The sequence below is a fragment of the Capra hircus genome, chromosome 2 (assembly GCF_001704415.2).
Source record: "Capra hircus breed San Clemente chromosome 2, ASM170441v1, whole genome shotgun sequence".
NCBI classification, from domain to species: Eukaryota; Metazoa; Chordata; class Mammalia; order Artiodactyla; family Bovidae; genus Capra; species Capra hircus.
Window position 1 is genome coordinate 114,242,486 of NC_030809.1, and position 275,274 is coordinate 114,517,759.

A 275,274-nucleotide genomic window follows, 5' to 3' on the forward strand; every position below is an offset into this window, starting at 1 on the left:
CGGAATGACTAATGACCAGGGAGGCTTGACTGTTCCTTAAAAAGTAGCCCAACTCTCTCCCTCGTGCATTCATGCCTAAACAAAGGCCGACTCCACCACCCTTCAAGGAGCTGTCCCTTGGAAAACTGCCTTTTAGAATTCTTCTGTAACTGCATGAGCCCACCCTAAGAAAATGAATTGGAAGATGCCACAGGATGCTTATATATACACAATGGAAATTTTGCTTCTCAAACAGCTTGAGCAGAAAACCTCACATCCCCATGGCAACCAGATTCCACCGTGATCATGCATCTCTGCTGGGGTCACCCACCCATTTGTAAGCCTCAGCTCTTCAGCCCCTCCTGGGGCCCAGATGAGACTATGCACTGTGGCAGTTCCATGCCTCCAGGGTTGCTGCTGAGGGCTTGTTCTAGTCTGGAAGGGGCATTCCTGGAGACCCTGGATCTAGTCCTGGGCAGGGGACCAGGTTTTCCTAGAAGTCACTAGGAGGCAGAGGATTCGGGGGCAAGCGGTCACCCTGTGGAAACACAAGGCCCCTGCTGTCTACTCAGGGTTTGGAGTGCTGGGATGTAGGGTGAAAGAGGAGAGTGAAAAAGTTGGCTTAAAGCTCAGCATTCAAAAAACGAAGATCATGGCATCCAGTCCCATCACTTCATGGGAAATAGATGGGGAAACTGTGGAAACAGTGTCAGACTTTATTTTTGGGGGCTCCAAAATCACTGCAGATGGTGACTGCAGCCATGAAATTAAAAGAATGCTTACTCCTTGGAAGAAAAGTTATGACCAACCTAGACAGCATATTAAAAAGCAGAGATATTACTTTGCCAACAAAGGTCCATCTAGTCAAGGCTATGGTTTTTCCAGTGGTCATGTATGGATGTGAGAGTTGGACTGTGAAGAAAGCTGAGTGCTGAAGAATTGATGCTTTTGAACTGTGGTGTTGGAGAAGACTCTTGAGAGTCCCTTGGACTGCAAGGACATCCAACCAGTGCATTCTAAAGGAGATCAGTCCTGGGTGTTTATTGGAAGGACTGATGCTAGAGCTGAAACTCCAATACTTTGGCCACCTCAGGTGAAGAGTTGACTCATTGGAAAATACTCTGATGCTGGGAGGGGTTGGGGACAGGAGGAGAAGGGGACAACAGAGGATGAGATGGCTGGATGGCATCACGGACTTGATGGACATGAGTCTGAGTGAACTCCGGGAGTTGGTGATGGACAAGGAGGCCTGGCGTGCTGCAATTCATGGGGTCACAAAGAGTCGGACACGACTGAGTGACTGAACTGAACTGATGTAAGGGTATGCCACGACCAGAAAGTCAGCCCCTTGGTAATCACTGGAACTGCAAGTCCCACATTCAGTAAAGGCTTGGATGAGAATTAGATCCTCAGTGTTTTATTTCCTTGAACAGAAATCATGACTCCTGTATAGGGTCTCCATGTCATCTTCCCATTGATCTTTCAGAACAAGTACTAATTTCAAATGTAAGATCTCAGTACCACTTTCAAATAGCATTTCAGAATGGCCTACCTGTGATAAGGCCACCTTCTCCTGCTGCCACTCTCCCCTGATGACACGAAGAAAGCTTTGCCAAGGGTTATGGGAAGAAATGAAAGCCTGCAATTTTGATGTTTCAGGGTCTTGGGCCCCTGATTGGCCAAGATTCCCCTCATGTCTCTGGTTTTATAATCAGTAAGTTCTCTTTTTAGATTCCAGGCCTGAAGTCTGTTTTCCCACAACATTGCAGAAAGCCTGGGTCCCTCTGAGAGCTGATTTGTTGTGTTTGCCCTTTTGATTATACTTGATTGGGTCAGGCTTCCAGGATAAAGAAGACATACATGAATAAAAGCAACTGTCCATGCTGGATCACAGGGATTCTTTTTTCCTTTACTGTTTTCCTTACTGTTCATGGGGTTCTCAAGGCAAGAATGCTGAAGTGGTTTGCCATTCCCTTCTCCAGTGGACCATGTTTTGTCAGAACTCTCCACCACGACTGGTCCATCTTGGGTGGCCCTACACAGCATGGCTTATAGTTTCATTGAGTTAGACAAGGCTGTGGTCCATGTGATCAGTTTGATTAGTTTTCTGTGATTGTGCTTATCATTCTGTCTGTTCTCTGAGGGATAAGGGTAAGAGGCTTATGGAAGCTTACTGATGGGAGAGAGTGACTGTGGGGGAAACTGGGTCTTGTTCTGATGGGCGGGGCCATGTGCAGTAAATCTTTAATCCAATTTCTATTGAAGGGCGGGGCTGTGTTCCCTCCCTGTTGTTTGACCTGAGACCAAACTATGGTGGAGGTAGTGAAGTTAATGGCAACCTCCTTCAAAAGGTCCCGTGCAGGCATTGCTGCACTCAGTGCCCCCAGCCCTGCAGCAGGCCACCGCCAACCCACACCTCTGCCAGAGACTCCTGGACACTCACGGGCAAGTCCGGGTCAGTCCCTTGTGGGGTCACGGCTCCTTTCTCCTGGGTCCTGGTGTGCACAGGTTTTTGTTTGTGCCCTCCAGGAGTCTGCTTTCCCAGTCCTGTGTGAGTTCTGGCGGCTCTGTGGTGGGGTTAATGGCGACTTCCTCCAAGAGGGTTTATGCCACACCCAGGTCTGCTGCACTCATACCTCCACAGGAGACAAACACTCCAAGGCAGGTCTGACGCAGTCTCTATGGGGTCTCCTGGTGTGCACAGGGTTTGTTTGAGCCCTCCAAGCATCTCTGGCGGGTATGGGGTTTGATTCTAAATGTGACTTTGCCCCTCCTACCATCTTGCTGGGGGCTTCTCCTTTGCCCTTGGACATGGGGTGTCTCTTTTTGGTGGGATCCAACATTCTCCCGACGATGGTTGTTCAGCAACAAGTTTTAATTTTGGAGTTCTCGCAGGAGAAGACGAGCGCACGTCCTTCTACTCCGCCATCATGATTTGTTCCCATTTTGATTTGTTATGACTATATAGTGGAAGTGACAAATAGATTCAAGGGATGAGATCTGCTAGACAGACTGCCTGAAGAACTATGGATGGAGGTTCATGACATTGTACAGGAAGCAGTGATCAAGATCATCCCCAAGGAAAAGAAGTTCAAAAAGGCAAAATGATTGTCTGAGGAGGCCTTATAAATAGCTGAGAAAAGAAGAGAAGTTCAAAGCAAAGGAGAAAAGGAAAGATATACCCATCTGAATGCAGAGTTCCAAAGAATAGCAAGGAGAAATAAGAAAGCCTTCCTCAGTGATAAATGCAAAAAAAAATAGAGGAAAACAACAGAATGGAAAAGACTAGAGATCACTTCAACAAAATTAGAGATACCAAGGGAACATTTCATGCAAAGATGGGCTCAATAAAGGACAGAAATGGTACGAACCCAACAGAAGCAGAAGATATTAAGAAGAGGTGGCAAGAATACACAGAAGAACTGTACAAAAAAGATCTTCATGACCCAGATAACCACAATTGTATGATCACTCACCTAGAGCCAGACATCCTGGAGTGCGAAGTCAAGTGGACCTTGGGAAGCATCACTATAAACAAAGCTACTGGAGGTGATGGAATTCTAGTTGAGCTATTTCAAAACCTGGAAGATGATGCTGTGAAAGTGCTGCACTCAATATGCCAGCAAATTTGGAAAGCTCAGCAGTGACCATGGGGCTGGAAAAGGTCACTTTTCATTCCAATCCCAAAGAAAGACAATGCCAAAGAATGTTCAAACTACCACACAATTGCACTCATCTCATATGCTAGCAAAGTAATCCTCAAAATTCTCCAAGCCAGGCTTCAACAGTACATGAACCATGAACTTCCAGATAGTCAAGCAGGATTTAGATACAGCAGAGGAACCAGAGATCAAATTGCCAACATCCATTGGATCATCGGAAAAGCAAGGGAGTTCCAGGAAAACATCTATTTCTGCTTTATTGACTATGCCAAAGCCTTTGACTGTGTGGATCACAACAAACTGTGGAAAATTCTTCAAGAGATTGGAATACCAGACCACCTTATCTGCCTCCTGAGAAATCTGTATGCAGGTCAAGAAGCAACAGTTAGAACTGGACATGGAAAAACAGACTGGTTCCAAATCAAATGGGGAAAGAAGTACATCAAGGCTGTATACTGTCACCCTGCTTATTTAACTTCTATGCAGAGTACATCATATGAAATGCTGGGCTGGATGAAGCACAAGCTGGAATCAAGATTGCTGGGAGAAATATCAATAACCTCGGATATGCAGATGACACCACCCTATGGCAGAAAGCAAAGAAGAACTAATGCGCCTCTGGATGAAGGTGAAAGAGGAGAGTAAAAGAATTGGCTTAAAACTCAACGTTCAGAAAACTAAGATCATGGCATTTGGTCCCGTCACTTCATGGCAAATAGATGGGGAAACAATGGAAATCACTGTTTGAGGAAAACTCCCCCCAAATCACTGCAAGATGGTGACTGCAGCCATGAAATTAAAAGACGCTTGCTCCTTGGAAGAAAAGTTATGACCAACCTAGACAGCATATTAAAAAGCAGAGACATTACTTTGCCAACAAAGGTCCATCTAGTTAAAGCTATGGTTTTTCCAGTAGTCATGTATGGATGTGAGAGATGGACCATAAAGAAAGCTGAGCACTGAAGAATTGATGCTTTGAACTGTGGTGTTGGAGAAGACTCTTGAGAATCCCTTGGACTGCAAGGAGATCCAACCAGTCCATCCGAAAGGAAATCAGTCCTAAATATTCATTGGAAGGACTGTTGCTGAAGCTGAAACTCCAATACTTCAGTCACCTGATGGGAAGAATGGATTCATTGGAAAAGACCCTGATGCTGGACAAGATTGAAGGCAGGAGGAGAAAGGGATGATAGAGGATGAAATGGTTGGGTGGTATCACCAACTCGATGGACATGAGTTTGAGTAAACTCCAGGAGTTGGTGATGGACAGGGGAGCCTGGCGTGCTGTAGTCGATGGGGTCGCAAAGAGTTGGACAGGACTGAGTGACTGAACTGAACTGGACTGATTTTCCTTACCTTTGAGCAAGAACAAAGTCGGGGAGGGGCAGTGCTTCCTCACAGGTGGAGTTTCGCTGCATCTCAGGTGGCTCAGGTGGTGAAGTATCCGCCTGCAGTGCTGGAGGTGCAAATTCGATCCCTGCGTCAGGAAGAACCCCTGGAGAAGAGAACGGCAACCAAGTTCAGTATTTTTGCCTGGAGAATTCTATGGACAGAGGAGCCTGGTGGGCTACAGTCCATGGGGTACCAAAGAGCTGGACATGTCCGAGGGACTAACACGCAGCGGCTGAAGCGGGGCTGGGCTAGCCCTCTGCTGGGCCTTCCCTGAGGCTTCTCAGCACCCACTCTGGGGGCGGGCACTGGGCAGGTATCTTGTGCAATGTTTCTAGCTCTCCATCAGAGTGACCAAACCCTTTGCTTCCCGCCCCCCGCTCTCCCCCCCGAGATGGACAAAGAGGAAAGAGCAGTGGTTCATGGGGTATAGGCAGGAAAAAAAGCCTTTGGTATAATCCACATTCACCTTAGTTGACATGGAGTGGTATGGATTTTGCAGAATGAGAGTCTGAAAAGAAATGTGTAACTGAATCACTTTGCTGTATTAACAGAAACTGCTGCTGCTGCTGCTGCTAAGTTGCTTCAGTCGTGTCCGACTCTGCGACCTCAGAGATGGCAGCCCACCAGGCTCCCATCCCTGGGATTCTCCAGGCAAGAATAAAATAGATAACCAATAAGGACCTACTGTATAGCATGAGGAACTATAGTCAGTATTTTGTAATAACCTGTAAGGGAAAGGTATGTGATTTTGCAGAATGGAAAGCTCTGGTTTTCCTCTGTAGATAGACAGCTATTAAATGGAAGCTAACAGCAAGACAAAGAAGAAAGCACGGAGGGGAGGGGTGGGGAGAGGGAAGAGAGAGAGGACAAGAGGCAGAGAGGGGCCCAGGGTCTCCAGGAACCCAGGCCTGCTGCCCAGCTCAAGCACTGTCCCCTCCCTTTCTCTCTCTCTTGACATGATAAAGCTTCTTTCCTTTGGCAGCTGTTTTATCTTGCTACACCCAGCCAGAGCTCTAAGGATTCAAGTCTGTCTTCACAGATGTTTCCTTTTAATCACTGTAATTAATATTAATGGTGATTAATTTTTAATGAGGACATATCATGGAACACACTGGCAGAACTGCTCATTGGTAACTGGAATAACCTCGCCGTTGTGAGGGATGTTGTGAGGCCAGCGTCCTTTTTGGCTTGGCCCCTTGTTTCACAGACAGTGCATTGATCCCGGAGTTCTCTGATAATGTATTCATTTCTCCTCCTACACCTCTGGTGTTTCCAGGGTGGAAACGGTGGGGAAGTGAACGGCCCTGACTGATTTCTCCTCCCCCCTCTGAGGAGGAGGCTGAGGGACCAGGTGGGGAGCGCCTTTGATCTTTCAGCAGAGCTACCAGGAACAGGAATTGTTTCCTGGGGAGCACTCTCTGACTTCACTTTGAGCACTCTCTGAGGCTCATTATGCACAAAGCACAGTGCAAAGTCAAGTGACTTTAGAAATCCAGAGCCAGGAGGTGTCCTGATTCCTCCTTCTCTGACAAAGTAGATGCTTGCCCTGTTCGCAAGCCTTAGGGCATGGACCTTTGGAGACAGACTGCTGGGTGTCGGTGATCCCTCCCTCACTAGTCTGGTAGAAACCATTTATAATGTGCAATCCCCTCTCACCCACTGCTAGGCAAGAGTACTGGAGTGGGGTGCCATTGCCTTCTCCACCCTCCCTCACTAGTAGGTAGAAACCATTTATAATGTGCAGACCCCTCTCGCCTACAGCCAGCGCAGCCCAGAGGCGCTGACGGCGGGTGGGGGCTCTCTAGGTGGGGAAGCCTGGTGTCCGCTCCCTCACCAGTAGCTTTAGGGTGTCAGGGTTATATGTCACATGCCTGCGCTGTCTCAGTTGTGTCGACTCTTTGCAACCCCGTGGACTGTAGCCCCTGAGGCTCCTCTGTTCTTGGGGATTTTCCAGGCAAGAATATGGAGTGGGTTGCTATGCCCTCCTCCAGGGGATCTTCCCGACCCAGGAATCGAGGGTCTCCCACATTGCAGATGGATTCTTTACCAGCGGAGCTACCAGGAAAGCCAGTTACATGCTTAGTATGTCTTAATTTCCCCCTAGTCACTCATGACTACCTAAATCAGTGTTTTGAAAACTGATGGTAAGGGGGAAAAATGTTCTTAGAGAAGTTGGTAAGTTTGCAGAAAAAAAAAATACTTTCCACGTACAAGTTGCCAGTTCGCTTTTTTTTTTTTTTTTAAATATCTATTTATTTATTTGGCTGTGCCAGGCCTTAACTGCTTCATGTGGGATCTTTTTTCGTTGTGGTATGTGAACTCAGGTGTCACATGTGGGATCTAGTTCCCTGACCAGGCACTGAACCCGAGCCCTCTGTGCTGGGAGCAGAGTCTTAGCCACTGGACCACCAGGGAAGTCTCAAGTTTGTTTGTTTGTTTTAAATGCAGAGTTTTTCAGACTTAGTATGCTCACATTGCAATATTAATATTGGTGGCACTGACACTTGAACAGTTGACCCTTGAATAAAGCAGAAATTGGGGGCACCAACCCTCTATACAGTGTAACTCATAGGTGGCTATATCTGTGGTTCTTCCATTTTCATGATTCTGCTTCTGTGAATTCAACCAACTGTGAATACATATTTATTGGGAAAAAAATCCATGCGTAAGTGGAGCTGTGCCATCCAGATCCCTGTGGTTCGAGGGTCACCTGTATAGTATTGTCCCAATTTTTTTGATTCTAGAACCCTTTGCTTCCCAGTGTATTATCAGACTGTCTGTTAATAAAGCACAACGAAGGTAGCTGGTCGTGAGCAGAATAATACAGTGGCCAAGCAGTGTTGCAGAAGAGGGAAGTCAGAGAGGGGCTTTGCAGGGTTTCAGGAGCCTGGGCTCAAGTATTTATGATGTATCTTTCAAGGTGGGGATCTCTAACCCTGAAGGAGGAAATGGCAACCCGCTTCAGTATTCTTGCCCGGAAAGTCCCATGGACAGAGGAGCCTGGTGGGCTACAGTCCACAGGGTCACAAAGAGTCAGCCAAGACTGAACACATGATGGATGGAATTAAGGTGGGGAAATAGAGTTGTTTAAGACTGGTGAACATAGCAAGGATTTTGAGAGGTAGGCTGTGGTTTGATAAGCAAGCTGTTTGCCCAGGTGAGGCATCCATTATCTCAGTTCAAGTGATCTGCAGGAATTTCCTGATAGAGAAGGAAATGGCAACCCACTCCAGTACTCTTGCCTGGAAAATCCCATGGTCAGAGGAGCGTGGTAGGCTATAGTCCATGGGGCCGCAAAGAGTCAGACACGACCAAGCAACTTTACTTCCTGAAGCAAAGTCTTATCTTCTCCAGGAAAGGTCTCTTGAAACAAAGAGCTAAATAATGTTAACAGAAATGGCCTCAGCTGTTAGGCCTTCTAGCTGTGTGAGGCTGGTGCAGGTGGTTGTAGTTGTCAGAATAATTCATATTTCTTACATTTTTGTGGAATGTTAGTCTCATTAAATGTGATCCGGGAAATGTGGAATCCTTGCTGAAGTGATTTAACATGCTGCTTCCTGTTAGAACCCATCTTCTTCTGACTTAATATCTAAGTTAGGTTATGCAATGGGATTTTGAATGAAATTTGAATAAGAAAGAAAAGTATTGAGGACAGAATCAGCCTTAGGTAGGAGATGAGACACTGACAGGGAGCACATGCAGCCGACTGTATGGATATACGTTCTTATTTTCTGTGTTCTTGGTGTTCAGGCATCTGAGGCCTTCTTCCTGGATAGACCGCCCCTCCTAGGGTTAGCTACCTCCTAGAGATTGCAAAATAGTCTGTCGCTAAGAAGTGTCCAACTTTTTTGTGACCCCATGGACTGTAGCCTGCCAGGCTGCTCTGTCCATGGGATTTCTCAGGCAAGCATACTGAATGGGTTGCCATTTCCTTCTCCAGGGGATCTTCCCAACCCAGGGATTGAACCCATGCCTGCTGCTCAGCAGGTGGATTCTTTACCACTGAGCCACTATGGAAGCAGGGGGTGGCGGAGGATGAGATGGTTAGATAGCATCACCAACTCAATGGGCATAAATCTGAGAAAACTCCAGGAGGTAGTGGAGGACAGAGGTGTGCAGCATTACAGCCTAAGGGTTGCAAAGCGTTGGACATGACTTAGCAACTGAACAACCACAAAGAGATTGCAAAGGACTCTTATGAGATGTCTGATATAAAAACAACCAATCCAGGGCCCACATCCCCAACTATCTCCTTATTAAACTCTCACAGACTAAGCCCACATACCCCTAGCCTTAAGTCACCTCAGTGTGGGGTCCTGGACAATGAGGGGCTACTCCTCTAGCCCAGGACTCATTGAAATTACTGAAACTCTCCAAACTAAACCAACTCAGGGAACCCACCCTGCCTCATCCACTCCTTCCCAATGAAGGCTCTGGGCCATGCTCTGCTTGCTACTCTTCTGCTCCTGACTGACCCTGGTCCATTCCCATGTGGCCCCACTCGGCTCCTGTTTCTAGGGGTCGTCATTTCCATGTCTGGGTGTCTTCAGTTCAGTTCAGTTGCTCAGTCATGTCTGACTCTTTGCGACCCCATGAATCGCAGCACGCAAGGCCTCCCTGTCCATCACCAACTCCCGGAGTTCACTCAGACTCACGTCCATCGAGTCAGTGATGCCATCCAGCCATCTCATTCTCTGTGGACCCTTTCTCCTCCTGCCCCTAATCCCTCCCAGCATCAGAGTCTTTTCCAATGAGTCAACTCTTTGCATGAGGTGGCCAAAGTACTGTAGTTTCAGCTTCAACATCAGTCCTTCTAAAGAACACCCAGGACTGATCTTTAGAATAGACTGGTTGGATGTCCTTGCAGTCCAAGGGACTCTCAAGAGTCTTCTCCAACACCACAGTTCAAAAGCATCAATTCTTCGGCGCTCAGCTTTTTTCACAGTCCAACTCTCACATCCATACATGACTACTGGAAAAACCATAGCCTTGACTAGACGGACCTTTGTTGGCAAAGTAATGTCTCTGCTTTTCAACATGCTATCTAGGTTGGTCATAACTTTCCTTCCAAGGAGTAAGTGTCTTTTAATTTCATGGCTGCAGTCGCCATCTGCAGTGATTTTGGAGCCCCCCAAAATAAAGTCTGACACTGTTTCCACTGTTTCCCCATCTATTTGCCATGAAGTGATGGGACTGGATGCCATGATCTTAGTTTTCTGAATGCTGAGCTTTAAGCCAACGTTTTCACTCTCCTCTTTCACTTTCATCAAGAGGCTTTTTATCTCCTCTTCACTTTCTGCCGTAAGGGTCGTGTCATCTGCATATCTGAGGTTATTGATATTTCTCCCAGCAATCTTGATTCCAGCTTGTGCTTCTTCCAGCCCAGTGTTTCTCATGATGTACTCTGCATATTTAAAACAAATCCTGGGCACATTTTAACATACCAATAGGAAATGCAACAGTCTGCACACTAGGGGCACATTACAGTCACCCAAGGAGCTGTCTGCCCAGCGCTTGTGCACAGAGCTTTCATTTAATTGGCCTGCAGAAAGGCCTCAGGTGATAATGTGTAGCCAGAGCGGAGACACTCAGCGAGTGGTTCTCAAAGTGTGATCCTGGGATCAGCAGCGTCAGTATCCCCTGGGGGCTTGTTAGGAATACAAATTTGGAGGCCCCACCCACATCTCCTAATTCAAAACCTCTGGCAGTAAGGTCTTAATCAAGTTCTCCTGGGTGACTGTGAAAGAGGCTAAAGTTTGCAAACCACTGTGCTGGGCTAAAGCAGAGCAGAGTCAGAGAAGCAGGCCACCAGTGGGCCGAGGGCCTGGAGCCCTTACATTTCTGGCCACATGTTTAATGCCATCTCCTGGTGCTGAGCAACAGCTTCTTCCCTTCCTGGAATCTTGGTGCCCTCCATTAATCCTGGTATGTTGCATTTCCATTTTTGTGTGTCTCAAGTTATTTTTTCATTTCTCTTTTGATTTCCCCTTTGACCCATTGATTGCTCAGTAGCATGTTGTTTAGTCTCCACACATTTGTGAATTTTCCTGTTTTATTCTTATAATTGATTTCTAGTTTTATATTAGGAAAGATGCTTGATATGATTTCAGTTTTCTTAAACATATTGACTTGAGGCTTAACATGATCTATCCTGAAGACATGTGTGCTTGAGAACAATGCGTATTCTGCTACTTTTGGGTGGAATGTTCTACATGTCTGTTAAATCAGTTTGGCCTAACCTGTCATTTAGGGCCCATGTTTCTGTATTGATTTTGTCTGGAGTCTATCCATGGATGAGGTAAAGTCCCCTCCTATTATTGCATTGCTCTTCTCCTTTCAGGTCTCTTAATATTGTTTTATATATTTAGGTGGTCTTAGATTAGGAACATAAATATTTATAAATGTTATAAGCTCTTGGTAGACTGACCTCTTTACTGTTATGTAATGGCTTTGTCTCTTATTATAGTCTATGTCTTATTTTGTCTGATATAAGTATAGCTATCCCAGCTTTCTTTTGCTTTCTATTTGCATGAAATATCTTTTTCCATCTCCTCACTTTCAGCCTATGTGTGTCCTTACTTCTGATATGAGTCACTTGTAGGAAGCATATAGATGGGTCTTGTATTTTTTTACTCATTTGGCCACTTTATGTCTATTGATTGGAGAAGTTAGTCCATTTATACTTAAAGTGCTGCTGCTGCTAAGTCGCTTCAGTTGTGTCTCTGTGCGACCCCATAGATGGCAGCCCACCAGGCTCCCCCGTCCCTGGGATTCTCCAGGCAAGAACACTGGAGTGGGTTGCCATTTCCTTCTCCAATGCATGAAAGTGAAAAGTCAAAGTGAAGTCGCTCAGTCGTGTTTGACTCTTTGTGACCCCATGGACTGCAGCCCACCAGGCTCCTCCATCCATGGGATTTTCCAGGCAAGAGTGCTGGAGTGGGGTGCCAGTGCCTTCTCCGTGTATTTAAAGTGATGATTGATAATTGTGTACTTATCGCCATTTTGTTGTTAGTAATGTTTTCTGGCTGTTCTGTAGCTCCTGTCCCTTTCTTCTGCCCCGGTCCTGTTCTTCTGTGATTTGACGACCTTCTGCAGTGGTATGCCTAGATTCCTTTCTCTTTATCTCTTTTCTGGATTTACTGCAGGTTTTTGCTCTGTAGTTACCATGAAGCTTACATAAAACAGCTTCTATTTGTAACAGTCTATTTTAAGATGGTAACAAGTTTGAGCGCATTCTAAAGCTCTACATTTTTCCTCCCTCCACCTCCACGTTTTATGTTTTGGATATCACAGTGTTCCTGGAATCCTGGACAGAGGTGGCACTGATGTAGTTGAACTTAACCTTTGTATGCCCATGTCCTCTCTTTATAGTTTGGATACAATTGAAAAAAAAAAAAAAACCTGAGCAAGTTATTCCTCAAAATTACAAATTTTCTTTGGTAAGAATAAAAACTGCCTTAGGGTAATGTTCATTCCTACGGAAAGGCATCCAGATAGCAGGCCAGGCCTTGACTTCTGGCACAGACAAGCCCCAGCCTGTGCCCACATTTCACTCATAGACACATCAGAAGAGACTCACTGGTTTGAGATCCACATAAATGAAAACTGAAAGATTTTTATGTTTTCTCGAATATTCCAGGTTTGCAACATTGTACCTCTGAAAGGCCCCTCTTGCTAATTTCCTTCAGTGAGTCATTTTAATCTCTGAACATTACCTCCTCTGCTTTCGGTATTACCACAGTGACATGGGCTGTTAAGTACTTACGTTTCAGAACTAGAAACGTATCTAGCTTCACACGGTGATGTTACCTGCTACAATTAATCATGACTGCATCTGAACAATAACCCCCCTGACACTCTCAGAGCTCCAAAAACCAGGTCAGCAACATGCTTATACTTCTTCTTGTTTTGTGCTATCTTCGGAATAAGCAATAACAGAAAACATTTACATTGTGAAACATGCTATTACTGACTGTATTAAAATATTATCTCTTCGGCAGACAACAAAATCTCATAAATCAGGGGTTTCTTTACACTAAGTGTTGATGTTAGCTTAGCTCTGTCTTGAGCTTTGGATCCAATACCTGAAATATCAATTGACGTGAGGTGCCTGTGTGATACGCAGGACTGGTAAAATAATTTTACTTTATTGTAAAGTAAAATGAAGTAAAAATAAAAATTAAAAAAAAAAAAATCACATGCTAAAAAAAAAAAAAGTTATTTAAGTATTTGCTGAGAGGCCCCAATGACTTTGATAAGGTAGAAGAATGTGTAGAAACCAACAGATGTTTGAATCTGTAATGTTACTAATATAATGTTTATTAATAAAATTGCTAATTGGTCTTAAATAAGGTCTGGTGTATTAGTTATAATCTAAGCCCTTGACTATACAAAATCTAGAGAAAACAACCTGTTTTTTTCCCCCCTTCATTACTATTAGGGAAATGTGTGGGCTGTCAGTCTTTTTTTAGATAAACGGTGTGACTTCGAGCTGTCAGGTTGAGATCATCTCTTTTTCCAGAAAGACCACCATGTGTAGAATTGGCCAAAATGAGCTAAAACTGCACTTGGCTGCAGTAGACTGACTGATTCCATCATCCCTGAGACTCATGAGATGTCAGGAGATTAGGGGCCAGTGACTCCACGGCAGAGGATGGCATGATGGGGCCTCTTTGCGCTCTGTCGGCCCTTTCCAGAGAACACACCCTCACCACAGGGACGGGCAACTAGTACTGAGGCCCATAGGAAAGAAGACAGGGAAAGAGAAAGATTCAGATTTCCCTAGGCCAGGGTGATCTGGTGCATACCTTGAGAACGGGAGCTCATCTTGTCTCCAGGCTGGCACAGTGCATGGCCCATGGGGAGGAGCAGGCAGGAACCAGGTGTGGAATAACTGCAGATGCACCAGGGGATGCAGGTCTGGGCTTTGCTTGTTGAGACAATGCAAGTGGAAACTAGATCGCTAAAAACTGGAGATGCTGACTGAACCTGGACAGTGCTATACCCCTCTCAGCCTTCTCTACCCCCACCACAACGCTTGGCAACCAAGGGTCAGCGCTTCCCAGTGTCCAGTGGAGGTGTGATGTGTGCTAATGATGTATGTAGAGAGCACAGTTACTTCCATTCGTAAGACGAAAGTCTCTCATTAACACTAGGAGACAGACGTGAATGTTATACAGACTTGCTACAGGCAAATCAAGTTAAAAAGACACTTAAAGAGTTCCTTAAGAAGCTACCCTCCCGATGACTAAAACATATTTGGGAAGAGTTTGGATATCTTGCTTCTCCACTGTGCATTAACTAAAAAACACTTTCGGCTCTGTAAGTGGATTTACCAATAATACATAATCAGCTTTGGGACTATAAACTCTAAAATATTTTGTTAAAAATGAAGTGCTGGAGCCCTGATGCTAATTTATTCAGAGGCCTTCTAGTTGAGCTCATTAGGTAACCAGAAACATTTTGATATATATCCATTCTTCCACTTAGGGACACATTTTTTCATCTCAATTCAGTAAAGAACTACCTCCTCTGACCAATTGGTATAACTGGCATTCAAAACTAACAGAAAAATGTAGAGAAGGGAAAATCTTTCATTTCTCAATAATTTCTTTAAAACTATATACAGAAAATTGAGAAGAACTGGGCTTGATGCTCAGGGCAGAGTATCTGCGGTACGGCCAAATCCGTGGGAGATGGTGGAGAGGTTCACTGGCCTCTCCTCCCACTCCCAATGGGATGGAAATGGAAACTGCTGCCCCTTTTTATAGACGGTCATGCTTCAGAGAAATCTCCAAGTAGTTTTAGAAAGACATATATAAAAGACTCTGATGAATTATTGAGTAAGAGCTTCCCTAAGTGACTGAGATTTGCTCTTTCAGTTCAAGAAGCGTCACCCAATGGTACAAAGGTGCTCACAGATGATGTGGCTGTGATTTGTATCTGCACATCTTGGGGGAAGGAACCACACATCTATCTACTTCAAAACATGCTCAGTGCACTGTTCATAAACCTGGTAAACAGTAACCTTGTCTGCAGACAGACTCACAACTTTATCTGAACATCTGCTTCATATTTACTGTGATCAGGCACTGCGCCTGGTCCAGATCCACCTCTAATTCCAGAAAGTGCCGGCTCTAAAGTCAAGTGTATCTGTTACTTTCAGGGTGATTACATTCTAATAAGGCATATTTCTTTGCAGCTGAAGTCTCGTTTAGAAGGACTTTGTACAACACGAACTTCAGTCCCGAGTATGCAGCAGCAGTTCAGATGTTCCTAACCCTGGGACAGTCAGACATGATCAGATTTCTCTGACAAACGTGTTTCCTAAGTCAAAAGCATCACCTTAGTGTTCAGTGCCTTACAGTGGCCTCCGTTTTAAAGAAAGCATCTGTGTTATAGAAAACTAGTCTCTGAACTTTATTATATGGACCCCATGCTGCTTAGTGCAGTGACATTTTTCATGGGTGACTGTGGTTGAGAAAGTTGTGAAGGACTGCGTAACTACACTTTACTGAGCATAATCATTAATAAAACATATGATCACCTTCCTACTATAGCCCAAGGGTAAAAATATGGAAAACAACATACTTCTGTCAGTTCCCATTATCACTGAGATGGTCTTGAAAGCATTACGGATTGAAATGGCAAAAATGGAAATGTGTCTTGTATTACTTTTTCAGTGTTTAAAGGAGGTCAGAGCTTCAGTCCTGGAAGGGCGCTCATTTGACAGCCGAGGAAATAGAATCTGGAAGGTCATTTGCTCAAAGGCGCGTGAGTGTCTGGTGGCAGCAGCAGGCCTGCTGCCTGGGTTCCCCAGTGCTGTGTGGTGCCAGCCCCCGTTCCCCATTGTCAGGCTGCTACCTGAGACTCCTCTCAGGTAGTGGCAGCTCAACGGCATGTCAGCATCATGCATCGCTGAAAAACCAAGTGTTTAGAAAGCCAGGGTGTTTTTCTGTTTTTTGTTTTAGCCCTTTTTTCTTTTTGTGATGGCTCTAGAATGAACTCCTACCTGCCCTTCCCACTCCCCAAAAAAGTTGAGAAAATATTCTAGATTTCTGCCAGAGTATGCAAGAAGAGAAATAACTCCATGAGTGGGTATTCTATTTCTAAGCAGTTTTAAATTACTTTTTTTAAGGAGCGTTCAATGCAAAACTTTCAATGGTAAACATAAAAGGTGGCAGGGAATACTCAGTATTAAATAAATGGTCAAACACATTTTCCCACATATGATCAGTCATGAGAAAACAGTAAGCTATCAATATTTTTTATTTCTAAAAGCCAAATTTAATAAATTAATAAATGCATGCCAGATAGAAACACAAAATTACAACTGAAGACCAATAATAATTTAACAAAATGCTCTGTGTTGTACGTTTTTTTATTGGTAGAGATAATTTACTAAAGTAACAAATCTGAAAACACATTTTGCTTTTGCTGGAAAGAAAGTACTATGTTAGAGAAGAACTAAGAGAAACCAGAAATGAAGCATTTGAGAAAAGTAGGCATATGTTATAGTCTAGGGCAATGCAGCAGCCAGAGGTTCTGTTTTCTCCATTTGTGTGCATGTGTATAGAAGCATCAGAAACCAATGACATAGGACCCAAAAGCAAAGTCACGACAGATCTACTCTGCGAAACATGCTGAGTTACAACCACAGGCGACCCAGGATGAAGGGGCGGTGCAGGCTTGGTGTCTCCTTTGTATGGGGTTCCCTTGCCAAACAGGGGGCTAATCATGCAATAGCTTGAGTTTCTCTGAACATGATAAACACCCAGGATTACTAGAACTGGAAAGCGTGTGTTCACTGTTTACAAGGACAGCTGAGCGGTGCTATGAAAACAATGGGAGGTTCCTTCATTTTAATCTGGTTATATGCCCAAACTTCTAACCAAGAAATAATTCAGCTATAAGAGCCAATTAAATTACTATAAAACATTCCTTCATCTGTAAAACATTTCCTTTTTCCTTCAAGCTAAAAATTTAAAATAAAATGTCTTCGTTTTTGATCAGCAGCTCCACCACCAGTCTCTGATATCGTATATCGTTCAGGGCAGCCATGGCGTCTAGTTCTGGAGATCTCATGAGTGTCGGGCCGAAAACAATCCCAAGGTTCTCTGCGTTCATCAGATTCTCCTTTTCGTGGAGGGTGACTCTGAAAAGATACAAGGCAGGATGACTTCATGTAGGGCATGGGGGTCTTTGTTGTGCTGGAGCGCTAAAACAAGAACAAGATTCAAAGTGGGTTGTGTCCACTGATCAACCCTTCTGCTAGGTTATTTCTCAGCTTCAAAGTAGTGACTTCTTAAAGTAAATGACAGAATAATTTACACTTCTGGTGACCCCTGGAGCTGAAGCCAGAGTAGAAGTGCTGGCCTGAGTGGGTTCTGTCCTATTTGTGGATTCTCCGGCCACGGCCCAGAGCTGCAGGGAAGGGGCTGGGTCACCTTGATGACCCATCAGCTCTCCCTCCACTTTGGTGAGATCTTGTTTCCTATAGAGAGTTTTTGCAAGCTGAATAGTTTATTGAGTATCTAAGGGGAGAGCGGAGTGATATTAATAGGAAATGGCTCAGGAAACGGCTCAGAGTAAGCAACCTCATCAGGGAGTGTTAAGTATTTTTATAATTTTTATTGCTACAGCAAGGGCACAGAGACCATAATTTGAGAGTTATTTCTTTGTTTTAATGTGGAGTTTTTAACTGCATCCACATATGCAGCAAACTTGAATTTATAAGTGAAGCTATAAGCATATTAAAAGTTTTAACTTATGGTGCTTCTAAAGATGGAGAGCATGTAGAGTCTCTGAAAGCACCATGAGTTAAATATTCACTTTTGGGTAACTTGGACCTAAAGGTGTACAAAGCAGATGTCAAGTGCTGCCGAGTTTTTTTGCTTGTTTACTTCTGATTGGTCTTACATCAGGGAACCCTAAAACTACTAAAATTTGGTCATATAGTTTTGGAAACTTTGCTCCATCTGGGAGAGATGGAGGGTAACCGAGCCGGGAAATAAAGCTACCTCACCATCCATCACTTTAAAACATTAAACCAGAAGTAACTGAAATATTTTATTTTCCACTCCTCTCTTTACCCCTTTCTTTACTCCATCACTTTTTACAGCAGGTTTCAGTGCTGGCAACATTAATTCAATAATCTAAAATAGTAAGTCTGAAGTGCCTATTTTGGAGCAAGACATAAGAAAACTGAGCTTTCTTGCAAGTTGCTTCATTCTTGCTTTATTATATTAATGATAGTGTCTTTATATAGCTGCAACCTTTTCCCTTTCCACAAAAATTAACGCATGTCCTTGGCAGAATATTGGTATTTCTAACATGTCTGCAAACATATACTGGAACTGCAATTCCATTTATGAAAGAATCAAGTCTGCATACCATATTATACTACAGAATATTTTTAGCCTTCCTTCTCAACATGTAATTTCACGCCAGGAGACAAGATAGCTATGCATTTATTTATTCTACGGCAGATCCACCTGACCTCTTTTTCACCTTTGCTTTCATTTGATTCTTAACATCTGGATGTGGTACAAGAATATTCCAAGTTGGAAACTTGCCTCTTCAGATGCGCCATGAGGTACCGGAGGGTTTCGCAGTGAGCAGGCGGCAGCAGTTTCAGTGCTTCGTGAAGGGTTTCTAATTGCTCATCAGGATCCATAATTTCTGTAACAGCAAGATGAATACCAAGGAGAAAAACTTTAACAGACAACTGGTGCAAATGGCTCATTTAATTCTATTCTTGTGGTGATCTTCTGAAACTGACAAGGTCACTGCCCATGGCTTTGGAAAATAATTTTTAAGGTTCAAGTCTCAGACTTCCAAAAGGTTAGTGTCCATGTGGCAAGTCCATTTCCTTGGACTTCTGGGGAGGGTACCCAGTGTTTTCAACATGAGGGCCCTGGGGTCTGTTAACTATGAAAATTGGATGTATAGGCTGTAACTTTAAAAAACTCAGACACATGTATGCAAGGATAAAAACATATATGCAAACGAGGCCATCTTCGAGCACTGTAGACACACTGAAGCCACGCTGCACCGTTCATGATATTTTGAAAATCTCCTTTTAGCATCTTCATTTAGATATTTTAGTTCTCTGTTGGCCAAAAAGTCACATTCCTTTCAGGTCACAGAGTGCATTTAATCCATCAGTTACTTCCATATTCAGAAACAATAGATATCTTTGGAATTTTGTGTTCTCAAAAAGAGAACCACAGCACATTCCTGCTTCAACCCAAACATGAGGAAGATGGGGCACCTTTAAATGTTGGGTGTCAGGGCAAATGCCTTTAAATGCTGGCTGCTGCTGCTGAGTCACTTCAGTCGTGTCCGACTCTGTGTGACCCCCATAGACGGCAGCCCACCAGGCTCCCCCGTCCCTGGGGTTCTCCAGGCAAGAATACTGGAGTAGGTTGCCATTTCCTTCTCCAGCGCATGAAAGTGAAAGTGAAGTCACTCAGTGTGTCTGACTCTTAGCGACCCCATGAACTGCAGCCCACCAGGCTCCTCCGCCCATGGGATTTTCCAGGCAAGAGTACTGGAGTGGGGTGCCATTGCCTTCTCCGCCAAATGTTGGCTAGCAGCCTTGAAATGCTGGAAGTCCACATCTAACCAGAATATAACGTTTAAGACACAAGCCCAAGAATCCCTTCTAATTTATAAAGCTAATTCAATGGCAATGTACTGGAGTCAGGTAAAAACTAATATAAGATCAATTTGAAAAGTTTCTAGGATTGGCAGAGCAGATGTGGTAAATTTTACACTTATTAAAGTTTTTTAATTCAAAGAAACTTTAGCCGTTTTACAATTTCTGCCCAAAGTTTCCTCACAGTTCTTGGTTCATTTCTCAGCAATAAAGGATGTGTTGTTTGCCTTTTGCTATAATAAATAATGCATAGCCTTTGAACCTTGGGACTTCAAGGTTCAAAGTGCCAATTCATAATAGCTGTAACACCTCAGATACTGAAATTCAATCATTTAATTTCTAGAACTAAGAGAAGAAAATTCCATTTACTATAGAAAACTACTACTTAGTTTTTACTTGGCTATAGATTTTATGATTGGACTAATTAATTTGAAACTATAGTATTCTGGAAATTGAAAAAAAGAGTAACAGTTTCCTTTTAACTTCTACAGCTAATCTTTATAAGGAGAATCCTGAGACAGTATGAAATTAAGGACAGTGTTGGTGGCCTAGCAAACAAGCAAAATTCCCTGCTCACAGACAGCTTACTTTCTACTGGAGGCAACAGAGGATAAACAATGAAGAGCCTATCTTAGACTTTTTACGAGATATGAATGATTCCTATGGAAAAAATCAGCAGGATAAGAAACACTGGGAGGGCTGAGAGAGGGCAGTATTACATGGGATGGTCAGGATAGGCCTTAATGAGAAAAAGGTCTTGAGTACAGACTTGGAGGGAGCGAGGTAATGAACTCCATGGAGATCTGGGTGAAGATGGTTCCATGCAGAGAGAAGCCTTGCAAAGAAACAGCCGTGCAAAGGGCCTGAGGGGACAGTGCGCCTGCAATGTTTGAGGAAAAGCGAGGAACCAAGTGCGGCTGCAGGAGCCCAAGCAAGGAGGGGAGAAGAGGGTGACGTCAGAGAGGTAAGAAGGCGCTTCATCACGGCATGGGCTGGGGCTAGTTTAAGAGCACAGCATTTACAGAGAGAAACGGGAAGCTTCTACACGAGGGAGGGTCATGACCTGACATACATTTTCCACATCACTCCTCTGGCTGCCATGTAGGGAACAGGCTACGGAAGGGCAAGAGTAAAACCGGAAAGATGGCTCAGGTCATAATCACACACACCCAGGTGAGGAATGACCAGGTGGTGCAGCAAAGGTGATAAGAAGTTGCTGAATTCTGGGCATATTTTGAGGGCAGAGGCCAGAGGATTTTCTGATGAGGGATGTATGAAAAAGAGAAGAATCAAGAATGGGCTAAAATCTGGGCTTAGGCAACTGGAAGGGTGGAGCCTCAATTAACTGACATGGGGAAGATCACAGGTGGATGAGGTTTGGGGGAAAGATCAAGAGTGGCTTTGAGATGTCTTTTAGATAGCCAAGTGAACGTGCTGACTATAGACTGATCTGGGGTTTAGGGAGAGGGCCAGACCAGAAATATAAATTTGGGAACAAACGGCAAAATGCAATTGAATATACTGATATTAAATTGACCAAGATTCTTCTCTAGAATTAATTTCTCTTTTTTTCCTTAAGTCTTCAGTTCAGTTAGTTCAGTCGCTCAGTTGTGTCCAACTCTTTGCGACCCCATGAATCGCAGCATGCCAGGCTTCCCTGTCCATCACCAACTCCCGGAGTTCACTCAGACTCATGTCCATTGAGTCAGTGATGCCATCCAGCCATCTCATCCTCTGTTGTCCCCTTCTCCTCCTGCCCCCAATCCCTCCCAGCATCAAAGCCTTCTCCAATGAGTCAACTCTTCGCATGAGGTGGCCAAAGTACTGGAGTTTCAGCTTTAGCATCATTCCTTCCAAAGAAATCCCCGGGTTGATCTCCTTTAGAATGCACTGGTTGGATCTCCTTGCAGTCCAAGGGACTCTCAAGAGTCTTCTCCAACACCACAGTTCAAAAGCATCAATTCTTCGGCACTCAGCCTTCTTCACAGTCCAACTCTCACATCCATACATGACTACTGGAAAAACCATGGCCTTGACTAGACGGACCTTAGTCGGCAAAGTAATGTCTCTGCTTTTCAATATGCTATATAGGTTGCTCATAACTTTTCTTCCAAGGAGTAAGCGTCTTTTAATTTCATGGCTGCAATCACCATCTGCAGTGATTTTGGAGCCCCCAAAAATAAAGCCTGACACTGTTTCCACATCTATTTCCCATGGAGTGATGGGACTGGATGCCATGATCTTCGTTTTCTGAATGTTGAGCTTTAAGTCAACTTTTTCACTCACCTCTTTCACTTTCATCAAGAGGCTTTTTAGTTCCTCTTCACTTTCTGCCATAAGGGTGGTGTGGTCTGCATATCGGAGGTTATTGATATTTCTCCCGGCAATCTTGATTCCAGCTTGTGTTTCTTCTAGTCCAGCGTTTCTCATGTTGTACTCTGCATATAAGTTAAATAAGCAGGGTGACCACATACAGCCTTGACGTACTCCTTTTCCTATTTGGAACCAGTCTGTTGTTCCATGTCCAGTTCTAACTGTTGCCTCCTGACCTGCATACAGATTTCTCAAGAGGCAGGTTAGGTGGTCTGGTATTCCCATCTCTTTCAGAATTTTCCACAGTTTATTGTGATCCACACAGTCAAAGGCTTTGGTATAGTCAATAAAGCAGAAATAGATGTTTTTCTGGAACTCTCTTGCTTTTTCCATGACCCAGCAGATGTTGGCAATTTGACCTTGCCAAAAGGTTCCTCTGCCTTTTCTAAAACCAGCTTGAACATCTTACCCATGATCAATTTTTCAGAGAATGCAAACCTTTAGCCCCAAGAAAACCACAGCATAATTTAAGAGTGAGACAGATACAGGAGAATGTACTCCAAGATGGAAGGTCACCGTTAGTTGCTGAAGTATATGAAAGACTTGCATGTGGGAGAGGGGGACACTGGGATCACCGCCCACGGTGGGGAGTTAAAAGCAGGCAGATTCCTGGCGCCTCTGTCAGTGGACATCTGTCTACCAGTGGATGGGCCGCCTGGAGAAGTAGTGATCTCAGCTTTTTTTGTTGTTTAACTGTCTACCGCCTGGCAGGCAGATTCTTTACCACTAAGCCACCAGGGAAGTCGTTCCTGTAGTTACAGGGTATTTAAAAGAGCATGTGTTGGTGCTGCTGTATTTCAAATGGATAGCCAACAAGGACCTACTCTGTAGCACATGGAATTCTCCTCAGCATCATGTGGCAACCGAGATGGGAGGGGAGTCTGGGGGAGAATGGATACATATGTATGTATGGCTAAGTCCCTTCACTGTTCACCTGAAATTATCACAACACTGTGGATTGGCTATACCTCAATACAAAATAAAAAGTTGAAAAAAACAAATAAACCCAAACAACAACAAAAAAGAATGTGTTGGAGAAATAAGTCCAGTTACATGACCCCTTAGATTATCCAAAAATGCTAAGATACTATGGTTCTTAGTATAAAATTATGTTTACTCATTCAACAAATGTTTTTGAGCACTATTATTTTGGGCTTCCCCTGGTGGCTCAGTTGGTAAAGAATCTGCCTGCAATGGAGGAGATCGCTCGCAATGCAGGAGACTCAAGTTTGATCCCTGGGTCAGGAAGATCCCCTGGAGAAGGAAATGGCAACCCACTGCAGTATGCTTCTTGCCTGGAAAATTCCATGGACAGAGAAGCCTGGTGGGCCAGAGTCCACAGGGTCACAAGAGTCGGACATGACTTAGCAACTAAACCATTATGTAACTGGGCACTGCGGTGATACAAACAGGAGAGGACCCCTCCACCTGAGGGAGTAGGGAAGACCAGAGATAACTATAACCTTGGCAGGAAGGAATGAGGCTGTGAACGAGGCCCATCTATGTGCGAGGCAACTCAAAGGGAGAAAGGTGGCCTGCAGCTGAGAGGTCCTGGAAAAGTCTGGAGGATTTGGGGATGTGGGTGTGGACATTGTGGGGGCAGGAAGTGAGCACTCTGGACATGTATCAGGCCTCGTTACAAGCTCTCTGAATGAAAGTACTGTCTGATTCTTCAGAGAAATCCAAATCCAAGAAGAATAAAACTTAGGCAAGCAAAAGGGGTGAATCAGTGGCACAGCTGACGGGGAAACTCAGCAAGCTCTCTTTCCAGACTTCGCTTCAGCACATTTTCAATCGCTGAGGACAAAGAACCCTGGGTTTTCTCTCTCTGACTCACTCACAATTACATACTGAGTCATGTAACTTTTCTGAGATCTTCTGGGAAGAGCTCTTAGACTCCTTGGCCAGGAGATGGTCTCGCCATTCAGCCCGACCCAGAGCTCAGCTGTGGCAGCGCTCTTTCCACTGTGATGCGTGCTGGGTTACTGAGCATGGCCTCTGTTTTGTAGGGTACTGATTCTTCACCAGGGAGACCAAGGCTTCAAGTTGGTTCATAAGAGAGTTTACAGTGGATTATGAATGAAGGGTTATGAAGCTCTTCAAGCCTTTGGTTGGGATGCCCTGGCCTTCTCCATCCTTGAATCTTTTTCTCATTTTCTGTAACCACTCCTTTCCAGCTTTCAACCAGCAGCTTCTCCAGGGAAGGCTGCCAGAGCAGCATTCAAACAGCTGTTGCAGGGGAAAGCTTTAACAAGAACTCTGACTTTATTGCTGTGGTTGCTATTGGCAAGGGCTTCTAGTAAATGCCAGAGATACCTGAGACCTGAAGAACCTAGTCCCCGGTTGTTTCAACAGCTGAGATACAAAAAAGCTCATCGCGAAGGGTGAGTTAGCTCTGTGCGCTGTTTGAAAGGGGTTCCACCCCTTCCCTCGTGTCTTCCTCCTCCTCTTAATCCTTCTGTTCCCTGTTCCCTGAGGGAAGCCAGGCAGCGTGCAGAGGGAAGAGGGCCAGGGCTTTGAGGTCAGACAGATGTGAATCTGAATGCCAGGGCAACGCCCTTTTGCCATGTGACCGTGGACAATTATACCTATAACGTCTCATTTCTTCTAAAACAGCATCATGGGTGTAAAGTGCCCAGCACCATTTCTGGCGCTGAATATGTCCTATACATCTTAGCTTCTCTCATTTTCCTTATCTATCAATACAGAAAGAGAAAGGCTGTATCTATGAGTCTGAAAAAAGAAACAGATTCTACTACCAGGAAAGACATGTTATAAGGACACATTGTTCCATACTCTTTGATACCAGTATCAAACACGTAAACATGTATATTGTGTGTAAACATTATGCCAGGGTTTTTGGTGTCACACATCAAACAGTCTTATATTAGAGGGAAATGGATTTTCTACCTTGATTAAGGGAAGTTTCTTACGATGTGCTTTCAAGAGCTCTCTGAGGGGTGACATAAAGGAGCTTGCTGACTTCGCTGAATAGGAGGGCTGTTTCAGACACAAACCCAAGAATGGTGACAAATGCTTTGGAAGAATAATAAAGAGGGGAGACTGTCCTCAGTAGCTTGGGTGGATATGGGGAAAGGTAGTGAGGTAATTTGGGAGTGAGGGGTGAAAGGCCTTAAAATCCATACGGAGAGCTTAGATTTTTCTTTTAAGTAGATAAAGGGGTTATGCAGCAGCATTCAGAACTGGGGTTTGAACCTGGCTCTGTCCTTGCTAACTGGATTCCCATGGGCTAGTCACATTTCAGTGTTACTCCCAAGCCACATGGGGACAGAAACGCTGTCCAGTGGAGCCCCCGTGTTGTCCAGGGGACTGGGGTAGACCGAGGTCTGAGCAGCCCTTCATGGCACAGGTGTGTGCCAAGTGCTTTCCAGATTAGCGGTTATGTGATTTCTCTCTCTGGGCGGAAACCTGTGCCCCACCAAACAAGAACCCGTAAGCGCCTTCAGACAGTTTTCATGATCTGCCCTGAACCCATCCTGAATTCCCATGGAAGAGATAGAGTCTTGTGGCTTCTAACATGAATGCTTATTAAAAAATCAGTGCAATTCTCACAGCTGTTCTCTACATGAGAGCTTGAACTGACCCGCGAGGAATCAGGGCTCCATGGAACTAACCACAAAAATTCTCAACACGAGCTCTGAAGGGAAACTGAAAATTAGAACAAAGAAAGTTTGTACTTCATGAAATTCCAAAATCAGAAAGCAAATCAGTGTTACTGAGGAAGTGATGTTATTATTTAAAGATCAAGACAACATACGGTTTTTAAGAGAGAGAGCAAACGACGGAAATAGCCTATCTTTTCAGAAAAAAAAAAAAAAAAGGTAATGCCAACACTTAAAATCTGTTAAGAATTCCTTTCTTTAAAAAAAAAAAAACAAGTGTGAACTACAGGTATGATTTTTGCGCCATAAATAAAATTTGCCAAATGGGCCTTTGCTTTTTCTCATTTTCATCTTAACTAGAGCTTATTTTTTAACTTTTTAAAAGTTAAGTTTTTAAAACTTTTATTTCTTAACATTTGCTCTAAAACAGAGCTTTTAAAAGTATAATCTATGAACCTGAGTCAGTCTGCAAACTGTTACTGGCGTGTCACAGGATAAGGACAGAAACTGAAGGTAAGAATTTATATATTTTATAGCAGTCTGACAGAGTAATCTTTGTGTTTGCTGAATCTAACAACAGATAGTTGATATTTTTTCAATTTTGTTTTTCTAGTTATTTTTCTTTACAAAACTACTGTTCATGTCTAGGAGAACTGGTGTAAGCCTTACTTTGGAAAGTAAAGGTTACACATTACAAAGATGCTTCTGATGGTAGAAGTCATAAATAATCTATGTTAGAGAAGAGTTCAAAATTCTTGTGAGTACATTAGCCACGGAGAGAGGCCAGGGAGAAATATTTCATAAAATGCATTCAATATACTCAGAGGAAAAAAAACAGGAGATGTGATTACCTAGAAGAGACAATTTGTGAGGTTACAAGCGCATGCCTTCATACTTACTGGCGGACTCTATAAACTTAGGGTAGGCATCATATGTGATGAGTGGAATTGGCAAATCCCTGAAGTACAGTTTCAGTGCACCAGTGATAATGTTGATATCTTCATACATGTTCACAGAAATATCTGCTTTCTCACCATCTTTGAAGGATGTTAAAAGAAACAAAAGTAAATATCTGGATTCATAGCACTTTTAACAAATAACATTTCTGTACACCGTTTTTAAAGATTCATAATGCTTCAGTTTTAAACATCAAATTCACTGTGCTGATACACGTGTATTTTTTTCTGTGGACGACAACCTGAATTTTTTATTCTAAAGTTATTTATTCTTCCACGATTTATGATGGAGGGGGATAGTAGAAGATGAGTGAGGTTAACAGAAATATTTTAAAATTTCATGAGAATTCCTAGAGGAATACTGTGGGGTAACTTTTTCTTTCTTTTTAAAATAAACATAGAGAATGTGAAAAATAACAACTAAAGTCCTCCCAACTTATAAAAGACCCAGCACAAAAGGCCACCTTCAATTCACCCTGGGTTCCCATAATGTTCGATCTTGCCTGAGCCCTGGGGGTAGGAGAATTAGTGAGAAGGGAAAGAAGCAAAACAAAATCCTAGAGTGTTGCAATAACAAGAGAAGAAATTACAAAACACAGGAATATTTTAAACTTGCTGGGCCTTAACACTCTTAAGGAAAGCTGTCCTTCCTTCAGGGTGACCCCTTCTGCTCTCCCCTGCACTTAGTACTCTGTTAAAACAGCTCAATTTTCATCTACTAAAGATTTAATTAGTTTCTACTCTGAGCTAGATCTTATACTAATTTCTTTTATTCCACTTGGCTTATAATAGATTTCTAAGGTTGAAAAAGCAGCCTCTTCCCTACAGAGCTATTAGAATGGCTATAATCTGGAACACCGACACCACCAAATGCTGACAAGGATGGGGAGCCCCGGGAACTCTCGCTGGTTGCCGGCAGAAATACAAAGAGGAGCTGCCACTTCAGAAAGCAGGCAGGTGCTTGCAAAGCTAAACAAACACCACATAATCCAGCAATCATACTCCTTGGTATTTACCCAAAGGAACTGAAAACTGTCCACACAAGAACCTGCACACAAATGTTTCTAGCAGCTCTATTTGCAATTGCCAAAAACATGGAAGCAACCAAGGTAGCTTTCAATAAGTGAACTGATAAACTGTGGTATCCTAGACAAAAACAGTATTATTCAGTGATACAAATAAATGAGCTCTTAAGCCATGAAAAGACACGGAGGACATTTTATATGCACATTGCCAAGTAACAGAGGCTGGTCTGGAAAAGTTACATGCTGTATGATTCCAACTATTTGACAGTCTGGAAAAGGCAAAGCTATGGAGTCAGTCAGCGGCATTGAGGGGAGGAAGGAGAAGAACAACAAGGTGGAGTGCAAGGATTGTTACAGTAGAGAAAGTTCTGTATGGCACTGCAATGGTGGATACGTGATATTACGCATTTGCCCAAAACCATAGAACTGTACAACACAAAGGCCTTCCCTGGTGGCTCAGACGGGAAAGCATCTGTCTGCAATGCTGGAGACCGGGGTTTGATCCCTGGGTTGGGAAGATCCCCTGGAGAAGGGAATGGCAACCCACTCCAGTACTCTTGCCTGGAAAATCCCATGGACAGAGGAGCCTGGTGGGCTACAGTCCATGGGGTCACAAAGAGTCAGTCACAACTGAGCGACTTTACTTACTTTTATGTAAAGTACTGACTTTAGTCAGTAATAATGTATTGACATCAATGTTGGCTCACAATGATAACAGACTGTATCATATGAATGAGAGATGTTAACAGGGGAAACTGTGGCCAGGAGCAACAAAGGAGGGGGTTATATGGCAAAATCTCCCACTGCCAGTGGCTGGGAATGGCCTTGATCAGTTGCTACCTTCTGGAGAAAAAGAAATGGCTCTTAACTCTCAATCTTGTTTAGATTCAGGGTTGTTCCCGATGCCATTTCTTCACCTCATCTTCTTCAATCTTGTCAAATATGTGGACTGACCTAGATTTCCTCTTACTGTGTTGATGATAATATCTCATTTATTTTGTCTTCTTCCTCTGTTGGCTGTTAGAGGTCTGTGATGGGAGAGGAGTGTGATGGAACCACAAGTGTGTACTTGCAAAGAAAAGGGTCTCTTCACGATCACAACTCCTGTTCTATTTACTTCCTATATTCAGGCTTACAGCTCTTAGGTACCATTTATTCCAGTGCTCAACACAAAGACAAATTGGAGAACCATGGGAACAAAACCTTAATTTAAATGTTAAAAGAAAATAAGCTGCACTGAGCTTTTCTTTGGCTGGGCCCCTCCTCCCACAGAGGGGTCTGATGCCAGAAGGTCTTTAGGTCCTCTCAGATTCTTGCCCCAACACATGAGCTTGAATTTTTTTTTTTCTAGTTGGTCTTTCAAATCCACATATTTTGGCAGTTTTGTGATACTGGGGATTTAACACAATATTTCAGCATAACAATGTTGGAGAGAAGACTACTTTGACCATCTAATACCGTTCCAACAGTCAATTAGCTGGGAAGTGCTAAGCATGCATGCCAACTTACAGGAAAATTCACAAAGCTTCTCCTTTTTACCAAATAGATCATATCAACTCAGAAGTAAAGCTTTCAGGAAGTAAGCCAATTAGCACATGTGGTCAAAACCCTACATTTCTTATATGAAAATTAATGAGCTTGAACTTGGATGACAAGATGCTGGGGAGGCACGCACAGCAGGCAGAGTTAGGTCGGCCACCACAGACCTGGGAAGTCTGAGCTCTGCAATGACTTAGATTCCTTCCTCTCCCACCCACCTCCACTGTTTTTTTTCATGGTTTCTGGTAAATTTAATTGCTCTGTATATATTTTGGTGAACATGGACCAGCCTTGGAGACTCAAATATTGGTAATATAGTTAAAATTTACACTTACTTCTCATCCTGAAATTTAATAGCTTAATACTTAAAACTAATAAAGAAATTATAAAAATTATAAGCTAAGTCATTTTATTTGGCATAATAATAATTAGTGATTTAGAAAAACAATGGAAAGAATAAAATAAGAAACCGTGTCTCTTTGGGTAGAGTATTATTGTCCTAAGTTAATGAACCTGCTGGAAAACACACCTCTGTCAAAAGCCATCTTGACATCTTCAATTAGGTCACTAAATCCTGAGACTCGGTACAGTCCTTCAGAATTAAGACCTGTAAAGATAGAGCAGGGAAACTAATTAGTCTCTTTGGGGTAACGTCCTTTCCTCAGATTTTAAGCTCTTCTCATACTTCAGGCTGGGGAAGTAATGTGTCAGGAAGAATGATGAACTATATATGTTCAGAAATATGTATGTTTAGAAACCTCTTCATACTTTTCTCCTAAAATAAAATCGTGTTACTCACAGTTCTTTAATTCTGACCTACTGGCACCTGAATATCTGTAATCTGGCTCATCATTTTGTCTAACTAGATCAAAAGCCTTAAGTCTTAAGGGAAATAATTTCATCACCACTACTATACCATAAATTCTTTTACATAAGAGAAGACTGAGATAAACTGTATTAATAGGCCTGTAGCAATTATCTCCAAAGTGGCAGAGACTAATTAGGGCGTAGTTCTAGTTTTTGGTTGTTTGGCCTGTTTTAAACAGAGCACTTATTTCTTTGCTTTTTGGACCTCAGAAAAGTATAAAAACTGAAAAAAGAACTGGCATCTACATATCAAGTTTTACAGACTGGAAGCATCACCCATAAATATATTTTTAAGCTTATTTCTTATAACTGGTTAAGTGTACCTTGAAATCATGTTGGTTAATTACTTGCTAACTGCTTTCAGACGTTCAGATTGTTATCTGGAACCATTCCCCCTAAACTTGCAGGAGAAAGCCTGGCTGTGCAGGGAGTGAGGACTGCTCTGAGCCCGCGGGAAGCGCCTCACCTCGAGACTCAATCTCCCTGATGCACATGTCCACCACCATGGGCCGCTTAGTGATGTGGGCTTTCACGAGTGTCGTCAGGTCACAGCTGTACACCTTCTTGACGTGTTTCAAGTCTGGCTTACAGTCATTTGGGACCATCTTGGAACACTGCTTATGAACATTCAAACCGCAATCTAAAGAATTTTAAAAGGAAAAATTCATTATTATTTTCAGAATTTTGAGTGTTCCGGAGTGTTTATTTTGGCAAGACACTTCAACCTGAATTAGGTTTAAAGACTAGCTTTCAGCCAGCAGAGTGAGGGGAACATTCCTCTCATTCTCTCTTTTGGAAAATTTTAAGTTAGAAGACAGAATTCCAGCTCATGTTCCATCATTTACTCACTGTACGATCTCAACAGAATACCAACCCAGACCAAAGTTAATAAGTGTTCAATTAAATGTTTACAAAAAGTAATATTATGCCAATTAAAAATTTATCTATTTCTTTAAAGTTACATAAAAATTATATTCAATGTGGGATATAACTGCATTTTAACAAATCTGAGGTGGAATTGAACCCCCAAAAGTAACGAGTATCCAAGGGCCCTCTTAAAATGATGCTGATCATATTTATATATACTCATAGCTCTTTAAATATATGCGTATGTTAATGATATAGAATACATCTAGATAGCTAAAAGTAGCTATAGTTGTTATTTGTTACTGCTATCGTCAACAGCTTACTAATGCCAAGCACACTATTTCAAGTGCTTTACATTGTTTAAGCTCACAAATTTCTATAAAACAGGTTTTATTATTCTTCTCGTTTATAAATGTGATGAAACCAAGCACACAGGTGTTAAGTAACTTACCTACAGCATTTAGTACACTGTGGAGCCAAGACTCAAGCCTACAAAGATTGTAATGTCCACGACTTTAACACCTATACCATACTGCCTCTACTGAAGTTGTTCCTGTGCTTTGTCATTTTATTGGGTTATAAATTCTGAAATGCCAGAGTCCAGATATTTTCTAGTTAACATTTTGAGACATTTTATTTTCAAGAAGAGCACAATGGCATTAGACTTAGGAGACATGGACCCTGAATAATTTAACTAAATTTTGTCTTTCTGGTTTTTTGGTAAATGTTACCTGTTTGTTTTTAAGCTCATGAAAACTTGACACTGACCTCTTGTAAATCAAATTCGAGTGGGGTACACACAGTTTATAGCCAGGTCTTAATGGATTAGGGGCTTCCCTGGTGGCGGTAGTGGTAAAGAAGTGAAGTGAAGTCGCTCAGTCATGTCCGACTCTTTGCGACCCGTGGACTGTAGCCCACCAAGCTCCTCCATCCATGGGATTCTCCAGGCAAGAATTCTGGAGTGGGTTGCCATTTCCTTCTCCAGGGGATCTTCCCAACCCAGGGATCGAACCCAGGTCTCCCACACTGCAGGCAGACGTTTTAACCTCTGCACCACCAGGGAAGTTCTTAGTGGTAAAGAACCCTCCTGCCAATTCAGGAGATTCAAGAGACGCAGGTTTGATCTCTGGGTCAGTAAGATCCCCTGAAGGAGGCATGGCAACCCACTTCAGTATTGCTGCCTGGAGAATCCCACGAACTGAGGAGCCTGGCAGGCTGCAATCCATGGGGTCGTAAAGAGTTGGACACGACTGAGGCGACTTAGCACACAATGGATTTGAAAACCATACAATGCCATTACCACTGTCTGTGATCCTTGGGTAAGCTTCAGTTCTGCTTACTGTTTGGGCAGAAAGGGGAGCATAACATTCACCTCACAGAACTGTTATGAGAATTAAGGAGCCAGTGTAGTCCAGGTGATCTGCATATTGTAAAGTGTTAGACAAGTACTGACGATGACCATCATCGTGACCTTCGGTAAAGGTGCAATCGAGTTACATACGACAGTAACAGTCAACAGAGACACGGAAAATTAGCCATGGCTTAAAGATGAAATTGCTATTTCATCAAATATGTAGACATCGCCTATCTGACAAAAGAACTTAGAGCTTGTGGTACTAAAGACAGAGTTCTGATCGTGGTCTCAGCTGCCTCATTACTGCAGGTCCGGGGTGGAGACAGGGCTCTGCCCATAGATTTAGGCTGAATGGGTGCTACTTCTACTAGAGGGTGAGGATGAAAGTCAGGGTTCCACCCAGAGGCTCAGCCAAGGAAGGGTACCACTTTCTTCCTGAAGGATGGTTGGCGAAGACTCACAGGAGAGGAGTACAACCCTGTTACTGCAGAGTGGGGTGGAAAACAGGTACCTACCCACAGGCTTCTGCTGCAGCATCCACGGGGCCGGTGGGGGGGGCAATGTGGGCTTGCCATGGTGTCCACCTGGAGAATGCCGATGCACTAAAAGGTTTCTATCTGGCTCAGCTGCCCTTTTCCAGGACTCTGCCTAGGAAGAGCCGGTTCTTGGGATTATTTTTTGTGTCTGCTGGCATTTATGACTTGTGGGTGTCTCTAGTGCTCAGGCTGGGATACACAGGAGTTTAAAAAAAATCCAAAATACCACCAGGCAACTGACTTCTGAGTTCTTTGAGTCCTGAGGTCCCTAATCAGCCGCCTTTTTTTTTTTTTTTAATGTGGACCATTTTAAAAATACTTTTATTTGTTACAATCTTGCTTCTGTTTTTTACGTTTTGGTCTTTTGACCCTGAGGCACATGGTAACTTAGCTCCCTGACCAGGGATCAAAGCTGCACCCCCCGCGTTGGAAGGCAAGAAGGCTTAATTAACCATGGGACAACCAGGGAAGTCCCAGCCTTCCTTCTTATACTGAACTTTCACAGTCTTCTGATAGCTGAAATACATATTCTGTCAGGGTCTTCTGTTATCATCATTGTGAGGCATAAAACAAAGCCTATTTATTCATCTCGTCTAGCACTGGAAAAACTCTTACACAGTATTTTAGAAGTATAAAAGTCGGCAGAGCTTCATTATCTAAAAATAATGCTGAGGTACTTTAAGTTACTTTAATGCTTTAAGTATGTGCACAGAAGTCACAGAACCAGCTGGAAAGGGCTGGTATTAATAACCTATCCCACTGTCTTCATTTCACAAAGACAGTGAAGCTCAGAGAGGCTAAAGGATTTGTTCAGAAGTTCCTCCGCCAGAAAGGAGATTTCAACCTTGGCTTCTTAATTCCTAGTCTGTGCTCTTCCCACTCAGTGATATATATCACTTTTCACTAGCAGTACACCTTGTATGCTGAGTTATTACTTTCAGGGCTGAAGATGCATTTGCTATTTTCAACCTTTTACTCAATAATGTGTGTTGTTTCTATTATTTGTTGTACATATTTAAGTTTAAAAGACACGGCTGTATTTTACTGTTATATAGGTATCAATACGTGATTTGGCAAGGACGTTTAAAAAGCAGTGATAAAACCTACCTATTATATTTTATTTTGTCACTTTCTTTCCTAACTATAAACTCTAAATGGAAATCCAGTAGAAAGGAAACAGTAAAATCTGAATGTATCCACAGAATATCAAAATATCTGAATGGCACTAATGGTCTGATATTAACTTTTTTTCCTTTTATCTCTCATTTTAAACATCAGCAAATGCCTAATTTATTTGTATTTCATTGAAAACTGGATAAAGTGATGACTATGGTCCGATTTAGGTATTTAATGAGGATGGGAATGCTTCCTAAACTGATATTCTTTCTTCTATCTGAATAAGATTAAATTATGGGACAATATATTATGCTCAAGTTTAGAAATTTCAAAGGCCAAATTTTTGGCAGGATTGGATATGAAGTCCTTCAGAGGACCAAAGGATAGGGCAAAGTCATTAAAACAAAGCATCTTTATACCCTTAAGTTCACAGTGCAATATACCAGCTCTGAGTGTGTTCTGAAAATTGCTGCTTCAGGGACTAACAGTATATCAGTATTTCAGTTTGCCATTAAGACTTTATTTGGTTTTCATACTTATTTATTAAAGTCATATAACTCCTATATAGTTCCATTTCTCCCAGGGAAGCTCTACACTATAAATGAAAAAAAAATCCATAAAAGATTATTTCATTTGTTGCATCTCTTGGCTTGGCAGGTTATTTTTATGTTACAATTAAACCACATTGTCCCCTCCCAATTCTTCAAGTTAATAAGCATAGGATAAACACAAGAAAGGAGGAATGAGAAATTCAAAACATATCCTATCCTTATAAAGTGTTTCTGTTAGACTACTAACTTGAAGTTACTGTCAGATTTTCTGGGCTTGAGTTCTCTATCAAAAAAAATGTGTTTTATATCTAAAAAGCACAGAAACCTATTTTTTTTGAAATAAATAGCTAATATTTATATTCTACTGACAGGATTAAGGGGTAATATTAATGTGTGTTTTGAAAAGAAAGGTAATTATTCATTCTTTTCTATGAGTGTCCCCATTTTAAATAACTGCAAATAGAAGTTTTTAAACATGCCTCTTAGTTGACCCCACCACCACCCCAGAATAGTGGGACTAGCCCATTTTTAACATGCATCAGAAGGCCTTATTTTCACAAGCAAAATTAAGAATATTTTGTTTTGGGGGATATTTATGAAAATATTGCTTTCATGTATAAAAGGAGCTACATGAAAGTCTTAGGCAAGTCTGATCAATTTCTCATTGGATTACAAGGACAAATGTAACTTTTTAGATACAATCAAAGCAGTAATTAAAAGACATTACTTCTCTTTCTCCAAGCTAAGAGTTAAGTGCTTTATACACAAAGCAATAAATACATTTTATTATTAGGAAAAAACTGCTGCTATTTCCTTTTGAGAGCTGGCAGCAATGACAATGATACACTGGAAAAATGAAGTCACTTTCCTAAATAACAAACACTAAGCTGATGTGTCTGATTTACAATTATCATCCGGCTTAACTTCTTAGAATATTCTGGGCAGGCTAAATGAAAACAATTCAGGGATGCTGGTAGAATAATGGTCTTTTTAATGAGAGGGATGTTTGATGATCTCAGTGATTATGTAATAATAATAGATTACTTTAACCTATAAGCTTACATTTCATAAAGGAAAAATGGTCTTGTAATATTATTCTATCTGAACGACAATGATCCTTTGCCCTTAACTTTTGAACGCTACTTACTTTGCTCATAACTGTTTTAGTAGGAGGAGCAGTGCTCCCAAGCTGCAGTTAGATGGTCCCTTGCAATGTTGTTTTACTCACTTTAAAGAAGGCGAGAGTAAGGGAGACTGTGGTTGCGGAGATGTTTAACGCCGACTGTGGGGCTTTGGAGAGCATGTCTGCAGTGACTGCAGGCCCATGCCTACCCTTGCTGTTCCCTCGGTTGTCCTTGTCTGTGTGGGCTGCTGAGCAAGCCTAGAGTATTCGGTCCTGAAGGGACAGCTTGCTTGCTACTGGCTGCCAGCCTGGTGACTGGAACACCACCCAACACTTTATATAATGTTTAAAAAGAAAGAAAAGGGTGGTGGGATACAAAATTGTTGCTTTTGCCAAACATTCTTTAAAAGTTCCTGACAAGCTCTCTTCTGCCTTGGTGGATTTTGGAAAAAAAGAAACCAGAAGAAAGCAAGCTGTCAAAAGCAGATAAATACATCTCTTTTCTGACAACTTGTAAGCAAGCCATTTTTCTTTGGAAGCATCAGCTTTAATGTTTAGTGGCTAGTATATTAGTTTACTATTGCTGCTGTAACAAATTACCATAAACTCAGTGGTTTAAAACAATACAGGTGTATCATCTAAGTTCTAGAAGTCGGAAGCACAGAATCAGTTTCACTGGACTGAAATCAAGGCCTCAGCTAGCCTGTGTTCCTTTTGGAGGCCCCAGGGAAGAATCTGTTTCTTTTCTTGCCTTTTCCAGCTTCCAGAGGCCACCTGCATTCATTGGCTCGTGGCCCCCTTCAAAGCCAGCTGGAGAGCATCTTTGCTCTTTCCTGACCTCTGCTTCTGTGCTTGTATCTTTTCTCTGAATCAGCCTCTACTGCATCGCTCTTCTAGGGACTGTTGCAATTATGACTGCATTGGGCCCATTCTGACAATCCACAGGACTCTCCCCATCTCCATCTCAAATTCCTTAACTTGGTCATGGAGTCTCTTTTGCCATGAAAGGCAAGACCTATGCCATGGGCACAAGTTCTGGTGATTAGGAAGCAGACATTTTCGGGCAGCCAATGTTCACCCTACCATAGTTCTCCCTCTCTTTAAATTATTAATTCTTTGAATTTTGTTTTAAATAAAGTAGATGGCTCAAAAATGAGGATGAGCCATTTTAGATGAAAGAATCTCACTGTCAATCTAAATGTAATTAGTCATAGAATAATTCAAATCCCAACCTTCCACATTTAAAAACTGGGTTGACCTGTTTTATACAGCTCAGTAATACAGTTCCAATCACATAGAATATAATGCTTTTGAAGGCAAGATATAACATAAAACCAATAAGCTTTTCTTTACATTCTTGACCTTTACTCACAATAAAAAGAAAAGGCTATTTAAGTCAGTGCCTATGGGATGGGATGAATCATTTTATTTCTTTTCCTTCACATTATTACTATCATAAACATTCCAAAACATTTCTTTCAAATATGATTTTGGACTGTAGCATACTGCCAAAAATTATTCATATGCGTGGTGCTAGTTTTCTGCCAATAGCTAACTCAGAAGTCTCATGTAGATGGCCTTCACTCTTTCAAAACATACATGATACACATCATCACTCTAGTAAAAGAAAAGCTTTTGAGTTAGTGACAGTCATAAAGCATTTAAAAACCACTGCAGTCTCAGCGAGTCAAGGTTACGTCATAAAGGCAAACCAGGCTTATCGAGACCATCATTCTTTGAACAGGTGATCTGTGCTTTGGAAAGTGTACGTCATTTGCCTTTGAAACACCATGACAATGTGGTTGATCGAAACTACACCACTATGTTCCACTGCGGTCCCCTCCAGTTCAAGGCTCAACCGTAGTCTTCCCAGTGATGCTTCCTCATAATGACTCTGGGCAACCACCAGCCGGAAAGAGAATGTTCTCATTTATTCTCTGGGCAGAAATCTGCAAATGGGGCTGTCAGTCCTCTAGGATGATGGAGGAATTAGACTGGCTCTGAGCTGAGGCTCTCCTTGAAGGACACCTTTGCACAGTTCAAAGTCAAGGCATGGGGAATTCTTACCGCTACATGTGGCAGGGAAGTCCATGAATGGATCTGGCTAGTGACATATGCCTGGAACCTTATCATGCTTAGTGGTGCTAAGGAACTCATAACTGAAGGTGGCGGGGGGCCGGGGCGGGGTGGGGGGAGTGGGTAACTTGGAATGCTCACATGCAATGAATACTTATCTTGCTATTCAAAGAAAATGCAACTGAGAAATAAAAAAATCAGACTCTAGAAGTTTCTGCACATAATGGACAACAAAAGTAATTCCATTAAGAATCATGCCAAAAAAAGAAATGTGGATTTTTACAGTGCTAAATTTGACAATTACTTCAGTTACCATTTCAAAATACTTTACTCTTCATATACATATTTAGAGTTAAGCTTCATGCAAAAAAACACGTAAGAACATATTTTTTAGCTTTAAAATTTAAATAGCAGAAACTTCTATGACCTAACATCACACACTTGAAACAAAAAATTATTCTTAAGTCTATGCCAAAATTTGGAGCAGTTGAGTAAATGGCCAGTACTCAGTATAGTTGTTCTATACAAATGAATTTCACATCATTTCAGTAACACTTATTCCATAAAGCATTTCAATAAATCCCTGAGTTGATTATTTATGTGGAAATCTTATAAGTTTCTAAATTTAAACCTAAAATACTATGGTCATATGTTATAAAAAGGATTTGGCAAATTCAAGATTTCAAAATATCAAAAACAAAGTATCAGTGACTAAGTGGTTTTTCAAAATATGATAATCATCTTTGAAGATAAATTCACAGGTTTTTAAAGCTTCAATTTGATTTCACAAAATTTAGTAAGGACTTAGTAAGGACAATTCAGCTTAACAAGCTTTTTAAAATTCAGTTTCTAAGGCAACAATCATAGGTCCCTGTACATTGCTTTTAAAAAAATTCATTTTTACAAATTTAGTTACTGCAACATCAAAGGCAAGGCAAATTTAACTGCCTTACTTTTACCTCCTTTTATCAGACTTTCTGAACAAGATGACTTCCCTCTTTTTAATGGACCAGACTGCTGCTCATTAAGTACAGGAAGGTTAAAGGCAGATAAAATATCAATATCCAAAGGGGATGCCTGCGATGTCAATGGCCTATTGCATGTTAAGAGCAAATAGGGATTCAGCCCATTTTATGTGCCTAACAGCCAGTATCCTCGTAAGCTATTCCTTATAACTTCATGTCTTACTCAATAAAGAGAAAAGGGAAGAGCTCTTACCTGCACATTTCACTCCCTGAGCAATGAGCCCCCACATGAAGTTGGCACAGTATTCACACCAGTGTGGCCCTCTGAATGTATGGACCTGAAAAAGAGTAGTGACAAAGTGGCCAGGGGAAACCCATACATGAGATTATTTCCCATCAAAGCACTCATACATAAGTCACAGTTAGTATGAAGACGCACAATACGGTTACATTTACAAAAACCTTGGTTGAGTGGAACTAAGCATTTAAAATTTCTTTCAGAGCTTGATTTTCTCTTGGTTTTAAAAATGGTGATAAATCAAGCCAATATCCTGTGATTTACTTTTGAAAACAGTTTTTACAGTGGAACTTTCCAACTGGTTCCCTCCAGCTGTAAGCAGTTTCATCTACATGTTATACAAGCACTGGTGTTATACAAGCACGCTATAGCACGGAGAAGGAGGAGGATGAGGAGTGATGTAAAGTCTGTCTGGATCCTGTGAGGATTTTGTCGGCTGATTCACCTTCTGTTCTCTATGATCACAGTTGGGGCCATGGGTGTTGAAGGTGGTATTTAGCAACTGGTCACAACAGAATAATCAAAAAGGACCAATTTCTGTTCAAAACCATTTTGATAACTTACTATGTTAGCAAAGAAAATATATTTTAGAAACTACAGAAGTTACAGTTAATCAGAAACCCTGTTTGAGCACCGTAATTACTCACTGATCTTCCCAGCTCATAAAAATTTTGCTGCAGTAGATTCTTTTATCCCTAAGGAAGGAACCCCCAAAGAATTCAAACACTAAGATACCTACAGACTTTATGCATAGGAAAGAGAAGCCATTCTAGCTTAAACCAGATGAAAAAACACTGGTAGAACAGAAAAACAATACATCCAAATCCTGAACATTAAAGAATAAAGGAAAACATATCTTGAATATTAACACTTTAACACTTCTGAGCAAATAATGGCTGAAAATGTACTCAAGAAACAGGTTAGAAGAAAAGGGAGAACACGGAAGTTACTGATCTGCATCAATTTAATTTACTTGAGATGATTTCTTATATATATTATTTCCTCCAGCAGACAATAGTAATACTAGAGTCAAAACCATAGTGTGACAATCTGATTTGCAAACAACGAAATTACAGTGAATATTGTCACTTTTACTGCTGTTCTGTTTATGTACTGAATCGATCTTAGAAACCAAATGATTTCTTTTTTTGCTTCGTTTTTGCTTTTTCTCGGTTATCTATTTTATATATAGTGGTGTGTACATGTTAATCCCAGCCTCCTAATTTCTCTCTCCCCTGGCCCCCTCTCCCCTTTGGTAACCATAAATTTGTTTTCTGTGTCTGTGAGTTTCTGTTTTGGAAATAAATTCATTTGTGTCTTTTTTTAGATTCCACATATAAATGGTTATCATATGATAATCTCTAGGTTCATCCATGTTGGTGCAAGTGGCATTATTTCATTCTTTATGACTGAGTAGTATCCCACTATAAACACGTACCATCTTCTTTATCCATTCCTCTGTCAATGGATATTTAACTTGCTTCCATGTCTTGGATATTGTATATATACTACTACAGTGAACGTTGGGATTCTTTTATCTTTTTGAATTACGGTTTTCTCCAGATATATGCCCAGGAGTGGGATTGGTGGGTCACATGGTAGCTCTAGTTTTAGATTTTTAAGGAACCTCCATACTATTCTTTATAGTGGCTGCACCAATTTACATTCCCGTCAACAGTATAGGAAGGTCGCCTTTTCTCTAACCCCTCTCCAGCATTTGTTGTTTATAGACATTTTAAGGATGCCAGTGAGTGACCCGGATGAGGTGGTACCTCACTGTAGCTTTTATTTGCATTTCTCTAATAATCAGCAATGTTGAGCATCTTTTCATATGCGTTTTGGCTATCTGTATTTCTTCTTTGCAGAAAGGTCTATTTAGGTCCTCTGCCTAGTTCTTGATTGGATTATTTATTTTTGATAGAGCTGTATGAGCTGTTGGTATATTCTGGAAATTCTTTGTTGGTCACTTCATTCACAGATATTTTCTCCTCTTATGTATGTTGTCTTCATTTTGTTTATGGTTTCCTTTGCTATGCAAAAGGTTTTAAGTTTAATTAGGTCTTACTTGTTTATTGGTAAGTGATTTTTAAGACTGATGCAAATATATATACAAACTTCAAACTTAAGATGCCACTGAACATAAGACTTACCCTGAATATAAGATACATACATTCCATGTAGAGAAATCACCAATTAACTTATGGCATGCCACTGATCATAAGCTTCATCCCAATTTCAGAGATGTTAAAATGAAAAAAACAAAAACATGCAGTAGAATCAATGAAATATGGTATATTAAAATTTAAAATACTACTGCTGGCCAAAATATCCATATAAGGCAACAGTGGATAACCCAGGGTTCGTTCCAAGCAGGTATTTACTTGTGGCTCTGGTCGCTGCCAAGTGAGCTCAAATACAAAACTTTGTGTTGATTTTGGGGGAAAAAAAAGAAGGCCATAATCCTGTCTATGTTTTTTTTATGGAAGTGTCAGGAATGCAGACACAGTTGCTTCTGGGTTGTTAATGATGTTCAGAGCCTGCAAACTGAAAGCATTTCCTGGAGTTCCTGAAGCTGAGCCCAAGATTAACATCCAGATAGTGTCTGATGTCTTTGTTTTTTCCTATGTTCCTCTGAGTGATTAAAACTGGATAAAGTATGCAATCTTGCTTTTAATCTGAGGCAAATGACTGAAACAGATAGCACTGACTCATATTTTAAAAGTTATATAGTCACAAAATATCTATAGAACTGTGAAGTTATTTTTGGAGGCAATCTCAGGATAATCCAGTTTCACTTAACTTGGTAAGGTTAATAAACTGGACTAGAAGAGTGGAGAAGTCCCGGTTTTGTACCTGCCGTTATTCATGATAAAAGGTGTTTAAATTCCACTGGTGTATAAATCACGGGAACAACGAAGGGCTCTTGGCAAACAGCGCTGTGTACTGAGATGTTATAGAACCAATTCCCTGCTTTGCCTTCACAAAGCAGTGGTGAACGTGGCCTTCTGAAAGCCTTGTGACATCTCTTCATATCACGTATGCTGAAGAAACAGTCTCACTGTCCCAGTGGCCCAATGTTCTCTAATCGGGAGCACACATGCGTCTCAGAAAGCAATCCTTAGGAAATTGTTCTTGATTCAGTTCCTTCTCGGACAAGGTTTATATAAAGGCATCTTGCCACCTGGGGCTGGTTTTAATGGTGGTGGTGGTTTTAATTTTGTTTTCTTAAACCACTTGTAAGGCAGGTTATATAGCTCTCAAGGAAATGGTTCTAGAAGTAGGGCTTGAAGCACCAGAAGCTTGCTAAACTAGTATTTGTGTAGCAGGATTTAAATGAATTTCCTTTTGAATTTTTGTTATCTACAACTTGTTATTTCTTAAATTTTTTGACTTTCCGGACTCCATGACACTGGCCTGTACTTACAAAAACTGAATATTGTAGTCTTGGTGTCTCTTTGATCCTCCTAAAGGTTATCAAAACAAATGGACATCATTCATGAATTAATCATTTTTATTCATTTACAAACATTAAGTGATGACATATACAAAAATTTTTTAAAATACTGGCTCAAGGAATTCACCATAGGTTTCTCCTGCTAAATATAACATGAAAAGCCTCTTCTGAAAGTGTCTGCAAAGTATAAGGGCAGCTGGGGAGGGGCGTTGCTTGGTTAAAATGAATGAGTTGAGGCCTCCGGGTGAGCAGAATCAGGCTTAAATGGGGTTGTGTGTGTCAGAGGATGAATTAGGAAGGGCTGCTCCAAGGAAATCAGAGACACACCAGGAGCGAAACAATAGGATGTTTAGAGGATTGTGAGGCAGTTCAGTGTGGGTGGGGTGGCAGGAGTGCAGAGGGGCAAGATAGGGCCTCTCCCATACCTGCAAACGTATACTTTGTTCAGTCAGCAATGCAGGGCCACTGAAGATTTTTAAGGAAAGTGACACAATCAAGGGATCAAGGCTGGAGAAAGACAGACCAGGCAGGCTGCTACAGCAGTGGTTCAGGTACTGGATGACGTGCACCTGAACTCAAGCAGTGCTGACTGAGCGCGCGGAGGCAGGGTCAGTAGGACTTGGTAACGGACTGAGTCACAGGCAAGGGAGAGGTGGAGGACGGGGGCCAAGCCTTAGGCTTTGGGGCCTGCTGATGAGGGCAGATGGCATTAACAGGGGGACCAGAAGCAGAGGAACAGGTCTGGGAGTGAGGTGGGAGCGGAAGAGCGGAAGGGATGGAGACAGAGGCGGTAGCTCCTGGAGTAAGTTTCCTGAGGGCACCCAGTGGAGATGGGACCAGGGCAGAGGGACTAGCTCTGAGTAAGAGCAAACGGACTCTTCCCCTTCCCTGAGGTGGGAGGGCCAAGCGTAAGGGGGAGAGGATGGCTGTGCAGGGCAGGAGTGGTGGGAGCCCGGGACCCAGCAGGCTAAGGGAGTTCATACTTGACGGTTTAGCTGCTGTTGTGTTAGGAAGTAAGTTCAGTCATGAAGCAAATGAAGTTTAGAAAAAGTGGGGAATAGGAACTGGAACTGGTCAGAAATTCAAAGAAGGGCTGCTGTACTTGAAAGCAAGTCTCTTTCCTGGATGGCATTATAATCATATCACTACTGTAACAGTGTAAAGTGCATTAAAGAAAAAGCGATGCATACTTTCTTTTAAAAAGGGTGATTGTGTTACATTTGAGCTTTATCTGAATGTTTTATTTATATGCAGATTTACATTAGCAGTGATGTTTATATCACATATTTTACTGACTCAAAAAAAGATACCTTTAACAAGTCAATTGTACAAACTGTACAACTTAGAATAGTTGTATGATTTCCAGTTGTTCTGTCTATCTGGCACCACAGAAACAGGGCCCGTGTTACGCCTGCAGACGAAGCTCCAGGGCACTGACGCCTGCAGATAATTCTGCTTACCAGATACGGTTGTATTCTGACTACCAGTCTCAGAATGATTTAATCTGAAATGGACATTCAAAATACAATAACTAAAAGGTCAAAAGTTGCATCTTGGAGGTTCTTTCTGCTTCGGAGTATGCTGAGAGCGAGCTAGGCTGGAATCTGGAAGAAAGGAGGCCTGAGTGGTTCACAAGGCGCTCAGGCACACGCAAGGTTATAAAAGAGAACGGCTTATGCCTGAGATGCCCTGTAGTATACAGCAAACGCTCTTAGACATCCGCACAGGTCAGCACTCAGGGAATCAAGATTACTGATGTCTTCGTAACACAACGAACAGATACTCATTAAGTGACATTGTCCATGTGTAATTTTTTTAGGGAATTTTTGTAAATTGTCCCAGATTTTTATGTTTATCTAAGTCTGTGTTTTAGTTTTCCTGTCTCTTCTTACTCTCCAACGCTGTCAGCTCTCTCTCTTCCTAACCCTTTTCCCACCACGAATTCTTAGCTGTAAACCTGGAAATCTGATAAGGTAACTTTGCCAGCATTGGATGTAGATCAGGAAAATGTATCACCTATCTTCCTCTTGACGGCATTAACAAACCAGACCAAACTCACCAAACTTCTGGTTCCTTGCCTGTGTTTCTTATAGCTAAGGCTGAGGGATATTGGTCCTGTGAAAAAGAATGTGTTGGTAGCATCATGCTTTATTCTATAACATTCTTCAGTCTCTATATACTGCTTCTTATAAGCAGAGGCCACCTCAGCTTCTGTTGTGTACTGTATGACCTTAATGACATACGCTGGTTTTATAAGGTGGGAAAATAACCAATTCCTTTATAAACGGCACTGTTTCTTCCTTTTGGTTATTTAAACCAATCACTTGATTAATTTGTAAAAAAAGGGATTCCTTGGGGGAATGTTTTGATCGCAATCAGTGTGAGCATGTAACAGTGTTAGTGAGGTCAGAGATGGTCCTGAGGAAGGCTACCTTTTAACTTGGCCACAGGCATTTTTTCCTAGGCCACCTCCAAGGCTTTTGGTACATCTTGACAAATGAAAGTGACCCAGTACATGGCATGAATTATACTGCCATAAACAAAGGGCAGAGCAGCTTGTTTTAAGGGCCTCTTCTCTTGCAACTGGAAAAAAGACAACTTTACTACCATGGCATCTGAGATTGCTCTCACCTGTGAATACCTCCTGTCACATCAATCACCTTAAAAATGAAGATGAAAGACTGTATTAACCAGTGGACCCAACAGAGTCTGTCACAGGGTGGGTAAAGGTCAGAAACAGGCTGAAAAGGACACACAGGGAGTGAGTTGGGTGGGCTCCTGAGGGGTCCACAGGGCACAGGCCAAGGGTCCTGTGTCTCCTGGGTATCAATCTAGATAAAAACTGAAGCTGTTCTCAACTGGGCCTACAGTCACATTAACCTGAACCCTGGTTTCCATAAGAAAACCAGCACTCCTGCTTCTCAGGTTTCTGACGTTCACATCTCCGGTTTGAATGTCAGTAACAGAAACAGCAGAAAAGAATTCTATGCTATGGCAAGAGAAAGAAAAAAATCACGTCTTCATTATTCCTCCCAAGCCATAACACTACCTCTAGAAACAAGCATGAATGCAAACAGCCAAGGAGAGTGCCTGCAAAGCCTGCTGCAAATATAAACGATGTTGGAGGCGATAAGAACATTAGGGGAAATGAAATTTTGCCTGGAAAGGTGGGAATGACATTTCAGCTGCCGCTCTTCATTTGGGAGGCTCTGATGAGTCAGTTCTCCAGTGTGATATTAGGCAACGAAGGGAGAGAACAGATGATCAGAAAACGAAAGGAATGTAGGTAGGCAGTCAGCTGGGCACGAAAGGCTTTTCTTTTTTTTTCATTTTTATCTTTAGGGCAGCTGAATGTACTCTTTTAAGTAGCCAATTTTAGTCTTACTGAGATGGGTTTATTTTGATCCAAAAGGTTTGGGATTTAGAATTTTGGTCCTAATTTGACTTCTTTGTGGTTAAGGTATATTTTGATTGATACTAAATAATGAGACGAGACTGTAGAACGTTGGCTATCATCATTAGCAACAAACACTTAAAACCGTACACAGGTACCCTGCAGGAAAAAAAAAAAGGTAGGGAGGGGGGACTTAAAAATAGGAGTATCTTTTGTATCATAGCTTCCTGGTGGCTTAGTGGTAAAGAATCTGCCTGCAATGCAGGAGACCTGGGTTTGATCCCTGGGTCAGGAAGATCCCCTGGAGAAGGGAATAGCTATCTACCTACTCCAGTATTCTTACCTGGAGAAGAATCCCATGGACAGAGAAGCCTGGCAGGCTACAGTCCATGGGGTCACAAAGAATGGAACACAACTGAGCGACTAACACTTTTTTCTTTTAGTATCAGAGCAGTACTTCTTGCCTTGTTATTTAAACTTTGAGTAGTCTTAACAATCTTCAGGAAAACGCTGTACCAAACAGTAAGGTTTGGGTATGGTTAAGCCAGTAGCACTGACAGGGCTTGTTCTAGTGTAAGGTGGTGCCCAGGGCACAAAACGCAGAAGGAGTGCCTGGAGCACATGCTGAAATATGGCCTCAAGCAATGCTTGGGGCTGGAGGGTGCCTGGTATAGGAGGGGCACAGCCTCTGGCCAACCTCAAGGGGGTCCTAGGTGCATGGAAGCACTGGACACATGTCCCCTTTGCCAGGTGTCCAGGTGCTAACAGCGTCCACAGCTGGTTACTACTACCCATGATCGTGCAGGGGCTGTGAGGTACTCACTTCACCACACAAGTAGTTAATACCGTCAGAGGTATGTATCACTGTGAAAAGGAGGACAAAGGACAGGCAACTCAGTAACCTAAGGTTTCAAGGTGAGAAAACTGTTCAGAATTGAGGGAGGTGTTATGAGACTCCTGGACATACCTTGGTCATATCACAAATCAGTGGTATCCCCCTAAATATGAGAAATAACTACAGGCAAAAGCTAACGTAACATAGTCAGGCTACAACACCACTAGCCATGCTTTACTAGTGGGACAATTATCAGGACACTATTAATAATTTAGTTCTGCTCCTACATGTAAAACACACAAATGACTTTTATTAACTGCTATATAAAACAGTTCTTTAAACATAAACATGTACAGAAAAAATAATGTATTATCAATTCTATTCACACAGTCCATTCACCACAATCCTATACAGGGTCTTGTTGTTCAGCTGCTAAGTCATGTCCAACTCTCTGCGAACCCATGGACTGCAGCACACCAGGCTTCCCTGTCCTTCACTACCTCCTAGAGTTTGCTCAAATTCATGTCAATTGAGTTGGTGATGCTATTTAACCATCTCATCCTCTGTCACCCTCTTGGGCCTTGTTAACAAAGTTTAAATTTCTTTATGGCTTCCTTCATGATCTATCTTTCCACATCAACACTATCCCAGTGAGGGAGAAATATCTCTAAAACTATAGCTGAGTTAATGTGGTACAGACAAGTGAACTTGCTTAGGCTCACGCTGCTAAGTCGCTTCAGCCGTGTCCGACTCTGTGTGACCCCAGAGATGGCAGCCCACCAGACTACTCTGTCCCTGGGATTTTCCAGGCAAGAATACTGGAGTGGGTTACCATTTCCTTCTCCAGTGCATGAAAGTGAAACCGTTTAGTCGTGCCTGACTCTTTGTGACCCCATGGACTGCAGCACACCAGGCTCCTCCGTCCCTGGAATTCTCCAGGCAAGAGTACTGGAGTGGGTTGCCATTGCCTTCTCCAGCTCATACACAATTTCATTAGTGCTAAAATACAAACACAGTTTCTGGTGTCAATGCTCTAAGCTGTCAGACTGGCCCCTTACACAGAGCCAACAACTTGAAATACAGGAATCAGGCAGTGGAAACACCAAACTACTCAAGGCATGTATTTTATTTATCACATTACAAGGTGAAGTTTGTGTAATAAATGATATAACAATAAATATCACCCAGTAATTTAAAAACTTTCCATTCTAAAATATGGGTGTTGAAAGCATTATAGAACCTATAATTCAATGTTAAGCCATTTTTCAAGTTTCAGAAGCAAATTTCTTTTAATTTCTTTTTATAGGAGCTCTAATGAAAGCTTTGTCTCTAAACTGAACTATGGTTAAGAAGTTTTAAAATGTTGAACACCATACCTAAAACACTTCTACTTTTGAAAGTTTAGTTTCATTACTTGGACTAATGTTGCATTTAAATATCAGTAGTGAAAAATCAACACAGTAAATCAACACTTCAAAATATCAATCTCCTAAAGTCATATTATGAAAGGATAATAGGAAAATACAATAAATGAATCAACTAGGTTGTGCAATAAAAACCACTGTACCATCCACAGCTGGGTGACAGATAATCTCTATACCACATTATAGGATATAAACTGAATACTAAGAAACAAAAAAGCTCAGACTAATCCACATTATCTTATGATCCACAATTTCTCAAAGCCCAGTCTGTACTAACAGTCACAGTTCCTCAAAGCCAGGTTTCAATTTCTCTTTGGCTTATAGTTGTAAAAATGTCACCTGAAGAAGTTTGTTGTTTTATTATGAATAGAGTATTCCTCTAATCACCTGGAAAAGGTTTCATGAAAATGCACAAAAAATTCTTAAACTATGTAGTTCAAACTCTTTTTAAAGCTCTAGTAAAAGAGATCCAAATTTTTTCTATTGTTTTTCTATTGGGTTAATTGGGTCTTCTTTTTCTAGTTTCCTAAAGTGAAAGTTCCAGCTTGTGCTTCTTCCAGCCCAGCATTTCTCATGTTGTACTCTGCAGATAAGTTAAATAAGCGGGGTGACAATATACAACCTTGACGTACTCCTTTTCCTATTTGGAACCAGTCTGTTGGTCCATGTCCAGTTCTAACTGTTGCTTCCGGACCTGCATACAGGTTTCTCAAGAGGCAGGTCAGGTGGTCTGGTATTCCCATCTATTTCAGAATTTTCCACAGTTTCTTGTGATCCACACAGTCAAGGCTTTGGCATACTCAATAAAGCAGAAACAGATGTTTTTCTGGAACTTTCTTGCTAGTGAAGAAGTTGGCTTAAAGCTCAGCATTCAGAAAACGAAGATCATGGCATCTGGTCCCATCACTTCATGGCAAATAGATAGGGAAACAGTGTCAGACTTTATCTTTTTGGGCTCCATGGTGACTGTAGCCATGAAATTAAAAGACGCTTACTCCTTGGAAGAAAAATTATGACCAACCTAGATAGCATATTCAAAAGCAGAGACATTACTTTGCCAACTAAGGTCCGTCTAGTCAAGGTTGTGGTTTTTCATGTGGTCATGTATGGATGTGAGAGTTGGACTGTGAAGAAGGCTGAACACCGAAGAATTGATGCTTTTGAACTGTGGTGTTGGAGAAGACTCTTGAGAGTCCCTTGGACTGCAAGGAGATCCAACCAGTCCATTCTGAAGGAGATCAGCCTTGGGATTTCTTTGGAAGGAATGATGCCAAAGCTGAAACTCCAGTACTTTGGCCACCTCATGCAGAGTTGACTCATTGGAAAAGACTCTGATGCTGAGAGGGATTGGAGGCAGGAGGAGAAGGGGGCAAAAGAGGATGAGATGGCTGGATGGCATCACTGACTCGATGGACTTGAGTCTGAGTGACCTCCGGGAAATGGTGATGGACAGGGAGGCCTGGCGTGCTGCAATTCATGGGGTCGCAAAGAGTCGGACACGACTGAGCGACTGAACTGAAGGTGAAAGTTTAGCTAATTAATTTGACCTTTTCCCCCCAAAATAAGCATTTAATGCTACAAAGTTCAATTTAAGCACTATTTTAGCCACATACCAAGAATTTTGGTATGTTGTAGTTTTCCTCTTATTCAGGCTAAAATATTTTCTAATGTTCCTATGATCACTTCTTTAATTCATGAGTTATTTAATAGTAAGTTGTTTAATTTCTAAATATGTGGAAACATTTTCAGATTTTGAACTTAATTGTGTTGTGGTAAGAGGATATGCTTTATATGATTTCAATCCTTTTATATTTATTGACACTTGTTTTAGGGCCCAGAATATTGTCTATCTTGGTAAATCCTTCATGTTCACTTGAATAGTTTGTGTATTCTGCTGTTGCCAAGTAGAATACTCTGCAAATACCACGTTTGATACTGCTGTTCAAGTCTTCTAAATCCTTACTGATTTTACATTTGTTCTATTTGTCTGTCTGTCCTATCACTGTGACGGAAGTGCAGAGATCTCCATCTGTAATTGTGGATCTGCCCATTTCACTTTTCAGTTGCTGCTTTATGTATTGTGAATCTCTGATATTAGGTGCATATAAGTTTTAAACTATGTCCTCTTGATGAATTTTACCCTTTTTACTGCCAATAACACTTCTTGTTCTGAAAACTACTATGTTTAAGTATAGCCATTTGAACTTTCTTTGAATTACTGTTTATATGATACCTCTTTTTATTTCTCTGTCTCTTTAAAGTGGATTTCTTGTGGATAGAATATAGTTGCATCTTGGTTTTTAAATCCAATCTGACAACAACCTCTCTCTTTTAATGGAGTGTGTAGTTTAGTTCCATTTAGTATAGTTCTCAATATAATTGGCTTTAAATTGTCATCTAGCTTTTGTTTTCTATATATTTCATTTGGATTTTTTTTCTTGTATACTTTTTATGAATGCATTCTGTCTACACTATTAGCTTATAACTGTTTTATTCTTTAGAGTTTGTTCTAAGGCTTACCATATACATCTTTAATAATATTACAGTCTACCTTCAAACAATATTATACCCCCTCATGTACAGTGTATCTTACAACAATACATTTACACTTTCTGACCCTATACTTTATGCTCTTGTTTTTGTGTTACTTGTGCAAATTACATATTACTATTTTTGCTTTAAACAGTAAATTAATTTTTCAAAAAAAAACACTAAAATGATGGAAAAATATATTTTTACACTTACCTACATGTTTACTGGGCTTCTCTGGTGGCTCAGAGGGTAAAGTGTCTGCCTGCAATGCAGGAGACCTGGTACTATTTCTGGCATTCTTTATTGTTTTGTACAGACCTAAATTTCCATCTGGTATTATTTTTCTTTTGTCTGAAGAACTTCCTTTAACATTCTTATAGGTCTCTTGGTGATGGAATCACTCAGGTTTTCTTATTTTTGTTGTTTAAAAAATATTTTGTCTTCATATTTGAAAGATTTTTTGCAGAATATAGTATTCTAGAATATAGTTTTATTATTATCGTTGAGCACTTTAAAGATGTTATTCCATTGTTTTGCATAGTTACTGATGGGAATTTTGCTATCTTTCAGCATCTGTATGTATTCTCCCCACTTCCAACAGAACTAGTGAAGTGAAAGTGAAGTTGCTCAGTTGTGTCAGACTCTTTGAGACCTCATGGACTATAGCCGACCAGGCTCCTCTGTCTATGGAGTACTAGTGACAAAGCAAAATACGCTTCTTCTGTTGACATATTTTTCCTACCCTGAAATAATCTTTAAAGATGCTAACCTCTTCTTTGAAAAAAAAAAAAAAAGTACATTCTATTTCTATTTGTGAGTGTGCATATTTAAGGTCCTCAGTTCAGTTCAGTTGCTCAGTCGTGTCCGACTCTTTGCGACCCCATGAATCGCAGCACGCCAGGCCTCCCTGTCCATCACCAACTCCCGGAGTTCACTCAGACTCACGTCCATCGAGTCGGTGATGCCATCCAGCCATCTCATCCTCTGTTGCCCCCTTCTCCTCCTACCCCCAATCCCTCTCAGCATGAGGGTCTTTTCCAATGAGTCAACTCTTTGCATGAGGTGGCCAAAGTACTGGAGTTTCAGCTTTAGCATCATTCCTTCCAAAGAAATCCCAGGGCTGATCTCCTTCAGAATGGACTGGTTGGATCTCCTTGCAGTCCAAGGGACTCTTGAGAGTCTTCTCCAACACCACAGTTCAAAAGCATCAATTCTTCGGTGCTCAGCCTTCTTCACAGTCCAACTCTCACATCCATACATGACCACTGGAAAAACCATAGCCTTGACTAGACGGACCTTTGTTGGCACAGTAATGTCTCTGCTTTCGAATATGCTATCTAGGTTGGTCATAACTTTTCTTCCAAGGAGTAAGCATCTTTTAATTTCATGGCTGCAATCACCATCTGCAGTGATTTTGGAGCCCAAAAAGATAAAGTCTGGCACTGTTTCCACTGTTTCCCCATCTATTTCCCATGAAGTGATGGGACCAGATGCCATGATCTTTGTTTTCTGAAGGTTGAGCTTTAAGCCAACTTTTTCACTCTCCTCTTTCACTTTCATCAAGAGGCTTTTTAGCTCCTCTTCACTTTCTGCCATAAGGGTGGTGTCATCTGCATATCTGAGGTTACTGATATTTCTCCCGGCAATCTTGATTCCAGCTTGTGTTTCTTCCAGTCCAGCATTCCTCATGATGTACTCTGCATATAAGTTAGATAAGCAGGGTGACAATATACAGCCTTGACGTACTCCTTTTCCTATTTGGAACCAGTCTGTTGTTCCATGTCCAGTTCTAACTGGTGCTTCCTGACCTGCATACAGATCTCTCAGGAGGCAGGTCAGGTGGTCTGGTATTCCCATCTCTTTCAGAATTTTCCACAGTTTATTGTGATCCACACAGTCAAAGGCTTTGGCATAGTCAATAAAGCAGAAATAGATGTTTTTCTGGAACTCTCTTGCTTTTTCCATGATCCATAAAACCATAAAACTACAAATACATAATGAAACTGGAATGTTGATACAGGATACAGGATGCTTGGGGCTGGTGCACTTGGATGACCCAGAGAGATGATATGGGGAGGGAGGTGGGAGGGGGGTTCAGGGTTGGGAACTCATGTACACCTGTGGTGGATTCATGTCAATGTATGGCAAAACCAATACAGTAATGTAAAGTAAAAATAATAATAATAATTAAAAAAAAGAAACTGGAATGTGAAAATAAAATTCAAGAGAAACCAAACACATGTTTAATTTCTAGAGCCTAGAGCCATCTTTTATATATTTTACCACATGTAAGGGATTAAAACTTCACCATCAGGCTGAAGCAGAGTACCACTTTAGGAAGGAAACTTCTTACCCATAACCTGGTTTCCTCTTTGTTTCTCTGCTGCTCTTACAATTTTCTCTTTAGCACTGGTTTTCAGCAGTTTGATTATGATGTGCCTAGTGGTGTTTTCATGTTTTTTTTTTTTTTCTATCCAGTGCTCATAGCACTTCTTGGATCTGTGGGTTTTCATCAAATTTACACAATTCTTGGTAATTATTGCTTTATCCCGTGACCTCCCACCATTGCGTCTTCTGACTCCAGTCGCACCTAAGGTAGATTGATATTGTCCCACTGGTCTCTGAGGCTGTGCGCCCACCCCCTGCCCCGGCTCTCTGTCCTCCATTTTGGATATTTTTATTGCTGTGTCTTCTGGTTCAATAATCTTCGTCTTCTCTGCTACCTAGCATGCTATTAATACCATCCAGTGTATTCTAAATTTCAGGCATGTTTTTTATCTCTAGAGACTCCATTTGGATTGTTTTAAACAGCTTCCCTTTCTTTCCTCGCTGCAGCCTCTAGTCTACTGCTAATGTAATCGTGCTACTAAGACGATACCATTCTGAGGACTTGTAAAACAACGCCTCATCTATTATGATGTCTTTCCACTTCTACTCTCAGGTGGGCAAAACCACGCTCAGCCGAGGGTGAATTTCGGAAATTATTCAGCCTGTTGCTTTCTGGTGGTTTTCTGATAGTTTCTTCTCATGCAAGTGTAGATAAGCATTCACTCAAAAGACTCATGAAGACGCCTATGCAGAACTCCAGAGCTCTGAGTACAGCTCTGTCCCCCAGGTACTCTGCCCCCCAAATTTTAGCTTCTTTGTCTTGCCAAACTCCAGTCTGTGTCCTCAACTTGGTTAGACCAGAGGATTTCCCCTCCATGTGCTGTGGCCTGGACACTGCCTTCATGCAGTGAGTGAGAGCAGTCTTAAGACTCACCTTGCTTGTGTTCCTTCTTTAGGTATCACAGAACTGTAATACCTGTTGTTCAATGTCTGACTGTTGTTTTGCATACTTTTTATGGTTTGCTAGTTGTGTAAGATGGGAAAGTATATCTATTTCTTCCATCATGGCTGAAAGGGGGAGTTGAGATTATGTTCTTGATTCTAAAACTGATCTTTCATGTGAGCTTGAACCTGCGACTTTTCTGGGCATCCATTTCAACACATGTCAAATGGCATTAACCTAATCAGCCGTCCTCAATGCCCTTTCTATAGGCTGAACTGCTTCTGGATTCTTTCACCCTCATGTTCTACATGTGCACTTCTCTCAGCCAAGTGTTACATTAATATTATATTCAGTGAGCTGTACACGAGGATCTTGTAACTGGTGATTTCATTTGTCATTTAATGTTGTAATGGGCATTTCTTATTTTTCAGCCATGCAGAATAAACGTCTTGTCTTTGGCTAATAGTTTTCAACCCACGTGAACTGTATGGACCCTATCCCCAGCTGCAGCAGAAGGTATGTGACCTAGATCCAAGCCAAGCAGCACATTCCATTCTCTTGAACCAGAGCTAGTGGTTCAGAGATGGGCATATAAGATAATTGGGTGAACGCCTGCCAAGCCTAGACCCTTTGCTCAAGTAGTCTTTAAGCAGCTGACTAGAATCTGAGCATATACAGAGCAGGCACCTCTGCCAGCCATCTTGTCACCAGAGGGAGCCTAAAAATGAAGACAGAACTGGGTGACAAAGTCCTGGTAGCATTTTAAGCCCTGGGCCAAGGGATACCTTCAAGTAACACTGGACGTTTCCTACTATGTGAGCCAGTAATTTCCCACTTTGCCTCAGAGAGCATGGGTTGGGCTTTCTGACATTTGGATGGAAAGTCTCCCATCTGTCCTTTCAAATGGTAACTATCAGTTTGGGTTCCAAGTGGACTTCTAAAAAGACACACTGAAGCAACATCATACAATGGTGGAGTAATGAGCTGTAATAGCAAACCGTGAAAGCAAAATTACAGAGGTGGATCTGAGAGGTGGATCTCCCCTTTATGAACACACCGTGCGAGCTTGCAGGGCAGAGCCACAAGCAGCAATCAGGGTGTGGAACACGTAAGCGCTAGGACTCCAAACACAGGAGTTCTACAAAAGAGAAAGAATGAACCTCACATTCAGGCCTGATTTGGGCAAGTCCATTCACATAGCCAAAAATGTCACCTCCACTGCAACAGACTGGAGGACATTCAAGAATCCTCTGGCTCCCATGACCTAAAAATGAATATATTCTTTTCAACTTCTATGTCTGGATAACACTTTAAAAACACACCCAGTTCTACTTTTGCTCCCAACAAAATACATACATATAGAAAATAAGCAGTTGATTATTTTCTTCAGGAGTGTACTGCCACTGGACTATTTCCCCTTTTCTTTCTATCTTTCCTATTCTAGCAGCAGAAAGAATATTAATGTAATTTAAGGTGAGAAGTTAGTAAGCCTGAAAAAAAAAAAGCTATTGGTATGTTATTTGTTGGAAAATAATCTGTAGTGGTTTCTCAGCCATCAGTAGTGCTGTGGTAAAATATCTAAGCAAGAAAAATCAATACCTGCATGTGATCTCTTCACTTAAAAAGATCTTTGCTAGATTTCTATTCCATTTCTTTTGGTGTCTATGTGTCTGTTCTCTCTGCCCTTTGGGCAATGATATTTTGGGCTATATACTGTTACATAAGAATAATGACTGCTAACTAATAAGGGTAATAATTGTACTGAGATAGAGAGAAGATGTTATGACATGTACATATTCCTCAAGCATAAACTTTGATTATTTTGTTAAAGCCACAATAGGCTTCACTATTAGACTGTCTCCCAAGGAATGTTGATATAGTAGGCCACAAAGAAAATGAAGAAAAGTATAATGTGTCAAGGTTGTAGAAAACAGATATATGAAATATTACACAGGAACAGAAATAAGACTTAATCCTAAGTTAACTCTGGGGGTGAGGGGGATGGATATATGACACAAACGACTATGACAAGTTGCCTATAAAGCATGAACACGTCCCAGATCCTTGGAGATTAAATTACTGTGTGGACAAAAACCAAAGTACTAAGAGAAAAGAATTCTAGAGGAGGTGACTTTTCAAAATTGTGTGTTCTTCCTAAGGATTTACATCCTTAACTTGTTACTGTGTTGAGAGTCATATGCCAGGCTGATTCTCCACTTTAGGAAACATTTTGGAGAAACCATGTTATCTAAAACATTGTCAACAGCACAGACAGACAGGACGGAAATAATTAATACTGCATTAGATGCAGCTCCCTGACAGAGGGTCTCAAATTAGGATACTGGTTGAAAATAAGAACTAGGATAGGTTCTGGTGACAGAGAAAGAGTGCCACGCTCCTCCTCAAGGTGTTTAAAAGTGGCAACCTTAACATCTTAAAAGCTTGTTTTGTTTCTAAATTATTTGGTTTTTAATTTCATAAAAGACAAAGTATACCCCTAATGTGTTTCACTAACAGCCTCCTAGTGAAAACAAACTTGCAAAGTTCTCCCCAAATGCTAAATTACTAATACTTTGTTTTTTAATCCCATAAAAGAAACAAGACTCCTAAGAAATTCCACTAATAGTCTCCAAGAAAGACAAACTTCCAAATCCCTTGCCAAATCTGAAAAGAACAAGAGCAAAAAATAGGCAAGTGAGACTATATCTAACAATCTTCTGCACAGCAAGAGAAATCAACAGAGTGAAAAGGCAACCTGCTGCTGGGTCGTAATACACTAACAATTTACATTCCCATCAACAGTGCATAAGGGGTTCCTTTACACCCTCTCCTACACTGGTTATTTGTCTTTTTGACAACAGACATTCTAACAGGTATGAGATGATATATCTTGTTTTGATTTGTATTTCCCTGATGACTGGTGATGCTGAGCACCTCTTCATACAGCTGTTGACCATTTGTCTATCTTTTGAGAAAGGTCTTTTCAGGTCCTTTCCTCATTTCTGAAATGAGTTTTTTGGTATGACGTCCCTATATAGTCTGGATATTAACCTCTTGCCAGATACATGATTTGCAAATGTCAATGTCTTCTTAATCCATAGGTTGCGTTTCACTCTGTTGACTGTTACCTTTACTGTGCAAAAGTTTCTACTTATTTTTTGCTTTTGCTATCTGTGCTTTTGGGGCTATATGTAAATAATCAATGCCAAAACCAATGTCAAAAACATTTTCCTCTACGTTTTCATCTTCTAGATTTTTGGTTTCAGGGCTTATATCTAAGTCTTTAACATGAAACAGTTTTTTAATAAATGCTGTGAGATCGGCTGAGTCCAAGAAGCACAGAGTCTCATACAGGATAAACCCAAGGAAGAACACACCAAGACATATAGTAATCAAATTGACAAAAAGACAAAGAACATTAAAAGCAACAAGGGAAAAGCAACAAATAACATTATGGGAGTTCTCTTGTAAGTTATCAGCTGATTTCTCAGCAGAAACTCTGGAGGCCAGAAGGGAATGGCATGAGATATTTAAAGTGATGAAAGGAAAGAAGCTACCACCAAGAATACTCTATCCACCAAGGCTCTTGTTCAGATTTGATGGAGAAATCAAAAGCTTTACAGACAAGCAAAAGATAGAATTCAGCACCACCAGACCAGCTTTGCAACAAACGCTAAAGGAACTTACTACTTTTCTAGGCAGAAAAGGCCACAACTAGAAATGAAAAATTACAAATGGAAAAGCTCACTGGTAAAGGCAAACACATAGTAAGGGAAAGAAATTATCTGCACACAAATATATCAAAACCAGCAACTGTGAGGAGAGGAGAGCACAAATGCAGGACATTGGAAATGCATTTGAAATTAAAAGACCAGCAACTTAAAACAATCTTGTTTCTATACAGACTGCTGTATCAAAACCTCATGGTAACTGCAAACTGAAAATCTACACTAGATACACAAAAACAAAAAAGGAATCCAAACACAACGCTAAAGTTAGTTATCAAGTCATAAGAGAGCAAAAGAAGAAGGGAAGAAAAAACGTCTACAAAACCAAATCCAAAATAATTAAGAATGGCAATAGGCAATGGGAATTTGCTGTATGACTTGGAACTCAAACCTGCGCTGAGCTCTGCAACAATCTAGAGGGGTGGGTCTGGGAGGGGAGTGGGTGGACGGTTTAAGAGGGAGGAGACATATGTATACTTATGGCTGATTCATATTAAAGTCTGGAAGAAATCAACACAATTCTGTAAAGCAAGTATCCTTTGATTAAAAAAAAAAAAAGAATGACAAAAGGAACATATGAGTTGGCCTAAAATTTTGCTCATGCTTTTCCATAAGATCTTATGGAAACTAGGAATGAACTTTTGGGCCAACCCAATATATTTCAATAACTACCTTAAATGTAAATGGATTAAATGCTCCAACCAAAGACATAGGCTGGCTAAATGGATACAAAAACAGGACTCATATATATGCTGTCTATAAGAGAACCATTTCAGATATAGGGACACACAGAGACTGAAAGTGAGGGGATGGAAAAGGTATTCCATGCAAATAGAAATCAAAAGAAAGCTGGACTAGCAATACTCAGAACAAAATAGACTTTAAAGATTGTTACAAGAGACAGGGAAGGACACCATAAAGATCAAGGGATCAATCCAAGAAGAAGATATAACAATTTTAAATACATATACACTCAGGAGCACTTCAATATATAAGGCAAATGGTAACAACCATAAAAGGAGAAATCGACAGCAGCACAATAAGAGTGAGGGGAAGACTTTAACACCTCAGTTTCATCAATGGACAGATATCCAGACAGAAGATCAATAAGAAAACACAGGCTTTAAATGACACATTAGACCAGATGGACTTGATATTGATAGGGCATTCTACCCAAAAGCAGCAGAATATACATTCTTCAGTACACATGGAATATTCTGGGCAAATCACACACTGGACCACAAAGTGAGCCTTGATAAATTTAAGATTAAAGATCATATCAAGCACCTTTTCCTACCACAACACTATGAGATTAGAAATCAACTGAAGGGGGAAAAAATGTAAAAAACACACACTTGTGGAGGCTAAACAATATGCTACTAAACAGTCAATGGATCACTGAAGAAATCAAAGAGGAAACCAAAAAACGCCTAGAGACAAATGAAAACAAAAAAGCACGGCCATCCAAAACCTATGGGAGACAGCAAAAGCAGTTCTAAGAGGGAAGTGTATAACAGCAATACAGTCTTACCTCAGGAAACAAGAAAAATCACAAATACACAACCTAACCTTACACTAAGAGCAACGAGACAAAAAAGAACAACCCCCCTGCCCCCGCACTAAAGTTAGTAGAAGAAAAGAAATTATAAAGAAATAAAAGATCAATGAAATTAAAAGCTAGTTCTTTGAAAAGATAAACAAAACTGATAAACCTTTAGCTAGACTCACCAAGAAAAAAAAAAAGGAAGAGGGATCAAATCAATAAAATTAGAAATGGAAAAAAAAAAGTTTCAATGGACATCACAGAAATACAAAGGATCATAAGAAACTACTACAAGCAACTATATGCCAGCCAATAAAATGGACAAGCCAGAAGAACAAATTTTTAGAAAGGTATAATCTCCTAAGACTGACTCAGGAAGAAACAGAAAATATGAACAGACCAATCACAAATACTGAAACTGTGATTTAAAAGACCCCAAGAAACAAAAGTCCAGGATGAGATGGCTTCACAGGTGAATTCTATCAAACACTTAAAGAGTTAACACCTATCCTTCTGAGATGTTCCAAGAAACTGCAGAGGAAGGAATATTCCCAACCTCATTCTATGAGGCCACCATCACCCTGATATCGAAACCAGACAAACATAACACTCAAAAAGGAAACTTATAGGCCAATATCACTGATGAACATAGATGCAAAAATCCTCAATATAATACTAGCAATCCAAGTCCAACAGTACATTAAAAGGATCACACAGCACGATCAAGTGAGATTTAGCCCAGGCGTACAAGGATGAGGATGATTTGTGAATCAATGTGATAATACCACATCAACAAACTGAAGAAAACGATATGATCAAATCAATAGACGCAGAAAAGGCTTTTGACAAAAGTCAACACCCATTTATGATAAAAACTCTCCAGAAAGTGGGCACAGAGGGAACATACCTCAAAATAATAAAGGCTATATATCACAAACCTATAGCTAATATCATTCTCAATGGTGAAAAGCTGAAAGCATTTCCTTTAAGATTAGTAGAAAACAAGGATATCGGCTCTCACCACTTTTCAACATAGTTTTGAAAGTCCTATCCCTGACAATCAAAGAAGGAAAATAAATAAAGGGAATCCAAACTGGAAAAAAAGTAAAACTGTCACTGTTTGCTGATGACATGGTACTATATATAGAAAATCCTAAAGATGCTACCAGAAAATTACCAGAACTCATCAATGAATTTGGTAAAGTTGCAGGATACAAAATAAATACACAGAAATCTGTTGCATTTCTATACACTAACAATGAAAGATCAGAAAGAAATAAGGAAACAATCCCATTTAACATCACATCAAATAGAATAAAATACCTAGGAATAAATCTAACTGTATTCTGAAAACTATAAGGAGGCAAAAGACCTATACTCCATAAACTGTAAGCCACTGATGAAAGAAACTGAAGATGACACAAACAGATGGAAAAATGCACGTTCTTAGAGGAAAATATAGGCAGAACACTCTTCGACATGAAATGAAGCAGTATCTTTTTTTGATCCATCTCCTAGGTTAATGGAAAAACAAGAATAGACAAAAGGGACCTAATTAAACTCCAAAGCTTTTGCAAAGCAAAGGAAACCATAAACAAAAAGATAACCCACAGAACAGGAGAAAAAATTTGCAAATGATGTGACTGGGGCATTAATTTCCAAAATATACAAACAGCTCATACAGCTCAATATAAAAAAATAAGCAATTCAATTTAAAAAATGGGCAGAAGACCTAAGTAGACATTCCTCCAAAGAAGACATACAGATGGTCAAGAGGCTCATGAAAAGATGCTCAACACTGCTAATTTATTAGACGATGCAAATCAAAACTACAATGAGCTATCACCTCATACCATTCAGAATGGCCGTCATCAAAAAAGTCTACAAACAATAAATGGAAAGAGTGCGTAAAAAGGGAACCCTCATATACACTGCTGGTAGGAATGTAAACTGGTACAGACACTGGAGAACAGTATGGAGGTTCCTTAAGAAACTAAAAATAGAACTACCATATGATCCTGCAATCCCACTCCTCAGCATATATCTAGAGAAAAATATGGTTTGCAAGGATACATGCACCCCAATATTCGCTGCAGCACTGTATACAATAACCAAGACATGGAAGCAACCTAGATGTCCATCAATAGACGAATGGATAAAGAAGATGTGGTGCATATACACAATGGAATTAATATGCAACCATTAAAAAGAAGGAAATACTGTCATCTGCAGCAACACAAACGGACCTGGAGATTATAATACTATGTGAAGTAAGCCAGACAGAAAAAGGCAATTATCATAGGATATCATTTACATGTGGAATCTAAGAAAAATAATACAAATGAACTAATTTACAAAACAAACTCATTCAGACAAAGAGCAAACTTATGGTTATGGGGTGTGGGAGGGATAGATTGGAAGTTTGGGATTGACATGTACACACTACTATATTTAAAATAGATAACCAACAAGGACCTACTATATAGCACAGGGAACTCTGCTTAACACTCTGCAATAACCTAAATGAAAAAAGAATTTGAAAAAGAATAGATGCAGGTATAACTGAATCACTTTGCTGTATACCTGAAACTAACACAACATTGTTAATCAACTATATTCTAATAAAAAATAAAAATTTAAAAAGTATCTATAATCCTTCATGTTTCTTTTAATTTGCCCAAGTAGCCAGTTCTCTATTATTACTACATTATATGTAATCTTGATTTTGTCTTATAGAGCTATTTGAATTAAACATACCAAATGGAACATTGAATACTTTGAAGCAAATAAAAAGAAATACAGAAGATTTCACTGTATTCTGTGGTGCGTGAAAATGCACTGCTCTTACATAACTATGCCTGGGAGCTACGAAAGAAGCAAGAGCTTTCTTTAGCACCACAATCATGCCAGGGTTCTCAACTGCATCAAGATCTCTGCTACTGGGCAAGAAACAGTCTTGGTATGGATTCAGAAAAAATATCCACTTGGGGTAATTTGTAATAACAGGAATAGTGGTTATCATGTACCTACACATATCAGGAATTCAACTTTTCTCACGTAGAACCAGAGGTTTAGAGAGATGAAGCAACCTGCCCAGGGTCACACAAGTAACAAGCAAGTTCCTAAGGGCAAGGACTGGATCTGAGTTATCATTCAATCTGGAGAGCCTCAGATGTAGGATATAGTCACTGCTGGTGGGGTGCCTGTGTCTGACTTTTATGGCTGAGTTGGTTTTGTTTTGCTTAGTTTTTAAGTCGGTTTAAGAAATTTGCACTTATGCACTCGCTGTCTCTGTTGTGTTAGGATAGGGGCAGTTCTTAAAATGAGAGGTTGACCCAGGAGACAGTTAGAATTATTTTCACCTTAATATATATTGACAACTTTACAGGATAATCATTTTTAAAGGATGTGGTATATTTATTTTTAAATGATGACCTCCCTAAGAAAAATAACTATCTTTCTTGTGATAAGATTCTTTATCAAATCCTTCCTTGTAAGTAATAATGGACGGGGACTGTGTTATGTAACACAGCAAAATAGGAAGCCTTCTTGTTTTTTTCTCTTTTATTATAAACAACACAATAACAAGACACAAACACCTGCCTAGAATATGGAGTTAGGCCCAGTTGAATTTTTTGTGGGGGGTTGGGGGGGTTTCACCAAAGGTACAAGATACTCGTGGCTTCACCTTCTGAAATGAGATCTGACAGCTGTTCCACACCACAGAGCAATGTTATATAACAAGGCAGTTCAAGAGGCAAAAAAGAAAACCACACTGAAGTGAGGCTTTGGTGAGTGGGTTGGTGGTTCAGCAGAGTACACTTTCAGCAACAAAAAAACAGTCAATGGCAGGGCCACATGAATGATTATCAGTATGTAAATGATCAGGACTTTCCCGACAATAAATCTCTGAGCTGGACATACTTATATATCACAGGCAGTGACCTTCTAAGTGAGCATTTGTGTGGGAGAGCACTGCTCCAGCCTCAGACTCTGAATTCTTTTAGGGATGTCCCTGGAAGTCAAGTATGCCCCCTCCACCTTCTCGTTTTTATAACGTGACCCCGCAGAAACATTTTTTAAGAAACAGAGTAATTTCAATGGAAAGAGTCAAATTTTGAGACTTTTGACCTTATTAGCAACTCTAAAATATATGTAATGCAATCCACTGTCCAACATGAGCTCTTTCTGAGCATAAATACTTTACTTTTTTTAAAAAAACAGTGAGTCCAAGCTCACTTTAATTTTTTAGCTCCAGAAAGGGAAGCAGACTTCTACTTTTTAATATGCTCTTTATAAACAAACAAGCAAAAAAACCCCTAGAATTTTAACAGTACTGGTACCGAGCTATAAGTCACAATTGGTCCCACAGTCAGCACTTTCTGGCTATGCAAAATCTGCTCATTAAAGTCACATGTTAAATTGAAACTGAGAAATTACTGGAAGACAGAACCCAAAAAATGAAAGAATGTGCTTGTTTATGAAATTCTTGAACAGATCTACCCTTTGCTTTTTGTCAATATTGACAGAAAGCATGTACAATGAACTTAGCACTAAAACGGCATCCTTAACAGGTCAATCTGTTTCTGCTTAACATACCAGAGGGATATATTTTAAAATCTCAGCCATTTTGAAAGAGTTCACATAATTTCCTGCTTAGGAACTGAAATGGCTATTTTTGAGACCAAACGTACACAATTTGATACTTGCAAAAGGATATATTTGGGATCATTTTCCTGATAAAAATCCTGTAAGACCAGGTGGCACATCACACAAGACACTGAGGCCCAGTACCTAGAGGGACTGTTCAGGTCATAAACAGAAGAGGCAGTTAAGACTGGATACGTTTTACACCAGTGGTCTCAATTTCATTTTACATCAAAGACTGGTTGAAAGGTCAAGTCTTTAATAACGTTGAAAGAGAGAAAAGAAAACACTACTTGGTTTACCTTGAAACATTGGCAATCATTACACAGCCCATGCATTCTGGAATGTATCCTTTATCCCCAGATAATCTGAAGTTCATAAAAATCTTTTTCACTATGGAAAAAGCTGAGCTGCTGGAGGCTGGGTATTTGGCATTTAGTAAAATTAATGCTAATGTTAAAAATGAGGATAAATTGCAAATTTGGAGCTTGGTGCATTCTATCTGCTGAATAAATTAATAAACAAATGGAAGAGCAGGGTCTTCAGTTTATCATCTTCTGAAAACAGATACCCCCTAACACCAAAACTAATGCCATTTTGTCTACACTAACAGTATTCTTATCTCAGGAACTTCATTATAAAGTTGTATAACTATTGGGCGGTTACTATAGAAATGCTAGTGCAGTTACCCATGACGTGTAATTGGGTCTCCCACATACAATCTCACATATGTTCTCCAAATTAGGTTACAAAGGACTGAACTTCAAGGTCTTGTATCATGTTATAAATGCAGGCAAGATCTACACATAGTTTGAATCTACACACACATTTTGATAAAAAATGATTAAAGTACAGTTGGTAAAACACAGTAACATAATAATTAAAAAACTATACATATATACACATATGCAAGGTGAAAGAAAATACTCAAAGTGAAGAGAAGCTGCTAAGTGTCAGCAGCCTAACAGTCCCACGGTAGCCATCCTCCTCTCATCATGGGCAATTCATCAGCAGAGGAGAAAAGACAGAAACTATGGGAAATGGACACCATCTGCTCAATCCAGATGCCAACAGCACATGCTTCTTATAGCCAAAGCTTTTTACCAGAAACGAAAGGAGATAAGATCTAATCCTCTCACAAAACATCCCACAAAGGTGGTTAGACATATCTGCATCACAAATAATAATGCCAAGATCATTATTAATTGAGACCTTTTAAATATCAGTCAAGACTTTTACCATTGAGTATACACTGATCAAACAGAATACTAAATCAGCACTAGAGAAAATGGGGTTGGATTCTATCAGCTTTACTCAGCTATTCCTTAAAAAAAAAATCATGCTTAAAACATCTTCATTCCCTGAATAGCAAGAACAGTTTAGTCCAGTCATCCTAGTTTTAAAAAGACATACTTTTAAAATTGTATATTTCAAGTAATGTGCATTTCCTTTCTTATAAGAAAAGGTTAAAAATAAATATTCTTACCTTGAAATTGTGGACCTTTTCATATTTTGGAATTTGTTCGTTTTCTTTCAGAGTTGCTCTTCTAACAAGTGATGTCAACTGCGAATAAGCAAAGAGTTTCAGAGGTTGCCAGATTGTCACAGACGACTTTTGAGAACCCAGTTTCATTCCCAAGGCTGCTATCAATAAATCTTGCTGACGGCCCTCTTGTTTTGATTTGTGAACTGTAGCTCTATTAGTTTTCCTACCCGACCAAGACTCTTTGGATGGCATTTTGGAATTCACAGGAAATAAAGCAAACCTATATTGATCTATGTCTGTCGATGAACTCTATTCAGCTAACAAATGAGCATTCTTCCAGCCAGCACAGAGCCCTACCCTACAGAGAGCTGCAGAGAAACAGCACGGAGAGGTGGAGGAGGGTGATGAAGCACTTCTTAAAAAGAGGTCCACTAGCCAGAAAAATTCTTCTTTCTTCCCTTTTTTTTTTTTTAAAGGGCTCTATATTTAAGCTTCTGAAAACTTAAAAGTCTGAACAGAAATAAAGAGTCGATGCCAACACACAAAACATTCAGCATTTCTCTATCCTTTTTAAAGAGCCATGCAATTTTGACAAATGATACATTTCTAAATGCTTTCTTTTCTAGTCAATGTATTAATGTCCATTCTGAAGGAGAGATGCCTACATCCTGCCTGCAGTCAGTTTCAAGCAACTGACACCCTGGGAAGCCCCTGGCAGAGGGTGGGGGAGGGGAGGGACTTGGCAAGGAAGGCTGATTAGACTGGTCACCGTAAGAAAGGAGAGAACCAATGAGAATCAAGCAACAGTATTTAAGTACTGTATTCCTCAACTCTATCTCCCTCCTCTCATGTAAGATTTTTCTTGCTGGCTCAAGGCAAAAAAAAAAAAAAAAAAAAAAAAAAATCAGTGGGAAGACAATGAGCACTGAATGAGTCATGCATCATTACAAAATGGATTTTCTTTTAACCTATTAAAAGCAAAGGAAAATCAACACACACAGCACTAGGTTTTAAAAAGAAGGTACCACCTGCCAGGTAAATTATGAAAAGCTGATCTATAATTTGCCTTTGTGCATATGGACTACAGTTAGTTAACTAAAACCCCATTTTATTAAACACGAGCAAAAGCTGAAAAGTATTTTGATGAAAAACAAAAGGAGTGTAACTAGGTATCATACTATTTTCACGAAGAGCAAGGAGCACACCCTTGTCTGCACCAACAGCCTGGAACGGTCAGTTCAATCTCTCTACCATGAGTAGTTCTATTGTGCATCTGTAATTTTAAATAGGTCCTACCATTATTTTAAATCTTAATCTCAACATTCCTCATTCAAAGAGCTTCAGGCCAGGTCACGGTGCAAGCTGGTTGGGAGCAGTCCCTCATGTACACAGGTCCCAGATGTAGTGCTGGACCCTGAGGTGTCTGTTTGCTGATACAGAAAGGCAAGTGCTTGGCAAGAGCCTCAAACCCAGCTCCATTAAGAGCAATACCTACACAGTACATTTCTTTAAAACTAACGGGCTGTAAACTTAGGTTTTCTCATATTGGTTCCCTCAACACCTCCCATCTGTTTCCTCATGCTATAGTAATCAAGTTTAACCCATTCTGATTCTAAAGTTACATTGTCTTTAAAGAATCAAAAATACTATATTCAAATGAATTCAGTCCATCTGCTTAGATAAGTGCAAAAATTTTATTTCAGATCTCATAGTCTGTAAGGAGTATGGGGCCCCTGCAGATTCTAATTTAATCAGGGCATGAAGTGGTCCTTAAACCATGGCAGATATTGATAATACTGAACGACTGATTTGTAAACATACCCTAATATTTTTAAATTTGAGTCTATAGTTCCATCTTTTAAAATGATTTCTTTTTTAAAAGACACTTCTAAGTAAATAAAAAGGCAAACATTAACATTTACATCTACAGATGTTTCATTTCCACAAATTTATACCCTTACCTGATTACTATGAGACAAAAAATTTTTTTCCAAGGAGAAATACAATGGAAAGAACTTCCTTGCCTAACCTACATTGCTCTTTAGCTTAGACCTAGTTTGTCATGTGATGACTAAAAATAGACAGGCCAGCCAACCCCTTAGTTACACACAACCTATAGTCAAGTTTATGTTTTTCTCAGTGGGCCTGAAAAACACAGACACTAAAGGCAAATTTGACAGTAGTTTTTTCTCCACATTATTTAACAGTGAATGTTTATATTAATAATTTAGAGACAACAGTTACCCCATGTAACCCAAGAAACTTTTTTTTCCTGAGTATTTCTGATCGAGAAATACTTTATTATAGATCATCCCAGTCCTTCAGCTGCAGTAACTAAAATTCAACCAAAGCATAAAAATATTCATAGTAGAGTTCTCCAGAAAATTCATGGCTGAGTAAAACTGAATATTTTTGTCACTGAGAGGTAAGGTCTACTAAGACTCCACCGTCACCGTCTTTCCTGAGGAACTGTTTTACCTAAGAAAGAAGTACTGGAATAATTACAACTTGGGCAACTATCTAGGGCACTAAGAAGATAAAAACAATGGTTCTAGATGAAAACCTTCTTAGCCCCTCTCAGCTGGCTGGAGGTCTTGCCACTATTACACCTTCCGTAACTGCAGCTGCGTTTCCACATTAATTCTGAGGCGCTCTCAAGTCAGAATTGCCAGCTCTTGAATTCAGAACCAGTATCAATGTTCTGACGTTGCAGACAAACGTCTACCTCTCTTCCTTACATTTTTTTGGCCATATCTATCTGCTTCGATGGATAGAGCATCTATTAATTATGACTATCATTCATTATTAGGTACTTAGGCTCTAAGCACCCAGCTAAACACTTTACATATATACAGAATCCCATTAATTCCACAGAAAAACTATCTATGAGGCATATATTACCCTCATTTTATAACAGGAAGAACTGAGGCCTACAGAAGTTTAACTTCCCCAAATTGCACAGCTATTAGGTTAAGTAGTGGATAGGAGTTAGGCTTTTAAACACTATGTTGCTGCTGCTGCTGCGTCTCTTCAGTCGTGTCCGACTCTGCGTGACCCCACAGACGGCAGCCCACCAGGCTCCCCCGTCCCTGGGATTCTCCAGACAAGAACACTGAAGTGGGTTGCCATTTCCTTCTCCAATGCAGGAAAGTGAAAAGTGAAAGTGAAGTTGGCTCGGTCATATCCGACTCTTAGCAACCCCATGGACTGAAGCCCACCAGGCTCCTTCGTCCATGGGATTTTCCAGGCAAGGGTACTGGAGTGGGGTGCCATTGCCTTCTCCAAACACTATGCTATATCCACTCAAATGAGAAAATGAAAGAAATCCACGGAGTCTGAGAGTAGTTGATTTTTTCTCTCTGGTATTCAAGGTGTTTCTCTAGTTATTTCTCCTTTCAGTTCTGAAGAACAGCAACAGATTGTAAGACAGCAAACAATGAGGCACACGAATGGTAAGAGAAAGTAATAATCACTAAGATCTAGATCTCAAGTGTAGCCCACAGTATATGCAGCAGGAACTGCAGCCCTCGGGCTCCATTCAGATACCCCCTCCTTCAGGACGCCTTTGACCATTTGAAGCAATTAGATGTGACGTCACCCACCTGTGAACCTCAGAGTCCTTCATTTGTTCATTAATTACGAGACGTATCACCTTCTACCTCATATCACAGTTGCCTATGTAGCTGTTTACATAAAATTAGGTCTTACACATCTCAGTATAAATCCTGAACCTAGCACAGCAGTAGCTTGTACAAATAAAGATTCAATGAATAAAAATCAAATGAAGGCAGCTTTTTTTTACTGGGGGGTAGTGTATTATAATAAAAAATGTGATTTAAAATCAGACACACTGAAGTTTGAATCCTGACCTTGGGAGATTTATTTGTTGCCTTGGTTAATATATACTATGGATAATAATCCTGGAGAAGGGAATGGCTACTCACTCCAGTATTCTTGCCTGGAGGATTCTATGGACAGAAGAGCCTGGCAGGCTACAGTCCATGGAATTTCAAAGAGCTGGACATAACTGAGCAACACACACTTTCACTTTCATGTCCATGGATAGTAATACCTATCGTATAGGGTACTGGACAGTTTGGGGATGATACATAAAGAGGAAGAGACTACAGAGAGTTCAGTTCAGTTCCTCAGTCGTGTCCGACTCTTTGCAACCCCATGAACTGCAGCACGCCAGGCCTCCCTGTCCATCACCAACTCCCAGAGTTTACCCAAACCCATGTCCACTGAGGCGGTAATTCCATCCAACCATCTCATCCTCTGTCATCCCCTTCTCCTCCTGCCCTCAATCCTTCCCAGCATCAGGGTCTTTGCAAATGAGTCAGCTCTTTGCATCAGGTGGCCAAAGTATTGGAAGTTTCAGCTTCAACATCAGTCTTTCCAATGAACACCCAGGACTGATCTCCTTTAGGATGGACTGGTTGGATCTCCCTGCAGTCCAAGGGACTCTCAAGAGTCTTCTCCTATACCATAGTTCAAAAGCATAAATCCTTCGGCACTCAGCTTTCTTTACAGTCCAACTCTCACATCCATACAAGCACTCAATAAATGATACAGGGCTGCTGTGCCAAATATTCGCTGCAGAGTATGTACACTGTGTAATATCAGACAGGTTTCTATATAAGTGAAAGTGAAAGTTGCTCAGTTGTGTCCAGCTCTTTGTGACCCCATGGACTGTACAATCCATGGAATTCTCCAGGTCAGAATACTGAAGTGGGTAGCCTTTCCCTTCTCCAGGGGATCCTCCCAACCCAGGAATCGAACCCAGGTCTCCCACATTGCAGGCAGATTCTTTACCAGCTGAGGCACAAGGGAACCCCTTCTGTATAAGGAGTTAGATTAATCCGCTTTTGGTTCATACATACAAGCATGCCTAGAAACTCCAGCTCTTCTCTTTATATTATGTTTTCTATCAAATTCCCCCAATTCCAGTTCTAATCCTATCTTTCAAAAGGCATATGATGTGTGTTAGCTGAGGGAGCAGGGATGGGATGGGGCTAAAAGGAAAGAAGATTCTCAGCATTTGTTAAGAGGTCAGGAACAATGTGTGAGGCTTCATATCTTTGTCCTAGTTCTTGGTTATAGAGCCTGAGACATGTTTCATAATGGACATTTTACAGGCGAAGAATTGCTCACGGGTCATTCTTGCTGGAAATACCAGCAGTATTTTGCTTTGTATTTTGACCGGGAATCTTTGGCCCGTCTTGGACCTGACTCTGTCCATCCTTAACACAAATATCATTTTTGTATTCTGCTCAGATAAGGGTAACTAGGCTGGAAAGAGAGATGGAAAAGGAGCAGATTCCACAACTTCTCTGTGTCTACCTTTGTCCATACCATCTGCAATTCAGAGAACAGGACTGGGAAAATGCGGGCTGGTAGTGTTATAAGGGGGAAATAGGTGACCTTGGAAAGGAATGCATTTGCTGTTTTTCAAATAAAGAAATTTCTACCACTGACCCCACTATGCTGTTGTCTAGTAACAATACTGGACTTGTGCTGAGCTAGCCTCTCATTTTCACCAAGTGTAGCAAAACAGGAACATGGGCTGTTGGGTCAGAGAGAAGTGCTGACCTTAACTCCTTCATCTACTGGCTGTGGTGAGTCTTTGCTCAAGCTACTGATTTAAGTGGGTTAAAAGTACTCGCATTATAGAATGATTAAGAATTAAATGAGATAATAAGCATTTTTCATTATTCCTAGCACAGAAAGTAATTAACAAACAGAAGTTTCACCTCTTTTCCTTCCAAGACCGCATCTGTCCAAGTTCAGAATTAGTATAACCAGTGACGCACATTAAAGGCCCAAGGCCACTGCCCTAAGCAATGTGAGTTTCAGGTGAAACTGCAGCCACATGGCTTAGGGACACATCGTAGGCATCAGTTCAGCTACTCAGTTGTATCCGACTCTTTGCAACCCCATGGAATGCAGCGCGCCAGGCTTTCCTGTCCATCACCGACTCGCGGACTTTGCTCAAACTCATGTCTATCGAGTCGGTGATGCCATCCAACCATCATCCTCTGTCGCCCCCTTTACCTTCTGCCTTCAATCTTGCCCAGCATCAGGGTCTTTTCACAGGCATCACCATTCTGCAGTTTTTAAACTTACCATGTCCTGGTAATCTGAACCCCTGGGCTCAAACTGAGTAACCCCTATCCTCTCCTCCTTTCTTCCTCAAATTCTGCTTACATTAAGGTGCAGATGACTGATTACACTTCCTTTTCCATGAATATCTGATTTTAGTATGGGACCAAGACTTAAGCCAAAAGAATAAATCTCTAATTACCGAATGTCAGGACACGCTAACAGTAAGAATGTTTTCTAGAAAACTAGAAAGACCTCATGCAAACAGTTATCTCCTTTGTAACATCATGATGACATCACAGACTCATGAGCTCAATGCTCCAGTTAACTAAGCTGAATCAACATTCCATCCAATAAGTACCATAAAGGATTGTTCTAGCTGGCATGGCCCTAAGGCTCATGGACATGTAGAGTAGCTGGATTTACTTGCTGCTGGGTGATCTAACTAATTCAGGTTTAGCAAATTCTGCAATTTCCACAAAATGTTGAAACTGAGTTATAAACAACAGTTCTTCCACAATCAAAATTTGTAGATCCAAGCAAATCCAGCTCACTCTAGATATACTGATTATTCATACGTGTGTCCCCTAAATTATCATTTGTAACCTAGTTTCTCTCCATTAGAGCCAAGAGTGGAATATATTCAAGGTACTTAACAATTATATGTCAGCTTACATTTATTAACTGACAACTACACGGCGCTGTCCTAGTAAATGCTTTACAGGTATGACGTAGTTTAGTTTCCCTTCAGGGATCACAGCCTTGTCGTGGTGAAGGGGCTTGCATAACTCAATGAAGCCACAAGCCATGCCATGAAGTGCCACCCAAGACAGATGGGTCATAGTCTTATAAGAAAAGACCCTGATGCTGGGAAAGATTGAGGGCAGGAGAAGAAGGGGGCGACAGAGGATGAGATGGTTGGATGGCATCACTGACTCAATGGACATGAGTTTGAGCAAACTCTGGGAGATAATGAAAGACAGGGAGTCTGGTGTGCTGCCGTCCACGGGGTCACAAAGAGCTGGACATGATTAGTGACAGAACAACAACACCACCACCTTCTAGAACTAACACCCAAAAGACGTCCTTTTCATAACAGGGGATTGGAATGCCAAAGTAGTAAGTCAAGAGATACCTGGAATGAAAAACAAATTGGGAGAGGAGTACAAAATGAAGCAGAGCAAAGGCTAACAGATTTATCAAGAAAACATGCTGGTTATAGCAAACTCCCTTTTCCCACAACCCAAGAGATGATTCTCCAAATGAACATCACTAGATGATCAATAATGAAATTCAGTTCGGTTTCAGTTCAGTCGCTCAGTCGTGTCTGACTCTTTGCGACCCCATGAATCACAGCACGCCAGGCCTCCCTGTCCATCACCATCTCCCGGAGTTCGCTCAGACTCACGTTCATCGAGTCAGTGATGCCATCCAGCCATCTCATTCTCAGTCGTCCCCTTCTCCTCCTGCCCCCAATCCCTCTCAGCATCAAAGTCTTTTCCAATGAGTCAACTCTTCGCATGAGGTGGCCAAAGTACTGGAGTTTCAGCTTTAGCATCATTCCTTCCAAAGAAATCCCAGGGCTGATCTCCTTCAGAATGGACTGGTTGGATCTCCTTGCAGTCCAAGGGACTCTCAAGAGTCTTCTCCAACACCACAGTTCAAACACATCAATCCTTCGGTGCTCAGCCTTCTTCACAGTCCAACTCTCACATCCATACATGACCACAGGAAAAACCATAGCCTTGACTAGACGGACCTTAGTCGGCAAAGTAATGTCTCTGCTTTTGAATGTACTATCTAGGTTGGTCATAACTTTTCTTCCAAGGAATAAGTGTCTTTTAATTTCATGGCTGCAGTCACCATCTGCAGTGATTTTGGAGCCCAGAAAATCAAGTCTGACACTGTTTCCACTGTTTCCCCATCTATTTCCCATGAAGTGATGGGACCGGATACCATGATCTTCGTTTTCTGAATGTTGAGCTTTAGGCCAACTTTTTCACCCTCCTCTTTCACTTTCATCAAGAGGCTTTTTAGCTCCTTTTCACTTTCTGCCATAAGGGTGGTGTCATCTGCATATCTGAGGTTATTGATATTTCTCCCAGCAATCTTGATTCCAGCTTGTGTTTCTTCCAGCCCAGTGTTTCTCATGATGTACTCTGCATTTAAGTTAAATAAGCAGGGTGACAAAATACAGCCTTGACGTACTCCTTTCCCTATCTGGAACCAGTCTGTTGTTCCATGTGCAGTTCTAACTGTTGCTTCCTGACCTGCATACAGATTTCTCAAGAGGCAGGTTAGGCGGTCTGGTTAGACTGATTATATTCTCTGCAGATGGAAAAGCTCCATACAGTCAGTAAAATCAAGACCTAGAGTTGACTGTGGCTCAGATCATGAGCTCTTTATTGCAAAATTCAAGCTCAAATTGAAGAAAGCAGGGAAAACCACTAGGCCATTCAGGTATGACCTAAATCAAATCCCTTATGGTTATAGAGTGGAGGTGACAAATAGATTCAAGTGATTAGATCTCAACAGAGTACCAGATGAACTATGGATGGAGGTTTGTAACACTATACAGAAGGCGTGACCAAAACCATCCCAAAGAAATGCAAGAAGGCAAAGCAGTTGTCTGAAGAGGCTAACAATTAGCTGGAGAAAGAAGAGAAGCAAAAGGCAAAGGAGAAAAGGAAAAGATAAACTTAACTGAATGCAGAGTTCCAGAGAATAGCAAGGAGAGATAAGAAGGCCTTCTTAAATGAATAATGCAAAGAAACAGAGGGAAAAAAAAGAATAGAAAAGACTCTAGATCTCTTCAAGAAACTTGGAGATATCAAAGGAACATTTTATGCAAGGATGGGCATGATAAAGGACAGAGACGGTAAGGGCCAAACAGAAGCAGAAGAAATTAAGAAGAGGTGGCAAGAATACACAGAAGAACTATACAAGAAAGGTCTTAATGACCTGGAGAACCATGATGGTGTAATCATTCACCTAGAGCCTCACATCCTAGAGTGCAGAGTAAAGTGGACCTTAGGAAGCATCACTATGAACAAAGCTAGTGGAGGTGATGGAATTCCAGTTGAGCTATTTCAAATCCTAAAAGATGATGCTGTTAAAGTGCTACACTCAATGTGCCAGCAAATTTGGAAAACTCAGCAATGGCTACAGGACTGGAAAAGGTCAGTTTTCATTCTGATCCCAAAGAAAGGCAATGTCAAAGGGTGTTCAAACCATGATATAACTGTGCTCATTTCACAAGCCTGTAAGACTATGCTCACAGCCCTTCAAGTTAGGCTTTAGTAGTACATGAACTGAGAACTTCCAGATGTACAAGCTAGGTTCAGAAAAGGCAGGGAACCAGAGATTAAATTGCCAACATTCACTGGATCATGGAGAATGCAAGGGAGTTCCAAAAAACATCTATTTCTACATCACTGACTACACTAAAGCCTTTGACTGTGTGGATCACAACAAATTGTGGAAAATTCTTAAAGAGACAGGAATACCAAACCACCTTACCTGTCTCTTGAGAAACCTGTATAGAGGTCAAGAAGCAACAGTTAGAGCCAGACATAGAACAATGGACTGACTGTTTCAAAACTGGGAAAGGAGTACGTCAAGGCTGTATGTTGTCACTCTGCTTATTTAATTTCTATGCAGAGTTTATCATACAAAATGCTGGGCTGGATGAATCACAAGCTGGAATCAAGATTGTCAGGAGAAATATCAACAACCTCAGGTACGCAGATGATACCATTCTAATGGCAGAAAGTGACGAGAAACTAATGCCTGTCTTGATGAGAGTGAAAGAAGAGTGAAAAGGCTGGCATGAAACTCAACATTCAAGAAAAACTAAGATCATGTCATCCAATCTCATTACTTCATGGCAAACAGAAGGGGGAAAAGTGGAAACAGTGACAGGCTTTATTTTCTTGGGCTCCACAATCACCGTCGACAGTAACTGCAGCCATGAAATTAAAAGATGCTAGCTCCTTGGAAGGAAAACTATGATAAACATAATGTATTAAAAAGCAGAGACAAAGGTCCATCTGGTCAAAGCTATGATTTTTCCAGTAGTCATGTACATATGTGAGAGTCGGCCTATAAAGAAGGCTGAGCGCTGAAGAATTGATGCTTTCAAATTGTGATGCTGGAGAAGACTCTTGAGAGTCCCATGGACTGCAAAGAGATCAAACCAGCCAATCCTAAAGGAAATCAACCCTGAATATACATCGGAAGGACTGTCGCTAAAGCTCTAATACTTCGGCTACCTGATGTGAAACGGTAACACATTGGAAAACACCCTGATAGTAGGAAAGACTGAAGGCAAAAGGAGAATAGGGTGGCAGAGGATGAGATGGCTAGATAGCAACATGGTTAGATGTCTGACTCAATGGATATGAATTCAGCAAACTCAGGAAGATAGTGGAGAGCACAGGAGCCAGGCTGCAGTACATAGGGTTGCAAAGAGTTGAACATGACTTAGTGACTGAACAATAACAAGGCAGCTTAGTTGTTAAAACAACAGGGCGGGTTTCATTTTGTAGATAAAGAAACAGAAGCTCAGACAGATTAAAGTCACCTAACAAGTGTGTGGTGAGAATAGGAGCTGAACTCAGGTGACTTCACATTCTGTCTTTCCTTTAAACTCTCCTGCCCCTCATATTACCTATAGTTAACATGCAATTTGGAAAGGCTATCATTTGAGTAAGTTTCTGGATCATCTATATTCTAGTATCCCTCAGATCACTAGCCAATTTAGTACTGCTTATATTTAAATTTATAGCATCTACCAGATTGATCACCTCTTCAAAATTTTCAAATACATTTTAAGTCAAACATTAGAGATTTCTACACAGAACTCTATAAATTCCTAAAGTTATACTGGAATAAGTAACTTTTTATGTTGCACAGGAAACTCTTAAATCTGACCAGGGCTCTAACTTTTTATGCTCCTGGCATGAGTCACATTGTAATTTCTGAGTAGTCACTACACAGGGCTCTAGCATTAACGTAGCCTCTCTCTAAACAGATAACAATAAGGCACAGCAATACATTCATTTCACTGTATAATAAATTTAAACTACACTATATTAATACTCACACTACCAAACTCTGCACACTCTAACATGTTCTCTGACTTACATGCAGCAATTACAGAAACATAAAGACATTTAAAAACACAATGCAAACAAAAAAGCACAGCCTTCCATTCCTTATTCTTGCAAGAAACAACAGATATGATCAACTTCTCCAGGCGACAGTTTGAGGAAGTGTTTTGCACACCAGGCCGAGAGGAGCGGGTGGAGTGGCACATGGCCTGGTTACCAAGCCTGGTTCTGACTGATACCAGCCAAGTCCCTGAACTTTTTCCTAACTCCCAGATCTACTAAATGAACTCCGTGGTCTTCTCCATATTTTAAAAAGAAATTCAAAAGGAAGAAGGAAGGTTTACACTCATTCAGCACACAAGGATGTAAAAATGTGACTGTGTCTAACTGGGAAAGGCCAGCTGGCTATGAGCGGATCCCTTCAAGGTAGCTCTGCCTAATGTACTACAGGCTTTTGTATGGTACTCAGTTCTGCAGGCTCAGGAACTTAATCTGTCAGCAAGGAGGTCACATCTATTTCTCAAGAGGAGACTGACATAATGCCAAGCTCATGAAACTGACAGGTAAAAGCAGAATGATGGCTGTGTAGTTTATATGAGATATAATGATCACAAAGTGGGTGACCAACATGCTCTCTTTTGGGTAGCATACCTAAACTGGGAAGAAAAAAATCATTAGGAAGCAGAGAATAGAATCAGACAAGTCAAGTGGGTTAGATGAACTGAATACTGAATGCACAGAGCTAAGACACCCTTTGAATCTTCTATAATTAGGAGGGCCCTGCCATGGAACTAGAATGCTCAGTACCCATTTATTGAGAGGTACCTTCATTTGAGGTCAATACTGAGACTGGCATAAGCAGCTTCTAGCTCTTTGAGTCTTTTTCTAGGTGTGTCTTTATGATGATTCTGCATAGTTCTGCTCAAATAACTTAGGTGGTGATATTAAATTTCTTTCATAGAACAGTCTTATTTTTTTCATTTACAAGTTCTTAATGGATACTAGATTGTAGCCCTGGTGTATTGATAACAATTTTATATAATAGGTGCTTTGGGAAGATAAGATAAATGGCAGATATTTCCTGGCGTGGAATCATGTAACAAGTTAATATACACATGTAATTATATAAAATTACATAATAAGAGTAAAATATTCTAGTCTTACAGTCTCCAGTATTCAGCCATTGGTAACGATAGTTGTATGGTGATCATACATTTTTTCTTGGTTCTTCCAAATGAAAAGTTGAAAATAGCCTCCATAGGAACTTGTTTCCAATATTTCCCCCTAAATGAACCTGGGGGCTAATTAGGAAAATATGTCATTAACATACTGGTTTTTGTTTTACCCCAATTTTTTATATCAATTACTTGCACAACTTAAAGAAACACTTTTATTGTTCTGTAACAATAGAGGAGATGAAATTAGAGAAGCTCTGACAACAAAGTATCACACAATTGCACTCATCTCACACGCTAGTAAAGTAATACTCGAAATTCTCCAAGCCAGGCTTCAGAAATACGTGAACTGTGAACTTCCAGATGGTCAAGCTGGTTTAGAAAAGGCAGAGGAACCAGAGATCAAATTGCCAGCATCCACTGGATCATCGAAAAAGCAAGAGAATTCCAGAAAAACATCTATTTCTGCTTTATTGACTATGCCAAAGCCTTTGACTGTGTGGATCACAATAAACTGGAAAATTCTGAAAAGAGATGGGAATACCAGACCACCTGACCTGCCTCTTGAGAAACCTGTATGCAGGTCAGGAAGCAACAGTTAGAATTGGACATGGAACAACAGATTAATTCCAAATAGGAAAAGGAGTACGTGAAGGCTGTATATTGTCACCCTGCTTATTTAACTTATATGCAGAGTACATCATGAGAAATGCTGGACTGGATGAAGCACAAGCTGGAATCAAGATTGCTGGGAGAAATATCAATAACCTTAGATATGCAGATGACACCACCCTTATGGCAGAAAATGAAGAGGAACTAAAAAGCCTCTTGATGAAAGTGAAAGAGGAGAGTGAAAAAGTTGGCTTAAAACTCTTTAGAAAACTAAGATCATGACATCCGGTCCCATCACTTCATGGGAAATAGATGGGGAAACATGGCTGACTTTATTTTTCTGGGCTCCAAAATCACTGAAGATGGTGATTGCAGCCATGAAATTAAAAGATGCTTACTCCTTGGAAGGAAGTTATGACCAACCTAGACAGCATATTCAAAAGCAGAGACATTACTTTGTCCACAAAGATCCATCTAGTCAAGGCTATGATTTTTCCAGTAGTCATGTATGGATGTGAGAGTTGGACTATAAAGAAAGCTGAGTGTTGAAGAATTGATGCTTTTGAACTGTGGTGTTGGAGAAGACTCTCGAGAGTCCCTTGGACTGCGAGGAGATCCAAGTCCATCCTAAAGGAGATCAGTCCTGGGTGTTCATTGGAAGGACTGATGTTGAAGCTGAAACTCCAATACTTTGGCCACCTGATGCAAACACCTAACTCATTTGAAAAGACCCTGATGCTGCAAAAGATTGAGGGCAGGAGGAGAAGGGGACGACAGAAGATGAGATGGTTGGATGGCATCACCGACTCGATGGACATGAATTTGGGTGAACTCCGGGAGATGGTGATGGACAGGGAGGCCTGGCGTGCTGCAATTCATGGCGTTGCAAAGAGTCGGACACGACTGACCGACTGAACTGAACTGAACTGACAACAATTAGAGACTTTAAACCCAGTGCAAACTCTGGGATCATGACTGCTTCCACTTTTTTCAGATAGCTTTTGTAATGTGCTGAAAAGCAGACTCAGATAGACATCAGGAGTATTTTCAGATTTTAAACTGCCATAAGAGGTTATTTCATGTTATTGCAGTTCAGTGAACATTACACAATCACCAATTTAACAGAAGCAAGCCAATGAATCAGAATAAAAACTAGGCATTATCAGTTTTCTCATTCCTCTACTGATTACAACTGATTAAGATGAAGTGTATGTCATTTGGTTATTAAAAAAAAATGTGCTATGGATTTTTAAAAACTTGAGTTATAAAAGCATATTTCCTATATGAACAGTTTGATTAGAATATTCCAACTGTAATTTATTTTAATTGTGAAGCCATTCCTTTCTCTGGGGATCTTCCCAACCAAGGGATTGAACCCAGGTCTCCTGTGTTGCAGGCAGATTATTTTACCATTTGAGCTGCTAGGGAAGCCCAATATGTATAGTTTGATTAGAATATTCCAATTGTAATTTATTTTAATATTCACTTTAAGCCTCAATAAAGACAAATGTGGGCTCATGGTATAAAGTGTATTCATGAAGTTCAAACTGAATATACTTCTGAAAGCCTATTTTTAATATTTAAAAATGGCAATAGTGGCCTGAAGGTAACAGATTTAACTTTCATAAATAATTCCCCTGAGAAATATGAGAATAATTCATCGATGTGTTAATCACTCATCTCACTGCCAGACATTAATTTGTCTTTTGTTTGTAATGACACTACCACATGGCATGTTTTACATTAAGATAATGATATTGAAAAGTAAAAATAACCTGCATCTGGGCATTTTTCTAAAATAAACATTTTATATTGTGTCCACAGTATTTCATCTCATGAAATTTCTATTAGTTCAAAGGATCCTAATGAAACTAAGAGAGAATAATCTCTAACTTGGATGTTCTTTTTTACATAAGAGAGAGATTCTTTCATATATATATATGTATGTAAATGTATGAGATATATATATATATATAATCTAATTATATTAGATTCTTCCATATGAACCTTGATATCTCATGAGTGATTTGAGGCATCTAGACCAGGCCTGAAAATGATCAGCACATTACAAAATTAGACACAGGAAGTCAGACTACAATCAACTTCCTGTGAAAAGGAAGAAGGAAAGATTAAAGGATGATTTAACATCTATATTTCAGGGACATTTTAATGTACTAAGAGGGATCTACCTTGCCGTTTCCTCCTCCACAAAGGATAGGTTAACGGGAGATAATTTCAGGAGCAACTGAAGACCTCAGGCTGATAAGATCAAATGCTGCTTAAGGCGCTCCTGCCAGCTTCAGCTAGTGCTTCATTACCTTTTCCATCAAAAAATCGCCAATAGCAACCAACCTTGGACAGGGCTGTGCAGGGAGCCAGGGGTGGCTCTCCAAGTCCCCCAAACGTACCCACATAAAAACGTTTCTCATTAATGACTCCTGAGTAAAATCGATGCTCTGGGAAGACGTGTCACAGTGATCTTTAAGTTTAGCATGTCCCTGCCTAGAAACAGGAAATCACCGCCTAGTTTCAGGAAAGCAGGTGTGGGTGACTGAGCATGCCTTACAAAATCCCTTCCAGCAGCAGGCCTGATTCTGTCACCATGGTGCACAGCAAGAAGTAATCAGTGAGGCAAATCGCTTCATAATCCTGTTCTAGCATCATTCTACAATAACTTCAATTACTGTATTCTTCTGCCTGTTCAGTTTAAAAACACTCAGGCCCAACTCCTACACTGCCTCCAAACCAGCAGCACTTGTTTAGACAGAGTTTTAGATTCTAAAAGTGCTTTCTTCACACACATTATTTCACTGTATTCTACATACATTATTTACTCACATACATTATTTCACTGTATCCTCATGTTCCTATTTTGCAGAACGACAGTGCAAAGATGTGAAGGTACTTGATCAAGGGCCGCAATGGTGGGGGATCCAGGCCTCCCAATTCACACCTATCCTCTGTCCATTCCACCTGCTTTCCTGAGACCTGGAGATAAGATCACTCAACATGTAAGGAGACTGACTCTGACTTTAGTAAGGCTCTGGGCTACAAAGACCCAGAAGCATCAGCAAGCAGAAATATTCACAGCTGAAAATGACCTTCCCCAATTCAGTGCTAAGCCTGACAAATGGTTTACAACACCCAGAGAAGTAAGGTCAGCCTTGGTGATTAATTTCTGGCATTTAAAAAGCCTTTTTCATTATTTTGAGGGTAGTGGGTAAAGTCATATTTCCTTTTCCTGATGTACATGCAGTTTCATCATCAAATGTCTGCCAGGACTTTAAGGGAAGTTACTGGGAAGCATGCTTGGTTTTATTTTTGCACTGGGTTTTCATTTTTTTTTTTTTAAAATAAAAACAAGTCTACAAAACTACCTTCCAAACAAATGAATTGAGAGAGGGGTCTCTTGAGCAACTAATTAAGCTGTCTTTAGAAATAGGTAATTAAACTTTCCATTAAAATTCACCAGACATACATACTTTACAAGGTGGAAAGCCATTCTAATCTTATGGGTAAACAATCAACTATGGCTGCTGAGCAGCTTCACTTTCACTTTTCACATTCATGCATTGGAGAAGGAAATGGCAACCCACTCCAGTGTTCTTGCCTGGAGAATCCCAGGGATGGTGGAGCCTGGTGGGCTGCCGTCTATGGGGTCGCACAGAGTCGGACATGACTGAAGTGACTTAGCTGCTTAGCAAGGCTTATATTTATAACAGAGATTCCAGAATGGCCACTGCCATGAGTAATTATACTATATGCATTTTTCTTTAGAAGAATTTGGGTTCTGGACATGCGGCCTGGAAAAGTGCGAACACTGCATATAGCCCACAAATTCATTAAAAGAAAGCACAGAAATGGTCAATGCATATATTACCAGCGTCCCCCATGGCTCACTGGTAAAGAATCTGCCATTAATGCAGGAGATGCAGGTTCAACCCGACTCTCCATCCCAGCTCTCTCTTGCTCTTCTCCGTCCACTATGAATGTGCCTCCCTAAGCCTTCTAATGCCCAAACAATAGGGAATTTTGCTGAACACATTATATAGTTGTTGTTTTTTAATCAGAAATAATGCAGACAGAGAGCTGCTGTTTTATTTACAAGAGTCAAGATACTGAAGCAACCTAAATGTCTATCGACAGATGAATGGATAAAAAAAATGAAGTGCGTATATATAAATATACACACACACACAAACAATGGAATATTCAGTTCAGTTCAGTCACTCAGTCATGTCCAACTCTTTGCGACCCCATGAATTGTAGCATGCCAAGCCTCCCTGTCCATCACTAACTCCCAGAGTTCACTCAAACTCATGTCCATCGAGTCAGTGATGCCATCCAACCATCTCATCCTCTGTCGTCCCCTTCTCCTCCTGCCCTCAATCTTCTGCAGCATCACGGTCTTTTCTAATGAGTTAGGTCTTCACATCAGGTGGCCAAAGTACTGGAGTTTCAGCTTCAACATCAGTCCTTCCAGTGAACACCCAGGACTGATCTCCTTGCAGTCCAAGGGACTCAAGAGTCTTCTCCAACACGACAGTTCAAAAGCATCAATTCTTCAGCACTCAGCTTTCTTCACAGTCCAACTCTCACATCCATACATGACTCCTGGAAAAACCATAGCCTTGACTAGACGGACTTTAGTTGGCACAGTAATGTCTCTGCTTTTGAATATGCTATCTAGGTTGGTCATAACTTTTCCTCCAAGGAGTAAGCATCTTTTAATTTCATGGCTGCAATCACCATCTGCAGTGATTTTGGAGCCCAAAATATAAAGTCTGACGCTGTTTCCACTGTTTCCCCATCTATTTCCCATGAAGTGATGGGACCAGATGCCATGATCTTTGTTTTCTGAATGTTGAGCTTTAAGCCAACTTTTTCACTCTCCTCTTTCACTTCGATCAAGAGGCTTTTTAGTTCCTCTTAACTTTCTTCCATAATGGTGGTGTCATCTGCATATCTGAGGTTATTGATATTTCTCTCCTGACAATCTTGATTCCAGCCTGTGCTTCTTCCAGCCCAGCGTTTCTCATGATTACTCAGCCTTAAAAAGAAGAAATACCATTTGCTGCAAAATGGATGGAACTAGGGATCACCATATTAAGTGAAGTAACGCAGAGACATTACTTTGCCAAGTAATGTCTAGTCAAGGCTATGATTTTTCCAGCAGCCATGTATGGATGTGAGAGTTGGACAATAAAGAAAGCTGAGCACAGAAGATCTGATGCTTTTGAAGTGTGGTGTTGGAGAAGACTCTTGAGAGTTCCTTGGTCTGCAAGGAGATCCAACCAGTCCATCCTAAAGGAGATCAGTCCTGGGTGTTCGTTGGAGGGACTGATGTTGAAGCTGAAACTCCAATACTTTGGCCACGTGATGTGGAGAGCTGACTCACTGGAAAAGACCCTGATGCTGGGAAAGATTGGGGACCGGAGGAGAAGGGGCCGACAGAGGATGAGATGGTTGGATGGCATCACCGACACAATAGACATGGGTTTGGGTAGACTCTGGGAGTTGGTGATGGACAGGGAGGCCTGGTGTGCTGCGGTTCATGGGGTCACAAAGAGTCAGACACAACTGAGCAACTGAACTGAACTCAGAAACACAAAGATCATATGATATCACACATGTGGAATCTGAAACATGACACAAATGAACTTATCTATGAAAGAGAAACTGATTCACAGACATAGAAAATAAAAACAAACTTAAACTTATGGCTACCGAAGGGGGAAGTGATGTGTGTGTGTGTTAGTCGCTCAGTTGTGTCTGACTCTTTGCAATCCCATGGACTATAGCCTGCCAGACTTCTCTGTCCCTGAGTTTTCTGGGCAAGAATAACGGAATGGGTTGCCATTTCCTTCTCCAGGGGATCTTTCCAAAAACTGATGGGAGAGGCATACATTGGGCTGGCCCAGTGGCTCAATGGTAAAGAATCTGCATGTAATGCCGGAGCCACAGAACATGTGGGTTCAATCCCTGGGTTTGGGAAGATGCCCCTGGAGGAGGGCATGGCAACTCACTCCAGTATCCCTGCCTGGAGAATTCCATGGACAGAGGAGCCTGGGAGGCTACAGTCCATAGGGTAGAAAAGAGTCAGACACAACTGAAGTGACTCAGCATGCATGTAGGCAAAAGGCATAAATTAGGAAGCTGCGATGAACATATGCACACTACTATATATAAAATAAATAATAAGGACCAACTGTGTAGCACAGAGAACTAAACTCAATATTTTATAATAACATATGAGGAAAGAATTTGAAAAAGAATATATATATATATCTGAATCACTGTGCTTATACCTGAAACTAATACAACATTGCAAATCAACTATATTTCAATAAAAAATAAATTTAAAAAACAGAAAGCTGCTGTTCCTAAACTCTCCTATTCAATCTGTCTCATCACCCTTTAAAACAATTTTAAGAAATTTTAAACTAAAGCTCAGTGTTATTTATAGTTAAGTAGTTGGGAGCTTGGGTTCTCTGTAAAAAGAATCTCAACTTTACTTACTAGTTACTGGATCTTAGAAGTCTCAGTTTCTTCCTGTGTAAAACTGGAGTGATGATATAAGCTACCTCATGAAATGAGACAATGAATGGAATGTATGCAAAGCCTGTATCTTCAGTACCCAGCATGCAGAGAGCTCTCAAAGGTCAGGTGGTGGTAGTGTCGATGACACTGCTGATATCATTAGCATCAGTCTTATCATCTAACACGATGCGTGGAACACAGCAGATACTAAATATTGAAGAACGAGCACCCAGTCAAAGTACATTTGCAAGCCTTGCTGAATTCTTCAGACTCATAGAGAAATGCCTGTCTGAACGGCGTCAGCTTCTGGTCTTATGATATGGCCAGAATAGATTTAACATGAAGAAAATGGCCATTTTTAACAGTGTCTTCTGGCTTGATTTAAAAATAAAAAGTAACTGCTGGCCAGAGGTACAAACCAGCAGAGCATCTTAAATAATTTTTCCTCATTTGACAGCCAAAATGCAGGCAAATATGAACTGAAAACATGTTAAAGAGAAAATGTGTGACAACATAGGTATCATAGCAACACAGCTGACTACAGTATAACACTGAACTGAAAATGTTTGTTGTGTTAAGAGATCAGGTGCCACCTGAAATACAAAGGATGTCTGAGATTCATGAACTGCCATTTTTCAATTCCAAACATGGTTGAATCATGGTTTAAGTTAATATGCAGGACCAAAACAACAATTCTTGGAGGAATAGTGCAAACTGCCATGAAAATATATGAATCAATAAAATCCCTCATTGCTGCATTCAATATGCTGGCAAATTTGGAAAACTTAGCAGTGGCCATGGGACTGGAAAAGGTCACTTTTCATTCCAATCCGAAAGAAAGGCAATGCCAAAAATGTTCAAACTACCACACAATTGCACTCATCTCACATGGTAGCAAAGTAATGCTCAAAATTCTTCAAGCCAGGCTTCAACAGTACACAAACCACAAACTTCCAGATTTTCAAGCTGGATTTAGAAAAGGCAGAGGAACCAGAGATCAAATTGCCAACATCCAATGGATCATCGAAAAAACAAAAGAGTTCCAGAAAAACATCTACTTCTGCTTTATTGACTGTGGATCACAACAAACTGTGGAAAATTCTTCAAGAGATGAGAATACCAGACTACCTGACCTGCCTCCTGAGAAATCTGTATGCAGATCAAGAAGCAACAGTTAGAACTGCACATGGAATAACAGGCTGGTTCCAAATCAGGAAAGGAGTACATCAAGGCTGTATATTGTCACCCTGCTTATTCAACTTATATGCAGAGTACATCATGAGAAATGCTGGACTGGATGAAGCATAAGCTGGAATCAAGATTGCCGGGAGATATATCAATAACCTCAGATATGCAGATGACACCACCCTTATGGCAGAAAGCAAAGAAAACCTAAAGAGCCTCTTGATGAAAGTGAAAGAGGAGTGAAAAAGCTGGCTGAAAACTCAACACTCAAAAACTAAGATCATGGCATCTGGTCCCATCACTTCATGGGAAATAGATGGGGAAACAATAGAAACAGTGAGAGACTATTTTTTGGGGCTCCAAAATCACTGCAGATGGTGACTGCAGCCATGAAATTAAAAGATGCTTGCTCCTTGGAAGAAAGTTATATCCAACCTAGACAGCATATTAAAAAGCAGAGAGATTACTAACAAAGGTCTGTTTAGTCAAGGCTATGGTTTCTCCAGTAGTCATGTATGGATGTGAGAGTTGGACTGTGAAGAAAGCTGAGCGCCGAAGAACTGATGCCTTTGAACTGTGGTGTTGGAGAAGACTCTTGAGAGTCCCTTGGACTGCAAGGAGATCCAACCAGCCCATCCTAAAGGAAATCAGTCCTGAATATTCATTCATTGGAAGGACTGATGTTGAAGATGAAACTGACTTATTGATGTCAAATGATGGGAAAGATTGAAGGCGGGAGGAGAAGGGGATGACAGAGGATGAGATGGTTGGACGGCATCACTGACTCAATGCACATGAGTTTGAGTAAGCTCCAGGAGTTGGTGATGGACAGGGAAGCCTGGCATGCTGAAGTCCATGGGGTCACAGAGAGTCAGACATGACTGAGGGACTGCACTGAACTGAAAACCCCTCTGTACTGATGAGTTCCAAGAAAATGTTAGATGGAAAAGGGAATTTGGTAATATCTACCTTTAATGAGCCTAAAGTTTATTTTTCTTCTATGAACTCAAACTCATGCCTTGCTGGAAAATTCCAAGATGAAACTATTTTCAAATGCATGAATTAATAAGGAAGACATTAAGAAGTATGATGTTAAAAAAATAACTTGCCTAAAATATCTCTTCCTGCAGGATCAGCTGTACATTTTAAAGTGGATGCTTTCGTTTCATTTTCCAGTGTTAGAAATATTAAACCATGTCATCATTTGAACAGCGTTTTCTCTGTTGTCTTTCTTTTCAAAAGAAACTGGTTTTGAGATACTAAGGATAGAACTGACTGCAATATTTTACACCAGTCGTGCTGTTTTTTTTAAACACCAGTACATTAAATTAGTTACTTTGGGTCACATATTTAGACAATTTTTCCTAACTTTGTCTCTTCTGTTGTTTCTACTCTGGATTATGTTTAGAGTTTTATACCCCTACATTTGCAAAACTATCCCAAAGAGAGTCAGCATCATACCAAATGATGTAAAAGGCAATGGGGACTTTGTGGGGATGGTTTTCTCTAGGAGAAGTATTGTCTGAGTTGCAAGCTGAGTTGGTGGCTTTCTCCATGGAATACTATTTTTTAACTGGGAAGAACAACTAACATAAATGCTGATTACTGAGACTTGGAATTTTCTCAAAAATGAACAAATGAGCCTGCTACCTCAAGGAAAGTAACATGACAGTCGGTGATAAAATCCAAACATACAAATGAAAATAAGAACTCTGTAAACTTTGTGTCTGCCACACTGAATGTGATGGCTTCCCACTGCTTAATGAGTTTTCTGATGAAATGAATGATGAGACTAAGAAACATGATTTTTTGTATCATATACAGAAATGTTTCAGTGTTTGAAAGTCCTAAATTAACTCAGTGAACCATTATTTTCCAAATGTCCAATGCATGTGGTTAAGTTGAAAGAGCCCTTCAGACTTCAAGACAGACCAATGGATTTTAGTGTAACAGAATAAGAAATGCTTATTTACAACATTTCAGATTCTATATTGCAAGTAATCTTTAAGAAACTACACTTATCCAGTTTTGGTATATCAAAGAAAAACATCCAAATTATCTGAAAAGGCTTTTAAGACACTCCTCTACCAAATGTTTACTTGTATGAGGTCAGATTTTTTCATATACTTCAACCAAAATAACATACCACCATATACTGAATGTAGAAGCATTTAAAAGAATCCAGTTCTTAATATTATGTGTAAAGAGATCCTAAGTCCAAAAAGTTTGAGAATCACTGACCAAACCCATAAGGCATAACCTTTACTACACACAGGATCTCATACACATCACACACAACATATAGAGAGACAATTATATTAACAGACGTCTGGGTCCCATGTTGATTCTATTGAATCAAAATTTCTGTAGGTATCTCTACTGTATATTAAGTTTCACTAGTGAAAGCACTGATCTGACTTAGCACTTTAATAAACAAAAAACAAAAAAATATTCATGACTACATATTTTAGGACTTTCCCAGAAGTTTATTTTACATTAAATTTATTTTTAAAAAGTTTCTTCAGTTTCATTTCTCAAAAGTACTAATATTAACAGTAAGATCTTTGATTAAATCTTTATTCACTATTATTGGTTTCCTTGCTTCTAAGAGATACCGAGAAGAATGATAAACTCAAACTGAGTTTAAAAGCTGAGAGAGTTTTTGTTTATTTTTCTTTTTGCCTCTAAATTATAATAAACTCTCCACAGTAAGTTTTACATATAGTCTCTGGAATACTGATTTGAAAGACACTTCAACTGCTTTCAGAATCTTGTTTATTTAGGAGGTGACTGTCAACTCAGAGGTCTCTTGTCAGTTTCAGAGCTAAGCAAGCACCAACTTTGACAATGAAATGCTAATAAGCACTTTGAAGACTGAAATGATGAAAACCTTTAGATGTCAACCTGAATTCAAGTTACCTACTGGAAATGTAAAAGCGTGCTGAGTAATCATAAATACAATAAATGTGACATGCTTTATTATATTATAAATCTTACATTCATTAATACATAGATAAATTATGTTAATCATTTAATATGGTTGTTATACAAACTTAAAAGAAATTTACCCAGATCTCATTCTATTAAGTATACTGCGATTTAAAATACACATGCTGAAATGACAGCTTTGCACACTTACGTATAATTTACATCACATAACTATAAATACTTATTTATTTGTGTTGCTGTTGTTCCTACGAAAGGAACAAGACTATTTGGATTTGTACACTTCTGTGGTACTTAAGGAGAAGGCAATGGCACCCCACTCTAGTACTCTTGCCTGGAAAATCCCATGGACGGAGGAGCCTGGTAGGCTGCAGTCCATGGGGTCGCAAACAGTCGGACACGACTGAGTGACTTCACTTTGACTTTTCACTTTCATGCATTGGAGAAGGAAATGGCAACCCACTCCAGTGTTCTTGCCTAGAGAATCCCAGGGATGGGGGAGCCTGGTGGGCTGCCGTCTATGGGGTCGCACAGAGTTGGACACGACTGAAGCGACTTAGCAGCAGCAGTGGTACTTAAAGAAGGGAGGGTAGCATTTGACACAATTAACTTTTAGAGAACTAAGCTACATTATAGAGAAGGATAGTTTTTTTTACATTTAAAATTTGAACATAAGCTCTCTTATTCTGTAAGGCAGAATCTTCTTTTAATATTTGATAAGAGTTTATTTTAAAAACTGAACAGTTACAGTTCAACAGTAACATGCCTCAGTGGGTGAAGGGCCCATCTGAACTACAACTTCCTTTGGACAGGTTCCAGGATGTTTTAACTTCTCTATTTTGAGTAACCCAATTATTCAAAATACAGTGATCTACTTAGATTAAATACTAACAGAGTCCAATGTTCCGTCTCCACGATGACATCAAGGGGCATCCGGTGGAAGGGTCTGGTTATCCTCTGTGATTTCATATTTTAAAATAAAGGATGCCCTACTAAAACAGACCTATACAATCCCTTGATAACTCACCATAAACCTCTCATCTCCAAAGATACTTATTTTATTATAATACCTACCCTCAAAAGGATTGCTATAAAGATTAACGGAGATAATCAGGTAAAGTATTTAGCCGACTTTCTCACATAAAGAGGCTCAATAAATGATAGTTACTACTGTTCCTAATTTTATAACTTTAAGAGATCTATACTGAGGAGCAAGAAGAGACCTTCAATTGCCTGAGGCAAAAAAAAAAAATTATATGACCAGCTCAAAGACTTAAAGCAGAGTCAAGTTCAGTTCAGTTCAGTTGCTCAGTCGTGTCCGACTCTTTGCGACCCCATGAATCGCAGCACGCCAGGCCTCCCTGTCCATCACCAACTCCCAGAGTTCACTCAAGCCTATACCTAAATCAGCATGTTTAAACTTAAAAGCTTTTGCACAGCAAAGGAAACCATAAACAAAATGAAAAGACAACTCACAGAATGGGCAAAAACATTTGTAAACAATGCAACCAATAAGGGATTAATCTCAAAATGTACAAACAGCTCATGCAGTTCAATATTAAAAAAAACATACAACCCAATTTAAAAAAATGGGCAGAAGATCTAAATAAATATTTCTCCAAAGGAGACATACAGATGACAAAAAAGCACCTGAAAACATGCTCCACATTACAAATTATTAGAGAAAGACAAATCAAAACTATAATAAAGTATCACCTCACATAGTGCAGAATGACCATCATCCAAAAAAAAAAAAAAATCTACAAAGAAATGCTGGAGAGAGTGTGAAGAAAAGGGAAACTTTTAACACTGTTGGTGGGAATGTAAACTGGTACAGCCACTATGGAGAACAGTATAAAGGCTCCTCAAACTAAAAATAGAACTCCGAGATGATCCAGCAATCCCACTCCTGGGCATACCCAGAAAAAACATACTTCAAAAGACACAGGTACCTCAATGTTCTTACAGCACCGTATACAACAGCCAAATCATAGAAGCAACCTAAATGTCCATCAACAGGTAAATGGATAAAGAAAATGTGGTACATATATACGATGGAATATTACTTAGCCATAAAAAGAATGAACTAACACCATTTGCAGGATGGACCTAGAGATTATCATTTAAAGTGAAGCCAAACATAGAAAGACAAATATCATATGATATCATTTATATGTGGAATCTAAAAAATGATACAAACGAACTGATTTACAAAACAGACTTAGGAGACAAACTTATGGTTACCAAAGAAGCAAGAAAGGGATAAACTAGGAGACCGGAGTTAACATATGCACACTACTATATATAAAATAATCAATAAGGACCTACTATATAGCACAGGGAACTCTACTGAATATGATGTAATAAGTTACATGGGAAAATAAGCTAAAAAGAATAAATCTATGTGTGAGGCTTCCCTGATAGCGCAGATGGTAAAGAATCCGCCTGCAGTGCAGGAAACCTGGTTTGATCCTTGGATTGGGAAGATCCCCTGGAGAAGGGAATGGCTACCCACTCCACGTATGATGGAACTACTGTGCTGTACACCTGAAATTAACACAACATTATACACTGACTATATGCCAAAGTAAAAGTAGATTTTACAAAATCTGCATGCTTTTAGTCTGTTCTACCTCTTAAATAATAAGTTCTTAGAAGCACAGAATCTTAAGCCTGAGAAACCTCTTCAGGGTTAACCAAAAAAATTTATGAGTGATACCTAGAGGGACTTGAATGTCGTCTCTGAAGCTGAGTCCTTCATTTTACAACTGAGGCTCAGAGAAGTTGATGACATGCTTAAAGTGACATCATCAAAGTCATAAGATGACGATCCTGATCTCCTGTTCCAAGGAGATGCTCAATTAAAAAAAAAACAAAAAACAGATTTGGGAGTGTGTGTAGGAGGGGCTGGATAAACAGAAGGTAATATGTGATCATCAAAGCTCCTTCTGAAGTGCTACTATCTAATGAGTAAAGGTGGATCTTTATGGAAAACAAATCTCAAAAATTAAGGAATTAAGGGAGAAAGTGAATAGCATAAACAGGGCATTTGAACTAGATGCTGTGGACCACTTCAAAGTTATGACCAAACATTAGCTTACAGGGCTACAGAATTTCTTTTATGAGTTAACACTAAGTCAAATCTTAAGAATCCATTACTATTTACGCATTCTGTCCTAGAGTGAAAAAAATTAAATTAGCTTAAAAGTTTAGAATATTCTTGTATGAAACCCAAAGTAAAAACCCCTTGTTTACAGCCCAGTATCACTACGAATTAAAAAAAATAGGAAATCATAAAGAGAAAACAAGAATCGAATAATATTGCTTATATGTGGAATCTAGAAGAATGGTACAGATGAACTTATTTGCAAAGCAAAACAGAGTCACAGATGTAGAAAACAAACTTATGGTTACCAAGTGTGGTGGGGTGGGGGTGGGATGAATTGGGAGATTAGGATTGACGTACGATAAAGTGTCTGTCTACAATGCAGGAGACCTGGGTTCGATCCCTGGGTCGGGAAGATCTGCCGGAGAAGGAAATGGCAATCCACTCCAGTAGTATTGCCCGGAAAATCCCATGAACAGGGGAGCCTGGGAAGGAAATGGCAATCCACTCCAGTACTATTGCCTGGAAAATCCCACGAACAGGGGAGCCTGGTAGGCTACAGTCCATGGGGTCACAAAGAGTCGGACACGACTGAGCAACTCCACGCCACAGTTTAGTTATCAACTAAGTAAAATTGATAACTAAGGAGAGCCTACTGTATAGCTCTGTGGTGACCTAAATGGGAAGGACATCCTAAAAAGAGTGGATTCATGTACACGTCTAACTGATTCACTTTGATGTACAGCAAACACTAACAAGACACTGTAAAGCAACTATACTTCAATAAAAATTAATTTAAAAACTACAAAAAGAATAAAAATTGGGTAGCTAAAAAAATGAAAAGTAAATGAAAATCTAAAATTAAAAAAAAAGCCCCTTTGCAGTAACTATGAACACTGCTTCCAAACTAAAGCATCAGTCATAATCATTAATTAGGCAAATTAATTAGGCAATCATCAGTCATAATCATTATGCAAAGGCACTGGCAGGGGGGCAGGGGCGCTTTATCTAAAAGGAAACAAAGGAAATTTACTATTCACACTGAAATAAGTGGTAAATTTGAATGTTATGTCCACAACACTGTAATAAATTTCTGGTTTAAGTAACAGTTCCAGAAAAGTCCTTCTTGTGTATCCTGCAGATGGAATTTAATGGAAATCCTTTCCTCTTAAAAGCTTTATTAATTTAGAACTGGTAACTGTAAATGATACACATGTTTGGCCCTCTCTTTCTCTCTCTCTCTCACACACACACACATTCACATATATAAACAACACTCATATATAAAGCATTCAGTTTGGCTGCTGTCTGAGGGCAAACAGCAGAATATTATTGGTTATGTTAACCTGTCAATAGCACGATATAGTGGGATTTCTATATTCTTACTGTTTTTCACTTTTCTCATTCACTCCCATTCCAATAGTCTTTTCTGAAGGAGATGGGAGAAAAGTTATAACCATTTCTCCAGGAGTTTTATGTGACCTATATAGTCTTCCCCATGGAAACTTGTTACACAAGAGAATGTCATTCTTCACCTGGGACTGGGCAGAGAACTCTGGTCTACAGGACTCTTGAATGGGTTACAACTGCATGCTTTCAAGTATTGCAGAGAGAAAAATCTAAGTGCTTTAGCAGTCTCTACAAAGCTGGAAAAAATGCTTTAGTGGTGTTCCATAGTGAATTCTGGAATCATATCAGTGCAACAAAGAATGCCTTTTTTCCCTTGGAGTAGACTGGGAGGAGGAAGCAGAAATGGTAGTTTTTCTCATTATTATACCTCAGACCATGTAGTACAGTTCACAGTCAGAGAGCAGGGGACACCTTTTCCGGTCAACTTGAGTGTGACTAACACCTGTCATAGGCCCTAGCCCAGGTCAGAGAGGAATGGCAAGGGGGACAGCCAGTGATTAAAGGAGGGCTGGCTCAGTGCTTCTGGCTCAGGTCCAAGATGCTAGCAGATTCTTCCTCCCTGCATCTAAGAACCCTCTCTCACTATGCACCCAAAATTATTAAACTCCTTGTTATAGATTAAAAAGGAAGAGTCCAGTGATAGGATTCAACTTCAACAAGTTATAGTATCTTGCAATCACTATTACATATTAACAATTCTTTTGTTGCTTGTATTTTCCTAAAAATACATGACCTGAAAATTTTATATCTAACAGAGACCAGGAAGATAGGCATTTAAAAATAATAAGATGACAAGCAAAAATAAATAAAAAGAAAAAGGTGGGGGTCCAAAGTGCTATAAATGTAGACAACTAAACATTAAATGGGATGTCACCTGTCATATCAACCATTAAACAAATTTCTTGTCCTGATGGAAATCTAATCAGTAGTGGCCTTAGGCAGGAGATGAGGGGTGAGATTTTCTACAAAGGGACACTTGGGAACTTTCTGGAGCAATGAAATATTCTATATTTGATTGCAGGTGGTGCTTTACACAGGTGCCTACATTTGTCAAAGGTCACCAAATGGTACATGTAACTGAATATATTTTACAGTATGTAAAAGATACTCAATAAAATTCACTTATAAAGAATTCTTGGGAAATGAGCCTGTAAGGAGGTATGGGTTCATTTGTAGAGTTTTCCCCATTATATAAAAAAGAGAACTTTCTGAAGAGCTAGGGCATCAGTTGTTTCCTTACTATGAACCTGCACAACAGCCCAAAGTCATTCTAAAGTTACAATGCAAACTATCAATATATCCACACTTAGGGGGTCCCTTCCTGTTGAGTGGGCAAAAAGAAGGGAGTTGTAAATCTCGTAAGAAGGTGCTAAACAATCTGCAGCTTGTATAAAAGCTTCCGCTTTTGGGGAGAAATTCTATCGCAAAGGTGACCTTTCATCAAACATTGCTGGTAAATAAGTACAGAAACTTAGAAATCATCAAGGAAAATGTTTAAGTTGTATGAGATAGAAAATTGAATAATATAAAATAGGTCACCAGCAAGTCTATAGCATTAGTGGATTTTCACTGGATGGTTCTAGAAGCTAAGGGAATAGAAGATAACAGGGTTGATTCATTCAAGTTATTGAGCAAATTAGTTAAAATAATGTAGCAGCACAAAAATTTTAAAAGAAACATACAGACAAGGGTGCAAGCAGTGGCCATTAGAGACATCTACAGTTTCCTACTGAAAGAATCTTAATAGCTGCAATATAAAACTCAGGTTTGAGCATTTCTGACCAGTTATGATAACTTGTTGAAGTTATAGCTAGATAAATCTCAAGCTAAATATATCAAAACCTCAGATATGCAGATGGCACCAATCTAATGGCAGAAAGCGAAGAGCAACTAAAGAGCCTCTTGATGAAAGTGGAAGAGAAGAGTCAAAAAGCTGGCTTAAAACTCAACATTCAGAAAACTAAGATCATGACATCCAGTCCTATTTCAGGCAAATAGATGGGGACACACGGAAACAGTCAAAGACTTTATTTTTGAGGGCTCCAAATTCACTGCAGATGGTAACTGCAGCCATGAAATTAAAAGACACTTGGCTCCTTGGAAGCTATGACAAACCTAGACAGCATATTAAAAAGCAGAGACATCCCTTTGCCAACAAAGTTCTGTCTAGTCAAAGCTATGATTTTCCAGTAGTCATGTATGGATGTGGGAGCTGGACCATAAAGAAGGCTGAGTACCAAAGAATTGATGCTTTTGAACCGTGGTGCTGGAGAAGATTCTTAAGTCCCGTGGACTACACGGAGATCAAACCAGTCAATCCTAAAGGAAATCAACCCTGAATATTCACTGCAAAGACTGATGCTGAAGCTGAAGCTCCAATACTTTAGCCACCTGATGCAAAGAGCCGACTCACTGCAAATGGCCCTGATGCTGGGAAAGACTGGAGAAGAAGGGGATGACAGAGGATGAGATGGTTGGATGGCATCACTGATTCAGTGGAAATGAGTTTGAGCAAACCCCAGGAGATAATGAAGGACAGGGAAGCCTGGTATGATACAGTCGGTCCATGGGGTCGCAGAGTTGGAAATGACTAAGCAACAAAGGTAACTTTAAGGAAACTAAGAAGAGTTAAGGACTAACTTAGGAGGCCATATAAAAAACGTTAAGTTTTCATAACTCACAAAAAGGCTCAAGCCATAGCTATGACTTATCAGTCTCCAAGAGGTCTAAATATTAGGGGGAGAGAAAGCGAAAGTGAATGTGAAGTCGCTCAGTCGTGTCTGACTCTTTGCGACCCCATGGACTGTAGCTTACGAGACTCCTCCATCCATGGAATTTTCCAGGCAAGAGAACTGGAGTGGGTTGCCATTTCCTTCTCCAGGGGATCTTCCCGACCCAGGGATTGAACCCGTGTCTCCCGCATTGCAAGCAGACGCTTTTATCACCTGAGCCACCAGGGAAGTAGGAGGAGAGAGGATGACTTCAAATAGAAGGGGAAAATATAGGGCAAAAAGCAGAAGATGAAAATTACAGATCCAAGTCATTGAACATAAGGTCTGATATAAGTATTTACTAAAACTGGTGAGCTGACTCTTTTAGAATGGGCCCACAAAGTTAGTTAGACAATGTGGGAAGGCCAGAGTATCGCATGACAGCCTCTACTTGCTTGGGACCCCAAATGCTATGACCATCCTGAGGTCAGCAGAGTTGATTTCTGTTCCATGAAGCTAATGAATGGGGATCTTGCCACCAATGATTATTTCCTCACCAAAATTCTAAAGGCTCTAAAATAGCAATTGTGAAAGAATTTCTAGTAGCTTCCTTTTGAAACCCTCAAACCAGTGATTTAAGAGTTATTTTATTTACTTAATTGGCCCACACATAGAAATCTTCCAAAACTGCAGCTGGCTTGGAAAATTACAATTTGGTCTTCCGTTGGCCTGGTTCTTTGGAGCTGAGGAACTGATGTTTATCTTTCATCTTCCTCTTTCCATCTGGTTTTCCCTAATGGCTTTCAATTACTAATCCTTTCTGTGGGTGATATTATAGAAGGACAGATGAGATTCACACAAACAATTTCCTGGGTCACATTTGAATTTTCATCAATCATTTCAAGCATGAGATTTTCTGGTGGGGCCTAGCTTGTCCTGACACATGACTGGTACTGTGAGTTTGGGGAGACGCATTCTGCCATGTCAGCTGCTTTGAGCATAACCCTAAAGATGTGTCTCCATGCGCCACCCTTCACAAACTACTTCATGTCACAAAGACAATTTTTCTAGAATTGTCTAGAAGTATATATATTTTATATATATATCATGTATCAGATGGTATATGTGTGGAATGAGGAATGGCCTTCCCTGCTGTACAGAGATACTCTAAAGCTTCTGAGAGCAGGGGACACCCTACTTTCCCATCAACTTGACTGTGACTAACACCTGCCTTGGGACCTAGCCCAGGTCAGAGAGGAATGGCAAGGGAGACAGCTGGTGATCAGAAGAGGGCTGGCTCAGTGCTCCTGGCTCAGGTTCAAGACCCTAGCAGGGCAGAGAAGATCTTCCTCCCTGCACATACAAACCCTCTGTCACTGTTACAGATTAGTCCTTATTACAGATTGGAAAGTGAAGAGTCCACAGTGATAGAATTTAACTTCAGCAAGTTACAGTATTTTGCAATCACTACTACATACCAACAATTCCTTTGTTGCCCATATTTCCCTAAAAACACATGACCTGAAAAGCATTACAACTAAAATGACAGTCTAATTAAGAGACTTCACTCTGTGATGAAGCAAGTAGGAGCCTTTGGATGTCTTCTTGTGAACTCAGAGGGCCAATGAAGCACTGAAAAGACAGATCTTGGAGTATCCTACACATGCTGTTTCTAGTGAAGGAACAGTCCTGAGACCCTGAATCGGCATCTGGTTGCTGATCATTCTGAGCCTAGAGGGCAATAACATGTCATGTACAAGGAGGCCACTTTACAAAATCCCATTAATATTCATAACCACCAGTGCAATGGAATCCAGAGACCTTTTTTTTTTTTTAAAGACTGCAGCAGACTGAGATCTAGGGAGGTTAAGGGCTTGCTAAGAACACACAGACTTGTGTGTGTGTATATATATATACATACTGACCACGTCCGCTTCCAAGTGGCACTAGCGGTAAAGAATCCGCCTGCCCATGCAAGAGACGTAAGAGAAGCAGGTTTGATCCTTGGGTTGGGAAGATGGAGGAAATGCCAACCCACTCCAGTATTTCACCTGGAGAATCCCATGGACAGAGGAGACTGGCGGGCTACAGTCCACAGGGTCGCAAAAAGTCAGACACGACTGAGTGACTTAGCACACACACTGATCACGCAGGCTCTTTGTTTTAAAAACTGTACTTGATTTCTTAAGAAGGTCATTGAGAAGAGGACAAACCCACTATGAGAAGTTCCGTATGGAAGCTGTAGTCTCCTCATAAATTACTCAATTGATTTTTTTAATACAAATAAGTGACGCTGGGCCCATGTGGCAGTTCTCTAAGGGCCCGTTCTCCCTGAACAACTGATCCTAACCTTGAACCAACCACATGGGAGACCTGACGAGGGGCAAGAGGGATGGACGAGGATAAAGGCAGAGTAAAGGAGAACAAGAGGAGCACGGTGTGGGGAGGAGCAAGGACGAAGAACAGGAGGCCCCAAGACCGAGAAAACCCCAAATCCAGTAACCAGACGGTTTTCTTCAGACTGTTTCATGCTGCCCACTTTGCTGGTATCGTTACTTTTACCATGATTAAGTTTGGGTTTCTTATGATTTCTACATTGAGATGATAAGAAACAGAAAATGTGCTCTGTGTATTTTTAAGCAAAGTAAAACACTGGGCAGAGTGGCTTTGTGGGAGACTACGACAATTAGCAAACCAGACAGTCCGTGCTCCTTCCGCTTTCCCAGGGGATAAAGACTCCTGCCACTTTATGAAGCTAACCAAAGAATTCCAGCAGTTATAGCACTTTTGGTAGGGCTTTCATTTCAACAAAGCTCTGTAATACATATGCAGTCTGGGGATCCCCAAAGAAGCCTTTGAAAAAAATTTTAAATGTACAGGAAATTCCTTAAATTATATATATACCATATATACATACCATATATACCATATTTTACATATATGTTTGTACATATATAAACATACCAAGAATTGCACTCATCCCAAAATTCTAGGGAAAGGAAACATGTATATACACACAGACACACATAGGTTATTTAGCTTGGTGAACTTCCATAAAACCAACAAGCTGATTTTGCCCCCTCTTGCCATCACAGGCTATCCTTATCTATGAGACAGGTTTTGAGCTTAGGGGACTAAATCCAAAAGGAAAGTGGTTCTGGATAGAGTCAAGAGTTCTGACTGACAGTATGGTTTTTGAAATGCAAATTATGTATTTTATTTGACAACATGTATTATTAACGGTTACAGGAGACATTTTTAAAAATATAAATTTATTTTAATTGGAGGCTAATTACTTTACAATATTGTATTGGTTTTGCCATACATCAACATGAATCCACCACAGGTATACACGTGTTCCCCATCCTGAACCCCCCTCCCACCTCCCTCCCCATACCGTCCCTCTGGGTCGTCCCAGTGCACCAGCACCAAGCATCCAGTATCCTGCATGGAACCTGGACTGGCGATTCGTTTCATATATGGTATTATACATGTTTTAATGCCATTCTCCCAAATCATCCCACCCTCTCCCTCTCCCACAGAGTCCAAAAGCCTGTTCTATACATCTGTGTCTCTTTTGGTGAAAAGACATTTTCAAAAAGCATGGTTTTGGAGAATGTAAAGCTACATTACTAGTAAGTGCAGAATAATCATAAAACCACTGTGTTCTGCCACAGGTCCAGGACCTGTTGAAGCAAGTGCACTATATTTACTATTTGGAAGAAGAAACTGTTCCCTGTGGGAGAAGGTGAGGTTGGGATGATTTGAGAGAACAGCAGTGAAACATGCATACCATATGTGAAACAGATCGCCAGTCCAAGTTCAATGCATGAAACAGGGCACTCAAAGCCGGTGCACTGGGCCCACCCAGAGCGGTGGGGTGGGGAGGGTGCGGGGAAGGGGCTTTGGGACAGGGGATACATGCACACGTACACCCGTGGCTGATTCATGTCCATGTATGGCGCAAGCCACCACCACAATACTGTGAAGTAATTAGCCTCCAATTACAATAAATAATTAAAAATAAATAAATAGACAACCTTTTAGGGGAAAAAAAAATGTTATGGCCATAAAGCCATCCTGCCAGGGCTTCCCTGTTGGTCTGCTAAGTCACTTCAGTCGTGTCCGACTCTGTGCGACTCCATAGATGGCAGCCCACCAGGCTCCCCCCGTCCCTGGGATTCTCCAGGCAAGAACACTGGAGTGGGTTGCCATTTCCTTCTCCAATGCATGAAAGTGAAAAGTGAAAGGGAAGTCGCTCAGTCATGTCCAACCCTTAGCATGGACTGCAGCCTACCAGGCTCCTCCATCCATGGGATTTTCCAGGCAAGAGTACTGGAGTGGGGTGCCACTGCCTTCTCTCCCTGTTGGTCTAGTGGTTAAGAATCTGCCTGGCAATGCAGAGGACACTGGTTCAATCCCTGGCCCAGGAAGATCTCACAGGCCGCAGAGCAACCGAGCCTGTGCGCTGCAACGACTGAAGCCCACGTGCCTAGAGCCTGTGCTCTGCAGTAAGAGAAGCCAACACGATGAGAAGTGCGTGCTGCACAGCACAGAGTAGCCCCTGCTCGCTGCAGCTGGAGAAACCCTGTGTGCGGCAGTGAAGGCCCATCACAGCCAAAATAATAAACAATAATAAATCTTAAAAAAAAACCCATCCTGTCAACCTTCCACAAAAGCTCAGACACTCAACTTACATACCTTAAGGACTGGAAAAAATACATGTAGAATTCTCATCCTTCAATTCTAGAACAAAGGAAGACCTTAAGAGATCACCTGGCTCAAAACTTCCCAAAGTGGGTTTCATGAAACATTATTCTCCCAAAATGTTCTGAATAGGGGTGAGGTGATTCAGATGAGTTTGGGAGAATTCTTGAGAGTCACAATGCACATTAGGGACTGCAAAGCTGTGCAGTCTACAGAAAAGAAATGATTAAGTTTATTTTTTTTAAAACTTAATTTTATCAAACCTATTTGAGCACAGAACCCTATTTGCAATATTTATTAAAATCCTGTAAACTACTGTTTTGTAGAAAAACCCTTGTCTTCTATATTGAAAAAATGAAGTTGAGACAGGTTAGGGATTTGTCTCAAGGTCATACAGTTAGTAGATACACTGAAAACAGATTTCTCCTTTCTAGGCTTCACTTTAGTGCTCTTTCTTGTGTTGTTCTCATACAAAGCCTGTACCTCCAGAAGGACCACAGACGATATAAACCAGACCCTGGATGTCATCTAGTCCAGAGCCCTCTTATTTAAAGGGGGAAACACAGTCTCAAGAGAGGTGGAAAAGCTTGCCCCAGTAACAATGCCGGCAGTAGAACCTAGCTCTTAATTCCAATGCTCGTATCCTTTCCACAACAGCAAACTAGCTCCTGCAAAGCCAACATTTTCCACCCCTGAGAAAAAGGAGTGATGGATAAGAGGGGATTTAGCCATTCAGGACCCAGTAAAATACTTATCAAAGTGCACTTGTGTCAGTAGGTATTTTAAATCATTTAAACATGATTGTCTTTACTTACAAATGTCATCCACTGTGACAGGGAATCAATGTTTCAAGCTGTTGAACAGGTCATCATCCCTGCCCTGTTGGATGACACCTGTAAATAAAATAAATCTAGTTTTGAGTGAGTAGATTTTAAGCCAACTAGATTTAAGATGCATGCAGCTTAAAACAAAGAGTAGTTTTTAAGAGATGATTCTTAATCAAGGTTTGCTGAAGAGAAACACTTTCCAGGGCGAGCTATTTCACTCTACGCCACTGGCCTTCAGCACAAAAATCCAGGTAACAATACAGGTAATGTTGCCAGAATATAGAGGGCACCACGGCTCTTAGAACTAAAAGCTTCTTTCAGGCACTAGCTACCTCAGTCTCTTGCCTCTGTGAATAATATTTTCACCGTATAGGAGGGACAACCAAGGCACTATGAGGTTAAATGATTAGTCCTATGTTAATGTTAAATAACTAAGTGTCTTTAACTTGAGTCCCTTAATGTAGAAAAATGTATACAGAACACATCAGCAAAGTTTATCATTAGGCTGAACCAATTTGAAAGACTTACAGACATTTAAAAAAGTATTTTACAGATGTTAACTTAGAATATTCTAGACACATCTTCATAACATATAATATCAGTGCTAGATATTTAAATGTAAGCATTACTAAAAAATGCCATGAATGAAAAATAAAAATGAGAAAATGGGAACTAGAGTGCAAAGAACAATATTAAATACAGCATGCACTTAGGATTCTAAATTCTAGTTACTTCCAAAACAGATTTGTAGTTCCTAACAAATTTAAGTATATGAAAACCATTTGCTACAGTCTATAATTTAAAATGCTGGTTTCTCTGTAGCCACAAAATACCACTCTAAGATCTGCCAGAAATTAAGATTTAGGTTGGACAATGCACATTTGAAATTTCCATTCTGTACCTAAATACTCCAAGATAATGGAAAGCATTCAATATTTTAGAATCCTGCCTTGAGGGAGTATGACTGTCATAGTAACATTCCCATCAAACTCACAACTGAGTGCTTACTTTGTGTCACAACACAAAGTGTCTGATTATTTTATACATACTATCTCAGTCAATCCTCCAAAGCTGAATATTATTACAATTTTACAAATAAAGAACATCAAAGCACAGAGAATTTAAGTAACTTGCTGAAGTTCATGCAACTGGTAAAATGATAGAATTTACACACAAATCTATTTGGTGACAGAATCAAGCTCAAATCACTATATAATACTACATTTATTTAATATGGCAAGTTAAGATACTCAAAAATATAAGAATTCATTTAAACAATTATAATCAGAAAACATAAAACTTTCCCAACTAAATCCCACACAGTATTAAATATGAGGAAATTCTCATTATTTTTCTTGGGGGATTAAAGGGAGACTAGGGACAATTTTCAAGGTAAAATTATTTTAATGCCAAGGAATTAAAAGTTCTGATGTTAACCTTAAATATATTACAATTAAGACAAATGAAAACCTTAAACTGTCTTTCATAATGATAGAAAAGTATATCCTCCTGATTTACTTTCTAAGTCCAGAGGTAAATTCTCCTGTTACTCAAGACTGATTCTCAAAATAGTGTAACAGTTATTGAAAAACTGAATTTAACCATGTGTATTTAAAAATACATGTTATCTGTCAATTTTCTAAAGAAGAGAACTACTTATAAATTACTTTTAAAGAAAACAAACTGATAGATAATGTAACCCCCTTAATTTTTTTATGTAATATAGCTAGCACAAGTTATGCTTCTGATTAAGACTCAAACTTTTTTTACTATAAAATTTGTTGGCCATTTTTTCCAACAAATTGTTAAAACTGATAAAATAAGAAATAATCAGGAATACAAAAACATACCTGACATATTTTAACTGAGTAAGAATCAGATATACGCAAAACTCAGCATCACAGAAACTAGACATTAAGGAAAAGGCACACCCTTTCCAGAGCACCACGGAGAAGTCAATCTCTTCTGGCAATAATGGTTTTCTTATAAGGACCCCAAACAGAAGAAGATAAAGTGTGGTTTCATGGTAGCTTACCCTTTTCTCTGACACCCCATCCTGGCCTGTAGAATCTTTCTCATCAAGTGTCTCTTTCAGGACTGGCATATGTTTTTGGTATGCTGGCTCTCTGTTTAAGGTTGTGTATCCTATGTGCTCATAAATTGGGTTTATCGTCATCTTGGCAATGTATTCTGCTGCCTTGGTTTCAATATAGAGAGTAATCAATCCATCAGTCACCAGATCGTGGATGGACTCAAAGCGCTTCTCCCCAACAAAGTGCTTTCCATCGTAGTAGAGCCTGAAGTTTCTGGTTTGACTTCCAAATCTGCCTCAATGAAATGGGAAAGATGTTTTTAAGAAAAGTAAGCAAGTGAATTCTTTCCGAAAAAAAAAAATTTTTAAACTATTGCCCTGTGTGTGTCTTCTTTGTTTGTTTAAATAAACTGTGGCTAATCTCTATGAATCGTCTGGAATATGGAAAGTTAAACTTTTGAACACAAAGAATGAATTTGCAACAATGAGGGATAATTGGACCAAAGCAGGCCTACCCTAGAACGTAAACTTTGTTCTTATTTATCTTTTTAAGCCACTTCATTATGACTCTAGGAAAAACAGTAGAAAATAAACCTCATATATTATTAGAACAGAGTCAATAATCAACTGGTCAACTATATATGACATTTCTGTATTAGCAGGTTCTTTCCAAGTTGATCAATAAAAGTATTCAATATACTTCAGATCCCAGCATTCGTGTCTTTTAATGGGAAAGCTCCACTAAGGGCTCACGTAGGTGTGATGCCAGCAATCATTTAGAGAAGAGCTGATTCCAGAACCTGAGTCACAGGTAGAGCAAGATGCCACAGAAACACACTTATGCTATTTCTAGCCATGGGTTAAGGACACGCTCTTCCCTTTTACATAGTCATCCTGTCTGCTTGCTGAGTCTGGGCAAGAGATGCTTGGAATACACACAGGGCATATAAGTCATAAACTACTGGACTCGAGAAATTCTATTTTTACTTCGGAGTCACATTTCAGTGGTATTTAAAAAGAAAAAACTGAAGAAGAATGGTTTCTGATAATTTCAGTATTTTGCTTCCTGCGGTAAACCTCAGAAATGGATCCAAGTTGGCACAACTAGTCTAATGTCCTTCCAAGATGACAAAGGCAAGAACATGCACCGAGTTCAATAAAAGCTGATGCCGAAATGCACTAAGGGCCATCTCACAGCCTCTGGAAGATAGCCCCGGGTGAGCCTAATTTAAAATCAAACAAATCAGAAAGGATATATTTAATTTCACTGTTAAAAATACACAGAACAGAGATGAACTAAAACATGAAATTAATAGCTGCTTAAGTGTTTAAATAGAACTGCAAACTTATGCAACAAAACTATTCTGGTATAGGTTACATTTCAGGAAGATAGAAGTGAGAATTTTCTTAAGATTTCACTTTAAATATGCCCTACAAAAGGAATCAAAAAAAATTTTTTTAAATAATGGTCTGAAAAAAAAATGGTCTGAGGTTTCTCTGATTCTGTCATTCAAATTAGACTTTAATAGTTATTTAATGTAGAACTCAATATTCTATACAAGCTGGTCCTTCTTCTAAAATAAAACTGATCTAGCTTTTGGTTCTTTAAAAGCAATTAAATTTTAGTTTATATTCAAGTGAATGATCCATATAATTCCACTTCCCATTCTCATTTTCCTCTAACGTTAAAGAGATATTTCTCCCAAGTAAATTTTCCTTATGATGTATGTCTAAAAAGTTGGAAGGTAAAATTTCTATACCAGAGTTAAATATACACTTTTTTTGAGTTAAATACACTGCTTTTAATATTTCCTCTTCACTAATATTCATTATTTGTTACTGCAAAATAAACACAGAAAGCCACTTTATAATTTTTGTAAGGTTCATACAGCAATAAACACAGTATTGTTTAACATTAAGCTCTTTCATATTTCACTTGCATTCAAGGCATTTCAGTAAGGGATTAGACCATTTTATTCCACTGGGGCTTCAGATTTTACAAATAAGCAGTTTCACAATGCGTATGGCACTTAAAGACTATCTAAGCAATGGTGGCAGGTGTTGTCACTCAGCTGTCTTCTGAAATCTGCTAAGTATGGGAGCACAGGGCAGAGGGAAGATGGCTGAACTGGCCTCACAGGGGTGGGATGGTTAACTGAAAGAGTGGAAATCTAAGGTTAGACTTCTTGACCCTTTACAATGAAGCTCTTTCCAAGCCATTCAAGGAGGGGTTTCCTGGCTACTTCTATGTTACTGGGCAAAGAGTCTAAGTAAGTTTGTTCTCAACTTAGTGACTTTAAGAGACTGTCTGCATGATTCCCAATTCCCAATACAAAGACAAGATGAAATGTTGAATTTTTACAAGTTTATCTTTAGGTGGTTTTCTAAAAAATGATTATAATAATATATATGACCTTATTCATATACAGAAATGTTACATTTCTATACAGTGATACATGATACCAAGTCACTCCAATATCCCCCTCACATTATGAAAGCCAAGAAACTCAATGTTTAACAAGATCTAACATATATACTCAAACCCACATAAGATCTGAGTTATTGTTTATGTCCCAGTACAAAAGACCTTTGCAGTCTTGAAAGAGGGTTTGGACAGGGGAAGGCAAGTCCTGGTTCCTTTGTGTTTAACAAAAAACTTCAGGCTTTGGCATCCGACAAATTAAGTTTATATCCTGGATCTGCCACTCAGTGAGGAGGTTTTGGGAAAATCATTCTTCAGATTCTGCATCAAGATACAGGAATAACATTACTCTATACAAAGTAACATCCCTTGACTGTGAGGATTACATAAGAATATTTAAAATAAAGTTACATACAGTTAACCCTTGAACAACACAGGTTTGAACTGTACTGATGACTCGGGTGTTTTCAACAGTAAATCCTATAGCACTACATTATCTGAGGCTGGCTGAATCTGCAGATCTGATAGTGGATATCACAGATAGAGAGGGCCAACTATAAGTGGTATGTGGGTTTTCGCTGTGCAGAGGGTAGGCATCCCTAATCACGACATTGTTCAAGGGTCAACTGTAGATAGTAGGTTCAACTGCAGTCCCCTGTCTCCTATGTTAGCTTAGACTTCTGCAGAGAATAACAGAATGATTATCAAACAATAAAGAAAAACAAACGATATTCAATAATATGTGCTGAAGTAACACTGGTTGTGTAGGAACATCTCTGCACTGGTTGACTTTACCGCCAATGAAAGGCAAAGAGGAGTTTTTTGTGAGTTTTTTCACTCAGGATGCCCCAGGTTTATACTATGTAGTTAACTGAGTGGAACTATAAACAGAGTGCAAAGAGGGGAGGAGAGAAGCTGGAAGAGTCCTTCCACAGGGCCTTGGGAGTTAGGTTTCTGATTTCAAAGAGAAGGGGTCAGTATATATACTTGTATTGAAAGCAGGATGTTTTAAATGGATCCAGCGATAACTCTGGTAGCTCAGACAGTAAAGAATCTGCCTGCAATGCAGGAGACCCGGGTTTGATCCCTGGGCTGGGAAGATCCCCTGGAGAAGGCAATGGCAACCCACTCCAGTACTCTTGCCTGGAGAATCCCATGGACAGAGGCAGCTGGCAGGCCCCAATCCATGGGGTCACACAGAGTCGGACATGACAGAGACGAACACACACACACTGACCTTTTGAAAGCAGAGTATTAATTTGTAAAAACCTGTTAATGCTAAACCATTTTCCCTTAATGTTTATAGGAAAATATTCTTTTCATCTTTTCTTATATTCACCCTCTGCTTCTGGCCTTATTTTTAAATAGCTGTCCATTTTTTGATGAACATGTTCACAACTGTATAGGTCCAACTCTCACCTAGATGGAGTTCAACAAGATGAAAATTTGTTTTCTCCAAAGTGGTAATGCAACTAACAGAAAAGAAAGACCAGAATAATCTGTTCTGAACTGCTACTGCTATACCATAATTATGACTTTCTAGAAAGAATGCCTTTTTATCCAGTGACTTCAGGTTTTGGTTTTCATGTTTTGAAAAACTGTTTTAATGCTGTGCCCATTTACATTCAGATGAATTTCAAAATACATAATTCTAAGAACTAACTTTAAAAAGTGAACAGAACCCTTAATACCATCCTTTCTATTTTTTAGCAAGTAAACTGCACTCATAAAAGAAAAATTCAGTCTAGAGGTACAAAATGATGAAAATAGATACAAAGAATGACCTTTGGGGTCTTACTTTACTTTTTTCTGAAATAAAGAATTAGTTGTGATTTGAGCCCAAAGTATTGGGAAGTATCTCTTCAAAGGAAAGCTCTAAGCTAACAGATGTTTCCTGTTAATAAACAGAAAACAAAACATATACAACACATTTGTCGAAGTTAACAATAAAATGTTAGAACTATTTCCAGAAACCAACATACAAAAGCAATTTTATTTATCATAAATATGTATTTGTGTATTTTTAGCAAAGAAGCTAGTGGTAAAATATCTCATAAATTCTTCTAATCATAAACATACTCTTGGAAGAAGGTTAAAAGAGAGACAAGAATATGGGGAGGCATTCACTTGAATACTAAAAAATGAATTTAAATTAACTAAGAAAGGCTGAGGGAGAGAGAACATAGCTATACACAATTTCAAAATATTTTCTCCATCTAAAACTTTTGTTAGGATACTACTTTTTCCTATCTTGCTGTATAATTCTGGATAGCAAAATGGGACAAAATATTAAGATATGTGAACTCAATGATGATATTCCCTTGGCAAAATAAATCATCTTGAGGAAAGAAGCAGACCAGTATATCTAACTAAACCTTCAAAGGTGGCACCAGGTAGCTCTGGGAGGTGGAACTGATACGGAAGAATTATTGCAAAAGATCTATTTGAGAAACAGTTAGATATCCCCTCACATTCCCCAATCTTGTCCCCTTCCCCACGCGGGTAGAAGAGTTGAGCTCTGTTCTCTGGATAGTGAATCAGGAGATTTTGAACCGAGGAACACCAGACAGAGTGGAAGGCAGAGATATCATCCTGTAAACTGAGTTTTAAATACTGAAGACTGAGACTTCATCTCTCTTTCCTTAAAACAAAAGAATGGAAGATTCTTCTCTGGGAAATCTTATCAGCTCAGCTGAAAAGGCATAAAATAGAGACATCATCCTGTATTCGGGAGGCTTCTCTCAAGCCCTCAGAACTACTAGTCAACTTTTTAGTTTTTATTTGCCTCAAGATATTTTCTAACTTCCCATGTGATTTCTCCTTTGACCCAAGAGTGTGCTGTTTAATTTCTACACGTCTGTGAATTTTCCATTTTTCCTACTGCTTGACTTCTAATTTCATTTCATTGTGACTGGAAAAGATTTTTGGTAAGATTCAGTTTTCTTAAATTCCTTAAGACGTGTTTGGTGCTCAACATGTGATATATGAGCGTTCTCTGTGTGCTTGAGAAGAATGTATTCAGTATTCTGCTGCTGTTGGGTGAGTGTTCTGTACATGTCTGTTAGGTCCAAATGATGTATAGCGTTGTTCAAGTCCTTCATTTTCTTTCCTGTCTAGTTCTATTCATTTAGTGCCAAATAAACTTAAATTATGAGCAGTACGCTGAGGATCAACTGATATCTGAGGAAAATCTCTTTGATGAAGGATAAAGGCAAACAAATGGAATCAAAACGAGCTGAAAGAAACAAACCAAAAGATGACAATATTTTTAAAATTATCAGTATGCTAAAAGAAACGAAAGTAGGATAGTTCATATTTCTATTCTTGAATAGGATTCAGCAAGAAGTATTAGGATGCTACAGGAAAGGAACAATACAGAATACATAGAAAAATAAGCAGAAAAAGGAAATAGAACATAAATGAAAATTTTAAAGAAGAAATAAAAGATAAAATTGAGAAGATATTTAAGAAGAACAAAATGACAATCAGATGAAAAGTAGACAAAAAATAAGATAGAGAATCAATCCAGGAAGTCCAACATCTAGGTAATAGGAGCCCTAAAAAGAGAACAGAGAAAATAGAAGGGGAAGAAATCTAAAAGGCAATTCAAGGAAATTTATCACAACTGAAGAATATAAGTTTATATGATGGAAAAAAATAGGCCCACATCAAAAGGGTAAATGATGCTCAAAGAGTGGTCCAGTAAATACAAATTAAATCTTCATAATGGTGAGCTTTTGTAACTCAGACAGTATTAGCCACTGGCAAGGATATAGAGCAGCTGATAAAACCAATACCTGGCATAGTTTTTAACAAAATGGTTTAAAATGGCCCAGTAAACTTGAATGTATGTATACCTATGACACAACAACTTTATTCCTATGTAATACTCCATACAATATGAATGACTATGTGCTCTAGGAAAGAAACACACAAACAAGCAGCAGGAGGAATGCTCGAAATGCCTAAACCTCGAAACCACATAAATTCCCAATACAACAAAAAAAAAATCCTGCAGTATACATGCTGTGGTGGTTAATTTTCTATGTTAACCAGAAGGGTGTTTTCAGATGAGACTCATTTAAATCCGTGAACTCTGAGTAAAGCAGATTACTCTCCGTAATTGGGTGGGTCTTACTCAGTCAGCTGAAGACCTAAATAGAACAAAATGACTGGCCTTCTTGAAGGAATTTCTTTCTGAGGGAATTCTCCAGAAGACTGCCATTGGACTTCGCATCATCTGCTCTCCTGGGTCTCAGGCCTGCGAGTCCACACTGCAGACTTAGACTTGCCAGCCTCCACAATCATGTGAGCTGGTTCCTTGAGGTAAGTCTCCTTCCATATACATACACATCCTACTGGTTCTGTCAGTCAGGAGAACCCTGACTAATACAATAAAACACTATACAGCAAGGAAAACATATATGCAACAATCTGGATGAATTTTTAAAAATATGTTGGGAAAAAAATAACATGTCACAAAACAGCACATACAGTGTGATTCAATTAAATGAAGTCCCAAAGCAGGCAAAATTCAACTGAGTTATATCAGAATGTATATGTGGATGGTAATACTATAAACAAAAGCGTGAAAAAGATAATTATAAAGTGAGTCTAGTGGTTAACAGCACTGAGTAAGGTAGAGAGAATTATAAGAAAGAGAAACAGAAGAACCTTCTGGACTACCATTAAAATATCATACTTGATTGGTAGGGATTATGCAAGTTTACATATATTTAAACGTAATCTATTTCAATACTGTACACATAAGTTTTATACATTTTTATATGGTTTACTTTATAGTACATCTGTACAAAGAAGCACTTCTCTGGTGGTCCAGAGGTTAGGACTCTGCACTTGCACTACAGGGAACACAAGTTCAATCCTTGCTGAGGAAACTAAGATCCCTCATGCCACTGTGATATGGCAAAAACACTTCTTTTTGTTTAAAGAATAAAAGCAAAGAACATAGCATCCAAACGGAACTCAAAGACCCTACCTTGAAAGAGAAAGCAACAAGAAACAGATTCCTTCTAAGTGCTTTACATGGAATCTAAGAATATAAATTTAGTAAGCGAATTCAATGCTGAGCTTTTAAAATAGTGACATGAAAAAGATTATACAGCTGAGAGAAACTGAGTATCAAAATACTATAAATCTAATAAATAACTAGAAATGGTAGGGAATAGAATCAACAAGACCAAAAACAAACTTGTGTCATGGAGGTAAGACCTGAAGAAACATACTGAAAGTAGAAGAAAACTGAAACAGTGCATCCATTATGAGGTAGACAACACACACAGAGGGCTTCCCAGGTGGCTCAGACGGTAGAGAACCTTCCTTCAGGGCAGGAGATGCGGGTTCCATCCCTGGGTCAGCAAGATCCCCTGGAGAGGAAATGGAAGCCCACTCCGATATTCCTGCTGGGAAATCCCACGGACAGAGGAGCCTGGTGGGCTACAATCCATGGGGGCCATGAAACAGTTGGACAGGACAAAGCCACTAAACAACAACAACAACAAACACAGAAGATTAAGCAAACGCAACATTAAAAAACGCCCTGAGGTTCAGATGGCAACAAACAGAACAGAAAACTTAGGCAGAAATATAGTTTGGGGAATACTCCAGGAGGAAAAGAACTAAATCTCAAGAAGAAAGAGTACATTGTCTGACAGATAAGTTTATTAAAGAACCGTCAACATTAAAATATGTCCTAGTTTAAGCTGCTAAATTTGAAAAACAAAGCATTTTCAGATCACCAGGCAGGAAACATTCCATATAGGGGTGGAAGGCGGTGGGGGGAGGAGGAGGAAGACTGTTTCCAGATTTCTGTACAGTAACAACAAATGTCAAAAAATAGAGATGTGATAACAATACAGTGGGGATACTCTATCCAGACAAGCCATTCCTTAAAAACACTAGGAAGACATTCCTGATAATAAAGGTATACCTTCATTTCAAAAACAATGTTGAGAAGTCAGTGAATGGGGCCTTCCTTGGTAGCTCGGCAGTAAAGAATTCACCTGCCAGTGCAGCAGACACGAATTTGATCCCTGATCCGAGAAGATCCCACATGCCACACAACAACGAAGTCCGTGTGCCACAACTACTAAGTCTGTGCTCTAGAGCCCAGGAGCCACAATGACTGAAGCCCATACGCCTTAGAGCTTGTGCCCTGCAACAGGGAAATCGCTGTGCAGCGAGAAGCCAGAGCACTACAGCCAGGCAGTAGGCCTCGCTTGCTATAACCAGAAAAAAGCCCCCATGGTAAGGAAGAGCCAGCCAAAAATACATACATAGAATTTAAAAATACACATATACGTTAAAAAAATAAGTCAGTGAATGATAACATTAACTTGGGGTATTTTTAAATATTGATACCTTTCAGACTTCCCTAGTGGTCCAGTAGCTAGGACAGTGAGCCCCTAATGCAGGGGGCCCAGGTTTGATCCCTGGTCAGGGAACTAGATCGCACAGGCTCCAAGTAAGACCTGGCACAGCCAAATAAGTAAATATTTAAAGTAAAAGGTTGATATCTTTAAGAAATGTCTAGGATTTTCCTTACATTAATAAATGACCATCCCTCACAAAGGAACTACATGTATTAGAATTTCACTTCCATGAAATCCACGAACCTTTCTTATTTATGAACTGCTAGATGAATTCCTTTATGTCTTTAGGATACCAGTTAACAGAACTGTTAGAATGAAAACAATCCAAGCAAAGACTTGATAAGGAGGGTTGGTCTTGAAGACCTGTCCCACCATACTATCTGGTCTTCTTCAAGAGGCCCCCAAAGTTCCTTAAATGCAGGGAGAAGCTTATTCCCTGGTAAAATCTCTTTACCATACAATTTTAGTGATAGTATCTTGCATCTTTAATTTGTAACATCTCTCTTCTTTACTCATCTCTTCCTCCTGTACCTACTCATTCTTCAGTTAGTTCAGTAGTCGCTCAGTCATGTCTGACTCTTTGAGACCCCATGAATCACAGTACACCAGGCCTCCCTATCCATCACCAACTCCCAGAGTTCACCCAAACTCACGTGCATCGAGTCAGTGATGCCATCCAGCCATGTCATCCTCTGTCGTCCCCTTCTCTTCCTGCGCCCAATCCCTCCCAGCATCAGAGTCTTTTCCAATGAGACAGCTCTTCGCATCAGGTGGCCAAAGTACTGGAGTTTCAGCTACATCATCAGTCCTTCCAATGAACACCCAGGACTGATCTCCTTTAGGATGGACTGGTTGGATCTCCCTGTAGTCCAAGGGACTCTCAAGAGTCTTCTCCATCACCACAGTTCAAAAGCATCAATTCTTTGGCGCTCAGCTTTCTTTACAGTCCAACTCTCACATCCATACATGACCACTGGAAAAACCATAGCGTTGACTAGATGGACCTTTGTTGGAAAAGTAATGTCTCTGCTTTTGAATGTCTTATGCTATCTAGGTTGGTCATAACTTTCCTTCCAAGGAGTAAGCATCTTTTAATTTCATGGCTGCAGTCACTATCTGCAGTGATTCTGGAGCCCAAAAAGATAAAGTCTGACACTGTTTCCCCATCTATTTCCCATGAAGTGATGGGACCAGATGCCATGATCTTCGTTTTCTGAATGTTGACTCATTCTTACTAACCCCCAAATTCCTCATTCTATCATAATCTCTTATTAACTAATGATCATTATACAGAATATCAGGGGTAAGTCAATGGATGTCAGAGTCAAAAACATGCGCAAGTAACACTTCCTGCTTTCCTTTGTAACAAGGGCAGTGATGTTGTGTTTCATACTGAGGAGTGACTGAGTAAGACTGGGAAAGATAATTTATTTAAGTATATGTCAGTATCATTACTCCAGAAAGAAGGTATATGTATAAATTTGCACCATCACAGAAACATGCCTCAATTTCAATCAACTGTTCCAACTTGATAGCTAACTAAACTATAATGAAAGATTTGAAAATGGGAATAAGTTAAAATAAATGCATATTACCCAATCAAAAATATATGGAAGAAAAACAGGTGACAATTTTCTGGAATTATAATATTAGCTTGGCAAAGCTATTAGTTAATAATGTGCTTTTACTGAGCCTTACCTATAAGTACTGGTTCATCTGCCAATCACAAAATAAAAATGTCTGTTGGATGAATGAAGTATAAGAACTCCAGCTTCTCCTATTTTACAAAAAACCTTAAGTCTGAAAGATGAAACTCTGGAGACAGAAAAGATCTTTGTGATTGTCCTGCTGTTGTTCAGTTGCTCAGCTGTGTCTGACTCCTTGCGACCCCATGGACTGTAGCACCAAGCTTCCTTCTCCTTCACTATCTCCTGGAGTTTGCTCAAACTCATGTCCGTTGAGTCAATGGTGCCATCCAAGCATGTCATTTTCTGTTGCCCCCTTCTCCTCCTGTCCTCATTCTTTCCCAGCATCATGGTCTTTTCCAAAGAGTCAGCTCTTCGCATCAGGTGGCTAAAGTATTGGAGCTTCAGCTTCAGAATCAGTCCTTCCAGTGAATATTCAGGGTTGATTTCCTTTAGGATTGACTGGCTTGATCTCCTTGCTATCTAAGGGACTCTTAAGAATCTTCTCCAGGACCACAGTTCAAAGCATCAATTCTTTGGTGCTCAGCCTTCTTGATGATCCAACTCTCACATCCACACATGACTACTGGAAGGCCTGCAGGTGCCACCCCAGACCTTCAGATTCAGAATCTTGGGTGGGTTAAAGTTAAGAGAAACCTAAGTCTTCTCCAACTCCCTCATAATACAGATGAAACAGTTAAGAGATCCAAGCTCCTAAAACTGTAAAATAGGCAGGCTAATATCCCTGGTGGCTCAGAGGTTAAAGCATTTGCCTGCAATGCGGGAGACCTGGGTTCAATCCCTGGGTCGGCAAGATCCCCTGGAGAAGGAAATGGCAACTGACTCCAGTATTCTTGCCTGGAAAATCCCACAGGCGGAGGAGCCTGGTGGGCTACAGTCCATGGGGTCGCAAAGAGTCGGACACGACTGAGCAAGCGACTTAATATACACAAACCAAAAATTCCAAAGAAAACAAATTTTAAAAAAACCCAATCCATTGTGTAGAGACTGCTTTACAGTCTCTCCCTGGAAGCCCAACCTGATTTCATGTACACTGTTCTCCCCAAGCATCTCTAAGCATGATCAAATCAATATGTTCCGCCAGTAAACTTACCAACTTTCTCATCTCTTCCACTCCTTTAGAAAGTCATTCCTATCTAACATCCTTTAACAGAATCACCACCTACCCAGTCAACCCTGTCAAAACTTTCATAATTACCTGAGAGTCTTCAAACTCCCTCTATACTTAAACTTTATTTATTGATCTTTTTGAATATATGGAGACTCCACCCATTCTTCCTACAGCTACCAGGGTTTATCCCTAGACAGATCCTATCACATCACTTTCTGTCTTAAAAATTGTTAATGGTTCATTACAGTTGAACAGACTCACACGAAGTAAAAACTTCATTAATACTTTCTCTTAAGTTGACTAGCTATACGTAAAAAAAAAAAGTACACTAAAAAATGCATGTAACAACAGAATTGCCAAAATATAAGCAGATTCCTAGAGTTCTGTCTGGTGTAACACATCTGCTTTCAGTGTAATGATGTGGATAACACGAACTCCTTTCCATATCAACACTGGAAGTAAATAAATGAAATACAATCTTCTAAATGCAGTAAATCAATTATAGTATCTTCTGTTACCCTGGTTCAATCCCTGGGTTGGGAAGATCCCTTGGAGAAGGAAACGGCAACCCACTCTAGTACTCTTGCCTGGAAAATCCCACGGATGGAGGAGCCTGGTAGGCTACAGTCCATGGGGTCGCAAAGAGTCGGACACGACTGAGCAACTTCACTTTCACTTACAGAAAAGTATCATACACACATCATAATCTTATCAAAAGCAGGGAAGATCTGGAAACATCAGTCTATTTGTATAACAAAAACAGATTTGGCTTATTCAAGAGTTGGTGACCAGTCCCACTAAAAGTTTATTAAAATATTATTTCCAAGAGCCTATAACTTCAGGATAAAGTCACACTACTATAAAGGTTTACAAAAGCATGGAGTTATATATATGCGTTAATGCTTGATAAGTGTGGGGGGCGGTACAAACACAAACTCACATGTTCATATATGTTTTCCAGCTTCCTACTATTTAATTCCTTAAACAACAAAATGTTTTTATTTAGCCATTTCTGTATAAACTACACCACACTAAGTATTACAGACTATAATTCAATGTTTTTCTTGAAGGTTCAGGTTTATTACAATGACTGTACTACTAAAATTTTGGTGTCTGAATACAGAAATATCACAGAGGCTATTGTAGTGTATTGAGTTGCCTTACCCTGATTTATACGGCCCCTAATTGTTGAACTTACAGTTCTTAAATCTAACTTTATATTTTAAAAATCTTCTGGGACTTCCCTGAGGATCCAGAGGCTAAGACTGAGTGCTCCCAATGCTGGAGACCCAGATTCGATCCCTGGTCAGGGAACTAGAACCCATTTGCCACAACTAAAAATTGGTGCAGCCAAATAAAATAAATAAATATAAAAAATAAAAATTCTTCTTTGCAGGTTATCACTTGTGCTCATCTTTTAATTCACTACTTAATCTGCAGTAAGCTTGGAAAAAAGACACAAGGGTTTATATTTTATATAAAGCTAGATTAAATAGATTATAGTGGGGATTCCTGAGCATTCTTTCACTATAAACATTCAGGCTCTGCACAACTATTTAGCCACTCAAAGGCACTTCCCAGCCTCTTGGCCATACTTTGGAGACCTGGGGTTACCAACGGTCTGACCATCAGATAAGTAGGATGCTACTATAGATGAGCAGAGACTGGCCTAAATTTGCTTATAGCTTTATTACCTAGAGGTCATTAACAATCTTCAAATTACTACATTAAATGCATCATAAAATGCCTCGCTTTAAAAATCAACTTATTAACATATAATTTATGTACAATAATTGTCCCCATTTAATGTGGATAATTAAAAGAATTTTGACAGATGCTACTACCACAGTCAAGATTCAGCAACATTTTTAATACCCCCCAAAGTATCTTCATGTTCTTCTGTAGCCTATACCTCTATCTCTTGTCGTATTCAACCACTTATTTGCTTTTGGTCACTATAAATTTCTATTATTTTATGTAAATGGGGAGTCACACAGCACAAACCCCTTTGTGTTTGAGTGTCTCAGTTTCTACCAAGAAGATTCACTTTAAACTGATGGATATTGTTCTCATCACATTTTAAGTACAACCAGACCAGGATTTTAGTTATGGAAAAGCAAGAAAACAAATTTGTGATCGCTACTTTGTTTCTGAAGTTGTTCTTAAACACTCTCATATCTCTAATGATATTAGGCATCAGATATAATCAACCTGTTAGCAGTAGTAGTAGGTCATCAATATAGTTATGGTTGCCACTTGTTGACTTTTAATGGCTAGGAAGAGCTTAAAATGTAATACATAATGTATCTGTATGTGTTCATTTTAATAACACAATTCAATACCTGAGTGTTATGTGCTACACACTATGTATGCATGCATGCTCCGTTGCCCGGTTGTGTCCACCTCTTTGCGATGCCATGGACTGCAGCACACCAGGCTCCTCTGTCCATGAGATTTCCCAGTAATCCCATGCTGGAGTGACTTCCTACTCCAGGGGACCTTCCTGACTCAGGGATCAAACCTGCATCTCCTGCATCTCCTGCACTGGGCAGGCAGACCACTGAGCCACCTGGGAAGTCCCACCCACTATGCATCACCCCAAATAATCCTTCCAGTACATATGAGGTATTACTATTATAACTCATTTTATGATTTAAAAAACTGGGCTTTAAGGAGATAAATAATTTGCCCAAAGTCATACAGAAAATTCAGGACTGTCTGACTGCAAAACCATGTTCTGAACCACTGACCACATATACTGATTTAAAATCACAGGTCCGAAAAAGTCATCAAAAGCCCAATAATTAGGTCAAATGTATTTCTAAGAGCAATACAGCTAAGGAAACATGAGTATCTGCCAGCTTAAGAGACTCTTAAGACAAACGCAATAAAGAGAACGAAAAATGGATTTCTTCAATACCTTATTTGTATAAGTAACTATATCACAAATAAAAATTTGAAGAAACCAATATGAGTAAGATTTACTGCCCTGGAGAACTTCAGTTCACCTGTAAAGATAAATAGACATGTAAACAGATTATTACTGTGGATAGTACCTTGTTCCTAGGTATACTCAAGGAATACATGAAGATCTTTTCAGAAAATAAACTAAAAACCATGTGATCAACAATATCAGGTATCAGTGAATCATTAGAGACTGAAATATAACCCTGCACATTAGGTACCATTCATAAAAATGAAAACAACTCAGCCATAAATAGATTTCTGAGTGAGCCTAGAAACCTGGCAGCAAACATCTATTAGAATCCTTGGGGGAAATTTTGAAAGATGCAGCAAGAGGAGTCAGTCTGTGGCTTGGAGAATGACCACAACTGATAGCGGAAGCAGAGCCAAAACCCAACACAATTGCCTGAAACGGGCAGATGGGGAGCAGGAGGAGAGAGGAACACCCACTGAGAACGATGACAAGAGCCATAGGGCAACTATTTTAATCTGGGGATAGCATGAGACATTCAGAGGAGGTCTGCTCTAGGCTCAGGGAAAACAGGACAGTGTGAAAAGTGTGGGCAGGTAGGATGACAAACTAGAAGAAGCATTTAACAAATTTAATGAGATAAGCATCCTGTGTGTAAAAGGTATCCAAGAACAAGATGGAGGGACAGGAAGTTCTAACCCTCATTCCCTCAGAGAGACACAGAATTAACAATTTATGGACCAAAATTCTTTCATGAGAACTCTAAAAACTGTTTAAGAAACTGCAGCAGCCCCAAATGAGTGCAAAGCCAAGAAGAGCTGCACTGTAAGCAGAGTTAAGAAGAGATGCTGTGTTTTATCCATGATTGCCCCTTCCCCAAGTCAGCACAGCTCAGCCTGGCTTGTGGCTTGTCTAGGTTACACCTAGAGGTAGAGGAGAAGGCATGAGAAGAGGACAAGAGTGGATCTGTGTCTAACATTCTGGCTTTTCAGAGAGTTGCCCAAGGGATGGGCTACTATCTCGCCTGATTGAGTGCTAACAGAACTGGTATAGCCTGGATGCCTGGGGCAGGGTGGTGGGGCTGAAAGCAAAGGAGAGTGAGGGTAGCCTGTTGCAGCATCAGAGGGCCTATTGTGTCCCAGACAGACAAGAGAAGGCGCCCAACTTGTTGCTTCGCCCTCAGCGGGAAGACAGAAGAGCAGGCAAGTGTCCTGTGCTCCAGTTTCTCAGACAGCCACTCACAGGGACTGGTATTTGTCTTGCCTAATTTGGGCATGTACAGGGAGCTGGCATACTTTGGATGCCCAGGGGCTACTGAAAACAAAGAGAGCAGGATAACTTGCTCCTGTAATACCAGAGAATCTGCTGTATCAAGACTGACACCAGAGAGCACAAGAGATTACAAAGTCCTAAAAAAGAAACCGACAAGCGTCTTTAATAGGGAAACCACACACACACAAGCCTAAAGAAGCCACACCTACCCTCAAAAGGTGTCCGAGGCCCTCATAACCTCTACCTGGCAAGACTGGTGAAGGGCTCCCTCTGAATGAAGTCAGTCTAAAGTCTGGGAGAAATGGCTGTTTTACACATGAATAAAACTCAGAAAGAAAATCATAAATTATATGAAGAATCAGGGAAATATGGCCCAATCAGCAAAAATAAACCTCCCAAACAAACCAACCCCAAATAAATAAATTAAAAAAAAAAAAACAGCCTCACTACCCAAAGCAATCTATAGATGTAATGAGATCCTTAGCAAATTACTCATGACATTTTTCATAGTACTAGAATAAATAATCTCAAAATTTATATGGAACCATAAAAGACCCAGAATTATCAAAACCATCCTGAGAACAAAGAACAAAGCTAGAGAAATAACCCTCGCAGAGTTCATATAATATTATACAGCTACAGTAATCAAAACAACATGGAATTGGCCCAAAAACATACCTATGGATCAATGGAACAGAAAAGAGAGCCTAGAAATAAACCCACCCACCTACCACCAATGAACCTTTGACAAAGCAGGCAAGAACATACAATGGAAAAAAGACAATCTCTTTAGCAAGTGGTGGTGAGAAAGCTGGACAGCCATATGTACATCAATGAAGTTAGAACACACCCTCATGCCATACAAAGTAAACTCAAAATGGTTTAAAGACTTAAATTTAAGACACAAGACCATAAAACTCCTAGAAGAGAACATAGGTAAAAGAAATAAAAGTAAAAACAAACAAATGGGACCTAATCAAACTTAGAAGCTTTTGCACAGCAATAGAAGCTGTAAACAAAACAAAAGGACAATTTACAGACTGGGAGAAAATATCTGCAAATGATGCAACCAACAGGGATTAATTTCTAAAATGTATAAATAGCTCATATAAATCAGTAACAATAAAAACAAACCATTCAATCAAAAAATGAGCAGGGCTTCCCTGGTAAGGCAGTGGTTAAAAACCCACCTTGCAATGAAAGGGACACTGGTTCGATCCCTGATCCGGGAAGATTCCACATGCTGTGGAACAATTAAGGCTGTGTGCCACAACTACTGAGCCCGAGCTCTAGAGCCCACAGGCCGTAACTACTGAGCCCACAAGCCACAACTCCTGAAGCTTGTGCACCTAGAGCCTGTGCTCCACAAAAAAGAAGCCACAGCAATGAGAAGCCTGCACACTGCAACAAAGAGTAGCCCTTGCTTGTGGCAACTAGAGAAAGCCAGCATGCAGCAACGAAGACCCATCACAGCCAGAAAAATAAATAAATCTTTAAAAAAATGGGCAGAGGACCTCAACAGACCTAAAAGAAGACATACATATGATCTACAGGCACATGAAAGGATGCTCCGCACTGCTAATTATTAGAGAGATGCAAATCAAAGTACAATGTGGTATCACTTCATACAGGTCAGGATGGCCATTGTCTAAAAGTCTACAAATGAAAAATGCTGGAAAGGGTGTGGAGAAAAGGGAACACTCCTATGACAATGTTGGTGGGAATGTAAGTTGGTGCAGTCACTATGGAGAACTGTATGGAGGTTCCTTAAAAAAACGGAAAACAGAGTTGCCATATGATTCAGAATTCCCACTACTGGGCATATATATGGAGAAAATTATAATTTGAAAAGATACATGCACCCCAATATTCATAGCAGCACTGTTTATGATGGCCAAGACATGGGAACCATCTAAATGTCTATCAACAGAGGAATGGATAAAGAGGATGTGGGATATACATATAGACATTAGAATATTACTCAGCCATAAAAGGAATGAAGTAATGCCATTTGCAGCAACATGGATGGACCTAGAGATTATCACACTAGGTGAAGTCACAAAGATAAAGACAAATACCATATGATATCAGTTGTATGTGGAATCTAAAATATGACACAAATGAACTTATTTATGAAACAGAAACAGACTCATAGACATAGAGAACAAACTTACAGTTACCAAAGGGGAGGGATAAATTAGGAGTTTGGAATTAGCAGATACAAACTATTACATATAAAATAGGTAAATGACATGGTCCTAATATGAAGCTTGGGGAACTAGATTCAATATCCTGTAATAAATCATAATGAAATAAATCATATGAAAAAAAGTATGTGTATGTGTAAAACTGAATCACTTTGCTATATATGAAAAACACAACATTGTAAATTAGCTATACTTCAATTAAAACTGTATAAACCAGGAAAAAAGTTACAAAGGGTCAATTCACCAGGAACATATTACAATTATAAATACATATGTACTTAACATTACTGCTCCTACTGCTAAGTCACTTCAGTCGTGTCCAACTCTGTGCGACCCCACAGATGGCAGCCCACCAGGCTCCCCCGTCCCTGGGATTCTCCAGGCAAGAACACTGGAGTGGGCTGCCATTTCCTTCTCCAATGTATGAAAGTGAAAAGTGAAAGTGAAGTTGCTTGGTTGTGCCCAACTCTTGGTGACCCCATGGACTGCAGCCTACCAGGCTCCTCCGTCCATGGGATTTTCCAGGCAAGAATAGTGAGGTGGGGTGCCATTGCCTTCTCCAACTTAACATTAGGGCACCCACATATATGAAATACATTCATAGAATTGAAGGCAGAAACAGTTACATAGTAATAGTAGATTTCAATATCCCACTTTCAATAGAACCAGACAGATCAATAAGAAAAGGGAGGACTTGAATAACACTATACATCAGTGGACCTAAAAGACATACAAAACATTCACCCAAGAGCACAGAATACGTATTCTTCTCAAGCACATAGAGAACATTCGTGCATCACATGTTGGTCACAAATCAAGTCCTAACATATTTAAGAACACTAGATCGTACCAAATGTCTTTTCCAATCACAACAACATAAAACTAAACTCAAGAGCACTAGGAAACCTGGAAAATTCACAAATATGTGTAAATTACACAACACTCTTGAATGAGTGTTCACTCTTGAATGATCCAAGGGGATCAAAGAAGAAATCACAAGGGAAATTAGAAAATATCTTGAGACAAATAAAAACATAACATACTGAGAAGGAATTTAATGGCAATAAACCTCTACATTAAAAAAGGAGTTTCAAATCAACAACCTAACTTCATACCTCAAGAAACTTAAAAAGAAAAAAACAACAACTAAAAATGAATAACAAACTAAAATCAAAGTTAACAGAAGAAAGGAAATAAAAATTAGAAAAGAAATAAAATGGAAAATAGGAAAACAGTAAAATAAAGAAAGGTCAACAAAACAGAATGGAGAGCCCCAAAATAAACACTCATGTAGATGTTAAAGAGATCTTTGTTTCTTAATTTTTATTATTTGTTTTATTGAAGTACAGTTTATTTACAATGTTGTTTTCATTTCCAGTATACAGCAAAGTGATTCAGTTTTTATATACACACTCATATATATATATATATATATTTTTTTTCTTTTTCAGAATTATTTAACCATATAGGTTATTACAAATATTGAGTATGGCCAAAAGGACAGCCTCTTCAAAATATGATGCTGGCGAAACTGGTATCCAAAAGAAAGAGAATGAAGACACCATAAATAAAAATTAACTCAAAATCTGTTATAGACCTACATCTAAGACCTGAAACTATAATACTCCAAGAAGAAGACAGGCGGAAAGCTTCAAGACCATGAAACGAGTAATGATTTCTTACATATAATGTCAAAAGTACAAGGAACAAAAACAAACAAATGGGACTACATCAAACTGAAAAATTCTTGCACAGCAAAGGAAGCAATCAACAGAGTGAAAAGGTAACCTACAGAATGGGAGAAAAATTTACAAACCAATATCAGATAAGGAGATACAAGAACAACTCATACAACTAAAAAAAATTTTTAATGGACAAAGGACTTGAACATAACATTTCTCCAAGAAGGTATACAAATGGTCGATAACCTTATGGAAAGATGCTCAACATCACTAGTCATCAGGGAGATACAAATCACAACCAGAGTGAGGTACTGCCTCATCGCCAACAGTATGGCCATTATCAAAAAGACAAAAACAAGGACTGGAGAAGATGTGGAGAAATCGGAACCCTTATGCACTGTTAGTGGGATTGTAAATGGTATAGCTTTCACAGTAAACAGTATGAAGGTTCCTCAAAAAATTAAAAACAGAACTACCATCAGTTCAGTTCAGCCGCTCAGTCGTGTCCGACTCTTTGCGATCCCATGAATTGCAGCATGCCAGGCCTCCCTGTCCATCACCATCTCCCGGAGTTCACTCAGACTCACGTCCATCGAGTCAGTGATGCCATCCAGCCATCTCATCCTCTGTCGTCCCCTTCTCTTCCTGCCCCCAATCTCTCCCAGTATCAGAGTCTTTTCCAATGAGTCAGCTCTTCGCATGAGGTGGCCAAAGTACTGGAGCTTCAGCTTTAGCATCATTCCTTCCAAAGAAATCCCTGGGTTGATCTCCTTCAGAATGGACTGGTTGGATCTCCTTGCAGTCCAAGGGACTCTCAAGAGTCTTCTCCAACACCACAGTTCAAACGAATCAATTCTTCGGCACTCAGCTTTCTTCACAGTCCAACTCTCATATCCATACATGACCACAGGAAAAACCATAGCCTTGACTAAACGGACCTTAGTCGGCAAAGTAATGTCTCTGCTTTTGAATATACTATCTAGGTTGGTCGTAACTTTTCTTCCAAGGAGTAAGCGTCTTTTAATTTCATGGCTGCAGTCACCATCTGCAGTGATTTTGGAGCCCCCCAAAAATGAAGTCTGACACTGTTTCCCCATCTGTTTCCCATGAAGTGATGGGACCAGATACCATGATCTTCGTTTTCTGAATGTTGAGCTTTAAGCCAACTTTTTCACTCTCCTCTTTCACTTTCATCAAGAGGCTTTTTAGTTCCTCTTCACTTTCTACCATAAGGGTGGTGTTGTCTGCATATCAGAGGTTATTGATATTTCTCCCGGCAATCTTGATTCCAGCTTGTGTTTCTTCCAGTCCAGCATTTCTCATGATGTACTCTGCATAGAAGTTAAATAAGCAGGGTGACAATATACAACCTTGACGTACTCCTTTTCCTATTTGGAACCAGTCTGTTGTTCCATGTCCAGTTCTAACTGTTGCTTCCTGACCTGTATACAGATTTCTCAAGAGGCAGGTCAGGTGGTCTGGTATTCCCATCTCTTCCAGAATTTTCCACAGTTTATTGTGATCCACACAGTCAAAGGCTTTGGCATAGTCAATAAAGCAGAAATAGATGTTTTTCTGGAACTCTCTTGCTCCAGCAATCCCACCCTAGATATATATACATATATATAAAACTAAAAACGGACCTTGAAGAGAGATTTGCAGATCCATACACACTGCAGCATTATTCAAAACAGGTTAAGATGTGTAAGCAACCTAAATGCTCACTGAGGGATGAACGGATCCAGAAATGTGAGCCAATTACAAAAAGATAAATACCACATATTTCTATTTACATGAGATATTACAGTAACCAAACTCACAGAAACAGAAAGGAAAATGGTGGTTGTCAGGGATGGGGGAAAAAAAGAAGTGAGAATTGTTGTTCAGTGGCTGCAGTTTCGGCCATGCAAGATGACAAAGTTCTAGAGATGCACTCTACAACAAAGTGAACAGAGTAAGCAATAGTATAATCTATACTTGAAAAGTATTGAGAGAGTAAAAAGATATATGTGTATATGTATACATGTAGTTCAGAAAAATGAGGGTATCAATTAGGAGTACCAAAAGGATACTCCACTGAGACAAAGTAATAACTGCTCTTCCCCATCAAATCCAAATACATCTCTTCACATAAAACAAGTTGTTCTCCTTAACCTATACAATGTCCATGATGCTCTTTGAAAAGTTATCCCTAATCATGGTAGAGGAGGTTTCTGAAATCTGAAAGAATTCATTAAATTTATTTTTATTATATATATGCAAAGTTTCCATTTCCCCTCAGCTCAACTAATAGGAATTACTTATCTTTACTGACAGAGGAGAACTGAAGGATGATTAATATTTTCAGTCAGTAGAAGACAGACATAAATGTGACTGAAATCTAGACATTGAAACATTTCTAGTGCAAGGAAAAAAATGAAAGGCTTACTAATTATTTAAGGATAGCACCTATACTGAACTCTTAAAGCCAGATCTATGAATATTTACATGCTATTTATGAAGTCCTTGACTATTTCCAGCTTCAATATGTTTTATTCACATAGGCTGAAAAAGGATGTCACAAAGGTGAAGACTAAAATTAAAAAAAAACAAAAACCCTTCTTTATATATGAGTCCTATATATATTTATTATAGCCACAAAAGAGTATAAAGAGCCAGTTTATATTCCTGAGAGAGAAAAGGACACTGCTACGTAACTCATTAACTTCCCTATGTATTGGGTATAACAAAGGTGAAGTTTGTTAAAACAGAAAACCACAAACTAGCCCAGATAACCACAATGGTATGCTCACTCACCCAGAGCCAGACATCCTGGAGTGTGAAGTCAAGTGGGTCTTAGGAAGCATTTCTATGATCAAAGCTAGTGGAGATGACGGAATTCCAGCTGAGCTCTTTCAAATCCTAACAGATGATGTTGTTAAAGTACTACATAAAATATGCCAGCAAATTTGGAAAACTCAGCAGTGGTCATAGGAATGGAAAAGATCAGTTTTCATTCTGATCCCAAGAAAAGCAATGCCAAGGAATGTTCAAATTACTGCACAACTGTGCTCACTACACATAGGTAGCAAGGTATTGCTCAAAATCTTTCAAACTGGGCTTCAACAGTCCGTGAACCAAGAACTTCCAGATGAACAAGCTGGATTTAAAAATGGCAGAGGAACCAGAGGTCAAATTGCTAACATCTACTGGATCATAGAAAAAGCAACAGAATTAAAAAAAAGAAAAAATCTGTTTCACTGACTAGGAGAAAGCTTCCAACTGTGTGGATCACAACAAACTGTGGAAAATTCTTAAAGAGACAGAAGTACCAGAGCACCTTACCTGTCTCCTGAGAAACCTGTATGCAGAACAAGAAACATCAGTTAAAACCGGACGTGGAGCAACAGACTAGTTTCAAATTGGGAAAGGAGGAGTCAAGGCTATATATTGTCACCCTGCTTATTTAACTTACATGCAGAAAACATCCTGCAAAATGCTGGGCTCACAAATTGGAATCAAGACTCACAAACTGGAATCAAGATTGCCGGGAGAAATATCAACAATCTCAGATATGCAGATGATACCATTCTAATGGCAGAAAGTGAAGAGGAACTAAATACCCTCTTGATGATGGTACAAGAGGAGTGAAAAGGCTAGCTTAAAACTCAACATTCAAAAAACCAACTTTCAATATTCATTGGAAGTACCGATGCTGAAACTCCAATACTCTGGCCATCTGATGCAAAGAGCCGACTCACTGAAAAAGACCCTGATGCTGGGAAAGATTGAGGGCCAGAAGGAGAATGGGGCAACAGAGGATAAGATCGTTGAATGGTATCACCGACTTAATGAACATGAGTTTGAGCAAACTCTGGGAGATGGTGAAGGACAGGAGTGCTGGAGTCCATGGGGTCCCAAAGAGTCAGACACGACTGAGTGACTGAACAACAAGGTTAAGTTTGTAACAGAGAAAACCACAAACCTCTGATTACATCTTAATCTGTGATCTCTTCCCTCTTTCCAATCTTAAGTACACATTTGATTTCCTTCTGTGTTTAAGATATAATGTCACCTACCTGTCACCTTTTCCTAATATTTAGTTCTTTAACACTAAGAACAATTAAGTCAGTTTTCTGGAAAGTATTTGGTGATATCTGGCAGGGCAGTTTAATTAGGTAGGTGCAAGAATATCTGTTTCCAACATCAGTGTACTTAATTCTGCTTATCACTAAATCTTCAAAATTCATACTGTGGGGACAAATGCCAGACTCAACTACTTAAATTTTAATGTATATCACCAACCATATATATAATATACACCTATCATATAATAGCATAAATTATACTTTTATCTACACTATAAATGTCATATCAACATTCATATCATATATGCTTTAGTGAAACAGCTTATAAATATGAAAAAACGGGAAAGAGGAGAGAAGCAAAGAAAGAGAAGAGTTGCTTTCCCTATTTTCTATTGATATATTCTGGCAAATTCTAAAATCACTGTATTCTCAATCTGTTCTGGCAAAATGTGACTAGAAAAAAAGTTGGCTAATTATTTGGAGCCTCATACTTTTTCTTATTTAAAATGGATATTCCATTTTGTGAAATCCACCGAAATTTAGAGAATGGAAAGATGATTTTTCCCCAAATAAGCAAAATCTGAATCACTCTGTATACTTACTATCTTTTTATTATTTTATACATTATAATCTAAGAGAAAGTACATTCATTATTTTATATTTTGACATGGCAGAAGTCTATCCTTGCAGCATCAATGACAAAAGATCAATATTTGCCTTAGGATCATGACAAAACTATCGTCAAAGAAATCTGTGTGTGTGTGTGTGTGTGTACGCGCGCACGTGCATGTATGAGCTATAAATACAAATATACATAAATGTATTTTTTAGACATTTCTAAGACAGATTTTACCCTATTGTCAAGATAATTTTAAAGTTAAAACACTCCAAAGTTCAGCTGTATAGGATAAAAAGTATCCTTTCTCTTCCTAGTTCATAACAGTTTCACCAACCTATCAGGTGGTGATCTGAGCTATTGATACAAATACATGCACTTCTATTTTCGAAACACAGACACACATAACAATTAAAACAACAAAAAAATAATTACCATGGAATTGGAAAGCTTGCTAAACAAGGTAGCTCTGACAACCCTAGAGAGACAAGGCTCCCCTGAACTGATTACAGTCTGTTCTCTCCCGGGCTGTGGTGAAAAAGGAAAAGGAAAGAACCAGCTTTTAGGATTTCCCACAATGAATGACCTGCTTCTAGATAAGACAAAGTGTGACCGTAACCCATCATTTACTTTTGCGTCAGAGTTCCTCCACAAAAAAGCCTCTGATTTTCTGGTGTGAATGTGGCTCCCTAAACTGAAGACCACATTTCTCAGTTTGCTCTGCTTTGCTGTTAGGAACAGCCAAAGGGAACTAAGTGAAAGTGACAGGGATCTTCACCCTTTCTGTCTACTAGCTGAAATGCAGACATAGTCTGGCACTCCAGCAGCCACCTGAGATAAACCTGTAAGCCACACACAGGAAAATGGTAAGACGGGACCAGTGTGGATCTAACACTTTGCAGAGGGCTGTTGGCCTTGAAATACTTCCAGATTTCTCCAATGTGGGAGAGAAATAAACACCTATTTTGTTAGAAACTGATGCTTACTCAGTTACGTTTAGTCAAACCTAATCCCAATTCATGCTCAAGATTCTCCAAGCCAGGCTTCAGCAATACATGAACTGTGAACTTCCAGATGTTCAAGCTAGTTTTAGAAGAGGCAAAGGAACCAGAGATCAAATTTATTTGCTGGATCATTGAAAAAGCAAGAGAGTTCCAGAAAAACATCTACTTCTGCTTTATTGACTATGCCAAAGCCATTGACTGTGTGGATCACAATAAACTGTGGACAATTCTGAAAGAAATGGGAATACCAGACCACCTGACCTGCCTCTTGAGACACCTATATGCAGGTCAGGAAGCAGTTAGAAGTGGACATGGAACAACAGACTGGTTCCAAACAGGAAAAGGAGTACACTGAAGCTGTATATTGTCACCCTGCTTATTTTTAACTTATATGCAGAGTACATCATGAGAAATGCTGGGCTAGTGGAAGTACAAGCTGGAATCAAGACTACCGAGAGAAACATCAATAACCTCAGATATGCAGATGACACCACCCTTATGGCAAAAAGTGAAGAACGAAAGAGCCTCTTGATGAAAGTGAAAGAAGAGAGTGAAAAAGTTGGCTTAAAGCTCAACATTCAGAAAATGAAGATCATGGCATCCAGTCCCATCACTTCACGGCAGAGATGGGGAGCAGTGGAAACAGTGACAGACTTTATTTTTTGGGGCTCCAAAATCACTGTGGATGGTGACTGCAGCCATGAAATTAAAAGACGCTTCCTCCTTGGAAGGAAAGTTATGACCAACCTAGACAGCATATTAAAGAGCAGAGACATTACTTTGTCAACAAAGGTAACGTCTAGTCAAGGCTATGGTTTTTCCAGTAGTCATGTATGGATGTGAGAGTTGGACGATAAAGAAAGCTGAACACTGAAAAATTGATGCTTTCGATCTGTGGTGTTGGAGAAGACTCTTGAGAGTTCCGTGGACTGCAAGGAGATCCAACCAGTCCATCCTAAAGATCAGTCCTAGGTGTTCATTGGAAGGACGCTGATGTTGAAGCTGAAACTCAAATATTTTCGCCACCTGATGTGAAGAGCTGACTTATTTGAAAACACTCTGATGTTGGGAAAGATTGAAGGCAGAAGAAGGGGACGACAGAGGATGAGATGGCTGGATGGCATCACCGACTTGATGGACATGAGTCTGGGTAAACTCTGGGAGCTGGTGATGGACAGGGAGGCCTGGCGTGCTGTGGGTCATGGGGTCACAAAGAGTCAGACACGAATGAGCAAATAAGAATCCCAATTCTTATTCATTACCACAAAAGATAGTACACTTCTGTTTCTTTTACTTGGAGATTTTCCTTTATCTTGAGGATCCTTTATCTCCTTTATTTCCTTCTTTAGGAGGTCATGTCTTTCTGAGTATAACATAAAATTTTTTTAAAGTAATAGAGTGAATGACTTTCTATTACCATTTGCCACCAGCTACCCTAAGAATTCTATGACAGCAACAAAATAAGAGCTAAACTATGTGCAAACATAAAGGCTCTACATTATTTTCCATTATCTAGATATTACCACCCTCAAAGAAGTTTTTGTTTGTCTGTTATAACAATACAGTGAAAATCAAGAGCAGAATCTAAGTTTGATGGCGACGGGATTTGCTTGGAAAGTTCCTGGAAAAATTCAGAGCTTTAAACTTCTTCTTTTACCAGTTCATTGCCTCTAAGCCTCCCACACCCGCATTGCCACTTTCTTCATTTCCTTTTAAATGTACATTTGAGAGAGCAGAATCTTTTTTAATAAAAAAAAAAAAGAGCAGAAAAAGTTTTAGAAATTAAAAAGGTAAGGACCCTCAGGAGAGGACACACAGAGCAAATACAAATCAGTCAGAGTCATCATATATGTTAGTTGCTCAGTTATGTTTGCCTCTTTGCAGCCTCACAGACTGTCGCCCGCCAGGCTCCTCTGTCCATGAAACTCTCCAGGCAAGAGTACTGGAGAGGGTGGCCATTCCCTTCTCCAGGGGATCTTCCTGACCCAGGGACTGAACCCAGGTCTCCTGCACTGCAGGCAGATTCTTCACCGTCTGAGCCACCAAGGAAGCCAATCATGGTATAGATGTCTAAAAATCACTGATAAAAATAATAGGAATTATACTGGAACAACAGAAGCAAAACGAAGTTGTAAAACCATTCTGTAAATATATTCTTTTCCTTGTGGCTATGACCCAGTGTATACATCTACTCTAGAATGCACAAGGAAGTCAAAGACTTGCCCACTGCAGTAGTCGGAACACAGATAGTGCCTACATCAGGGGTTGGCACGCCATACCTCACCAGCCAAATCCAGGCCACCATCTGGTTTTGTAAGGCCAATGAGCTAAAAATGGATTCTGTATTTTTCAATGGTTATATTTCAAATAGCTGTGGAAGGACCTACATAATATTCTCAGCTGGCCTGCAAAATCTCTAATATTTGCTACTGAATTTTTAACAGAAAAAGTTTGCCAACACCTGATCTACATGACTAACCGTGTCTTTTAAACTAAGGTTTAAAGAAAGGAAAAATAAACATAACTTCAATTTGGAGAAGTCTGGCAAAGTCCACAGTATAGTTGACAGCATTATGATGTTAAAAATGACCTTTAACAATTGGGAAAGAAAGGATTACTTAGAAGTTGAATGTGAACCACTGGTTCTCAATTAGCAAATAAACCTACTTGGAAATAAATTTTATGATATGAGGTACTAATAAGCACTATTTGTAGTCCAAAAGTTAGGGATATACAGAAAGTTGAACAAATTATTATCTTTTATGTGTGCTCTTCTTGTTTTACTGTAAGATTCTCAGAGTTAAAAAAAAGAAAATCTCCAGAATAAGATGCAGTATGCACCAAATCCAAAATTCATTTTACCTTATTTCTATGACACAAAATATGTGGAAGAAAGTACCCCAAATAATACTTTCTTTGGTATAATTGGGGAAATACTTACCTCATATGACATCAAAATAAGTTAGAGGGGATTAAAAGGTTAAATGTATACAATACATCATAAACTAGAAGAGAACTAATTTAACTAATCAAATCTCTTGTGGAGGTGGTGCTTTCCAGGCTAAAGAAGAATGGAAGAAAAAGATGCACTGAAAATGTAGCCACATAAAATTAAAATATTTTATGTCAAAACCAACAAAAGAGAAGACATGCCCAGTAAATATGATAAATGGTTGCATATATAACATGTAAAAAATTTACAGGGCAATGAACATGAAAGTGGAAGTACTAGCTGTTCAGCCGTGTCAGACTCTTTGTGACCCCATGTCTGCAGACTGCCGGCTCCTCTGTCCATGAAATCCTCCAGGCAAGAATACTGGAGTGGATTGCCAGTCCCTTCTCCAGGGGGGGTCTTCTCAACTCAAGGGTCAAACCCGGGTCTCCGGCATTGCAGACAGATTCTTTACTGTCTGAGCCACCAGGGAAGCCTGGGCAATGAACATGAACAAGTCACAAAGAGAAAAATTCAACAAGTTAACTTTCTTGTGTGTTCACTATTGCCCTCCTTTTGTTGTTTTCCTACTGAAACCAAAAAGAAATTCAAACTTGGTTCAAATCACAATCCAGCTTAAAACCTGGCTATAGTTCCCTAAGAGAAAAATCCTTAACATGGCCCACAGGAGGCAGATGGTACACCTCACCCCTTCACTCTCCAGCTCTCTCTCGGCCCCCAGCTGCACCCTCTTTAGCTTCTTTCAGCTTAGCACGAGGCTGCTTCAGCGTTAGACGCCTTGCTCATGCTGGTCTTGGGTCGCTCTCTCCCTCACCCTCTCCCTCTCAGGCATTCTTCAGTTCCCAAATCAGACTACTTCTTCAGAGCAGCTTTCCTGACTGTCAGTCCTCGAACTTAGATCAGATTCTCCTTTGTATGGTGATGGCACCTGTGCTTTCCATCCACAGCATTCGCCTCAGCTTTTAATTCTATGTTGCAGGACAATTTCATTAAAGTCTAACCCTCTCACTGACAGACTCCTTAAGGTGAGCGTTATTTCTTGACTATCCTATTGATCCTTGTATCCCCAGCACCCAGAGAATATCATTACAATTTGTTTTAGAAACAAAACAATAACAAAATACTTTTTAAAAATGCCAAAACATTATTTATTTGGGGGGGGCACTTTTCCTACTTTCCTGTATTTTACATATTTTTCTAGTGCATTTTAATAAACAGAAGTGTACAATGGACCTAAATTTAAATAAATAAATACAAAAAGTGACAACAGTTTAAATAAAACAACTGAAAGATGAAACCAGACCTTATGAAGAATTCAAGTAACAAAGTTCTTACATATTTATTGATATGGAAGATGTTCAAGATACAAAGAAAATATATATGAAACCATTTCCATTCAACCCAGGAAAGTACTAGAATTTCATACATTACAATTTTAACAGTGATTATCTGTGACCAGTGAGATTAGAGGTGATTTTTTTTGCTTGCTTTTCTGTTTTTTGTTTTTGTTTTTTACTGTTTTTTTCCCCCAAATATTGTTCTCTGTATTTTTTTCAAATTAGGAAAAAGCTAATCTCTCTAAACAGCTATATATTCTTGTGGATTGACAAGACAGTTCAATTTGGAACCCACTTTTAGGAATACATCTATATTTTTTCAAGTAAGGAATGCCTTATTTTAAGCTACCTGTTCCCTACTGTGCCATATCAAAACTATTTTCTATGGTTTGTTTTATTAAAGCATATTTGACCAGAGGGGCCTTCATAAGAATTATTATACCAATATTCTTTAAAGCTGATGGCACTGACAATGTGGTATTACATTTTAAAGTAAACTATGCTATCCTCTTTATCAATTTTAATTTTTTGACATTGCAGGACTATTAAATTCTATTGTTGCCATGTGTTTATCACATATTCTTATATCCAGAAAATTTCCCCCAAAAGTGATTCATAAGCTTAACTAAGAGAAGCAGAAAAACATTTTTGAAAAATTATTCTGCAGAACACTATTTTTCACTTATTCCAAATAGCATAACAAGGAGGTTTGCAGGAAATGAAGTGAAACCATGGTAACTGACTAAACCTATCATGAGCTATCAGATCAAGAGAACACACAGTACATTACACGTCAACGCCCACCAGCCACATAATCCTTCTCTGGTTCCTTTTGATCCTTCTTCCTAAATATGAAAAAGCTTTCAACCAATTTTCATATTTTAAAAATGTGAAAGCCCATGTACTAATATCTACTATAATCTATGACTTTACCTAGGAACTCTCTGGCTGGGTTTACTTTAAAAGTCAACTTAATGATCTGAGATTCAATTAGAAATTTTTTTTCAATAGTTAGCAAAACTGTATTTTTTTACTTCAATGCATTTTACCACTTTTTGGAACAGTAGCAATAGTTTCTTCATACTGAATCACAGAGTTGTAAAGATTACCATTCTCTTAGGAATTCTTTCCTTAATAGATCTTTGTTGTCTGTTGTCTAGGCACTCAGTTGTGTCCGACTCTTTGCCACCCCATGGAGTGTAGTCTGCCAAGCTCCTCTGTCCATGGGACTTCCCCAGGCAAGAATACTGAGTGGGTTGCCATTTCCTTCTCCAGGGGATTTTCCTGCCTAGGGATCAAGCCTACATCTCCTGCATTGGTAGGCAGATTCTCTACCACTGAGCCACCAGAGGAGTTAATAGAATCTTAGTGAAAAGTGAAAGTTGCTCAGTCGTGTCCGATTCTTTGCAACCCCACAGACTGTATAGTCCCTGGAATTTTCCAGGCCAGAATACTAGAGTGGGTACCCTTTCCCTTCTCCAGGGGATCTTCCCAACCCAGGGATCAAACCCAGGTATCCTGCATTGAGGGTGGATTCTTTACCAGCTGAGCTACAAGGGAAGCCCAAGAATAATGAAGTGGGTAGCCTATCCCTTTGCCAGTGGATCTTCCCGACCCAGGAATCAAACCAGGGTCTCCTGCATTGCAGGCACATTCTTTTACCAGCTGAGCTATGAGGGAAGCCCAAAGTGAAAGTTGCTCTGTCATGTCCGACTCTTTGCAACTCCACGGACTATATAGTCCATGGAATTCTCCAGGCCAGGATACTGGAGCGGATAGCCTTTCCCTTCTCCAGAGGATCTTCCCAACCCAGGGATCAAACCCAGGTCTCCCACACTGCAGGCTGATTCTTTACCAGCTGAGCCAAGAATCTTACCAGCATTCTAAACTGAAAGACACAATGAATTAAATTACAAATGGAAATGCATTTGTAATAGGTGCATTATGAGAGGATCCCATTTTATCAACTTGTTGCCCATTCTATTACCAATAATCAACCCCTATCATAAGAACTAAAGCTAAACCCATAGTCTTTAGCTCAAAATGTTCTTAAACGGTTACCAACTATCAGCTGAGACTAAATAAACAAGGTACTGATAGCTTTTTAAAGGCACTGTCTATTAGTTACATAACTATACAGTCAAGCAGACAATAGGACAAAGATCTGGGAAGACTAGAGAGGATCTCTGCTTCTACAATTAGCCTCTACCTAATAACTATCACTTAAAATAAAATATAATGTATATACATGACATAAAAATGCATATATACTTTATACTTGACCAACTTCTAGAAGGATAGACAAATGATTGTGAATAGCATTATCTCTATAGACTAGAACTAAAAGTATGTGGAGGGAAAGTAAGGTACAATATAATAATATACCATTCTCTTATTTGAAAAATAATTTTTTTACCAGTCATATATTGTTTTCATAATCAAAAGAGATGTTATAAGTGACATGAATTCAAGAATACTATTATTTTTAGAGATTATTATTGCTGTTTTTCTCTGAAAAGGATTCCAAACTCACTACAAAATTATTCTTATAAGCACATATGATTATGAAATGATTTTATAATGGAAGTTTACCTTATATAACTAAACTTGATACATACTTAGTTTGACTTTTCTTTTTTAGGGGAGAGGGAAAGTTAACTCTTCAGAATTAGTTGGAATAAATTTCATCCTTAAAGGCTTTAAACAAAGGTTTATCCACTTTATAAAAATGGTACTGTATTGTAACTTAAAAATCTTTATTAAAAACTCATTGACTTAAAAAGCTAAGCATTTACTCTTGTGCCACACCCCTTTTCAATTTACATACGTGCTGCATGTTTTATTATTTTGGATGTTGTTTTTCATAAGTTCTGTTTTCTGTTTCTTAGTTTTTGTTCTTGAGGAAGTTAAGCCTCAGTTTTCTTATCTGTAAAATGCAAAAATACAGCATCTAACCAATGGACTTACTTGTACATAAAACTGAGTTTTCCAGCTTGTATATCAGAGTTAGAGGTCAGAGTTACAAGATATCAAATCTGTTGGCCCTTTCAGGGGCCAGGAGGTCTGACGTAGCTCAAGTCCTTGGGCTGCTCACATCTGGCTGTTAACCCCTGTTAACCCCTCTTAGTGTATCATATAACAGCACAATTTTCTGTGGGTGCCACTACATGAAAAAGTACTAGAAAATACTGAATGATAATTCATAAAAGGTATTTACCATACTCCCTGATACAGTCAATATTCAGTAAACTAACTATTAAATATAAAAACCCAGTAGGTCCATTAATAAAATATTTGAGTATGCAAATCACTCACAGGAAAGGAGGCACAGTATCAACACATTATGGAGGTGTTTCTGGTTACCAAGAAACAGCTCTTAAGTTTAAAAGAATCTGGTATGTTTCCTACTGCCTCTTAAAGTAGATATTCAAGTTATATTCTAGCTTCTGTTTCAGAGTAGACAGCCAGAGAGTCAGAATTCTCCCTCTTGTATCAGTTATTGTTCATTAGCCACAAAATGTACTTGAAACTCAATTCCACCCTAAAAGAACTACTCAGTGGAATATGCCTTATGCTGTGCCTTAAATATACAAAAACCAAAAACATCTTGAAATCTGCTTTTTTGACTTCTCTACCTTCTGCTTTAAACCCATTGCTATGGATGCGTACTTTTGATGGGAAACTGAAGTTTTGAATAGACAGAACATCAATGAATAAAAATCCTGCTGTGAATAAAATCTGAAAAATTAAGTACCATTCAGAAGTAAAGCGCAAATCAAAATCACGAGATATCACTTCATACTCACTAGGATGTCACACCGACTATTTAAATCAGAGACATAATAACAGGCATTAGCAAAGAGTGGGGAAACTAGAACCCTCACACATTGCTTGTAGGGTTATAAAAAATGGTAAAACCACTTTGGAAAGAAAAATTTGGCAGTTCATATGATCCAGCAATTTCACTCCTAGGTATATACCCAAGAGAAACAGAAACATATGCTCACACAAAGCCTTGTATACAGCATTATTCATAGTAACTGCATTATTTGGAATGCCAAAAAATGGAAGCTCAAATGTCCATCAATCGCTGAATGGATAAGCAAAATAGGATATATATCCAAACAGTGGAACAGCATTCAAATATTATTTATTAATAAAAAGATATAATGTAGTGATACGTGCAGCAGCATGGATGAACCCTGGAAATAAGCTAAGAGAAAGCAGTCATCACAAAAGAACACATATTGTACACAATTCCACTTTTATGAAACATCCAGGATGTATAAATCTACACAGACAAAAAAGTAGGCTAATGGTTCCCTGGGGCTGGGTGGGTTGGGGAGAAATGGGAAGTGACTGCAAATGGGTTATGGAGTTTCTTTTTAGGGTGATTAATGCTCTAAGATTGATTATGTTGCATAACTTTGTGAATGCACTAAAAATCACTGAATTGCACACTTTAAGTGGGTGAACTGGTAGGTTATTCGTAACTAAAAGAAGGGAAAAGTTTAAGACTAAGATACAGTACATGTAAAAGGCAAGCTTTGGGATATAGTTAAAAAATAAGAAAAAGGTTGAATTTTTGTAATACATAGAAACAGTGCTTGGCTGCCATAAGTAGACGTTTCAGAACATTCTTAGGATAGGAGGTAAATCTTTTTTGGTCCAGGGAAAAAATCAGAAAATAGGAAGAAAAAAATTGGTGAGGCAATTAGCTCTTAAATTTTTTTCTATCAATAACACTTCAACAGGAATCTTTTAAGTTCATTAATCAAGAAGGAGAGTGGAAAAAAAGAAAAAAATGAGGAAGCTGTCTATCTGACTTACTAAACAGAAGAAATCTGATACATTTTTTCCTTCTTTTCTCCCCTTACTCCCAACGTTTAATTCTAACTTATTAACTGAAAATGAGAAATAACTCAATAGCTCAAACAGCCTATCCATTTTTAAGTTTTTTCTTTCTGTAAATGAACCACATTGAAAGCCACTAATCAGAAAATTACATTCTACTAGGCCACCAACACACTGATACCAAAAGCAGACAAGGATACCACAAAAAGAGAAAATTACAGGCCAATATCACTGATGGCCATCTATAGGCAAAAATCCTCAACAAAATACTAACAAACCAATTCCAACAATACAGTGAAAGGATCATACACCATGATCAAGGTGGATTTATCCCAGGGATGCAAGGATTCTTCAGTATCCACAAATCGATTGATGTGATACACCATATCAACAAACTGTAGAATAAAAACCATATGATCATCTCAATAGATGAGAAAAAGCTTTTGATAAAATTCAACATCCACTTGTGATTTTTAAAAAACTCTTTAGAAAGCGGACACAGCGGGAACACATCTCAACAGGACATATAGGACAAACCCACTCAAAAGACCATGCCTGGCAAAGACACATATATGACAAAGCCAAAGCTAACATCATACTCGATGGTGAAAAGCGGAAAGCATTTCCTCCAAGATCAGGAACAAGACAAGGAGGCCTACTCTTGCCATTTTTATTCAACACGGTTTCAGAAGTCCTAGCCACAGCAATCAGAGAAGAAAAAGAAAGAAGAGGAATCCAAATTGGAAAGGAAGAAATAAAACTGTCCCCTTTCACAGATGACACAATGCTATACATAGAAAATCCTAAATATGCTACCAGAAAACTACTAGAGCTCATCAATGAATGTGGTCAAGTTGCTGGACACAAAATTAATACATGGAAATCTTGCATGTATACACTAATGACAAAATATCAGAAAAAGAAATTAAGGAAACAATCTCATTTACCATTGTATCAAAAAGAATAAAATACCAAGGAATAAACCTACCTGAAGAAGCCAAGTCCTATACTCTGAAAACTATAAAATGCAATGAAAGAAACTAAAGACAACACAAACAGATAAAAAGGTATACTGTGTTCTCAGACTAGAAGAATCAACATTGTTAAAATGACCATACTACGCAAGAATCTACAGAGTCGATGCAATTCCCATCAAATTACCGATGGCATTTTTCACAGAACTAGAACAGAAAATTTTAAAATTTGTACAGAAACACAAAAAAGGTCCCGAATAGCCAAAACAATCTTGAGAAAGAATAGAGCTGGAGGAATCATGCTCGCTCCCTGACTTTATACAACAAAGCTATAGCAATCGAAACAGAATGGTACTGGCATAAAAACAGACATATATAATGGAACAGGATAAATCTGAAGTCAGTCAGACAGGGTAAGACTAATATCACATGATATCACATATGTGGAATCTAAGAAAAATGATACAAATGAAATTACTCACAAAACAGAAACAGACTCACCAACATAGAGAACACAAACTTAGGGTTACCAATAGTGGGGCTGTGGGTAGAGATAAATTAGGAGTTTAGGATTAACATATACACACTTCTACATAGAAAACAGATAAACGACAAAGACCTACTATGCAGAACAGGGAACTATACACCTTGTAATATCTTATATTGAAAAAGAATCTAAATGTATGTTTGCTTTACTGTTTTAGTAACTAAGTTGTGTGCAACTCTTTTGTGACTCCATGGACTGTAGCCTGGTCTTCTCTGTCCATAGGATTTCTCAGCCAAGAATACTGGAGTGGGTTGCCATTTCCTTGTCCAGGGGATCTTCCCAACCTAGGGACTGAACTTGCGTCTCCTGCATTGCAGGTGGACTCTTTATCATTGAGCCACCAGGGCTGTTATATATATATATAGTGCTATATATATATATTAATACATAGCTTTATATATACTCATATGTGTGTGTGTATATATATATATAAACATAATAATGTAATAAATGTTAGTTGCTCAGTCATGTCTGACTCTTTGCAACCCCATGGACAGTAACCCACCAGGCTCCTCTGTCCATGGAATTCTCCAGTCAAGAATACTGGAGTGGGTGGCCATTTCCTTCTCCAGGGGATCTTCCCGACCCACGGATCAAACTATGTCTCCGGCATTGAAGGCAGATTTATAAACACTGCAGGCAGATACATAAACATATGTGTATACATATGTATGTGTGCTAAGTTGCTTCAGTTGTGTCCGACTCTGTGAGACCCTATGGACTGCAGCCTTCCAGGATCCTCTGTCCATGATATTCTCCAGCCAAGAATACTGGAGTGGGCTGCTGTGCCCTCCTCTAGGGGATCTTCCTGACCCAGGAATCAAATGCATGTCTCTTACCATCTGCCTGCACTGGCAGGCAGGTTCTTTACCACTAGTGGCACCTGGGAAGCCCATGTATATATACACACACACACACGTATATATATATATAAAACTCACTCACTTTGCTACATACCTGAGACTAACACAACACTGTAAATGAACTAAATGTCAATTTAAAAAAAGGTTTAAAAAAAATCCCTAAAAAAAAAAAAAAAGAAAAACTTTTAATACCCCCCCCCCCAAAAAAAAATCCCTCAAAAAAAAGTTACTCAGTGATCATGGAGTCCACAGCAAGCGGAACTAAGTGAATCAAATGTTTAATAGATTATTTCTCAGAGCGTTTCACAGAGAGATTCCACAAAAAGGGTACCATGATCAAGTGAGTTTGGGAAATGCAGTATAGTTCTATTAACAATCACAGGCTCTGACCAATCGAACAACCCAACTGATTATGTTTAGTGGCAGGGACTCTCGCTATTCCTTTAGGAGCATCTCCATACTAGAGACAGCACTGCCAATGCTGGCCAAGACTACCCTCTCCCATAGTTCCTGGACTCTAGAACACACTTCTGTGACTTGCCTATTTCCCTCAAGGCTGACCAATTCTTCTGATCAATGATTTAAATATGATGATACATTTCACTTACAGTCAAATCTTCAATGATTTAGAAGGTACTATCTTCCATTTTGACCCAAGGTTCCACCTAGTGTCTTTGATTTTTCTCAAAATGAAAATAATCCTATTGATATATTTGTCTGATTGTAAAAAATGATACATAAGACATTGTTTAAAATATCAGGCAAATCAGAGAGGTACAGAGAAGAAGTATTAATAAAAATCACCTTTAAGTTCATTATTTAAGAGAGAACCCTGTGAATAGTGGCAATCATTCTTTCAGACAGCTGTCTACTTACCTATACACCCTCAACAGACACACACACACGTTAAGTAGTATGGTACTATACGTACCATCCTGATAGTGAATTTTATTTTTTAGGTTAACACAGGGTATACTTCAGAACTTATCAAATGAATATTTTTTAAAGAAAATATAATAAATATGCCCAAACATTCTGCTTCCTTAGTTTTTTAATTCTCATTGCTTTCCAGTATCTAAAATTTTTACAAATAATTCTTATTTTGATGGTCAGTATAAAATCAACAGGAAGCATCAAGGACTGTGGGTATAAAACAGTCTCTGGAATATTCCCAAAATCTGTTCTGGAGTACCTAGACACAGGGTTTGGGGATCATCAAGACTCCTGCACGTGTGTCGTCCTGCTCATTACCCATACAGAGAAACTAAAATGAATCTGACTCAACAGGAATGTCTCTAGAGTTGCCAAATTTGGAGTTAACATTTCTCCTCATAAGGAACCCTTTAAAATCTGTAAAGTAACTAGAAACTCTTTAAAAGATCAGCTTTCCATTGCCCAAGGAAAACCACTTACTAAATTAATTGTCAAGTAATTCTGGTAAAACTTAATTTCCATCACCCTATCCATTTATTTATTCTTGTTGCTCCCATAATGGTTTTTAACATTACTAATATTACAAATAACCATTACTCTCTTCTATTGAAAGTCTTCAGTGACTCCTATTTCCTACAAATAAAATTCAAATTCTTAAGCATGAAATACCAGCCTTTCCTGGCAATCCTATTGCTAACTTCCTGCACCCCCGAGTCCCAGAAGCATGCCATATACCAAATGTTCCACACTGTTCTAAATATTCCTTCCTTGACTTTTTCTTCTTCCCAAAATACTTTTTTTTTAATTAATCACATCCTATCCTTCTACCTGGCAAAATTACATTTTACCTTTAAGAGGCAGCTTAAATGTCTTCCTTTTTGACCCATTTGGATAACATCTGATAGAATTCAAAAACTCAATAAAAGATTCTAAATAATATGTAACATTATTTCTCACTGATGTTTGCAATCAGCACAGAAGAATCTTTATAACATTATTTCATTTTGCTATGGTTTCTACTCTGTGAAGAAAATTCCGATTTTCATAGTTATAAAATACTTTGGGATGATGTGCTGCTATTTTTGATGATACAGGTTTTTATATAATCTTAAAAATATTAAATTATTTTAAAAGTCAGTTTGGAAAATACTTTAAATCAAGTTGAAAATATTACAGCAAAAGAATTTTATTAAAATAGAATTTCTATAACTTTGGTGCCTGGCCTTGCCTAAAACTTTCTGTGGAACTCATACTAGATTTTCTTACTATTTACCAAAGCTAAAACGGAATATACTACTTTAATAAGAAGTTGGTCAGGACTAAAAGATTTGAAGGATTGTATCATGGACTGATCCTCACTATCTAATAAGGAAATGACTTTAATGAATACCTACTATGCTACACCCTGGAGAAGGACATGGCAACCCACTCCAGTGTTCTTGCCTGGAGAATCCCATGGACGGAGGAATCTGGCGGGCTACAGTCCATGGGGTCACAAGAGTCGGACATGACTTAGCTACTACCACCACCACTATGCTACACTGTGTAACTGGTATTCATTTCAACCTTCTTCCTTCTTTTAAAACAGGAGAAGAAAACCAGACTTTTATGTGGTAAGAATCAGATTCTTATGAGAAACAGTGATGGGAATGAGAAAACAGATACCAAATTATTTAAAAGGCCATTTCACATGATCATTTATACTAGCTCTCCACTAGTCTTTGTACTTTCTTATTTCACATTTCCAAGAATTCATGGTACAGTGCTTATGTAATTTTAACAGTTACTTATAAAGAACAACTGTTTTGATAGGTTATGGTTCAAAAATATATAGGAAAAGATGGAAGAAAAAGAAGAAAAAGATTTCATCAGAGGATTAACATCTTATTAAAAAAAGCAAATGAAAATTCTGGAACGAAGTAACAGTACATGAAAACAGGAACTCAACGAATGGATTTACACCTGACCAAAAAGAACAGAAGAGTAGAATAAAGGTCTAGTGGACTGTAAGACAGGTCAACAGAAAATGTCCAAACTGAAGTTCAGAGAGATGAAAGTCAGGAAATTAGAAGTCCAGAGGGGGGAAAAAAAACTTAGAAAAGTCAGAAAATAATTTATAATGAATAGCTCTAAAGTTATAGAAGCATGACATTTAATAATTTTATATTTCTTATAAGTGTTATTTTGTATATGTTTAACATCTAATAAAAAGGATAATACAGAGCAAGGACAGTCCTATCTTCTTCACTTGCTATTCCCTATATACCACAATACTGAACTCAACAAGTTTTCCTTCTAGTGAGAAAAGTTATAGGATGACTCATAAAATTTTCTTTAAAAAAGTCATTCTAAAACAATAAACTATTCTAAAATCATATAAAGAAAAATGTCTTCAACAATACTTCTTAAATTATTTTAGGTTACTTGCAGCTGATATATACCATGATACCTCATTAAACTATAACTAATACAAATGCTGTCAAAATCAACACAAAAAATTCCAAAGTGACAGGAATCACTTCATGTTTCATGAGGTTTAACCTAGTGCCTGGGAGAACATCTTATCTTTTTTTTAAAGGGTATAAAGAGCATCTTATCTTCAGCTGCAGTCTCCAACCACGTGGATGTATGTCCAATGCTTCATTGGATAAAAAGCTCTGACTGAGCCAACAGTCATTTTTCCTTAACCAAGCAGTCCACAACAGCAAAGGCAGAAAAGCAAGACAAGGCCTGGCTGGAAATTCAGGCTGAAACAGGAGTGCAGGAGAAGATGGCAATGAAGAGGAAGGTGAGATGTCAACCACAGACAACCTTTCATGTCATGCAGTGAGAATCTCTTTCCTGGCTGCATTAAGCTGATACTGAGACAGCACCCTTACAACACATACTTCCTGAACTAGTAACTTACATTGTACACAAAGATCATCAGTAAAGGTTAGGCTTCCCCAGGTATGGGGAAGATGCCAATGATAAGAGGGAGGTGTGGCCTTTGAAACCTTGTGTCCCAGGCAACACTACAACTTCGCTGATCACTGCATCAGATTTTACAACTGATCACTCATTAGCGAGAATAAGGCTGGATAAAGAGAAATTTCTCATGGAACTAACCCAGGAGGTGGCTTGATTGAAAAGGAGGGGGGAATGTGAGAAATACTTAAGAAATAAATGATTGTTGGGTATGGCTGTGTGAAATGAGCAAGATGAAAAAGTTCTTTTAATCATTAGATAATACACGTACAAGTACTTTAGGCTCTCCAGAGTCTATGAAAAGGTATAAAAAATATATATATATATATATGACGACATGGTTCCAAAACATAAAGGAAAACTATAAAACTAAAGATAATTCCAAAAGCAATTTATGTTTCAAAACACAAACAACAGCAAAAAAAAATAAACATTTGATATGGGATACAGTATTTGATAACAGTATAAGATGGAAGCCTCTAAATGAGTAAGGCCAAGCCTACAGACATCTTAAAACAGAACTAAGAGAAAAGAAAATGGTGTCTTGCTTCTGGTCTTATGAAATGGCTAAATAACAGTGTCACCAGCTATTAAAGGGAATATAAGCATATTTGGTAGGAAAACTGATGAGCTTGGTTTTGGACATATTGAGGTTGGGGTGCCTATGGAACAACTTGAGTTCAACAACTTATTCCTAATTTTAGGGCCTGTTTAATACAGAAAATACAGATGAACAATGACAACAACATAATGAACACTGATGGCTATAAATTCAAACTGCCCCCCTACTTCAGTGGATCACACACTCTGTTAAAACAAACTGATGTTAGTTGGGAGAATCATTAGTTGAAATGGGGAGTATCAGATAAGATTAATAGATACATCAATACAACTATTTCACATTCTGTTTTTCTTCCCTGCCATACATCTAGTTCAAAACTAAGAGAATCACATTTCAGCATTTAAATTGCTCACAAAGCATTCTCACAAATTGCCCACTTCCACTACAACCCCTTTCACTATCTCTTTGCCATGTAAAAACTTTATGATGATTGTTCCATAACAAAAGGAAAGCTGCATGTTACCCAAGGCCTATACATCAAACTCATGTTGATCTATTCCTCAATCCAATTCTAGGATTCCTGGGCCAGAGTGGACAATGAGTGATTATAAATAAAGTCTCGAGTAGCAGTAGCGAGGGTGAGACGGCAGGAATGAGGAAGAGCTGGGAAGACTGGGGTGCTACTTGTCTCTAAATTGAATTCTTCACCCCAGGACATATGATGGAGTCATTCAGTAAAATCAGCATTATAACCACATTATGAGAAGCAATGTGGTATAATGGAAAGTACCTGAACTTTGCAGTGTGGCAAAACTGAGTTCCAATTCTAGCTCTGGAACTTGCTACGGGATCTCAGAAGAAGGTGGGGAGATGGCAACAAATGGAAAAGGAAGAGTGGACAGACTTCTTTCTTTCCTCTCACCCCACCTCCTTCTTCCTTTGTTTGGCCCATGAGCCTGTAGTTAAAGGCTCATCTGCCCCAGGCACTCAGACGACTATCTATTTGGATACGTGATGTCACAGAATCCTAGAATTATAAAATGGTAAGAGTAGAAAGATGAAGAGGATGGCTTCAAGAATATAGGTGATTTGCGCCAGATCAATCTTTGAGTTTATTTAGTGGCAACAGAAATAGGTATTTGGATTCCGAGCCCAGATGTTTTTCCCCTCTATGTCAACAACTTAAACCTGGAAAATATATAATTAATTAATTGAAGAGGGATTTACATTTTATAATTTTCCATAAAGAGCAAATTTCCATGAATTCCTATTAACAACCTCTGTTCTCTAAGTATGCCATTGATTCCAAATTCAGCATGAAGAAATACTGAATTATATATTTCATTCTTTTGCCAGAAAGATTAATAATAAATCTGGTATGCTGGGAGTAAGAGCAGTCCCTGCTCACTTACCAAGCGTAAGTGATTGGAGAAGGAGTTAAACATGGTCATACCAGAGTCCTAAGCTACATTATCATCTTGCTATTGTCTCTCTGTGGTTACCAAAAGAAATGCTATTTCTTTGACTTCTTTCTTAAACGAAGTTTCTACTTTTAAATCTTTTCCAAACAACGTATAAGTGAATGCACACATGAACAAACGAACGAGTGAACAAAAGACAATTGATAATTATTCTAAGCCTCTAGAGAGGCAACAATGTGAAGTGATTAAGAGCATAGACTCTGAAATCCAACTGCCTAGGTTCAAATCCCAGCTACGTGAATTTTTAAGTGTATGACCCTGGCCAAGCTCCTCAACCTCTAGGTCCTCTGTTTCCTTTATTTATAAAGTGGAAACAGGAATTGCACACACATCCTAGACCTGTTACGAAGATGAAATGGGGTTAGAGGCCTAGCAGGAGGTAGGCCCAACAGATAAGCATGCTATTGCATTATTGTTCTGTGATTACTGCAGGGTTAATGGATATATTTGTTTCTGGCCACTGTGCTGTAAGCTAAGAACAGACAAAATGCCAGGCAAAGTTCAATAGGTAGGAAAGAGCCAGGAGTTCCCAAGGAAAGCTGCCTAAACCAAAAGCCAATTTAAGAGAAATGACATTGCCTTTAATTTTAGAAGTTACAAAGATCTTTTCTCTTTAGTTCCTTTCCTTATTCAAAAAATAGATGGGCGCTGACACAGCAGGACAGATGGGAGGGAACGGGTAAGATGAAATATAAGAAAGCAGCTACAATAAAAATGCCTTAAAAGTTCTTAATTACTGAGTGCTACCATTCATGAGGAATTTTTAAGAGTCTCAAAGCTATTAAAATGGTAATTAGGTCTCAAGAAAACAAGAACCAATTCAATTACATGCTGGATGCTTTCAAAATTTAAAGCCCTCTATTAAGAGGGTTTTGAACGAGGCACAGTTATAATTACAGGTCCACGACCAACCTTAAAGCCAAAGTGTAGGTTCCTGGCTGACGCTGGCTCTCCCGAATGAGGTAGCTCCCCTCAGCTACACTCAAGAGCTGGTCCGCAGCTTCTCGGGAGATCATGCCGTGAAACCTAAGAAACAAAGTCAATTCAGAAACTGCAAGCTTTCCACCTTTTTTGATAAAACAAAACCTCCCACCTTCTCCTGTAGTTTTCTGGACAAAGTACTGCCATATAATCGGAGGGGAGCAGTTGGGTTTAACTGTGCTTATGTTTCCCAGGGCCTGGCCCTGGGCCAGCTTCTCTGTAGCGACAAGAACAGCACCGAAGTAGCTCTCCAACCCATTTAACAATCATGGAATCAAAATTCACTTCCATCTCCGGGAAGATCAACCGCCGCTCTCAAGAGGACAGCTCCCTTCTTATGTAGCTGCCTGACCATATGGACATGCTAAAAAAATACACAGAAACGTGTCCCACTTCCTTTCTTCACACCAGTGGCATTGCTTCAAAATTTTGGCTCAGAGTCTATGGTTGGCAGTTTTCCAGGACCCTGGGTTGCCCTTAATTGGCATGATTGCCCAATAATGTGCATAATCTGCATCAGTGCATACTCAAGCCAAGAGCCAACAACTGTAACACTTGCTTTCACTCCCGGCTAAAACACTATTTTCGATTAACAGAGAAAATAGGAAGAGTAAGAATACACATAAATAACACATTCCTTATACAAAACATGGTAGGTTCACCTGTAACATTCTGACATAAAACACTGGAAAATTTAAAAACATCAATGGTAACTAATCATTAGGATTAAAAATATAAAATCACCTTGTTTTCGTATGGTGATGCACAATTTACAAAGAACCTACACATATATTACGTCCTTTTATTTATTAACTCAAAGAAAACTGAATTGAGCAAATGCTCAAGTGAGACTGTAGCTTTTAAAGGTACAAAGAAACCCCAACAGTCCCTTGAATTTGAAATGATACATTGAAAAGGCCCTGAAATGGTACAATAATAATTTAAGAACTTTATAAGAGTTCAAGTGGCAACCTTTTGTAACTTTTCTCATGGGGAAGATTTGGTCTTTCTCAATTTAAGTCCTAAAGTAGCACGTGAAACTATGCTCAATTAGAACAACATGTTTTAGACAACATGATAATTAGAATAGCAATGTTAAAGATGGCTCCTGGAATTTCTTATCTCCATAAATTTCCTCAATCGTTCAGAACCAGATCTACTCTGATTCTGTTGGAACAGGAAGATGGTAGCCTATCCCTGGTAATAACACATATATTAGATTATCAGATTGATATTTTAAGTTTACATGACATCAATTAATTGAGAAAATTTAATGTCTCTTTGCTTTTAAAAGTGCAATTAATTTAAAAGGAAATGTCATTCAAGGAAACTAATTTTGGGACAAAACTTGATGATGGTATTTAAAGACTCTTAAAACTGTTTGTACCAGTTGACCCAAAATTTCCATCCCAGTAAAACCTTTATGCACTACGATATTTCTTATAGTATTACCTTTAATACTATAGTTTAAATTCAGCCTACAAGCCAAAAGTGTAGAAATGACTAAACATACATATACATATATAGTATAACGTAAAGAACACCACTGGCCCCCCACAACTCATAAGCACCTAGGTTTTACTTACAAGAGTCCGAAAGTGTAAACAAAGCTTTAGATAAAAATACTTGTTTTAGACATTATTGTTTATCTGAAAGATAAATGAATTTGGGGAATGATAGGATTATAGGTGATTTTTGTTCTCTTCCCCAAAAGGCTATATTTCTATTTTTTTTAATAATTAGAAGAATCAAAGACTTTAAAATCATTACATTTTTCATAAAATAGAAAAATGCTCATTATTAATATTGAATCAGGCTCAAAAATTATATGTATAACAACTCAATTTGGAAAAACCATTAAGAAAATAGATCTTCAGAAGATAATACTTCAACTTTTTAACAGTTATTTCAAGGTGGGAACTGACTTATAGAAAATTGGAAAATAGAAGTATAAATGTAGAATAAATCACCCATATCCTTACATATATGTGTGTATATGTATCTATATGTGTAATCTATGCATACATACAAATATATACATTCCCTCATACACATCTAGTACTATTTATTTACTTTACATGGCTTGCATCTATATGTTAGCCTTTTGTGCACATTTTTCCCAAGTTATTTTTCACAATACTTATCTTTATGTTCTATATTTTCACCAACTATAATTACATTTACAGTCAGAAAAATAATTTAACTCAATCAAACTTGAACACTTCTCTCCTCCTGCTTTTGTATTTTACTAAAAGCATCCATTTACCTGTTTCTCTTACATATTCCAATCTATAAAATGTTTTCTGATAATCCATACTTACTCTCTGCCGTAATACTTGGGTCTATTTTCTACCTGTTGGGAAAGAGAAGAAGGATATTTATGAGATGGAAATGTTCAGAATACAACTCGACATTTTGAACATGTGACAAACTAAAGCATATATTAAGAGAAAGAATTAGAATAAGATTAGAAAAATCAGAGCCTGGAGTCCCAATTCTATCAGCAAATTGACTATTTCATTTGGACTGGTCACTTCATCGCCCAGACCTTTTTCTTATCTATAAAACACTGTGCTTATAAAAAGTTAGACTAAATTATCTTTCATTTCTAGCATTTTATGAATCTGAAAAAAATTTTACATCACTTTATTAAAAAAGCAAAATAAAACATCCAAAACCTTAATGCCACGGTTGTGTCAGAACAGATTGTGGCTTTCTCTCCCATCCGCTCCCTTCCTGTTACCCCTTATTCCCCACTCTGTTAACATCTCCATATAATCTTGTGCCCCTGTTGCCCATTCAGCTGTTCCTTTACCACAGTCTACCTCTCCAAGAGCTTTTCCTGGTCATGTGCTCACTGTATCTAAGGAGAGGTCCAACAGAATAGATTCTAAGGAATTGTCCTGGGGTAGACTTAGAATATTAGACTTGTTCATTCAAGAGACATTTATTTAGCGGCAAGTAAGTGGTAGGCATCATCATAACTGTAATATGACAAAACCAGTCGTTACTCTCGAGATTTACATTCTGACGATGACAGACAGACAATAAGGAGGTTTGAAGAAGCAAAACGAACGAGAAAATAGGAAGCAGTAATAAGTGCTATAATGAAAAGAAGAACGAGTAACAGAAAAGGGAGGACTGATGAGGAAAGCCTTCTCTGAGATGACATTTAAACTGGACCCTGACAGAAATGGAACAAGGGGTTAAGCTTATTGCAGGAGTCCATTCTAGACAGCAGGGACTACGTTCACTGAGTTCATGCTAGGTGTTATAATTACATTTTGGAATCATTTAATGCTCACAATGAATTATTCTACTTCATCCTCATAAGATAGTATTATCATCCTTGTAATACTGCTGAAGAACACTGAGAATCAACGTGGTTAGGAAATTTGTTCAAGGTTACTTGGTAGAACCCAAGGTGAAACTGGGATTCTTACTCTGAGATGGCAAGAAGGGCCCACACTCTTTGTCGATTTGACACTGACTCATCTAAACTAAATGTGGCAGTTTCCCAAAGCATCTCAGTCTATCCTTTTGGTGACTATCTCCCTCTACCTCTACACAGAGCCTGGCCACCAAATTTAGGCTACCTACCCATGGGTCATCGAGGTCTGACACTGCTTTCAGCAAGCTTGAGGTATGTATTCATATTTGAGAAATAAATTTTGCAGTTCAATGCAATGTATGATCTATAGCATATGCTGCTGGCTTATCTAGCCCAGATCATTGTCTTTGAGCTATTTTCGAATTCTCTAAAATGTAGGCAACTGATACACACACACATACACTTTTCCTGCGTGGCAGTGGTTTAACTGACTTTTTCCTTAGCCCTTCTCAGGGGAAAAACAGGCTTTGTCTTTAAGTGCAATTCATCTTGACATTCCTTGAATCTCTATAAATATATGCTATTTTGACTTTTCCTTTGAACTGATTATTAACATTTGCCTGGTTTCTTCCTATGAGAAAATACATTTTAAACACATGTTCATCTTCATTTCTGTAGGAGAGACACAATGTTACCATTTACTGAAAATTGTATTTATGTAACACTTTACCCTTTAGGAATCTTCTGTTGTCTGTTGAAATTGCAGTCAAGTCATTTATATTCTCAAAAGTAAATTCCACCTGATTTGGTCTTGTTGCATAATTTCTCTGCTCATAAAACTCAGTGTGCTAAAAATATGCCAGCTGGTCCCCACAGCTACAGAGCAAGAGCAGGGCCATGAAACTATTTTTATTTAAAAGCAAACCTTTGCTTTTGAGAGAAAAATTTAATCTTTAGGTCTTAAATAACTAATTTAAGGTTCTATAGTATTGTATGATGAAATGTTATCCAGAACAACTGTGTAGTGTTTATTCAAACTAAAAATATGTAAACCCCTGGTACTGACTATAGAGGAACACTTGCAAATGGATACATGAAGATATGTATAAGAATGCTCACTGAAGCACTGTTCACAGTCATTTTTAAAATGGAAATAAATATACACCAACAGAGGAATAACTAAACTGCTCTACAGTATAAATGATATGCATGGTTTGAAGGAATAATGCAGCTCTAAAGGAACTAACACGAAGAGGTCACCAAGACAACTACTGATTACAAACATAAGCTGTAACAGTAATACGGTTTAGGAAAGTCACTTGTGCCTGCAATAATATATATCTACTGCATACAGAGAGATCTGGAAAAATATATACCAAATTCAAATGATACCCTGAGGAAGCTGAGAGATAATTAAACTGAGAGGCCCTTGGGAAAGGCAAAATGGGACTTTAGAATTGCCTGTAAAATAATCTTTTAACAAAGAATATCATCATAAAAAAACAGAAATCAAGAATAACATTTGTACAAACTAACAGTGGAGTCTTAGACACATTAGAATGGTTCCGCAAGATTTTGAGGAGATCATCGCCTTTCCCTCAAATTGTGATATCCTTGTAGGGGGCTAAAGATAAATAACTTTATCAGGCATATGTGACCAAGGTGAAAACAGAGGAAAGGTCTTGAATGTATCTACTCATTAATGAAAATCTGGGAGAAGTACAAGTAGTAGTGAACTGAGGACCGCTGGCCCCAAATGGTGTGGCAGTCAGTGGCACCGAAACTGAGCAGGACTCTGTTCTCGGCAAACTCGCCATATTTGCTGCAGGGCCCTCGCAGGTACAACAGCCTCTCCTGGTCCCCTATTTCTTATATGTAAAAAAAGGTTTTAGTCTCCTAGGCTTTTCCTGAGTTCCAAAGTGGAAACTCAAGTAGGTACTAATCAGGGAAGAATCAAGCAGTTTCTCAAGTAGTAGAAACAAAAGCAGTCAAGAAACAGTAGCTCAGCAATAAAAGCGCCCAAGTTCCCCCTCAAGGGATACACACAACAATCTGACATGTATTTTTGAGTTACTCTGAAGGAACTAAGACCCATACCAGGCAGAGGACGGTGACTATGTGCTGACCACAAGCATGTAGATTCTAGACTGGCTGGAACCAGAGAGTTAATGATTAGGATTTTTAAACACCACCCCATGACCTCACCATCAACCAACGAGAACAGTCATTTCCCCCCCGCAGCCCTCAGCCCAGTGTTGCCTTAAAAAAACCTTCCATGAAAGCCACTGAAGAGTTCTTTTCATCAGGAGCTGCCCATTCTCTGCTCAGCTGGGCAACAGGTGTGGTACTTTCCTTCGCCAAACCCAGTGTCAGTAAACTGACTTAGCTATGTTGCAAGTGTGAAGGCAAGTTTGGTTCAGTAACAGGGTTACAACCCAAGACAAATAGTGATTACTTATTTGATAGTACTGCATTGGTCTACTATATGCTCCCATTGATTGCCTAAACCACCATCTTCATAAGACAATTAATTTTGGCCTTATATTGCTGAATAATTTTTTTCCTTTACCCAAAAGATCTTGAATTAAAAGAAATTAGGTAAACACTGCTTAACACAGTACTGACATAAGAAACAGTAAATTCAAAACAATATTCACACACCAATTTACATCTTCTCTGCATTTTTATAATGGGACTGTCAAATAAAACAAATACAAACTAATTCTGTTTTTCTCTTACTTAGGTAGTGAAGGGGATCAAATCATGCCGCTTTAGCATACGGATTATTTTGAGCTGAAGGCAATTAAGAAAGAGCAAACACAGGAAGAGACATCTGCCCTCCCCATTTCTGTCTAAAACTAGGGCGTAGATTTAACTTCCCTTTGAAAAGGCATCCTCTTCTCCTGAAACAGGAGCAGAAGAACCTAACATCAGAGACAACACTGATCACCCAAGATGACTTGAATCTGCATAATTAACCCTCACGAAGTAGCCCTTACTGGACAGTTCCTAATCACCTTCCCACAACTTACCACCTCACTCGGAAGCCCAGACTCCTGTTTCCTTTGCCTCTTTTACACACTTGAATATTCCTTTTTAAAATGGCCGATAAGCCCCTGGGTGTAACTGCCTCTTGGGGTTTTCATTTACCTGCTTTGAGCCCCTCCTCACCGAAGTGCATATGAAATAAATCTTTTCTGTGAATCTCTCTTTTGTTAAGTTTAATTTGTAGGCCCAGACACTGAATTTAAGAGGATAGAGGTTTTTCCTCCCCTACATGTTTAGGGGATGTCTAAGGTATCATTATTTAAGTAGTGATTTGGGATAGTCTTTTCAAACTCACAGACATTACCCTGATAATCAAATTAAAGGATTAGTCGGTAATATAACCACCTTACAATCAATTTGAAATGAATTCAAATGAAATCATACAAATGATTATAAATAATCCTAAAACTAGTTTACTTCCAAATAGATCAAACTGGGAATTTAAATGTTATATGCAATAATAAAAATGCCTGTGTATATATAAACATTTGTATGCTTATTTCTAAGTTTCTGAAGTTTGTAATAATAGTCAAGGACTGTTTTTCAGACAAAAACTGGTTGAAGTCAATATGGGTAAGACGTGATTTTAAATTAGCACTTGTGCTGAATTATATGCTTTGCTTTCCCTAATTTTCTATATTTAGTAGGTAACATTTTTTTATGATAGCATATAATGAGAAACGCTGGACTAGAAGAAACACAAGCTGGAATCAAGATTGCCGGGAGAAATATCAATAACCTCAGATATGCAGATAACACCACCGTTATGGCAGAAAGTGAAGAAGAACTAAAAAGCCTCTTGATGAAAGTGAAAGAGGAGAGTGAAAAAGTTGGCTTAAAGCTCAACATTCAGAAAATGAAGATCATGGCATCCGGTCCCATCACTTCATAGGAAATAGATGGGGAAACAGTGTCAGACTTCATTTTTTTGGGCTCCAAAATCACTGCAGATGGTGACTGCAGCCATGAAATTAAAAGACGCTTACTCCTTGGAAGAAAAGTTATGACCAACCTAGATAGTATATTCAAAAGCAGAGACATTACTTTGCCGACTAAGGTCCGTCTAGTCAAGGCTATGGTTTTCCCAGTAGTCATGTATGGATGTGAGAGTTGGACTGTGAAGAAGGCTGAGCGCCGAAAAATTGATGCTTTTGAACTGTGGTGTCGGAGAAGACTCTTGAGAGTCCCTTGGACTGCAAGGAGATCCAACCAGTCCATTCTGAAGGAGATCAGCCCTGGGATTTCTTTGGAAGGAATGATGCTAAAGCTGAAACTCCAGTACCTTGGCCTTGGAAAAGACTCTGATGCTGGGAGGGATTGGGGGCAGGAGGAGAAGGGGACGACAGAGGATGAGATGGCTGGATGGCATCACAGACTCGATGGACATGAGTCTGAGTGAACTCCGGGAGATGGTGATGGACAGGGAGGCCTGGCGTGCTGCGATTCATGGGGTGGCAAAGAGTCGGACACGACTGAGTGACTGAACTGATAACGCGTAAAATGAGAAATGAGGAGAACAAAAAGTTCCTAACTAAAAATAAAAGGTGCTCATAAAAGGTTCTGTAGCTTGGTCTGCGTAAATGTTGTATGTCCTTCCACCACAGAAAGAAAACTGTAAGTTAATCTACCATTATTGAATATAACATAAAGTACATAATATAAGAATTTGATAGCTAAACAGATGCCATTCTACAATATTTTAAATGTCAATGGAATCCATCAAATTAACATTTATTGTAGAACTCTGTAAGTAATGACCTACTTTCTTCATACATAAAACATTTTAATCAAATTCATCAAACCTCACTCTTCCAAATTAAAGTCTTAATTCTTATATTTTTTCCACAAAAACGAAAAGAACTTATTTCATATAGAAGTATTTTGCTCTCCAAAGAAAAAACTGAAAATAGCCGAAATTAATATATATATATATAAAATAATTGTTAACCTCTCCCCTCCTCTCCCACAATAATACAGATTCATTTTTTGGATTACTTCTTTAATGAAACCCTATTCATGGCCATAGTTCCAAACAGTAGTTCTAAAAAAATGTTTTTTTCTAATTTAAAGTCAACTTTAAAGAATATATAATTCTGAAGACAAAACCAATAGAAGAATGAACTAAAACAGAACACTTCCAAAATGTTCAGTGCTGCTCCTTCCGAACAGTGGTACTGACCTAGTCAGACATCAAAGCCAGACATCATACTTCCCTTCTGTTTATATTTGAACAATGGTACATAGAGGCAGCCACTTTAAACTTAGTCTGGAATTCTACAGGATGGTTCCTGAAAGGGTATAAATACATGAAACGCTAAGGAATATGACCTTGGGCAAATATTATTAATTTTTCAGGCAGCAACCTAGCAGAGGTATATAAAGCCTATCTACAAAAATAAAAATGCTTTCAACTGTCAAAATTTTATTTTGTACTGTTTTTCAAAATGGCTCAGTTAATCTGGAGGCATGAAGGAGGGAAGAGGGAGGAAAAAACCTGCATTTGGTGTTTGCTTCCTACAATGGTAGATACTGAATTAAAGACTTATAAGTCAGTAAATGTTCAAATCGAGCTTTGGATCTATTTTTTACTTCCTATGTTAAAGTGAAGGGGAGGAAAACAGAGAATGAGGAGAGGATTAAAGGCGAGGAAGAGGAAAGGGAATAGGAAGAGGAGAAAGAGGAAAAGAAGACTAGGATGAGGAGGAGGCGCTCAAAGACAATGAAAGACTAAAATCAGGGACTCTGTAAGGACGCGCAGCATGTAGACAATACAGTTTTTCAGTGAAGAACACATTTTCCACTACGTTTTCAAAACTATTGTTTCTTCTCATGCATTTTACACCACAAAAAAATCAACATGGACAATATTATTGTTGTTTCGTCGCTAAGCTGTGTCCAACTCTTTTGCCACCCCCTTGGACTGTAGCTCACCAGGCTCCTCTGCCCATGGGATTTCCCAGGCAAGAATACTAGAGTGGGTTGCCATTTCCTTCTCCAGGGGATCTTTCTGACCCAGGGATCAAACCCATGTCTCCTGCATTGGCAGGTGAACTCTTTACTACCACGCCACCAGGGAAGCCGATAATGTGAATAACAAGTCTTCAACAAACCAAAAAAATAAAAACCACAGGAAAAAGCAGTGCCAGCACAGTGAAGGAGTGGGTACCTGTCAGAGAACTACATATTAACAAATGACATGCAGGGAAAAGATGACAAAAAAAACAAGGTCAAGAAGTGTCATGGAACTTAGAAAGGCTAACATTTATCATCCATTAATAGTAAAATCCAAATAGGAAAAGGAGTATGTCAAGTCTGTATATTGTCACCCTACTTATTTAACTTATATGCAGAGTACATCATGAGAAACGCTGGGCTGGAGGAAGTACAAGCTGGAATCAAGATTGCTGGGAGAAATATCAATAACCTCAGATATGCAGATAATACCACCCTTATGGCAGAAAGTGAAGAGGAACTAAAGAGCCTCTTGATGAAAGTGAAAGAGGAGAGTGAAAAAGTTGGCTTAAAGCTCAACATTCAGAAAACGAAGATCATGGCCTCTGGTCCCATCACTTCATGGGAAATAGATGGGGAAAAAGTGAAAACAGTGGCTAACTTTATTTTGGGGGGCTCCAAAATCACTGCAGATGGTGACTGCAGCCATGAAACTAAAAGACACTTACTACTTGGAAGGAAAGTTATGACCAACCTAGACAGCATATTCAAAAGCAGAGACATTACTTTGTCCACAAAGGTCCATCTAGTCAAGGCTATGGTTTTTCCAGCGGTCATGAATGGATGTTGACAGCTGAACTATAAAGAATTCTGAGTGCCAAAGAATTGATGCTTTTAAACTATGGTGTTGGAGAAGACTCTTGAGAGTCTCTTGGACTGCAAGGAGATCCAACCAGTCCATTCTGAAGGAGATCAGCCCTGGGATTTCTTTGGAAGGAATGATGCTGAAGCTGAAACTCCAGTACTTTGGCCACCTCATGTGAAGAGCTGACTCACTGGAAAAGACTCTGATGCTGGGAGGGATTGGGGGCAGGAGGAGAAGGGGACGACAGAGGATGAGATGGCTGGATGGCATCACTGACTCAATGAACATGAGTCTGAGTGATCTCCAGGAGTTGGTGATGGACAGGGAGGCCTGGAGAGAAGGCAATGGCACCCCTACTCCAGTACTCTTGCCTGGAAAATCCCATGGATGGAGGAGCCTGGTGTGCTGCAGTTCATGGGGTTGCTGAGAGTTGGCCACGACTCAGTGACTTAACTTTCAGTTTTCACTTTCATGCATTGGAAAAGGAAATGGCAACCCACTCCAGTGTTCTTGCCTGGAGAATCCCAGGGACAGCAGAGCCTGGTGGGCTGACATCTATGGGGTCACACAGAGTCGGACACGACTGAAGCGACTTAGCAGCAGCAGCAGCAGGGAGGCCTGGTGTGCTGCGATTCATGGGGTCGCAAAGAATCGGACACGACTGAGCGACTGAACTGCACTGAACTGAATTTTAGTTATCTGATTCTGGTTGATCCATGTTCAGTTAGCACAGGTCAGGGTGGGCAGTACTCAATCGCAATATTTAGATCAAAATTTGAAGTATTAAGGATACAGGATGCTTTCCATTGCGTTTTATACTTTATCCAAGAAAACACTAACTTTCAGCATGCCAAGCAGGATAGCCCTCTATGTGCTGTTGGATTTTACAAATTCAATAAAGAATATTTATATTTTTTAAAGCTCTGCAATTACTATATAGGGACTAGCTTCTTGATATTAGTTATTTTTTTATTAGTAGACTATATTAGGAAGGTGAATAGGTAAATTTTTAAAAATAACCTTCTTTTCCCACTATTTTCCCACCTTAGATTCAAATAACTTCTAGTAGTAGGGCTAAAGAGGTGGAAACTATCAATCTGTTTACATTAATAGTTCAACAGTAAAGGCATTTTTCTGCAATTATAGATGTAATCCCTTTTCAAATGTACTTCTACATCAAGGCATCATTAATTTTTTTACACTGAAGCATAAAGATGACATTAAAATATGGTGAAAGCGGGTTTTTGAATGGATAGGTTGATTTTTAAATAGTTGGTTTAATAATATTACTACTGAACATTCAAAAAATGCTTTCCAAATACAGTACATAATATAAGTGTTAAATAAGGGATCATCAAAACACCCAAGAAACATATGAGCATGATAATCTTTATTTCTATAGAGTCAAAAGTTAAGCTATAGGCTGTGTCAGCACAGAGGTAATCAGAACTGAAGAATATGATTTCAATTAAACTGCTTTCCTCCCACTCCTGTACCAAACTCATACTCTCACATAGCAGAGTATGTCCTCTGAAATAGAATAAATGTTAAATATGTGCTCTGTACCTCCCATTCATTTACTTAACAAGTCTTTATTAAGCACCTATACTTATGTGTCAAGCAATGTTCAAGGCACCCGGGAAATACTAATCAACAAAATAGAGTAATCTCTCTATGCTCACGGAGCTTATATTCAAGAAAAGAAAGAGAGCAATAAACATAATAGGTTATGAAATTATACAATATGTTACAGATTGAGAAGTGTTATGGAAACAAAGACAGGTGAGGACTGGAAATGCTGGGGGTGATGAAGTATAATTTTAAATACAGTGGTCAGGATGGGCCTCACTGAGATGAAGAGACTTGAAGGTTATGAACAAATTAGCCACGTGGATAGCAGAGAAAACGTCTAATAAGAGCCCAAGAGAAGCACACCTGGAGCATTTGACGAATACCATGAAGGCTGGTGCGGCCAAAGCAGGACAGGAGAGAAAATGAGCGACACAGAAATAGTAGATGAGCACAGCAAAGCAAAGCAGAGGTGGTGGTTAGACAGGGCCTTGTAAGTCATGCTAAGACTCGGCTTTCACTCTGAAACAGGAAACCAATGGTCAGGGAAGAAGAGTGACATGATCTGACTGAAGTTTCACAAAGAACATCCTACGATGAGAATTCAGACCAGGAGGGGAAAGATCAGTTAAGAGTCATTTCTGTTACACAGTAAGAGGGTAGAATAATTTAGTACGACAAATTGACTTCAATATATTGAAGTCTATTTCTTGCTAACATAGGCAGACCTCAGAGATACTGTGGATTCGGTTCCAGAACCCCACAATAATGCAAATATTGCAATAAAGTGAGTCTCACAAATTATTTGGTTTCCCAATGCATGTACATCAATATTTACATGCTACTGTGTAATAGCATTACAACTAAAAAATAATACACATATCTTAATTTTAAAATATGCTATTGCTAAAAAATGTTAACCATCACCTGAGCCTTCAGTGAGTCATAATCTGGTGCAAGGTCTTACTTAATATTGATGGCTGCTGACTGATAAGAGTGATGGCTGCTGAAGGTTGGGAAGCTGTGGCCATTTCTTAAAATAAGACAACAATGATGTCTGCCTCACCCATGGACTCTTCTTTTCATGAACAATTTCCCTGCAGCATGCAATACTATTTGGCAGCATGTTACCCAGAGTAAAACTTTCAAAGGGAGCCAATCCTCTCAAATTCTGCTTTATCAATTAAGTTTATGTAATATTCTAAAACCTTTGTCATTTCGACAGTCTTCACAGCACATTCCCCAGCACTTGACTCCACCTCAAGAAATCCCTTTCTTTGCTCATCCATAAGAAGTAACTCCTCATCTATTGATGTTTAACATGAGATTGCAGCAATTCAGTCACATCTTGAGGCTTCACTTCTAATCCTAGTTCTCTTGATATTTCTACCACATCTGCAGTTACTCCCTCCACTGAAGTCAAGAACCCCTCAAAGGCATCCATGAGGATTGCAATCAACTTCTTCCAAACTCCTGTTAATGTTGATATTTTGACCTCTTCCTGTGAATCATGAATTTTCTTCATGGCATCTAGAAAAAGGTGATTCCATTCCAGAAACTTTTCACTGGCTTTGCTTAGATCCATCTACAGAAATAAAACACATTTCTTAAATAATAAAGACCTAGAAGTCAAAATTACTCCTGATCCAAGCTGCAGGATGGATGCTGTGTTAAAAGCGGAAGGGTTAGTTGCTCAGTTGTGTCCGACTCTTTGTGAACCCATGGACTGTAGTGCCAAGCTCCTCTGTCCATGGGATTCTCCAGGCAAGAATAGTGGAGTGGGTTGCCATTTCCTTCTCCAGGGGGTCTTCCCAACCCAGGGATCAAACTCACATCTTCTACCTTGCAGGCAGACTCTACCACCTGAGCTACCGAGGAAGCCGTGCAGGCATGAAAAAAACATTAATCTCACATATCTCCATCAGAGCCCTTGGGTGATCAGGTGCATTGCCAATGAGCAGCAATATTTTGAAAGGAATAGCTTTTTCTGAGCAGTAGGTCTCAACAGTGGGCTTAAAATAGTAAAAAGTAACCTATGTTGTAAACAGATGAGCTGTCATCCAGGTTTTTTTGTTCCATTTATAGAGCACAAGCAGAGTAGATTTAGCCTAAGTCTTCAGGGCCCTAGGATTTTCAGAATGATAAATGAGCACTGGCCTCAACTCAAAAGTGACCATCTGCACTAGAGACCCTAACAAGACCCCTAACCCTGTCCTCCAAAGCCAAGCATTGACTTTTCCTCTCGAGCCATGAAAGACCTAGATGACTACTCTTCCCATGTAAAGATACCAATTCCAATTTTATACACACTGAAAATCTGTTGTTTTGCTGATCAGTGTGTATAAAGTTGGAATTGGTATCTTCTGGATACTTGCTGTAGCTTGTATATCAGCACTGGCTGCTTTATCCTGCACTGTGATGTTACGCGATGGCTTCTTTCCTTAAACCTCAGGATCCAATGTTTGCTAGCTTCAGACTTTTCTTCTGCACCTTCCTCACCTCTCTCAGTCTTCACAGAATTGAGTTAGGACCTTGCTCTGGATCAGGCTTTGGCTTAAGGAAATGTGGTGGTTGGTCTGATCTTCTATCCAGACCATGGCAACTCTCTCTACATCAGCTATTAACTATTTCACTGTCTTATCATTTGTGTGTTCACTGGAGTGGCACTTTTCAGGAACTTTTCTTTTGCATTCACAACCTGGCTACCTGTTCAGCACAAGAGGCCTACCTTTTTGGTCCATCTCAGCTTTCAACGAACCTTCCCTACTAAGCTTAATCATGCCAAGCTTCTGATTCAAAGTGAGAGATGTGCAATTCTTTCTTTCACATAAACACTTAAGAAGCTATTACAAGCACTATCAATTGGCCTAATTTCAATATCGTTGTGTCTCAGGGAATAGGGAGGCCTGAGGAGGAGAGAGACGGGTGGAATGGCCAGTCAGTAGAGCAGTCAGAAAACCCACATTTATTAAGTCCGCCATCTTAAGTGGAGGTGGTTAATGGTGCCCCCAAACAATTACAGACTGGTTCCAAATAGGAAAAGGAGTACGTCAAGGCTGTATATTGTCACCCTGCTTATTTAACTTATATGCAGAGTACATCATGAGAAACGCTGGACTGGAAGAAACACAAGCTGGAATCAAGATTGCCAGGAGAAATATCAATAACCTCAGATAGGCAGATGACACCACCCTTATGGCAGAAAGTGAAGAGGAACTAAAAAGCCTCTTGATGAAAGTGAAAGAGGAGAGTGAAAAAGTTGGCTTAAAGCTCAACATTCAGAAAACGAGTATCATGGCATCCAGTCCCATCACTTCATGGCAAATAGATGGAGAGTCAGTGGAAACAGTGTCAGACTTCATTTTTCAGGGCTCCAAAATCACTGCAGATGGTGATTGCAGCCATGAAATTAAAAGACGCTTACTCCTTGGAAGAAAAGTTATGACCAACCTAGACAGCATATTCAAAAGCAGAGACATTACTTTGCTGACTAAGGTCCATCTAGTCAAGGCTATGGTTTTTCCAGTAGTCATGTATGGATGTGAGAGTTGGACTGTGAAGAAGGCTGAGCGCCGAAGAATTGATGCTTTTGAACTGTGGTGTTGGAGAAGACTCTTGAGAATCCCTTGGACTGCAAGGAGATCCAACCCGTCCGTTCTGAAGGAGATCAGCCCTGGGATTTCTTTGGAAGGAATGATGCTAAAGCTGAAACTCCAGTACTTTGGCCACCTCATGCGAAGAGTTGACTCACTGGAAAAGACTTTGATGCTGGGAGGGATTGGAGGCAGGAGGAGAAGGGGACGACAGAGGATGAGATGGCTGGACGGCATCACGGACTCGATGGATGTGAGTCTGAGTGAACTCCGGGAGTTGGTGATGGACAGGGAGGCCTGGCGTGCTGCGATTCATGGGGTCGCAAGGAGTCAGACACGACTGAGCGACTCGACTGAATTGAACTGAACTGAAAACAATTACAATAGTAACACTGTTCACAGATCACCAGAACAAAATGTCAACAATGCAAAATTTGAAATATTGTGGGAATTCTCAAAATGTGACAGAGAGACACAAAGTGAGCAAATGCTGTTGGAAAAATGGCTCTGACAGACTTGTGTGAAACGCAGGGTTGCCACAAACCTTCAATTTGTTAATGTAATATCTGCAGAGCACAACAAAACTAAGTATGAAAGTGGAAGTCACTCAGTTATATCCAGGCCAGAATACTGGAGTGGGTAGCCGTTCCCTTCTCCAGGGGATCTTCCCAACTCAGGGATTGAACCCAGGTCTCCTGCATAGCAGGCGGACTACCAGCTGAGCCACAAGTGAAGCCTAAGCATACTGGAGTTGGGTACCCTATCCCTTCTCCAGCGGATCTTCCTGACCCAGGGTTCGAACTGGGGTCTCCTGCTTTGCAGGTGGATTCTTTACCAACTGAGCTATCAGGGAAGCAAAAACTAAGTATGCCTGTATATAATTTCTAGGTAAGTATTCAGGTCAAGAACACAACTGTCTTACATCCAGATATCTTCCATCTTGTAGCTCCACCATTTCCTTGTCAAGAGTTCCTAGTTTTTATCTGAATTCAAGCAGAAGGTAAAAATAATTCAGAAGGACTTGGGTGGAAAGTTTTAATGGACCCGACGTTAAGCTTCACTTCTGTTCCACAAGAGAAAACTGTCACATGGACATGACTATTGAAAAAAGAGAAAAAAGCTGATGAAATTTAGAGTAACCTTATTTCCAAAGAAAGAATGGATTTGGGTGGGAATCTAACAGTTTCCAAAGTACGTACCTGAATGGTAGCTATGGAGATAATAAGAAATGGTAGAATTCTAGACATGTTCTGGACTTATTCTGAAGACAGACCCAATAGGACTTCCTGATGGATTAATTGTGCAGAGTTGATAGAGAATAAAATAAAAAGCAATCAAGGATGATGCATGGTTTGGATTGGTTCAACTGTAAGTAAGGAACTGCCAGTAACTGAGATGTGGAAGGCTCTGGTAAAGCAGGTTTGGGAAGGAGGATAAAGGTCAGTTCTCCTTTGGACGTGTCATATTTGGGATGCCCACTAGATAACTGGAAGAGGAGGTAGAGCAGACACTGGGTATTTAGTCTGGAATTTGGGGAGAGTGAACTGGACTGGAAATGTAATCAAGACCATGTGATTATTCTATTCACATATAACTTTTTACTCAATGTTTTCATGTCCAATGATAAATCCCTGCTAGACTCAATTATTAGTGAAAAAATCATTACCATTCTTTCTGCATTTTTAGCTACTAGTCTACTGGAAAGAAAAATCTTCTCCCCTTTGTTTTCCTCTTTGTATTGGGGAAGGTTTTTCTTTTTTTCCTTAAGTAACATTATAGACTTACAAAATCTCTTTTCATTCAATGTGTTGTAATTCATTACTATCATTCTTTCTTATGTGAAACTGTCCCAAATTTTGCTTGTAGGAACTCTTCAAGGGAGATCCTATGTGTTTTTGACACATCCTCATCCACCTGCTTTCTGATGTAAGATGTTCCCAGACCTCCCACCCCTATATTCTAGAATCAGGCAATTTCTCGAAGGAGCACTGACTCCTTTTAGTAGGAAATAGCACTTGGAAACTAAAATCTGAGTACTGGTTTTATTCATTCTTACTGGAACATTTCTTCTAAGACCTTTCCATGAAGTGAGATGGAAAATATATTTTTAAAAATCTATAAGGTCATATTGATACCTCGAATTCAAATTCAGTTCCACAGTGTGTTTGTCATTTTCCTCGCATTTGTATCTCCTAAAACTTTGGTTGGACTTCCCTGGTGGCTCAGACAGTAAAGTGTCTGTCTACAATGTGGGAGACCCAGGTTCGATCCTTGGGTTGGGAAGATTCCCTGGACAAGGAAATGGCAATCCACTCCAGTACTATTGCCTAGAAAACCCCATGGACAGAGGAGCCTGGTAGGCTACAGTCCATGGGGTCGCAAAGAGTCGGACATGACTGAGCGAGTTCCCCAAAATCCAATATAACCACTCCTTTGCTCTATCCTATGCTACAACAAGATAACTGCACAATTTCTGAACAAGCACCAGTAACAACAACAAACCAACTAACTATAGTTAAAACATCTTTTCATAGGTTTCAGATCTTGGAATAGTTCCTTCTACATCTGTAGAGCCAAAACAATACGTTTAAAGCTACTTAATTTGGGGTGATTTGTTGCCATTCAGTTGCTCAGTAGTGTCTGACTCTGTGACCCCATGGACTGTAGCATGCCAGGCTTCCGTGTCCTTCACCATTTCCTGGAGCTTGCTCAAACCCATGTCCATTGAGTCAGTGATGCCATGCAACCATCTCATCCTCTGTCGTCCCCTTCTCCCCCTGCCTTCAATCTGTTCCAGCATCAGGGTCTTTTCAAATGAGCTGACACTTCACATCAGTTGGCCAAATATTGGAGCTTCAGTTTCAGTATCAGTCCTTCCAAGGAATATTCAGGACTGCTTTCCTTTAGGATTGACTGGTTTGATCTCCTTGCATTCCAAGGGATTCTCAAGAGTCGTCTCCAACACCACTGTTGGAAGGCATCAATTCTTCGGCACTAGCCTTCCTTACAGTCCAACTCTCACATCCATACACGACTACTGGAAAAACTGTAGCTTTGACTATACGGACCTTTGTCAGCAAAGGGGTGATAACCTTATGGATTTGTTACGTTCACTTGTTTCTATTTGTATTCAATTTCAGAGTTTTTTAAATCCTTTCTATTTAATTTCGTTATTTAAATATGTGAGACACTTGCATAGGTCAGAAGTAAGACACCCTCAGAGAAGTCTCACTTCCACCCTTACCCCTCTACACTGCTCCTCACCCACTCCTTATGGAAAACTATTTCACTATTATCTGGGTTAACCTTCCTGCATTTCTCTTTTGCAAAAGTAAGATTTATTTCTCTCTTATTTTCCCTTCTTTATTACCAAATAGGGATCATAATTACTACATATAAATTCTGTATATGGAAATAATCCATATCAGCTCATAGAATTCTTCCTTATTCTTTTTAGTATTGTAATTTATGCAATCAGTTGCCTAGGAACATTTAGATTTTTTTCAACATTCTGCCATTACAAATAATCCTACAGTGAAAACCTTTTGAGCATACACTACTTCATATTTTTACAGGCAATTCATCAGAGATATTCAGAGTAGAATCTGGACTGCTAGGTCAAATGATAAATGTAGATGTTAGACATTACAAAACTACCATATAAAGTTGTAGCATTTCACATTCCCATCAGCAATGAGTGCCTATTTCCTCACAGGTTTACCAACTAAGAGTATATTCTAAGTTGCTGAACGTTTGCCAATCTGAAAAGTGAAAATTTTCACTGTATATTTCAATTTGCATTTCTCTTATTAATGAAGTTGAACATCTTTTCATATATTATCATGCCATATATATATCACTTTTGGTGAACTGTCCATGACTTTTGCTTTTTAAAATCATGATTTAAATCTTTTATTGATGGAAAAATTACTTCAATAATGTTACAATGATGCCTTCAAACTCTGTTTTAAGAAGTAAAGATAAAACAATAAGAAATGGAAGAATGTATAAATTCACTGAAAAGAATACTAACATCACTTAAAACTATATTGTCTTATTCTATCCTGTTCCAAATAGTCTATTAAAAAGTGAGAAGACTGTTAAGAAAAATGCATTCAAGTTACAATTTTATGATAAGTAGCATTAACAGTTAATCCCACAAACAACCGCACCACTGAAAAAGGTCAAAGTTTGGGAAACAAATGATTGACAGACATTTCATAATGGTTTCATTACACCCACCTCATTAGTACAGGTAATTCTCCGAGGATGAGGGGCTTCTTGTTGCAGTTGATATACTGGGAAGTTAGAAAATAAAAGATGTCAGTTTCCCTTATGCAGAACATCTGAACATATTAGGAGTCAAAACCTGCCTGCTTTTTAACTTTCATAAGGAAACTGTGGTACAGTCCTATTTGCTATTAGATTAAATTTTGTTATGAAAAAAGTAAAGAAAGTAAGCCAAAGTATATTTAGTGAAAGCCCAGAAGCAAACACAAATAAAAAAATTATAAGCCACAGAAGTGTTACAACAACTCAATACTGGATATTTGGCTCTGTTCTCCATAATCTGGTCATTTATTTTCCTCAATTTTTATGGACATATTACATAAAGAATGTCTCCGTTATAAACAAATAATAGTTGTGTATTTTAACAGCACATTATTAAGTGCCAAACTTGAAACTAAAATTAGGATTTATAGGCTAGATGTAACACATACAGTTTTTCCCCTCTATTTATCTTGTGAAAATATATCTTCAAATATAATCTCTCTTAGAAACAAAGTTTCTGAGCCAAAGTTACCACCACTTATTCAACTAGGGTAAATGCAGCAAGAGAGAATTCAAACACCAAATAGCTAGCCAGAGGATAATTTTTTGGACATCTGAAAATGGACTGGTGAAAAACTTTGTCAATACCATGACCTTCTAAGGGCTTCCCAGGTGGCTCAATGGTAAAGAATCTGCCTGCCAATGCAGGAGCCGCAGGTTCAATCCGTAGGTCAGGAAGATCCCCTGCAGAAGGAAAGGCAACCCACTCCAGTGTTCTTGCCAGGATAATCCCAGGGATAGAGGAACCTGACTGGCTACAGTCCATGGGGTTGCAATGAGTCAGACACGTATGTCCTCTTAAGCCTCACTTCAGGCTTTTTGACTTGACACAAAGAAAAAAACAGAAGAATGTATGGTTATCAGAGAATGTGTTTATGTAGGTCTAAGTTTATCTCTTGGAGAAGATCTGTTTTCTATTTCTACACATATAATCAACATATAACTGAATTTAACAGCGTATTTAAATACGTAGACATTTGGTCAATGTAATATCTGGGACAGCATCTGGGATTGTCAAATAATACAAGGCTCACATTTCAAGTGGACATATTATATATACTCTGCCTCTGACGATATTCACAAATAGTGCGGAGACATATTTAAATATATACAGTTAGACTATGTATATGTGTGTATGAAAGTGAAAGCCGCTCAGTCATTTCCGACTCTTTGCGACCCCACGGATTATATACAGTCCATGGGATTCTCCAGGCCAGAATACTGGAGTGGATAGCCTTTCCCTTCTCCAGGGGATCTTCCCAACCCAGGTCTCCTGCACTGCATATGGGTTCTTTACCATCAGAGCCACCAGAGGAGCCTGTGTGTGTGTACATACAGTAAATATACTAAGAACACACACAGATACACATCACTGTTCTGTACACTGTTCTGTGTTGCCTTTTATGTAAAGGCAACAAAGTACTGAAATTGCAAATGTGAACTCTGGAACTAGACCACCTGGAATTTGAATGCTGGTGCTCTGCCACTAACACTGCATACTAAGCATCAGTTTTCATCATTTGAAAATGGGGATAACAACAGTTCCTACTTTACAGATTACTGAAAGGATTAAATACTGTATGTAAAAGACTTAAAACGGTCTCCAGCATATGATAAACAACAAAGATTAGCTGTTTTTATATGTAGGTGACTGATACGAATACAGAAAATTCTTTACAATAAATATTTGATTATCACAATGATCTTCAGGTCATCACCAAAACATAACAACATGGTAATGTTATGATTTAAAAGGTGCCAAGAAGATGGAGCTTTACTGTTTAAGAATCAAAAAAGAAACAAAACACTTCCTCATTTAATAATGTTTGACATCTACTGATAGAAATGTATTCCTTTGCCTTATTCTCCTTGTTGCAAAAATCCCTAAGAGACAAAATATATTAAAATAGTTTAGATAACCATATTTTATGGTGAAAGTTGGTTTTTCAAAAATACTTCCGTGAATATGTTTTTTATGGATTAGAGAGATGATATGAAGGGAATAATTCTGAGATGGGAAGGGAAGAGAGAAAGCAGTGACAATAAATTTGTGTGGCCCACTTAGCGAGAGCACATGTGCGTCACCAGCGCGTACATGTTGCGTTGCTTCAACTGTGTCCAACTTTGCGACCCTATGGACCATAGGCTCCTCTGTCCATGGAATTCTCCAGGGAAGAATACTGGGGTGAGGTGCCATGCCCTCCTCCAGGGGATGTTCCCAACCCAGGGATGGAACCTGCATCTCCTGGATTTCCCACAATGGCAGGCAGGGTCTTTACCACTGGAGACACATGTGAAGCCCAGAGATAACTGTGAATCTCCATCCTCCCAAGAGGACCAAAACATGATTTGCAAAAAGGTCCATTCTTCAGGTCCATTTCTCCCTATTTGTAACTAAGATGTGAAAATTCAGTTCACATTTCTGTTTTGAGCAGTAGTTTTCCTTTGTCAAAAAAATGTTTTAGAAAGTAGGGTCACCTATGGAAACTCAATTATGAGAACTGAGTAGTGCCCAAGGAGGACATTACAAGTTATCAGAGAAAGTGAAGTGTTGATTTTGAGTAAAAGCACAAAAATACTGCAGCATCTGGTTATCATCAGTGATGCAGCTACCTTTTCAGTAAGCAAGTATTAAGACAAGCTAGTACGAAAAAGAGTGATAACCTCATTAGAATTTTACTCTTTGCTTCCATCAGTTTCAAAGGGTACAGTTCTGTTTGATTGAGAAGAGTAATTTTTAGACAAACACCTCCCCTATTGGCCTGGTACCAGGGTTAGTCTAGCTCTATGACTCATTTTTAATAAAAATACATATAAAGGGAGGGTTTTTGAATATTGGATATAACTGAATATAACATAATTCAGGGAATGTTCATCAAAAGGATCATAAAAAATCATAAACTGTAATTGCTAAGTCACTTCAGTTGTGTCCGACTCTGTGCGACCCCATAGACGGCAGCCCACGAGGCTCCCCCGTCCCTGGAATTCTCCAGGCAAGAACACTGGAGTGGGTTGCCATTTCCTTCTCCAATGCATGAAAGTGAAAAGTGAAAGGGAAGTCGCTCAGTCGTCTCCGACTCTTTGCGACCCCATGGACTGCAGCCTACCAGGCTCCTCCATCCATGGGATTTTCCAGACAAGAGTACTGGAGTGGGGTGTCATCGCCTTCACAGAAACTATAATTAATAAAGAATAACTAAGTCAGGCCCTTCTAAATTTAGAAGGTTTTTTTTTTTTTTTGTAATTTAACCTGATATATGGGGAAACTGGAAACAGTGTCAGACTTTATTTTGGGGGCTCCAAAATCACTGCAGATGGTGATGGCAGCCATGAAATTAAAAGATGCTTACTACTTGGAAGAAAAGTTATGACCAACCTAGATAGCATATTGAAAAGCAGAGACATTACTTTGCCAACAAAGGTCCATCTAGTCAAGGCTATGGTTTTTCCAGTAGTCATGTATGGATGTGAGAGTTGGACTGTGAAGAAAGCTGAGTGCCGAAGAATTGATGCTTTTGAACTGTGGTGTTGGAGAAGACTCTTGAGAGTCCCTTGGACTGCAAGGAGATCCAACCAGTCCATCCTAAAGGAGATCAGTCCTGGTTGTTCTGTGGAAAGAATGATGCTAAAGCTGAAACTCCAGTACTTTAGCCACCTCATGTGAAGAGTTGACTCATTGGAAAAGACTTTGATGCTGGGAGGGATTGTGGGCAGGAGGAGAAGGGGACGACCGAGGATGAGATGGCTGGATGGCATCACCGACTCGATGGACATGAGTTTGAGTGACGTCCGGGAGTTGGTGATGGACAGGGAGGCCTGGCGTGCTGCAGTTCACAGGGTTGCAAAGAGTCGGACATGACTGAGCGACTGAGCTGAACTGAAATGAAGCTGAAAGTCAGCTGACACTTAAATTGAACAATCATATAATAATTCACCAAAAATTAATAGCCAAATTCAAGATGAGAAGATGTATGATTAAAGTACTCAACATTTTTCAATCACCTCAAAAGTGTCAATATTTATGTACTTCTTACAGAAATTCTTAGTACCTAGAGACAATACACTGTGAATCACGTTCAGAGTCCACAAGCTGGCATCTTGAGGTCAAAATTGGCTTACATGTGTTTTTTCAGCATCTGTTTTTTAAATTAAAGTTTGTTTTTAACATTTAAAAATTAAAGAGATTTAGCAACAAAAATAAAAGCAAAAGAGAATTCCAGCTCCTCTTGAAACTTTTAGGCCCCTGGTTGATTTCAAGAAAGACATATTGAAAAGCAACAAAACTGCATTTAAGAGTTCTCAACTTGGACATCTTGCTAACTCCTACTAAATTATTGGTTTGAATTCATAAGGTATTAGAATTATGTTCTAACAAGATCAACTGAACCAAAATCAGAATGCACAAAATAGACACAGGTTAAATGTTTCTTATAGAATCACAGTGAAAACAAGTTTCTTATAGAATCACATTATGAAAAGCTGCTCCGACCCCACCAAGCTAAAGACAGAAGAAAAATCCTTAACATGCTGCAACTTTTGACATGAGAATGTAACTAACTGTCCCCTTCGGTTTTATAGATGTAGGACAGAATAGACGTGAACAATCAAAACATTCTGAATAGCTTTCATTCTGCTTGTGTCTCCTTATGTGGACAGACATACATGATTTTTTAAAAGTCTCAATCCATTTAGATTTTATCACACCATTTTGAGAATTAATTATAAAAATTTAAGTCACAATATAGAGAAGGTAACATATGCATTATGGTTTGTCAGTCCCAAAGATGAACAAACAGAATTTGTTACTTATCAACTCTGAATAAGGCATATATAGGAATTAAACAAAATGTCACGGCTCAATTACTGAGGGTACAGGGCAGGGCCTTTTACCCCAGTAACTTAGAACTTCAATCACTCATGATGATGAAATAAGGGCGTCACAGACTTGTTAGTTCTAAAAAAACCTTTCCTATTAAAATGCACAGACTCTAGGACATGTGGACTTCTCACAGTATTATTATTAAATACCTTACTGGGGATTATTTACAGTTACCTGGACATCAAACTGTAAAAGTGACTGTGAGTGGCAAAGGCAAAAGAAACAAAAAGAAAACAAAAGAATTCAACCCACATCTCCATTTTTTTCTAGAATCAGAATTTTGACAAACATATTTAACAATCTAAACAATCATCATACCAAACAATTACTTCAATGTGAGAATGTAATTCTTACATGTTTCTCATTAGTTAAAATGTGCACATATACAAGTTCTTAGACAACATCATGATTTCATAAAGTAATTTCACATGACTCATTTTAAATATGGGATGGGCCTTTCAGCTTAGCTTTAACAGTTTAACATAAAATTTCCTTGAATTGGAAGTTTTTGCATTTGATGGTCAGAAAACAAAGTCTATTCTAATAATCTCCTCCTTGTTCTACTGCTAAAATGATGAGGGGTGGCAGTGTTCTTCAGGCTTGAAGTCACTAAAAGAAACTATTAAAACTCAGTATTATCACCAAAATAAAAGAGGAAATATGCCATTTTAAAGACAAACGGTTGCTACTCTAAGACATATGAAGAAACAGAAAATACAAATTGCATATACCACATTTAGCAGTCAACGTGCTACAGGAGGAAAAATCACCACCATGATTAAATAACAGTCTGAGGTTTTATAAATGCTCTTACATTAAAATGTGCAAGGCACAAGTCAGAGCAAAGGGAATAAAGATAAATTGAAAACCAGAAAATGCAGAGAAAAATTTTAAATAGGCCTCCTGCCAATGAGATTGTATGACAAAATCTTTGTGAGGTAAAGAACATTAGTCATTTTTATTCTTTCTTTGAACTATACTCCCCAGAAACAAAAAGAAAGCAGCAGGGGTGGGGGAAAATATATCCATGGAAATATTTTTAGAGACTGTTCATTTTTGAACATTTTGGGCTTACTATAATTAGCCCAAAGTGGAAACCTATTAAACAATATATTGTTCTGGGAACACAAAACAAATAAGAATCTGAATTACTGCTCTTTCAGTCAGCAAATTTCAAAAACTTACAAATATCAAAATACAGAATAACTCAATATTTACAAAGATGCTAATAATCTACATTTAAAGTTTTTTAGATTGCTTATTCGACTCTATACAGCATACAGAAGTTTACAGTACTGGTTTCTAGAACAGCGCATTCACGGATTTTTAAAAAAACAACTCTTGTAATAACCTTATTTCCATTTTTAAAAAATCTCAAATAGCTTTTATTTGATGCAACAATATTCTCTAGGAAACAAGGAAGGGAAAATAAAGGACTAAGACTCATCAGAAAAAAACTGTACTCTAATGCAAAGTTTAAAGAACAGTATAGAATTCAAATGTCTGTCTCTTACATTTGGGAAGGCAATTCCTAAAAAAAAAAAAAAAAAACTTTTCTTTTGCCTCTTTTTACCCATTCTTTCTAGCAATTTAGCCTCTTGACTTATCATCATTTATTTATTCCTTTTTGATACAAAGAATCAGGATTAGAGAAAAGATTCCTTGAGTTCTCAGTTAGTTTCTCCTTGCATTAGTTTTACCAGCCATTGCCAGCAAGTGGTCTCGAGTTCCCTAATACGGAGTTCCATGTGAACTCGGGAATGAGATGCATTCCTAACATGCAAACCATGTACAGCCTTTGTGGAAATGTTCCTGTTTCCCCACAGTTTCTTTTCCTGTGCTAGTCACAAATCTTGTTGTAAATTAATATTTCAATAGTGGGCACAAAATTGAGTCAATCTTTGTATCTACTGAAGATTAGATTCTAAAATCTAAAAATATCTTAAAATAGTAAAAATATCTTAATATTTTTATGTTACTTATTAAGCACCATAACCCATCCAGTTTAAAATTATTTGTACACTTACAGTAAGATTTCCAAACAGGAGGTCTATATTCATCTGTATCTGAAAGAAAAAACAAATTAACGTTACTTAATATTTGTATTTTAAATGAGTTATTTTAACCATTAATTCATTTAATATATATTTGTTGAGGTCTATTTGTCCTAGGCATTGTGCTAGGCACTAAAGGGTATTTAAAGATTTTTAGTCTTGGTCCCCCCTTCCTTGGAATAAAACAGAAATGTTTGAAGAAAATTATAGTTATTTATTCAACTGCTTATCACTTGAGAACATCAAGCTTAACTTTTACTGTTTTATCATCACTGAGGTAATAGCCAATAATGTCTCTGGGCTTAACTTTCATTCCACTGAAAGATTCCTGAACTCATTGGAATTGTTCACTTTGGGAGGATGCCAGCGAAACTGGTTTTATTAACATTAGGAGAAAAGAACAGCAAGGTATGGACCTTAGTCCTCATACATCCTGGACAATCAAAACCAGGAAATGAGAAACACTTCAGTGAAGGTGAGTGTATCCAGGGAGCTACAAAGAACATGAGGTGAACATGTGCTCCCCAGGCCCATGCACCTCCCTCTGCTCCAATGCGGATCAGGAGAGTGAAGAGGCAGTGGAAAGTGACGGAAGGACAAGCACACGAGGGAGAAAGGAGAGGCGACAGCGCAGCCTGGCATTCTCAGCTGTAAAGCACAGCTGAGGAATCGTCTTGCCAGCACGAAGTCATGCCTGCAAGGCCGTGCAGCCAAACCAGCAGACAGCATTCTGGTGTTGGGAGGTGTGGCCAGACACATCACCTGGCTCTGCTGGAATCCAATATAAACCCGTTGAGGAATCTGATCCTAAAAATCATGGTCTCCAAGGAAACAAGGAAATTCACAGGAAGTCTACTGAGAAGGGTGAATCTTGCATACGTAGCTCATGCTAAAATTGTCACAGACTGAAAACATTCAGTCCCCAAATCCCAACCTTTGAAATGCAATCTTACACTTCATTTTTGATGTGTTATCATAAACCACCACTTCAATGCTTTGAATCAGAGGGCTACAGTAAGACTACCAATGATGGGCAAAAGGACATGAGAGGGAAATTCTACATCATGCAGTAATTACTTGGTACCAGGATAAGTTTTCATGTATGTTTTCTCAAAGAATGAATAAAAGATGACACGAATAAATGGATGAAGGAAGGCAGCAAATAGAACTGACTCTCGTTATTCACAGAAGTTGCATCTTACAGCATCATCAGACTCAGTGAATTAACCAACTGAACCACTGCTCTTGGGGAACCAAGTTAGGCTCCTGTGAACCTCTGGTCACAATATTTTCATCAGCCAATCAATATATAACTTTGCTTTCTGTGTATTTCTGTTTAAAGATACCTTATTAGTATATATTGTTGGTTCATCAACACTTAACTCACAGCCAACTAAACCTTAACTTATGCTTCAAAGAAGCTTATCTGACATGTATTTTCTCCATAAGACACATCATTGCCTTTTTGCACTTTGGAACACCAGACAGAATTTTGACACTAGGGGCCATTTTAAAAAATAAAATCACCAATAAAAAGCCATAAAAATACAAAAAAAAAAAGTGGCATTAACTAGGTCCTGATAAGAACATTTGTTTACAGTATGAGAGCTGAAACACAGAAGGCAGAGCTGCCTTGCTCAGCCTCAGCTGGGAATATACAGGTCAGGCAACTCAATTTGCCACTCTAAAATAAAAAAAAAAATTGCCACTCTATAAATGTTGGCAAATTACCATGTAAGTGTCACAAGTATTTATTTTAAAAGGGTTACAAATAAATGTTAGCAAGTAAGCAAATTTGCAAATACAGAATCAAGAATAAGGAGAATCATCTGTATATGAATGAGTAGTTATTTAGGAAAACTACCATCTCAGGTAAACTCACCTAGCAATGATATAACATTAGGATGAAATATGACCTTAGCACAGTAATATATAGATATATACATATTTACCTAGCTAGGGGGTGGGGGTGAGCATGTGGGTGTGTATGTTTGGAAGGTCAATTATACTGATGTTTGTATTAAAAAATAAATTATAATTAACTGAATTATATTTTTTATACGAGGACAAATTTGCCTCTAAGCATTCAAGTCATTTAATGATTTCACCGATGCCATATGGATCCTGTTAAATTGCCATTCAATCCTAAGCCAGTTTTGGGTTTAATAGGAGAGTGGATGTTCACTCTCCTAGCATTTGGCCTAAAATATTCATGTGTGTGTCTCAGCCTTCTCACCAGCATCCAAACAGCATAAACTGCAGTGATGAGGCACCTCCCGACTCACCGGTGGAAGACAGCACATGTAGCCAGGAAGAAAAGAAAAAAGGCACTCAACAAGGCTGAGGCCCAGAGTAGTAAAGAATTTAACCTTGCGCCTAAGAAGAGGTTTAACTTTCACCTTCAGCTTGTAGAAGTAATTTTATTTGCCTGGGATCCTTGGGCTAGGCAGAGAGTAACAACGTGACTTAGGGTGGGGTTTTAGGTCACAGTGTCAGTCAACTTGGAGACCAAGTCCCACCCTGTGCGTTGGCCATCATCATAAAGCCTTCATTAAAAACTCTGAACTCAAGGACTGAGAGAGTGTCCTTGGTTGGAAATCCTCCATGTATCTCATCATACATCAGTGCTGGAAGACAATGCATCCTGACTCCACAGCGGACAAGAGACGCTTGCACTCAGTCCTTCTCCTGGACCCTGACTTAGGTGCTTCTTCCTCTGGTGGATTATAATCTGTATCTTTTCCCCATAATAAATCATGACCCTCAGTATAACAGTGTTCAGTGAGTCCTGTGAGTCCTTCTGGAGAATTATTAAACCCAAAGGTGATTTGAGGGAACCACCTCCCACTTGCAATTGGGGTCAGAAGTGAGAGAAGTGTTTGGGACTGTGCCCTCTTACTTTGTAGTTGGCCCTAACTCCTTGCAAACCCTGTACAAGGTTGTGCGCATGAGCAGGCAACCCTGGAGATTATTTCCACTTTGGAGATGGTGAGAGAAAAAGAGGCTAATAGTCAAAGTTCTGTCTCTGGGGGACTGTTTACCTGGTCCTAGATAAGATTTCTGGAGGGGAATATCAACCTTAGCTTGCTGTGTGACTTTAGGAAACTTACTACCTCTTTTTTCTTTAGGTATAGAGTAATAATATCATCTAAAATGGGAATAGTAATAACACAGGTTTGTTGGAGGATGAAATTAGGTATCATACATTAAGCATCTTACACTCAGGAGAACTTTAGTAAATGAGAATCCTCTCCAGCCTTCACCAAAAGTGAAGTTAAAAACATGATGATGTTACCATATTTGCCTCAGGGCATTGTCAATGATTTCACCTATGCATTCTTATTATTTTGATCTTGCCTGTACACCTACTGTATTATAGAAGACATTATTCAAGATGCTACAGATCACAGTTTTGTGGCCAAGCGAAATGAGTATTTGGCAAATAACCAAGAAATACTGGGATTTAAGTTTGTGTTTCCTTTAATGCTAAAAGAAGTCTAATCATTAGCGACACTTAGAAACAGAATGTGGGTTTTGAAAGTCTTTTCCGTATAAGCAAGGTGAAAAAGACAGCCTTCAGAGTGGGAGAAAGTAATAGAGAACAAAACTGACAAAGAATTAATCTCAAAAATATACAAACAGCTCATGCAGCTCAATACCAGACAAATAAATGACCCAATCAAAAAATGGGCCAAAGAACTAAATAGACATTTCTCCAAAGAAGACATACAGATGGCTAACAAACACATGAAAATACGCTCAACATCACTCATTATCAGAGAAATGCAAATCAAAACCACAATGAGGTACCATCTCACACCGGTTACAATGGCTGCTATCAAAAAGTCTGCAAACAATAAATGCTGGAAAGGGTGTGGAGAAAAGGGAACCCTCTTACACTGTTGGTGGGAATGCAAACTAGTACAGCCACTTTAGAGAACAGTGTGGAGAGTCCTTAAAAAACTGGAAATAGAACTGCCTTATGACCCAGCAATCCCACTGCTGGGCATATACACCGAGGAAACCAGAACTAAAAGAGATACATGTACCCCAATGTTCATCACAGCACTGTTTATAATAGCCAGGACATGGAAGCAACCTAGATGTCCATCAGCAGACGAATGGATAAGAAAGCTGTGGTACATATACACAATGGAGTATTACTCAGCCATTAAAAAGAATACATTTGAATCAGTTCTAATGAGGTGGATGAAACTGGAGCCTATTATATAGAGTGAAGTAAGCCATAAACAAAAACACCAATACAGTATACTAACACATACGTATGGAATTTAGAAAGATGGTAATGATAACCCTGTATGTGAGACAGCAAAAGAGACACAGATGTGTAGAACAGACTTTTGGACTCTGGGAGAGGGAGAGGATGGGATGATTTGAGAGAATAGCACTGAAACATGTATATTACCATACGTGAAATAGATTGCCAGTCCAAGTTTGATGCATGAAACAGGGCACTCAAAGCCGATGCACTGGGCCCCCCCAGAGGGATGGGGTGGGGAGGGCGGGGGGAGGGGGGTTCGGGAGAAGGGACACATGTGCACCCGTGGCAGATTCATGTCAATGTATGGCAAAACCCACCACAATATTGTAATTAGCCTCCAATTAAAACAAATAAATTAATTTTATTTAAAAAAGTCTTTTCCTAGCAATCTTTTTTTCCAGTGGAAGTGTAAACTGGTGCAAGATTTCTACAGAACAACTGGCAACTGATATCACGTATCATGAGGCTTTAAAAGTGTGTGACAAGCATCCGTAAGGCAGAGTAAATGAGATGCTCTTTGAAAAAGAATACTTAAAAATTATGACAGTCTTTCTTATGTCTAGGGGTGGAGATACTAGTTCACCGTGGTATGGACCATTTTGTTGAACAAGCAAAGCAAAGGGTAGGTACCACCATCCTCAGGATTCAGGGGAAAGGGGCTCATTGGGAGGGGAAAGCTGCATGGTTTAGAAAAACATACCTTAGACTCTTAACAAATTAATTGCTAGAGTTGCTGAGACCAATTTTCTAGCATCCTAAATCCTTCTGGAAGGGAAGAAACATTACTCTCATCTTTGATTCCTCAGATTCAAATTTAAGAAGTTCTGTCATAGAAGAAGCTTAGAGCCCAAACCAAGTTCTAATGATAGGAAAAGGCAGAAACTCTTCTGAAAGAAAAATGACTTTGAAAATGAATTAATTGAAACTGGTGATCTAGAGTCACAAAATGGGCTTACAAGTTTATTCAGAACAGATACTGGCCCAGCATGAGGCCAAGGCCAGAAGTGTCTCTGACCTCAGCCTCCTTGACACATGGAACATTCAATGTAGGGAGTCTGAACAAATAAACTGCAATCTTGACCTCCAGTCGGGTTCACTAATTTGTGACTCGGGCCAAATCTGACTAAAATGGATATCCTAGTAGCAGTCAGACAAGCAACTATCTACCAAAGGCTGGACTTTAACACTGACAGAAGGTGATAAAGAGAAGAAAGGTAAACAGTGTATAATTATACTTACTGAACTTCTCTTCTGGGTATTTGTAAGAGAACAGGACTACTTTGGGACTGAGTAAGCCTCATGAAGTTCAAACCTGGGGGAGGAGACTGCCTAAAGAGAAAGACACTAAACTTCCTGCTAACTGAGGAAATGAGGAAAAAATACGGGAGTATATGTGTTCCTTCTGCACACTTTTGACCCAGCAGTTCTATTTCTAGGAACTTCTAATAAAATAATTATGTATGTTAGGCAAATATTAATACAGAGGAATATCACTGAAATATTTCTTTTAAAACTAAAGAAACTGGATTCAACCTAAATGCTTAACAATTAGAGACTGATGAAATCAATGATGATAGATTATAGTTTGAAGATACTTTGACTACATCAAGATTTCACCTTTAATCAGTTAGAAAGTCTGACAGATATTTTAAATATTTTTAATCTTTTAAACCAGTGGCTCTCAGACTTTTTGATTTCAGAAATGTGGATTCTAGGGAGCTTTCAATTTCTATAGATATTAACCATATTAGTAGAAGTTAAAACAAATTTTAATAGCATATATTTGGCAATTTATTAAAAATAATAAATTGGTTATATCCTAAACATTTTCATGAAAAAACTTTAGTTTTCAAAACAAAACTTTGTTTTACATTTTGCACATCTCTCTACTATCTGGTATAAGTGAAGACAGCTGGTTTCTCCTATCTGCTTCTGTATTCAATCTGTTGTGGCATCACATGCCATGTACAGCTGGAACATCCAACTAGCCACTTGTGAGAGAGGAGAATGAAATAGGCAAATAATCCATTATTACTATTATTTAAAATAGTTTTGACCTTGTGAAAACTCTGAAAAAACTTGGAGATTTGTAGGAACCCCTAGAACATGCTTTGAGAACAACTATTTCAAACGATGATTTCCTTGGCATATTTAGGACATGGGGTAAGGTAGGATAAGATACATTTTATCTAATAGAAGAAATATAAAAGTTAACTAAGACAGGAAGAGAGAGGAAATCATTAATTCCTTTAACAGATCAAAGTCCTTTCAGTTTATTCAAAGGAAGTTATCAAAAGCTTTCAGCTACAGGTCTCAAGGGCTCCCATCACCTCCTTCTTATTGTCAGAAAATCCACTCAGACCAAGCATTTAAACAGGACAGACTTCATCTCTAGAGCCTGACTGAGAATGACAGCCAGACAACCTATGACTCAGTGACAGCTAATTTTAAAACCACCTTAACAAATTCAGGGACAGCTGCTTAAAATAATCTTAGCATGGTATAGATGAGAGCTTAGATTAAGTACATACCCACAAAATTCATTTTTCCCACTGCCTTTAAGTGTCAGTAATACTTTTCATTCACTACACAAAAGACAATTGTATATAAATATAAAATTATTGATTTTTGTTAAAATGTTAAAATAATTATAAAGTTTATGGCAGAAATGTTAAAATAATCAGAAAGTTTAATTCATTCAGTAAATACATATTACAGAGCTTCTATGAGTAAGAATGTCAGTAGCAGGGTAGGTCCAGATGTAGTTTATGCCTTAAAGGCAATAAGAAAAACAGGATGGATATGATTAGTTACTAACAAAGTAATATAATAACAGTAATACATAATACTCTTATACATAAGTACAGTTTTATAAACCATCACCTTGTCAAAATGCTTGACAAGACTAGGCTCCAGTAAGTATTTGCTGACCTGATGAAAGAATGAAGAAGAAGGAATCACTTTTGGCCGGAGCGTCAAGAAAGACAAACCAGAGATGACATCATTTGACAATGGCGCTGACAGAATATTTTTAAAATATAGGGACCAAGGGAAGGAGACTGGAAATGAAAGAGCGTAACATTCTAAACAGAGGGAACACGGTGAATAGGGCACAGAAGCAAGCCAGTTCAGATAGTTTTTGAGAAACTGCAAAAATGCAGGGTGGCTAAAATAAAAGACACACTGAGAAAAGCTTGAGAAAGGCGCTGGAGGGAAGCTGCGCTGTGTGGTCCAGGAGAGCATCCGTAAGTGATGACCGCGTGTTTTCCTCTGCTTTGTGTATCAAATACTCAGATGTCCGAGAGGAACACCAAGGAATACCATTTATCGAGTCACAAGGTTAAATGTGCTTATAAATACCCTAATGTTCTGAATTTTTAGATTAACTTAGAACAATGTACAACTGAATTAAATATTTATACTCTCTCCAATTAGATCCTATTTAGGTCTCATACATCTACGATGTCACTGAAGATGACTGACCTTTGAAAATGTAAAAAAATTATTTAATCTATTACACAGTTTTGTGAATCATTATATAATAGTTATGTCTTATGAATTCTTTGGCTTAGAATAATATTCCACTGATGAAGTTTAAACCTGCTTAACTTTATATTTTAAAATATTAATAGTTCATTCTATAGAACTACAAATTTAAGCTGTTTACTGTTTTAGGCTCAAAGCAAAAAGGCTTTTACAACTTTTTAATAATACGATGAATTTTCTCAACAAAGACGATGTTGCATTTTAAATGAAGTTTAGACTAATGACATATTCACACTCAAAAACTATATGATCAATGTTTTAAAGCATGTTTCAGATTGCCTTTGGTTTGAAAATTAACAATGTAGAATTCTATTTGAAGAAAGATGACACTTACGGATGAGAAAAAGAGCCATTTTTCCCTTGAAATGAAGACTCAACTTTCAACCTACTGGCAAGAGATTTCCTATCCTGTTTTCATCAGAAAATACAATGCATTAATGACTAATCCACACCTGTTGTGTACCAAATTTTGGCATACCAAAATAGTGAGATGCTTTGACCATAAAACTAATAAAGTGATCTTCTAAAAGAACAAGGGCATAAAATTACTACAGTTAATATTTGCAAGAGTCATAAGGAAAACTAAACTCTAAAAGAAACATATTTCTTGGAAAACAAAATTTCACAGCAAAAATTTAAAAGCTTATGATAACATTCAACATTCACAATTCTAAGGAGAAAGCTAATAAAAAAGAGCTCTGCTAGGTTTCTAGGTAACTCATACCAACTAAATGTCTTTCCTAGAAGATGCTTCAAAACACAATGAGTAAGCATTTTAACTAAAACAATTAATATTCACGCTGCAAAGTCATGGCCAAATCAGGTCAGTTAAATTCACCCTCAGAAGAAACAAAGTCCTTTAAAACTGCTCCAAGTTGAAAAGTGATGTGTCATGATAAAATTCTGACAGAAATAAACTATTTTAAAACCAAAGATAATTGTTTTTAATTCTTCAGAGAATAATGACCCAGAACTGTTAGTACATGAGAAAGAAAGGAAAAAAAACAACAACCACCACCACCACCTCTTAGACTGTGCAACTAGAGTAGTGATATCTAGCTTCATCAAAGATCTCCAAACACAAATACTCAAGTGCAGCGCTCAACTCTTCAACCACGGACCCACAGCTTGGGCCAACAAAACCTCCCACATTAAATGTGAGCCAAACTTGGAAATCTCTTTTGAAAACTCAAGCCTGGCCTTTAATTAAAGATCTAAGCAATGTTTCCTCTAACCAACTTGGCAGACCTAGCAAACAAACTACACAAACAAAGCCTTCTGCTTACTCCAATCTTTTCACTATACAGCATTCTTGGAACAAAAAATCTATACACAGGAACTAGGTCATTCAGCTCAATTCAAAGGTAATAAGGGCTGTCATTTTCCAACCTACTATTTCTCCTTCTAGACAAGGCATCTCTCTCTGAAGTTTTCTCTTTAAAAGGTTTGGTCATTTCTCATCATGTTAACCTAACATATTGGCATATTAACAGAAAGTCCTCAGGCTCACTCAACACAAGGTTTCTAAAAAGAACTTTAAGAAGAGACTTAACTCCTATCTAGCTCTCAAGGTGCCCAAATAGCTCCCATTTGGATTTTGTTAGATAAGTAAAAAAATTGACCTTTACTAACATGATATAGTTCCTAAAACCCTCTACCACAAAATGCAGAATACACAAAACTCAACGAATGTGACAGAGTATACGTGATTACTCTGCATCCCACATATCTAAAATTAAACTGCAATAAATCGTTCAAGAAATCCTTGTAATTCTACATCTGTAAGAGAGTATATACCATATGAAATATACATTTTACCAAACACACAAAGAACCTGGAGAACACTTTTTCCAAATTCAACAACTTAAGACTTTTAACCACCATGAGCACTTGAAATCCCAGATATTAAAAATATAACCATGAAAACTCTTCACAGAATTTTTATTTTTATAAATACAAGATCTAGAAAACACTTTTAGTGGAGATCTTAGTTATCTAAGAAGTATAACTCAGTTGTCTCAAATGCCCTCAATTCCTTCAATACCCTCGTTCTTTTCTTAATGGAAAAGTTGCAAACAACATTTCTTCTTGCTATTCATACTTTGAGACAAATCATTCCTGACCCAAAGGTCAGGATTTCCCACTGCTTTAAATATACAGTTTTGTAGCAATATCTCACTAGGATCCTTGCCCTTGGGAAAGGAATCTATCACCATATTCTTAGCCTTAGAATGTGCATTATTTTTTAACACAGATTCACAGAACAGATTCCACAATGCCAGCAAGCAATCTTTCAAAGTCTTGCCTTACATTAATTACTGTTTAGTTTTATCAAGAGGACACTCAGAAAACAGGATACATTAACCCTTAAATTTAACTCTATGGGGGAAAGACAGGTAATGTTTATTATCGATATTTTTATATCATAGATAAGTAAGGTGGGAAAAGGTCACTTCCTCCCTCATCTTATCACTGATAATTTCCAAATATGCTTCTTTTAAACCGGACTTCTCTGGGAAAACCAAAGTCTATCGCTATCTCTCTTTCTCAAACACATACACAAAACGGATTCTGAAGAATACAGAAAAGTTTGCTTGAGATCACAGGATGTGGAGCCAAATGTGGGAAAAGGCAGTTCACAGCTGTAGGAAGAAAACAGAGTCAGATGTGGAAGTAATCATGTGTAAGCTACAAATGAGCATAGTTGGATAATTTTAAGCACATGCTTAGATGTCCCAAGGTATAATAAAACGCTCAGCATGTTTTAATCAACAGTGCTTTGACTGTGCACATGCCAAGATGCAAAAACTCTTTGGAAACAAGAACTTGTGCTTCAAATTGATAGGTTATCTATGCTTCTCCCTTTGAGAGCAGAACCCAGGACATGAAAGATCTGGGGCTGTGGTCTCTCTTGCCAACAGCTGCAGCCAGCAAGCCCCAAAATGAACATGTACTGGATTTCTTTGTCTCAAAGAAGCTCCTCCTGTGTGGGGACATGAGGAGCAACTAACTGGAAGTACCACAGGAACAAAGATCCACCTTTCTCAATTCCCAAAATCTGAATTCTTTGAAGAGTGAAAATATTTTTATAACTCATTTGGTTGCAAACTCTAATCCAACCTGAACCTAAGAGTGTTTTAATAGCTCTTTATAACTCATTTGATGGCAAAGCCTCACCTGAACGGATGTGAGAATCTTTAGTCCTTACTTACTAGATGGAGTGTGACTCCACTTGTTTCACTGAAGAAATACTACTGTGTGATTAGAGACTGGTGGCTCAGACAGTACTAGGGTGTTATGTATGTATGTAAAAATATAAAATGTATTACCTTTCTAAAATCGGAAAAATTCTGAATTCTAACATACATTTGCTACCAAGAGCTTTGGATAAAGGAATCCAAATCCATTATTAACATCACAGCTAATCATGTTACAACGTGAAGTCAGAATTCGATACTCTCCTGCTGGATTCTCTCCAATGGTTTTCTGTCTTCACAACAGTCTACGACAGCAGTCCCCAACCATGTGGGCACCAGGCACTGGTTTCATGGAAGACAATTTTCCCATGGACTAGGGATGATGGGGATGGTTCAAGCGCATTACATTTACTGTGCACTTCATTTCTATTATTATTACACCAGATCCACCTCAGGTCATCAGCATTAGATCTCAGGTTGGGGACCCCTGGTCTACAAAACTGCTATGCAAAGAAGACTACACCACTGCCATCACCTGGTAAGCCACTAAAAATGCAGAACTGCAGGACCCAACTCTCATCTCTGAATCCGAATCTGCAGTTTCACAAGATCCCCAGGTGATGTGCATGCACCTGAATGCCCAGAAGCACTCACCTCTAGGACCCGAGCTGATCTGTCCTCCTTATTTTATGGAGTTCATTTCCTGCTTCTCTCCCCCCTCACCCACGCGTGGACAGTCTCTCTGGTTTCCTTGCCATTCATCAAACACACAAGGAAACTCCCACCTAGCTATTCGCTGGAACTGGAATGCGCTCCCCCAAAGAATCTCTGTTGACTTGCTCCTTTACCTGCTTCAGTTCTTTCCTCAAAAGTCACCCTCTAAGTGATGCCTTCCCTGTCACCCTAACTAAAATGCTCAAATCCCCCTGACAATTTATATTCTCTTCTGTTTTCATTGATTGTCATCGTATTCTTTCTCTTTCAGTTCAGTTCAGTTCAGTCGCTCAGTCGTGTCCGACTCTTTGCGACCCCATGAATCGCAGCACGCCAGGCCTCCCTGTCCATCACCAACTCCCGGACTTCACTCAGACTCACGTCCATCGCATCACTGATGCCATCCAGCCGTCTCATCCTCTGTCGTCCCCTTCTCCTCCTGCCCCCAATCCCGCCCAGCATCAGAGCCTTTTCCAATGAGTCAACTCTTTGCATGAGGTGGCCAAAGTACTGGAGTTTCAGCGTTTGCATCATTCCTTCCAAAGAACACACAGGACTGATCTCCTTCAGAATGGACTGGTTGGATGTCCTTGCTGTCCAAGGGTCTCTCAAGAGTCTTCTCCAACACCACAGTTCAAAATCATCAATTCTTCAGCGCTCAGCCTTCTTCACAGTGCAACTCTCGCATCCATACATGACTCCTGGAAAAACCAATAGCCTTGACTAGATGGACCTTTGTTGGCAAAGTAATGTCTCTGCTTTTCAATATGCTATCTAGGTCGGTCATAACTTTCCTTTCAAGGAGTGAGCGTCTTTTAATTTCATGGCTGCAGTCACCATCTGCAGTGATTTTGGAGCCCCTCAAAATAAAATCTGACGCTGTTTCCACTGTTTCCCCATCTATTTCCCATGAAGTGATGGGACCAGATGCCATGATCTTCATTTTCTGAATGTTGAGCTTTAAGCCAACTTTTTCACTCTCCTCTTTCACTTTCATCAAGAGGCTTTTTAGCTCCTCTTCACTTTCTGCCATAAGGGTGTTATCATCTGCATATCTGAGGTTATTGATATTTCTCCAGGCAATCTTGATTTCAGCTTGTGCTTCTTCCAGTCCAGCATTTCTCATGATGTACTCTGCACATAAGTTAAATAAGCAGAGTGACAATATACAACCTTGACATACTCCTTTTTCCTATTTGGAACCAGTCTGTTGTTCCATGTCCACTTCTAACTGTTGCTTCCTGACCTGCATATAGGTTCCTCAAGAGGCAGGTCAGGTGATCTGGTATCCCCCCTCTTTCAGAATTTTCCACAGTTTATTGTAAACCACACAGTCAAAGGCTTTGGCATAGTCAATAAAGCAGAAATAGATGTTTTTCTGGAACTCTCTTGCTTTTTCCATGATCCAGTGGACGTTGGCAATTTGATCTCTGGTTCCTCTGCCTTTTCTAAAACCAGCTGGAACATCTGGAAGTTCACGGTTCACGTATTGCTGAAGCCTGGCTTGGAGAATTTTGAGCATTACTTTACTAGCATATTAAGATAAATACAATTGTGCAATAGTTTGAGCATTCTTTGGCATTGCCTTTCTTTGGGATTGGAATGAAAATGGACCTTTTCCAGTCCTGTGGCCACTGCTGAGTTTTCCAAATCCATATCAATACCTAAAACAGTAACATTTTGCCAAATTGTGTTGGTTTTTGTCTCTTTCCACTGGAATGTAAACTTCGAGAAGGCAGGGATTCTTTTGCCTGTTTTTCACACTGTTTTATCCTTAATACCTAGAACAGCAATTCCTGGTGTGGTCTGTAGACCTCTGTGGATCACCGAGGCTCTTTTAGGGGGTACAGAAGGTCAAGACTATTTTCATAATTACACCAAGAAACGTGCCTTTTTCACTGCGCTGACGTGTACGCTGGTAGTGCCAAAGCTCTGGTGGGTAGAAGGGCTGGTGTTTCAGCACAGAATAATGCAGGGCCACCAAACTACATCACGGTCTTTAAAAAGAATTCAGTTTCACTTGGGAATGTCCCCGAACACTTGCTTCCTCAATCTTGACCCCTGTGTACATGCTTTTGTGAGGAAACGGGAAGTACGCATAGGGTATACCTGCTGCTCCCTGCAGTGTGACGCTGTCTTGAGGAAAAGTACACGTGAGATCATACAAGTTGTGAGCTGGACTAGCTGTAATTTTCACAGACACCATTCCACTGGAAAGAATGACTAACAAACTATTCAGACTTGGGCATTAGTCGTCTACTTCTTCAAAATGAACAACGTGAGCTTGTCACTTTGAGGAAAGTAACACACAAGAGTCATAAAAATCCAAGCCTTCAAATGAAAATGACAGTTTGGGGAAATTGGAGTTAATATTTAAAGACTTCTGTGCTGAGATCAAGGGATATTAAAGACTGTGATTTGTTAATACATTGTACAATGAAATCAAGCATGTATCTGCTGATACTTTTTTAAATTGTTTGTCTTTGTCTGGAGACAAACAGAGATCATTCTGTCGTTTTTGAGACTGCATCCAAGTACTGCATTTCGGACTCTTTTGTTGACCATGATGGCTACTCCATTTCTTATAAGGGATTCCTGCCCGCAGTAGTAGATATAATGGTCATCTGAGTTAAATTCACCCATTCCACTCCATTTTAGTTCGATGATTCCTAAAATGTCGATGTTCACTCTTGCCATCTCCTGTTTGACCACTTCCAATTTGCCTTGATTCATGGACCTGACATTCCAGGTTCCTATGCAATATTGCTCTTTACAGCATCGGATCTTGCTTCTATCACCAGTCACATCCACAGCTGGGTATTGTTTTTGCTTTGACTCCATCCCTTCATTCTTTCTGGAGTTACTTCTCTACTGATTTCCAGTAGCATATTGGGCACCTAATGACCTGGGAAGTTCCTCTTTCAGTATCCTATCATTTTGCCTTTTCATACTGTTCATGGGGTTCTCAAGGCAAGAATACTGAAGTGGCTTGTCATTCCCTTCAATATCACAGTTATCCAAGTCTATGCCCCAACCAGTAACGCTGAAGAAACTTAAGTTGAACGGTTTTATGAAGACCTACAAGACCTTTTAGAATGAACACCCAAAAAATATGTCCTCTTCATTACAGGGGACTGGAATGCAAAAGTAGGAAGTCAAGAAACACCTGGAGTAACAGACAAATTTGGCCTTGGAATGCGGAATGAAGCAGGGCAAAGACTAACACAATTTTGCCAAGAAAATGCACTGGTCATAGCAAACACCCTCTTCCAACAACACAAGAGAAGACTCTACACATGGACATCACCAGATGGTCAACACCGAATCAGACTGATTATATTCTTTGCAGCCAAAGATGGAGAAGCTCTATAACAGTCAACAAAAACAAGACCAGGAGCTGACTGTGGCTCAGATCATGAACTCCTTATTACCAAATTCAGACTGAAATTGAAGAAAGTAGGGAAAACCGCTAGACCATTCAGGTATGACCTAAATCAAATCCCTTATGATTATACAGTGGAAGTGAGAAATAGACTTAAGGGCCAAGATCTGATAGATAGAGTGCCTGATGAACTATGGAATGAGGTTCGTGACATTGTACAGGAGACAGGGATCAAGACCATCCCCATGGAAAAGAAATGCAAAAAAGCAAAATGGCTGTCTGGGGAGGCCTTACAAATAGCTGTGAAAAGAAGAGAGGCGAAAAGCAAAGGAGAAAAGGAAAGATATAAGCATCTGAATGCAGAGTTCCAAAGAATAGCAAGGAGAGATAAGAAAGCCTTCTTCAGCGATCAATTCAAAGAAATAGAGGAAAACAACAGAATGGGAAAGACTAGAGATCTCTTTAAGGAAATCAGAGATTCCAAGGGAACATTTCATGCAAAGATGGGCTCGATAAGGGACAGAAATGGTATGGACCTAACAGAAGCAGAAGATATTAAGAAGAGGTGGCAAGAATACATGGAAGAACTGTACAAAAAAGATCTTCACAGCCCAGATAATCATGATGATGTGATCACTAATCTAGAGCCAGACATCTTGGAATGTGAAGTTAAGTGGGCCTTAGAAAGCATCACTAGGAACAAAGCTAGTGGAGGTGATGGAATTTCAGTTGAGCTCTTTCAAATCCTGAAAGATGATGCTGTGAAAGTGCTGCACTCAATATGCCAGCAAATTTGGAAAACTCAGCAGTGGCCACAGGACTGAAAAAGGTCAGTTTTCATTCCAATTCCAAAGAAAGGCAATACCAAAGAATGCTCAAACTACTGCACAATTGCACTCATCTCACATGCTAGTAAAGTAATGCTCAAAATTCTCCAAACCAGGCTTCAGCAATACGTGAACCATGAACTTCCTGATGTTCAAGCTGGTTTTAGAAAAGGCAGAGGAACCAGAGATCAAATTGCCAACATCCACTGGATCATGGAAAAAGCAAGAGAGTTCCAGAAAAACATCTATTTCTGCTTTATTGACTATGCCAAAGCCTTTGACTGTGTGGATCACAACAAACTGTGGAAAATTCTGAAAGAGATGGGAATACCAGACCACCTGACCTGCCTCTTGAGAAATCTGTATGCAGGCCAGGAAGCAACAGTTAGAAGTGGACATGGAACAACAGACTGGTTCCAAATAGGAAAAGGAGTACGTCAAGGCTGTATATTGTCACCCTGCTTATTTAACTTATATGCAGAGTACATCATGAGAAACGCTGGACTGGAAGAAACACAAGCTGGAATCAAGATTGCCAGGAGAAATATCAATAACCTCAGATGTGCAGATGACACCACCCTTATGGCAGAAAGTGAAGAGGAGCTAAAAAGCCTCTTGATGAAAGTGAAAGAGGAGAGTGAAAAAGTTGGCTTAAAGCTCAACATTCAGAAAACAAAGATCATGGCATCTGGTCCCATCACTTCATGGGAAATAGATGGGGGGAAACAGTGGAAACAGTGCCAGACTTTATCTTTTTGGGCTCCAAAATCACTGCAGATGGTGAGTGCAGCCATGAAATTAAAAGACACTTACTCCTTGAAAGGAAAGTTATGACCAACCTAGATAGTATATTCAAAAGCAGAGACATTACTTTGCTGACTAAGGTCCGTCTAGTCAAGGCTATGGTTTTTCCAGCGGTCATGTATGGATGCGAGAGTTGGACTATGAAGAAGGCTGAGCGCTGAAGAATTGATGCTTTTGAACTGTGGTGTTGGAGAAGACTCTTGAGAGTCCCTTGGACTGCAAGGAGATCTAACCAGTCCTTTCTAAAGGAGATCAACCCTGGGATTTCTTTGGAAGGAATGATGCTAAAGCTGAAGCTCCAGTACTTTGGCCACCTCATGAGAAGAGTTGACTCATTGGAAAAGGCTCTGATGCTGGGCGGGATTGGGGGCAGGAGGAGACGGGGATGACAGAGGATGAGATGGCTTGATGGCATCACTGATTCGATGGACATGAGTCTGAGAGAACTCCGGGAGATGGTGATGGACAGGGAGACCTGGCGTGCTGCGATTCATGGGGTCGCAAAGAGTCGGACACAACTGAGCAACTGAACTGAACTGAACTGTCTTTATACTTAGAAATGTCTCTTAACAGTAGGCTTCCCTGGTGGCTCAGATGGTAAAGAATCTGCCTGCAATGCAGGAGACCCATGTTCAATCCCTGGGTCGGGAAGATCCCCTGGAGAAGGAAATGGCAACCTACTTCAGAGTTCTTGCCAGGAGAATCCCAAGGACAGAGGAGCCTGGCAGACTATAGTCCATGGGGTCGCAAAGAGTAGGACACAATTGAGCGACCATCACTCACTCACTCACAATGAAATGGGTTATCTTTTGGAAGATCTGTATAACTCAATGAGCAAATATTTTTGAAAAGACAAATGCGTGTCTTTTCAAAATCTCACACAGGTAAAAGATCCAATCAAAGCACAAGATAGGACAGCAGATTCTAATTTAACAAGAATACATAATGTTCACTAACATGGTTTCAAAGACTATGTTACCACCCTTTATTTAGAAACTATCACTCACTGGGTTTTATAGTCATATCAAAGAATATCTATACCTATTTGAAAAATTATTAAAATACTCTCCTTTCAATTACATATCTGTTATGAGGCCAGATTTTCTTAATACACTCCAATCAAAACATATTACAACAGATGATAGCAGGTATGGGCTTTCTACTTTTGAGCTAGACATCAAAAAACTGTAATAATGTAAAAGAATGCCATTCTTCTCACTATCTTAAAAATGGTGTTTTTCGTAAAATTTTATTTATGCTAACATGTAATATACTCTTATTTTTCAACCAAAAGATAATTTTTTAATTTGTCTTATTTTCAAATACAGTAAATGGGAATATATATAACCCACATAAACAAATGTTCCTCAATAATGTTTAAGTACATAAATGGGTCCTGAGATTAAAAAGTCTGAGAACCATTGGCTAAAACTATAACTAGTAAATAAATAGTAGTAAGTTTTGTTGCCCTGAATACTTAACAATGTGCTGGGCTCTTGTTAAACACTTTTACATTTATTTATGCCTCCCAACAACCTTATAAAGTAAGTATTATTGCTATCATCATTTGATAGGTGAGAAAACTAATACTTGAAAAAGATCAAGGCAGTTTTTAAAGTCACAAGTAGCAGTCAGTATTAGGTGACTTCAGATTTCATGTTCCTAACCATTACTGACACTTAAATAGCGGCATGCTGGGCTGGAAACAAGGCAAACGGTGCAAAGCCCGGTGACGACTTTAAAAATATCAAAGCATAAGAAGCAGCCAAAATACACAGCCAAATGTGTGGGGACTGAAGAAAGGCAATCCAAGGAGGTTCATATGAGTAGAAGAAAGACCAGAATAACTTTTCAGAGGCAGAATCAGATGTTTGAGAAAGTAGAGCTCACAAGATTACAACCACCACCACTAGGCTGAACAACAGACGATAAAAATCCTAAGATGTCTATTCAGCTTTGAGACCAGGTTCCAAGGATTGTACAGACAAGCTGATATCCCGCTATGGTCAGGTTCATTCGTGATGCTGTCGAAGTCTTCCTGCTGCGGTTGAGCTCCTTGTTATCTCAAGCTTGACTATAACTTTCAATGAAATGTTTCAGATACTCATTAATGTTTCAGATGCTCATTAAATCTACCCACCTCAAGAAACGCCTCCTCTGCTGCCCACCGTAGGGTGATATCCTAAAACTTCATTCTGACTGGATTAGTGACAAGAAGGGCATTTAATGTCTGCATTTTACAAAGGAGTCCTGTAAGGTCAAGAACAGTAATTCCTTTCCAACTTCAAATTGTTCTAAGCTAAAAATTCCTGGTAGAATATGCAGATATATGTTCCATGGTCTTGAAGCTTCTACATCTTATAATATTTAAACCACGATTCACTGACTGGGCAGGGAGGGAGGAAGGAGATGAACTGGGTGGCAGTGCAGTAAGCCTAGTTTTAGCAAAGCACCATTCAGACAAATACTGAAAGGGTGCAGGAAGTAAAGTGAGATTCGGAACCATTCTCACTCTATTGAAAGGGAGGCCAAATGTCAGGCTAGAGTGGTTCACCTACATGTAATGTGTTCAGTGCTGAGACTGTCAGGAATTAGGCTGTATAACCCTATCAGGAAAAAATTCTGACTCAGCTATGCATGTAGAAGGCCAGAAACGGAAAATATAACCTCTTGATATGTATAATATTTGCAGTAATGGAAACAATGAATTTATAAGGAGAGTCTCAAAACTTTGAGCGAGGGAGATTCTGAAAAGATCTATATACAAGGAATGATAAATGATAACTGACATTCTCTTTCTCGAGTCTTGTTTTCTTTATGTATCAGTGAATATAAGAAGAAAATTATGAAGGCATTTCATAGCTTCACTATGAAATTACCAGAATTACCCTAATACTATTTTTGCCTGGAACCTTCCAGTTCCTCAACCACAAATTCTTCTACATGGGGTCACCAAAGTTATCAACAAAAATCTGAGTTTTAGAAAGAGAATGCTAGGTGACGCTGATTATGCTCACTGGTATTTTCCAGAGCTGAGAGGGCTATCAGCCAATCACCACGCCTCCTGTCCACCACAGCCCATGCTCTGGCACAGGGCATATGCAACTACGGTGACTCAACGTTTTGCTAGATCCTAAGACAGAAAACATGTATATGAAACACATTTATTGTGCTTTAGATTCCTCAGTGTTCTGCAGCCTTCTTGCATGACAGTGAAAGTGAAAAAGTGAAAGTCGCTCAGTCATGTCTGACTCTTTGCCACCCCATGGACTGTAGTCCATGGAATTCTCCAGGCCAGAACACTGGAGTGCGTAGCCATTCCCACCACCAAGGAATCTTCCCAACCCAGGGAGCAAACTCAGGTCTCCTGCATTGCAAGCAGCTTCTTTACCAACTGAGCCACAGGGGAAGCCCTCTTGCATGACAGTAATAAACCAACTGGGCCACTCAAAGCCAGTCACAGAACACAAATTTCTTAAGAAGGCCAACAACCTGGAGCAGAGGCTGACAATACATCCAACAAGGTCAAAAAAATTTATGACAGAAACAGTGTTCTGGGATACATCTTTATAAACATATCAAACCAGCGAAGGAACAAGGATGCCCAAGTCTTTACCACTGGGTTCTTAGGAAGAAGATGAATGGTACACTGTGTGCCAGGCCGGCCTGGGTTTCAGGACTGACTGTGAGGACCTGCCCCACTCTTTGCTACCAGGTTTGGCAGTGCAGTGTAGTTGTTCCAAGTATGGGCTCTGGGGGTTTGGAAACCTGCCTCTAGTAGCACTTACTAACTGTGGATCTCACCTTGGGCAAGTCAACTGGATACATTAGTCATTATTATTATTAGCAAAAGAGTTTTAACTTGATTCCTTAGGTACTTGATAGTAAAGAAATTTCCAGGGAAAGGAATACAGGTATCACTAGCAAGGCATCTTAAAGACACTCTTCAGAACATGTTATATGCCATAATCTAGGCCATTACAGAGGAACATCCTTTTTTTGTCATTCCGCAATGAGCATTTCCCACGCTACTAAGCATTTTCTGTAGAAATAATGGCAAACAGTTTAATAAAAGGGACTATGTGATGCAGTCAAAGCTATCTAATTTGATTTCAGTCAACATTTATCTGATAAGATTTCAACTCTCATGTGTATGACAATTATATGTAGATGGCATATATGAAAAACAATATATGGCATACCCAGCAATTGTACATATCTGTATGAATATACACACATACATGTGTATATAAAACATCATGAGACAGCGAACAGTGGGAAAATAGGAACTGGTTAAAGCCTTAAGAAGAAATATGAGCTAAAAGCAGTACAAGAGATTTCTTATATGAAAGTAGCTAGAGCTCAACGAAGTCCAACCAGCTCTACTGGGAAGTGAGGACTACCATGCTGATACCTAGAAGTCTCTCAAACTACCCTACTTTAAAGAATGTTCCAAAATGTCCTTATTTAAAAGACATCAATTCTTTTTTTCCCCAATTATACTTCAGAACTCAGAAAGAATGCTGTGTTAATGTCCAACATACTTTGGACATGAAATGTTACAGTCCAACAGTTCTACCAAAATGAAAAAGGAGATGATCAGTTTATTTAAGATATCTAAATAGAGGTTTCTTTTAACTCCAGACTTGATGCACTTTCTAATAAGCACTATCATGTTATTCAAAAAGCAGACTGAGTGATTTATGTCATGCAGCTGTGAACAAGCATTTCGTTTAAAGTACTGTCTGCATGCTTTACTGCACTAACATTGTTAGAATGCCCTCAAGGACGCCGAACACTAGGAATTGGAGAACAAAAGGTCACTGTCACTAGAAAATGAGAAAAGACTTATCAGATTCAAACCAGCATCTACACAGAGAAATGACAGCAATGGAAAACATTTTCACGTGACTTTATCAGTCTGCCATTACTTATCTCTAACCACACTTTACATTCTCATATCATAACAAAATTAAATGATTTTTTACAGTTCACAAGCGACAAATCAAATTCTGTCTTCTCATAAATTTTTAAATATTCAGCACACTCTAGAAAGTCAATGCAAATATGCGAGTAGTAAATGATTTCCCAGCAACCACGAAATGCCAAAAATAGAGGTAAAGTAATATAAATCTCACTCATAACATTAACATCTACACATGCATGAGACTGGCTTCTTTCCTGTATATAATATATATATATATATATATATATATATATATATATATATATATATATATATGGGAACTAAACATCATGTGAAATGCCAGACTGGATGAAGCACAAGCTGGAATCAAGACTGCTGGGAGAAATATCAATAACTTCAGATACACAGATGACACCACTCTTAACGTGAAGAGGAGCTTAACAGCCTCTTGACGAAGGAGAAAGAGGAACAGTCAAAAAGCTGGCTTAAAATTCAACATTCAAAAAACTAAGATCATGGCATCTGGTCCCATCACTTCATGACAAATAGATGGGGAAACAATGGAAACAGTGAGAGACTTTATTTTCTTGGGCTCCAAAATCACTATAGACGGTAACTGCAGCCATGAAATTAAAAGGATTGCTCCTTGGAAGAAAAGCTATGACAAACCTAGACAGCATATTAAAAAGTAGAGACATTAATTTGCTGACAAAGGTTCGTCTAGTCAAGGCTATGGTTTTTCCAGTAGTCATGTATGGATGTAAGAGTTGGACTGTGAAGAAGGCTGAGCGCCAAAGAATTGATGCTTTTGAACTGTGGTGTTGGAGAAGACTCTTGAGAGTCCCTTGGACTGCAAGGAGATAAAACCAGTCAATCCTAAAGGAAATCAGTCCTGAATATTCATTGGAAGGACTGATGCTCAAGCTCCAATACTTTGGCCACGCGATGCGAAGAACTGACTTATTGGAAAAGACTCTGATCCTGGGAAAGACTGAAGGCAGAATAAGGGGACGACAGAGGATGAGATGGTTGGATGGCATCACTGACTCGATGGACATGAGTTTGAGCAAGCTCCAGGAGTCCGTGATGGACAGGGAAGCCTGGCATGCTGCGGTCCATGGAGTCACAAAGAGTAGGACACGACTGAGTGACTGAACTGGACTGACACGAAACTTGAGTTCTCATACAAAACATATGCCTGTAATCTTACAGAAAATGTTCTTCGTTTTCTATGTAAGCAGGCCGTAAGAAATGATAAAAATGACACAGAACATACTGACACAAGCTGGATCACCCACTGAGGTTAACTATTAAAACAAACTCACCTAATACAAAACAAAAATAATTTCTCAATTTTATTGGTAAATGTAATATTATTGAAAGCAGGATTTAAGTTCTAAAAAAACCCCTGATGGTAAACAGATGCATGTTATTAAATTCACCATTTTATTACTCTATTGCTCAGCAGTAAAATGCTGATACAGTCAGAAGCAAGCTAAACTAATAATCTAAGAATATGTATTTATGGTATAAATGCAAGTGTCCCCACAAAAAGGGAATCGTATTGAGAGGGAAATGGTTCTTTTTTCATTTCTTTGGGAGCCAAATTTTCATTTCTGTGATTTATTTCCTCTATTTTTTTTTTTTTTACTTTGAAAATATCCAAACTTACAAAAAAGCTGAAAGAATGGTATGGGAACACTATTGCATTTTTCATTTAAATTGACTAATTGTTGAACATTCCTCCATTAACTCCTTCTCCCTCTTCTCTCTATATATACCTCCCCAAAGCAACTTCAGAGTAAGCTGCAAGGATCACAACTTCATAGCATGTATCTCTTAAAAATAAAAAAATTCTCCTACCCAACCACAATATCATTATCACATAAAATAAATTAACCCTCTGTGAGCCAGGAAAAACGTCAACACTTTACTATCCAAGTTCATGAAAATGTATGTCTTCTCTACATTTAAGTCATTGTATGAAAAATTTATAGACGTAAAATGGATGGTACAAAAACAACATATTGGAAGTTTAACAAACATTTAAACATGCAAGCCCAAATTTTATTCCATCTTTTCTCTTTTGAAAATAATATGGCCAAAATAGGCAGCATTCTTTCAATGCAGCCAACTGCTCACCAACTGTTGTGCATGAACCTCTGACATACCCACTTTGTAAGTACCGATTCCAGGTTTCGTGTCTAATGGATTATAGCATACCACAGCTCTGGCTCTTCTTGCACTTACACTGTCAAAGTGCAATAAAGATTTCACATTTCAGAAGCATTTTGTTAATATCCTAGCTTATTATTTCTGGTTTTTCCTCTTGTACTTTGCATATTCAAAATGTAACACTTTTGAAAACCTGGACAGCTCATTTTGGCAAAGAGAAGAGAGCCATCTTCTTTGCTCCATGACTGCAAAACATTTTCCTATCTAGGTTTACAGAAACTAATTAAAATGGCCAAGCCAATAAATTTGTTCACTTCTACGTCACTTATTTCCTTCCTGTCACTTTTATAAACACACCTGCCTTAGGTATCTGTCCACGTAAGAACTGTATCAGGCATACTCTAGTTCAAAAATATCATGAAAGAATATCAATTATTTTCTTTTATTTTTATTTTAAAAAATTTTTATTTTTACTTTATTTTACAATACTGTATTGGTTTTGCCATACATTGACATGAATCCACCACGGGTGTACATGTGTTCCCAAACATGAACCCCCCTCCCACCTCCCTCCCCATAACATCTCTCTGGGTCATCACCGTGCACCAGCCCCAAGAATGCTGTATCCTGCATCGGACATAGACTGGCGATTCGATTCTTACGATAGTATACATGTTACAATGCCATTCTCCCAAATCATCCCACCCTCTCCCTCTCCCTCTGAGTCCAAAAGTCCATTATACACATCTGTGTCTTTTTTGCTGTCTTGCATACAGGGTCGTCATTGCCATCTTTCTAAATTCCATATATATGTGTTAGTATACTGTATTGGTGTTTTTCTTTCTGGCTTACTTCACTCTGTATAATCGGCCCCAGTTTCATCCATCTCATCAGAACTGATTCAAATGAATTCTTTTTAACGGCTGAGTAATACTCCATTGTGTATATGTACCACAGCTTTCTTATCCATTCATCTGCTGATGGACATCTAGGTTGTTTCCATGTCCTGGCTATTATAAACAGTGCTGCGATGAACATTGGGGTACATGTGTCTCTTTCAGTTCTGGTTTCCTCGGTGTGTATGCCCAGCAGTGGGATTGCTGGGTCATAAGGTAGTTCTATTTGCAATTTTTTAAGGAATCTCCACACTGTTCTCCATAGTGGCTGTACTAGTTTGCATTCCCACCAACAGTGTAGGAGTGTTCCCTTTTCTCCACACCCTCTCCAGCATTTATTGCTTGCAGATTTTTGGATCGCAGCCATTCTGACTGGTGTGAAGTGGTACCTCATTGCGGTTTTGATTTGCATTTCTCTAATAATGAGTGATGTTGAGCATCTTTTCATGTGTTTGTTAGCCATCCGTACGTCTTCTTTGGAGAAATGTCTATTTAGTTCTTTGGCCCATTTTTTGACTGGGTCGTTTATTTTTCTGGAATTGAGCTGCATAAGTTGCTTGTATATTTTTGAGATTAGTTGTTTGTCAGTTGCTTCATTTGCTATTATTTTCTCCCATTCAGAAGGCTGTCTTTTCACTTTGCTTATATTTTCCTTTGTTGTGCAGAAGCTTTTAATTTTAATTAGATCCCATTTGTTTATTTTTGCTTTTATTTCCAGAATTCTGGGAGGTGGATCATAGAGGATCCTGCTGTGATTTATGTCGGAGAGTGTTTTGCCTATATTCTCCTCTAGGAGTTTTATAGTTTCTGGTCTTACATTTAGATCTTTAATCCATTTTGAGTTTATTTTTGTGTGCGGTGTTAGAAAGTGATCTAGTTTCATTCTTTTACAAGTGGTTGACCAGTTTTCCCAGCACCACTTGTTAAAGAGATTGTCTTTACTCCATTGTATATTCTTGCCTGCTTTGTCAAAGATAAGGTGACCATATGTGTGTGGATTTATCTCTGGGCTTTCTATTCCAATTATTTTTAAATTAGCAAAATGGGATGGCCCAGAGTCTTGCTGCAAAATATGGCAACGAAATCCTTCCTATCAAATGACTAACTGAATTTAAATACATTATTCCCTTTTCTCCTTCAGACACATATTGATCATTGTCAACTTTAAAGGTTGAAAAAAATTCACCTAACGCGTTGGCTTTACAAGCCAAATCAACTCTCTCTCAACCATTATAGTGGAAAAGTAGCCATCAACAATATGTGAAAAATGGGCATGGCTTTCAGTAATACTTCACTAATAAAAAAAGACGGGAAGCCAGCTCTCTGACCCTGGACCTTGGCTATCATCATTGAGGGATTTATACTGAGATTTCTTCTGTATGATAAGTTTAACACTCATCATTAGAGTCTAGAGTGCTTTTATTTATCTGATTTATCTAATAACTGTGATAAGTTGTCTTCTGTCAAAACATTTTGAAATATCTTTGCCACTGAAAGCTGAAAATAGAAATTCTAAACTTTCGACGGTGTTCAGTGAAATGTGCACAATGAAATTTTAATAAAACACACCACAAAGATAGTGTCACCAAGCTTCTTTTATACTTTCTTGAAAGATGAGGCAACACTGTTACCTCACCAAACTTGGGTCCACTTGCCTGCCACAGGCAAAAGCCAGTCTGTGGTGAAGGAAAGAACAGCATGTATTGCAGGGGACAGTCAAGGAGAACAGGCAGCTAGTGCTCTAAAGGCCTAAACTCCCCGATGGCTTTCAGAGAAGGTTTTATTAGAAGGTAATATCTGGGATGAGGGTTGCAGTTTGTGGCCTTTCTTCTGACTGGTTGGTGGTGAGGTTACAAGCTGATGTTTCTAGAACTGCAATCATCCACCCATGCAGTCAGTCTGGGGTCCAGTGCTGTGGTCAGCATGTAGTCATCATCCTCCACCTGGGTGGGAGTCTCAAATTCTGCAGAACAACGCAAAGCTATGTGTCAGATTGCTGTGTGTACCTGATGAGAAGGAACTGGGACTCTGCTTTTCCTTTGTTTCTGTATTCCATCACTTCTCTAATTAGTAACTGCTTTGGTCTGCTCTTTGGAACTCTGGGAAGGCCTAGGAGACTAAAGTCTTTTTCTACAAATAAGAAATGGGGAACAAAGAGGGGCTTCTGTACCCAGGAGGACCCAAACAAGGTCCTGCTCAGTTTTAATGCTTTGAACAGTGCAATAAGAAAACCAAAGGATGCAAAGAAAAACAAAGGTCTGTCTAGTCAAAGCTGTGATTTTTCCAGTAGTCATGTACAGATGTGAGAGTTGGACTATAAAAAAAGCTGAGCACCGAAGAATTGATGCTTTTGAACTGCGGTGTTGGAGAAGACTCTGGAGAGTCCCTTGGACTGCAAGGAGATCAAACCAGTCAATCCTAAAGGAAATCAGTTCTGGATATTCATTGAAAGGACTGATGCTGAAGCTGAAACTCCAATACTTTAGCCACCTGATGCGAAGAACTGACTCACTGGAAAAGACCCTGATGCTGGGAAAAATTGAAGGCAGGAGGAGAAGAGGACAACAGAGAATGAGATGTTTGGATGGCATCTCCAACTTGATGGACATGAGTCTGAGCAAGCTCTGGGAGCTGGGGATGGACAGGGAAGCATGGCGTGCTGCAGTCCATGGGGTTGCAAAGAGTTGGACACAGCTAAGCGACTGAACTGAACTGAACAGAGCTGATGATTCATGCTTACTGCGTCCCATTAAGACATACATCCATTTTGTAAATGCTAATTCCAAGCTTCAAATACATCTCTAATCAGTGCCAGTTTATCATTATCATTCTGGTTCTTCTTCTTGCACTGTATTTGTCAAAATGCAGTAAAGAGCCTAGATTTCAAATACATCTCAAATAAATTCCAGCTAGTTGGAAATGTAGTTAATGACATACAATTATTTGAAACTACTCACAGCATACTATCTCCTATCCTTTTAGACTGGCTACAACAATAAAATGTTCTCAAAATACCCTAGAAATCAAAATGGTATGTATACTTTAGTGACTCCAGAGATGAAAATTTATATTACCATCAGATAAAATTTCATCTATCCATTCACCCACCAAACATGTATCAAGTACCAACTACTGATGGGACCTTGGTCTATATTTTATAGAAATAAATAGGAATAAGACACTGTCCCTGTATTTGAGAATTCCATCATTTATATCTAAAGAAAGTTTAAAAAATCATAAAGCTGTGTAAGAAATGCTAGAATAGAGTTGCTAATGGATACCAGGAAAGCCAATTTCAAGCCCAGACTTTGCCATGTACTAAATTTTACGAACACCCACAGAACGTTTCACAGAGGATTCAGTGGAGTTACAATGAAAGAAACAAAATTATTAAGTGATGTAGAAAAAGAGGTATTATTATAAACCATAATAACTTATTCTTAATACACAGAGTTATTTCATTCACTAAAATACTCAAGAGCCATAGGAGATTTTGTGGATTATAAACTAAGTATTCATGTTAAAAGAAGATGAGATCAACTTAATAATATCACTCAAGCCAGGATCTCAGTCCTCCATTCCTCTTTTCCTACATTCGACCCAGGAAATCTGTCTAGTGGCAGGCTCTGGTTACCTGTAGCCCAAGGGGAACAAAGCAACATTTAGGATACACACAGGATTAACATGGCATACCTTTTCACAGCAATTGTATGCCAAGATTTAAAATTCTGAGGTTTTTGCATTACCAGCTGATTCATGCTTTTCCCTGGGGGACACAGAAGTTATGAAAGTCCTTAGAGCAGAAGTGCTTCTACACAAAAACAAAACAAACTGGAACTGTTGGCACTTTTATGTTATTAGGGGATTATTCTTACTATCACGTCTAAGTGAACTTAATGAAACTGATGCTCCAAGAAAGACAGGCTAGCAACAATGACCAATACAACTTCTGCCATCATCATTTCACCAAGCGGGAAATACCCAACACCAAGATTTAGAAGGAAATAGAAGGTTTCACCCTAGGAATGAATGTTTGATTGGTATTCTTATTTACTTGACATGCAAAAAAAAAAAAAAAGCCCCACCCCCTACCTATCAGTTAAACTTCCTGCTGCAACTGCATTTAATCAGGTTTGTAAGCACTACATTTAGCTCTATTTTTCTGACATTATGAGTCTCCATAACACAAAAACTCCTGAAGTCTTGTTGTTCGGATGTGAAATGTTACCACCTTTATTTATTTTGATTTTAAAACTGTTTTCAAATGGGACCATGCATCACTGATTAAAAAGAAACAGGTCGATTAATTAAGCTTAAAGTACACTGGAAAGTACAGATGATTTTTTTAAAAGGAATTCACATGAGGAATAGCTGGTTTCCTAACCTTAGAGATGATTAGGATGCTGTTTTTTTCCAACCACAACTAATGAATCAGTAATAGTTAGCGGTCATCATCCAAAAAGCACATGATATATTAAAATAACGATTTTTTAAATGGGTAAACTGTTGTGAACTAGCAAATGAACCTAAGCCTTTATGTTTTTTTATAAGAAATATCTGCAATGAAATTAATCACTCTTCCAGGGATTTGTAATTAAGTAAAATTTGAAGGAAAAGCCCCCAAATATATTTTGCAACTAAACAGAAGATACATCTTAGGTGGGAACAATAAAGTAAGCAGCTCAACGTGAAACTAATTTTAAAATTGAAAACTGCTTACTACTTCCATATAGGTCACCTTGGACGTGAAATGGGGCTAAATTTTGTCCCTTGGATATAGGCTAATCCAGCTCTGGCAAGAGAAGGAACTCAACTGGAGAAAAGTGACACCATCCAATGATACCTTGAATGTACTCTAAGATCTCTATAAGCGACTGACTGAAAAAACTAGTCTGGCTCTTTAACGTCAAGCTGGATAAGAATTCTGATAATTTGGTCTTCGTTCATATATTTATAATAATAATGTCTAAGTAGACATGTCATTTTGCAAAGCGTTTGCTGATAAGACAGAAGTTATGAGATAAACTAAAAACTTCCACAGGCATACATCCAAGAGACTGGAAGATGACAGGTAAAATTACATGAAGATTCTCAGCATCAAGGACATCAAGCACTTCAGAAGCCACTGTATCATTCATAGGAACAGTATCTTTTTGTCACAGTAAACGCCTCTTTAACAAACACTTTCATATGACAAAGTAATTTAACTTCTTGGCAAGGTCACACCTACTGAAACTCCTACTAAGTACAAAAACATTGACCAGGCTATTCAGCATCCCTCCTATGACTGCCTAAACGTATCTCACAGAGCAATAAAAAAAAAAATCTTTCCATTTGTGTTAACAAATTTATATGAGTCCAAACACTCCTTAATTCAATGCAGTGACAATTCCAAATGTGACAGTCAATTCATCAGCATCTGTCCATTAACTAAGGTGACACCACCCTTATGACAGAAAGCAAAGAGGAACTGAAGAGCCTCTGATGAAGATGAAAAAGGAGCGTGAAAAAGCTGGCTAAAAACTCAAAAAACATTCAAAAAACTAAGGTCATGGTATCCAGCTCCATCACTTCATGGCAAACAGATGAGGAAACAATGGAAACAGTGACAGAATTCATTTTCTTGGGCTCCAAAATCACTGTGCTCAGTGACTGCAGCCATGAAATTAATACATTTGACTCTTGGAGGAAAAGCTATGACAAACCTAGACAGCATATTCAAAAGTAAAAAGCAGAGACATTACTTTGCCAACAAAGGTCCATATAGTCAAAGCTATGGTTTTTCCAGTAGTCATGTATGGATGTGAGAGTTGGACCGTAAGGAACGTTGAATGCCAAAGAACTGATGCTCTCGAACTGTGGTGTTGGAGAAGACTCTTGAGAGTCCCTTGGACAGCAAGGTCATCAAACCACTCAATCCTAAAAGGAATAAGTTCAGACTATTCATTGGAAGGACTGATGCTGAAGCTCCAATACTTTAGCCATCTGATGAGAAGACCCAACTTATTGGAAAAGACCCTGATGCTGGGAAAGATTGAGGCAGGAGGAGAAGGGGACCACAGAGGATGAGATGGTTGGATGGCATATCTGACTCAACGGACATGAGTTTGAGCAAGCTCTGGGAGATGGTGAACGAAAGGGAAGCCTGGTGTGCTGCAGTCCATGGGGTCACAAAGAATCGGACACAACTAAGCGACTGAACAACAACAAATTAACTAAGGAAAACAATAATAACGTGTACTGATGATATGAAATAACATTAAAAAGCCAAAATGTCAAAACTCACACTAATTTTTAAGAGACAACATTTAGTTCAAAGAAATGCCATGCTTATGGCTGTACCATATTATGACTCACAAACATTCCTCAGCAACCCCTAACCCCACCCATTTGTCCCCTGCCTTTGGTTCCAAGTGTGAAAAGCACCAGGTGAGGCTGTGTTGCTGCAGGTCCCTTCTTCTGTAGGCAATAGCACCGCCTTCACCTGTCGTTAACGTCTTTCAGTAATTTAAAATGGACAGTTACATACCAGGAAATACCATGTTCACTTTTACAATTTTATAATTTAAAATATATTTTTAAAATACAGTGTTTCTTCACATATACAATTCCTTCCCCATCTATGAGATTCAAAAGCATTTTACCTGGTTGAACTGGACTCTAAAGACCTCGGTGTAAAGAGCATTTCATCATCACTACCACAAAGAAAAAATGCTATCTAAACAAGGCAAAATTAAATTTACAGTGTTAGCCATTAGAACAGTGATAAACTCTGGAGAGACAGGAGGGGCCAGAGGGGGAAGGGTTCCAAAGGAGACTATCTGGGATGTTGACAATGCTGTATTTCCTGACCCAAGTAGTTGTTACATGAGTATGTTCATTTTGTAAGAATTCATCAAGCTTATGACATCCATCTGTTACTATTTTGTGTATTTTACTTAGATGTGCTTATTATTGTATATTTTCCTGTGTGTACATATATTATATATGTATGTATTATATGACACTTTAAAATGGAAAAAAAAACCCTTAAGGAATAAATATGGCTCCTTATAGTTTCACTGCTATTAGTATAACGTCAGTAGTTCTACTAACCAAGTAGAACTGGATAAGAGGGTGCAATAATTATCTGAAACAGTGTTTGTCATGGGCCAGAAAAATCTCAGGGCCAAAAATCTCAAACTTAAACAGGCCGCTGTTAGAGACTGGAAGAAGAAATGAATAAAATATATCTAAATCTGGAATAAAGCTTTAGAATTCATGCATTCAGAAAAAAACAAAAAACAAAAAACAAATCAGTCAACCAACTGAAAAGACAGATGCTTTCCTTGACAATTACATCCACGTCTCCAATTCCTAAAGATGTGATGGGAAAAACCACAGAGAACACATTTCAATTTGAACTACTTTTCACTTGGTCTCAAATATGGACTATGAATTTAAAGACAGTAAAAGAGAAATTTTTTATTGCTTGATTTTTTTTTTCCGTTTTCAGAGGTACTTTAGAATTCAATTCTAGGAAAAAGAACTGGAAATAGGCACACATGAAATCACATCTTCATTTCATCAATGAAAAAAACAATCAGAGCACTCTAAAAATAAAATCTTACGATCACAGGATCCAAACACGCCAACAGATGAATCAGCCCTGAGTGCTGTGCACACATCTCTTATATCAGTTCCCATATTACACTTCTCTGACCGATGTGTCTCAGGAAGTTCCTCAGCGTAAACTAATTTAGCTTAAATTCAATGTTTACATGACTTCAATGAAAATTACTGGACTTTAAAGAGATGGTGTTATAAAATCATTTTTAAAGGCGATCCTGTGCAAAACAGTGTGATGTAAATGATGGCAACCTGAAACCAAATACTAAAGCCTTGATACAGGAAAGGGCAAGCTGACAAAGGAGCGTGCAGCCTACCCACGGCACACACTCATCATGCAAGCTTAGCAGCCGGTACGTATGATAATTGTTTTTAAAAAATCCTTAGTGATTCTTTCTCTATATAAAACAGACTCTTTCCTCACAAACCTTCATCTGAATGGTAAAAAAATGACTAGCTTCCTAACCATCTAAAATATCTGATGAAAAGCTTCAATTAAGATTTCCCAAGTTTGACAATTTTCAACAGAAAATCCTTTTACTGTTTTTATTTCATGATATGCCTTTGACTCTCTTGATTCTACTACTTTTATGATGAGGCTAAGAAAAATCAGATCGGTGGACTGCTATCAGAGCTAAACCTAATTTGCTCTAAATTTCACTGGATATACTTTCTTGTCTCAGTCTTTTATAAAAATAGCTCTTTTCATTGAAATTATGCACACAATTTCACAAAACAATAAATATAAAACTTGCCATACCAACATCAACATAATTTCAATATCCCTTCCCCAACAACATTAATGTAAACAGTAAGGATGTAAAACAGAACATACAAAAGGCACGGGAGTAAAAATGAAGTCAACTGCAATACATATTACGACTGGGTGCATTCCTCTTGCTCTTCATTGCTCCACTTACTATATCTCACTTATCAGCAGAAATTCTAAACTTTATTCCAATTACAACTTTCCTGTTTTTAAACAGAAAACAGAATAATTATTCTAGAATGATTACTAATGGCCAGCCAGGTCCTTACAGATATCGACAGTTTAAGACATCTAGAAACTCTGCATACACACTAGCTATGTCATAAATCACATACTAACGAATCAAGTATTTTTTTTTAAAGCGTGAATAAACATACAGGCAAATGGAGCGAATGGAGGCAGCCCTTTGTATCATACAGATCCTAGGGTGTTTTCAAAAGAACCTTAAACCCTTCAGCAAAAACTCTTAGTTCCTATATTAGAAATGAGCATTTTGGAAAATCTTAAATTGAGGTTTATCAATTTTAAGGAGTCAAGCTTTCTGGAAATCTGAACTTCAGCATTCAAAATACATAAATATTTAGATGTTCCTTCTTAAATTGCTGCCAAATTTCTTTAACTTAAGGAAAAACTGAGGAAACAGGTTGGCAAGCGCCATCTTGTGGACTCCTTAAGAAATATTCTCACTCATTCATCAGTACAGCTACAGAAGCAAATCATTCTAAATATTCAATACAATATTAAAAATGTTCTCAATATTCAAAATGTTACTTTAAGTCAAAGTATTTGCTAAAGGCTAATTTTCCAGGGTGCAAATACCAGTAATTGTAATGAAGTACATTTGTGAATTTGACGTTAAAGATCTTTCTTCTAAAGCACTTGGAGTTATTTACAGCCAAACCATTACGTTGGATCTTAGCATCCTCAGAAGTTAGGCTGGAAAGATATTAATATATTATGCAACAATGAAGCTTGAGAATTTTACATACCAAAGGAATTTTAAAAGCATTTAGTCAGTGGAGAAGTTAGAATAATTCTAATTTTGTAATGTCGTAAACAAAGTTTTAGGATAGTACCTTGCAAAACAGAGGCTCTTTGTTGTTCATAAAAATATCGAGAAAGTTAACAAGAATTCTAAAGTTGAGCGGAATAAATAAATACACCCATAGATTCTGTGTGTGTGTGTGTTTAGGGGAATAAATAAATACACCCATAGACTGTGTGTGTGTGTGTGTGTGTGTGTGTGATTAGGGGAATAAATAAATACACCCATAGACTGTGTGTGCGGTGTGTGTTTAGGTGAATAAATAAATACACCCATAGATTCTGTGTGTGTGTATGTGTGTGTGTGTGTGTGTGAGATTAGGGGAATAAATAAATACACCCATAGACTGTGTGTGTGTGTGTGTGTGTGTGTGTTTAGGTGAATAAATAAATACACCCATAGATTCTGTGTGTGTGTGTATGTGTTTAGGGGAATAAATAAATACACCCATAGATTCTGTGTGTGTGTGTGTGTGTGTGTCTCTCTCTTTCTCGGGAATAAATAAATACATCCATAGATTCAGAGAGAGAGAGAGGGAGAGTGTGTGTGTGTGTGTCTCTCTCTCAGGAATAAATAAATACATCCATAGATTGAGTGAGTGAGTGAATGAGTGTGTGTGTCTGTGTGTGTGTCTCTCTCTCAGGAATAAATAAATACATCCATAGATTGAGTGAGTGAGTGAATAAGTGTGTGTGTCTGTGTGTGTGTCTGTGTGTGTGTGTGTGTGTCTCTCTCTCTCTCTCTCTCTCTCTCTCAGGAATAAATAAATACATCCATAGATTCAGTGTGTGTGTGTGTGTATCTGTCTCTCTCTCTCTCTCTCATATGCAGAAGTTTACAAGCATAATTGGAAGTTAAGGTACAAAGTACATGGGGGAAAAAAACCAAAAGACTAATGTGAAGGAAAATGCCCCAGAGTCATGTTCATATGATTATTTTTAGACTTAGAAACTGTATAGTTTTTTCCATACATTAAAGATGAAATATTAACACCGTAAACTTACATAGTGGCCCAGAGTTGCCTCACCACCAACCCCAAAATATATTTTCTTTGGCCCACTACAATTAAGAGTTTTATACCCACCAAAACTCTTTCTTATTAGAGTTTTATGAATGACAATTTACAACATGGGGCTTCCCAGGTGGTACAGTGGAAAAGAATCCACTTGCCAATACAGGAGATACAAGAGACATGGGTCTGATCCCTTGGTCGGGAAGATCCTCCTAGAGGAGCAAATGGCAACCCCCTCCAGTATTCTTGCCTGGAAAATCCCATGGACAGCAGAGCCTGGACGGCTATCGTCCACGGGCTCACAAAGTCAGACACAACCGAGCACACACAAAACTGGGGAAAAGAATTTGAAAAACAGGTAAGAATTTGAAAAAAAATAAATACACGTGCATGTATATGTAAGTCACTTTGCTGTACACCTAGAACACAAATCAACTATACTTCAATATAAAATAAAAATAGTTTAAAATTTTATTTCATCAAAGAGTAGTAGCTTGGGGCTTCCCTAACAGGCCAATGGTTGACTCCTCTTCCAATGCAGGGGGCATGAGTTCTACCCCTGGGTGAGGAAATAAGATCATGCTATACAGCATGATCAAATATATACCTATCACGTGTAAAATAGTTAGTAGGAAGTTGCTATATAACACAGGGAGCCAGAGGGGTGGGATGGGGGGAGGGGAGGGAGGCTTAGGAGAGGGAATATATATAATTATGACTGGTTTGCATTGTTGTATGGCAGAAACGATGTAAAGCAATTTTCCAATTAAAAAAATTTTTTAAGAATTGAAAAAAAGTCACTCCCCCCAAAAAATATTTTTTCAAAAACTTTTAAAAAGGAAAAGAAAAGCTGTAGTTTGCATTATAAAAGCACTCTCATTTCTTGTTGGAAAAAGAAAGTACCCATTTATTTAAAATGTAACCTTACTAATAAAAAAAAAAACTACTTGGGACAGATCTTTTGCAAATTATCCAACACTAGTACACATATCAATACTTGGGCCACCTCATGCGAAGAGTTGACTCATTGGAAAAGACTCTGATGCTGGGAGGGATTGGGGGCAGGAGCAGAAGGGGACGGCAGAGGATGAGATGGCTGGATGGCGTCACGGACTCGATGGACGTGAGTCTGAGTGAACTCCAGGAGTTGGTGATGGACAGGGAGGCCTGGCATGCTGCGATTCATGGGGTCACAAACAGCTGGACACGACTGAGCGACTGAACTGAACTGAATACATAGATCATACAATAATGTTCCTTCTTCTTCAGTTAACTGAAAATAGCTTATTATAGGACCTGAAAACATTGGATTTTTCTGTAGAGACTTAGTACTACTGATGATGTGAAAATTACTTCAAAAAATCATTTTTAAGTTTTCAAATGTCTCTGTTTTCCCTCAGGTCAATTATGATACTTGAACAAGATGAAAGGAGAAAAGCTTTGATTAGAGGAGTGAAGTCAAAAGGCACCTGGAGCTGAAGAAGTCTCACAGGGGCAGACACTGGTCCTTCCTCTCACCTTTCCCCAAGCTGTGTGAAAGACCGAGGCGAAAAGAGAGCAGGAGCTCCCCCGTCTGGAGAAACCGAAGAACAGCAGGTGGGGGCAGAGAGCGGCGCAAGAAAGGCTCGTCTCTCCAGAGAACTACAGAGCCATCTGTCTGGAAAATTCGAGATGACAAGCCTCTGCCTCTTAAGTATTTGCTAAGTCTCCCCACTGTACAGCAACCTCTGTTTCTTCCTTTCTTTTTATTCCCGTATTATTAATCCATCTTGTTCTTTTTTCTTGTTCTTTATCCTTTTAAGTTCAACTGAAAGAGTGAACTGACAAGCTGAGAATCATTTATTATTCAGATTATAGAACTTAAAAGTCTCTGGTTCACTTTTAAACATTATGAGTCAAAAAAAACGCATGAATTTTTCTTTTATGGCTCTCATCTTTAACAATATATTTTGCATACATATATAATGAGCACTTCTAAAATCTGAGAACATTAACAAATGTCATCTGAAGATTTATCTGAGAAGGATCACCAAAAACAACTGATAAGAGTGGCAAAATCAATTTCATAAACAAATTTCACAACTAAATGAAGTATTATTGTCAATGAAGTATTAAATGAAGTATTATTGTCAGTAATAACTAAATGAAGTATTATTGTCAATACATAAAATCTCCTATAAACCACTGACTTCACCTTTCTGGGTTTTGGCACATTCTGAAAAACAATCAGTAGCATGAGCTTTTGGGTCAACTGCTTAGTGACTTCTATTCAGCAACTTTAGAAACACTTAATAAGCCAGTTTTTAAATGGCAGACCAATACGCAAACATCCTATGAACTTGGCTAATGCACCAAGGACTGAAAAGGAACCCAAACAAAGTAGGGCTCTTCACCATCTCCTTGCTAATGGCTTGAGAAAGTCTCAAAGAGCAGAGAACACAAATGAAACCAGGAGAACTCATCATTTTTCTTACTTGAAAATGGTCTCTTCACAAGGACATTTCTGTTTTCAAGTGAACATGGACAGTCAACCTGGATTAACCAGCCTTGTGTTTGCAGAAACTACTGCTTAGTGCTCCTTCTCCAGGATTAAGATGATTTTTACAGAATATAAAGCAGTATAAATTTGACCAGAATTTCACCAAAAACTTCTGGGTAAAGTCACGCTAACAAAAGCAAACAATCATAATCAGTACTGCAGAAATACAAATATTTCTTCCTTTAAAGACTGAAATTAAGACCATCAGATAACAAAAATACGTGAGAGATTCTGAGATATGCTTACTATAAAGTATCATGAAGTTATAGAATAAAATGAGAGACTGCTTTATGTTTCTACCCTGGATATTGTTAAACTACGTAAGTACTGTGGTTTAAGAACTCTTTTAATCACTTAAATATTTTTTTGAGTACCCACTGCGTGTGAAGCAAGGTGCCGAGCATGGTAAGGAGTATAGAAATGAGAATGACTCTTCCCTTACAGAAACCATCAGCCTAGAAAAGATGTGATAAAGATACATAACTACTGTCAAATGTCACAGGAGATTCATGGATAAAATGATAAAGAGTTCAGAAGATGAAGGGATTTCTTTTGAATGGGTGGCAGGAGGTGGAGAGCATGAACTGTGGTACCGAGAGCTGAATATGGAGAAAGGAACAGATCAGAGGCTACTGCGAAGATCAAACTGAGAGAGTTAGCAGCTAACGTGCACAAGAGACAAGGGAGAGAGGACGGAAAGATGAAAGCTAAGGACTTGGGGCTGGAAACGTGTGGAGTTGGATGTAACTACAGGAAATCCTGACAGAGATTTGGAGGGCATGGAAGAGCAGAGTTGGAGATGGAGAGATGGGAATCACCCAGCCACGGGCACTGTGGAAGCCTAGATACTCCCAAGTGAGAAACGAAGGTCCATTCTTGAAAAGCAGTGACAGGGGAGCAAACGAGAGAGAGCTGAGGAACAGTGAAAGAAGAAAAGAGCAGCTGGAGAATACAATGCTTGAAAGATGAGAAAAAACAGTTAAAGATGACAGAGGCAATCAAAAACAGCAAACAGTGCAAAGATCAAACATGAGGACTAAGGAGAAGCCATGGTTTACTGGCTACGAATTGATAAAGCACTTCCAAACAGAAGCAGAATGGAAGGTGGTAGTTGTGAGAGGAGGCTCTTCTTGACCAAACTTTAGTTAGGCTCCTCTAAGACTTCCCTGGTGGTTCAGACGGTAAAGCGCCTGCCTACATTGCAGGAGATCTCCTGGAGACCCAGGTTCGATCCCTGGGTCGGGAAGATCCCCTGGAGAAGGAAATGGCAACCCACTCCAGTACTCTTGCCTGGAAGATCCCATGGACGGAGGAGCTTGGTAGACTACAGTCCATGGAGTCTTAAAGAGCTGAACACAACTGAGCGACTTCACTTTCACTTTCTGCACCCCCTTGTTAAGGGCTCAGCCTTGTCAGGCCTGCACTGCCCAGTTTAAGCAAGAATTCTAAGGCACTTTAGAAAGAATCCCCCACCCTTGATATCCAATCCCTCCTGATATCTTAATCAAATTCCTTGCCCCTAACTCGATATCTGACCACCTGGCCTGCCCTCAGCAAGAATCCTGTTAGGTCAGTTTAACAGGAACTCCCCCTACCCTTGTTTCCTCTTAGTAATTTTCCATCCACTGATCACCCCCCACCAACCTGCCCCTTGACTTATAAAACCCGACTTGTTCTCATATTCAGAGTAAAGCCTCATCTCTCTTGCCTACTGTCATAATCTTGACACCCACTGCAATAGTCTTGATGAAAGTCTTCCTTGTTGTTTTTAAGTGTCAGAACTGTTTTTCCTTTCACAGCTGTCAATCTGTTTTCACTAGAGAATGAATGACATTCACAAATGCCTTATGATCAATTAGGATAAAATACAGTGGCTGGGAAGACAGGGTATAGAGGAGAGTGAAAGAAAGCTGTGCAGAAAGAAGAGGCGGGGCACATCAAATGCCGTTTCAGTAGATCTCTAGCAAGAAGAAGGCCTCTAAAAACGCAGGACTGCTTGCAATGTGAGGGTTCCAACGTCAAGGAAAGGCTTTCTCACACGGAACAGGAAAGCACGGCTGTCATCAGGAGGAAACCACCCAGGATTCAGGGGAGAGGAAGAAACTGATACAAGACAAGAGAAAAAGGAATTCCCACGCTTACTATTTTCAATCCCCTTGCATTATATTCTTTTGGAAACCACCTCAAATTCTTTCTTGAACAATGAGAGGTATTAATAAGTAATAAACAAAAATTTTCTTTTAAATCTTTCCACTTAAAAATATGAATGCTGAAACTGTTGTTTTTATCTGCTCTAATAAACACACCAAAACTAATAGGAATGTTCCTGTAGCACACAAATTTATGATTATGAGAAAAAGATAATACTATTTTTATCTTCAGACTTCTAAAAGGTTGTTAGCCATTTTCATACTGAATTCCAATTCCAATTCAATTTGATTATGTTTCCTACTGTGAGGGTAAAACATGAACAAACCAAGCTAAATTATGTGCAATTCTTTTGTACTACTGAAATGAAAATGAACAATAGTTTAATGAAGTAGAATTTGTTATCTAATTACACCAAATAATTTAGAAACATCTGCTGGTGGTTAGTACTACTATAGCTAGACCTCAAAGAATCTGCTCCTAGAGAGATTTCCATTTTATTCAAGCCTTTGTGAGCTTTCAGTTGGGGATTCCATAACAAAAGTGTGGAATCAAGGGATGGTATAACAATTTAATTTTTAAAAACAAATGAACAAAAAATTATGAAAAATAGAGGGTGTATATCATATGGGCCTGAAAATTGACTTCCAAATATAAGAAACATAGTAGACTACTGTAACACTGAACATGCATTCAAACATTTCTTACTGAGCTATTAAATAGTCAGTACACACAAACCATGGTGAAAATGAAAGTGAAAATTGCTCAGTCGCGTCCAACTCTTTGTGACCCCATGGACTATACAGTCCATGGAATTCTCCAGGCCAGAACACTGGAGTGGGTAGCCTTTCCCTTCTCCAGGGGATCCTCCCATCCCAGTAATCAAACCCAGGTCTCCCACATTGCTGGCAAATTCTTTACCAACTGAGCCACAAGGGAAGCCCAACAATACTGGAGTGGGTAGCCTATCCTCTCTCCAGTGGATATTCCCAACCCAGGAATCGAACTGGGGTCTCCTGCATTGCACGTGGGTTCTTTACTGAGCCACGGGGGAAGCCCTCAACCATGTAGCGGCTGTTAAAGACAGGAGAAATCCACGGCTTTCCCATTAGAGAACTTCATCTAATGGATTATACAGGGGAATACAAACTAACCATTACATCACCACGTAAGTGCCAGGGCAGATGGGCACACAGCACTTCCTGTGCAGAAAAGGTGCTGTGATGATCACTTAGTCGTGTCTGACTCTTTGTGACCCCATGGAATGTGGCCCACCAGGCTCTTCTGTCCATGGAACTCTCCAAGCAAGAATACTGGAGTGGGTAGCCATTCCCTTCTTCAGGGGGAATCTTCCCAGTGGGTAGGAACTTCCCAGGGGGAATCTTCCCAGTCCAGGAATCAAACCCCAGTCTCCTGCATTGCAGGCAGTTTCTTTACCATCTGAGCCACCAGGTAAGCCGTTACTAACTCACAAAGACCTCTTAAAAGAGATGATTTTTCAAGGTGAGTTTTGCAAGATGTGTAGAAGGGAGTTAAGGCAACGAAAGGCTTGTAAAATGATGCCACAGCCACACTGGGTACAATCCCTTCTGGAAACTTCCAAGTTGTTCAGTATGCCTGAAACACAACCTCTGAGGAGGTGATGAGAGACAAAACCAAACAGGTAGGGAATTTGGACTTAATGGTGATAACGGCTCACTGGAGGATTTCAGGTAGAGAAGCAAATGGACATGAGTTTGGGTAAACTCTGGGAGTTGGTGATGGACAGGGAGGCCTGGCGTGCTGCAGTTCATGGGGTCACAAAGAGTTGGACGTGACTGAACTGAACTGAATAAATTTCTAAAAAGCAGGTCTGAGTTTCCAGTTATGGACTCTAATATAATATGAATAACCCAAAATAATAAAGGAGGAAAAAATATAAATGTTTAAACTGAGTCAAGGCTCTTGAGTGGCTCAGTGGTAAAGAATCCATCTGCCAATGCAGGAGACACAAGAGACATGGGTTCAATCCCTGGGTCAGGAAGATCACTGGAGGAAGAAATGGCAACTCTGCCCTAGTATTCTTGCCTGAAGAATCCCATGGACAAGAGGAGCCCAGTGAGCCACAGTCCATGGGGCTGCAAAGAGTCAGACAGGACTGTGTGTGCACACGAGGTTGTTCACAGGTAAGTATATAGAGTAACAGTCCATTATTAAATTTTTGTTCTGCATTCATTTAGTCACTCAATAAACTTGGACTGAGCACCTACTATGTGCCAGCCATTGAGCTTACACTCCTTGATATCTTTAAGTCCCATGAGGACGGAGACTAGATCTGATTATATTCTGGATGACCTCCCAAAGGAGAAGCATTGCCTGTTGGCCAGTGCTGTTTTTGTTTTTTTTACATTTTTAGAGCACACTAGAAAGTACCAAGCGTCCAGCACTATCAGAAGTCTATCTGGTCATCACCATACCTCACTGAACCAGGTCTCAAGCATTCCCAGACAAAGTCTACAGTGGCCTGTGGCAAGTATTTAACCACACACACAAGCAGAACTATTGCAGAACCACTTTTTCAAGTGGGTTGACAGACTTGTGAAATAAACAAATGGAGAAACTCTGCTGATATCTTGGATCTTTGCTAGTATTTACAGTAAGTGACAAAATTAGCTACTACGTATCGTCAATGACTGTATTAAGAATCTTAGATACATGATCTCATTTACTTCTGCAGGAAACTAATAGCTCCTGTTGAGATATACGGAAAAATGAGACCGGGACATCTAGCTGACACTTGGCAGAGAAAGGATTCAAGGCAGCTCTTACTTCAAAATCTAAGCCTTTTCCTCCACACCACATGCTATGGAAGTATCCACTACAGGCTTTTGATTTCACTCAGAGTGAAATCTGAAGTCCTCACTGAGGTGTACCGACAGGGCCCTCATAATCTGTGACCCCAGCAACCCTCGTCCACCAGATGCCTCTCTGCCCTCACCCGCCAGCACTTCGGCTGGCTCACTCTGCTCCAGCCACGCTGCCTTTCTTCCTGTTTCTCAAAATGGCTAAGCACATCCCTGGCTTAAAGCCTGTTCCATGAGGCGATTCCCCATCTTCATGTAACTCTTTCCCTTATTTCCTTCAAGTCTCTGCTCAAAACAAACCCACCTCTGCCGTGAGGCTTTCCCTGACCACAGCTTGCCCATCCTCTTCACCCTGCTTCATTTTTCTTCACAGCCTGAGCCCTCTGGCACATTATACATTTTCCTCTGCGCCCTCAACTGCAAATATAATTTCCTTGAGGACAGGAACTAATAAATACCTGGCACATATTAGGCTCTCGATTCATCAAACATGAGTAAACAAATCACTGAACAGGAAAACACACCCCAGGCCTCAGAGCTACTCCTCAGGAAAATCATGAGAGCACGTTCCTGTTTCTGCTTCCTTCTCCCACTCTACCGTCCACCCCTTCTCCCTCATGCCACATGCCCTGAGCTTTTATTCACACCACCACCTACAACGCGGGTCCCTCTTAGTAATGCCCCACTCTGCAGACAAACGCTTCTGCACTTTCTTTCCTCTTACAGTGTAGATCCCTCAGTCAAAATGCTTGCTTGTCTTACTACCTTAAGATCTTCAGTCCATAAATTTATATCTTTCTTCCATGCATAAGATAAGCATCTGTATTTAGCATGCTATTCCTTAACAGGTAATATACTAAAAAAATCATGCTTTAATTTTAATATAATGGTGTAAAATTCATTCACCATAAAAGGCCTGCAGGGAAAAGTATTTCAGTCAGGCAGATATTTACATATCCCTTAAATGCACAGCTACCTATCTGCCATCTTTCCCACCTAGTACGAGCAATTTCAAATCCTAAAAAGCATCTCTGACAAAGTAATGTCACAGCCATTAAGGACCTGAAAAACAAAGTTCTGTAGAAGAGGTACAAGACAGAAAGAATAAGGGCTGAAGCCATGTGCTAATCGCAGAAATGGGAAAATCAGGCAAGTTTAGCAGTTTAAAGAAGAGGACCCATTCTGTTTTCGAAATGTCAAGTTTGTGGTCAGAAAGATCTATCTATTCCAGCAAGATAATGTATTTCTTAAACAACACCCTTCTTCTGTTTGCTTTACACCATGAAATATATAAGGTAAGAGGTCAGAGTGGAAAGGGAAAGGAACCACTTTCAGAGCAGCTGGGTAACACAATGAGGTGGCCCCACACCACCATCAGCTGGCAGCAGGCCGGGCCTGACTCATCTCCCCTTCTCCCCCAAACTGCCTCACTGTCAGTAGTAACTCTTTTCAAGAAGTGCCTGCTTTTCTAAATTTAAAACAACCATTCAAAACAGGTAGGGGTATTTTAACCTATCAGTTTTTGGTTTTTTGTTCCTTGGGGAATAAAAGGAAAAAAAGACTTTCTAAAAACATGGACAGTTCTAAAGGTTCCTGAATATAAAACCACTCTTTTAAAAATAGTCCTTTCTGGCTTTTACAGTTTAACTGAAGTGAATTTTCCTTCCATTCATTCTGATTTCCTATCCTCCTCCCACAATTTTATTAATACAATCTTACATTGAGATATAATCCACATACCATAAAATTCTCCCTTTAGACTATACAAAGCAATGCTTTTCAGGATATTCACAAGGTACTCATCCTTCTTTTTAAGTATAAGGAGCTAAATTAGGAATACATATTTGTAACTTTGTCAAACATGATTCTTTTTTTAATCATTTTCCAATGTAAAATATGGTCACATCGTTCTGCTTTCTTAGTTTCCCTACTCTGCTATTTTAAGTACAGCAGGATTATATTAATATATTAAAAAATCAAAGTTTGCAGGAATCATTTCTTATGGAAGAATGATTTATGACCAGTAATAGGTTGTAAGGCCAGGCTTGAGAATTTGTCTTGCATTGGGTTAAAAATTAAGTACAGTGATTTCATTTAGTTTATTGTGAGTGTGAAAGTTGCTCAGTTATGTCCAACTCTTTGCAACCCTATACACTGTAGCCTTCAAGATCTTCTGTCCATGGGATTCTCCAGGCAAGAATACTGGAGTGGGTAGCCATTTCCTTCTCTAGGGCATCTTCCTGACCCAGGGATGGAACCTGGGTCTCCTGCACTGCAGGCAGATTCTTTACCATCTGAGTCACTGGGGAAGCCCTTTTATTTTATATATTACAGATTTTAAAAAGTGTTTTAAAGGTACTGTTACTGATCTTATAAAACTGAGGAAACACCAATTCCCCATGATCAGGGGCTATTATTACTACTGGACGGACTTTGAGAAAAGCTACACATACCCCAGACCAATCAAGGAACTCTGTGTTATGGCTGCTCTCAAGATGAAGCACAATGTTAAAACTTAGGTTAAACCCATCTGGTGAAAAAATGCAAAACTTACTATATCTATGTCACTCCTTCAGAATGATGTGATATATAAAACAATATTTTTCTAATTCTCTTATGATTGCTTTAGATTAGTCTCAAACATGTATTCTCAGTGGGGGTAAGACTGCCCTCAAGGGAGCAAAACTTGGCTTCCAGGGGTCGAAGAAAAATTACTCTCTTTACACATAGAGCAAATATATACACAGTCCATAAACAGAATCTTGGTATTAAAGTTTCACAGAGAGATCAATTACAAAAAACTGTGTGAAAGACTTCTTACAGAAGGTGACTTTAAAAAGTTGAGAAATACTGATCTAAAAGAAACTAAAACTCTTAATAAATACATTAAAATTTGTCATTACACTTATCACTATCTTCTAAGATTAGAATGCTTACAGGATGGTTATTTCGGGGACAGATGTGACTCAAGATGGCATCCACCAATATTCCTCTTACACTGTACACAGATGGTCACTATCAGAGTTATAACAACTATAATAATTTTATCTCTCTTACATGGTACCAAGTCTCCAAACATTAAAAGAAAACATTTTAAGCTGAGACTTTAGGCTTCTGACACCAGTAAAAGAAAGAATATGGACAAGCATTTAAATAAGGATGGTGATTTTAATGACAGTTAAAAAGATGACAGATTCTAAGAAAAGTAGCTGGGCTTTCAACATCAGACCACCCTGCTGCTTCTCATACTCTTTGATGAGAATATCTGAAAAATTAAAATGGCAACAGAGTATATTCAAGTGGACATGTCCTATAAAACGAGCTTTTGGTCAAATAAATCATACTGAAAATGTGCAGTTGTCTGCCAGGACAGCCGTGGAAGTCAGAAAATTTCCTAACTGTATCACAAAGAACACTCCATCCCTATTTAACTGCTCCAAAGTCTCTCTGAAAAGATACCCACAGACAGGTGTTGTCAGGATAGTGAACGATGCCAAATAAAGCAGCACAATGAAGGGCTTCCATGGGGGTAGGACAGACTGAGGAAAGAATGTAAGAAAGTCCAGAGAAATCCTAAATATCAGAAGTGATCGATGGCAGTGATGATGGTGACTACATGGTAAGAAGAAAAAAGGGGGGTGGGGCGAGCAGGGGCAACGCCAGAGCCATTTCCACCCAGAGAGTTATTCAGGTTTGGCTAGCTTAGCACAGCTGAATTATAACTGAGTTCCCAATCTCACCAGCTGTCCTGGGCTATAAACCAGAGCTCCATTTAGCTACAAATGACAGAAATTCCTGCCAAGTGATGACCTGACAGGATGTTTTTCCCCCAGTTCTATCAACTAGGGCTGTACGAGTGCAGCAAATCAGGATATTCTGGCTGGTACCTCAGGCCCCAAATCCTGAACTAAATGATCTGAGATTTTCCCTCTAGTCCAGCAATTGTCGGACAACATGGACTTCTCTGCCAGGGAAGTTCTAACAAAGCCCACATGGAATTAGGTAGTTAGGTGCAAACACTATAGTTCTGGAATGTCAGCTCTAACACAGGGCCCATGTTTCCTGCACGCTGCTAGAGATGTTTGTCAAACCAGGAAGGAAAGGTGAGTGACCAGAATATGAACCATATTTGGAGAGTTTTGAGGATTTAAAAATTATTTGTATTTATGCTGATCACTGGTTCATTTGAAAGATGAAGAAAAATGTTTGCTAATTCCTGGACCTTCAATAGCATTCATTTTCGATTCCCAAATGAGACTGAAATCATGAAGGACTGGGATCTGGTTCTTCCATCCTAGAGTAAAAAGGAAATTTGCACTAAAAATGTCCTTTTAAGCAGCAAAGGTGATTAATAGTGAAGACAATATATAAGACAGTCTTCACTCTTTAGCTTAATTTGACAGGTACTTTACTAAGTTCCTATAACACACTTGGGTGAAAAAAATGTCTATAAATGTAAAAAATATATTGGGTAATTTTAGAGGCTCCCTTTTTTAAAAAATGAATCTTTCACTAAAAGTTTTTCCTATAAAAAGAACATTCTTTACAATTATTAAAAAAAAAAAACTTGGATGTAAATGTAAAACATAAAGCAAAAACATGAAGACTCTATTGCTGGCTGCTATGCACTTAACTGTGTCCTCCCAAAAAGTTCATATGCTGAAGCCCTAACCTGCAACGTGATGGTATTTGGAGATGGACCTTTGGAAGGTACTTAGGATTAGATGAAGTCAGGAAGGTGGGGTCCTCATGATGGGATTAGTGCCCTTATAAGAAGAGACCAGAAAGCTGCTTTCCCTCTCTCCCCATCATGTGAGGACACGGCAAGAAGATGGATATCTGCAAGCCAGAATGGGGGCCCTTATGAGGAAGTAAGCCAAACGACACCGTGGTCTCAGACTTCCCAGCTTCCAACACTGTGAGAAATGAATGGCTGTTGAGGAAGCCACCCAGGTTTTGTTGCCATTTTACTACAATAGCCCTACCAGCCTTAACTGCTTAACCAACTAACACACCCAATATACACAAGACAGTGTCCTGGCAGGGGTCACTTCCAGGAAGCTTAGGAAGAAACTCTATGAACTCTGACCGTGATGATCAGAAGGTCACACTTGTCTAACGTTTTGTTCCTACCTTCTCTTCACCATCTCATAGAACTTCATTTCATTGTTCCTCAGTTCTAAGTTGGTTATTAAGAAGAGATATGAGGTACTTCTAAGGCCAATTAATTAAAAAGTAGTAATGTCTAAAATAAAATCAATTTCTTCTAACCCTTGGAGACCGCTCTTAGCATATTCAAAGAACTATTTTGAACTGAGCAAGTCTGAGCCAATCTATTTATCTTTAATATAACAGTTCTCAAACTTTAACGTTTAAGAATCACAAGGGAGTTCCTCTAAAAGTGCAGATTCTGTGGGTCTCTGGACAAAAGAATCTACATTTTAAACAAAATGATGAGTGGTGTGCAACTGAGATCAACTGTTGCTCTATCATTACTGAGAAAATAGCCTCTGCACAGAGATATACTTCGCTTTACAACAGAGAAATACTTAAAAATTGTAACCAAATTGGATTTTTAAACCAAATTCTATTTTCCCACAAGATGACTTTAAAACTTTAAAGACACTTTATTCATCCTGAGAGATGGGAGTGGTTTCTTTCACCTTCCTCAAGAGGTCAAATTCCATGCTTTTCCTTTTCTCCCCCCCTCTCCCCTTCAGTAGATAAAGATTTAATAATTTAGGAATTCATTCAAAGGAGCCTCATCATATACTCCAAGTCTCCCCAATTTATCCATTTTATTCATTGAGAATGCCAGTCTTTTAAAAGTCACTGATTTGTAAATTATATCTTTGAAAACAAACCATGAAAATGCAGACTATCTCTTTAGAAAGGTAAGCGAATTTAGTCAAAAATAGTTTAAAAGAGAATTTCCTACAGTAGGTTTTACCGCAATGTACTAGCTACAACAGTGTAAGATAAATGCTTCTTCAAAAGAAAGTGCCAACTGTGAGTAAAGAGTTCATTAAAGTTTAACTCGAGACCAAAGAAGTTCACACTTAAAAAATACTTCTACTAAGTAATGCATATTTGATACAAGATATTGTAAAACAGGAGATTTTTATTATCCCTTTCAGAGAAAGAAGAAACATTTTTTAAAGCACTCATGGACAACCAACAAACACCAAATAAAAAAATGTCATTTCTAGTACCATAGGTATCTGAACAAAGTAAATATAGTCCTAGACTGAAGATGGCAAACTATATTCTAGTCTCAGTTCTGCCACAAAAAAGCCATGAGCCCACTGAGTCTGAACAACCTCTCTGGGTCTAAATTTAATTTTAAAAATAAAAGTAACTCTTTGATTCCAGCAGATTAATAAACTCTGAAGTATTTACATCAAAAAGCATTGTGTCATGTGATGCCTGTAACATGCTTGATCAAATGACACTGTTAAAACGTAACTGGAAACGACGTTGTGATTAACTTATTATCCTGGTAACCACCAGGTACATATCATTGTACTTTTCTTTTTTGAAAAACTGAATACTTTGATCATCTAAATTTTCACATACTGAGTTTTCTTAAAGCAAAATACATATGCAACACAATCTGTTTTTGCACAAGAAAATAAAGTATTTTTGGTCCTTCTTTCCAACTCATTGTCATTACAGACTTCTTGGGAGAGGGGGAAAAGCGAAACACCTTTAATTAATTGCTGAAACAACAGTGTCACAGTAACTACATCACAGAAACACTACTACTTTCGTAAAATGTTCAACGATATACTCCTGAGATTACTTATCTTCAATACCAACTTCCTTCTATCTGCTCTCAAACGCATTAGAGCAAACATTTTCAATTTTAGCAAATATTAAAATAAGCTCACCACTCATTCTTGTTTCCAACGGAATATACCGAGTCCAAAAAATTCCCCCCAAATCCAACAGGAATCAACACACCCATTTGGCAATTGCAGGAAGGTTGGGATGCACAGACATCTTGGTCAAAATAAATAAACTTTCCAGGATCTTTATTTACCGACTTGAGAAACATAGGTTTGGAAACAGCCAGCTAACTTCGTTCCCAACTTGGCATCTTAGAGAACCTTCCGTTTACAAAACACACAGGGACCTCAGAGCCTCCCAGCCCAGAATTGGCCAGGGGAGCACACGCCCATCGGCCCTGCCTGGAGAGGAAACAATGGGAGAGGCGCGAAGGCGCTAGCCCGGCGCCCCGGGCGCCCCAACTCCCCAGCCACAGCCTGCGCCTGACGCCGCCCGGGGCGTCCCTTCCCCAGGTGCCCCACCTCTGAGCCCCGGGGCGCGGCCCACCTGCGGCGGCGCGGGCAGAGGGCTGCACTTACCAAACAGGGTCAGGGCCATTGTAAAGGCGCTCGCCAACTGCTCGCCGCCGCCCGCCGGTCCACGCGCTCCTCCCAGCCTGGCCGGGGATCACCTCATCGGCCCGACGCGCTCACACCTCGGAGGGAGCAAGGAGTCGGAGGGGCGTGGTGGGGGCGCGGGCGCGGGGAGGCTGCAGGCCGGGAGGCAGGGGGCCGCTGCAAGAAAAAAGTTATTCACGCGTTATTGTCCAGCGCACCCTGACAAGGGGGAACCCGTTAGCCCTCGGCGAGCCGGCACTTGTCGCTGCCATCTGTGCAAAAGCGGAGCGCGCGCGGGCGCCGGTACCTACGAGGTGGGGAGGCTTGGCCGCGGCGCAATGGCAGGCGGAGAGGCGGCGCCGCAGTGGCGGCGACGGCGGGGAGAGGAGCAGCCTCGCAGAACCCCCGGCGGGGTGCGCTCACTCTGCATCCCGCGGCCTCGCAGACGCCATCTTGCGATAGCGTCTCCCACTGGATCCGCCGGCGCGCCTCCTCCCTTTTTCCCCTTGGGCGGCGGAGCCCCGTGCGTTCCCATGGCAACGGGCGCGCGCGGGGGCCTAGGGCGCCCGCCCCTCCTGCCCCGGGCTGCGAGGAGCCGCCCGAGCTGCTTGCCCCCGGGAGGCGGCCTCCCAGAGCCTGGCAGCAGCAGGGGCGGGGTGGGTTTTAGCTGAAATCCCAGGTTTTTCCTTGAATGGGATTTGTGGAGACGCAGAAGGGAGCTGTTACTCGAAAGAAGTCCCTGAAGGATGCTCCATGAATACAAGGAGCCAGCCAGGGTCATCTGGGGATCGGGTTCGTGTGAGAAGATTCCTTTCCCCTGGCGCCTCCGGGGTTAACAGAGAGTCTGGAGCCCTTGACCTGAAGCTGCAGGACCCGGGAAAGGAGCCTGGAGTCAAACAGTGGCACTAAATGTTGCTTTCCCCTCCATTTGGATTTAGGAGCCACTAAGAGTAGCTCTGGTCAGATTATCATATGTGAGGAAACAGGAGTCGGTTAAAAAGCACCTGGGAATACATAAAATAATTTGTTATAAGCGCTTAAACCTAATTTTCTTCTTTTTACTTTACACCTCTTTGATATTGTCTGGGGGTAGGGGGGAAATCAACATTTCTCACCGACTGGCACTTCTTTACCACAAAAGATTCTTCCCCTGAGCTTTTTGCATTTATCTGATAATCACTGGCAACATCTTTCTGTGATATTCTCTGATCGCCTCTGTCTTTGCCTTAATTAAGGAGAAGCCATATAACGCCTTGAGATTATCAGCCAAAAGATGTTCGTGAAAAGCTGAGTTATGATGGCTTTTTGTCGTTTTCATGTAATGTATTCAACAATTCAGTATTCTCTAGTTGCTATACTTCTTTCTTTTTTGTTTTAATCCTCCTTTTTTCTTGTTTCTCTGTTTAGGGATTTGATACTATGTCAATATCTAATCGTGTAAGATTTTCTCTTTGGTTCTCATTTCTTCCTGGCTTTCAGTTCCCAGTTCCAGATTCCCTAATATTTTCCTTTTTACTTTAGAACTAATTCTTTTAAGAATATTATATAAATATTTTTAATTTATCTTGAGGATCAAAATCACTATAAAGATGAAAATTACTCCTTCAAATAGAACCACAGTTAATTCATCATCCTTTCACAGCAGACTCAAAGATCAGAAGAAAAAGAAAAGCAGGTTGCAGGAGCAGCCAGCCTTTTGTCTCATATCAGTTAACTCAAGAAAAAAGAAATAGTAAAATAATTCAACATCAGTGGGCAAATATTTAAGATGCTATAGGCTTAAAATTTTCTGATGTAGTCAAATGGCTCTCCTTTGGCCACTAATATTAACATAAATCTTGAAATCTCCAGAATTTTAAATCTTTAATGAAAAGGACTCGATTTTGAACAGGCTTTCTGTTCATGAAAAATTACAAGCACACGGTTCATGAAGATGAATGAGAAACTCGAGAAGGCTTTGTGGGACAGATGTTAGGACTGGGTAAAGATTGCTGTGGGTCTGCTCACACAACTAGATAAAGCAGGATCTAGAGACACATTTTACTCTCTCAGTCAGAAGTCCCCAAACTTTGGGGGACCTAATTTCCCTTTGAGTGTCTAATAGAAATACTGTCTCCCTAGAGAAATATTTATGTACATACAAACACTCACCAGAATTTTTTCACACAATGTCCGGGAGATTCTGAAGGCTTCCCTGGTGGCTCAAAGGGTAAAGAATCTGCCTGCAATGCAGGAGACCTGGGTTTGATCCCTAGGTCAGGAAGATCCTCTGGAGGAGGAAACGGCAACCCACTCCAGTATTCCTGTCTGAAGAATTCCGTGGATAGAGGACCCTGGCGGGCTGCAGTCCATGGGGTTGCGAAGAGCCGGACACTACTGAGCGACTAACATACCAGGGGGATTACAGACTGTTGAGGGAACTAAGGTTAACTCCAGATATATTTTGTAATCTAGGAAGTTTTTGCCTTTATAATTAAACTGTTTTAAAATGTCTCTTTCACATAGAAGCATGGAATATTGAACAGCAAAGGACCAAGATCCCCCAATACACAGATAAGGAATCTGAGGGTGCACTGATCACAAGGTTTCCAAATTGATACATTTGTATTGTGGCAGAATTAATAATTGAAAAATCTTAGACATCTGGTCTTCTCCCTGACCACCTCCCTCACTTTCCATTCCCCCACCAATTTAAATGGTACATGGTTTGAATTTAAAAAGAAAAACCTGTTTAGTATTAGAAGCAGAGTTGCAAGGGGGGTGTGTTTTGTCCTCAGCCATTTTGTATGTTTGAGTCTTCTTGCAGTTTGGGAAGCTGAATTTTATTCAAAAGAATCTTTCTTCACAAGCTCTTCAGCTCAGAACTGTGCGTCCAATCAGGCTGAGAGTAAACGTGGTTTTTTTTTTTCCCTCCTCTTTGTTAAGCTCTCTTTGAGAGGTAACAGAGCATCAAGGTTTTGATGCTACAGCTCAGCTTGTTGGTAATTCTCTCCATGCTTTGGAGTGATATCCTAGGGGTGAGTCAGAAATTAACTGTCCTGTGCTCAGACTTAACCCCCCCCCCCCGCCCATTGTATAGACAAGCCTTTGTTACTGGACCAGCTTCGTACTCACTAATGATGGCTGATCACAGCTGAATCTTAGTGACAGCTTGGCTCAGGTGAAAACTATTTTCCCCTCCCCTTCCTCTTTTCCATACAAGTCTTAGCACCCCCACACCCAAAACACACACACCACAAGATGCTTTTAGGATATTGTACTACTTTAAACAATACAGCTGAATGTTGCCATGTTTCCCTTTTTAAGCATCTAGCTTTCCATAAGTCCTTTGACTTCTTAATGGTTTGATGCTCTAACAAAATGCTCTCTGTACTTTATCCAAGTGTTATGTCTTGAAAATAGTATTCATTTTTATAATGTCATATTATCCAATAAGGAATAGAGTATGTTTCTTTTCTCACTTAGCTGGAAACTAAGCAATAGACTTTCTGCTACAAATTCAATGTAAGGAAGGGCGTTAACCACTTGGGGTGATTATTATGGGTGGGGACTTAGATTGTTTATTAAAAGAGCAAAAATGAATTGACTTTGGGAACATTTATGTTTTCATTCAAAGATTTAATTTTGCACTTAACACATAAGCACCTAGAAGGGCCAGATTTGTTTGCTCTGTTACTAAATAGTTGTTCGATTTTTAGACCAATATTCTACTCTTTCTGGTTCTTTCCTTTCTCATTTGTAAAATAAAGGAATGGGACCAGGTTATCTCTAATGTTCCTTTTAGGTTTGGTTGTCATTCTGTGATATTTTAAAATATTTGAATCAACTAGATTATGGAGAAAACAGAAGACTTTTATTTGAATATTTGATATATTCAAAGTGTTGGTATATCTAGTAAATTTAAGTATCTTATGTTGCAGTTTCATAAATATTTAGTGTGACTAAGTAGTCATACTTTGTTAAAGCATCGATATGTGATTTCATTTGCAGTATGCTATACCAATGTTGTATTTATTGTATAGAGAGCAACCTTTTTCTCAGATTTAACAAGATTAAAATTAAAAGAGTGCACTAAACAATCCATTTCAACTGTACTAAAAACCGTTTTCTCATTTTTATTTGTTTTGTTGACTAAACAAAACTTAGAAAACCCTTTGAGTTTTTTTCCTACGTTTTAAACTAATGACTTATCACAAGTGTTTTGGGTTTTCATTTTGTTACTCATTTAGCTTCATTCCCATTGGTAAACATTGATTCGTTCCTCAGTTTTGAATGAAGCAGAAATTAATGAGGCAGTTTCTGCCTCACAATAACAAGTTAAAATTATAGCACTTTATCATGTCAACACAGCTTTAAACACTAGGAATACCAGTGCTATTAGCACAGTTCCCAAAATAGTGCAGAATGTTTGCTGTTGAAGAAAAATATCACAGGGTGTATTTCTGCGAATGTGATAGAAAATTCTATTCTTCAGTGATACTGATAAAGGTTCAAATTATTTATTTAAAATATTCGCAATATGTAACATTCTCTCCTGTGTTTGTTACCAGTTGAAGTATGGTTTTCCACAGTGTGAATTTACTTCAGGTAGATTTGGTCTGTTTTTAATAATGTTTTCCCTAAATACTTAATCTAGATGAATCTCCCCACCCTCCTTTTATCTGAGGCTTACCTGATGTGTGTGTGGCATTTTATGATTCATAAGTAGCACTTTCACTGGGCAAAGCCGTTTGCTTTATAATGGAGGCAGCATTTACTTTGAACTTAGGAATTTAGACCGTGAAACTATTTAGCGGGGGGAAGAAAAGAATATTTATGTCATCAGCTGTTAAATTGGCCTTCAAGCTTAGATTATTCATATTAATGTTCAGGAAAGTTAATTGTATTCTATTGACCACCAGAGGGTGCCTAAATTATATCCATAGGACCAATTTTGGATCTTAGAAATCAAATTTGAAAAACACATTAAAATCCTTAAGGACTGAAAATGTTTTCAGTTCTTCTCCATAGTGCTTCTTATAGTAGCAGAAGATAAATCCCACCAAAATTATACTAAAAGGAGAGGTGGCTGTTGGCTGGTTGGGCACCAATTTGTAATTGCATATTACTGACAAACTGCACATTTCTGAGTGGTACTTGCTTAGTTTTTATTATATCACCTCTAAAGTTATAGAAGGGCTGTGTGTGTGTGAGAGTAGAGGTATAAAGAGAGAGGAAATTGAAATTCAAAAGCAGAATGAAAAGGCTTTCTATCCCTGACCCAGGATAATGGATTTCTTGTTAATTGCTCAGCTTGAAGAGGAAGTTTTAGTGCAGAACATGATGGGATCACAGGTATTACTATGAACTCTAGGTCAGAATCGTCTGAATGTCACATGTCCTATTTGTAAAATTTTGTGGTAGAATTTACTTTGACAAGTCAAAATGACCACTGGTTTTGAGTCACCAGGGAAAAAGGGTAAAAGAGTTCTGTTTTTCATTTGTTTTCAATACACGTTTAAAATAATACTTATTTCCTGGTAAATAGTATAGCAGATCTTTTGGAAATTTTTTTGTAGGTGTAAATCAAATACATTTTCTTTTTTTTTAAATCAAATACATTTTCAAATACACGCTAGACAAAAGTACAGCGATTATGGCTGCTCTCAAGTAAAAGTTTTTGTTCTGAACTATAATCATGTTATTGTACTTTAAGCCAGCATTTCCATTTGTGTGTATTTTTCTGAGGTCACCAGGCATATCTAATGCAGAGTGTAGCTAAATGTCTATTTGACTTGAGCAGTTGGATTGCTGCCAGATTTTGTTTCCAAGAGGGTATAAGAAGGTTTGGCTACAAATCAATTCTCCCTAACATGGCCATGGTTTTTCCGGTTAATGTGGGTGTCTACAATAAGATGACTTACTCAAGCTGAATACATTGTAAGTTATAAATCAGCAAAATAGCTGTGAACTCTGGGTGAGAATTACCCAGTCTCTAATTAAGCAACAGAGCTGAAAAAGAGGGAAGTGTATTTCCATGATTGAAAACAATCTGGGTTTAAATCTTATCTATCCCTGTGATGGATTTTTCATAAAATTCCTTTGTATATTGTTATAAAATAGGACTTGTATCAGACATTTAGGACAGTGTGCCAATTGGAATTTATCTATCCATCCTTCATCCAATCAACAAATATTTACTGAGTACCTGTGATATACCAGGCATTGTGCTAGATGCTGGCAAAGGAGTCAATGATGTATCAAACATGTATCCAGATCTTTGAAATTTTGCAGCTCCTAGGGATAAGACTTATAAATGGAACAATGAAAGAGCCACAAGAGGGGCACAGATTAAATACCCTGGGAATTCAGAAGAAAGATTATATCCAGGTCATGAAATGCATGAAGGCTTCATGAAGAATGAAGCTTTGAGGTATAGATGGGAATCAGGCAACCAGAAAAGAGAAAGGGAGACGTGAGGTTTAGATAAGAGGAAAGAGGTAGGCAATTGTAAGGGAAGAATGGCAGGCAGGGCAGTTTAGCTCCAGCAAGGACTCATGGGAGAGGAGGCTGGACATGCTGGTTGGGGGGGAGCCATATGTTATAGGATATCCACCTTATACTACATAGGAACACTTCTTAAAACTCCCTTTCCTCTTTTCCTGTCTGAGCCCACCTCTATTCTGCAGCCAAGCACCCTCAAACCTCCCAAATTCTCTCCCACCCCTCAGCCTTTATGGCCTTCCTGTGCTCTCCCCATCCCTGTTTTCTGTTATGCAAATTGATCTCTGGCTTCTGTTTATTTTCCTTAACTTTTGACTGGTACCTAAATTCTTCACTATATAGGGAATTCAGGAACTGGCCCAGCAAGCAAATAATCTACATCCCTGCCCTCTTGCCTTTCAGTTCTAGTCTTTCTCTGTGCTTTATCTCAATTCTGCACCACAAAAAAAAAAAAAAAAAAAAGGCACAGAAGGGCTTCCTTGGTGTCTCAGCGGTAAAGGACTGCCTGCCAGTGTAGGAGATGTGGGTTTGATCCCTGATCCAGGAAGATTCCACATGCCGCAGAGCAACTAAGGGGGTGCGCCGTGATTATAGAGCCAGGAAACCGCACCTACTGATGCCCGCATGCCCTTAGGGCCCATGCGCTTAGAGCCCCCGCAATGAGAAGCCCCCACTGACTGCAATTAGAGAAAAGCCCATGCAACAACCAAGACCCAGCGCAGCCAATACATAAATTAAAAATGGTAAAGAAAAAGCAGATAAACCTGGCCTTTTCATTCGAAGATGAGACAGTAAGACAAAATTCTAATAAATCTTGTCCAGTGCTTAAAAATGAGTATGCCAGCAACTGTGTGAAATACTTTTTAATATATATTTTCTCGTTTGAACCTCACAGAAACCACGTGGGATAGAATCTTGGAATCCAGGACTCCCGATTCAGAACTCCAGTGCTGGGTTACTAGAGCACCTCTCTCTATAAAAAGATTTAGCCACAGACATATTTTGATCATTGGTATATTAATGTACATTGCCAATGCAGGAGATGCAAAAGACGAGGGTTCAAATCCCTGGGTCTGGGAGATTCCCCTGGAGAAGGAAATGGCACCCCACTCCAGTATTCTTGCCTGAAAAATCCCATGGACGGAGGAGTCTGGTGGGCCACAGTCCAAAGAGTCACAAAGAGTCAGACATGACTGAGCGACTAAGCAGACACACAGACACCAGGAGCTCAGATATACAGAGTTGAAATCCAATTGATAAAGCGGACTACAAGTATTTACGAAACACCTATTATGAACGCAATATTTTTTTTTTGAACGCAATATTTTGCAGTGTTTTTGATAGAAATATTTACATGTGCTTGCGGCAGATCAGATAAAAGCAACATCATCGAACAAGTGTGGGTGTGCTAAGTTCACTTCAGTCATGTCTGATTCTTTGCGACCCCATGGACTACAGCCCACCAGGCTCCTCCGTCCATGGGATTCTCCAGGCAAGAGTACTAGAGTGGGTTGCCGTGCTCTTCTCCAGGAGGTCTTCCCCAACCAGGAATTGAACCCAGGTCTTCTGCATTGCAGGAAGATTCTTTACCCCCTGAGCCAAGTGGGGTTAGGGGCTTCCCTGGTGGCTCAGAGGTTAAAGCGTCTGCCTGCATTGCGGGAGACCTGGGTTCAATCCCTGGATCGGGAAGATCCCCTGGAGAAGGAAATGGCAACCCACTCCAGTACTCTTGCCTGGAGAATCCCATGGACGGAGGAGCCTGGTGGGCTACAGTCCATGGGGTCGCAAAGAGTCGGACATGACTGACCAAGCGACTTAACTAACTGAGTGGGGTTAAATTCTTTTTAAATGCTGGAGGTGGCTGGTCTCGTAGCTCTTGCCATCACATCTCTCAGGATAATGGTGACTAGAGGGGAGACAGCTGGCTAAGCAGGAGAGAGAGGAAGGGGAAGAGGTCCTTAGAACTTGCTTGTCATGGGGCCATTAGTCCCACCATCATGCCTGGACAATGCTCACCCAGCAATTGCAAGGGGTCAAAATATAATAAGTTCTTCAGTAGATGAAATTTATTTTACTGACAAGATTTAAAAATTCCAACCTGAGATGGAATAACTAACTTCCTGCTGAGTGTAGATTGTAGCAATGAGTGACTTTTCTGGGCTTGGGTTAGCTGATTCCTAGGCTTTAAAAACATGGGACGTGCCCAGTACCTTTTAAGCTGTTGAGGGAAACCGGCTGTCTTAGGGTATGTCTTCCTGTGTTTCCTGTGTTTCTTCTGAGGAACAATGCAAATTGAAAAGAGATAACCTCCAGAGACAGGGTAAAATAAAGTGCTAGTTTTAACAAAGGGAAGAAAACATCCAGAAAGAGCAAGAGCTCTCATATCCGGTCTTCACTCAGCCTGGCCCTGCCTCTGTGTTCTCCACCCCTTGCCAGTCTCCAGCACTAAGATTAGTTCATCCCTCTAATTTCAATCAAAGTCTCCCTTGAGTCCCAAAAGGCTTTCCTCCCAAAACTATGATGGGAAATACTAGATTTTGTACCATTCAACCTGTATTTTATCCCATTACTTAATGTGACAAAATGGCTAATTGATTTCTCTAGCTGCTTTTTCCTTTTTTTTTTTTTTTTTAACAATATAATCTCCTTCAGGGAAGAGTGATGTTTGCTGCCTTACTGTAATCAGGGTCAGACATCTCTTAGAGTGAGGGGGTCAGGTTGGATGGTGTGCACATTCCCCACGACGTAGACCCTCAGGACCTAGAATCTGTCCCCTTCTTTTTCTTCCCCCAAACTTGAGAGTTAGAATTTAATTTAATTGAAAATATTTAATGCCAGTTCTTCTTTAGGCCCTCCCATTAGTTTTCAAGCCTGTGCATCCCTTGGCAGTATAGGGATATGCTAATACAGATACTTGGTTAAAGCAGAACCTGTGTATACATATATATACACATATACATGTATTGATATATATAGACATATATGTGTTATATATGGAAAAGGAAATGGCAACCCACTCCAGTGCTCTTGCCTGGAGAATCCCAGGGACGGGGGAGCCTGGTGGGCTGCTGTCTGTGGGGTCGCACAGAGTGGGACACGACTGAAGCAACTTAGCAGCAGCAGCAGCCATATATGTGTTATATATAGTGTTAAAATATATAATATGTTAAATACAAAATGGTAATACGTATAATGATATATTGATACAACATCGACATATAATGAAATTGTTCAGCTAAAGTCCCAAAACAGTCATTTAAACTGAAATTCTTTATGAAGTCACTCCAACCAGAAGTAACAATTCTTTTAACTCCCAGAGAACTCATGCTTTAAGTTCAAGTGTGGGTCTAAAAATCACTCTACCTTTTTTATAATTATTTGAGTATATATATATATGCAAATATATAAAATATGTGAGGTAGGGTGAGGTGTTAGTCACGCAGTCATGTCCAACTTTTTGTGACTGCATGGACTGTAGGCCACCAGGCTCCTCTGTCCATGTAATTCTCCAGGCAAGAATACTGGAGTGGGTTGCCATGCCCTTCTCCAGGGGATCTTCCCGACCCAGGAATCGAGCACAGGTCTCCTGCATTGCAGGCGGATTCTTTACCAGCTGAACCACAAGGGAAGCCCAAGGATACTGGAGTGGGTAGCCTATCCCTTCTCTAGCAAATCTTCCCGACCCAGGAATCGAACTGGGGTCTCCTGCATTGCAACCAGATTCTTTACCAACTGAGCTATCAGGGAAGCCCGCCACATCTGTAAAGCCAGAGAAAAAATTTTTCAAAGGATAGAAACTAAAATGTTAACTGTAGCTATTTTTTGCTAGTGGAATTAACAATGGTTTCTCTTTCCTCTTTTTCTTTTTGCATATATATCTTTGTAATTGCTATGTGTAGAAAAATAACATTTTTGTAATTAAATATTTTTTAAAAGGAAAACATAGGTATCTGGCTCTGGTCCTCTGTACAAAAAGAGCCACCAGGTATAGGGCATAGAAAGACTTCATATAAGGTGAAATTTTCTGAGAACTGGTGTGAAAGACCAGCTTGACTTTGCAAAGCTTATTGCACTGAATTGCACAGAAATGAAACATGGAAAGGCCAAATATTCAGCAGTTAACAAGTAATCTGACATCCTGGTGCTCCTTAATCCTCTATCATGAGTCCAAGTTGTAAGTGCAAACTTTAAACAAAACCTTCCACTTGCTTTTGCCAAAATACAGGGTGGAGCAGGGCAATGTAAACCATCAACCAGAAGGTTATCAATATCCTAGCATGCTCCACACTAGGCGGTCGATCATGGAGACAGACTATTTGAAATCACTGAATTAGCTTTTATTTTACATTAATATATGCAACTGACTTTTGCTGAGCATCTGTGTGCTGGGAAATATAAAGAAAAACACAACAGAACCCTACTTTAAGCTAAGGATCCAGTGGGTAGAGAGGTAGAATATGTGTGTCTGTCTGTCTGTGTATTACTTACAAATATATATATATACACACACACACAAGTACATATTTATTATTTTTTTAAATTTTTTTTTTTTTTTTAAATATTTTGGCTGCACCACACAGCATGTGGGATCCTAGTTGCTGGAACAGGGATCAAACCTGTGAGCCCTGCATTGGAAGCACAGTCTTAACCACTGGACCACTGTGGAAGTCCCCACAAGTACATATTTAATGGGGCTTCCCGGGTGGCTCAGAATGTTGTTTTGTTTTGTTTTTTTTCACAGACAGAGGCTCAGAATGTTTCTGGCTTCGATAAAGCCCAGACCAGGGCAGGGGCTGTGACCAGAGATGGAAGCTGGGAAGGCGTGAGGAGGAGGAGGATGGGGAGTGGAGGTGGACGGGATCAATGGCTCTGGTTCTTCGGCCGCTCAGACGTGAGCAGGGGTGACCGCACCGGGCCCTCAGTGGCTCACGGGAGTGGGAGTTTCCCCTAAACCCCAGCTGAAGACAAGCGCCCACCCTGACCCCTCCCCCCACCCTGTCCCTTCTTTAGTCTCTGAAGCTGGAGCATCAGGCTGGGTCATGGCAGGTGGTGCTGCTGACCATCTCTCAGCAGAGGTGCCCACGAGCACCAGTGGCCTCAGTCCTTGCCTCCACAGATGGCCAGCAAGGCCTTCAGGAAGTGTCCGGAGGTGTCACCCTCAATGGCTTGGTGGAGAGACTTGTCGTATTTCTCGATGAACTCCCGCCGCCTGTTGAGCAGGTCGATCTCACTCCGGGAGACCATGATCCTGGTGAGGGTCTTCTCATCCGTGCCAGCACCCTTCATGGATTTGTAAAGTTTGTCAGCAAAGAAGAGAGGCTTGTTCTTGACACTTTGAACAATGGCCACAAACACGTCCATGGAGTCGCAGAGTTGGACATGACTGAGAGACTCTCACTTTCATTTATAGATGTGGCACATGAAAGCATGGATTGTCCCCTTTCTCTGTCCTTGAATCCCAGTGATTATAGCACGTTAGTACTGTGAGACTTTATCCTCTACCATAGTTATTTGGTAGGTCTGTGGATGAACACCGACCCGAGCTGGGTCATTCAGAATTTCTCTGTCTCTGAGGATGAAGCTAAAATGTCTAAATTAGGGGCTGTTGGAAATCATCTTTGACTGTGAGGAACAAGAAACAGAAAACAATCCAGTGTGAAAGAGCTGAATTAAAAAGTAAGAGAGAAGCCCTGACAGCATTAAAGAATCTAGCTCAATTATTCTTCGTCTTGGAAGAACACACACTGTAAGTTCTGTAGGTAGAGTAGATGTTGGGGTGTCCTACCCATATCCTCCCCATCAGGAGTGAAGTATCCATTCCCCCAGAGACCAGGAATGTCTGTTGCTGATGGCTCACAGCTGAGTTGATCCCAGGACCTGCCCTTGGACTGAAAGAGCTGCTTGGACTAATGTCCCACACCTTCTCCACATAGGGGCAGCCTACATCCGATGATTGGTCGATATGTGGGTATAAAGGCCTGGGCTCCTTGCCTCAATATTGGGCAACTCCGAAGCTCTCCATGGCATTGATGATTATAACATCTCAATTTAACCTTGCCCTCTGTCCAGTTCTCCTTTCTTCACTGTCTTACAGTTACGGATTTAAAGAGGGTCATCTGTTAAACTTTCTGCATGCAAATCCCTATCTCCATGTTTCCTGGGGAGCCAGACTAAAGACAGTGGGAGTGGCAGAGATACCTAAATGCTCCACATAATGCATTCTCCCTTTTACCCTTGTTATAAATTGTTCCACCATTATTATTATTTGGCCTAGAACAAGTGGTTTCTTGGTTTTTGCAACAAAAAAGGTTCTAACTAGTATATTATTTCCTTATGATACATTTCTGGAAGTAAAGTCAATGTTATACTAGAGATACAGATTTGTAAGAACTTTGATTCCTAAGTGCCACATCATCCTTCAGAAACTTGTACCACTTTACATTCTTATCAGTAGTTCATGGAAGCAGTCTTCCCAGATGCTGCACAACACTGATGTTATTCTCTTTTTATTCATTTATTCAACAGTTGTTTATTGAGTGGCTGCTGTGTGCCTGCCTATGTACTGTGGGCTGGGGATAAATCACTGCCTTCATGAAGCTTGCATTCTAGGTATGAAAAGACAGCCAATTAAACAAGTGAGAAAGCTTTATACTACAAAGTGGTTAAATACTATAGAGACACGTAAAACAGGAGGAAGAGGCAGGGTGTCCATTTCAAGCACAGTGGTTAGGGAAGCCATCCAATGAGATGGTGACTTTTCAGCAAAGGCTTGGAGCAGGTGAAGGAACAAGGCGTGGAGATATCTAGGGAAAGAGCATTTTTGGCAGAGGGAGCAGCAAGTTCTGGAGGTTGGATAACGCAGGTTCATTCAAACATCAACCAGGCCAGAGACTGGAGCAGGGAAGGTGGGGGAGGCAAAGGGAGGAGTGAGAGGAGAGGTGGTTTCTGAGGAAATGGGGGCTCCTTCATTGTCCCAGGGATTGTGGCTTTCTCTAGACAAGATGGAGAGATTGGAGCACAGGAGTGACATCTTCCAACTTATAATTCAAAAGATGCCCTCTGCACCACAGCTGAAGGGAAGTCTGCGTACCGCAATGGAAGATCCCTAGTGTCGCAACTAAGACCCAATGCAGGCAAAAATAAATAAGTAAAATATTTTTTAGAAAAGGCACCTTCTGGCTGCTGTGTTAAAGAAAGACTCCAGCAGCCACCTCTACCCACCATCCTCAGGGAATATGGTACAGGACCCCCAGTGAACGCCTAAAACTGCGGATAGTACTGAATCCTAAATATACTATGTTTTCTTCTATCCATACATACCTAGGATAAAATTTAATTCATAAATTAGGCATACTCAGGGATTAACAATACCAATCATAAACTAGAACAATGATAAAAATGTACGCTAGCAAAGTTATGTGAATGAGGTCTACATCCCCAAATATCTTACCCCATGAATGAATTCAATGCCTTTCCCATCTTAACTAATCATGCACTGTGGCTGTAATTTTGCAGTTTGAGGTGAGACTTATGCAAAACTATCATAATTCTTTTTTTCCTTCTTACCAGAGATCTTAGCAACCTCAGTATATGACTTTTTTCTTTCTTTTAAGTTGAGAACTTTCACCCTTTCACTTAAAGAAAGTGGGAGGCCAGTCAGGAGACTTGGCCTAACTGCTGGACCAAAAACAGTATTTCATTGCGGTTTCTTTTGCACTTGAAGATTTTACATATAAGTTGATTGTTTTTATTTCTTTTATTGGAAATGGCCTATTTTTAAGATTTTTGCTGATGCTTCTATTAGCCTAGTACCTTTTGTTATGGTTTTCAGTGATATCAAGAATGTAGCTCTTTGTATATATGTGTAGCTTAGGTCCAGAGTTATTCTTTTCTTCAAGCCTGTTTGTGTTTTTTTAAGAGAGAGAAATTTTTTATTTTTATGAGGACAGATTTAAAAATAACTTTTCTTTTAGGGACTCTGCTTGTGATATAATATTAGAAATATTGTGCCAAGATTATTGCTTCAGCCTGCTGCTGCTGCTGCTAAATTGCGTCAGTCGTGTCCAACTCTTCGCGATCCCATGGACTGCACCCCCCCAGGCTCCCCTGTCCCTGGGATTCTCCAGGCAAGAACACTGGAGTGGGTTGTCATTTCCTTCTCCAATGCAGGAAAGTGAAAAGTGAAAGTGAAGTCGCTCAGTCTCATCCGACTCTTAGCAACCCCATGGACTGCAGCCTACCAGGCTCCTCCATCCATGGGATTTTCCAGGCAAGAGTACTGGAGTGGGGTGCCATTGCCTTCTCCATGCTTCAGCCTAGACTTTTTTATTTGAAAGCACAGGGAGCTGGCTTAATTGAAGGAAAACTCAATGCAATATTTGTGATTTAAACTGGAACCTGGAGGTAGGAGATTTAACAAGGCTACATGAGATTCTGGAACTGGAAACTAAAACCTTACCTGTCACCAAAGCATCATTTCCATTTCTCTGAGTTTTCCTGTTCTCTGCTCTCTGCCTGTCTCTAAGCATCTGCTTCATTCTTCTCTGAGAAATGGTTTATCCACACTGTGGCCACCCAAGTTTGAGCACCACTGACATGTAGACTAGTATCTCTGTGCTCCAGTTTCAACTCATAGGAAAGAGAAGCTAATTCACACAGTCCCTTCAGTAGTAGATGGGTCTATCTCCCTACCCCCACTGCCGCATGACAAAAAGCCATGTCCAGGGAGTGGTGGAGTCACCAGCTGCACGGGCTTCTCCTGAGGCAGGCACATGGAGAAGGGGCATTCTCAAATGGGAACAGGGACACATAATTGAGCACACCACGAAAGAAGTATAATCCACACTCATCCAAATTTCATTCTCCTACTTTCACAGTTTAAAATTCTCCATACATCCGAAATCAATTTTTATGGAAGATATACTTTAGAAATATCACTTTATTTTATATTTTGTTGCAAAAGATTAGCCAGTTGTCCCCAAATTTTGATAGAAAAGGTGAATTTGTGTCAGAAACACTATTGATATGAGCCAGATGTCTTATATCTTGAATTGCTTAAAGTAATTTGACTATTGCTATTTGAATATTATTTATCTAATTGTTTGAAATTCCTCTTGGTATATCAGTGTCAATTATGCCTTAGAGAGTCCCTTGGACTGCAAGGAGATCCAACCAGTCCATTCTGAAGGAGATCAGCCCTGGGATTTCTTTGGAAGGAATGATGCTAAAGCTGAAACTCCAGTACTTTGGCCACCTCATGAGAAGAGTTGACTCATTGGAAAAGACTCTGATGCTGGGAGGGATTGGGGGCAGAAGGAGAAGGGGACGACAGAGGATGAGATGGCTGGATGGCATCACTGACTCGATGGACGTGAGTCTGAGTGAACTCTGGAAGTTGGTGAGGGACAGGGAGGCCTGGTGTGCTGCAATTCATGGGGTCGCAAAGAGTCGGACACGACTGAGCGACTGAACTGAACTGAACTGACATGCTTTGTGCTCAGTTATGCCCAACTCTGTGACCCCATGGACTGTAACCTGCCAGGCTCCTCTGTTGATGGGATTTACCAGGCAAGAATACTGGAGTGGATTCTCATTTCCTTCTCCCAGGGATCTTCCCAACCCAGGGATTGAACCCGTGTCTCCTATGTCTCCTGCATTGCGGGCAGATTCTTGAGCCTGCAGAGCTCAACCTGCTGAGCCATCAGGAAAGCCCTTTATATGTTTGTTTTGTTGTTGTTGTTTCTTACCAATTAAAAAAAAAGCCAAAGAATAGAATCAGACCAACGTGATTACCTTATGGTTGAATGACACAAGAAAGATGGGAGCTTTTTCGGTAAGTGGCCTGAGGTGACCCCTAAAAATGGTGCGCTATTCACTTGACCCAGAAAACCCCACAAAATCATGCAAATCAAGAGGTTCAAATCTTCGTGTTCACTTAAGAACGCTCATGAAACTGCCCAGGCCATAAAGGGTATGCATATCCGAAAAGCCACCATGTATCTGAAGATGTCACTTTAAAGAAGCAGGTGTGCCGTTTCGTCGTTACAACGGTGGAATTGGTAGGTGTGCACAGGCCAAACAGTGGGGCTGGACGCAGGGTTGGTGGCCCAAAAAGAGTGCTGAATTTTTACTACACATGCTCAAAAATGCAGAGAGTAATGCTGAACTTAAGGCCTTAGATGTAGATTCTCTGGTCATTGAGCACATCCAAGTGAACAAAGCCCCCAAGATGCGGTGCAGGACTTACAGAGCTCACGGTCGGATCAACCCCTACATGAGCTCTCCCTGCCACATTGAGATGATCCTTACTGAAAAAGAACAGATTGCTCCTAAACCAGAAGAGGAGACTGCACAGAAGAAAAAGATATCCCAGAAGAAACTGAAGAAACAAAAACTTATGGCCCGGGAATAAATGCTGCAAAAAATAAATGCAAATAAAAGTGGAAAAAAAAAAAAAAGAAAGATGGGAGTCACCGCCAGCCCACCATGTTTGAGGGATTCTCTTATAGATCTTGGTGGAAAGACAATTGAATTCACCACAGAGAAGCAGTTACAGCGGGAAGTGGTAGGGAAGATGCTGTCAGTTAATCTCATGCTACTGGGATCCCTGAAGGTGCCCTAGCTCTTCTTGCTGGTGAGCCTCATTCTTCCATTCACTTTACGATTCTAAAAGCCACCCATGCCATCTAGGACATTTTCCTTTGAGGTAGCCAGGAGGGGCATCGTATTGCTTGTAACCAAAGACCTTCATCTGCTGAAGGTGGCTCTCGTTTACCTCTGCCAGGTGGGCCGCTCCTAATCTATAGAAAACAAATCCCACCCATGCTCTAACCACTTGGCCTCTAGATCCTAACACGTCTAAATCAAGATCTACTCCTCTTACACTTTGGATATAATAGACCCCTCCTTTCTGGCTGGCCTGAGCCAGGTTTCTGTCACTTACATCTGAAATCACCCTGCACCCAAGCCCCTCTCATCTGGCTGTATATGCATATCAAGTGCCAAGCATAAGACTTGGAAGGCAGCATGTACTGGTCAGTAAATAAACTACTATGCTCTTAAAATCATAGACAATTTTATAAATCTGTAGATGACAGAGAAGTGGAAACGTTGCTTGGAGCAGCATAGTGGATAAGCCTACCTCTCCTGAAGTCAGACTACCTGGCTGTGAATCCCAGCTCTGTATATGAATATCAACTCTGTGATCTTGGGCAAGTTATTAATGTCTCTGTGTCTTAGCTTCTTCAACCCTAAAGTGTGGATGACAATAGGATATATCTCATAAAGTGGTTGGACTTCCCTGGTAGACCAGACAGTAAAGAATCCACCTACAATGCAGGAGACCGGGTTCAATACCTGTGTCAGTATGACCCCCTGGGGAAGGGAATGGCAACCCACTCCAGTATTCTTGCCTGGAGAATCCCATAGACGACTGAGTGACTAACACAACCGCAACCATAAAGTGGTTATGAGGATTAAGTTCTTTAATTTACAAAAAGCATTTAAACAATGCCTGATACATGCAAGTGTTCTAAAAATGGTTTTGCTTTGATGCTGATCATTTTTTGAATGATAGGGTCAGGAATGAAAAAGAGTTCAATGTGCTCTCAAGGATTAGTATGCTCAAATCTTGGTTACTAGTTGCAGAATCTTAGATGAAATGCCTACTTTCCCTGAGAATCCATTTTTTCACCATTAAACTGGCACATATAAAGTCCCATGTGTGTGTGTGAGCTAAGTCGCTTCAGTCATGTCTGACTCTTTGCCACCCCATGGACTGTAGCCTACCTGGCTCCTCTGTCCATGGATTCTCCAGGCAAGAATACTGGAGTTGCCATTTCCTCCTCGAGGGGATCTTCCTAACCAAGGATCGAACCCCAGTCTCCTGCATTGCAGGCAGCTTCTTTACTGCCTGAGCCACCAAGGAAGCCCCATAAAGTCCTATATTGGGGCTCAAATAATGAAACACAGGTGGTTTAACAGAAGTTCATGTAATAAGGACCTTGAGTTTGGGGAGAGACATGGGGTTAGCTGACCACAAGCTCATTTTGAGCTAATACAATGTCAAGGCTGTCTTAAAACTTTCAGAAGTCAGACAGGTTGCAAACAGTAGTGTCAATTAATAAAGATTACAGTGCTTGTGTCTTCGCTCAGTGTTCAAGCACAGATTCAGCACTTCGATAGGCTGTAGAGTGTCTGGTAGAGAGCTAGACAGAGTGAGGGATATTTCAATCAGGTAATTTGAAGAACAATTGAGAGCCTTTAAAATGCTTGTTCTGAATAACAGGAGTCGAAGAGAAAATGAAATAAAAGGTACTCAAAACGTCATCCTGTGGTGGAGGGATGGCACTTACCTGACATTCTCCGGAAGTCCTGGGGGGAAGGCCCTCGTGGCAGACTCCAGCTCAACGTGAGTACGTGCTCTTTACCACGGAGAAGGCGATGGCACCCCACTCCAGTACTCTTGCCTGGAAAATCCCATGGGCAGAGGAGCCTGGTGGGCTGCCGTCTATGGGGTCATACAGAGTTGGACACGACTGAAGCAACTTAGCAGCAGCAGCTCTTTAACAACTAGAGCTGTTTAATGATGGAGAGGGCTGCCTTGGAAAGCCACAAGCCCCTGACCCTGAGAGGAACTAGGTGAACCTGAGTTTGTGTGTGAGTATGTTAGCTGCCCAGTTGTGTCCTCCTCTTTGGACCCCCATGGACTGTAGCCCCCCCAGGCTCCTCTGTCCATGGAATTCTCCAGGCAAGAATACTGGAGTGAGTTGCCATTTCCTTCTCCAGAACCTGAGCTTAGGGACATATTAACAAAGAACCTGAAATGTAGGAAGGATGGGTCATTCATCACTTCTCTGTTTCATTTCACATTCTGAAAAAACATTCCTTTATTTTTGTTTTTTAGATTTAAAAGAGGTCAACTAAACACTTGACTGATGGGTTGCAACTTTTGAAAAGTAGGAGCAGCTGCATATAAGGGTTGCCTTTTGCGCTAAAGGGAGTGGAAAGAGTCATGATTGCCTCCCAGGGCAGAATGGCCCAGCTGGTCCTGTCTTCAGGATCGTGCCAAGTGGTTAGCATTGAATCTGCTTTCACTACTGCTGACACTTGTGCCCACAGCCTTGGAATGACCCAAAGGAAGTCCCACCCCAGTGTGATGATAAGATGAAGCCTTATGAATCCATCTGAGTGTAACATCTCATTTTGATCACTTCCCTCTCAGCCCAGAAGGCTTGGAAGAGAGTCGATAGTGCAAATCCTGTTTGCAAGTGCATTTCTTTCTAAAGAAAGAGTTGCCAGAATGTTTGCTCACAGAACAGCCACTGGCTAGCAGAACTCACACTACATAATCACAGGGGATTAAAATGAATCATGAGGGTCAGAATCATTCCACACTAAAAGTGGATGGTTTACTTTTTCTTAAAAAAACAAAAAACAAAAAACACCTTCCCTCCATATCCAAACACTGCTCTACCTGCATGCTGCCTTTTAAGAAAAAAAATATATATAGAAATACTATTGTTTAAAAATCTATTTCTTGTGCACTGTAGATTCAAACAGCACTGAGAAACAGCCCATGGACATTTTGATATTTATGTGTTTGATATATATGTGTGTGTGTGTGTGTGTGTGTGTGTGTGTGTGTGTGTGTGTGTGTGTGTGTGTGTGTGTAGGAAGAAATGTAAATATCTTGTACAGAAACTCTTAACTACAGCTGCTTATCCAAATAGAGGCAGCAAGAGGTGTCAATCAGTGAATCATTTGAACTCCTTGAATCCCTATTGCTGCTTTCCCTGGAATATAAAATTTATATTTTAAGGCAGGACAAGAAAACAATTAAACACAGAATTCTCTCTGTTTGTTTGGGCCTTTTCCCTCCCGAATGTGCAGTGTATAACTGCATTACACATTAACCAGAGCTCCTCAAAGATGGGAGTGCCTGCTCAACCATAAAAACCAATTTTTTTCTTTGTTCTGAAGCTAGCAATGTAACTTCTTAAAATAATAGTGTTCTTCCCCAGCACTGTAGGGGGTCATGGTGACTTGCTGCCCACTTTGTACAAGCTTACCTGGACTATGTAAGCTTGGTGACCTTTATGTAAAATATCAGTGTGTCATTTTGATATATGACCTTTGTCTCAAAAATGTATATGACTATGCCTTCTAACAGTTGGGATAGTTCTTGTAGCTTTCTGAGAATCTGTTTCTAGGGTTATAATCCTCCATTTGGCTCGAATAAAATTCTCTTTTTTATTCTTGATAGTTAACAAGAATTTTCAACAGGAGTTTCTTTTCTAATGATAAAAGGAATATATAATAATTGTTTAAAAATCTGGAATATATGGGAAATTATGAAAAATTTCTAGGTTCAGAAAAGTGAATATAAAAAAATGCACATTTTAGGTGATTGGTGTCACATAAAATGTGCTTAGCTGTCCTTAATCACAACACTTCTGACACCAGATGTGTTGGATGCTTTTTTTTACACTAACCTATTCTTCTTATTCTCCAGACACCAACTGGGTGTCCTACAGTTCAATTCTAACCCTAACTACCCAGAGTTATTTTTCAGATTCTATAGGACTACCCAGTCAAAAGTCTCCGACTGTCTGTCAGCTGTATTTTGACTAACTAGCTGGCTATTAGTAGGGAGTTCTCATGACCTCCCTCCTCATTCAAAAATTTGGTAGAATGGTTCACAGAACTCAGGGAAGCACTTCACTTACTATTACTGGTTTATTATAAGGATACAACTCGAGAACAGCCAAACAGAAGAAATGTATAGGGCAAAGCACAACATGCCTTCTCTGGGCAGGCCACCCTCCTAGCACTTCACTGTTCTCATCCACCAGGAAGCTCTCCAAACCCATGGTTTAGGGGTTTTGCGGAGGTTTGATTACTTAGGCATGACTGGTGAAATCATTAGTCATTGGTGATTGAGCTCAGTCTCCAGTCAGGGGTGGGAAGTTTGGTGGAATGCAAAGTTCCACCCTTCTACTCATGCCTAGGAGACCAGCTCCATCCAGAAGCCATCTAGGTGCCTCCAGGTATCAGTCATCTCACGTGCATACAAAAGATACTTATCACTCCCCAGAGTTTCCAAGGGTTTTAGGAACTGTGTGTCAGAAACTGGGAACAAAGACGAAATATATGTATTTCTTGATATGCCGCAGTGCTCTATTTTAAAATGTTTAAAAGGCTGTATCAAAGGGTTCTCTGGGCCAGGCAACTGAATGCCAGAATTGAAAGACCACCAGCTAAGTACCTGGCTGATTCATTTTCATCAAAACTGTTGTGGTTAAAACTTCCTTCTTTGTATGGTTAGCTAACACTGGCAATCCCTGAGCCCGGGTTGGGGCGGTGTTCTCTAAGTGTGGTCTTGAAGAACAGCATAAGCATCTTCTGGGAACTTGTTAAGAGATGCAGATTCTCAGCCCACCTCACACCTACTGAATCAGAAACTCTGGGGTGGGGGCCAGCAATCTGTGTTATAACAAGCCCTCCAGGTGATTCTGATGTGTGTTAAAGCCTGAGAACCACTGCCTGGGGTGCTCCCATCCCGCAGTGGGGAATTGGCTCCAAATGACTCACACTCTCAAGTCCAATCACATATGTATCTGGATCTGTGTGGCAATTACACAGGGACATAAATCCATAAAAGCTCTTCACGCTCTACACTTACTATCAGTGGATTTAATCAGGCCTACTTTGTTTTGTATTTTGGGGGGCTTTTTGTCTTGTTCTGTTTTTATCACAGTCAAATTGTATTTTTAAGAAGGCTGGTTGGGGCTGGGCTTGTCCCTATGAATTAAGGTGTCAGACCCAGGCATGATGGCCCCAGCAATACTGTCTTCTAATCAGTGATCACTAGGTGGGCATTCCATGGTATCAACAGCCAAGGAGGCCTATCCCCAAAGGTATTTATTGACATTGTTTAGCACTGAATTAGTCCCCCAGCAACAATCTAAACTTGTTCTATAGCATCCTGGGTATGTCTCCAAAATGTGGGGCACAGACCCTGGAAGCCCTAAGGTGACACGTGGGAGCAGGTGGGAGGTAATACTAGTCTTTCAAGTTGGAAAAGGGAAGCTGAAGAAATCTAGGGAGCAGTGATAAAACTCAGCTGATCTGGGCTATGTGTGCCAAGACAAGTCTTGGGCAAGAGAGAAGTCATGGCCAAAAAGCCATGAGTCACACAAACAGCGAGAACAGACCTGCTGAGAACAGCCTCTCTTCTGCTGATAGATTCTGGAGGAGCATGAGAAGGCGGGGTGTGGGCGGGGAGCAGATGGGCCAGGAAGGGCCCTGCAGCTCCTAACAGGCGTCTGTCCCCTGTCCTGGTCATCAGGGTGAGGTGCCGACCCCTGAGAGCCACAGAGAGCTCTGCACCCAGTCTTGGGACCACACAAATCCTCTGCTCCAGGGCCAAGGTGTCTTGTGAATCCTGAAACGAAAAAAAGCCTAGCTTCCAGTCCCCATCACGAACTGTCTTCTTGATGGACAGACCTTCCTTCGCTCTTATTTGGGGAACCCATCCTAGACTATGCAGTTGGGCTCACTTCTGGTTAATCTCCACACTGCTGGGCAGTGTCAGCCCTGCACAAGTGAAGACTCAAGCGAGAGAAAAGTTGGAGAAAAACTGCTCCAGCAGGTGGACCCCTAGTCCACGCCTCGCGCTGCGCATGCGCACAGTCGCCTGCCGCTCCCCGCCCCTGCGACTCCTCGGGAGTTGCGTCTGCGGTCCGGGACTCGGGAATTACGCCAAACCTGGAGTTTTCCTTTCAAATGCTCCCTACAAGGTATTGTTCAGTCCACCCTTGCCCAGTGAAATGAAAACACATTAACAACCATTCCTATCTAAATCAGTGAAGTTTCCCTTCATTTCCCAGACCATTTAAGGTGAGATGCAGGCTTCTGCGTTTCTGGTTCCAGGACCTACTTGGTTTTGTTTCTGATGCTTCGATTGCATAGTTTCACTGTGAGGGGTGCTCGTTAGTTCCTTTGCCTACTCAGCATCCAAACTTTGTTTCTGTGTTGGGTGAGTCTCCCATTGCATAAGGCTGGGCGGAGAAAGGCCTCCCTCTCAGGGCAGAGGCAGAAGCAGACAGGTAACCTCTTTCCATCTCCTGGGAGTTAGCACGGGCAGCTGGGGACCTGAGCTCCGCCGGTCATGCTACCGCCTGCGGCTTTAACTCTTGAGCAACAATGTCAAGACGAAGGGACCACTGAGGAGTTCTTCACTGGGACAGCAGTGCAGTTTGAGTGTCCTGGGGTAGCGGAACCAGTGGCAGCTGCCTGGTTCTATTGTCCTAAAGTGTGATCTTGTCAGCTGACTAGCCCAGGCCAGTTTCTGTTCTCCATCTCCTCTGTCCACGTCAATACTTGTGGTCAGCTCTCCCCTTCTGGGAGACTTGGTCTCCTTTCCCCGGATCCCAGGTCAGCAGTCATCGCTACCTCTGCAGGCTCTGCGCCCAGCACCTCCACCCTGCTGTGGGTGGCTGATCCTGGTTGTCAGGGTATCAGGGGCCAGCTTGCCTGGTAACTCCTGCCTGCCTGATGCTTGTCTGCTAAAGCCAGCGTTCAGCCGAGTTTTTGGAGGTTTTATTCCAGGTATGACAGTTTTCAGCTAGTTCAGAGGAGCTTCTCTTTGTGTAAATGTGGCACTTCTGGCCCCACAGGTTGTGCAATAGGGCTGCTCCAACAAATAACCTAGACAGCGTATTAAGAAGCGGAGATATTTCTTTGCCGACAAAAGTCCATTGTCAGGAAACATTTAACAGGAGGCTTCCTATGTGCTGTTTTGGATCTGTCAGGAATTCTCTGCTCCTTAGCCTCTCCCGGGGGCTGAAGAATCCAGGCATTTCCTTCATTAATTTTTCTATACAGTGAAAAGTATCCTCTTCCTCCTTGTAAACCTTACGGTAAAAGTGATTGTTTATAAATCTCTCTTTAATATGGATTGCCTATGTTTTGTAAGTCTGGAATTTTAACCTTTATCTTTGCTAAGAATAACAACTTTGTAAGACAGTATATATACACATACCACGTTAATTAAAACACCTTTGCTCCATCAGAGCTCTGGTCCCCATGTCTTTCTTTCTCTCTCTCTCTCCTCTCTCTCTTTCTCTCTGTCCCTCCCTCTCTTTTTCAGGCTGATCCCCTGGAGTGCAGAGGCTCTCTGAGTTCACTTTCCTGCCCAGGCTTCTGAGACCCTCTGGAGAAGGTGTCTTGCACCTTCACCCCATTGAGAGGGCGCCTGAGGCCTTCGTGAACAGAGCAAGCCCCGTGCAGGGGCTTTATTGGCTTTCTGTGTAAACCAAGGAATATCAGCCTCTTTCTCTCTCCTTTACTTTCTTATCGGTCGACTCTGGACCACCAGGTTCCAGTCCATTAAAGGACCGCAACAGTCCATTTAGTCACAGCTATGGTTTTTTGATTTGTCATGTATGGATGTGAGAGTTGGATCCTAAAGAAGGCTGAGCACCGAAGAATTGATGCTTTTGAACTATGGTGTTGGAGAAGACTCTTGAGAGTCCCTTGGACAGCAAGGAGATCCAACCAGTCAGTCCCAAGGAAATCAACCCTGAATATTCATTGGAAGGACTGATGCTGAAGCTGAAGCTCCAATACTTTGGCCACCTGATGCAAAGAGCTGACTCATGAGAAAAGACCCTGATGTGGGGAAAGCTAGAAGGTGGGAGGAGAAGGGAACGACAGAGGATGAGATGGTTGGATGGCATCACCAACTCGATGGACATGAGTTTCAGTAGGCTCCAGGAGATGGTGCAGGACAGGGAAGCCTGGTGGGCTGCAGTCCATGGGGTCTCAAAGAGTCAGACATGAATGAGTGACTGAACAGTAACAACAAATTACGGCAGACTGGGTAAGGCCCAGTAAGTGTCTTCGGTCCCAGTTCTGGGGGCAGCACTTAGACAAGGTGTGAGCAGCGTTGGTCCCTGCTGGAGGCCCTGCACGGGACCTGCTACCTGCTCCTCTCCTGGCCCTGGGCAGCGCGGGACCTGCTCCGTGCGCCTCTCCTGGCTCTGGGCGGCGCGGGACCTGCTCCCTGCTCCTCTCCTGGCCCTGGGCGGCGCGGGACCTGCTCCCTGCTCCTCTCCTGGCTCGGCATGGCTGCCTCTTTGGCTTTCCTGGGCTTGTGGCTGCATCACTCTGGCTCAGTTTCACGAGCCCTCCCTCTCTGTGTCTCTTCGTCTTCTCTTTTTCTGTCACTTGTAGAAAGGGAACATTTGGACACAGAGGGAGGCCGACGTGAAAAAGTCACAGGGAGAGACCTGTGTGAACACAGTGAGCTGGAAGGTGGCCGTCTACAAGCCGAGGAGGTGAGGGTGGAGGGGGAGAGCAGGAGAGTGCCATAGAAATCAAGGGACAGAGATCACTTCAGGAAGGAAGGAATGACCGCCGAGGTCAACGCTGCAGAGGCCTTAGGTTCCTGGATTCCATCTGGTTAAGGAACAAATGGCAGATAAAGAACTGGGGACAGAAAAGGCAGATAACTGTAAAGAAGGAAAATGGGACTGAGGATAGACAGAGGCGGTCACTGAATAAATGTGAGGTTTGTCTGCTTGGAGGATGGGAGAGGAAGAAGGAAATGGCAGCCCACTCCAGTATTCTTGCCTGGAGAATCCATGGACAGAGGAGCCTGCTGGGCCACAGTCTATGGGGTCACATGGGTCGGACACGACTTAGCGACTAAACCACCACCACCGCCAGGATGGGAGAGACAGCCCCTGTAACAAAGCTGGGGATGAGTCTGCAGGGAGGTGCCTGGAGATGGCAGAAAGAGGAATGTTCCAAGAGAGATGCCGAGATTCAGATGGAAGTAGTAGGCTCGAGCTTAGATGGGAAGAAGACACCTCTTCTGTCCTCTCAGGAGGGAAGTGTGTCACTTCAGTGGCAGGAAGGTGAGAATCCCTCTGTGACGGCTCCTTCTGTGAAGTCACAGGCACAGTATCTCCTTCAGAGAGATGGGCAAATGGGTCAAGGTTTGAGAAGAGTGGAGGTGACTGGAGGCTACACAGAGAAGGGACACTGCCCGGCTCATTGGTACATCTAGTGAAGCAAGCAATCATAGCCTGCTAGTTTTTCTTTTTAATTAATTTTTACTGGAGTATAGTTGCTTTACAATGCTGTTAGTTTCTACTGTACAACAAAATGAATCGGCCATACATAGACATATATCCCCTCCCTTTTGGACTTCCTTCCCATTCAGGTAGCCTGCTAGTTTTGAAAATGAAAAATTTGAAATGTGGGGAGGGTGTATGTCTCTACACAAGTAGAGGCTGTGTGCCATTGGCTGTGTACATGACACAGCATGTGCATTAAGAAAGGAGTATTCAGGGATACTTGGTTCAACAGGAATTTATCTGCCTGACTTTTTACAGTTATAGCCCCCCGCCCCAACCCCAACTATGTAAACCCTTCAGTATTTTAATATTGAAAGTCACCTGGTAAAGTAAACCGATAGTGAATTCGTTCCATATTTTCTTGTGTTCCTTGAACTCTTCACTTTTAAATATTTCCAACTACCACTAGGTGGTGCTTTGTTCAATTCATTCAAAAGGAAAATTTCTTTTGATTCAGAAGGAAATGCACTGAAAAGTAAGCACGCTACCAGCTGCAGTTCAGCTCTAATATTCACTTTCCAACTCATTCCAATTTTCTAGACCAGCTGTGGTATAAAGGAGAACTTTGCTTTGCTCAAGTGTTACACAATGTCCTGCTTGTCGTTAAAGGAAATAGAGATAAAGAGGTCCTTCTTTTTGTCCCCTTCAAAGGACCCGGTGAAGGGACTGATGCAGGAGGCAGGTCTCATCTGAGAAAGAAATATGAATGTATGCATGATTGAGAAATCACTTTGTATTTGCAATTCTAACACCTTTTAAAAAAATTAAAATTTGGGGGCTTCCCTGGTGGTCCAGTGGTTAAGACTGCACTTCCACTGAAGAGGGTGTGGCCAAAAACAGAAATATAATTTCATATTAAAAAAATCAAATTGCCTTTTAAACCAAAGATGCTTACTAGCCCTTTTAGTTCCATTTAATAGTGCCTGTCACTTCTATGCTAGACATACCAGGTCTTCTGTAAATTCATTACTAAAAGCACTCTGTTGAAAACTGAAACGGTTAATCTCTTATGAAGGTGCTAGTAAGCTAGTACAACAACTATTTAAGTAAAATAAGTACATTTTTTTCTTTCTCATCAGAAGTGATAAAATAGGATTTTATGTATCAACCCAAAGCCTCCCCTTCCCTCTGTGTGCATTCTGGGTTTAAACACTAAACTTGCTGCTTACCAGCTCTGACTTTGGGCCAGCCTCTTAACCTCTCTGAACCGTGGCTTTCTCACTCTGTAATACCAATATCTGCCCCGCCCCCACCGCTAGAGTTGTTATGGTGAACAGAAGCTTTTAAAAAAAAATATTGTGAAGTTTGGGGTACAGAATGCTTGATAAATAGGAGAGATTAAGTACAAGTGCATCCTTTTCGATTCATTGTTATTTCTGCCTGAAAACTAGCGTGCTAGAGTAGTGTAGCGCATCTTCCGCTCTCTTCCTCCCCCACCCCAGGCCCAGTGTTCACCCATCTTCATCTTGTATTGTGCCCCAGGGGGTTGACTTGTGTTGACTGGATGGACAGGTTTCTTTATCCTCTGGCTTCTGGCTGAGTTTGGACAGTGGACAGCAGATTGTAGGGAGGGTGGAGAAAGGTTGGGATATTTGTTCGTCTAGCTCCCTTCCTGTGGGGTACTGGGGGCTGGCTGCAGCTCTCAACTGAATTTCCCAGGTTCCCCCAGGTAGCCTCACCACACAGCTCTCTCTGTTTCTCTGAGTTTTCGCAGCTTCTCACTGTCCTTGCTCTTGCAGCGACTCTCACCCATTACTGAACTTAAGGGTCTCTGTGCTGCTCTTTGTATTATTGCATAGTCCCTTTATTAAACGCTCCTCACATAACCCGAGTGTACCGTCTTTTTCCTGCTGGGTCTCTGTGATCCAAGACTTCTGCTAATTTTGGAGGCCACTACAAGAAATGTCCTTGGACTCTTCATTGCTTGGGGCCTCTGTATTTCTCTGGAAATCTTGATGAAACTTGGACAGAACCCAAATTCCAGGAGTTGAATTTGAAAGCCTCCCCACTATTTGCGCTATGTTCTTCCACTGCTTTCTGTGCTCCTGAGTCCCAGTCTCCTTGGTTCAAGCATGGATCAGACCCAGGGTGAAGCTCCAGCCCTTCTGCACTGTCCTAAGAACTCCAAACATGCTCAACGTTGTGTGATGCTCCGTAACGCTGCTGAGTAGTGAGGGTGACGCAGTAGGGACCTTGTAGCATCCCATCCAGATTTCAGCCGCCTTCACTGCCTCCCAACACCTGATGCACTCCCAAATGAGCCCTCATTGTCTCTCTCCTCACTCACTCCCAGTGTTTCTTTGATTGAAGCACCTATGACAGCTCAAAACCATCTCAAAAGATCACCGTTCTCCACCACCACCCCCCCCCCCCGCCCACACGCACACACACACACGAATAAAGAATAAAATCTGGCTATAAGAGTAGTGCTGGCCCAGAACTGTGGGCACTTAGCTGGAGGGCCTCTCCTCTTGGAGTAGGAGGTGGGCTGGTGATGAGGTCCTAGGCCTGAAGCCTCACTGGCCAGGGTGATGGCAGAACATTGCAGATGTGGAGCACGTGGGCCCAGCCAGTTGCCAGCGGCAACCGCCCTCTGGTTAGGGAGTCTGAAGAGGGCCGAGATGGTGGGGGAGCTGCAAGGCCAAAAGGACGCTGATGTCGCGGGCCACCGGCCTGCTGGTGCTGCACTGAGCTTTCAGCTGCGTCTCCTTGCACAAGCTTTGCTCCATCACCCACAGTGAAAACTGAGGTCAGGTGGGAACATTTAAAAAGACTTACTGAGATTTTCCCGAAGGTCTATAGCAATTGTGGAGAACGTTATCACATGGGGTGGTGAGGGGGGAACCACAAAGGAACAACGACACAAGAACAAAAACTTCCGAACAGGCCAGACCTTCCCAGGGCTCCTGACCTGATGCCCACTCCTCACTCCAGCCCACCCGAGCAAGGAGTAGCTCACACCAGACATCTCCCTGCTCCAGACCATGGCCTCTCATCCCTGGGACACTTCGCACTCCAGCGCAAAACCTCCTTCTGTGTGGTCTGAGCTATTCCCAGAATGACTGACAATGAAAGTATCCACCCCATCAAGGGAAAACCCAGTCTCCTCACAAAGGCTCCCTATAATTACTCAATAATTACAAGGATGTTTCTCAAATTCTGGGCTGTTTTACCTAATATAAGAATATGTTTGGAACATCAAAAGCTGAATTGAATTTGGGTTGTGTGATAATCTAAGTCCAATTCCTTTGCAGTCTCTCATCAAGAAATCAAAATTCTTGGAATCCAGTTTATCCATGGTTCACTTTGTTACAACATGTTTTGGTGATATGTTGTTCAGAATAGAAGGCTTATTCATATTTTTGAGACATTTTTACTATTTTAAATGTTTTTTGTCTCATGTAATACATTAGACTTGGAGTGTTCCTCCACCCACGATTTTATTAGTTTGCATTTTCCTACCATATCTTTTTTCTCATCTCTTCATTTGCAACCTTCTCTCTTTTTGCTTTATACGCATCTCTTGTACAGAGATTATAGTTGGGGGCTGGTTGCTCTTTCACTTTACTTTCTTTTTATTATGTTATGTGGTATTGTTTTGTTACCTTTTCAGTCAATGTCAGAATTTCTGCTGAATTAACATTTTCTGCATTAAAGTACGGTGGCTCCACAATTTCCTTTAAATTTTATTACTTCACCATCAGGTGTGGCCATCATGGCTCGCCTCCACGTGGACATCACAGCCCAAGGAAAGAGAACAAGGGCAGGGCATGACCCAGCAATTGCATAGGTGATTCCTATTTGTTCAATGAACTAGAAACGGCCTCCCCATAGCAAGGGACACTGGGAAAAAGCAGTGGGGCGGCTGTTGAATGCTTGTCTCTCAGATCCATTTCCACCCTTCTAAATTCTGCTTTTTGATGCTGGAACTGGGACTCTGCAAACTACGTTTCTTCTGTGTCAGCTGACTTTGTGATAAATTCCACGAAGAGAATGCGGTGGAGGTAGAAGCTGGAAGACAGAAGGGGAAGGGGAGTACTTCTTCATTTGCTGGCTGTGGTTTTCACGTCATGCCGGGAACAGTTGTGCACCCCAGTAGCACCAATTGGTTTCATTCTCCTTTCGTTTGGCTCTCAGAACCAGACCTCAGAAGTCTGAATCCCAGCTCTGGGAGACCCTTTCTCTGAACCTTTAGGTTCTACAACTTTAATTTCTTCTCTTTGTTCCCAAAACCCTAGGAGTTGTAGCTTCTTCCTGAAGTTATTGACCTCTGTTTTACCGCCACATTCTTCAGTCTTCCAACATCTGTTTTTTGTTTTTGTTTTTTTTTGGCTGCACTGGGTCTTTGTTGCTGTGATTAAGCTTTATTTAGTTGCAGTGAGTGGGGCTGCTCATCGTGGCGTGCGGGCTTCTCATTGCGGTGGTTTCTCTTGTTGGAGAGTGTGGGCTCTAAGGCACACAGGCTTCAGTAGTTGCGATGCATGGGCTCATTAGTTGTAGCACAGACTTAGTTGCTCAGCGCCATGTGGGATCCTCCCAGACCAGGGACCTGGATTGGCAGGTGGATCCCTAACCACTGGACTAATGGGGAAGTCCCCTAACAGCTGTTAAACTAATTTCTTATATTAAATTCTTACTATTTACTTAGTATGGCTTCAGCTTTCCTGAATGGACCCTGCCCAACACATTAATCTGTAGCTGGATGGCCAAATGGCACTAAGGATTCCAAGTGCTATTTAGGATGGGGAAAATGGATATTGAGAATAGCTATCTTCAAAACAGACGAAGAATTCTAGTACAATTTCATTCTGTTGGGGGCATCACCCCACCGTATCTTTCAAGATTTGTTGAAACCATGTTAAGCTTTTGTTCCAGATGATTAATTTTTTATGCCTATAACATTTAAAGACTTTCTTAAACAGTTCTAATTAAATTCAAAATAATTATTTGGACTTACCACATTTTATTGGTTTTATTTTCATAACTCTTTGGTATAACAGATCTTCTTATGTTGTTATTCTTTTTCCTCCCCTGGGTATTTTTTTTTTTTTGGAAAAAAATGAACTGTGTGTTATGTTGCCTACATTCTGGATTCCTGGATGTTGAAAATGTCGTGAATGTTGCACATGTCAGTAGTGTCATGTAATATTGACTTAAGATTATTTAGGGGAAAAAAACGGAGAAGTAGCACAAGGCATCTCTGCCCGGAGCTCCCATTACTCCACAGAAGGGTGATCTTGGCGTGACCTACGTGGACTGCATGCATGTGGAATGGCTGCCGGGAAAGGAGGCCCCCAAAGTACTTTATATATTTATAGGGAAGATGGAGGAACGCTTAGTGGATATAACAGTGGGGTTTCCTGGTTCAGGAGGCTAATAAAGAGCCTCCAGAGCTCAGCCTTTGGTTTTAACCTGTTCTTCTACTGGGCTCATTGAAACCTGCTAAATGGGCTTCTTGTTAAGCTACTGAGAGAGGTGAGAAAATGAACCTCCAGCGCCTTTGGATGTATAGTTGCTGTTCAGTCGCTAAGTCATTTCTGACTCTTTGCAACGCCATGGACTTCAGCACACCAGGCTCCTCTGTTCTCCACCATCTCTTGGAATTTGCTCAAATTCATGTCCATTGAGTTGGTGATGGTATCTAACTATCCCATCCTCTGCCACCCTCTTCTCCTTTCCCAGCATCAGAGTCATTTTCAGAGAGTCAGCTCTTCATATTAGATGGCCAAAGTATTGGAGCTTAAGCTTCAGTATCAGTCCTTCCAATGAATATTCAGGGTTGATTTCCTTTAGGATTGACTAGTTTGATCTCCTCGCAGTCCAAAGAACTCTCAAGAGTCTTCTCTAGCACCACAGTTCAAAAGCATCAATTCTTCGGTGCTCAGCCTTCTTTATGGTCCAACTCTCACATCTCATCTGTACATGACTACTGGAAAAACCACAGCTTTGACTACATGGATCTCTGTGGGCAAAGTGAAGCCTCTGCTTTTTAATACACTGTGTAGTTTGTCATAGCCCTGGTTCCATGGCTGTAGTCACCATCTGCAGTGATTTTGGAGCCCAAGAAGATACAATCTGTCACTGCCTTCAGTTTCCCCCCTTTTATTTGCATGAAGTGATGGGACTGGATTCCATGAGCTTAGTTTTATTAAGTTGAGTTCCAAGCCCCAGCTTTTTCACTCTCCTCTCTCACCCTCATCAAGAGGCTCCTGGATGTTTATCTCTTCATTAACGTTGATACGGATACATATAAAAGATAATTTGGCTGTGTGTGCAGTTCTAGGGTCAGAACACTGTAAGAAAATTACTCTTAGATATTAGTGTGGCTTTCTTGTATCCTTGAGAACTGTATGAGATCAACTTGAACCCTGACTTCATATTTTGTATATATTCAGAGCAGTACCCAAGATTTCTTCAGATTCCCAGGGGATTTGTGTAGCATAGTGGTTAAAAGAAAAAAAAAGGGTTCATAACCTAAATTGCCTGTGTTTAAATTCTGACTCTGTTGCTCGGGTAACCACGTGACCCAGCTTTCTTAGACTTTCATTGCCTCATCTGTAAAATAGGAAAATAACACATCATCTGTGCTGACCAAATCTTTCCAGTCCCCTTGTGGTGGGTTAAGCTGTGTGACTGATCGTTGGTTGTGAGTAGAAATGACATTTGTGATCTATGGAATTGTTGATTTGAGACTTTCAAGAGTCCCCTCCCCCCAATTTTGGCATGGTGATATGCAATGTTTAAGATGGTTAAGAATTGTCCAGTTTGCACACACAAATGAAAGGGAATAAAGAGAATCTTGGAATTTGAGGCCTTGTAGGTAGGCTTGCCCATAACATTGCTGAGGTCAGAAAGATGTATATTTAGTTGTCTAGATATGTGAAAGTTATAAATGGAGATAAAATATTAAATAAAATATGTTCCACCTTCCTGCCTTAACAAATATAGTTCCATAATGAAAAAATAAAAGCTAGTTTAAATCTATTTTTTATGCCTGAGAGTCAACAAAATGTCACAGATAATTATTGCACATATTTTAGGTGGTCTTTGTTGGGTCGATAATATTACATGAGTAAGAAAATTAAATAAAATTTATGACATTTAATATAATTCTTTTATGAAATCACTAATTATAGTAAGATTTTACATTTCTCCTGTTCTTTTGCTAGTAGTGATATAAGGGGTTAAAAGCAAAGTAATTATTCAAAGTATAAAAATTTAAATAGAATTTCATCAAAATGGAAAATTATATGGATGCAAAATCAAAAATTAAAATTATTTTATTTTCAAAAACATTTTCTCCCATAAATAGCAAAATTTTCAATCTATGCAAAGGTAAAATAAAATTGTAATATATGGATATTAAACTTATAAATCAAGTTAATAAGCATAAATAACTTTAAATTTTGAAATGTTAATCTTATTGCTATTTTATAATTTTTATTGCAATTTTAGTGTTTAGTGTCTATCCAGTTGCCAATATAAAGTAAACTGGCACCACTTTATGCATGCATCTAGACCTGATATTTACACATTTAAGAGTAACATGAATTATTAATATTGCACAATGTTTCTCTGGCACGATGTACATCTTCTGACAATACTACAGATTGGAACAGGAAAAGAAAATGAGCACTTGACATTACTGGGAAGTAGTACTTTGTGCGTGAATCTATTGCGTTCATGTTCAGAGAAGAGATTTGACAAGTTAGTCTTTTTTCTTTCACTTCCATAACTTGAATCTTCCATCCACTACAAATTAGTGTTCATCTCTGACATCAGCAGTGACAGCCCACGAAGGTGCATGTCACTCTGATGTAGTTACTTTGTTTTGATGATACATGAAAGAGATGTAGAGAAGTGTATTCGTGGGGCCTGAATGGTGTAAGTTGTAAGAGCAGCTGTTGGTGCTGTGCCGGGGCTGACTGTCAGATCCTGAGTGACACAGAGACTCGCTGAAGTATGGAGCCAAGGGCAGTAGTCCGTCTTGTCTAGGTCTGAGGGGACTAGAGTGGCACATTTGAGAAGCTACCTACTCCTACACTCCAAAGAATAAGAGACCTGAAGAAAAAGTTTGAATATCAAAGGCCAATCAGTAAAAAGCCCAGCAACAAGGGATTGAGTCTTCTCACTGAAGTCTGATGGCATCAAACTGCCAGTGATTAGAGAGAGAGGGGCCTGGGAGTGAGACATTAATGTAGTAAAGTGATGATTTTGGAAAGCTAAGAATTGGAATGAAAGTTGGGTGTGCCTACTGGCTCATGACACTAACTTGAAACAAAGAGATCATAAGCCAGTTGAGATTTTGAGAAAGTTATATTGCAGAAGAATCTCTGAGCCTAGACTAAAGAGCTTTTAACAGATTGAAACACTCTCTGGCCCCCCAGCTTGCAGAGGCAGGAACTAGGCTGTGAAATCAACACCACCACCCATGATGTAGCCAAAGAGGATACAGAACGTGGAAGAACCTCCAGAAAGGTGATCCGGGGCCACAGAGAAAAGGGAAATTCCACCAACAAGTGGCATCAGGTCTCATCCAGGAAACTCCCCAAATGCCAGCAAAAAGAATCCTCACAATGCCTGTCCCATCAGATTCCACAGTTGCTGCAGACCAGTGATTGCTGTGTGCCCTCCGGTGGTCCTTTTTCTGGAGGGAAGTATCTGTAGTAGTTATCCTCTCCTGAATTTGCAGTGGTTTAGTAAGAGTACTAAACCCACTCCAGTACTCTTGCCTGGAAAATCCCATGGATGGAGGAGCCTGGTGGGCTGCAGTCCATGGGGTCACGAAGAGTCGGACACAACAGAGCGACTTCACTTTCACTTTTCACTTTCCTGCATTGGAGAAGGAAATGGCAACCCACTCCAGTGTTCTTCCCTGGAGAATCCCAGGGACGGGGGAGCCTGGTGGGCTGCTGTCTATGGCGTCGCACAGAGTTGGACACGACTGAAGCGACTTAGCAGCAGCAGCAGTAAGAGTACTGGGGGGTCTGAGGGAAGATAACATGTCCACTAGTTCATGTGTTATGAGGTCACACAGAGCCAAATCCAGATCTCAGAGAGAGGTGTGTGCTGCATCGGCCCTGGACTTTGAACTGGATGTAGTCACTTGATGGGACTTCCGGTTTTCTTCCTTTGGAAGATGAGAGTCTGTTTAGTATGGGAAGAAGAGTATGCTCAATATTTGATAGCCAGAGAAGGGGGGAAATGCAGTCAAGACTCAAGCAGGAAGGCAGGATTCCGAGTTTAGCAATCACCTTAGCCTCTTCTCAGTGTCCTGGCATGTCATTTTTTCTTTGGATCTTTGCAACAGCCCAGTGAGGGAGCGGGAGACAGACCTTCAAGTACAGGGAGCATCACTGACTGAGGGCCCCTCTGAAATCCATGGCCACGTTTGCGCTATGGCCACACCCACCTCTTCCCACCAGCTGCTTCTAACCAAAGCCTGGGTGTGGCTGGGATACTGGGGCCCCTCTGATAGTGAACTTTGGCTCAAGGATATCCCCAATCCCATGGCCCTGATGACCCTTCTTTAGCCTCCTCTCTACCTTCCCTCCTCTATTTTATGAGGGGTCAGCTTTATCAGGCTCCTTCACCTTTTCTTTCACAGGCGTTTCCCCAAATAGAACCCTTGCTTGTCTGAAAAAAAAAAAAAAAAAGTAGCCAAAGCAAAGGAGTAGATTGCTGTAGAGATCACCATCTTCCACTGAAAACTGTGCTCTTCTCTATAGTGTAGAGATATTGCTGGAAAGACATAGAATCAGTTCTTCTGCCAGGGATTAGTTTTATTGGTGTCATGCTTTCCTGGCTCTGGCTTTATAATGGGAGCCCAGGGCAGTCTCTCACTGCCAAGGACATCTAACTTCAAATCCAACTCTCTGCTGTGGGTGTCCTCTTTATTTATGGCACTCCTCTTGCTTTATAGCTCAGCTGTATATTGAAATATTTCAAATATTATATATAGCATTTTTATTTGTTTGGAGGAGGTAGGGTTACATTCCACATTATCTCCATCCTTAAGTTCTCCCAAAACAGCAAACATCCAAAATGAAAATGCAAAATTCAAAAAAAAAAAGTTAAATCATTGGGAAAACAGATACATTTTTCTTTTAAAATATGTTTACTTCATCTTATCCTGTACATCTCTTTACATAGTTGTAATTAGCATGTAAATCAAGATTTTAATATTTTCACAATATTTATTAGGTTCCATACAGTATTTTTGTAGTGAATTTCTTAGTGGCTTCTGCTTGCTAGTCATTAAGTAGAACATAAATATACCAGTTTACAGTTAGATACATTTTTAAAAAATTTATTGAAGTATAGTTGTCACTTTATTTTGGTTGGAGGATAATTGCCTTACAATATTGTGTTGGTTTCTGCCATACATCAACATGAATCAGCCACAGGTATATGTATGTCTCCTCTCTCTTCAATCTCCCACCCCATTCCACCCCTCTAGGTCATCACTGGGCACTGAATTTGAGCTGTCTGCATCATATAGTAAATTTCCACTGGCTATCTAATTTTGTATTTGGTAATGTGTATTTTCAATGCTACTCTCTCAATTCACCCCACTCTCTCCTTCCCCTCCACATCTGATCTTAAGATCAGGAAAAAAAAAAAAAAACTTAAAAAAAAAAACTCCTATCTATTGACTTTCCTTCTAAATGTCATTTTCCTAATAGACTTTCCATTTGGGAAGATACAACATTTGTTCTTTCAGTTTCAGAAACAGGTTCTGGTATGCATTGTGTAAACTGGGTCCATTTTGCTTTGTCTTGAAGGAGTATGACCTAGTGCTATATCAATATCTTTTCTCTGTCCAAAAGAGTATTTCACATAAATGTAGGATATAAAATCTCAGAAGCATATTGAATATATCAAAAGCTGGTCAGCAGTGGCATTTTAGGGTAAAAAATCACTGGCTACTTGTTTCAAATTTACTGCTTTTGTTGTACATATCTGCCTATATTTAAGATTTTGAATACCCTCAAAAGAAGCAACACGTAGGAATTGGGATTTGATCATGGTGTTTTAAAAAGCAGGTTTTACCTCGCAGGTAAAACATTCAGAAAACTAAGATCATGGCATCACTTCATGGCAAAGAGATGAGGAAACAATGGAAACTGTGAGATACTTTATTTTCTTGGGCTCCAGAATCACTGTAGATGGTGACTGCAGCCATGAAATTAAAAGACGCTTGCTCCTTGGAAGAAAAGCTATGACAAACCTAGATGGCATATTAAAAAGCAGAGACATTACTTTGCCAACAAAGGTCCGTTTAGTCAAAGCTATGGTTTTTCCAGTAGTCATGTACAGGTGTGAGAGTTGGACCATAAAGTTGAGCGCCAAAGAATTGATGCTTTTGAACTGTGGTGTTGGAGAAGACTCTTGAGAGTCCCTTGAACTGCATGGAGATACAACCAGTCAATCCTAAAGGAAATCAGTCCTGTATATTCATTGGTGAAGCTGAAACTCCAATACTTTGGCCACCTGATGTGAAGAACTGACTCACTGGAAAAGACCCTGATGCTGGGAAAGATTGAAGGTGGGAGGAGAAGGGGACGAGAGGATGAGATGGTTCGATGGCATCACCGATTCGATGGACATGAGCTTGAGTAAGTTCCGGGAGTTGGTGATGGACAGGGAAGCCTGGGGTGCTGCAGTCCATGAAGTCGCAGAGTCAGACACGACTGAGAAACTGAACAGAACTGAACCTCTGAAGTGGCTCACTGGTAAAGAGTCCACCTGCCAGTGTAGGAGATGCATGTTCAATCCCTGGGTCGGGAGGATCCTCTGGAGAAGGAAATGGCAACTAACTCCAGTATTCTTGCCTGAAAAATTCCATCAACAGAGGCGCCTGGCAGCCTGCAGTCCATGGGGGTCCCAAAGGATTGGATGCGACTAAAAACACATGGATGCATGATGTTACGTGAAAAACTGGCAATGTGCTACTCTGAAAAATTTAGTGTGATTTTAGTAAAATTATTTAATGTAATATTTTATTTTAAAATTATACTTTAATTATGAAACATTTATAGAAAATTAGACAAGAGACGTGAAACTGTCATCAGCTTTATAAAGTGTTATCAAGTTGCTCTTTGAAGTCATGGCACCAATATATGCTTCCACCTGTTCTAATGTTCTCACATGCTCCCCCAATACCTGGTCACATCTGACCTATTTTTCTAATCTGATGAGAAATTTCTGTATCATTGTTTTTTCATATTAATTTGTGGTTTATATAATTTGTTTAAAGAAGATATTATTTATACATTTTTCTTAGTAGTAGACCTAGGATTTACAACATTTATCTTAATCATACTGTATCTTTAAATGGTACCATATACTTCACATACAGTATGAGAATCTTACAGCAGTATTATTTCAATCTCTCCTTCCACCTTTTGTCATATATATAACTGTGGTCATATATATAACTTTTGCCTGTGCTATCTATTGCTCTTATTTTTGCTTTAGACAGTTAGTGATTCACTTTGCCATACACCTGAAACTAATACAACATTGTAAATGTGATTAGACATTAGAAAAAATGTGATTAGACATAAAAACTCTTTTATATTTACTTTCATTTTAACCATTTCTAGAAAATTTCCTTTTTGTCAATCTAAGTTTTTGTCTGTCAACACTGCTTGAAAGACTTCTTTTGACATTTCTTGTAGTGCAATTCTGAAATTAATAAATTCTTTCAGTATTTGCTTGTCTAACAAATCCTTATTTGTCTTTCATCTTTGAAAAGTATTTTCACTGAATATAGAAATCTAGATTCGTCAGTCTTCTCCAGCCATTTTAAGGAGACACAAAAGAGACTTGCTTATTTGGATAAGAAATCTGTGGTGAAATTTACCATTTTCTTCTGTATGTAATTTTTCAATTGAATAGGCTTTATTATTTATTTTTTCTGTTGTGTGAGTTCTTTATCTAATATGGATATTAGTCCCATATCAGATATATGACTTTCAAACATTTTCCATTTGGTATGTTGCCTTTTCATTTTGTTGATTTCTTTTGCTGTACGGAACCTTTTTAGTCTGATGTACTCCTACTTATTTATCTTTGCTTTTGTTGCCTTTCAGTATCAAATCCAAAAAATTGTTTCCAATACCAACTTTATGGTATTTACCTCCTGTTTTCAAGTTTTATGGTTTCAGGGCTAATGTTCAAGTCTTTAATCAACTTTGAGTTAATCTCTGTGTATGGTATAAGATGGTGGTCCAGCTTCATTCTTTTGCATATGGCTGTCCAGTTTTTCAACACTGTTTATTGAAGAGATTGTTCTTTCTCCATTTTATGTTTTTTTTTTTAATTATTGGTGTATGGTTGATTTACAATGCTGTGTTAGTTTCAGGTGTACAGCAAAGTGAATCAGTTATGCATATGCATATAGCCATTCTTTTTAGATTCTTTTCCCATATAGGTTATTACAGAATATTGAGTAGTTTCCTGTGCTATACAATAGGTACTGATTAGTTACCTATTTTGTATAAAGTAGTGTGAATTTTTCAATCCCGATCTCCTAATTTAGCCCCCTCCTCCCTTTCCCCTCTGGTAACCATGTTTGTTTTTTGCATCTGTGACTCTATTTCTGTTTTGTAAATAAGCTCATTTGTACCATGTTTAAGATTCCGTATATATAAGCAATACCATGTGATATTTGATTTCCTCCGTCTGACTTACTTCACTTAGTATGATAACCTCTAGGTCCATCCATGTTGCTGTAAATGGCATTATTTCATTCTTTTTTATGGCTAAAATCCATTTTGTGTAAGTATCACATCTTTATCTATTTCTCTGTTGATGGACATTTAGATTTCATCCATGTCTTAGCTATTGTAAATAGTGCTGCAATAAATATTGGGGTGTGTGTATCTTTTTGAGAGTAGGATTGCTGGATCATATTTATTTTTTTGAGGAGGACTGTCCATTATTGTTCTTCATAATGGTTGTGCCAATTTACATTCCCACAAACAGTGTAGGAGGGTTCCCCTTTCTCCATATCCTCTTTAGCATTTATTGTTTGTAGACTTTTTGATGATGGCCATTCTGGTGGCGCTAGTGGTGAAGAACTTGCCTGCCAATGCAGGAAACGTAAGGGATGCGGGTTCAATCCCAGGGTCAGGAAGATCCCTGGAGGAGGAAATGGCAACTCACTCCAGTATTCTTGCCTGGAGAATCCCATGGACAGAGGAGCCTCACAGGCTACAGTCCATGGGGTCACAGAATCAGACATGACTGAAGCAACTTAGCATGCACACATTCTGACCAGTGTGAGGTGATACCTTATTGTATTGGTGATTCCTAGCATCTTTACATGTGCTTGTTGGCCATCTGTATGTCTTTTGGAGAAATGTCTATTTAGATCTTTTGCCCATTTTTGTTGTTGTTGTTATTGAGCTGCATGAGCTGTTTGTATATTTTGGAGGTTAACCTCTTATCGGTCACTTTGCAAATATTTTCTCCCATTCTGTAGGTTGTCTTCTCATTTTGTTTATGGTTTCCTTTGCTATGCAAAAGCTTTTACATTTAATTAGGTCCCAATTGTCTTTTTATTTCCTTTAGGAGGTGGATTAAAAAAGATATTGCTAGAATAAATGTCAGAGTGGTCTTCTATATTTTCCTCTAAGAGTTTTATATTATCCAGCCTTATATTTAGGTCTTTAATCCATTTTGAGATTAGGATTAGGTCTGTAATCCATTTTGACAGTCATTTGTGCATGGTGTTAAGAGTTCTAATTTCATTCTTTTGCATGTAGCTGTCCAGTGTTCCCAGCACCACTTACTGAAGGGACTATCTTTTCTCTGTTGTATAATCTTGCCTCCTTTGACATAGATTAGTTGACCATAGGTGCATGGTTTTGTCTCTGGACTTTCCTGTTCTGTTGATCTGTTTTTGTGCCAAGACCATACAGTAACCTGTCCATTGGTGTAAGTGAGGTGTTAAAGTCCCCCACTATTACTGTGTTACTTTCGATTTCTCCTTTTATGGCTGTTAGTGTTTGCCTTATATATTAAGGTGCTCCTGTGTTGAGTGCATGTGTGTTTAAAATTGTTAGATCATCTTCTGGTACTGATCCCTTGTTCATCCTATAGTGCCCTTCCTTGTTTCTTACAGCAGTCTTTTATTTTTAAGTCTATTTTTGTCTGACTTGTATTGCTACTCCAGCTTTCTTTGGATTTCCATTTGTATAGAATACCTTTTTTCATTCCCTTTCAGTCTGTATGTGTCCCTAGATCTGAAGTGGGTGGGTTCCTCGTGGACAGCATATATACAGGTCTTGTTTTTGTATCCATTAGCTAGTCTATATCTTTTGTTTGGAGCATTTAATCTATTTACATCTATTAACATACATACAATATGTATATCCTATTACCATTTTGTTTTGGATTTGTTTTTTGCAGGTGTTTTTTTCTCCCTCCCCTCTTTTGTTCTTTTGTGATTTGATGACTATCTTTTCTTAGTGTTGTGTTTAGGTTTCTTTTTCTTGTGTGTTATCTAATGTAGTTTTTTGGTGTGCAGTTCCCATAAGGTTTTATTTTTTTAAATGGGGTGTAGTTGTGTTGGTTTCTGCTGTCCAACACAGTGAATTGACTGTATGTATACATATATCCCCTCCCTCTTGGCCCTCCCTCCCAGCCCACGTCATCCCACCAATCTAGTTATCACAGAGGATCAAGCTGAACCCCCTGTACTACATAGCAGGTTCCCACTAGCCATCTATTTTACATATAGTAGTGTATTCACGCCGATCCCAGTCTCCCAATTCATCCGCCCTTCCAGCCTGCCCCTGCCCCCACCACGTCCACCCATCTGTTTCTATGCCTGCATCTCCGTACCATTTTACTGAATTCCACATACATGCGTTAATATAGGATATTTATTTTTCTCTTTCTGACTTACTTTGTATGACAGGCTCTAGGTCCATTCAAACGTCAATTGTCAATTGTCTCTACAAATGACTCAATTTTGTTATTTTTTATGAATGAGTAATATTCCATTATATATATGTACCACAACTTCTTTATCCATTCACCTGTTGATGGACATTTAGGTGGCTTCCGTGTTCTAGCTCTTGTAAATAGTGCTGCAGTGAACACTAGGGTGCATGTGTCTTCTCAAAGGATGTTTTTTTTCAAGGTATATGCCCAGTAGGGGGATTGCTGGGTGATATGGTAGATCTATTTTTAGTTTTTTTTTTTTAAGGAATCGCCAAACTGTTCTCCATAGTTCAGTTCAGCTCAGTCGTGTCCGACTCTTTGCAACCTCATAAATTGCAGCACAACAGGCCTCCCTGTCCCTCACCAACTCCCAGAGTTCACTCAAACTCATGTCCATCGAGTTGGTGATGCCATCCAGCCATCTCATCCTGTCGTCCCCTTCTCCTCCTGCCCCCAATCCCTCCCAGCATCAGAGTCTTTTCCAATGAGTCAACTCTTCGCATGAGCTGGCCAAAGTACTGGAGTTTCAACTTTAGCATCATTCCTTCCAAAGAACACCCAGGGCTGATCTCCTTTAAGATGGACTGGTTGGATCTCCTTGCAGTCCAAGGGACTCTCAACAGTCTTCTCTAACACCACAGTTCAAAAGCATCAGTTCTTTGGCGCTCAGCTTTCTTCACAGTCCAACTCTCCATAGTAGCTGTATCAATTTACATTCCCAGCAACAGTGCAAGAGGGTTCCCTTTTTTCCACATCCTCTCCAGCATTTAATGTTTGTCGATTTTTTGATGGCCATTATGACCAGTATGAAGTGATACCTTACTTTGTTTTGATATGCATTTCTCTAATAATTAGTGATGCTGAGCATCTTTTCATGTGTCTCTTGGCTATCTGTATGTCTTCTTTGGAGAAATGTCATTTAGGTCTTCCACCCGTCTTTTGTCTCTTTTATTTAAAATATTGAATTGCATGAGCTATTTGATATTCAGGCTGCCTGAAGGTTAAGTTGCTGGTCTCTTAATTTCAAATGCATTCCCATTTCTGGTGTTTGTACTCTCTTCTAGTCTTTGGTTTCATCATTTTTGTGTATGGATAATTCCCTACTCTTACTGTATGTTTTTCTTTACTGATGACCTTTCCCATTTGTAATTTTATTTCTAGCTGTGGCCTTCCCTCCCTCCCACTCTCCTAGAGAAATTCCCTTAAATTTGTTGTGAAGCTGGTTTGGTAGTGCTTAATTTTCTTAGCTTTTGATTTCTCTGTCGAGTCTGAATGAGAGCCTGCCTAGGTAGTAGTCTTGGTTGTAGGTTCTCCCTTTGCATCACTCTAAGTGTATCATGCCACTCTCTTCTTGCCTGCAGAGTTTCTGCTGAAAAATCAGCTGATAATCCCATGGGGATTTCCTTGTATGTCGTTGCTTTTACATTTTTTCCTCTGTAATTAATTTCTGTCTGATTAGGAAGTGTCTTTTAAAAAGCAACTGTGTTATTGTATATTGGAGCACGTGGGCATGCGTGTGTGCTCAGTCGCTGCAGTCGGTGACCCTGTGGACTGTAGCCTGCTAGGCTCCTCTGCCCATGATATTCTCCAGGCAAGAATACTGGAGTGGGCTGCCATGCCCTCCTCCAAGGACCTTCTCGACCGAGGGACTGAACCTGTTTCCTGCACTGCAGACAGACCTGCTGAGCCACTGGGGAAGCCCATTTTGGAGTATAGCTGATTAATAATGTGATGGTTTCAGGTGCAGCGCAGAGGGACTTAGTCATACATATACCTGTGCCCATTCTGTCCCAAACTCCCCTCCCATCCAGTCTGCCACATAACATTGTGCAGTTTCCTGTGCTAATCAATAGGTCCTTGTTGGTTATCCATTTAGAATATAGCAGTGTGCCCATGTCCATTGCAAACTCCCTAACTATCCCCACCCCAACCCTTTCCCCCTGGTAACCTTAAGTTCGTAAGTTCTCTAAGTCAGTGAGTCTGTTTGTAAATAAGTTCATTTGTATAATTTCTTTTTAGATTCTGTGTATAAGGGCTATCACACAGTGTTGCACATCTGTCTTGCTTCATTTAGTATGATAATCTCTAGGTCCATCCATGTTGCTGCAAATGGCATTAGAAAATTAAAGTGTTAGTCACTCAGTCGTGTCCAACTCTTTGCGACCAGGGACTATGTATATGTAGCCCACCAGGCTCGTCTGTCCATGGAATTCTCCAGGCAAGGATATTGGAGTGGTTTGCCATTCTGTTCTCCAGGGGATCTTCCTGACCCAGGGATCGAATCCAGATCTCCTGCATTGCAGGCATTCTTTTTAATGGCTGAGTGATATTCCTATTCCTTTTGCTCTGAATTGGCTCTTCTCCACTTAGTGCTGGTTACAACTCATGCTTGGCTTAGTGCAATTTGTAGGCTGTTGCCACATGGGCCAGACTTCCTATTGTTGTGCATTTTTAAAGCCAAGTCAATAGTTGCCTGTTTTCTAAATCCCTTCAGTTCAGTCGCTCAGTCGTGTCCGACTCTTTGCGACCCCGTGAATCGCAGCACCCCAGGTCTCCCTGTCCATCACCAACTCCTAGAGTTTACTCAAACTCATGTCCATCGAGTTGGTGATGCCATCCAACTATCTCATCCTTTGTCGTCCCCTTCTCTTCTTGCCCTCAATCCCTCCCAGCATTAGAGTCTTTTCCAATGAGTCAACTCTTTGCATGAGTTGGCCAAAGTATTGGAGTTTCAGCCCCAGCATCAGTCCTTCCAATCAACACCCAGGATGATCTCCTTTAGGATGGACTGGCTGGATCTCCTCGCAGTCCAAGGGACTCCCAAGAGTCTTCTCCAACACCACAGTTCAAAAGCATCAATTCTTCGGCGCTCAGCCTTCTTCACAGTCCAAATCTCACATCCATACATGACCACTGGAAAAACCACAGCCTTAACTAGATGGACCTTTGTTGGCAAAGTAATGTCTCTGCTTTTCAATACGCTATCTAGGTTGGTCATAACTTTTCTTCCAAGGAGTAAGCATCTTTCAATTTCATGGCTGCAGTCACCATCTGCAGTGATTTTGGAGGCCCCGCAAAATAAAGTTTGATGCTGTTTCCCCATCTATTTGCCATGAAGTGATGAGACCAGATGCCATGATCTTAGTTTTCTGAACGTTGAGCTTTAAGCCAACTTTTTCACTCAACTCTTTTACTTTCATCAAGAGGCTGTTTAGTTCCTCTTCACTTTCTGCCGTAAGGGTGGCAGATCTGCATATCTGAGGTTATTAATGTTCCTCCCAGCAATCTTGATTCTAGCTTGTGCTTCTTCCAGCCTAGCGTTTCTCATGATGTTCTCTGCACAGAAGTTAAATAAGGAAGGTGACATATACCTTACTCAGTCAGTCAGTTCAGTTGCTCAGTCGTGTCTGACTCTTTGCCTTAGGACCCTCTATAAACTAGCCCTATTCCAGCTATGCAGTTTTGCTCATTGCTAACCCTCTTCTTCCTATCTTTCCATTGTCCTATAAACATAACTCATTTATGTGGTCTTTTGTTGTGACTTTTGTTTCCTTTCTACCCATCTCATTCATAATTTAAGGTGAAGTTCAAATAAAATATGGTTTGCCTTCTTTTGTGAACTTATAAATCCTGTTTCAAAAGTTGTAGTTTTTGATTATTTCCTGTCAGAAGAACTGTACAAGAGATCTTCACGACTCAGATAATCACGATGGTGTGATCACTCATCTAGAGCCAGGCATCTTGGAATGTGAAGTCAAGTGGGCCTTAGAAAGCATCACTACAAACAAAGCTAGTGGAGGTGATGGAATTCCAGTTGAGCTATTTCAAATCCTGAAAGATGATGCTGTGAAAGTGCTGCACTCTATATGCCAGCAAATTTGGAAAACTCAGCAGTGGCCACAGGACTGGAAAAGGTCTATTTTCATTCCAATCCCAAAGAAAGGCAATGCCAAAGAATGCTCAAATTACCGCACAATTGCACTCATCTCACACGCTAGTCAAGTAATGCTCAAAATTCTCCAAGCCAGGCTTCAGCAATACGTGAATCATGAACTTCCTGATGTTCAAGCTGGTTTTAGAAAAGGCAAAGGAACCAGAGATCAAATTGCCAACATCTGCTGATCATTGAAAAAGCAAGAGAGTTTCAGAAAAACATCTACTTCTGCTTTATTGACTATGCCAAGCCTTTGTGTGGATCACAATAAACTGTGGAAAATTCTGAAAGAGATGGGAATACCAGACCACCTGACCTGCCTCTTGAGAAATCTGTATGCAGGTCAGGAAACAACCGTTACAGCTGGACATGGAACAATAGACTGGCTTCAAATAGGAAAAGGAGTACGTCAAGGCTGTCTATTGTCACCCTGCTTATTTAACTTCTATGCAGAGTACATCATGAGAAACGCTGGACTGGAAGAAACACAAGCTGGAATCAAGATTGCCAGGAGAAATATCAATAACCTCAGATATGCAGATGACACCACCCTTATGGCAGAAAGTGAAGAGGAACTAAAAAGCCTCTTGATGAAGGTCAAAGTGGAGAGTGAAAAAGTTGGCTTAAAGCTCATCATTCAGAAAACTAAGATCATGGCACCCGGTCCCATCACTTCATGGGAAACAGATGGGGAAACAGTGGAAAGTGTCAGACTTTATTTTTGGGGGCTCCAAAATCACTGCAGATGGTGACTGCAGCCGTGAAATTAAAAGACGCTTACTCCTTGGAAGAAAAGTTATGACCAACCTAGACAGCATATTAAAAAGCAGAGACATTACTTTGCCGACTAAGGTCCGTCTAGTCAAGGCTATGGTTTTTCCAATCGTAATGTATGGATGTGAGAGTTGGACTGTGAAGAAGGCTGAGCGCCGAATAATTGATGCTTTTGAACTGTGGTGTTGAAGACTCTTAAGAGTCCCTTGGACTGCGAGGAGATCCAACCAGTCCATTCTGAAGGAGATCAACCCTGGAATTTCTTTGGAAGGAATGATGCTAATGCTGAAATTCAGTACTTTGGCCACCTCATGCGAAGGGTTGACTCATTGGAAAAGACTCTGATGCTGGGAGGGATTGGGGGCAGGAGGAGAAGGGGACGACAGAGGATGAGATGGCTGGATGGCATCACTGACTCGATGGACGTCAATCTCAGTGAACTCCAGGAGCTGGTGATGGACAGGGAGGCCTGCGTGCTGCGATTCATGAGGTCGCAGAGTCGGACAAGACTGAGCGACTGAACTGAACTGAACTGTCATAGATGTAACAAATATTTTGTCTTTCCAAATGGATTCTCCTTGACGGTAAGATCCTGGTCTTTATTTTTACTGTGGTCCCTACAGTCCAACACCTAAGTGCAAAGTCTGTGCTTATTAGGTACTTCATTTAGTGGGCCAATATTCATAAGTGTTTTCACCAGCAATAGAAATGAGACACCTAAATTAATATTTTTATGTTAGAAATTCAGAAAAAAATTGGGGGAAATCTTTAAGCAAGAGATTAAAGCATTGTTAAATTATAAGTGATTTAAAAATTATATATACCTATGCACTGTTATAGCAAACACACAAATATTTTATGCAAGTTCTTAAATTATAGGTCAGTAATATGTTCAAGCGGTTACTACTTTTGAGCCACTTATATAACTTCTACAGATAAATAGACCACAATGAAAATGACAATAGAAAGATATTTTCAAAATTGTCATCTAATATTATCTTGTCATAAATAATCTCTAGTCTATAAAAAAGAATTTCCAGTTTTGACCTTCTGTCATGAAAAATATCTGAAGATCTTTGTTTGTAATATGTTAATTTAGACTATTGATATGATTGTTCATAATTTAGCAGTTTACCTCAATGTTGGAAGCTACCTCAGAATCAATTAGCTGAGCTGAACAGATTAAGATGTAATGCTAAAGTTTAGCAACTGGGGAAAATCAATAATTATCTGTTGAATAAGTTTTAAATGCTCAAATTAATTATGCTGATAGCTATATTACCTAACTCATTTTATTTTTCAATGATATTATTAGACCCTATTAACAGAATTTTAACAAGCACATCTCCTAAAAATAGAGAAATTTAGTTACTGTTTAATTATATGAGAGATTTAAAAAAAGTATTGGTAAGAAAAAAAATTATCAATTAATACTGTACTGTGCAAAAGGGTTTCTTTTTGAGGATAATGGCAGTGACATATTTTTGCATTTTCTCAAGCATCACATAATGCATTTCTTTCCTTCCAGTTATGAGAAACTCAGACAACTCTATCATCTTAAATTCTGTTAGGTAAACTTCATTTAAATCCTTTTTGTGTCAGGTTATGGAAAACAGCATTTCTTAATTTACATGCTTTTAAAAAATCATTAAAGCAAAAATAATTTTTAAAAGACCTCTTTTGAGGGAACAGTCCCTTTTGTCTACTTTCATAGAAAGCAAAACCTACTGTAAAATTAATAAAGTAAAACTACATTTGACTTGTTAAAAATGAAATTCATAATCGTAAGTACTTTCCCAAATAACTGAGGTAATGCATGATAAAACCATGGTTCTAGCTCAATGAATTATTTCTGAAATCTAAAATCTAATGCAGAATAAAGCAAGAGAAGCACCATGATCATGACAATGGTGTGCTCATGCCATCCTCTTCTCATAGTCATTGGAAAAATTTGCATGTCCATTTGAGGAAAAAAGATACAGCTTACTGGCCCATTGATGAATATCAGAACTCTTCTAGTCTGAGTGCTATGACATTTTTGAAAAATTTACAATATTTGGTGCATTGGACTGCTACAGCAGGTTCCAATGTCACATGGCGTTGGTTATTTCAGAATTAATAAATGTTTACTTCTGGAAACATTTCCCTTAATTTTACTTCTTCTATGGCAATGTATAATTGGCAACTCACCACTTACTTAAATGGTAGAACTATTTATTTCTCCAGAAAAATCCTTATTCTACTTTTTGTGAGTTTTTTCCTCCCACACAGAAGGATCTTAATACTTTGCTTCAGTGAAAACCCAATTCTTAGTCTAATTTTTATCTTCACTTAAAAATGTATGAGAATCACAGAAAAAATGTATTTGTATTTATTGAAAGTTTAAAGAAGTGATTTTTCACAATTATATCAAACATAAAATGGTATAATTTTAATTCACAAGTTAAATATTATCTTGTGGTCAAGGTAATCTAGAAATATCAGATTAAAATTTTTTTCTACTTGGTTTTATAACTGTGTTCTTTAGGTATTTAGTGTATACATGTCTCTGTGTGTGTACATGTATATATTTTTATGATAAAGTCATAAATGGATTCTCTCATAATTACATTGTCACAAATAAATTATTGTTGTCAGACATCAAACTATAGTTTCAGAGATAGATAATGAGCAGAACTACACTTAAACTCTTGTGTGGAATTTTCTTATCTTTCCTATCCTCTGAAATAAAGCAAATGTGTAGTTTCTCAGTGTATCATTGGTCAAACTTTGTTACAGGAACACATCAGTTTGTCTTCATGAAGTCTTTGATATCATGTAATTACATGAAGCACATTTATGAAATGTATAGCTTAAAATGAAAAAATAACCACGTGTTTCTTTATATGTTTTCAGATTGGCTCTGAGAGAGAAGACTGAATCATCACTCCAGTGCTCTTCAGCACATCTGGTGTGTCTTTCTTCACTTAGCACTTCTGGCTTCTTTTATAACATAGGAAGATGATGTACTGATACTGTGTTGTGTTTCCTTAAGACCCCTCTCCCCACTTAGAATGTAAGCTTCCCCAAAGCAGGGGTTTTTGTGTTTTGGCTGTTAGTGTATACCCAGTGCCTAGAAGAAAAACGGACACCTTTAGTGCTCAGTGTGGTAGGAGACGAGGCCAGAGATATAATGGGAACAGACCTTGTAGGCCCCAGGAAGGGCTCCAGCTCTGAGTGTAATGAGGAGCCGCTCTGGAACTCGGAGCAGAGGAGTGCCCTAACCTGATGCATGATTGGAAAGCTTCAGTGGCGCTCCTGTATTGAGGATGGGCTGTAGCAGCCAGGGTGAAAGAAAGGAGGTGGGTGTGAGGTATACAGTAATCTGGGTGAGGAACAACGAGGGCACACATCAGGGTGACAGCACTGGATGAGTGGTTGAATTCTGTATTATTTTGAAAGTAACAGCATTTCCTGATGTGTTCGATGTGAGTAGTGAGAAGTGAGGAATCAAGGTGAGAACAAGGTTGTTCTGACTTCAGCAACTGGAAGGATGGTGTGGTAATCAATTGATTTATGAAACATTATGGGAGCAGTGTGTTTGAAGGTAGGGTAAGGGAAGATTATACAGTTCAGAGTAAAAGATAGAGTTGTTTTGGCAGGCAGTTACCAAGAT

The 275,274-nt window shown here is 39.8% G+C and overlaps 1 protein-coding gene and 1 pseudogene across 3 annotated transcripts; one reads left to right on the forward strand and one right to left on the reverse strand.

Annotated features, from left to right (window-relative positions):
- On the reverse strand, positions 16,284 to 224,792 carry CHN1 (chimerin 1). 3 transcript variants are annotated; one of them, XM_018064906.1, is made up of 14 exons: positions 224,639 to 224,792; positions 224,310 to 224,504; positions 174,202 to 174,240; positions 167,206 to 167,261; positions 149,927 to 149,958; positions 147,537 to 147,650; positions 103,743 to 104,031; positions 65,276 to 65,353; positions 38,917 to 39,001; positions 30,542 to 30,715; positions 29,738 to 29,815; positions 26,588 to 26,725; positions 18,608 to 18,713; positions 16,284 to 17,187 (listed from the first exon to the last, which is right to left on the reverse strand). In XM_018064906.1, the coding sequence occupies exons 2-14, from the start codon at positions 224,326 to 224,328 to the stop codon at positions 17,016 to 17,018; spliced, it is 1,380 nt and encodes a 459-aa protein (XP_017920395.1). In that variant the 5' UTR covers positions 224,329 to 224,504; positions 224,639 to 224,792; the 3' UTR covers positions 16,284 to 17,015. The 3 variants fall into 3 exon arrangements, with proteins under 3 accessions (XP_017920395.1, XP_017920401.1, XP_017920408.1); XM_018064912.1 differs by lacking the exon at positions 224,639 to 224,792 and having other exon boundaries at positions 224,310 to 224,520; XM_018064919.1 differs by lacking the exons at positions 103,743 to 104,031; positions 147,537 to 147,650; positions 149,927 to 149,958; ... (2 more) ...; positions 224,310 to 224,504; positions 224,639 to 224,792 and adding an exon at positions 101,696 to 101,719.
- On the forward strand, positions 240,656 to 241,221 carry LOC102181246 (annotated as a pseudogene).

Coding starts and splice junctions, on each gene's coding strand:
- CHN1 (XM_018064906.1), bottom strand. Junction 104,032..147,536: donor ACCTACACTTTGGCTTTAAG/GTTGGTCGTGGA, acceptor TCATTGAGGCAG/ATTTGGAAGTCAAACCAGAA. Junction 18,714..26,587: donor TAAGTTTATAGAGTCCGCCA/GTAAGTATGAAG, acceptor TTGCTGTTACAG/AAATTATGGATCCTGATGAG.